The sequence below is a fragment of the Mastigoproctus giganteus genome, chromosome 6 (genome assembly GCF_048544385.1).
Source record: "Mastigoproctus giganteus isolate SK-2022 chromosome 6, ASM4854438v1, whole genome shotgun sequence".
NCBI classification, from domain to species: Eukaryota; Metazoa; Arthropoda; class Arachnida; order Uropygi; family Thelyphonidae; genus Mastigoproctus; species Mastigoproctus giganteus.
The window spans coordinates 10,222,360-10,458,358 of record NC_143580.1 but is presented as its reverse complement, the minus strand read 5'-3'; the positions used below and the strand labels follow the sequence as shown (position 1 = coordinate 10,458,358).

Below are 235,999 nucleotides of genomic sequence, written 5' to 3'. Positions count from 1 at the left end.
TTTTCCCAATGCATTACTTCTATCCTTAGGGACATCGCATGTTCTCGAATGATTATGCCACCATTCATCGAGGTGGGATCGTGTTGATTTGAGGGACGTGGAATAGATTTTTAAGGTCAGGGAAGACGGTGCCCATTCTCTTGGATTTCAATCCTATTGAAATAATGAAAATGCGTTTCAAAATGCCCCAAAGATGGACATTTTAGAACTTACATTGGAGCACTCTCACTCTGATCATCACTTCCCCAACTTGAAGCCATCTTAATCAGACCATTTGCCCACAAGAACCAGACAAGAATCGACCAGAGAACATACGCATAAATTGCGTGTGTTCTTTGGTCGATTTTCCTGTTTTTCTGGATGAAAAACCCGTTCGGTGAGGAGAAAACCTTGCTGTCCGCGCTTAAAACCAATTCAGCCACAGTGAAAAGCGCCATAAAAGTTCCTCGCGTCATTGCCTGGATTCGAAACCGGGCCTTTGGTGCTCATTACAAATCAGTTCAAACAGTGTAACATTATTGGAATTCAAATCCTCATGACTGGTTTTTCGGTGGATTATGAGATAAAATTAATATATCCTCCCTCTGATCCGCCTGTAAAACACAATCGAAGAAATTATTGCTAATTGGAGATGATTGTCAAAGCAATGTGGCAGAATGAAAAAAAAAAAAAAAAAAAAAATTGCGCGTTACTGTTGGTATTGGAAGACTTAGGTAGCAAGTGAGCAAGCAGCAAGTGGAGCTGTTCCTCGAGTTAAGAAAAAAAGTATCTAAGTGATAAGATAGAAGAGAGGTCTTATAAAGAAATGCAAAGTGCATCGACCTTAAAGTATATTAGCCGAGTTATGTCAGATCATCTGTCTTCCCTAAATGCTGACGAGTACTTTGCTGGTGAATGGCCATTAAGCGCGAACAGTTAAAGTAACAGAAGTTAATAGGCTAGAAGGCTGACAATTGGGAGTGAAGCGTACAAGTCCTCCTAGGAGAGGGAGAGCGATCTATGGATAAGCTAACATATGTGTAAGTAATTTTCAGATTAGATGAACATTTTCATTACTACATTACGCCTATGGACTATTACACTGAGAATAACAATTGTTAGGAATGATGTTGGGACATTTTGTTGTGAGCTGTCGCGTTTAACGATGAGTGGGCTCCGAGGCAGCTAAGAGCGTGAGGCCTCAACATACGGTGTTGATAAACTGCACGTATTCTGTGGTTAACATGCCTATTTTACTGACAAATTTTGTCAATGTGTAAATCAAACCCATAAAATATTCACCCGTCCACACAAGATTCGACTCAGGCCATTGTAACGGCTGGGTCAGCAGCGAGGGCAGGGGTGAGGAATTTTGAGAAAGTAAAGATTGTAGTGAAATCTTTGTAGAGGCCTTGTGAGACAAATTAGGATAACTTGGGAAAAATGATCAAATTAATAGGGTTCAACAAATTAATATGTTGACTAATAAGGAAATGAGATATTGGATCTAAAATTTATGTACAGTTAAGATTCTGTACCAAGTTCTTAAGTTTTATTCTTTTAGGTATTTAAGGGATGGTTAGAAAGTCCTCCACCCCTTTTTATAAATTAATAATTCAAAAAAAAAAAAACTATACCGCAAAACTTATTGTAATCAGTAATATGGGAATTTTTAAACAATAGAAATGAGTTCAGGATTTAACCAGGGAGTAAGCGATTTATTCATTCTGTTTAAACATCTTTTGTGTTTCTTATAAAATGGAATAACTGTAAGATCTGAGAATTCGAGACCTGTAACTTATGTAAAAAAATATTAATCTCGTGAAGACAAACACAAACAGTGCATTTGTGTCTTCTGCTGCTGCTGCTGCTGCTGCTTGTTGTTGTTGTTGTTATAAGGTTTTAGGAGCATCAGAGACTAAGGCCATATTGCTCCGTTTATACTTTCTGTAAATTGCATGTGTTCTGTGGTCGATTTTTTGTTTGCTGGACGAAAAACCCAAGTTTCCAGGAGAAAAAACCATCTAGCCTCGCCTGAGACCGACTAATCCTGCCACGTTGTGAATTAGTCATCGACAAGACTCGAACTCAGGTCTTTTCTACCCGGTGTGGGGATGATGCTCCATACTCCGGATATTTTTTGAAAAATTCCAGCGAAGTAAGAAGCCCCATATATAGCTTATTAAAATTGATTATCCCTTTTTACTAGAAATCAAAGTATGGATATAAAAAGAAAACGTTAAAAACAAAATACTTTATTAGCTATGTTTTAAGCAAACTTTTTAAAAATAAATACGCAATCATCAACATCGATGTCCATTACTGACAACCAGAATCCCAACCTTGACGCAGAAATACAAGTCATGCCGATGAAATCGTCAACATTGACTACTGCCATCGAATAGTGAACATTGACCACTGCACAACCATTATCCTTCAACGGTTCAGAAGGCAACTTCAAATACAGTACTCAAAACTGTGGCATCGAAATGGATGGAAATATGTACATTGTATTGCGTGCTTTAAATATGCGGAAATTGTTCGAAGAACAATAAAAAATCCAAAATCATCAGCAATAACATCAGATACAATTTTGAGAAAAGAAACAATTTCCAATCATTTCAAACAAACGCATCATAAAAAAAAAAGTCTTTTCAAAAGAGAGATGCACCCTTGGACAATCTGATTAGCAAAGCCAATGAAAATATCGCTAACAGAATTGGCCATTTAGCATATATTGTTTACAATGATGCAAAAAAGTTAATTAGCAGAGTACAATTTTCCTTCGCGAGTAGTTGCATCGGAAATTGGAATGTCATTCGGAATTTTTATTGGCCTTTTTCACAAAGTGGCGGAGACAGTCGGTCTCAGGCGTAGGTAGCATGGTTTTTTTTCCCGGAAACTCGGGTTTTTCAAAATTTCTTGGAACAGGGCATCAAACTGAAAGAAAAAAGCCATAGGGATATTTAACTGCGTGAAGAAATCATTTAAAAATAATTATGATGAAATATAGGGTCTATGGATATTAGTAGATAAGATTTCAATAATTAAGTCACAACCAGTGACAAAAATTTGGTGCAAGGCACATCGAATGCAACTATCCTGGGAAGATACTATTACTATTATTATTAGCCATAGGATGCGAAGGAGCCTGAGGCTTATGCTGCACCAGCACAAAAAAATTTTCCGGAATTACCCTGAGAGAGAGGAATCACCAAGAAAGAGAAGGATGATAATATCCAGCTCAGGACCTTGGGTTTGCCAAGCCCATACTCACAGATGTGAGCCCCTGGGGTTACTAGCAGTTATATTGAAGAAGTTACAGCCATTTTTAAGACACTGTCCGGAATTGCTGATTACTTTCATAAATCTAGTCTGCGAACAAGTGAGGTTCATAATATCGCCAAAATTGCTGTTTTAAAAGCTGTGAGAATTCCCAAAGTATTTGAAATTCGTTAGAGAGAATTATGAAGAATTAGAGAGAGAATTAAATGGTGTCTTTATATCATGGAACGCGCTAGCGTTCTATTTTCAATTAATGGGGCTACAGAGGAAGATGAAGAAGGATCTTAACTAACATGGACAATATAAGATTAATGATATTTTATGTGTGAACAATAATTAGTCGATTCCAAAAGAAGATACATCAGATGAGAGAACTATCGTAACATTATTCTCAGAAGTCAATCAGTGTCTACATGCTATGGAAACCTTAGGGTGGGAATCAACATTGCAAGAAATGTTAATAATAAAAGAGACAGACAAAACCAAAGAATATTATTTAAAAGATATAAAATTACGGACACAACCTTGAACAAACAACACAACGAAAACGGCCCTTGTGGATAACATAATTGCTAGGATTGTCGGGTGGAAAACACCTGAGTTCGAGTCCCATGGATGATGGGAGGAATATTTATGGTCCTTTTTTCACAACGTGGTTGAGTTAGTCGGCCTCTGGCGAGGGTAGCATGGTTTTCCCTCCAGAAACTGGATATTTTCGTCCAACAAAACAGAAAATCGAAAATTACTTTGTTGGAAAAACGTTTTGAAAAAACGTTTTAAAATCGACGAATATTTACTATCTTCAATAAAAGATTTTCTGAAATTCGATTCTTCCTGCCAACACAAAAGAAATCCACTCCTTATTAGGCAAAGAGATTGATGAGACTGTGTTATATTTAAATATATAACGATATTTTTCACGAAGAACCCAATCTCAATGAACTTGTAAGGAGTGAATCGGGGATCATATCTTTTAAAGGTTAGAGACATTAACATCGCATTCCACAGATGTGGAGGAGTGTATAAGTGCCAATAACCTACTTGTTCTGCAGTTCTAAATTTTTCTTAAAATAATTCCTGAACACCTTTAATTAAACCTTATTAAAAATTGACGATAGTGTCATTACTGCCCTCAGAATACATGAAAGAAAATAAAATGTCTCAAGGGCATTTTCGAAATAACCGTATTGAATATTGACTCTCGTAGGACCAGTGGACTTCTTCCACTTTCCCAAGGTGAACACTGTACTCAAAGGAAAGAGATTTCAGGATGCTGAGGATGTTGTTCACCCTAAGCAAACTAGTCAGCAAGATACATCGCAGTCAGTTGCTCGTTTGGAATGGTCTAGATTCGATTTCCACTGGAGGAATTTCTATCAGATCTCTTCCGTCAAGGCTGTAGTTGGCCAATTTCAGACGGATGGTGTGTAGTTTCCACGCGACTTATTCCTGTTTTTTTCATACTGGGCATTATGGAAACTAGCCCTCATACGCTTATGGTTATGAGCGCATGCTTGAGTCCATTGATACCAATTTACTTATTTGTTTATTGATTTATATTATATAAATACAGTGGTGGAAATAAAGTTCCCGGACTGGTGCTGTTGTGGTGTGTTCGATGAGTTAGAAAATAAACCAGAGTGGTATGTCGTGGTTAAGACTGTCAACAACAGGTGGTGGTACGGAGATTGACCAGTAAGCTGACTGGTTGCAAATAACAACCAGTTTCGTTAGTAGCATTAACTTTTCGTGTCACAATTTTATAATGGAGCAATGAACAAACATCAAATTTTGCTTTAAACTTGGAAAATCTGCAACGGAAATGTACGAAATGTTAAAAACTGTTTATGGTGATGAAAAGTTAAGTAATACCATATAAGTGGTTCAAAGACGGACGTGAGGATGTTCGCAATGGCCTAAGAAATTGGCGTTCATCAACCTCTCGAAATGAGGATAGATTTGCAAAAGTTCATGGAATTCTGACAAGGGATCATCATTTGACCCTTAGAATGGCAGGTGACCTGTTGGACAATGAATAAGGAAACGATTTATCAGGTTCTTCATGAAAATTTAGAGAAAATGAATGTCTGTGCAAAATTTGTGCAGCAGCTTCACGGATGAGCAGAACTAACAAAGAGTGTCATCATGCAAAGACTTCATCCAGACTTGTCAAGACAATTCTAATTCCCTCGACCGTGTTTCAGTAAAGATGAGTGTTGGATGTTTCAGTACGATCCAGAGGCGAAGCGTCAGAGAATGCATTGGACTTCAAAATCATTGCCAAAGCGCAAAAGTTTTGTTTGTCTAGGATCAACACGATGCTGACCATATTTTTCAACAAACAGAGTGTGATTCACAAGGAACTTTTTACCTGAAGGAGAGATTCAATTCAGCCTTCTATGTAGTAGGTACTTCAAAGACTGATAAAGCGCATTTCCTGGGTGAGGCCATAATTTTGAGTGAGAGACAGCTGCCTCTTGTTGCATGACGATGCCCCCGCCCATTCTGCATGTGTTGTAAAGACATTTCTGACGAAACGTGGCATTGTATAGTTTAACTATCCATCCTGCTCTCCCAATGTAGAACAAGTGGACTTCTTACACATTTCCAAGGTAAAAACTGCGCTCAAAGGAAAGAGATTTCAGGACGTTGAGGACATAAAGAAAAATGTAGTCGTTGAACTGAACATTAATCTCTTTGGACGCATTAGCTGACTCTTTTCCGAAACTTTTAGAACGGTGTAATAAGTGTATTAAATCAGGTGGTGATTCTTTGAATAAAACCATTTTTGAGCTCATTCACTTTGTGCTCTTTTTATTGCACGAGTCCGGGAACTTTATTGCCACACCTCGTATATATATGCGTTTCTAGAGCTATTGAACTCCTAAGCCAAGAAGTGGTCGTCCATCAGCATTACAAGAAATGATTTAATTTGCTGTTTGCCGGACAAAAACCCAATTCCCGGGAGAAAAAACCATGTCATCCTTGCCTAAGACCTACTAACTCAGCCACGTTGTGAAAAAATCCATAAAAATTTCCCCCCCCCCCATCGACGGGATTCGAAATCAGGTCATTTCCACCCTGTGTGGGGAAGACAGCGATTCTGACAACTGCTCCATGAGAGTAACTTTTAATTTATTAGGTTGGGTTAACTGTAATTAGAATTAACCTTGTAATAAAAAGAGTCAAAATAAAAATTGAAAATAATAATTAAAATTAAAATTATTCACAATAGCAAGCTCACAGGAAATAAGTGAATCCATTCTTCCTTTCTTTCGCAAAAACTTCAGTTTACACCAAGAACGTTTTTAATTCAAAGGAACGTATTTTGTGTTTTTACATTTCAATGTAATCAGTTGTACAGCCAATTCAAAATTTCTAGGTCTCCAACCTCAGTGATATAGAGGCGTAGAACTAGTTTAATGTGCGATTTATCATCACTCTTCTTCTCTAATTGCTAGATACCTTCGCCTAAGATAGGACTCCACCTCTTTAAATTTGGCTTGGAGGCCTGCATACTTCAAGGCAATCAGTGGACCAATTTGGCTGGAAGTGGTTTTGTCCTATATGTAAATAATGGTTCGGAATTTCAATTTAAAATTTGTGGGGTTTTTTTCCTTTTTTTTTTTGTGGAATAAGAAAGCATACCATTCTTGTATGGACACTTTCTTCCTCAGAACAAAGTTATTAAAGCGTGCATGTTTCAAGAATTAATATTAACAGAAAAAATGTTAATTAGATGTTAGCAAAATTGTATTCCTCTAAATATGGTAGATGACAGAAGAGTTCTCTTAAACAGAGAACAGACGTCCAGAAATTCGAAACTTTGTGAGAACTGGACTGTCAGGATACATACACATAAAAAGATATATAAGAAGTCAGTGACCCATTTCTTAAAGCGATATATATATTTTTTTCGGTAAAAGTCTTCTGAATAAAGTGACTGCTTGTAGCAACCAGACTAAACTTGGTCTTTGAAAAAAGACCAAGTTTAGTCTGGTAAAATATTCTACTAGGTTAGAATGTAAATACGGATTCCTTACATTGGGGTTGACTGGGCTTGATAAACTTAAAAACAATTATAGAGGGGAAGCGCTTCAAAAAGACATCCAGTGTGGATGAATAGATAAATTTGAAGCTGATATTAAATTAACAAAAACAATATCAAATTTAAAATTGTGAACCAAATAAAATGTAAAGAGATATAAATGGAGCATGTTATATTAAAAAAGAAATTCAAATATTAAACATTAAACAGAATTAACTTGAATGGAAATGGATATAAATCGGATTTGGAGTAGTTAAGGAAATAGAAGAGTCTCCTAAGTGAATTAAAATGAATTGTGGGCAACTGATTTGAAACAGGCAGCATTAAATAATGTAAATTATTTAATTTCAGATCAGTTTTTGAAGAAAAGTTGTTCGATTAAATCACATATTTTATTTTAAATAAAATTGTTACAAGAAAAGATCCTAATTGGATGATCAAGAAAAGTTACACCCTTCTTCGGTTAGTTTTGTAGAGTTTTAGGTGCATCAGCGACTTAGGCCATAGATTTTCTGTTTTCCGGACGAAAAACTTAAGTTTTCTGGAGGAAAAAACCATGCTACCATCCACTGAGACCGATTAACTCAGCCACATTGCGAAAAAGACCCATAAAAATTTTCTTGCGTCATTAACGGGATCCGAACTCATGTCTTTTCTACCACGTATGGTGATTATACCAACGGTTCTATCCACGAGGGTGTAACCAATATGATTATAAATCGACATCCGCAACTACAGCGATCTGCAAGCGTCCAAGGTTGCAGATCGTTGTAGATTAACAAAGAACACACCAACTGAACTAACAATAAGTGCTATTATGAACATTTAAAGGATTGGCGTCAGAAAGAACTTCTTTTATTCCGATTTTCGATTGATCTACGAGTTATAGTGGGACATAGTAGCGGTCTCTCCAGAGTCGCGAGGGGCCTGTGACCAACACATTTACTATTAATCAAGAGGTCCGCAACTTTAATTTTAGGGCCTCTAAAAATGTCTGCCCCAAACTACTTAAATCCGATATTGGGAGTACGTTGACGGGGAATTCACAAGGTCTATCGACAAAAGGATCTTAATCAGTTCAAGTAAGAGTCTGTTATTTCTTTAACTACTCCAGATCCATTTTGAATTCATCTACCTCCAGATAGTTTCATCCACGAAAGAAATATTTTAATCCATTTAAGGAACATAATACATGTGATTTCAGGTTTTAACAGTTCGAATAATAAGGTTTTAGAGAGTGTTAATCTGAAAAATAAGCTGTCTTCAAAGAAATGGCTAGCAATGACTGAAAGCAGTGGAATGAAATTTACAAAGAAAGGTAAATTGATTTTACTAAGTTGGATCCTGGAGCAATTTAAGATGATATAAAGGAATTCTCTTTGGATACTCAATCACATTGCATTATGCACTCAGTGATCACTGAATTATAACCATCCACCTAATACCGTAAAGGGCTACCATTCGCACGAATAACAGTTGCTATTCGCCAAGAATTGACTTCATTCGATGTGTGAAGACGTCCTTGGGGATCTGCAGCCACGCTGCCTGCAAGGCTTTCTACAGTGTCGGAACAGATGACGGTTGCATGCCAATACGCCTCACTTCCAGTTCCAAAACTTCACACAGGTGTTCAGTTGGATTAAGGTTAGGCGAGTTTGAAGGCCAATCAAGATGGGTGATATATTTACTGTGTTCCTTGAACCATGTGCACAGTGTGGGCCCGATAACACAGCACGCTATCGTCTTGTAAGATCGTGCAAGGGTGCCCATGATCTAAAAACTGCCGGTAGACCTTAACAGTGAAATGGTCCGTACGCACCAGGGATACTAGTTCTTGCCAGCAAAACATTCTCCATATATTACGCAACTACCGCTACCCGCCTGGATAGTGGGTAATAGGGTCGTACAAAGGTACTTCGGGGTCCGGGTGCAAAAGCAGTTAAGGGGCCTTGTTTATTTATATTGAGACTTTGATGGCTCCCTCGATTGGGTCCACATAGATCGGGGATCTTGGGCCAGCGCACCCCCATTTGCACGACCCTGGTGGGTACCTGCACGATGAGCTGTGGACACGTGTTGCTTGCATCACACACGAAGGCCTCCGTCGGCGTGTTGCACAAGATATTTTGACTCATCTGACCAGCACACTCGTTTCCAGTACTCCAGTGTCCAACCAGCATGTTGTTGACACTTGTATTCGTTATTGACGATGATCAGTGACGAGGAGAGAAGTGTTTCATGGTCGTTTTTATTTTATGAAAATGAAAAATTTTAAATGTGCAACTTGGAAAGAAATTTTGAGCAAACTAAAGTAAAGCCTTGTCTTTTTAAATCCATTCGTAAAGTGGAAATAAATATTATTTTAATGTGTTAAAAAAAGTATATATAAATTAAATATATAATATTCCGAATGATGAAAGGTTATAAAATTTTAAACTTTCAGAGTTTCCCCAATATACAAGGGCAATGACGTCTGGGTTTGACGTCTATATCCCCAATATACAAGGGCAGTGACGTCTCCAGACCATTGCCGTTCGGTTTGGCGAACGGCAATGGTCTGGAGGCTCGTCGTTTGTACCACAAAAGGTTCTCAGAACGAAGATGTCCAGACAGGAAAACGTTTGAAGGTTTGTGAACATGGGACCTTTACACCTCCTGCTGCCGACAGAGCAGAGGACGACCAAGATCTACGACTCCTGAAGTAGAGGAGGAGATTTTGGATGTTGGGCATGCCACTCCTGGAATCAGCACACGCAGAATAGCAATGCAACTGGCTGTTCAACGTTCGACTATTTGGAGAGTGTTGCGAGAACACCAACTGTATCCTTACCATCTGCAACGGATACAGGCCTTGTCACTAGCTGATTACCCTGGCGAGTAATGTCTGCCAGTGGTATTCAGGCAGAAGGTGGACATTTTGAACAATTACTATAAGGTGATGTGAACAGTTAAGTGTCATAGACAGACCTTCAAAACTCGGAAACAAAGCATTTCCGGAACTATGTTGATATAAAATATTTTTATTGTCTACATATGAGGAACTCATTCCTGAAGTTATGCAGTGTATTTTTGAGACACCCTGTATATACATATATCGATTAATAATATAATAATAAATAACAATAATATATTATTATGATGTATTATTAAATATTTAATAAAATTATCAAATATGCTAAACATTTATTATATTTTTTATTAATTTGCAGCAGACATAACTTTATAACTTTATAACTTTAGCTGCTGTAGATAACCGCAATTGCAAAAGATGAAACAAAATCTCTAATTAACAAATTATTGTATTTATTAGGATGGAAAGAATAAAAATTAATATTGAATCTGGAATGAAAAGATTCAAAGTATTGGTCGTTTTACACATGGAAATAAATATTGATGCGGAGATCCAAATAGTTTGAGAAAATTCTTGATATTCAAAATAATTCTTTGCGAGACTGATATTTTATTTCTGCATCACTTCTCTCTTGATTTCCATCAATTAAAACCAATGGCATAAATACTGACATTTCAAACTAATGTGACATTAAACTGCTAATCTTTAGTAAGTGGGAACTTTTGGAATTTTCTTAGTAAACAGGGCCATTGTAGGGAGTAGAAAATTCAAAACAAACAAAAGACTGTTGCATGTTGACCCAATTTTGGAGCAGAATTAAAGTTGATCAGTGGAGAACATTGCACTACAAAGGAATGCCTTTGGTGTTCCGTGGAGATTAAGTTGGAGATATTATCGCAACGCGTTACTTTCCAATGTTACACCGTGTGGAAAACGTCTGGGTCCGAATCCACTAAAAATTTCTCCGGTGGGAGGAATTTTTATGAACTTTTTTTCGCACTATAACTGAGGCATAGACGAGATTTAACATTTTTAAAATTTTTAATTGAAAAGTCGAGAGTTTCATCCAGCAAATAGGTAACTTGACAATATAGTGCCCTCAATTTACAAACAATACACTGACGCCATGCACTTAGTTGTTGTCTTAATGTGATCGTGTCCAGCTTAAAGGTCCACTTTCCAGTTTATAAGGGACAACTTGTAATAGACACTGTTAAGCACATCATATTTTCACTTTCATTGGAAGGTATCAAAATATTATTATTGTACTGAACTTAGCTGTTCAATAACGTTACTCACATCCAAACTGGAAGAGCTACAAATATTTTAAGATTGTTTATTTGCTAAATGTTAGAAAATCCCCCCAAAATCACTGCTCTTCTGTCATAGTAAACGTAATTGCAGACGTTCCGGGTACTTTGTAAACATTTCTGAGAGGCTAACTTTCAAAGGCGTTTTGAACTTCCCCCCTTGGAGCGGAGTTGTGCTGCGAACTGTGTCAGTGACTGCCTCATTACAGCGGCCCAGGAAGTCTCTCTTTTCCTCCATCTGTAGCGGTGACGTCCGCTCTGCCCAACGAGGGGATCAGTACATCAGGCAAAGTGTCACTTTCTCCGGCCCACTTCCGCTCCACCCCCGTCGCCAACTAAAATTGGTCGTGACCAAGCCGCAGGGGTCACAGGGAAGGAACCGCCGGGGAATTCGCCTGCCATCCAATCATTTCCCCACACTTCCCAAGTCTCCTTGCGCGCTTTCTTTCCGTGGAGTTTGTTCGGGAACGTGCAAACGCATAAACCTGTTGACCCTTTCCACCGATAACGCTCTCGGTTTGGACCGGCGGCTGTCGATGCACGAGAACGAGAGTGTAATGGCGGAGGGAAGTCGTGTACGGACTCTGTTGCTGTCGTGCAGCTGCGGTAGGTTTGTCCTGTATGGTCTGCTAATATTGTTTTCCAGTGTCCGAGCTCAGGACTTCACCGGAAGTCAGGACTCCCAAAGCCGATGTTATGACGACCGGGGACGACCCCAAAGGTGCATCCCAGAGTTTGTAAATGCCGCTTTCAACGTGCGCGTCGAGGCCACCAACACATGCGGAATTCGGGGCCCGACTGAGTACTGTCTACAGACCGGTGCAACCGGAGCCAAGAAGTCGTGTGAGTTGTGTGATGCATCCATTCCTCAACTCGCCCATCCCCCAGAGTATCTGACGGATTTTAACAACAACGACAACCAGACCTGGTGGCAGAGCGAAACAATGTATGAGGGCGTCCAATATCCCAGCAAAGTGAACCTCACCCTCCATCTCGGTAAGTTGACCTTTATCTTAACACTTGAGGACCAGCAAGGAGAAAGCGTGGGCGGGCTGACAGTAATAGGAAAGTAAAAAAAATTGCCTCTGAATTGGACAGTATATTTTTGGATAAAACTGAATTTTACAAAAGTAATAGAAATGAATAAATTCTCATTTAAATTCTCTCTAAACTTAAAATAGAATTATTTAAAATTTTAATTCTCAAGCATGAGAAATAAGAGAATTTTTTTATACTTAAAGGTCCTTCACCCTCTATCATGGTAAATAAAAGTTCCACTTCAGTTGTCTTCCACACTGTCCCAGAGATCATGGTGCAACACCATGACAACTCGACATTCAAACGATTTCAGAGGTAGTGTGAGAGTCGGCCTAAAACGTTTCTGCTCCATTCATCTAAACTTTATTTTCTTTATTCCAGGTGCAAAATATAAAACGGGTTTCCTCCACCAATTTTCAAAACCCTTAGCTTCAATATGTTTCTACTTTCAGTCTTTCTCCTACTTTATATTTTGACGTTGTTAATGCATAATCTTAAATTGGTAAATAAATATTAAAATTAAGCATCTTAAACGTGTCGCATTGGTGTGTTACAGTATGTTCGATAATATCATTAATTTTATCTTATAAACTTTGTCAGTCGCAGTTATCGGGTCAGTCCCAATTATCTAAAATTCATCCCAAGTTTAATCATTGCCACCAGTAAATTAGAGACGCAAACAGCAATTCTGTCAATGTTACGTACGATGTTCATATTTTTCAGTAGCCTGAAAACTTTTCATTAAGCCATTTTAATGCCATTACTTATAAGGTCTTCATTATCTTTAGACTTTATCTTTATAAAGAGATAAAGTGCTAGTTGTTTATTCTTTCTATCTTTGTTTGCTTGCACTGTTTGTTGGTGTGAGTGCGTTGAGCGCCAAAGCAGTTAAGGCAGTGAGGCGTCATTACCGTGTATCAATCTGTTTTCCTTTTTACTGGATGAAAAACTCGATTTCCTGGAAGTAGAACCACCACACTCTCCCGAAGATTGATTAAATCAGTCACGGTGTGGATGCCATTTCCATTTTCATCGTTTTCCTAGCTAGAAGGCTGTACAAGGGCGACACACACAACTGATATCAATAAATGGCTATTTAAAACATCAAATTTACTGAGTTGTATTTTTTCCATTGAACTAATTTTCATAATTTTCTTTAAATATCAGCAGTATCACAGGCAAATCGACCAGAGAACACATGCAATTTACAGACATAATAAATAAAGGCTATATGTAAGAAATTACGGGTGGCCATAAATATAACAGTTTGAGTTTGAGTATCCATACCTTGAAAAATGTGTGCTATTTTATATCGTAGGATTAATGTGCTCTTTTTGTGTTACCAGAGAACTAACCGAAGATCACTTAAAGCCATGAATCGCTAATACAAGTACATGGATATTGAGTGATACAGTTTATGATCTATTTACTTATTTTGAATTAAAAATTTAAGTTTCTGGAGAAAAAGCCATGGGACTTCCACCCGAGGGTGATCAGCTCGGCCAAGATGATTTTTTCTTTACCAAACTGTGTAGAACAGCACAGTAGCTAGCTGCGTGGTTACGATAAACAGTAATCCATCCATATACGCTTAAGCGATCTGCTTTGCGGAAAAATCATTCGTGGTATTAAGAGAAAAAACCGGAAGTCGAAGATGGTGCAAATTCGGCGTGGCCCACGTTCAGTTGACAAATGAAAACATTAGCGGTCTCTCTGATACAGAGGGATTGGTGGAAATCATTTTTACTAGCAAACTTTGCTGCATCTGTCTAGCACCAACATGATAATTATGACAGCTGGCTGACACATGTCAGCATAACTGGCAACAAGCCAAATCGATGCATACGATGTCATAGCATTCAGTTTACCCCAGTCATATCAGCATTCTTCTAATCACGATTATTCTTCGAAAAAACTAGGTTTTTTGCATACCTTTTGAAACCACATACTTCTGTAATTCACGAAGTGGCATTCGATAGAAATATTATTATTTCTCAATAGAAAGTTGGTAACGTACGTGGCCACAGGTACGTTATTCGTACGTACATTTTCAATTTGTACGTTATTCCACTTGCCCCTGTACTGGAGCACAAACAGAACTTCTTTTTTTTTAAATAAATAATTTTGAATTATTTATTTATTTATTGGTTAACAGCACTCAGTAGATTATCGTAGATGGCGATTGTAATTTCAGAAAAAGACGTCTGCTGCAGTTAATGTTCGAATGGAGGAAAGAAGCATGCAATTTTGTAAGTTAAATTATTTTGTTTTTACATCGGAATGTTCTTATAAAATTTGAATAATGAAGCGTATTATTTCTTTTTTATTTTGTATCACTGTGTACTGCAGTGAATGGCAATTTTATAAAGTCGTGAGCAATCAGAAACAGTTGAATTATCAAAAATTTCTTCTGATAATGTATGGAAGCTTTTAATAGAATTTCGATAAGTCGTCTGCGTGGATCCAAAAGTCACTCCACTAACCCCCAAGCACCTACAGATTAGCATGTTTTGGTCACATGATAGATGTTGTCTAACGACTTTCTTTTACCCCTTTTTTTTTTTTTTTTTTTTATCAACTTCGCTAGTAAGACAGTTTTGGCACGTGAGCTTGCCTGCACGTGGAACGCTTGAGGTCTGACGGGTAAATGAACCTCAGGGGAAACAACAGCAGAAGGTAAAGTCCTACATTTATTGCCCTCGCTATGAGTGGTGGGGCAAGATAGTGTTCCCCCACTTGTGTGCATTTTGTATAATCGTTCTGTGTAGGAATTTTATATACCAAATTATGTAAAACAATGGCGAGAAGTGTCATTACCGGCATTTTCCGGTTTATGAGAACAGACATTGTATAATATATAAATATTTAAATTATATTTATATATTCAAATGTAAATAAAACGTTCTAAAGACTTGAAGGTCTTAATCGCAAGTCACAGAAGATTTGGAGCGGGACACGTTAGGAGCCATATGATAAGGCAACTGAAGCCATGAGGTATTCAAGAATGAGGTTGTTTGAGATGCTTGTTATTTATTTCTGTTATTTATAGTATTAATTATGTATTCAACTAATAGTAGTGGCTTATTAACCGATACTCCCCCGATCGAACATAATAGAATTATTTGCCTGAAATATCTTGTATATACTATATTAAATAAGGTTATTTATAATTGTTATAGTATATACTATAATCTTATTTAAATATCGGAAATATCTAATGCACGTTCCCGGTTTTATATAGTGGCGTGCCTATGCATGAGCACACAAATGTGTGCAGAGGGGTCCCAATATTTGGGACAACTAATATTGAAATATATATCCAAATAGGAAATTTTTTTAGCAGTGAGGCCTTCAAAATTTCAGGGGCTTAGGGCACCACTAAACTAAACAGTACTAATTTTAAATCGATGAATTTCAGAGTAATAGAATTCGTTATACTCGATAGGGGCCGTGTTTCATAATACACTTTTGTCAGTGTTTTGTATATTATACTTGTGTGTGTGTTCCCAAGCAAATTGGCATGTTGTAAGGGCTCAAAACTAAGAATAACTCATTGGGGAAACCCTACTCCATCCGCCTAAGATCGGCTAACTACAGCCCGTTTTTTAGATTAGTGCAAGTATACTCAGGTCACGAGATCAGTGTCTTAGTATAAGTAGGTAAATGTATGTGTGTGTGTAGTTGCCAAAGCAACTAAGGCCATGAGGTGCCAGTCAGTCTGCTGACGAAAAACCTGAGTTTCCAGGAGAAAACCATGTAACCTTCGTCCAACTGACTCAGTCACGTTGTGGGAAAAAAAAAAAAAAAAAAAAATCCTCGCGTCATAATTAACTGGATTTGAACCCAAAAATTTTTCCACCTGGTGGGGGACGGAGCCGATTATTTCATTCTGTTTCTCCGTTTAGCATACTAATGCGCTTGGACGCAGGCGAGGTTCCCATTGACTGTAGGTGTGCAAATATTTCACCAATTCACAAAGGGGGTTCAAAAGGTGACAAAAGTAATTGTAGACCTGTTAGTTTAACTTGTGTTCCGGGGGAAAGTAATGGAGTCTCTGGTTAAAGAAGCATTGCAGGATCGTCTAGGCAAGACTGCAGTAATAGTTAAGACACAGCATTTAACCCCGGGGGCTCACATCTGGTGAGTATGGGCTTGGCACACCCAGGGTCCTGAGCTGGATATCATCATTCTTCTCTTTCTTGGTGATTCCCTTCTACTTTTGACTCTCTCTCTCTCTCTCTCTCTCTCTCTCTCTCTCAGGGTTACTCGGGAACTTTTTTTTTTTTTTTTTTTTTTTTTTCCTGGTGCAGCATAAGCCTTAGGCTTCCTTGCATCATATGGATATTAATAATAATAATAATAATGGGTTTGTTAAAGAGAGGTCTTGTCTGACCAACTTGATTGGTTACTATGATGTGGTCACAAAGGAATCGAATATCAAAAATAATTTTGATGTCATATGCTTGGATTTCAGGAAAGCTTTTGATACTGTTGCACATGGAAGACTGTAATTATGCAAATAACTTACGTTATTTGCATAATTGTTGCCAGATCAGCTGAAAAAGTTTAAGAATCACTCTGCCGCCTTCTTTTGTTCGAGCCCTGGGTACCCTTCGTTTGGTGTTCGTAAGCACTAAGATACTTTCCTTTAGAGTTTGTAAGCCCTAAGGACTCTTCGTTTGGGTTTGTAGGCACAAAGATACTTTGGTTTGGTGTTCGTAGTGATTAGGTACCCTTCGTTTGGTATTAGTAAGTGCTAAGATAATTTTGTGTGGTGTTCGTAGGTCCTAGGTACTCTTCGTTTGGTGTTCGTAGGCACTAAGATACTCTTCATTCCGAGTTCTCACTACATTATATCAAGCATGTTAAAATGCCCTTGCGTTAAATTTGATATTTTGTTTTTAAAGAAATTCAAAAGCGTTTTTATAGATTTGGTTTTGAAGTTATTTCCACAACGCTTATTCCAGCACTAACTCACTCGCAGTATGAACTTTGATGACGTTTTTAATGATTTTGCTAACAGAAAAAGCCGAAGAAAGAATTTATCTTACAAATCTGTTTTTAACAATCGGTTTGTAGAATTTTATTGTTGGAATAAAATCGTTGAATTCTATTTGAATAATAATTTTTCGGGTCCCTTTTTTTTTCTTATTTTGGTAGACCCTTGTCCTACAAAAAAACTGAAACTTAAAATGTCTAGAGTGCCCAATGGAAAAACTGCTCAGGAACAGCTGAGCTGAACATTAGAAATTTAATTACTAGATTCAAAAAATATTTGAAAAAGAACTATATCGAGAACCAGTATTCTAAAGAGCAAATTTTCGAAATTCGTAATAGCAATATCAGACAATTGATAATGCATATAAGAAACATCTTAGAAAATATTTAATAATTGAAAGGAATGGATGTGTTGGAACTGCTGCTCTCGTGAATTTTGTTGTCAAAATTATTACTGACTCGACAGAAGTTAAATTTGTGATTATAGCTCATTCTTTCAGTCTTTGTAATGTATGATCTGCTGGATGATTTGCGATTTAAGGGATGCGTAATTTGGCTCTATCAATGAATATTATCATTCTACTGTTGTGGGATATCCTGTTTATCTAAAGTCTTCTACGAGCATATAAAGGATGCGCTAGGAAATGGTTTTGGAAAATGTGTACGGTATATACCTACGTGTAGATATGTCTGTGCTAAGGCCTCAATGACATCTTGTTCAGTTCAGCGAAAATTGCACTTTAACATCTCCAAAAAGCCCAGAGATAGATGTTGCGAAAAAAAATAAATAAGTAATAATTATTGTTAATAGATAATTCTTTTATATTTTATTTATTAATAATAAAAACATAAAAGTGCCAGACCCCTGAAAAATGTGTCTCAATGAAATTTATGCCAGGGACTAAAAATTTCTGTCTCGTTGGAGCTTTTCATTTTAATAATGCAAAGTTCAGTGACTCAGTTTTAAAAATTTATTCCAAACAGCTGGATTATACAAGCTGGTTAAACTCCAGTTCTGATAATCGACGTCCTATTGTATCGTTAAAAATTACTATTAGCGAAGGAATCCAAAAGTAACATGAATGTTTTTTTCTTCTAACTCTTGAATCGATATGCACTCCATTTTTTATACTCCATTCAGTGCTTCCTGTGATCTTTCGTCAAAAGAATGTCAGATAAATTTTGAAAAATTTTGATTTCTCCACTTGGTCTCAAAACTGGTACTCCTGAGCTTACCCCTAATTTTGTGTCTCCTTTTTACACCTCATTCCACTGGGGGTTTTCCTTCTGCTTGCTCATCCCAGCCAGTTCGTAAAAAGGGTGCCAAATCCCGCCCATCCAATTATTGTCCCATTGCACTCACTTCAACTCTTTCTAAAGTTATGGAGAAATCCATTAATCGCTAACTCGTAAACTATCTTGAAACCTTCCATTTGATCAATGATCGCCGATATGCATTCCATCAGAGTCGATCTACTGGTGATATACTAACTTTTGTTACCCATCATGGACAAATTCAATGGAAAAGTTAGTTGAAACTTAAGCAGTTGCTACTGATATTTCAAAAGCGTTTGTTAGTTTTTGGTATAAAATTAATGTCTTCTAAATAAACTTCCGTCTTATGAATTGTTTTTGTAATTGGGTATTCAGTTTACTCTCTGACCGCTCAATGCAGATGATGGTAGACGGCTCTCTGGCTTCTAGCTTCTCTGCTAATGCTGGTGTTCCGCAAGGTTCAGTTCTTCCTCCTGCTCTTTTCCTCTTGTATATTAATGTATTTCTTCCATTGACTGGAAATCCTATCCATAGTTTTGCTGACGACGTTGCATTCCGCCTTTCAGTTTGAGAAACCTTGCACAAACATTTTTAACTTCTTGAATGTTCAATATCAAATCCTTAAATGCTGATTTCCAGGTAATTCTCGAATGGGACTAAGTTAACTTATTGATTTCGATACTTCTAAAACTCAGCCTTCTCTTATATCTCGCAAAAAGGATTCTTCTGCTCCTCTGCATTTAAAAAACTAGGTTTTCTTTTTCGCTCTTGGTGTTACTTTTCTTTAAAGAGCTACTCACAGAGTGAGTAGCTCTTTAAAGAAATACTGGGTAAATCTCAAATTTGCGCTACCATGAAATATTGTTTCCACATCTGGGGCGATAAACATAGGAGAAATATATGCTGGAAATTTCTATTGGCTTTGCTGAGGCAGTTGATTCACTCTGGTGGCCTAGTGTCCTCAGGAGATTCCGCCAAGCAAATTTCCCAAACAATCTGTACAAGGTAATAAACAGCTACCTCAAATACAGAAGTGTCTCAGTACGCACGCGGTTCCAGGAATTGACACGCCCCTCTCTTAATAAAGGTTGCTCGTAAAGTTCAATTCTTGGCCCTTTCTTCTGGAACATTGTTCTGGATGAATTTGGATCTGGGCACAGTGGAAATGTGCCTTGGATCTGGACCTGGTGGAAAGCCTAGCCTTTGCGGATGACTTGATTCTCCTTGTAAAAGGAGAATCAAGTCATCCGCAAGTGGATGTAGAGCAAAGATCAAATGCCACCCTCTTGCAGCTGCAGGAGTGGGCAAATGCACATGCTCAAAATATATATATATATATATTTTTTTTTTTTATGAGAACCCCAAACACGAGAGGTATTATAACCTATAGTACTTAGTACCGTGCTTGGGTTGGAGGTTGAGAAGACGAAAGAAGATATTTGTTGATATTGGACTTGAACTTCTGTAGATTGTAATTTTCAGGAAATACGTATGAAGGAAGGTTGTTCCAGAAAACGGCAGTTGAATGAATAAATGAGGAAGATGAAAAGTTGGTTCTGTGGGTTTGAAGTTGGACAGTAAATGGATGTTGGCTGGTGGCGGCACGTGTTCGGACTGTTTTGAAAGAGAGAGCGGGAATTATAGAAGCCAATTCAGAAGAACAGTGCCCATGGAAGTATCTGTAGAAGAGGCATGCAGCAGAAACAGTGCGTCTATGAGAAAGCGAGTGGAGAGACTCTGTTAGAGATGAATCATTAATTAACCTAACTGCCCTCTTCTGAATGGAATCAAGAAGCCTGAGAAAGGTTTTGGGGGCACCACCCCAGATGTAGGAACAATATTCCATGGCAGGGCGGATTTGCGATTTATACAGAGTGAGCAGCTGTTTGGGAGAAAAGTAACGCCGAGAGCGAAAGAGAAAACCAAGTTTTTTAGATGCAGAGGAAGCAATATTTGTAATGTGCTTGTGCCAAGAGAGATTAGAAGTCAGGGTAATCCCCAAAAGAGATATATCATTTTGCCTAGAAATCGGAGTGTCACTAAAGATAAGCATAGGAGCAGAAGAATCCTTTTTGCGAGATATAAGACAAGATTGAGTTTTAGAAGGGTTGAAATCAACTAAGTTGTCTTTGCCCCACTGGAGAATTACCTGAAGATCGGCATTTAAGGAATTGGCAGCAGATTTTCGAGAACTTGAAGCTGATTGAGCTGGACAAGGTTTCTCAAAATGGAAAGTTGAATGCAATGTGCTATCATCGGCAAAACTATGGATAGGATTTCCAGTCAATGGAAGAAGGTCATTGATATACAAGAGGAAAAGAGTGGGGGAAAGAACTGAACCTTGGGGGACACCGGCATTAGTGGAGAAGTTAGAAGACAGAGAGCCATCTACCATCACCCTCAGTGAGCGATCAGAGAGAAAACTGGATAACCAATTACAAAAAACAGTTGGCAAACCATAAGATGGAAGCTTGTTTAGAAAACCTTTATGCCAAACACGATCAAAAGCCTTTGAGATGTCAAGAGCAACTACTTGTGTTTCACCGAACCTTTCCATTGAATTAGTCCATAAATGGGTAACATAAGCCAGAATATCACCAGTGGATCGACACTGACGGAATCCATACTGGCGATCGTTGATCAGACGGAAGGTTTCTAGGTAGTTTAAGAGTTGGCGGTTAATTGATTTCTCCATTACTTTAGAAAGAGTAGAAGTAATTGCAATGGGACGATAATTGGATGGGAGGGATTTGTCACCCTTTTTAGGAACTGGCTGGATATGAGCAAATTTCCAAGCAGAAGGAAAAACACCTTTGGAATAAGAAAGTGAAAAAAGGCGGCAAAGAATAGGAGTAAGTTCAGGAGCACAGGTTTTGAGAACAAGTGGAGAAATACCATCAGGACCTGGAGCTTTCTTAGCATCAAGATTCATCAAAATCCTTCTGATATCCTTTTGACGGAAGACCACAGGAGGCATTGAATGGAGCGTGTTAGGAATGGTGGGAGGTGTTTTACCAAGATCATTAATACATGAGCTCGAAGAAAAATGGGATGCTAGCAGGTCAGCTTTATCCTTGGCTGAAGTGACAACAGAACCACCTGGTTTGGACCGAGGTGGGAGCAGAGATGGGCAAAAGTTGCGTCCAATAGCTTTGGCAAGAGACCAGAATGCTCGGCTACCATTAGGGCAAGAAGCAAGTTTTCTACTCTTAGCATGTTCAAACTCTAGTTTGGACTGATTAATAACTGCTTTACAATTGTTGCGATCTTTGGTGTAGGCAGAAAATGAAACTGAAGAATTAGAAACAAGCCAATTACGATATGCAACGTTCTTCTCTTGGACAGCCTTAGCACATTTATTGGAAAACCAAGGTTTAGATAAAGGACGAGATTTTAAAGTGGAGTGGGGGATAAAGGGTTCCATTCCTGCAAGAATAATTTCACTGACACGATCTGAGCAAACGTTGACATCAGAAGTTTTGAAACAGTAATCAGACCAAGGAAAAGAAGAAAAGAAGTCTCGCAGGTCATCCCATTTTGCATTCTTGTAATGCCAAACAATACGAGGTTGGGAATAGGCATGAGATAAAGGTTCCATTGGAGAAGAGACAATCACCAAGTTGTGATCTGAAGTGCCTAAAGGACCTCTCACTTCAACCTTGTACTTAGAAGGGTTGTTTGTGAGAAAAAGATCAAGCTTGTTGGCTGTATGATTAGGATTGTCCGGTATTCTTGTAGGTAAATGAACAATCTGTGCTAGGTCATTAGTAATTGCAAAAGCCTCAGCATCTCGACCTGCTGGGTCGGTGTGACTAGAAAACGGAAGCCAGCTGGAGTTGTGAACGTTAAAATCACCAAGGAAAATTACCTCACTGTTAGGAAAGTTGTACTGGAGAAAGTCAAGTTGCAAAGAGAGGAAGTCAAAAAGCTCCAAGTGATTAGTGGAGTTGGGAGAACGGTAGAGACAACAGATGAATTTTACACAATGAGGTAGAGAGATTTTAAGCCAGAGAAGATTCCAAATTGCCAAGTCTCTGACAGGGAATATCAGAACGGACATATGCACAAGTACCACCTTTGAGGCGAAAGGAATCATACAGCAAATAATTTGGACATCTGAGATGAGCAGTAGTTGAATCAACTGATAACTGAGATTCAGTCAGAAAAAGTACATGGGGTTTGGAAGACTGCAAGTGGAAATGGACATCGTTGAGATTAGAATTGAGACCACGTATATTTGTGAAATGAATTAGGAAGTCCTTGGGAGGTTTAGATCTTTTCGCAGATAAGCTTGCTCTATTATTTTGACAATTCATGGTGTATTCAATAGTAAGAAAAAGTGGGTGGGACATGCTGTATGAAGTAATGAAATTTTTGGATATGGGGTACATGTGGTAAGAATATACCCAGATCCTTGACATAACGTGGCCTCGACAATGCTCCCCGCATACACATTACTCGGACTCCCTCCAGTCACTATCTGGCAGAGTAGAGGTAGCAAGATTATACACTAGCTGATCCGGAAGCTTCCTAGAGAGTTACCAATAGGTTCAGTCCGGTGTACTAACTAGCGGCCGGCCTGCGAACACCGTTTTAGAGCTGTACCCTCGAAATGTAAGGAATATTGGATCTCGCCACGACATTCATCATAACCTCAAAAATCATCAATCATACTGCATGATGGAAGAGATAGGGAAGGGTTGACCGGAACTTAGCTCTAGAGACTAAACATGGGTTCCACCACTTCAAGCCTCCAATAAGCAAAGTGGTGGTATTTCACCGGTTGATGAGAGTCATCTACCGCCTAGTACTGCCTGGTAACATAGAGGGGCGGCGTTCCTCCATGTGGTGTGGGCGCCACACCTCGACCCCTGCTTACGTTGGTTCACACCTGGGTGGTCACCCACCATGTACTTGTGCATGAAGGTTATACCCAGGATTACTAACAGTCCCACCATCGTGAAGGTGCAAGAAGAGGATTTGGCTGTCATAGACCGTCCGGACTTCGCCGAAATTGGGTCCACTTTGATTTGAGTGACACCCGAATATCAGTTCCATCAGCGTTTTAGACTCCCAGGTAGCAAGAACAGCTTGTCTGGCATATCTGAGAGAATGTCTGTGACAACCTCAAGGACCATATCCTGACAAAACCAAACAAATACTTCCAAAAGACAATCTGGATATAAGAAAACCTCCATAAATTAAAATAAACACAACTACTACCAAAATGGTAAAAGAATTAAAATATCTTGGAGTTGTTTTTGACTCAAAATTAAAATACCTTGGAGTTGACTCTGACTCAAAATTAACTTTTTTCCCTGTCTGGCCTAGTTGGCGAAGAAAAAGGAAATATTTTGCAAGCATGATTGCCAGGTTCAGTCGAGCAGACTGGGGGGCTCAAAAGAAATACCCTGGTAATCATATACCATGCAGTGTTCCTACGTATTATAACATATGAGCCAGTGCGTGGTTCATCCGCCCGGCTATAAAGAACCAAGAATAAAAAATTAAATTTTCTGTTTATACTACGGCACGACAACCAAGTCAGTAGAGTTTACAATAAATCCTCAATACAAATATTTATCATAATTAGTAGTCAGGGGCTTGAACCCCGGTCCACTCAAGGAAAGACGTGCTATGCACTCTCGCTCCTGACCACTGGGCTACGTCAGGACTTCATAATAAGTTACAATCAATACAGAGGAATATACTTCTCACTATCACCAGAGCATGCTGTACTGTAAGTGCACCTGCACTGCATGCGCTGGCTGGTGCTCTCCCACTTTACTTGGAAGTAGTCAAAAAAGGCTTATATTACAGATTTAAAAAGGTCATATCTACAGAATTTCTGGGGATAGTCCTTGATCATCCAACCGTCAAGGCTGAAAGGAAAAGAACAGCCGCAAAACTCCATGAGCTATGGCAAACAAATTGGGAGCAGGAAACCCGAGGTCTGGTTACCAAAAGGTTTCTTCAGCAGGTGGCAATGGTTAACCCAAAGTCACCAAAGTGGTACGCTCCTAGACTTTTCACAACATTTATATTGACAGGACACGGCTCCACTAAAGGCGAAACTAACCTCCTCAGGACTGACGACCCAACCTGCACCTGACCTGTGGCGAGAGCGAATACTGTACACATTCTACATGAATGTATAATTTATGACATCCCCAGAACCCAGTTTGGTCTCCCAGGAGAAGGGGATAGATTGGTCCCCCTTTCCCTGGGAGAAGAACATCTATTCATAATGGAAGAAGAAAATTGTAAAGCATTTCATTCAGTCCCCCAGCAGGTAAACAATAATCAATAGCCAAAAATGCCCATGTCTCCCCAACCACCTCCAGATGATGACTTTAAAAAAACTGAGGATTCAGCTGTATTAAGCGCCCTGATAGCAAGTAACCTGTAAGATTAAACCGGAATGACCAGGACTATCCTGCCATGTGTAGGGGCATGTCTCCAACCACCTCCAGATGATGACTTTAAAAAAACTGAGGATTCAGCTGTATTAAGCGCCCTGATAGCAAGTAACCTGTAAGATTAAACCGGAATGACCAGGACTATCCTGCCATGTGTAGGGGCCTGGGGGGCCCACTCCAAATAAGTAACCATGTAGGGGAGGGAGATGGACAGACACCCAAGGAAGCAGATTAGCTGAAAAAATATTGGTAAGCTAATAGCAAGGGAATGAAATGTAGAATGAAAGAAGAATGAATGAAACGATTGAATGAAAGAGGATAAAAGACAGGGTGAATGGGCTGGGCACTGAGTGAAATAGGAATTATAGTATAAGAGGGAATAAATGGTAGTTTTGGTGACAGTGACCCAGTATAGAGTAAGAGAGAGAGAGTGAATGAGTGTTATGGTAAATGGGAATGAGTGAAAGAACGAATGTAATTGGCCGAATGAATACAAAATTAATAATAATTCACATTAGCTTATATATATATACTAACAAAAAAATTATGTTTTGTCACACAGGCTATCCACATATCGTATAATTTAGCTGAAGCATATGTTTGTTGCCTTGCGCTAGTTGGAGGGATGAATGATCAATGTGACGGATACGCAGAAACGAAATATTCTTGGTTTGCGTATAAAATTCGTTGCTTTTTTCCCTCGTTTTTTTTTTTTTTTGTTATAAATCATTAATTAGTAATCTTTGCTACCGCGCCCTAAATATAAATCGCTGCATACATTAACTAACTTCTTTGTATTAGCAAAGAATAAGTTAAACAAATTTCTTGATAATAAACTTGAAATTAAACGATTAGGTTGAGTGCTACCTGATTTAACTATTGTGGAAAGCAATTTTCCACAATATTTATTTTGGCAGTTAAGTACCAGGTAAAATCACCAGCGACCACTGCTGCTCATACTTTTTTAATGGCATTTCTAAGAAAAACCACAGGTATCCTGTTCGTATTACAATAAGTTTAGGACCGATCGTATCTCTGGATGATAGGGGGGGGGGGGAGTTATTGATAGAGCATTACATACTCGCTGACCCACCTCTGTCTTAATAAAAGGTTCTGCGATTGCTTAAGATAAGCATTTCAGTTAAGCAACTTAATATTATTTTATTTTAAATTTAATATAATTTTTAAAAAAAATTATATAAATATTATTTGAATATTTCATGTTATAGCAAAAAACCTGAATGATTAATAACCGCAACGCCATCTATAGTGAATTATTTGAGAAATATCAATTGCAGAAGTTGGAAAAATCCACTAAATAGCAATGTTCATTTATAAAATTGCATTCAGAACCACTATATTTTGCAATTTCTGTTCGTTATCATTTTCTTTTAATCTTATACTATATCAAAATTTCTTTGATAACTTTTGAAGGTCAAATAATGCTTTGGACTTCTAAAATGTTAGAAGCCAGATTTTATAGTTGGAAGGATAAGAATGTCTATTTATTATAACTAAGGTCAAATAATTTATTTAATATAGAAGCGTATGCTAGCTAGAAATAAGAAATGCCAAGTTCTGAGAATAATAAAGAGTACAGTTTCTTTTTGTTTGAATCTGCCTTGTGCTTTGTTCATTTGAGCTAATCCATCGGGTGAAGTATATTTGTTTTATTGTACTTAGCACTTCACCTTGACCCGTATGTTTTGCAAGGCCATCTATGGAAAAGCTGGAGAATCGAAAACATGCGATACCCCAACTTTGAAACTACGGCAACGCAGAGAGCGGTTACTCTCGTTGGCACGTGTTCATGCCGTCCAGGAGATAAATTGTATTCGCCGCCTTCGGCACCCGATATTCAGGATGGGAAGTTCAGGAACTAGTTTAGAGCAACAGAACAGTGTCGAGGTATCTTTTGGAGTGGTTATGGATATAAATTATAACTAGGCACAAGGTCGGTCCAGCCCTCGATTTTTTTAGAACGGGGGGGGGGGGGGATTCGCAACATGCTTTGAGAATAATCGTAGTGGATAATTAATCCAATTGCACCCTTGTTTTTAACACGTAGTTGCAGGGATAAATCTGACAAGATACTACTAGTAAGAGAAAGATTCTAAAAGTACTGTACTAATAGGAGCTTCACGTGGTCAGCAACTACTCATACCGGCAGCGGATCTGTCACAAATCTAAACACCGGATATCATGTAATCCGATCTAGCGGTTCACACATACCGAAGAAACGCTTCCGTGTGACGTCATGGAAGAGTCTAATTCAGTATGAGGGACTTAAGAACAAATTAAGGGTGTGATATTTGTTCTTACGATTTAAGAGGGCAGTGGCCCTTGCCACGAAGTATTTGTACTAAAATACGACATTAATGATCGTAACGCTGTGAAATAGATATAAATCAATTGTAATTTTATTATGTCACATCAGTTGCCATTTTCCGTTTTAAATATGATCACCACCTCACCATCTTGGTAAAAATTCTCTGGATGATCGACACCTCGAACTTCTGGGAACTGTACTCATGGCGAATTCCAACCTCAGAGAGAGATTTCATCATTATCGGTCTGTTATAACAAGCTTGTGCTGACCGACAGGTTGCTAACTGACTCGAATGGTACCAACTGTTCAGGCCCTGACTATGACTACAAAAAGTGTCTCTTGGAAAAAAAATACTCAGACTTCAAGAACTGGTGAATTCACCATGGGTATGTGTGTGTGTGCGTGCGTATATATTTGGCTGTAGCCAGAGGCGTTATACAGATTTTTGGCCCTTCCATAAGATTTTCTAATGGGTCTCCCTCTTTAAAAATCCATGCCCAATCGGTGGGGTCCCCTGGTTCGCTCCCTCGCAGGAATCCAATTAATTTTTTTTTTTTTGTATTCATAACCCTCAACACCAATTTTATTAGTGTTTCTTAATATGTTGCTTTGCTTCTGTTGTAAGTTAACTTTCAGTTTTTTAAATAATTTTTATCTTATTTTATTACTTTAATTATTTCCACTTAATATTAACTGAAACAATTTAGTGTTTATTTAAAAAATATTTAAATTAAAAAGGTTTTTAAGTTTTATTTTCTACTTATTTAAAATAACTAAATGCACAAGGCATAATACATTAAGAGTTTAATATCTATATAATATCGGTGTGTAGATACACCATAGACAACTCTTAAGAAACTACAAAGTAGTTGTTGTAGCCATCATTTGCTCTTTCTCATATTGTGCTCTGCCTTCACGACGAGTTGCCATGATATTGCACTACCTCGAATAAGTAACGCTTCACTAATAGAGAAGACTATTGTTACTTATTCTCAGTGAGTACCACCACCCAGACATGTTTCAAGGCTATTTGTATATGTGTGGGATAATAGCTCTACTATCCACTTGTCCCTATTAGACTTAGAAATCAAAAAAGGTAGAGGGAAAGTAATAGTAGGAGTGGAAGAGGAAAAAGAAACATGTAGAAGAATGAAAGGGACTAACTCCTTCAACTCACACCACTCAAAAACTCATAAACTCCTCGAATAGGTAACGCTTCCCCAGTAGAGAAGACTGTTGTTACCCATTCTCGGAAACTCCGTGAATATCAGGCTCCCCAGACATGTTTCAAGGCTGTTGGCCTATCATCAGTGGGTGGGCAGGTACCCTAGTATTGCAGACATGACGACCCAGTTGTGAAGATAATCACACAATATGAGAGATGCCAAAAGGTGTATATGACAATATTTATGAACTTATGAACTTTCTACTTATGAACAAAAAAATCTTTCCCCCCTTTTTTCTTTGTTTTGTCTGTGCCCTCAAGAAAAAAAAAAACATGTCTTGAGGGCAACAGAAAAATTTGGTCAGGAGAGATGCGTAATGGGTGCTACTGCCCTACTTGATCGCGGTTGCTGTACTACTTGGTTGCTATCCAAACATTTATCATACAGATTTAGAACAAATGTCACAATATCTCGTACGTCCATTCATTTCTTTAGAAACGCGATCTAGTGAAGTTCTAGCAGTTCTGGATAGTGCTAAGTACTGATATTGTATATGCAGTGTTATATTTGACCGAGGTACGGGTACTGCATTTCAAAAGAGAAATTATAAGAGTCATGCTGTCAGAAAGACCTCCTTCAACTAACCTTGAAATGTGTGAGGGAGGTTGACCTTGATAGACGCAGTGGTGATCGTTGCTGTTAGTGAGAATCGCCACCCACATGTCTAGAAAGGGTGGTAAGGCGACTGCACCACAACTCACTTAATTAGTCGAAATGGTGAGCACTCGCAAGTCCAAAATCATTTTGTTTCTCCCCTTCGTTATTATTATCCATACTAAATCCTGGATGGTAATTTTACGAGCTCATGATTCAACAGAAAGCTGTTATGGAAACAGTTAGAGGGAGGGGATTCAGAGAGTGTGAGAGAGAGCATGACTGGTATCATAAACAAAACATCCCTGGTTTCATTTCAGGCCGCTAATAATGATACGACTTCCCCTAATTGGGTCATTAGGAAGTTAATTATGGTGTAATTTTTATGGTCATAAGCAGTCATAAACTTCTATAACAGAGGGACGAACCCTTTGATGAGATGATATCTTAATTAACAAACTTGGCTGCTTTGGATCAGCCGCTTTGTTTTGAACCGGAAGCAGTATAAATCTTTCGTAGCCTGGAAACAAATACATCAGGTGTAATAGCTTAGTTTCCTTTTACTTGTATATGTGTGTAGCGGGCAAAGTTATGGTAAGAAAAGTCAAAAAACCTGAGACCTAATAGATATAAGGGACAGTAGACCCCTGGGTAGTCTGGGAATAAGTTATCAGAAAGATGGGACTAATCGAAGCTACTTTCAATTACATGGTGTCGCAGCGTTTTCCTGTTTATCTTAACTCCACCTTCATTATTGTCAGAATGCGTGCTCAGTTTGTTCCAAGAATCTCGAGTCTTAAATGTGCAATGGCCCTACCCTACCCAGTTTCCCGTACGTTTCCACCCCTCCCCCACCTGACATCGGGCGAACACTTTGTACATGCAGCACGTGCGATAGCGCACCAACACACCCTACTTTATTGAAGTCATGTCGGACAAAACACCCACGATGCCAAGTGAAGAGACAGGTGGAAATAGGATCGGTTCGTGGTACCGTAATTTGGAGGCTCCTTGTTGGTAGCGTGGCCGATTGAAAGCAGAATTTTTAATTTACCTAAACCAAGGTCACCTGATATTCTTAACAATACATGCGATGGGTAGAATGTGTATAGATCTTTGTTTTTTTAAAAGAAAACTCCAAGCACGAGAGATATTAAAACCTATAGTACTTAATACCGTGCATGGATTGACATTAGACTTGAACTCCTGTAGACTGTAATTTTCAGGAAATACATATCAAGGAAGGATGTTCCAGAAAACGGCAGTTGAATGAATAAATGAGGAAGATGAAAAGTTGGTTCTGTGAGTTTGAAGTTGGACAGTAAATGGATGTTGGCTGGTGGCGGCAAGTGTTCGGACTGTTTTGAAAGAGAGAGCGGGAATTATAGAAGCCAATGCAGAAGAACAGTGCCCATGGAAGTATCTGTAGAAGAGGCATGCAGCAGAAACAGTACGTCTATGAGACAGCGAGTGGAGAGACTTTGTTAGAGATGAATCATTAATTAACCTAACTGCCCTCTTCTGAATGGAATCGAGAAGTCTGAGAGAGGTTTTGGGGGCGCCACCCCAGATGTGGGAACAATGAGGTTGTTCAGAAAACATAACTTTAGGAGAAAAGTTGGTTCTGTGAGTTTGAAGTTGGACAGCAAAGGATGCTGAGAAAAAAGACTGGTTACGGCACATGTTCAGACTGGTTTGGAAGAGAGAGCGGGAATTATAGAAGCCAATTCAGAAGAACAGTGCCCATGGAAGTATCTATAGAAAAATGCATGTAGCAGAAACAGAGCGTCTATGAGACAGCGAGTGGAGAGACTCTGTTAGAGATGAGTCATTAATTAGCCCAACTGCCCTATTTTGAATCGAGTCTAGAAGCCTGGGAGAAGTTTTGGAGGCACCACCCCCCAGATATGGGAACAATATTCGATGGTAGGACGGATTTGCCAAAAGAGATTAGAAGTCAGGATAATCCCCAATAGAGATATGTGATCTTGTCTAGAAATCTGAGAGTCATCGAAGATAAGCATAGGAGCAGAAGAATTCTTTTTCCGAGATATAAGACAGACTGAGTTTTAGAAGGATTGGATCAACTAAGTTGTCTTTGCCCCACTGGAGAAATACCTGACGATCGGCATTTAAGGAATTAGCAGTGAATATTCCAGAAGTTGATGATATCTGTGTAAGTCAAGGTTTAATAAAGACCTATAAAGGTCCAAGTGTATATACAGGGTGTATCATAATATGTGGTACCCACTTCAGGGATGGATTTAGACCTAAAAACAAAACAAAGTTCATGTAGACACAGGTTTGGTCTCGCTTTGTTTCCGAGTTACAGCCATTTTTGTGATCCAGCAATTCTTTCTACAAACTGAGTTAGCATAGCTGGCTCCATTCAACTGTTTAAACATAATGCTCAATATCTCATAGAGGCCTTTGTAGTTATGTAAGCAAGATCCCGTAATTTTTTTTTTTTTATTGAGTAATTTCAGTTAGTTCTCTGACAAGAGCACTGCATATGGAGCTTGTTATTAACATTTTGATACTGTGCATTTGCAGTGATAATTAAGGCGTATTCAAATCGAGAGATGGTGGGTATGCATCTCATGTAGGGACTTGCTAGATGCAATAGAGCCGAAGCAAGACGTCTGTATGCAGAAAAGTTTCCTAATCGTCATGTGCCAAATAAGAGACCTTTCAGAGAATACACGAATGCCTTGCGGAAACTGGTTCATTTAGAAAACGAGCTTTAGATGGTGATAGACACACCAGCACCAGAACTATTGATTTGGAAGAACGGATCCTCAATCACGTTGAAGAAAATGATGGTGACTGCACTCGATGGAAAATAAAACAGAGAACCTGGGACATATGACTGTGTGGTGAATTTTATGGGACCAACAGTTTTATCCATATCATTTTCAGAGAGTACAAGGATTTACTGAATCTGACTTCCTGCCACGAGACGCTTTTTGCACTTGGTTTCTGCAGATGTGTGCTCGTGATCAGCATTTCCTATCCGCTATAAAAAAGGCCGCCGTAGCCTAGTGGTCAGGCGCGCGGGTGTATAAGTACACGTGCCTTGAGTGACCGGGGCTCAAGCCCGTGACTGCTGAATACGGTGCTGTTTCTTGTATTCTGTCTATCTTGTGAACTCCTCTGACCGTTTGGTCGTCCCAGAGTATAAGCAGAAAATTTATTCATTTATTATATTGTTTACTGGTGAAGCTGGCTTTACTAGGGATGGTGTGGTCATCGATGGGCTCGAGAAAATACTCATACCATTGTTCAATCAAGATACCAGCAACAATTCAGCATGAATTTATGAGCAGGAATAATTGACAACAATTTAATCGGGACTATTGTTCTGTCCAAGAGATTAACAGGAGCGTCTTACTGCAATTTTTTAAGAGAACATTTAAATGAGTTGTTAGAAGCAGTTATACTTGATGTCATTTTTCGCGTGTGGTTTTATGTGCATGACGGTGCTTCGCCTCGTTTTAGCCATGTCTCTAGAAACGTTTCGGATGAGCGATTCCCTAATAAATGGATAGATCGTGCAAGACGCATTGCCTGGTCTGCACGCTCCCCGGACCTGAATCCACTCGATTGTTAATCGTGGGGCCATCTGCATTGTTTGTTCCACACCAATTGATAACATTGCAATATTCCACCAACGTGTGGAACAAGGCTACAAGCAAATCTGAGAGACCTGGAACTTTCGAGCGGGTGGGGAGATCTGTGATGAGATTTTGCAGGCTTATATTTACGCCCACGGTGGTCATTTTGATCATTTCCTGTAAACGTAAGCAGATAGTTACTTGAACACAAGAATGGCTGCAACTCAGAAACAAGGCGAAATCAGACCTACATTTACATGGAACTTTTTTTTAATTCTGTTTAGGTTCCTAAATCCATCCCTGAAGTGTGTCCTACACGTTATGATAGATCTGATTGTAGGGATGTATAGATGAGTGCATAGATCTGATCAAGGTGTAGTATATAGATCTAATTGAAAATGTTGTTTGTTCTTTTAGTTATTGGAAAGGCATTCAGTAGGGCCATAGTTAAATGGCAGGCGTAGCCCTCACTATTCGTGTAGTGATTTTGGAAAATAAATTTTAGTATAACGTTTTCTGTAAGGAAGAAACCATAAGAGGGGATTGTGGGAATTTTTATAATTGTTAAGAGGTACATGTGCCAAAGAAATTGGAATAACAAAGGATTTTCTTATCAAAATTTTCTTGTCAATGACATACAGGAATTTTGCTAGCAGGAATAACGAGGTGATTATCCCATTGTATAAAGCAGTGGTTAGGCTGCATCTTAAATACTGCATACAGGTCTGGAGGCCTCATTTTAGGAATGACGCTGATCTGCTGGAATGGGTGCAGAGATGGGCAGTGAGCTTTGTGATGGGGAACAAAAGGGTGCTATTACCGAGAAAGTCAACAGTTCTGTAAGTTGCAGCGTCTGGAGACTAGGCATCTGCGAGGTGATATTTAAGGCTTTTGAATGGGTTGAGTAAGCTCAGTGCTGATGGCATTCTTCCTCTTGCTCAGACTACACATATGAGGGGGCATAAATTCAAATTGAGGAAGGATGGTTGCAGGATAGGTGTGCAGAGGTTTTCCTTCAGCCAGCGGGTGGTTGAGTGTTGGAACAAACTTTCATATGTTGTGGAAGTGGGTAGTTTGAATAAGTCCAAGGAAGAACTAGACAGATTATTGGAGGGAATGAACAGGTGATGTGGGAAGGTTTTTTTTTTTTTTTTTTTTTGCCTCTTAGCATATATGCATAAACCCATGTTGTCTTCTTCATGTGCGTCCGTCTGTTGTCTGTCCGTCCGCATGTAACAACTCGACTCCCATTGGACGGCTTTTTATGAAATTGTATACATGTATTTAGTTTAAGTGGAAAAATTTGTCGTACCAGCCTAAATTTTATTAAAATCGGACAAATAGAAATCAGGAAATTTTTATTTCTTTTTTCCATACAACTTATGTGGAAGAAATCCATGGGTTAAATGTAGTTTTAATGCAATATTGTTAGCTTTAAACAGTCCGTGCACGCACTCTTCTCGTGTTATGTAAAACCCGTGAACGTGGTCTCGCTTGTGAAGATATGTATATATGTATATATATATATATATATATATATATATATATATATATATAAATATATATATATATATATATAGAGAGAGAGAGAGAGAGAGAGAGAAGAGAACTTAAAAAAAGAATATTGGAGAAGAGTAATAAATATTATGCAGTTGTAATTAAACTGAATGCTAATTTTAAAGAACATAAAACTATAGAGGTTTTATTAAGCGTTCTATAAGTTATAATCTTAGTAATTAATTTGTAAGAAGATAACTATACTTTTAATTTCAGTTAATAACCGAAAATGAAAAAAAAAATCAATTAATTTTAAGGAAAAAAAAATTGAATAACGCGCTGCGTACACTAACTGACTTGTTGGCTGATGCTGTATAACCTTGCTTTCTTCCATCATTCTCCACTACTCATACTGACACTAATACTAAAGTTGGTTTACAGCAGTTTGATTGCAATTTAATTTGTTCATTCAACGTAATTTCTGCACTCGATGAGGGAACTTTGCACACAGGTTGACCATGCCAGTAGAAACAAAGTCAGCCATAACCGACCTGTATGTGTTTTAATAAAACTTATTCGCACTAAACATGCGCTTGCTCGATAGTACATACCATTTTGTTCATAGTAACGATACCAACTTTGCTGCTTATCTCCAGTGACATGTTTTGTGCCCTGGATCGACTCTGAGAGATGATTTTAAGCAAGTCTCGGATATATCTCACTTATCCAATTATACAATCTGTTGCTGCGAGTACTTCATTAGCTACTGCCAAAACGAATCAAAAGAAAAGCATCCAGGGACCTACCGGCCTTCATAGAGCCAATTAACTAACCACTCGATGTCTTAATGGAAGAAAAGAGAAATTGGGAAACTGGAAAGCTGTCTCATCGATCATGTCTCTGTGTTGCTTTCCTTACAAAGGTCATCTTTAATTACGAGTAGTCTGCACCACATCGTGGAATACATAAAATTTCGCCTTTTTGTTTTGAATTCTCTGGTTATTCAGATATATCTGAGAGGTAGACTCGGAAAAGAACTGAGGGAACTTTGCATCAGGGATTTTTCTAGCGATCCCTCAACAAATCAAACGCCAACAAACAAATTAATAAAAAAATTATATTTCAGGTTAGAAAGTCAAAACAAAATAATTATTACCAGGGTTACTCGTAAAATTTGATAATTCTGCAATTTATAGATTTTACGGAGGGAGTGCTGTGTTCATCAAAAAGATTTGCCACCTTGCTTCCACTTTTCACCAAGGGAAAATACCTAAAACAATAGAAAAAAAAGTGCACGGGAGCATTGTCCGTGTTAAGAGTTTTCTTGTTTGCATTTCTGTAACAATATCTGGAATTCGTTTGTGTTTTGTTCGTCTAAGCATTGAATCTGGGAAAACCATTGTAGAAATCACTTGCACATGATAAGGTTTCTATTCAATACGTCTACCTTTGTCTTTTTCAGAAGATGCGAAGACAAGATTGTATGGATTTTAAGCGCAATGCAACAATGTCCAGATGACTTATTTTCCCGATTAGTGACTTAAATGAGACCAGCATTCAGAGATTATTCCAATTCCAAACAGCGGAGTCATTCTCGGTCATGGGAACCTTTGGCTTAGACGCATTTGTAACTTCGAAAAGGTACAAATACCTACATCTATCATATATAGTGGTTATAACCTTTTCTGTCTGAAGGTGAAAAAAAAAAAAGAGTAAATGTAATAGGTTGTGTACTTGTAACTGGGTGATGTGAGTAAAGAACTTACAAAATTAGGCCAACTGGCTAAAATCATACCCCCCCCTTTTTTTTTTCAACGAATTTCTAAAGCCAGTGCCATGAGTATGTAGATGATGGAATACTTAGAATATAACTTCCTTTTAAAGGGTGTTAAGATGGGTGGGGCGTCGGTTGAGAAGGGGAGAACAATGGTAAGCAATTATAAAGATATTCAGAAAGAAGTTAGAAAAGGAAAAAGAGTGGAGAGGTGGAATGGAATTGTCGGATGCATCCCCCCAGTAGTTGGGAATAAACCGCCAGAAAGTCAGCTGGCTTTTGTCACTTACTACTTCTTGGCTGTCCGTTTCTGACGGCTGCTGTATTGTGTTAAGAGTAAGTCTCCAATTGGACGTCCAATTCCCCCCCCACCAAAGTTTCCTGCTGATTACGTTTTTTTTTTTTTTTTTTATGCTTAACATATCTAGTGACGACTTCATATGGCATGAAATTTCAGGTTCATGTTTTGATCTTGTTTATAAGAGCTATTAACACTTGTACAAGTTGGGCATAGACTCATTTTGGATGTAGCAATGAGCAAACTAGGGTTGCTACTTAGTGTATCCATCTCATTGCGGAGGCACTTCACTATGAGTTGTCTCGGTATTGCACTATTCTAATTAAGAAGCATCGCCCCCGTGAAGAGGTACATTGCTATTTATTTAAAGTGTTCTGTTACCCATATTACGGTTTCGATCCTCTTTTGGGGACTCAGCGGTGGGTAAGCAGGCATCATAAAGGCTGAACAATCTAGTTTGCTCATTTCTACTTACAAAGATGAAGCTATGCCCTGCTTGTACAATAAGTTACATTTAATGAAATGTAAATTGCCTAATGAAAGAGTTAATTTTTAAATTAACATTTTTTTTCAAATATAAGAACGTGTCTATTTGTCAGTACTCTATTACTCCTATGCAGTACTTATTTTAACTTTGGGTTTATGTTTGAGCCCTCTTCCCTACGATCCGAGGTAAATATACCCCGTTGGAGATTCCCCTGGTAGGACTGTGCAAATGGGGATGCATCGGATGCGCCACCAGGGGCCCCCGATCTAGGGTTCCTAATTGAGGGAGCCATCAAAGTCTCAACATAAATAAACGATACCCCTTAACCCCTTTTGCATCCAGGCCCCCAAGTACTTTTGCACGGCCATGTCCCCTGGTGAGAATCGTTTAATATAACTACTAAATAGTCATTTTATTTATTCATTGTCTAATGGCTTTGGGGTTTCTTATCAGCTTTCTGGGAAAGTAGATTTTCTTATATTCCCTCTATCTGATAAGTTCTTCTGACCCTATATTTAAACATTTAGTTATATACTTATTTATTATTTAAGATAAAGGAAATTAGTTTTTATAATGATGCAGTTTTTCTAGAAGGCGCTGACATTCCTAGTTGAAATTTATTAACTTTTTTTGGAAATTTATATCTGTTTCGAGACAAATATAAAAATGAAGCCGACGCCTAAATCATTTGCATTTGATTTAATACAGAATTAATATCTTAACAAGCTTTCTCGGTATATTCCACATAAACCTCTAGATTAAAATAAATAAATAAAAATGCGCTTAGCTAAAATAGTTCCCGGATTCCTACTTGTTTCAATTGTCTCGAAAATGAGTTGCTAATATTAGCCATGATGTTAAGATGCAGCTGCCCAGGAGGATGTCTGCTTCATAACAAGAGCACTTGACATCTAAACTAGGAACGATTTTGTGTAACTACGAACAGGGCCGCTACAGTATGTTCTGGATCTTGTTGCCTTCCCAGGCGCGTGATCACTTTCGGCACATCGTGATCATTCCCTTCTCCTTTATGACATCTGGTAATTAGCGGCGATGTTTCTCCAAAACCAAGTTATTGTTTCGAGGAGTAGCTCAGTTTTTAATGGGTGGACTACATCATCCCTTCATCTCTACAAAATTCGTCCCTCCCCTCCACCTTCCAACACATGTTTACTACGTCACCACGTCAATCAACCTTGGAGCTAATCAAAATGGAGCCGTGAAAGAGGGACCTCCGTATGCCGTGCAAGGTCCTGCAATACACGTAACGCTCCGGGCCAAAACAGGTATGTTTACACGGCACCTTACTGTGTCAAGGTTCGGTACTGCGGGAGTCGACCCATTGATGCCAAGAATGAGTAATCAAATTGATGTTGCTTGAAGTGCGAGAGAGGAAACAACTCTTTTAATGTGCTTATCAGATTCAGCCAATCAAGATCATTTCGGACGTCATGCGTAAAATCGCAATCGGTTTCATTTCCTTATGTAGGCATAAAAGGAAGCACCCGTGCTCAAAGGTCGCATGGGTGCTTCCGTTTTTTTTTTTTTACTTTCATTTTAATTAGTTAAGAAAAGGAGGAATTACCTCTGTGATGTCTTAGAACACTTCTGTGCTGATACTCTCCGCTGTTGAATTAACTAATGCAAATAATTTACATGAATTCCTCACACTCTTAGACAGAATCAATGATCCAATGCACCACGGAATCGGTGGCCTGCGGACCCCAAAATTACATCGAATCACCAACCCAAATCTTTGAGTGCGAGAAGACAATAAGTCCGTACTTTAAAAACAATTTATATGCTTTTAAACCAATTTAATAAATGAGTCCATCCTTTAAACACTTTAAAACATAAAAACATTAAAAATCCACTGAAATTAAGGAATTTAAAAATAATTTTGTTACTTTCCTTTTTGGGTTGGTGATTCACCCAAAAATTATTCGATGTAATTTTGGGGTCGGTGTCCGCGGGCCACCGATTCCGTGGTGCATTGGATCATTGATTCTGTCTAAGAGTGTGAGGAATTCATGTAAATTATTTGCATAGTTAATTCAACAACGGAGAGCATCAGCCCAGAAGTGTTCTACAACACATCATGGAGGTAAATCCTCCCTTTCTTAACTAATTTATATATAACGTAGAACGTATAGAGAGCCATTGCAGCTCTGTCATCTATTAACATCTTTCATTTTAAATAACTGATTACTCCGATTGTTTGAATATAACATGTGGCATATTAGCTGCGATGTTGGGGTACGTCTAGACACGTCCCTATCCCGAACTTCTTAAGTCCTTTGCTGTCTGATGAAGTAGCAGCTACCGCTAATAGCGGTAATAATTTAACTGCTCCAGGAAGTTGACTGACACTGTCTGCAGACATCCATGGCATCTTCCAATTAGAACAAGTTCTTGGCAGACGGAGTCTTGCTGAATGATGGCTGAAAGAAATTGACAGCGACAATCCTCGTCTGGCTCAGTTGAAAACTTCATTGTTTGGACAAACAGTAGGAATCTAGAGGATTTTTCCGCCCCGGGCAATGACACATTCCAGGCCCCCCTCCACCCCCCCGTTTCAGAAATTTTTGCAAAGCCATTTTAAACATTTATCTTAATTTGCCTTTCACAAATGATACAAATAGAAAACATAGCAATGCAGACAAAAAATGTGTACCAACCACATGTTTACAACCAATCACTGTCAGAAAGAAGTACATTTTTTTAAATGGGAGAAAAATTATTATGGCCTTAAATTATAAATATTATATTTTAGAAAAGCTCACAGTATAAACTTCGACTAAATACCATAAAATGCAATGTTTTTTATTGTACATTTTATTATTCCAGTAAAACCTCGATTTAACTGACTATAAGTGGGGGGGGGGGGGAGAATCCTCTCCGCTGAATCCGATTATCGTTAAATTCGAAAGAAATACGATACAAATAGTCGCCGAACTTATATCCGAAGTCTGTTAAATCGAGACTTTTTCCATACTGTATATACAAGTGCATTGTTTCCTCAATATCTAATACTGCCTTGTAGCCCCTTTAGCCACTACCTGGGACCACCCCTGGATGACTGGTAATTAAAACAGCGAGATGTATTTAGATCAGGATTGCTAGAAGCACAACTTTCCTATAATAATAAGATAATATATATACACATACACACATAGATAGTTTGGATGGAGTCCTTAAGATGTTGGCAGTCGAAATTGCTCTAGTACCGCAGGCCGATCCTGTTGACAATCATTACAGTTGTGAAATTGTAATTAAAACAGTTTATGTAATATCGCATTCACACATGCATTTTTGGGTGAGAAATAACCCATTTAGTATATCCCAATTAATGTTTATAGGAAGCCCTTGTAAATATGCCCTAAATTATGACCTAATACTGTGTTGGGGCCACCGTTCGCACGGATTACAGCCGATATTCGCCTAAGCATTGACTCCACCAGATGTTTGAACACATCTGCAGCCATGTTGCCTCCAAGCCTTTTCACACTGTCTGAATAGATGACGCAAGCAATGAAGTTTTTGTTAGCCAACGTCTTCAAACTAAATCACTAAAGCTTGCGCAGTATGATATTGTGCATTGTCATACTGAAACAGAAAGGAGCCCGCTCCGTATTGCTGTCATGTAGAAAGAGTGGAAGTATCTGGAATATTGCATCGCATTCATTGTTCCAGGAATGATGGTTGAAATCACGAGAAAAGCCATCAGATCGGAAAACCGTGTACATCGATTGTAATACAGCTTTACAACGTTCCAGGGGACCAGTTACAATGGATTGTACACCAGCAAGTCGGCGCTTTGTGCTGTGATGTTGTGTGCAGTATCTCTTCTGTAAAATCTGATTTTATGCAGCTTCATGCGTATCGGCCTTATACTGATATTTCCTGTAGCTTCCTGAACCTTAGGTTGATATCATTGGACGAGAACCCACGAGATCTTTTGATTTGCGAGATCTGAGTTTGCAGTTCTGCTGCAATGGCACGAACATTTGCTAATATGGCATCCTATGATGGCTCGCCATGGAAGTCGTTACACTCGTTTCCTAGCGCCATCTAATTTACTTCTAATGTGAGCCCAATTGCCTCTATAATTATCTCTGACACAGGAATGGCGGGTATTGTTGATTTTTCCAAAATCCTAGAGGTGCTCGGAAACTTTTGACAATAGAGTATACGTTTTTTTTTTGTAGGTAGTAGTTTTTAATATATATATTATGCAAGAAATTGATGGTAAAGCACAATCAATTACATATTTCGAATTTGTACAAAAAAAACCCTAATTTTTCCTATGTTCAGAAAAAGCAGGTTTTTTTTAACCAACGTAATGTGTTGTTAATTCGAAATTGCTTGTAAACTCGCCCACGGACCACGTTTAATATGAATTTAATCAGGTTAATCAATAAGTAATTAATATTAATGGTGAGTCAGCTCGCGTTGTGGTGTGTGTGGACTACTACAGTTAGAGATCTTAACGCTAATTTTGCTTTTGATTCGAAGCAAAAACGTTTGCGAAAAGTAATGTAATGCCAGCTAATATCATAAACAACATATCTAAGTTCGACAACGCGGTCAACTTCGTTTCTCATATCTATAAAAAGATAATTTGATTGGTTCTGACGCACAGAGGATTTGAACTACAAAAACTAAGATCTCGCCATCCGTCTTTATCTAATTTGTTTCCTGGAATACTGAAGGCCAGGGGGAATCCTTAACTATTGTGTGTGTGTAATAGAGTCAGTTTAAATTACTAGCGTGTGCAGGCGAAGGCCTTTGTGGACACATCCGTTTCGCTGAACTGTGCTGTCGGAAGACACTAATTACGCGAACATTTGGAAACTAAAATACTTCTCGCGAGTGCAGTACAGTATATAAAAAAACAAAATCTATAAAGTTGGTAATAGGTTATTCGAATAATAGCACCACTCTAACGGGACATATTTGATGCGAAGTATATTGGTCAAAACAATACATGTAAATATGATGACGCACGTACTTCATGAAGTTGAAGTTCCGATCAGTACCATTCAGCAGATGTCTGAAGACTTCCTTAGGGATATGCAGCCATGCTGCCTGCAAGACTTTCCACAATATCAGAACAGATGAGTTGCGTGTCCAGACGGCTCACTTCCCGGAATTCCCGTTCCAAAACATTCTAGAGGCGTTCAATTGGATTGAGTTCAGGCGAATTTGGAGGCCAATCAAGATGGGTGATATTGTCATTGTGTTCCTTGAACCACTTGTGCACAGTGCGGGCTCCATGACACTGTGCATTATCGTCTTGGAAGATCGCATTTCTGTCTGGGAATAAATGCAGCATGCCAGGGTGAAGAGTTGCCGGTATTTTATTTATTTTATTTTTTTTGTTTATTTACATAAATAAAACACTCTCTATTTACAATCATTCGAACCTGTGCAAGAAACTTCAGCAGAAAATGGCTCTTCTCTTACAAAACTGTAAAACGCAACAAAACTCTCAAAGACTCAAAAGTAAAAGAAATGCATGTATGCACACTCAGTGACATTTATGTATGTATGTGGCCTGTTTGTAGCGACTCCAGGACCTGGGTCCATCTCCGCAAATTGTCTCTGTCTTGACTATAGAATCTGTGTAAACAGGGCCTGAAATGTGAGCAGCCAACACCTGAGCAACTGCTGGCAGATGCCCATCCTAAGGCACGTGGAGCCAGGCATAATCCACTATCTGCGCTAAAATCCCGCATCCATTGGAGGTAGTGCAGTACCAGTGGATGCCAGCACTGGATGCCCAGTCCTGAGTACAGCAGAAAAAAATATATATAAATAAAAAAAACACCAGTGATTGATATCTCTGAACAACCTCAGAGATCAAAAGAATTCAAGTCCAGGATGATTTGTCGGTGATAGGTAACAGCTTAGCAAGAGTTTGTTGAATTATCCAGTGTGGTGAAGCATCTGCATTCTTCTGCTGAAGACGTTGTTGGTGAAGATTTGAAGGGCTTGGAATTTAGTGGCCTGTCTCATTTTCTATTAAGGCTTTAAGATTGTCTTCTGAGATGTTCTGAACCTTATTTTTAAGTGTTGACCGTTGTTCTTCGTAGTTGGAGTAGGGCAATAGGATGTAGTTCTAGGATTCCTCTTCTCCACAGGAGCAATAAGGATTTATCGCCAATCCGAATTGGAACAGTTTCGCTCTAAGAGCACTATGTTCTGTTAGGATGTAGGACGTACTCATGGATGGGTAGAGCCAATTACAATGCGGCTTATTCATGGCAAAGATGACATCCGGGGCGAAAAGTCTGGTGACCTCTCCATTGGGAGTTGGAGTAGGGCAATAGGATGTAGTTCTAGGATTCCTCTTCTCCACAGGAGCAATAAGGATTTATCGCCAATCCGAATTGGAACAGTTTCGCTCTAAGAGCACTATGTTCTGTTAGGATGTAGGACGTGCTCATGGATGGGTAGAGCCAATTACAATGCGGCTTATTCATGGCGAAGATGACATCCGGGGCGAAAAGTCTGGTGACCTCTCCATTGGGACTTTCATACCATCTAATCCGCCAAAGGGAGAGGAATTTATTCCATAGGTTTATTTTTTTCTGTTTGATATTTGTAGCAGGATTGCAATCTATTCCAAGGAATGGGGTTGGTAGACCTTTTTTGAGTTTGTAGGTGCAGCCTCTATAAGCTATATATAGGTCCAGGGGAAGGACCTCTGATACAACCTGCAGTGCATTTAGTTGAGGTTGGTACTCGATGTGTCGCAAGTAGCATGGTTCTTTACATGGAAAGGAGTTTGGCCCGGATGTTACTGTTAATGACCCTATGGAACCAGACACCAGCAGCATAGGAGGCAATGGCAAGAACAAAGCTTTATAATTGAGCGATAAGGTTCTTTTGGCGAGTCCCCAGTCCGAACGGGAGATCCTGATGACGGCTGCGGTGAAGGCTTTGGTTTTGTTTGCTAAACTGTTCATGTGTGGTTGGAAACTGAGCTTGTCATCCAATATGATGCCAGTTTGTGCCACATATGGAATTTCCTTCCCGTGAATCAGCACTTTAGGAGGTCTGCGGTAATTCAACCTGTTTTTGAAGATCATTAGCTTGTTTTTGTGTTTGATATTTTTATTTTATTTGTGACGGGCTAGCTTACCAGGTCATCCAGGACAATCTTTGCTCAGTCCTCAAGGGTCCTCCTGGATCTTCCTGCAATGCAAATAACCAAGCATAAGCGAAATTTGCGCAGTTGCTAAAGCTTCTGGTGAGCCATTGGTCAAGTAAGAGGTTGCCCACAGGGGACAGTGCTAGGACCACTCCAAAGGAGTGGTCCTAGCACTGTCCCCTGTGGGCAACCTCTGTTTATAAATTTTGAATATGACAGGTTTTGGGCAGTGACCTGAATTGATCTGTTACTGATCAATTAACAATATTAATTGCAGTTTGCCAGTCAAAAGGACCTGAGGGCACTCTCCCACCAAAAGGTATCAAAGGCACTCTCAAAATCCACAAAGATGGCCATCTCATAGACTGCTGTGGAACGTGTACAGTGTTTTACAAGACTTCAGTGGCATCTTCCGCGGAGGACCCTTTCTTGAAGCCGTACTGCGAGTTGTATGAAAGGTTTTGTGAGTTTAGGACAGTTCGGATTCTGGGACCAATCATCCTTTCAAGCAGCTTTCCCAGGTTGGCTAACAGAGAGATTAGCCGGTACGCTCTTGGGTCGGTATTAGGTTTTTCTGGCTTTTGAATAATTTTAAACAGTTCCTGCTTCTAGAAATTGGGGATATGCCTTCCAAGAGGCACTTGTAAAGATTTAACAAAATATTAGGGTAGAGCTCATGAAATCTGGTGATGACTGGGATTTTCTACCAGGTCTAGGCCTGGACACTTTTTAAGAATCAACTTGGCCACTGCAGCACCAAGTTCAACAGCAGTGAAAAGATCAACGTCCAGGGTACCTTCGTAAGTGGCATTGTCTGCTCAAATTTGAATTTGATGCATATTGTCAAAATTGAGATCATCATCAGGAAAGATGTGTTCAATGATTTTCTCAACTGTTGAGTGCCAGTCGTATGTTTCACTCAGTGGATACCACCACCCATCTGGGTGGTGGTATCCACTGAGAATAAATAACAGTAGTCTTCTCTACTATAGAACCGGTACTTATTCGAAGTAGTGCAATACCTGGTATCTCGTTGTTGAAGGTAGCCCCTCAATATGAGATACAATTAAAAACGATGCCTTCACACTACATACGTAGTTTAATTTATGGGTAAACTATGGTGTATCTACACCAATATTATATAGTTAATTTAAACCCACATATTATGCCTTGCGCATTTAATCTTCAAATATACTGTGAGTATGCACATAGTCCATTATAAAATGAGTGGTCGTAATTCAGTGATCACTGAGTGTATGTAGCCTCGATAAATGAAAATATATATTGGATGTTTGGACATTACTTCGAGAAGGAAAAGTCTATCGACAAAATAATTTCAGTGTATGTTCTGTTGGTCCGATTCCACAGTTTCCTTCTCCTCCTCAGTTACCCCTACTGCAACATTTTCTGTATTTGGAACAGCAGCTCCGATACTTTTCAAAATATCAGGACTCATTTAGAATATTCTTAGGGATCTTTGTATAAAATTTTATGTTGATAAATTAACCCATTTCTCTTGTGACTCGTTTACCCTTAAGAAGTACTGCTACCACAAATCCCACCCCATGAGTACCAATCACATTGATGATATTTTGGTAAACTTCTTGATTGCGGTATGGAAGTTTTCATCTCTGGGGTAGGTTATTTGATAATGGAACATGCTTGGAATAATGTGATGTTTACGTTACATAAATTGTTTTTAAATTTCGACTTACAAAAAATATAAAACTTCAGCAGATTCTTGATGCCTTGTATATTCCCATCCGGCCTCTAAGTTCGAAACCCGGCTGACATGTAATAAAGTTAACCAATCCTGGCCCTTTTTAAGCCACATAAATGAAAATATGTTTGAATAATGTTTGATGTTTGTCCTTAGTTTATAAAATAGATGAAATAAGATTGCAAAGTGTATTTCGTTGTAGTTGCTTTATACTCGTTGTGGAAGCTCCAAATAGTCTTAAAAAGAACTTCAGAAATCTTGTCTTTGTCGTGGAGTACCTCAATATATAGAATTTGTAAATGTTTGCATAATACCAGAAAAAATATCAGGATGTCAGAAAAACACATCAGATCCGGAATCTATTCATCAACTTCCATTTCTGGATGGTGCAACACTTTATTTTTTTGCTATAAAACTCTGAGTGGTACCCTTTTTTTATTTGTTTAGTTATGGTGATTCCATACACTTTCTGTAGTACCGTGTATGGGTACTACATACACGGTACTAAGTAACAGTACCGTGATGAGAAGACTTGTTGAAATTGGAGTTGAATACCTTTAAATTGTAATTTTCCGGAATACATAAGGGTGATTGTTGCAAATACAGCCACCGTTTTCTAGAAGCAGGAGGGATAAATGAGGAAGATGAAAAGTTAATTCGGTAATTTTGGAGTAGAACTGTGAATGGAAGAAAGAGATTGAACTACAGATAAGTTCCCATGGAAATATCTATAGAAAAGTCTGAGTTTCAAAGAAGTTTTCATGGGCACTGTTCCAGATTTGAACAATATTCCATGGCAGAGCGATTTATGATTTTTGAAGAGTCAGAAGCTATTTACAAGAACGTCGAGAGCGAAAGAGAAAACTTAGGGTATTTTTTTTTTTTTTTTTTTGATGCAGAGGAAGCTGTTGTTGTAAGTAAGGTTTTAGGTGCATGAAAGAGGCCATATTGCTCCGTGTATACTGTGTAAATTGCGTGTGTTCTGTGATCGATTTTCTGTTTTCTGTTTTCTGGACGAAAAACTCGTTTCCGGGATGAAAAACCAAGCTACCTCGCCTGAGACCGACTAACTCAGTCACGTGAAAAACGCCCATAAAAATTCCTCCCGACATCGACGGTATTCGAACTCAGGTCTTTTCCACCCGATGAGGGGAGGACAGCGATCCTGCCAACTGTACTGCGCAGAGGAAGCAATATTTGTGGTGTGCTTATCCCAAGAGAAGTTAGAAGTCAGGATTATCTCCGGTAATGATATGTGATTATGTTTAGAAATCTACTTTTTTTCTCATGGTCCAGATTTTCAATAAAACTTTTGAAACGTTATCAGGAGATACAAGTGAAGTCGCGTGGCAGTTTGGACGCTCGTAATATATATTATAGATCAGTGAGACTTTAAACATCCTTCAGAAGGATAGCACTTTCTGCAGATTGGATCGCCTGTCCCCAGCACCTGGATACGACAATGTTACTAATAGTAAATAACTAGGGACCTCTTGATGCACAGTGTGGGTAAGAAGCTCGCTTATTTAAGTACCAGTTAAGTAAAGAGATTTGACTTTGTTCCCTGCCTCATCATTTTATTCTTTGCTGGTCTACCGCAAAGAATGCACCGTTCAGTTACTGTGTCATCTGAGAAGCCAGTTGTGGGGAGGGGGTGAGGCGGAAGTCTGTCTCTCTCGTGCCATCCTATTAGCTCCTCTTTGTGATTCCATCAAGTGTCTCCCATGACAGGAAGCGGTTGACCTTCGTATGAGAAGCTGACTTGGCGTCTATCGTGGTGTCTCTTACCGCCACACCGATTATTGATTTCTCATTCACTTCTGACCTGAGACCACCTTTTCGTTTACCGCTATAAAAGTTGCGCACGTGAGAAGAATAATAGCATCATGGTATAAGTGTTCATTCTCCACATGAAGCTCACAGAGGAGCTCATTCAGAATTCATCACTTGAACAAGTTATCACTGAAGAGTTTATTTTCAATACCAGACGTCTCATTAAGTGTATTGCTCTGACAATACAACTGTTACTTTGTCATGCTGTGTGACGTGTTTGCGTCATCGAGGCCAGTACAATGAAGTCTTAATTTCAAGAAAAGATGGGCTTATCATCCTCTGCTATATTTATATAAGATGTAAAAAGATAAAAATTCCACGGATTTTATTGAGCGATTAGAAAATCAAAGAACTGTAATGAAATACATTCATTCTGTGGAATTTTTTTATATTTTATTATTGTATAAGAATAATCTAAAAGAGGTATGCCAATACTAAATTAATTAAACTGAATTTGAGCGACTTTTCTACCGAAAAAATTAGTGTAAGCAAGGTTACCGACGTCATAGAAGTTGGCAAGTGTCACCATTCTGTGAATGGTACCTTGTTGACCATGAGACTCCCGGACTGTCCTTAACCTAAACCTTTCTTTCTGCATACTTATACGAAGAGGGAACTTGGAAACTCCAGTCACGATTTTGAAGAGCAAATATACAGTGCGACAAGTCCTGTCGAGCAGTGGCCAAAGTCCAAACCGGATGCACAGTGACTCAGAGATTGCATTTTGAGTTCGGCCCCTAAAATCATAATTTATGACAAACAACAACATTGACATTATAGAATGGGTAAGGCCATGGCTCTAAAAAATATTAATACGGACTGTTTTTTTTTTTTTTTTTTTTGTAAAGTTTTGGAAAATCAAATTTTTGGTGATTTCTAAAGGTTTTGGCGATTTTAAAAAAATAATTTTTAAAAGTTTTGGTCAAATCTTTTTTTTTTTTTTTTTCAATAATTTCTAAAGGCCTTGGCATTGTTAACCTTTTTGGTTATTTCTAAAAGTTTTTTCTCATTCAAATTCTTTTTTTTTGTCCGTTCATTTTTTGGTGGTTTTTAACAGTTTTCCATTTTTGGTCATTTCTAAAAAGTTTTAGCACTTTATTTGTCTTTTTGGTCGTTTCTAAAAAATTCGTTTTTTTTTTTTCTTTTTGGTCATTTCTAAAGGTTTTGCCTTTTCTGGTCATTCAGATTTTTAGGCCATTTTTTGTCATTCTTTTTGATTATTTTTAAAAGTTTTGCCTTTTTTCCCCTTTTTGGCCATTTCTAAAAGTTTTGGCACCTAATTTTTCTTTTTGGTCCTTTTTAAAAATTTGGAATTTTTTTCTTTTTTGATCATTTCTGAAGGTTTGCCTTTTTTGGTCATTCACATTTTTTAGGCCATTTCTTTTTGTCATTCTTTTTGTTCATTTTTTAAAAATTCGGAATTCGTTTTTGCTTTTGGTCATTTAATTTTGACAGGCAGGAAAATCGATGAAATAGCTAATGCTGATTTTAGTAACATTGATGAGAATTTTTTTATATTTAAACAATTAACGGAATCTTCAACCATGAATAGAAAACATCTATATAGATTTTCATCTTCAAACAATTTTTCGATTAAAAAAATGCATTTCTCTTCATTTTTTAAGTACTGTATTTTTGAATCCAATGTATGATTTATGAAATTTCTAGAATATTCGAAAATAGTCCAAAAAGGTGAATATCCTGAAATAATACTGAAACATTCTAGTATTGTGTCAATATTATAGAAGATTGTAGATGATTCCAGAGTGTTTTGAAATAATATAAATTGAGGAATAAAGGCTGTAACTTATAAAATGGAACATTAGTAATTCAGAAAGAGCGTTTAGTGCACAAAGTTTTTTTGTGTTTCGTGAAAAACATGGCAAGAAATAAGGAACTGATTGTTGAAAAAAGAAGTGCAATTATAACTCTGTATAAAGAAAGTTACTCCATGAGAAGTATTGACAAAAAACGAGGTGTTTTTCGTTTTAAGGAGTACTATCATTCGACGAGACGAGTAGGCAGTTTAAAGGACAAATCAAGATCAGAACGACAGCGCGTAACAACGGAAGCTCGAGGTAACACCATAAGACTGATTTCTAAACGCATTCGACGACTTACTGCACCTGACATCCGAGCTGAGTTCAATCGGAACAGAGAAACTCCTGTGTCTACTACATCCACTGTAAAACTCTCAAGCAGGATGTCATAGTCGTGTAGCAGTCGGAAAACCCTCATTAAAATTCGAAAAAAAAAAAAAAAAAAAAAAAAAAACTGTTGGCTTGGGCTAAGAGCCATCAACATTAAACAATTGAAGAGTAGAAAAACATCACGTGAACGGATGAATCCAAATTTGAAAATTTTGGCTCCGAAAGTAGAGTTTATATGAGATGATACTGAAGAAAAAATGACGCCACATTGTTTAGTGCCACATCGCTGATGCGTCCCATGCCTACAGCCATGGTTCCAGCATAATGTGGGGTCGCTTCTGTTTTTCTGGAGTGGATGGCATCGTCAGAATTGAAGGAATTTTAAGGAAAGAAGACTATAAAAACATTCTTGAATAGAATGCAATATCCTCTGGGCTAATATAAAATTTCTTCCACAAAGTCGAAGCCCAGAGGATATTGCATTCTGTTCAAGAATGCAATATCCTCTGGGCCATTTATAGTCTTCTTTCCTTAAAATTCCTTCAATTCTGCTGATGTCATCCACTCTTTTTTCTGAGTACTGCGTACAGGCAGTACCTTTAGCCAGCGGGTGGAGGCCTCATTTTAGGAAGGATGTCGATTTGCTTGAGCGTGTACAGAGAAGGGCAACAAGATTGGTGAGGGGAATGAAGGGATCCTCTTACCAAGAGAGGCTTAAGTTCTGCAAATTGCAGTGGCTGGAGACTAGGCACCTGCGCGGTGATCTGATTGAGGTGTATAAGGCCTTGAATGGGTTGAGCACACTGAATTCTGATGGGATCGTTCCACTTGTTCAGATTACGAACCTAAGGGGGCATAAATTCAAATTAAGAAAGGACAGATGTAGAATAGATGTGCCGAAATTTGCCTTTAGCCAGCGGGTGGTTAATTGCTGGAACAAACTTCCATCTGTCGTTGTGGAAGTTGATAGGTTGAATAAATTTAAGGAGGAACTGGACAGGCATTTGGAGGGAATGGTGTGATTTTTTTTTTTTTTTTTTTTGGCTGATGCTGCATAAGCTCATACACTTGCTTTCTTGCATCACATGCCACTACTACTACTGCTACTACTCCAGAAAAACAGAAGCAACCCCAGATTATGCTGGAACCACCACAATGCTTGACTGTAGGCACTAAACAATGTGGCGCCATTTTACCTTCAATTAATCGTCTCACATAAATTCTACTTTCAGAGCCAAAAATTTCAAATTTGAATTCATCCGTCTGCATGATGTTTTTCAACTCTTTAATTGTTCAATGTTGGTGGCTCTTAACCCAAGCCAACACTTTCTTTTGAATTTCAGTTTTAATAAGGGTTTTCTACCGCTACACGACTATGAGGTCCTGCTTGAGAGTTTTACAGTGGATGTAGACACTGGAGTTTTTCTGTTCCTATTGAACTCAGCTCGGATTTCTATACCGTCAAGTCCGTGAAATCCACTCATTGTCACAAAATTTATGATAAATCTTGCAGGTCGCTTGGAGTAATGTTAATCAAGAGACTATTATAAAATTAATCGCCAGAATGCCACATTTGTGAAAAGCAGTGATAAAATCTTGTGGAGGATATTTTGATGAAAAATTAGTATAGTTGTCAATATTAAGCATTTAAATATTTTTCATGTAAATTTGTCAGTTTAATAAAAAAAAATCTTAAAATACCTTATAACGTGTTGTTTTTTTTTTAATTAAACCTTACATTGTCATGGCTGATTTCAAAAAAATTAACGAAAACTGTTGTCATGCGCTGTAATTCCAAACTTTTAGGCGGGAGTGTATATTTCGTTACGATGTGCTTGCATTGCGGGGGATACGAAACTCTTCGTCATGCAGATGTGATGCCAACGTCACTTTGGTCCCTTGAAACGCACTTGGAAGCTGTCTACTCGTCTTACTAGACACTTTCCGCAGCAGACTTCGAAACTGCAAGCAATCTTATCAGCTTCGCTTTTGACCAGGATTGCTGACATCCGGGGCCTCTGTACGGACATCCGGTTGGAAAGTGGGAGTGTGACGAAGTACTGTATAGTTATTGGCGTTCCTTCATACTGATAACCGAATTACAATTAGTCCAGAGGAATCCGTTTGTATTTACGTTTTTGAACACTTAAAAAACTAGTTTAATGGACTGTTGAACAGAAACCATGTGGAAATTTGTTTGGATGATTTTGAGTGATTCAGATCTGTTTTTTCTTTAAAGAATACATCTTATGTTTTGTCATTATGCCTTTTGTATTCATTGTTTTTTATTGTAGTGTGTGTGCCTCTTTGCCTAGATGTGTCTGTTGGGGCAAAACCAATTGGTTTAATAAACGGAATAATAATAATAATCGGTGATCTGTAAGCATTTGATAGACTACACATCACAATTCTGCCAACCGTCAGAACAATATTACATGATAGAGATCATATCTATTACCATATTAATCAGCACATTTATAACTAACGTAGTGATGCCCATAAAAGCTTCTCCAGTCTGGGGAAGTATTTGTCAACTTCGGCCAGAAATGGAAATCGAATCTAGACCTTTTACATACGGTGTAGAGAGCAGCGACGCTCTCCACTTGCCCACCGCGAGGGCACATTACAAGGTTCCAGTTAAAGTTGTGAAAATCCAATAGAAGTACTGTTGGATTTTTGTTAGATAAAAGTTGCGAAAATCCAACAGAAGTACTGGTTAAAAGTTAGTGGATTTTGCAAGGAAATTTAACACTACTAAAAAATATCGTAATTCTGGGCAGTCGATGTTTCCATGATATTGCTGAGGAATTTGATATGTTTCGTTCGGTAATTGATGATTTGAAGTTGCTTAGTCGAGTGGTCAGGCACGAGGGTACATAAGTGCTTTGAGTGACCGGAGAATTTAGCAGCCGGTGACTGCTAAATACGGTGCTGTTTCCTGTATTCTTTCGATCTTGTGACCCGGAATATAAGCAAAAAATTTATTATTTTTTTTTAAATTTGGATTAATTCAACCAGAATTACGGTGGTGGATTTTACTCTTTCAAAACATGCTTTGAAAAAAAGTAATAAATAAAATAAATAAATCCAGTGGAGAAACCAGTGTTCTGTTGCTACCAATTTGAAGAATGGAATCTCACCGTTCCTTGCTATTCCATTGGTTGACATAAAGTTAAATGCCTTTTGACTGACTTGGTTTTTTTAAAAAAATCCGAAAGACCGATTGACTGCTGATTTTCTTGAAGTCATCTCAGTATAGTTGCAATCATTATATCGAATCTAGTGTTCACGTCAGCCCTTTGGGATAACAAGAATTTGGATTTGGATAATGTTAGACTTAAAAATCATTGCTGATTTTGAAGTTAAATGTTTGTTAAATATAGTCATTAATATAAACAGTGTCACAAAAATGCATTATAACACAAATATGATATCCTCGCGGGTAGCACAGTTGGTATTAACGTCCTTGTCACATCGGGTGGAAAAGACCTGATTCGAATTACGTCAATGACGCCAGGAATTTTTATGGGCCTTTGTCACAACGTGGCTGAGTTCGGCGGTCTCAGGTGGAGTACAGTATGGTTTTTGTTTTTTTTTCTCCTCGAAACTCGGGTTAGTCGCTGATGCGCCTAAAACATTATAACAACAAATAAGGACACGCATATCATGGCATATGCTGTATTCTCCAATGAAACAACAAGGAACTATTATTTAAATTGTTTGTTATTTAAATAATGAATCAGTTTAATGATGTAAACTATAAACACAGACTGATAATACTGGAGAGAGACGGAATGGAAGTTAAATTTTGAATAGAAAAATTAATTTTATTAACCTGATGTATGGTGCCGTTTTCTTAAGCCCCAGGGAACAGTTTTGGGTCAACGTACCTGCTAAAAATATTTAAGAGGGTAGAGAGCCTAAAGGTTTTGAAGGTCTCAGTAACAAAGAGGGGATGTCATCGGAAGATATGTACTTTGCTGGAAAGAGAATTTATGGTCTTGGAAGTACCTGCAGATCGTGCCTCGATATACTTCTTCAGAATAGCTTTATATTGTAATAACTTCTTTACCGGATCAGTGCAACGTTTCAAGATATTTGACATTCCCGTATTCATATGTAGCTGATAGAAAACTACGTTACGTAACAGTTGGCATTAATATTAGTCTTCTGAACCGGTCAGTGACGTCAGCAATTCAAGAGCCGAATACTAACGCCAGTTATGACGTAATGCTGTGTTCTGTGAGTTGTGCATTGGAGCAAGTTACCGGTGTGGTCCTCAAACGTGCTGATTTGTAATTATTACACAATAAAACCTATTCTTAAGCAGCGTATCACATTGGCTGTATATATATTTCTAAGACAAATGGAAAAACATACACAGATACTCGTATATACACAACTTCGCGCTCATGAATTTCAATAGTTTTTGAAAAATTGGATTAAAGAATCTGTGGTCTTGAAAAGTGAGTTCAGGGAGATGGTTTTTTGAATGGGAATTAAATATGGATTCACAAAACAAAGCTGAAATGAAAGGCTGATTTTAAATCTGTTTCCTTGGTTAGGAAAGCTAGACCTGGCTGATGAGTGGTTTTTGGTCATCTCATAAAATAACTGTGTTTTTGGAAAGACAGTCAGCCCTTCAACGTAGATTACCATCACGTTCTTGAGTAAGAGAAAATATTTTGAGGCAATTTTTATTTACTATGACCTGCCTCATATAATTACGAAACGAATTATATAAGGTTTGGCATTCTTAATCTAATATACGGGGTTCCTTTAATCTATGAGGAACTAGTGCAACCAAATCTTTCGTTGCACTAGCTCTTTGGACTAAGTTCAATAGCAAAGCTTAATTATACGGTACTCACCTTAGATGATTACTGCAGTGGTTACTAGAGGAGGGTTGGAAGAATAATTTTTGGGTTTAAATAATTTAGAGTTTACATGGTTTAATTAGTAAGGATACAGGATTAAATTAATTAAAAATTAAAACGGAATTAAAATATTCGCAAGGAAGTAGAAGTGCACGACTCCGTCCTTGGTTGTCATTGAAGAATTAATTGAATTAAGAACTCTAAAATATGTGAAAATGACTTTTGGCCCACCGGTTTTCACATTTTAGAGTTCTTAATTCAATTAATTCTTCAATGACAACCAAGGACGGAGTCGTGCACTTCTACTTCCTTGCGCATATTTTAATTCCGTTTTGATTTTTAATTAATTTAATCCCGTATCCTTACTAATTAACCCATGTAAACTCTAAATTATTTAAATCCCAAAATTATTCTTCCAACCCTCCTCAAGTAACCACTGCAGATCATCTAAGGTGAGTACCGTATAATTAAGCTTTGCTATTGAATTTAGTCCAATCACAGCGGTATTTATCTCATCTAATTATAACTTATCTAATTGTTTAACTAGCTCTTTGGTTACACTCAGTGAAATCTTTAATCATAGGAGCTAGTGGATAATGTTCGATGTTTGTCCTTAATTTTTAAAATAAGTGAAATAAGATTGCAAAGTGTATTTCGTTGTAGTTGCTTTATACTCGTTGTGGAAGTTCCAAATAGTCTTAAAAAGAACTTCAGAAATCTTGTCTTTGTCGTGGAGTACCTCAATATATAGAATTTGTAGATGTTTGCATAATATCAGAACAAATATCATTGATGTCAGAAAAACACATCAGATCCCGAATCAATTCATCAACATCCATTTCTGGATGGTGCAACACTTAACTTTTTTGCTATAAAAACTCTGAGTGGTACCCTTTTTTTATTTGTTTATTTATGGTGATTCCATACACTTTCTGTAGTACCGTGTATGGGTACTACCTATACGGTACTAAGTAACAGTACCGTGATGAGAAGACTTGTTGAAATTGGAGTTGAATATCTTTAAATTGTAATTTTCCGGAATACATAAGGGTGGTTGTTGCAAATACAGCCACCGTTCTTCTAGAAGCAGGAGGGATAAATGAGGAAGATGAAAAGTTAATTCGGTAATTTTGGAGTAGAACTGTGAATGGAAGAAAGAGATTGAACTACAGATAAGTTCCCATGGAAATATCTATAGAAAAGTCTGAGTTTCAAAGAAGTTTTCATGGTCACTGTTCCAGATTTGAACAATATTTTCCATGGCAGAGCGATTTATGATTTTTGAAGAGTCAGAAGCTATTTACAAGAACGTCGAGAGCGAAAGAGAAAACTTAGGGTGTTTTTTTTTTTTTTTTTTTTGATGCAGAGGAAACCGTTGTTGTAGTAGGGTTTTAGGTGCATGAAAGAGGCCATATTGCTCCGTGTATACTGTGTAAATTGCGTGTGTTCTGTGATCGATTTTCTGTTTTCTGGACGAAAATCTCGAGTTTCCGGGATGGAAAACCAAGCTACCTCGCCTGAGACCGACTAACTCAGTCACGTGAAAAACGCCCATAAAAATTCCTCCCGACATCGACGGTATTCGAACTCAGGTCTTTTCCACCCGATGTGGGGAGGACGGCGATCCTGCCAACTGTACTGCGCAGAGGAAGCAATATTTGTGGTGTGCTTATCCCAAGAGAAGTTAGAAGTCAGGATTATCTCCGGTAATGATATGTTTTTTATTTTTATTTTATTTTATTGACAACAAGATACACAACAGGTAACCATTAACAGTGTATCTGAGAGCAGAACAGTGACCTGGCTGATGAGTGGTTTTTGGTTATCTCATGAAATAACTGTTTTTGGAAAGACAGCCCTTCAACGTAGATTATCATCACGTTCTTGAGTAAGAGAAAATATTTTGAGGCAATTTTTATTTACTATGACCTGTACCATATAATTACGAAACGAATTATATAAGGTTTAGCATTCTTAATCTAATATACGGGGTTCCTTTAATTTGTGAGGAACTAGTGCAACCAAATCTTTCGTTGCACTAGCCCTTTGGTTACACTCAGTGAAATCTTTAATCATAGGAGCTAGTGCAACCAAACTTTACATCATAAATTATTATCTTCTGGAGTACCGATTCATTACAACTAAGTGGTAATTTGTTATTCTTTTGACCAAAGTTTCAGCCAAAATATGTTTAAAAACAAAAAAAAAAAAACGTTTTACCAATAAGTTTTTTAATTTCAACATAATTTAGAAATTTATTCCAATTTCGGAATAAAAAAATAATAGATGGATCGACAACACCTTTTGTTTTTTTTCATCCTCTTAAATTACTTTAATCTCGATCTGTTTGACGAAAGAACTCTTTATGAAGACCATCTCTCTGTCTTTGCCCCTCTGTAAACTAGGATCAGCTGCCATACTTTATAAGAAGCACTTTCATACACCCCGTTCTTTATTTAGACTCGCCTTACAGCAAGTGTTCCGCGTACCAAGATATAAGCGCTTTTGTAACCACTACTATCTGTGCCCACATTTATTATGTAGATAAAACAAAACTTTCCCTTTAAGGCAGCCAGGTCGAGAGGAAATAAAAAGAAGTGTGGATTAGTGTCAGAGATTTGGGGCACTGCAAAGTTAAAGCAGACAGCAGTCGTTCATTGTCTGAGAAAAGCCGTGTCTAATTTATAAAGGGTGTCTGGGTGTTTCTTTAAACTTTGGACACGACCTGGCCGGATCGTGTTTACACTCGGTGAAAAAAGAAAAAAAGTTGTTACGAGGGAAAAAAAAAAAGGAATCCAGCTATTTCTAATTAGCATTTTCAAGTTTTTAAGTTATTTTCCTCTTGGCTAATTTCAGAGTGTGTGTCCAAGCTCCTTACTTTTTCTTTTTTTATTGACCCTCATGAAATTTGACGGCTTTTTCCTTTTATACAACTTGGGATTGCAAATGCCATAAGTGCAAGGAAGCCACAAGCTTTTGCAACACTGGAAAAGACAAAAAACAAACAAACAAAAAAAAAAAAAAAAACCGAGTAGATAAGAAAATACAAATTATTTGCTTCCCTCCTCACTTAGGTAACTATCCAGTTGACTTTTGAATTTATTCAAACTGTCAGTGAAGGAAACCTGTTCCTGCAATAAACGCCTCGCTCGCTAAAAGAAACTTCCTGCAATCTAATCTAAACCTGTACTTCTGTAATTTTAATTTATGCCCCGGAATTCTAGAATTCAATATGACAGTGAAAATTCCGCCTTCGTTCATTTTACTAACCCCTCTCAGAGCCTCAGTCAGGTCACCCCTTACATACCCGGTTGCCAAGCACTACAGCCCACATATACGGAGTCTTTCCTCATATGCGAGTTGTTCGTCTTTGAACCCTTTCAAGAAGCTCAATGTCTTTTTTCAAATGGGGTCTCCATACTTGAACACAGCATTCCAAATGTGGTCTTACAGTTGTCTTTAAGCAGTGGGATATCACCTCCATATTTCTACAGGATAATGTTCGATAAATCTCGATAGAACTCCATGGGCTTTCCTGGCTGCGAGTTTACGCTGCTCAGAAAACTTCATATCCGCCTGTATTATACCTTTCAGATCCTTTTCTTTCTGCACCGTTTTTAATTCAACCTCACCAAGTGTATTATTTATTTTCTGGTTGCTGTTCCTCAAGTGTAAGACTTTGCATTTCCCTGCATTAAAACGCCTTCCTGACCATTAGTGCAACCTATTCAAGTCATCCAGAAGGAGAAAAACGACAAACAGTAATAATAATGGCAACTGGACTAGACACAACCAACCACCCCATGCACTTGTACCAAGTGTCCAGTCCAGTTACTATTATTAATAGTGTTGGTCGAGGAACTCTCTGACTATCCTACAGGTGTTCACGATCGCGGCTTTCTGGAGTTCCATGTAAGTGTTCTCTGGGAGACCTATTGTTATTAGGTTTCTTATGGAGACTCTTTGGCACCATGCTAGTGGTTGACATACTGATCATTACCTGTTCCATATATCACATTTCTTTGACTTCCTGTCTTAGGTCTGCGTATCTCCTGATATTTTCTTGGAGGTTGCTTGATGTAGGGTACCGCAATGTCGATCAGATATGTAGCCATTTCTTTCTTGTCGACGAGGGTTATGTTTGGTCTGTTGTGCTGGGTCGTCTCGTCCGTTATTATAGCACAGTCTCAGTATAGTTTTTAAGTGCAAGGTCTCTAGTACAGCCTGGGGGTTCATACTTGTAATATGGTACACTTTCTTTGATCAACTGGTATTTTTGTGTTAGCTTTTTTTTTTTTTTTTTTTTTATGAGAACCCCAAACACGAGAGGTATTATAACCTATAGTACTTAGTACCGTGCTTGGGTTGGAGGTTGAGAAGACGAAAGAAGATATTTGTTGATATTGGACTTGAACTTCTGTAGATTGTAATTTTCAGGAAATACGTATGAAGGAAGGTTGTTCCAGAAAACGGCAGTTGAATGAATAAATGAGGAAGATGAAAAGTTGGTTCTGTGGGTTTGGAGTTGGACAGTAAATGGATGTTGGCTGGTGGCGGCACGTGTTCAGACTGTTTTGAAAGAGAGAGCGGGAATTATAGAAGCCAATTCAGAAGAACAGTGCCCATGGAAGTATCTGTAGAAGAGGCATGCAGCAGAAACAGTGCGTCTATGAGAAAGCGAGTGGAGAGACTCTGTTAGAGATGAATCATTAATTAATGATGTATTATCCTGATGTATGATGTATTATCCTGATCACCTGGCTGTGTCTGTGAGTGTACTCCCTCTGAGTGATCACCCTGCATCCCGAGATGATGTGCCGGATTGTGTCTGGGGCCAGGTGACTTCGTCAACATGTGTTATCTATTACTCCCATTTCCTTGGCGATATATTTCCTGTAGTTCCTGGTGTCTGCGTGGGTAGCACAGTAGTATGGTCACCGCCCTCCCCACACCGGGTGGAAAAGGCCCCGGTCCGAATCCTGTCGATGACGCGAGGAACTTTTAATGGGCTTTTTTTTTTCACTCCGTAGCTGATAAGGCGCAAATAGGCGTAAATAGCAAAGTTCTTATAATAGCAAAGTATTTAGACGTAAATAGCAAGGTTCCCCCTCCCCCTTCCGGAAAAACTGGGGTTTTTCGTCCAGCAAAGCAAGCAAATCGACCAGAGAACACACACATAGTTTACAGACATACACATAGGTAGTTGAAAGTTACTTTCCAGGTGACCCTGATATTATAATAATAATAATAATAGTTTGTTTTTATGTAGTCTTATCTGCGCGGTAGCACAGTGGCGTCGTCACCGTCCTTCCCACACCCGGTGGAAAAGGCCTGGCTCGAATCTGATCAATGTCGTGAGGAATTTTTATGGGCTTTTTTCACGCCGTGGCTGAGTTAGTTGTTCTCAGACGTAGATAGCAAGGATTCCCCCTTACCTCCCCGGAAACTTGGGTTTTGGTTCGAGCAAATCAGGCGAATCGACCAGCGAACACACGCAATTCACGGACATTATATACTTGGGTAGTTAATATTCTGAGTGACCCTAGTGTGACATTTTTATCTATGAACTCATGATGGAGGTTATTATAGTGTCTGTCATGTAGCGCCTTCTTCGTCCATATTTCTGTCTTTGTTTCTTCTGCCTGTGTGAGTGAGGTCTTCCTTGTTAAGGTTGAGTGTTGTGTAATTTTGTCTTTCTTATAGTTTCATACATTGGTGCTATGCTTTCCTGGAATTTCTTTTAAACCGCTTTCTTATGCTGTTTAGTGAGGTGTGTCGTGTCATAATCTTCTTCAGCTTGGTGTTGGTCCTATCTATGATCCCAAAGGAGTATGTTAATACTGGGAATGCGTACGCCATTCAGCTTTGATTTTAGCAGGCTTCTTAGTCCCTGAGAGTATTTCTCATTGAGGTGGGCCTTGATCTCCTTGTGTTCAAGGAGATCAAGGTGGTGAGCCTCCATCATCCCCAGATATTTGTAGGTCTCTCCCTCTGCCATGGTTTCAATCTCTTCACCGGTCTTCAACTGGTACTTTCGTTCAATGGATGCTCTTGATGCAATTATTATTATCATATCTTTTTTTGACGCCTTCTAATCGTTCCTTCGAACAACGTTTTCATATTGGTTTTATACGTTGGCTAAGATTCTTTTATACTGGTTGAGATGCCAGGAATTAATGTTTAATGGCAGTATCTAAACCTTACTCCTTTTAAGAATATACGTACTTACTGTCATGTAATATTTTTCTCACCAATGGTTGTTTTCTTTTATTGTATGCTTCAGTCGTTCAGACAGGAAAAGATAATGGACACAGTTGATGGAAACAGTGTGCCCCAAGTGATGTGGTTGTCACGGTTACAGTCAGTTTCCCAGCTATAATTGTGATAAAGGATGGGATAAAGAAAAAGTAGAGCGAGAGTTCGAATAGAACCAAAAGAACTTTTGTTCGTCAGATAAAGCAAGAGGAAGAGATGATTTACGGACAAATGTTTGACCCTAACTACATTTTCCAGCTAAATAAATAAAAATATAATAATACATTTTCTTTTGATATTCCTGGTCGACCACCTAGGTCAGAGGAGTTTTACAGGATAGGAACTACATGAAGAACAAACTAGTAGTTTGAACTTTCATATTTTTAGATATTTATACAGGGCGTCGATTTTTTTTTTTTTTTTTATCTCAACGGGAAAGTTGTTCCCCGTCCTCGTTTTATACAAATGCTACCATGAATAATGCACGTAAACATTTGTAACTCTTAGCTGATGAAAACGGCATACCTGTGTACGAGGCTGGTTCAGGTATGAATGAGATTTATTTTATTTTAATTACCGACTTATTAAGAAACATAGGCAGAATAGTGATATAAATGGGTGGATAACTGTTAGCTGTAGTAAGGCTTGTTTAATTACTACTCGTGTTATGTTTGAAAGTTCCCTGTTCTGGAAAGGTAATGATAGTTTTTGAGGTTGCAAAAGGTGCCGTCTTCGTTGATTTTTCGCATTATAGTCTTCCGCTCCGTGGAAGAGCACGTGGGACGTTTGAAAAGTTCGTGACCTGAGTATGACGGGTTTATTTGAGGAGTTTAGTTAACGTGTTACTTTTCAACATAGTCCCCTTTGGGGTCGATACACTTTTGCCACCGATGCTGCAGTGCTTTGATTTCAGATGCGAAGAAAGTTTTCTCTTTGCCTTTCAGGAATGCGTTCACTGCAGCATTGACATCACTGTTGGAGGGAAAATGGATACCAATCAGGTATTTTTTCAAATTTGGAAATAGGCGAAAGTCCGATGGCGCTAAATCTGATGAATATGGAGGATGGTCCAAGATTTCAAAGCTGCACTTTTTCAGTGCAGCCATGGCAATGACAGACTTGTGAGCAGGCGCATTGTCCTGGTGGAACAAGACTCCTCTGCTCAGTTTTCTTTGGCGTTTGTCTTTGATATTTTGAAAGAAACGTCTCACAGGGTCTGCATAATATGTCTCTGTGACTGGTCTATCCTTTTTGAAAGTAATCCACTAGCAACGCTCCATCTACATCCTTCCCAAAAAAACGATGCCGTCACCTTGCCAGCAGAAGGAATGGACTTCCCTTTCTTTGGAAGGGGAGAAGAGCTGTGTTTCTACTGTGTGGCATGCTCCTTTGTCTCTGGGTGAAAATAGTGGATCCACGTCATCCATGGTCACAAACCTTACAAGGAAATTTGCTGGAAATTGCTTGAAATCAATGCAAATGTTCACTTGACAACTCGTATGCGTTTTTGATCGGCTGTCAACTTGGGACACATCGTGCTGACACCTTTTTCTAGCGAAAATTGTTAAATGAGTACACACGTTCAGATGAGACGCCCAAGACGCAACCATGTACCGAACTGTCACTTGTCGATCATGCACACTGTGAACAACTTCTGGATGTACGTTGCAAGTCTTCCACAGCGTTGGTAATCCAGGCTCTCTCTCCCTCATTTATATACTGCTGCCCATTTCTTAACCATGGAATAGGAAGGAATATCCTCCTCCAATGTTGTAATCCTATCCTCATGAATTGCTTTTGGCGTTAGTCCCTTTTTGCCCAAATAGTGGATGACTGCATTAATGGCTGATTTTGTCTATCTTTCCTCATTGACACAACTTCAAGACCTGTAATTAAATAAAAACGTTATTGAAACTATAGATTCCACTGTCTTCGTGGAATCTCTCTCTCTCTCTCTCTCTCTCTCTCTCTCTCTCTCTCTCTCTCTCTCTCTCTCTCTCTCTCTCTCTCAGAACCGCGGTTACAATTAATACACTGTAAGATCCGAAATGGAAAATGCTTCTTTTCTTTGCTCCCCATAAGCCAAACTTAACACATTCTGATTGTCATTTGTTAGGATCATTAAGGATTTCAAACGAACGAAGACATCGAAGCTGGTTCGAACAATTTTGGTTCGAAAAAGGTTATCAGAAGTTACTAAAAATATGGAAGAAGTGTTTAGGTAAAAATTGATAGTATCAATTTTTTAATAGGTATCCATAAAAATATCATGATAAATAATAATAAATTAAAGACTGGTTAAATATCTAGTATTATTTCTAATGTTCCTTGCTTCTAAAACAATCCTATATGCAGAAAAAGGATAATGGAAGAACTATGAAATTTCAAAGTACTCCGTGGAAATGAATAGCACGAAACAAATAGTCAGCAAAAAACAGAAAGAAAAAAGTGACACCAGCGTGAAAATAATGCTATACTTAGCCAGCTTGCAAATCAAGTGTATGTGGGTATGTACGGGTGCTATAAAAACAGACGAGAACAAAACCGCTAAAGTCAACATGGAGCGCAATCTGAGTAGTCATGCGCTGTTCGTAAAGTTATTTTATTGGAACTGCAGCAATTCTACAGCTGTGTTTCGTGAATTTCGGAATCCGAAAAGAATGAAACGGGCCCCTTTTGCCATATGTGTTGCACAAAATGACGAGAAACGAAGTGTGAGGAAACGAGCGTATTGTATTCCACGACCACCAGCTGCAGAAACCATTTTTGAAGATTAGCGCTGTGACATTGGTCTCCGTCTACTATTGGTATATGCAACAGAAGTCATTCCGTGGTCAGCTAGCCTCAGAATGATTCTAATAGTAATTTTGTAGTTTTGTATACATGTTTGCAGTATGGCAGGTGGATATTCACGAATGCTACTTCATTCTTTCTGCCTTTTTTTTAATCGGGCCATTCTTTTTCGAGAGGTTTCGACGACCTCTTGATGACTCCTGTGTGTGTGTGTGTGTGTGTGTGTGTGTGTGTGTGTGTGTGTGTGTGTGTGTGTGTGTGTGTGCGCTCGCACCCCGACTTGCATGTTGTGCAAGCCCCCACTACACCCTTCTGGGTAGTACAGTGGATAAAATCACCATCCCACAATGGGTGCTAAAGGCCTGCGTTCGAATCCCGTAAATGACGCGAGAATTGTTTATGGGCTTTTTCCATAAAGTGGTTGAGTTAATAGATCTCAGGCGATGATCGGATGTTTTTTTCTCGGGAAACGTGTTTTTCGTCCAGAAAACCGACCGCAGAACGCACGCAATTATTAGTATATTACTGAGCCTCAAAGCCTGTGTTAGTCAGTCTCAGGCGAGGGTAGCATGGTTTTTCTCCTGGACACTTGGGTTTTTCTTCCAGCAAACAGAAAATCGACCACAGAACACACGCAATTTACACACAGTATACACGGAGCAATATGGCCCAAGTTGTTGCTGCTCCTAAAATCCTATAACAACAACAACTATTAGTGATTTAACTCGAGACTTACCGAATCAACTTTGCCTTAATCATAGCATTTAAAGCTTTTATTTTCATGAGTTACTTGTCACGAAGTAATTGTGTTAAGATTTTTATCTATTTATGTACTTGAGAATAACTTCCTCTATATGTAATTCCTTAAAAATTAGAGTAAACAGGAATTCAAATCCAAGATTAATAAATTTCTTCTGCGCCAGGCGAGGTCCTAGAACAATCATTACATCCTAGAACACTTTTAAATGTCCAAACCTTTGGTTAAACGAACTTGCGTTTTTAATCGTAGATGTGATCAAAAAGTTGGGACTAATTAATCTTGAAATTGTAGCGAAGTTGCAAGTTACGACTCATTTAGATATATTAATGCATGAATCATTCTTTTATTTGTGGCCAGTCAATCTGAATTAGCGCGCATTAAGCCAACTCATGCCATATTGCGCAGTATATAATGTCTATAAATTGCATGTGGTCCGTGGTTGATTTGCTGTTTTCTGGACGAAACACCTGAGTTTTTTGAGAGAAAAAACCGTGCTACCTTCACCTGAGACTGATTAACTCAGCCATGTTGCGAAAAGTATCCATAAAAATTCCTGGCGTCAACGATGGGATTCGAACTCAGGTCTTTTATTTTCCACCCGGTGTGTGGAAGACGATAATTATACCAACTGTATAATGGATGATAGTTATACCAACAATCAAACAAAGCAATTTTCAATTTATTTGAATATTTTTGTATATATCTTTAAAACTTTCCTTTCATGCCTTTCTACATGCAAATAGGGTATACTGCTTCCTCAATCAGTTTCAAAATTTTTGTCAGCTCATATAAGTTAAAAGTGTACTATAAAGTACAGTAAAAATCATTGATTAAAACTATTACTGCTGTCCGTTTTCATAGACTGAAAAATCCTTAGATTGATGAGCCGCATCAACTGGGATGAAATAAATTTCATACAGTTTATCATTAAACAAATATGACCCCATTTTCTCTCTACGAGAACGTCCCCTCCCCCAGCTGTCCTGTTCTTTGCCGCTATAAGCACCGACCTTGTGACCCATGTGTGTGTGTGCAACTGTTACAAATGTCTAAGAACTTAATAGGGTAATGATGAGGTACCCTATTAAGCACGGACAGTCATCTCATCAGGCTGCGTTTTTAATGAATCCAGCTTCAACATAGCTGTCTTATGGGTTTCCCTCCTACGCTTTGACTATAAACAGCTGTTCGAGTGGTGACAGACTAGTGTTTATTCATTCTTCACCAGTAAATATTTAAAGGATGGTGTGGTCCAGTTCTGTATCCTTAAGAATTACCCAACGGGGACTGCTTAGCGATTTAGTTTCGTCCCACATTCAGTTTGAAGATTAGTCTTTTGTAAACGTTCATTAACATGATTAAAATAGTTGGTACCTTGGAAAAATTGGGTTTTTATATTGGAGATTCACTTTCCTTTGATCATATCTCAAACATAGTGAATCTAACAGAAACTAAAGTTTTATTAAAAGAGTTGTTATCGTAGTGGGTTTGAGGAACATCAGCGACTAAGGCCATATTGCTCCGTGTATACTGTCTGTAAATTGCGTGTGTTCTGTGGTCGATTTTCCGTTTTCTGGACAAAAACCTCGAGTTTCCGGGAGGAAAAACCATGCTAACCTCGCCTGAGACCGACTAGCTTATCCGCGTTGTGAAAAAGGCCTATTAAAATTCCTCACTTCATCGACGGGACTCGAGCTCAGGTCTTTTCATTAAAAGAGTTAGCCGTGGTTAGGCCAGCCCTAGAATATGCTTCAGAGAGTTTGTCTCCTCATGCAGCTTATCAAAAATTAGAAATAAAATAGTGTATATCGAAAAAAGGAGCAATATGCAATACTATGTTTGTTTTAAGAGTGGATTACAATATAATGAGAAATGATATCTGGAGTAGTGTGAATTCGTTGGGATTAAATCTCTGGAAGAAAGAAGAGATAAGAGTCGATCTACAATTATTTAATATTCTGTTGAACGGGACTTTTAATATCTCCAACTTATCCTCAAAAATAAACTTCAGTGCACCGACCATAGCATTCAGAAATGAACCGTTATTAAAATCGTATGCAAGAACAAATTACGAGTATTATAGCCACTGTAATAAGACGGCGAGATTAGTCAATAAGGCAAACTTGAAGATACACTGCCCTACCATCAATATCCAGACACCTGCCTTTAGACAAAAAAAAAAAAAAAAAACCTTTTGCTTTTATGACGGCTTTCAATCTTCGCGGCATACTCTCAACCAGCTTTATATATATATATATATATATATATATATATATATATATATATATATATACTGTATTGTAAGATGTAAATACACATGTTAATATTTTAGAAATGAGTGAGATTTATTTAAAATAAAGCTTAGGAAATAGCAAAATAGGACAGTAAACATTTCCAGTCACAAATATTATTCTAGGTCACTCACAAGGATTAAAAATTAGACAAAGGTTGAATTAGAGAAGGGAGCGGTAAGCTATTAGCAATTAGGGGTACATTTCAGTTCCCACCATGGCATAGAACAAACAATAACAACGGGGATGGTGGCAGCGACTACTGACGTGCAGGTGCGAATAACTATGGCTCTGAAAGAACAAAGGGCTGTAGACTGAACATTGTCGGACATCCCTTTGTCCAGTGACACCTAAATATCGGCCAGGTAGTAAATACGGATCAAATTACTCCGGCTAGCAATCTATTTGCGTCTGACTGTCGGCGATGGCATGGTTGTTAGAGCATGTAAAATAAATCTGCTAAGTTTAACGAGGGGTGGCAAAGATGACGGCGAACTCCAAAGCAGCGGATTGCCTGGGAAAAATTTGGAAATTTATTAAAATGAGCTCTGAATATACAGCTTGAGAAATTTTAAAGGACGAATAGGAAATTATGAAAGTTGACAAAAATGAGAAGATTGGGTAAACTCAGAAAAAAGGTGAGCAGGAATTATGAGGGGCGTTGCTGAATTCAGAGTAACAAAAAGTCAGTGAGCAGGGGGAAACAAGAAGAGATCAGTCAGTTGAGCTTTATGTGGGTGGTTATAGAAATGAGTTAGACACAGATCCAGCAGTTGAGCTTTATGTGGTGGTTATGAAGATGGGTTAGAAAATCAGACCCAGCAGTTGAGCTTTATGTGGGCGGTTATGAAGATGAGTTAGAAACAGTGAGAACCCCGAGTTGAGTATGTGGGGGTGTGTGGAAATGAGTTAGGAAAGACAGAGTTGAGTTTTTGACAATGTTAGTGGGAAAATGAGTAATAAGTTGTGTATTGTTAGATAAGTCCTGTCCTATCCTGTCAGCCAGCTGGGAAAGATCTGACAAATTAAGATGGAGTAGTGAAGGGTTAGATAAGTTTAGTGCAGTCAGTAAGTTAAGAAAAGTTAGTGGAGTTTCATAATAGAAGAGAACAGTCGAGTAGTCCGTTATCTGAAGGCAAGGGTAGTGGCCCGTATGCAAATAAGTCAGTCCGTCGTCGGAAGGCAAGGGTAGTGGCCCGTATGCAGATGAATGAAGTGTAAGGAGAATAAGCCTGTCCGACGTCTAAAGGCAAGGGTAGTGGCCCGTATGCAAATAAGTCTGTCCGTTGTCGGAAGGCAAGGGTAGTGGCCCGTATGCAGATGAATGAAGTGTAAGGAGAATAAGCCTGTCCGTCGTCTAAAGGCAAGGGTAGTAGCCCGTATGCAAACGACTGAAGTGTATGGAGAAATAAACCTGTCCGTTATAGGAAGGTAGTGAAAGTGGCCAGCGTGAAAATAAGTAGTGTAAGGAGAAAAATAACCCTAGTCGACCATCTGAAGGCAGTGATAAAGGCAAGGCACAGATAAGTGAGCTGAGAAGATAAAGTTGTAATTCCTAGTCCGCCAGAATAGCTGAACCGAAGGTTAAGTAGCAGTATCGAAGACGAGTCCATAAAATTCCTAAAAGACACAATGATGCCCTATCCAGACGTAGACTACAGCCCATGGAGAAACTCGAAGTTCTGAGATGAATGCAGTTGGTAAACGATGATGCCATTCCCAGACAAGGAGCTGAAGGCCCCAAAACGGAGAAATCCGATTCGTAAAATTAAGTAAGTGACTAGTTATATAGTATTCTCCCTCACAAATAAAGGACTGTTGGAACTCTAATATCAGATTAGTATAATGTTTAGAAAGATGTTAAGGGAAGGATGTACAAAAATATAATTATATATACATAAATATAGAGATAAATCAGATAGGGGTTTTGATTAATGTATAATTAGACATATGTAGAAAGGCAAAGGAGAGAAATTTGATATTTGTTATTAGTTATTGTTTAACATATAGGTATGATATATTTTGGAAGGAAAGGGTAGAGAATACAGAGAAAGAAATAGCCTTATGAATGTAGCTAACACTTGGGACCAGCATTAGTCCAGAAATTGATGTCAAAAGTACTATCTGTCTTGATTAGAGAAAGTTGTGAAATTATATTCCCCAAGACAAAATGGGGCACTAATTAAAACGGAAGTTAAGAGTGAAATTCCTAAATCAATTCATAAGGTAAGAAATTGATTTAAAGTGGAGAAAGGGTGTACCTAATCCTCTTAAGTAATTATTGTTCATGTGTGGAGAAAGAAGAAACTAAGATAAGTTTATGTAATGATATTGATTGAGTTGTATTGATGTGGATAACCTTGTTTAGAGTAAAACCACTGTATTTAATTGCCATATATAACTGATAATACATAGGCAAATTTGAGTAATAATAATATGTGCTTGAGAGTTGATAATCTTTATATTGTGTATATAAGTGTAAATAAAATGTTATGTTATATATTAATGTGTGTGTTGTTTGTCATTCTTGAACACTCAGCCTGTCCGAAGGGAATTATAAATAATTGAGAAGTTCCCTTGAATCTGGAATTCTCCTATAAAGTAAAGTCAGATACGTAAGTGGGGGAATTAAGAATAAAGTGGACAAACACCTATAAGGGAACAACAAAATAAAAATAATAATATAACTAAATCTATAAAATATCATCATTCTTTTTTATTCCACCCCCCACAGTATGTAAGGTGATATGTTCCTGCACTCGGCCTTTAACGCAGCCACCAATTTGGCCTTGTTCTTTGGGCGATCTTGATGGACACGTACCTGACGATCCAATACATCCCAAAGATGGGGTTCAGATCAGAATTCTCTTTGCTGGCCAATCCAACTTTTCCACACCCATGTCCCTTAAACCACTCTGTTACGACCCGAGCAGTATGGCATTGCGCGTTGTCTTGCTGATACAGGTATGGGCCTTCCCCGAAGTATTGTCATAACGTTGGAAGTGCATAATTATCCAGGTTGACCTGGTATTGCACAGCATTCATGGTTTTGTCGATAACGCTTAATGGGCCCACCATGAAAAGCAGCTCCAAACCATGACACTGCCTCCACCAAACTTCATTGTGGGGAGGATACAATCAGGAAGGAACTGTTCCCCTGGTGTTCGCTTCACCCAGGAACGGCCATCAGATTGGTAGAGTGCGAACCTCGACTCGTCTGTCCATAGGACTTTTCCACTGTTCTACAGTCCAGGATTCGTTCTCCTTACACCATGTTAATCGGCGTCTAGCATTTGTTGAGGTGATCAATGGCTTATGAACAGCTGCACGACCATTGTAACCCATAACGCGGAGTGTTCTTCGTAGCTGACATTAGTCCCAATACTCTCAAAAAGGGGTTTGTGTGACTTGAGACAATGGCAAATTACGATTTGCGCGCAGAACTCTCTTGTCCCGTTCTGTTAGTTTTCGGGATTTACCAGGCCGTTTTTTTGGCAGGTTCAGTCCCCATTCCTCTGCCATTTGCATATGACGTCACTAACCGTTGACCTAGGGATCCCCACTGACTGCGATGTCTCGTATAGAACGCTTGCTTATGTGGCATCCTACTGTCATCCCACGGTTGACAGTAGGTTGGAACACGGTTGGAAGCCTGTTAATTCTGTTGAACGTGTCATCTTGCATGCACACTTTTGCAATTGTCTAATCGAAGCCAGCCCAGTGTGCATATTTATAACAGGTTCTGTGACGTGTTGCATGCATAGAACCTGTTTCCCCATCCATGGAGGGGTGTCCGGATATTAATGTGAGGCAGTGTATTTGATGCCCCTGAACACTTCAAGAAGCAACCTTAATATCTAAATACATATGTTATATAAGCATTGAAATTTTATTAACCTCTTAAATTTACATTAATAATATGTTTTCTAACTTAAGAGAAGAAAAGCCCTTGTGGGTAGCACAACTGGTGGAAATACTGAGTTCGAATCCTGTCAAAGGTGCCACAACGTGGCCGAATTAATCGTTCTCAAGCGAAGGTGAAATGGTTTTTTCTCTCGGAAACTGGAGTTTTTATCCAGCAAATTAGACTACAGAACACACGCATTTTACAGACATATTTTATATGGTACTGAGCTCTGTATATTTTATTGGTAGTTGAGTGATTAGGAGCGGGAGTGCATAGCACACTCTTTTTGAGTTGAACCGGGATTCAAACCCCTGACTGCTAAATACATTCGATCTGCCAACCCCGCACTGGACCAGCGTGGTAGATTATGGTCCATTTCCCTCAACATGAATTGTTGGGGAGGCTTCCATCCTACAGTGGGTTGATAATGGCTGCAGTTACTTTCTTTTTTTTTTTTTTTTTCATTAAAAATATTTTCGTATTATTTGTCATTATTTATTAACTTTTATTTAAAGAACAAATAACTGATAAAGAGCGCTCCTGTATCGTTTGGTTAATACTCATGATCGTAAAGTTTTAGGGTTAGTAAAAATGCTTAACTGCCTTATGATAATGTATAGTGTCCTACTTCGGTTAAGTTTCTCACACTCCGCCTATCCCTCTTTCATGCTAAAACGCGCATTACCCTCCCTCTAATCATCACGTAACAGAAACTTTCACAGAGGGGAGTCATACATAGCTGTGATGCTGCATGCGATACATCAGCGAGTTGAATGTTGCTCTTTTGTTTGGCAACGAGCCAACTTTGAAATCCATCCCACCGTACCGGAATTGAACAAGTGAAAAGCGTTTGCTGCTTCCTGTAATTGGCTTATGAGGAATTCATTTAAGGAATATAACAGGTGCACGTTTTCTTTACAAAGTCGGAAGGGAATTAATAGATTAAGTGAAAAATGCTGAGGAGTTAACAGTATTTACTTTCCAGATATTGAAGGAACTAGCGGTTGGTCACACACAAGACCTTTGTGGATTTATTAGATGACAGTTTCCTGCAGCAGTATGCGCAAGAAGAGGAAGCAGTATTCTTCGTGCATTAAGAATCTTCAGGTAAAAGACCCACTGGGTGGTAGTGATCACAGTGTATAGATGTGAGATTTACTTAAGGGAACGGCTTTTGTTTTTGAAAGAGTGACTACAATGTTTCAGATGGTGTTTAAATTCCATGAGTGGGACTAACTGATCATGTTACCAACAGCAAATTCTAAATGGGAAACATTCAGGGAAGTAATCTTGGAAGCTACTAGGCTTTTTCATATCAACTAAGAAATACTGTTCAAGGCTTAGACCTAACTGGATGTCAGATGAACTATTGAGACACGTGGCAGAGAAGGAAAATGCATGGGATGCAGATAAATTATCAGGTGATAGAGAAGCCTAAGGTAGATATAAACCAATCTGATCGAATCACAAAGGAGGTTAGCCAAACTAAGTTAGAATTATGAGAATTCTCTAGCAAAGAATGCAAACAAAAGCGCAATGACTTCTTTATTTATATTAACAGTAGAAGGAAGGGGATGAAACACATTGGTCCACTTGATGTCGAGAATGGTTTAACCATTGGTGATCTTGCTCAGGTTGCTGACAAACAGAATAGGTATTTTGCATCTAAATTCACACACGAGGAACTCTTTACGGAAGGGGATAATAGAAGTTTATCAAACTCCAACAGAGAGCTGAATGATTTTCTGATAACAGAGAGGAAAGTGGAAGAGAAATTGTTGAAACTAAACATAAAAAAAAGGGCGCCCGATAGATGGTATCCATCCAGTTTTATATTAAGGCAGGCAGCAAACCCTTGGCCATAGTAATGAGAGCATCATTGAATTCAGGGAGGTCCCTGTGGACCGGGGATTTGGAAATGTACCTCCAGTTCACAAGCAGGAAACAAAAGGTGACATGAGTTTTAGTGACAGTGTTAGTATTAGCGTTAGCCATATAGCGCAAGGAGTCACAGAATTTTGCAGCACAGGCTAAAAAAAAAAGTATGTAAAAAAATACAAAACAAATTATGCAATTATACTCTTCCCTTCTCACGGAGGTAACTATCCCTTTAACCCTTTTGATCAGTTGAGACTGACACTTTGATTTTCTTCAAATTGTCAGCCTCAACTACCTGCGATGGCAACTTGTTCCACTAATTGCAGACCTGTTACCTTAACTTCTGTTCCAGGAAAAATAATGGATTCACTGGATAAAGAAGTAATTCAGGACTAACTAGACGGGAATGCAATTATTCTGAAGCCAGAGCATGAATATTTTAAGGGGCGATCTTGTCTGACCAAACTGAATACTGTGGTGCTGTAACAAAGCAACTGAATGCAAAAAATCATTTTGATAAAGGCCGCCGTAGCCTAGTGGTCAAGCGCGCGGGTGCATAAGTACATGTGTCTTGAGTGACCGAGGTTCAAGCCCGTGACTGCTGAATGCGGTGCTGTTTCTTGTATTCTGTCTATCTTGTGAACTTCTCTGACCATTTGGTCGTCCCGGAGTATAAACAGAAAATTTATTAATTTTATTTATAGTACTTTGATTTCGGGAAAGCTTTTGATATTGTTGCACATAAAAGACTGCTGTACAAAATGGAGCAGTGTAGTATTACGGGCAAGTTAATGCTGTGGATGATTGAGTGGGAGAAGACAGATTAGTTATTAATGGACGCTGCTCTTCGTGGACTAATGTTATTAATGGAGTCTCCAAGGGTTTAGTGCTGGGCCCATTGTTGTTTTCTATATTTATCAATGATATTGATGAAGGCATATGAGGCTTAATGTCCAAGTTTGCAGATGATACAAAGGTTAGCAGAGTGGTTAATGACAGTAATCAAAGTAAGCTAATGCAATGAGATCTAGAAAAATTAGGCAGATGGTTTGAGAAATTGGAGTAATCAGTTGGCAGTAATCTCAGATTGACGTGTCCGCTGTATATTATTACACTCAGGTCAGTGGAAAATGAAAAAAACACCTGGGTGTTTTTTTTTCAATTTCATTGTTATGTAGTTAGATATGAATTTTTTTTAGCAATGCAGACAAGCTGCCAAGTCAGCTCATGGGGTTTTGTCAATGATACACAGAACTTTTTCTAGCAGAAGGTGATTATCCCATTGTACAAGGCATCGGTTAGGCCCCATCTTGAGTACTGCATACAGATCTGGAGGCCTCATTTTGGGATGGATGTAGATATGCTGGAACAGGTGCAGAGAAGGACAACGAGATTGGTGAGGGGGAAAAAAGTGCTCCTACCGTGAAAGATAGCAGTTCTGTAAATTTCAGTGTCTGGAGACTAGGGACCTCCGAGGTCATCTGATTGAGGTGTTTAAGGCATTGGATGAATGATAATGGATTGAGAAAACTCAATGCTGATGGCATTCTTCCTCTTGCTGAGACTACACACACACATCTCTTCTTACAGTCACATAGTTCCCTGAGGAGCTGTTGTGACCACCAACAAATTCCTTCAACTGCATCGATCATGTGCTATACGAGCGGCATCGAAAAATGCCACGCCCAAAAGTTCACTGATTCCATCTTTCCACTTAGTTGCAGAACTTCCTTTAACAGGAGTTTTTGGAGTTGGTTTTGTTATGGTCTCTGTGGCATCAGATAATGTGGTGGTATGCCATTGCCTACCAAATGGCCAATTTTGAAAGGGGCCGGCTTTAATCATTATGCATCCAACGAGATCCTCTTGAAGAGGAAAGGTGACTACAGCAGAGCCCCGCTTAGTTCAGAAGGCTGATTATACACACATGAAGGGCCTAAATTCAAATTGAGGAAGGAATGTTTCAGGATAGATGTGTGGTAGTTTTCCTTCAGCCAGCAGGTGGTTGATTGTTGGAATAAACTTCCATCTATTGTGGAAATGGGCAATTTGAATAAATTTAAGGAAGAACTAGACAAATTATTGGGGTTGGATGTACAGGCGATGTAAGAATTTTTTTTTTTTTTTTCTTTTTTTGGCTGATGCTTTATAAGCATGCTTTCTTGCATAATTTGTGGCTACTATTACTAATATTTGGTTTTTAATTTATTCTGATATTAGGACATTAATGAAACACGGAAGGATTCATTGGAAAATATTTAAATATGTGATTATTATCCATCGAATAGCATTTGCTTCCCAAGTACATACGGAATTTTTTCGCTAGTAATAAATAAAGCAATAATAAATTCTCCACTTTCTAGTTTTGTCTAATAAATTTATTAGTAGATTTTTGTGTAGTAAGATATATTTTCCTTATTATTATTATTTTTTAACTTTGTGTTAAAGTGAATTGTTATTAAGGTTTCTCTATGATAATGATTAATGCACTAGGATAGTTTAAATAAAAAGAGAAAAAGTGGGGAATTATTTTCAACCAACGGCTTAATGGGCTCCTTTTGAGAGATAGATTTTTGATCTCTTCCACCACTTGTTTTTTATCGACCATACTAAATACTACGACCATACCACATAAGTAAATAGAAATAATAAAAGTAAGGTCGTATACCCGTTCAGAGGTTGAACTAATATTTGGAATATGATGTCTACCGGCTATTTCGATCAATCTCCTTCAAAGAAGGCTGCCTGATGTTGTATATACAAATTCTAACTGCTTCTGCAACTTTTGGAAGCACTACTCATACCAGTTTTACTAGCAGCTTTTCGTGAGAAGGTTTCTGATGCACTTTTCCGTAATTTAAAACAAAATTTAATGCAGATCTACTGCTCAGTAAAATCATTCATTTTAAAATGCTTCGAAGCACAAACCTAGACAAGTCACTGAACATGTTGCGACAAGTCGAAATTCGCTACGGCGCTGCAATTTCAAGATATAAAGTTAACCCCCGAACTTTCTGATCATACCTCGTTTATTTTTTATTTGTGAGCATTTTAATTTTTTATATTCTGCAGACGTAATGTCTAATTGTTTTTCAGCTGTGTGAGCTGGACCAGTGATTTAATCTGTTAAGCCCTCGTTGTACAGTTGGTAGGATCCTAGGAACCTAGTACAGTTGGTAGGATCGCCGTCCTCCCCACACCGAGTGGAAAAAAATCTGAGTTCGAGTCCCTTCGACGATGTGAGAATTTTTATGGGTCTTTTTTTACAACATGGCTGAGTTAGTCGGTGTCAGGCAAGGGTAGAAAGGCTTTTTCTCCCGGAAAGTCGGGTTTTTCATCCAGAAAACAGGAAATCGACTTCGGAACTCATTCAATTTACAGAGAGCAATATGGCCTTAGTCGCTGATGCTCCTAAAATCCTATTACAACAGTTAATCTGTTAACTTAAAACATGAAGTTTTAAGTTAACAGATCATGGAATACAACATGACCTACAGACATGATATACTGTAAACATTTAAACCAATTTTCTATACCACAGCAGTAGAAAGTTGTCATGTGTTCACTGTATGTTAAGTGTCACCCTTAGATCAAAAGGACACACTGGCACCGCTGCCTCACACCAAGACTTGTTCACAGCACTGAGGACACGATTCGTCAGAAGTGGCCAGGCCTGCTTTCATTCGGTGTCAAACTGCTCCACAACTGCTGAATGATCTGCAATACAGAATCCCATGGATATAGATAGAATTCTAAAATAAACACATCACGATTTTGTAAAGGGAAAATCTTTTAACAACCCTGTTTAGCTATTTTGATGAAGTTACGCTTCAGTTGTTTGTAGAAAACAATTTCAGCATTATTTATTTGGATTTTGGCAAAGCATTTGACTCAGTTCTTCCATGAGAGGCCCTCGTGGGTCTCTCATGGAAGAATAGCACAGTTGGTATAATCACCGTCCTCCCCACACCGGGTGGAAAAGACCTGATTCAAATCTCTACAACAATCAACCGGTCAACCTGCATGAGAGGTTATTTTCCAAGCTGGAACATGATGAAATCACAGGCGAGATCTTCAGGTGGCTTCAGAGGGCTGTGATTAATAGGTAGTATTAATACACATATTAGTATTAGCCGGATGGTTGAAGGAAGTTCTGGGTTTCTGCTGCACCGACCAAAAAAAACCAAAAAAAAAAAAAAAAAACAATTAATAAACCACCTGTTTTACTCCGCCTAAGCTGTTAACCTCAACTACTAGTTTTGTTGGATGGCGGGAGGTGCATCAACTATGTGTGTAAATTGCGTGTTGTGTGGTCGATTTGCTGTTTTTTGGACGAAAAACCCGCGTTTCCGGGGGAAAAAAACCATGCTACCCTCGCCTAAGACAGAGTATTCCAATTGCGGGCTTACAATTGCCTTATACAATGGGATAATCTCCCTATCTCTTGCAGAGATAGGGAGGTTATGTATGGAGACCACACCTAAAAAAAAAAAAAAAAAAAAAAAAGACATCGAGCTTCTTGAAAGTATTCAAAGACGGGTAACACGCCTACTGAGATCGGCAAAAGGCTGCCCATGAGTAAAGGCTTCGGATATGTTGGCTACAAAACTTGGAAACTACGACACCTTTGAGGAGATTTAATTAAGTTGTATAAGGTTCTGAGAGGTGAAAATAAAGCGAACAAGGGTGAAATTTTCACTGTTAGAAATGGATCCGGAACTAGGCGCGATGAATTCAAATTATGGGAAGAGAGGTCTGGACTGTATTATAGGAAGTTTTCTTTTAGTTAGCAGATTGTTAATTGTTAGAATAAGTTGCCTCGATGGGTAGTTGCCCTCGTAGGTAGCACAGTTGGTATAATCACCATCCTCCCTATACTGGGTGGAAAAAACCTACGTTCGAATCCAATCAATGACGGGAGGAATTTTTAAGGCTCTTTTTTGCAACGTGGGTAAGTTATTGGGATCTTAAATTGCCTTATACAATGAGAATATGTATGGAGTATTAAGTATGGAGACTGCAACTAAAAAAAAAATATGTGGGCTAGAGAGTTTGATAAATAGGTATCTTAGACAGGACCTGATAAGATCAACATGACTCTAAGAGGAGATAATGAAATGAACGAAGGTGACATTGTCACAGTTAAAAATGATATCAGTCGGTTATAAATTATTGGCCATAAATGCATATTTCTCGTGGAAGTGGTTGGACTGGACTGTATGAAGGGTCTTTTAACCAGCGAGTTGTTATTACAGGAAGAAGTTGCCTCCATGGGTGGTTGCTGCTAACAGTTTGGGAGAATTCAAAGGTTAGCTGGACAGATACCTACGTAACCTTGGAAACTAGTTCTCTGCAGTCCGTCTCAGATTTTCTTAAAGAATGTTGAATGCAATTTTTAGTCATTTAGTTCCAGGCATTCCTCGTCATAGGAAGAATGGATCGATATTTTTTGGCAATTTCTGATGAATTTCCAAGACCTGCTAACACCGGACGATTCTTCTCCTCGTGAGATCTATAAACTGTGGCTCAAATTATTGCTTCCTGTTGAATATTGAATGGACTGTATGGGCTTTGGATATCGCTGCCTACTTTTGAATCGATGTTCCGCATTGTCCTTAAGATATTATGGATATACGGCTGAGTTACCAATGGTTAGTTGGACCGCCTAGTACAATGAATAAAATTACTCAGGGTTTGGGGATTGAAAAATAAATCCTAGATTTTGTGGATTTGTGTGGATATACTGCAACTGTCCAAGAGCGATGAAGTTTTTCTTCTCATTCCTAGTTGACTGTCCCATTTGTCTTTAATGATTGGGTATTCAGTATACTTACACATGAAAGATTTTGTCCAAAAGTAGAATTCGTCAAAGAACACTCTCATTCACTTTAAGTTTTTGATCACAATTAATTAAAAAAGTTTAAATTAGAATAGGTGAAGTTTTTAATGCGTTACTCGGATTTGTTTTCACCTTTAAGAAGATGATCGGATTTCATTCTCCATCATTACAGTCAAAGATTGAAGTCAATAAATAGAATTTTTCTCATTTGTGATTTTGACTAAAAATGTTCATAAAAATGTCCGGTCAAAACATTAAGACCGCCTACCTAATAGTGGGTATGTCCTCTTTCTGTCAGTACCACCATCACGCGGCGAGGCATGGACTATAAAATCTCTGAATGTTGCTAGCGGTATGTTGTGCCATTTAGCCAGGATTTACGATAGTCCGTGGTGGAGGATTGGAATTTGCCGAATATGGGATTCATATCCGGAAAATTTAGCAACCAAGAGCTAACACCTGGAAGCCAATTTCCTGTTCCACGAACCTCTCTCTCGAACAATGCCGGCAACGATTATCCTGTTGGAACATACCTGTGCCATCACAAGTGTCTTCCTGCAGTCAGTTAAATCAGGTACATCATAAAGGATGTACCTGATTCAAATCTCCAAGAGATTCCTGGAAAGCCCTATACCAAAATATTGCTGCCGTCTGCCTGTTTCTGTTGAACCTGAACATCGGAATGATATATCTTTGTCGTGGTACCCTCCATCTACAGTCCACACGTTATAGCGGGAAACTTGATTCATCGGAAAAGGCAACTTTTTTTTCAATCATCAATGGCCCAATGAAACCGTTCAGATTCAAACTTAGGCGTCGTTGGCGATTGGCCATAAGCACGAGTAACTTGACTGAGAGCTTGTTCCAGCGACCCATACGGAGGAGGGTTCATTGGATCGTGCTCTTAGAAACACCACTGGTTGAGTTGTCCCTTGGTTAAAGCCCATGTTTAAAAAAAAAAAAAAAAAACTTTCATAAGCCAACCCATTCACCATTTGTAATATGTACATAAATTCGTGTGTTTTGGTCGATTTGCCTGTTTTGCAGAATTAAAAATCCGGAGTTTCCGGCGGGAAACTTTGCTATTTAAGCCTGAACCGACTAACTTCGCCACGGAGAGAACAATAGGTGTAACTCGGCCCTTTTTCACAAGGTGTGGGGAGAACAGTGATTATAACTACTATGCGCAAGCAAAGTCCATGGTCATGTATGTATGTATTCCGTGATAGGGCGGCTCCTGAAACAGTTCAATTCTGCCAAATCATTCTGTATAAATACAGGTCACTCTAAAGGCCTGATGTAGTGATGGTGTGGGTCTGCGTTAGTGTAATACAGGATTGTGTTTTTCACGTTGTCATCAAGGATCACTAGTCGCAACCCTGGCACCCTACCCTGCCATGAGAACGAGGGCCGGTAACGTGGAGGTAAGCCTCTTCAAAAGAAAACTGTATTTACATCCAAAGACGAATAACCTATAACCCACAGGTGTAATAACAGGTATAAAGACCTATAACCCACAGGTATAACAATCCCTTATTCAAAGAGACCAGCAAATCCTCAACCCCCTCCCCCGAAAATTAAAATAAATACATAAAGGCGAAAATTTTTTTTAATATAATAAATAAATTAGGGGCCAACAAAAAAACTTGTGGAGAGTGGAAAACAAAAGCTCAACTCCACAGTTCGACGTCAAATAAAATACTTCATCACACTGCTGTACCAGATCCACTTGAACAGACGTTCATCTGGTAGAGCAGTGTGATGAAGACCTAAGGTAAACAATTTAAGGTTTAACGAGCCGTGGGTCATAATTAAATAGGATGTTTGAACGGACATAGGACACCAATTTCGGTTACGTTTATCCATTAGGAATGACACTTCCAGGGAAGCGTTTCCTGATCCATTGTCAAAGTTCACGGACAGCCATTCCACTGTTCTCAAAAGGAAAGATAGCCTACGTTCACCACCATCTATTAGAAGTGGGCGCCGCCATTGGCCCGGCGACTATTGCTGTGTCCATTATCCGTCCACTCTCTTGGAACAGCACTCCTGCGAACAACTGCGCATCCCTCAGGATTCGCATTTGTCGTAATACTTCCCCCTTTCAATCGGCATCCAACAACCATCCTTTTTCTAAGTCCATCAGATGACGTTCCTTGCCAATATTGATCAAGTATGTAGACCGCATGCCATTAACCTGCAGTATTTACCTGTTCTTACCGCGACAAGTGTGCTACCAGGGAAGGAGGATTGTCTGTTTGACCTCGTGGGTAGCACAGTTGGTATAGTCACCGTCCTCCCAAGACGTGCGGGGAATTTTTAATGGCCTTTTCACAATTTGGCTGAGTTAGCTGGTCGTAGGAGAGGGTAGCATGATTTTTCTCCCGGAAATTGGGGTTTTTCTTCCAGCAAACAGAAAATTGACCTCAGAACACACGCAAGTTACAGACAATATACACGGAGCAATATGGCCTTAGTCACTCCTAAATATGGTCTTAGATGGTCCTAATGGTCGCCATTAGCGAAGAAGTTAGAACTGTTCTAATGGCTGAACCAAAATTGCTTGCCATTGGACAACAATGTTACGCTTTATTACGTACGCATTCCTGACATACCTTTCGCAATGCCATTGAGATTAGAATACCCTTTAAGTTTCATTCTCCTGATTTAAATATAAATTATTTCCACACCGATCGTGACAGCTTTAGTGCCTTAACAACGCTGACGTCTGGAGGTTTGCCACACATCTGATTCCACTTAGTATTCGTCTATAAATGAATGACCTTCGCAGATGCTTTCAGACAGCTCCAAGAGATGGCAGCACTACGTAGTATTTCCTCTGAGTCGGTGGTTCTCATTTTGTGACCTAAGGACTGCCCTTTTAGCTTTAAAATTTTTCCTATGACCCATATTGATTTTGGACGCATTAGCATAAAGTAAAATGTGAAGTATTTAGGATCTAACGCACCGGGGGTTCCCTCCATCTCCACGTTGTATGCATTGTTTGTGAAACTCAGTACTCTGTGGAGGCCAGAGATTTAAAAAGTATATGGGTATTGTTCTGTAGGTAATGTCGTGATGCGTTGTTTCTTCTGACCCTTTAGCCGTTGGGCCCCTAATGGGACCCACACTTTGTCACGAGGAGGTAGGTCAGGTACCCAGCAGATTATATTTCATACTGTGGCAGGCCCTGCCACCTAGTTTCCGAAGATTTCAGTGGCAAGTTTAGCATAATAATTCTTAATAAAAAAAATTAAAAAAAAAATTGCAAAACAACGACTCTTATACCGAAAAAATAATTCGTTTCTACGCATCCGCTACAATTCTTAGTCATCCTTCAACCCAACCCAGCGCACGGCTACAAATATAATATCCACTGCTTCAGGTACAATATACGGTATATAGACATAGATTACTTTAAGTAATCTGTGGCATTTACTGTCTGATATAGTATGAAAAAAATTAATAATTGCCCCATTTCTATTGCTCTTATTTTAATGAAATTTGAGAAGACTCGATATATCGTTCGAAAAGAGCAAAATATAAAATTTCATGAAATTCATGCACTAGGAGCCGAGTTATTACATGCGGACGGACGTATGAGATGGTGAAGAAAATAGGGGCATTATGGACGCATGCTAACGCGCCTAAAAAAAGGCTACCATTTCATAAAACTTTTAAGGTTGTCAGAGGAAAAGTAAATATTCGTTTCATGTCTGTAGTTGTGTTTTATGGTTTGTTTGATTATTAATCTGCGTTGCCTTTGCAGATTAGGACACCGTGTACATATTGAAATATGCAACAAGGTGACACGAATCATTGTTCTACTGATAGAGATATCGGCATTTCCCAACGTGCTACTAGCGTAAGTCACTCACTGTTCAGATTGCCTAAATAGTTCCCAGCATTTATAGTTTTGTCCAAACCAAGAAAAACAGCCCCAGACCATCACCCTGGCTCCTCCAAACTTCATTGTCAGGACGAAGATACAGTCCAGTAAGCAGTTTTCTTTGAGCATCCGCTACATCCGAACAAAACCATCAGACTGAAAGAAAATTTGTCACTCCAAAGCACAGCTTTCTATTGGTTTTCGGTCCAAAAATGATGAGTCTTACACCAAGTTAGAAGGCCACTGGCATAAGAGGGATTAGTGGGGCTTGTGGATGGCTGCATGACCGCAGTAACCCATATCATACAGCGTCCTGTCCACTGTATTAGTGCTGATGTGTGACCTGTCCACTGTATTAGTGCTGATGTGTATCACAGGCACACATGGTGCTTGGGTAGCACATGATCAGTTACCATCAATGAGGTGTCCCGATATTAAACTGCAGTGCATTTTTAAAATAAATCTATTACTGAATAACGGATTATTTTACTTTTTTTTTATGGACAGTTGTTATGAGATTTTATTTGTTTTACGCTTTTCATAAGGGATTGATTTCACCTTCCTTAGCTGTTTTGCTGCTTGAAAATTTTTTTATCAACTTCTGTCCATCATAAAGCTACTAAAATAACACTGGACAAGAGATTTAAAGCTTTTGATTTTTTTTCTCTCGAAATGGGTAATGTCATCGATTTTGATGAGCTGAATTCATGTTTGAAGTCAGATATTCCGATATAGAGAACACACACACACACACACACACACACACACACACACACACACACACACACACACACACACACACACACACACACACACACACACACACACACACACAGCAGATTTCGACCAATGCAGGTTACACATATTATGAATTTTAATAATATTTTCAAATATTACAATAAACGGCATAAAAAATAGTAACTTTTTCATTTGTTTTTTCTTTTATAATGATAAGTAGCTTCTCTGATCAATGTCCCAGCTTACTGGGCTTCTACCTTCCTTGTTGAGTTTTGGGCTCATCAGCAACTTATGCCATATTGCGCAGTATATAATATGTAAATTGCGTGTGTTCTGTGATTTACTGTTTCCTGGATGATATTTACTGTTTCCTGGATGCGTGTGTTCTGTCGATTTACTGTTTCCTGGATGATAAACCTATGTTTTCTGGACAAAAAACCATGCTGCCTTCGTCTGAGACCGCCTGGCTCAGCAGGGCACGCGATTTCAGGCGAAAAACGCCAATAAAAATTCTTCCCATCATTTACGAAATTTGAATTCAGGTCTCTTCCCATCATTTACGAAATTTGAATTCAGGTCTCTTCCACCAGGACACCTATTTGACTCCTCAGGTAGGTATCTCGGCAGCTGTGCTTTGAATTTCTCCAAGCTTTCAGCCCCAAACATCCATGGAGGCAACTTATTCCAAGAATTATCAACTCGCTCACTAAACTTCTTGAAGTCCAATCCGAACCTCTGCTACCGTAATTTGAATTTATGGCTGCTAGTTCTGGAATCATTTATAACAGTGAAAATTTCATGTGGATGCTCGTTTAGTGATCGAATATGTCCAAAGACGTCTTTGGACCTATTCAAGAAGCTGGATGGCTATTTTTTTTCTTTTTTTTCTTTTAGGTGCTGTCTCCAGACATTGACACAATATTCCAAGTCTAGTCCCACAGTTGCCTTATACAGTGGTATGATGATCTCCCAATCTCTACTAGCAAATTTTCGATAAATCATCGATAGAACCCATCTATTGGTCCTCCTTGCTGTCTATTTACTCTGCCAGGAAAACTTCACCTATTGTAACTACCAAATCGCTTTCTTCCTCAACTGTTTTTAGTTCAACCCCACCAAGTGTGTAAGTTATTTTGGGGTTGCTGTTTCCCACTTAATTTTGGTAAGCCTGTAATAAATAAATTCTCAATTAAGGATTTCCAAGCTTTCAATTCCAAAGAATTTAACACTCTTTCAAAACATTCATAGCCATAGATTTTACGAAATCCTTCATATTAATAAACCACTTCTTTGATTTTATGCGGAGCTGTGGTAAAAATCTGTTTGTTAGATCAATTAGACTTGAAGATAACATTTTTCTTTCCTAGTCAGTCGCCCAAAAAGTTACAATGGGACAGTTGCCCGAAAAGTTACAATATTTTACAAAATCTGGACATTCTGGATATGCAATATCAGGATCTGGATTTGCATAATCTGGATTCGCAAAATATTGTAACCTTTTGTGCGACTGTTCCATTCATGAAGAAACTAAGATTTGTTACCCCTCGCGTGAATCAGGTATCTGGAAAGAAAAATGTCCAGTTGCTGACCTAAAAGGTCTGTAAATCTGGTCAAAAGGTCTTCTGACTACTGCAGCAAGATCTAGAAAATCTGTGACTCCAAAACTTCTCAATCAGAAGCCCAACTAATAAGAACAGACAGACTAAAATATGAAATATCTTGCAAACTGAGGATACGAGGTTAAAAAAAAAAAAAACTGCACATTCTAAATTAGAGTTAAACAAGTTAATGTAGCAATGCGTTACATTTTCAGCGCCTTAGCAAAGAGCAATAATTCATGATTTATAACGAAATATATTTTTAAAAAAAAGTTAAAAACAACAACTTTTATGCGCGAATAGAAAAATTTGTTTCTGCGCATTCGCCACAATATGCGGTATATGGATAGCCTGTGAGATATGTATTAAAAATATATATAATAATTTCCGGATTTCTATTGGTCAGATTTTAATTAAATTTGGGAATGCTCGACAAATCTTTCTAAAAGTTCCAAATCTGAAATTTCATGAAAATCTATATACTAAGAGTCGAGTTCTTACATGCGGATAGAGAAGTAATAATTGTGGGATTTCTATTGGTCCGATTTTAATGAAATTTGAAAATTTCAACATTCTTTCTGAAAGGTCCAAATATAAAATTTCATGAAAATCCATTCACTGGGAGTCCCGTTCTTACATGCGGACGGACAGGCACGGAAGCAATAATCGTGAATTTTAATTGGTACGATTTTAATGAAATTTATAATGACTAAAAAATCCGCAAATCTTTCCAAAAGGTCTAAATATAAAATTTCATGAAAATTCATCCACTGAGAGTTATTACACAATGGTGTAATAAAAGTAAAGTAAAATGGTGTAACTCGACTCAAATAATAATAATTTCAGATTTCTTCAATTGGTTCAATTTTAATGAAATTTGGAATACTTTGAAAATCTGTTTTATATTTGGTCCTTTTTAAAGGCCAAATATAAAAATTAGTGAAAAATCTGTCTAGTAGAAGTCAAGTTGTTACATGCGGACGGACATGGTCAATACAATAAGCGCATTATGCACCAATCAGGGTGAGCTACTGCAACAAGATATAGGAAAATTGGTTCGATGGGCTAAGAAATGGCAGTTGAATTTTAACATTAACAAATGCAAGGTACTGCATATTGCGTTGCAGTAATCCCCGTGTGACTTAATAACTGTGTGGTACTACACTCGGGACAGTGGAAAATGAAAACGCCTTGGATAAGGGGGGGGGAAGAGGTTGTTATGCAGTCGGATATGAAATTCTCTGAGCAGTGCAGGCATGCTACCAGAATAGCTCATGGGTTTTGTCAATGATATACAGAAAGTTTGCTAGCAGGGATAAGGAGGTGATCATCCCTTAGTACAAGGCATGGTTAGTCCGCATTTTGAGGTCTGGAAGCCTCACTTTAGGAAGAATGTAGAACTGCTGGAACGGGTGCAGAGAGGCAACCAGATTGGTGAAGGGAATAAAAGCATGCTCTTACCTAGAAACGCTTCAGTTCTGCAAATCGCAGCTTCTGCAGACTAAGCACCTGCGGGGGTCATCTGACTGAGGTGTTTAATGCTTGAATGGATTGAATATGCTGATGTGAATGGCATTCTTCCTCTTGCTGAGACTACACACATGAGGGAGCATAAATTTAAGTTTCGGAAGGATGGTTGCAAGATAGATGTGCTGAAGTTTGCCTTCAGCCAGCGAGTGGTTGATTGTTGGAACAGGCTTCCATCTATTGTTGTGGAAGTGGATGATTTGAATAAATTCAAGGAAGAACTAGACAGATTCTTGGAGGGTATGAATGGAAGAAGTGTGTAATGTTTTTTTTATTTTTATTTTGCTGATGCTCTACAAGCTTGCTTTTCTTTCATCATTTGCCACGACTACTACTATTTGCTGATTCGTCTAAAAAGTACACTAAGCCTGCCATATTTCTATCAAAATTTTTTTTTCTTGTCCAGTACCAACGTGATACCCCCCCCCCTTTTTATACGGATATAGATTGAGAAATAAGATTAGAAGACACTTTGTACTGAGAGAGAGAGAGAGAGAGAGAGAGTTGTCAAATGGGAATAGATGTAGGTTGTCCAATGGTATGACCATACGTTCCTCAGTAGCAAATAAATATTGCCGCTTTCCTGGGGCTTCTAAGTCGATATGGTTAGGAAAACAGATGATCTTTGCGATTTTGGGAAGGTGTTATTTTGTTGGAGCACATTTAGCAGGAACCACAACTGAGAAAACAAAGGAAATCACTCCGAAAATCAGCTATCTCAGAAGTATACAATAAGTGGAAGACGAAAGGATAATGCAGCTCCAAAAGGAAGAAATGGTGGCAGAAAGTTGATACTCTAAGAACGAGACCGCAGGAATTTAAAGCGAATTGTGCATCAGAATAGAAGGTCCACTGTGTAGCAAAGGATGAAAAAATTCCATTTAGGCAAAGAAAGACTTATTTTCAACTTAACTGTGTGGCTCTAGTTGAAGAAGCTAGAACCTTGGTAGTCTTGTGCTTATACTAAAGCCAATCCTTTCTTTGAAAAATTGAAAGATTCGACTGGAGTGGTGCCGCCACTGCTAAGATTGGGCTATGGAACAGTAGAGAAAGATAATGCGGTCTGACGAGTCTCGATTTACGCCTTTCTTTCACGAATGATATGGCGAGAGTTTGGCGTGATCTTCATAAAGCTGCATCCAGACTGTCTTGTGACTGCCACTCAAACGACTGGAGATGGTATCACTGTATGTGGCATGTACTGTTGGTACGGTCTGAGTATATTCATATTGCTAAAAGATACCTAAAGATGAATATCTTTCTGTAGTATTGAACCAACTTCACCCTGCAGTGCTCTATTTTTAACCGGACTGCGATAAATTCTTTTAAGACGACAACGCAACTATCCACCATGCAAAAATTATATCTGAATAGTTCAAGAAACATTCCCAAGATTTCCAACATATAGCCTGTTCGCTTTAATTCTCCAGATTTAATTCCAATTGAGAATGTCAGGGGCTCACATCTGGTAAGTATGGGCTTGGCACACCCAGGGTTCTGAGCTGGTTATCATCATTCTTCTGTCTTGGTGATTTCCTTCTACTTCTCTCTCTCTCTCTCTCTCTCTCTCTCTCTCTCTCTCTCTCTCAGGAGATAACTCAAATGTTTTTTGGCTGGTGCAGCATAAGCCTCAGGCTTCCTTGCACTATACGGCTAATAATAATAATAATGTCTGGAATATGCTGGAAAGGGCAGTTCGGTTTCCCAGCTCTCTACTGACCCGAATACAGCAGCTGATAAATAATAAATATCCATATGGAAGACAAATCTGGAGCTACATTCTGATAGACATTTAGGGGAAATGTCTGATAGACATTTCCCCTAAATGTCTCCATGCCACTATGCGTAGAGCCTGTAATTGTGCATCAGAATAGAAGATATTGATTAAATAAAGGTTTCTAAGTCCAGTGAGTGTAAATCGTTTGCAGTTCGGTTTATCTGTTTTTTCTGTGCTTAAAGCTTAAATACAAAAAAACAAAAAAAACAAAAAGAGTCTCGATCCAGAATCACTCTACAATGTTTTCAGATTTGGAAGTGTTATAATAAAAAGGAAGAGAAGAGGTCTTCGCCGCCAACACTGATTTTTTTTTTTTTTTACCATAAGCAAACGAGAGAGGAGAGTGCATCTGACTTTACTTCGCTTTCTCCTACAGTCACTTAGGACTCGTGTCATTCAGACGGAAGGTCAAGCAGGTGTTTTCTGCTCAGCTTTATTTGTGCATACTTTTTCCTTCCCGTGCTTTTCCTTAGCTTGATGGCCTCCAAGGCCTAAAGGAAGAGTACTTTTTTTATTGGCCGATTTCAAGTGAATAACCTCCATCAAGGGACTACATAGGTACTCCTGTCTCTAAATACAAAGTCCGTTTAATCTGGTGCACTCCAAGTAGCACTTGATACCTCTTTCAGATTTCAAGGATATTGCACTCATGTCTTGCCAATGGCCTTAAATTACGACACTTGATGCGCATGCCACACAGGCTAATACTAAACCCTTATGAAAACGAAAACGTCCCCACACCTGTGTTTAATTATGCTGCTCACGTGATCCCTGAGCCAACTAATTGTTATTCAACTCATATCTCTCTAGTTCCGATGAAATAAGCTGCTATCATTCTTCATTGTCCAGTTAAAGTTCAACTCTGATTTTCCTGTTCTCAGATTTTTTTTTTTTTAACATTTCCCCGCCAAAAAATTAAAATAAAAAAGAAAATAAATTTATTGAAAAAAAAATTGCGGCTTCATTTATATCACACAGTTTAAAATTTTTCCAGTTGCAGTGGGTGAAAACCAAATACAGGAATCTCAAACATTGCATTTCCGTAATACGGGAATTCAATTTTGAAGATTTGGGGACAAAGTTTCACAAAATTATTGCATTTTTTTTGATAACTAGAATTATGGTTTAAAAAATTGCTTGGTACCCCTTCCGTACCGAAAAAAAACCAAAAAAAAAAAAAAAACCTTTCCTATTAGGACTACTCAAGAACTAATTTATATGTCTGTGTATTATGTCCATAAATTGTGTGTATTCTTTGGTCTAGTTCCCTGTTTTGCTGGATAAAAAACCCGAGTTTCTGGGAATAAAAATCTTGCTGTCCACGCCTAAGACAGACTAATTCAGTGGGGGAGTGGGGGGGGGAAAGACCATAAAAGTTCTTCAGATCACTGGCGTAATTCAAACCCGGGCATTTTTCTCCCAGTGTGGAAAGTTGGTTGGTTCGTTGTTGCATGGTCTTATTCGCATCAGCAACTTAGACTATATTGCGCCCCATTATAATATGTCATAAATTGCGTGTATTTGTGATAGATTTGCTGTTTGCTGGACGAAAATCCTCCCCCCCCCCAGTTTCTAGGAAAAAAAACCACGCTACCCTCGCCCGAGACCGGCTAAATCAATACGTTGTGAAAAAGGCCCATAAAAATTCTTCGCATCATTGACGAAATTCGAGCTCAGGTCTTTTCTACCTGGTGTGTGGCGGACGGTGGTTATACCAACTGTGCTACTACCCACGAGGGCAGAACTCTTGCTCAAAAGGTTGCCTTCCGAATAGACTGTACAATCAGGTGTGGCTTTGAAAATCTGTAGCAACCAGCTTATTCTCTCGAACTTTCATTTTCAACTTGATGAGATAATGAATAAAATGGAAGCCTGGCTTTCTGCTCAAAGTGAGGAGTTCCATTCGAGAGGCCTGAAAGAACTTATCCACAGACGGGAAAAATGTTTAGATCTGGAATGTAGCCACATAGAGAAGGACAAAATTGATAGCCAAATTTCAAATCTCTAATATTTCTAAGTGAGAATAATACTTATTGACTGCCCCTCGCTCTGGATGCAGCGTTTCCCAACATTAGTAAATAAACAAATCGTTCTTTCAAACGTGATGTTAAAGTGTTTAATTAATTTAATGTAACTTTTATAGTATTTGCTTTTTTCTGTCCTTTTAAAAGAAGCCATTAGCTCATTCTAAATTCTTTTCTCTTTTATAGGGAAAGCCTTCGATATCACCTACGTACGGTTGAAATTCCACACCAGCAGGCCGGAAAGTTTTGCCATCTACAAGCGAACCAGGGAGGACGGTCATTGGATTCCTTATCAGTATTACAGCGGGACTTGCCCGACCACCTATAACATTGGCGAAGGTTCCTATGTCAGCAAGGGTGACGAAACTGCTGCGCTTTGTACCAAGGAATTTAGCGACATCTCACCTCTGACCGGTGGCAACGTGGCCTTCAGTACCTTGGAGGGAAGGCCGAGCGCATACAACTTTGAAAACAGTCCAGTACTTCAGGTATGTGTGCAAGACTACATAAGTGTTTCTCTATACGACTGTATTTTATTTTAACCTCTTAACAAGCATAGGGCCAGATCACAAATCTGAAATAACTTCTGACGCTTGCGAAGTTATTATCCACCGTTCTCCCTCTGTGAGTCTTTGTAGAAATGTACGATGCCCTGACACGCATTTCAATGTTTTCAGGAATGGGTTACGGCCACCGATATCCGCATCACTTTGACCAGGATAAACACCTTTGGAGACGAGATATTTGGCGATTCCAAAGTGCTGAAGTCCTATTATTATGGCGTTTCTGATTTTGCCGTTGGTGGCAGGTAAGTAAACCTTTTAATCTACCAATCTACTGATCTCATAAATTTTAATCGTTTTATTGTTTCGAAAAAAAATGCGACTTATTGATAGATGGACAGTTGGGATTAAAGAGAGTCATACTTGCAGGTGCAAGTGTAATGGACACGCCAGTAAATGTGCAGTTAGTAGTGGTTATGTGCAGTCTCGGGAACATCGGATGATATGTGAGTGCGAACACAACACGGCAGGACCCGACTGTGACGAATGTCTTCCTTTCTACAATGACCAGCCGTGGGGAAGAGCCACAGCTACGAATGTACACGAGTGTAAACGTAAGTGTTCTTTGCGAACCTCTTTTTATTATTTTAGGATTAAGGTGTCCTTAAAGATATGATTTCAATAGAATCAATATTGGTGCTGTGTAAGCTTTGCTTCCTTGAATTATGTTGCCAGTTTTTTCTGTCGGTTTGCCTGTATGTTGGAGGAAAAATTTCACTTTTTCGGGAGGAAAAACTTTGCTATCATCGAAATGTACTGACTAACTCGGCCACATTGTATGAAAAACTCATTAAATCTCGTCAATGAGGCGGTTCCCGCCTCATTAACGAGATTCGAATCTAGGACTTTTCTGCACAGTATAGGAGGGAAGACAATGATTTTATCCATTCTGCTACCCACAAGGACTGATCAATCTAGATAAACATTTTCCATTTTAAACTACACTAGAAAGAGCCCTCCTGGGTAGCCAATGGATATAATCGACGTTCTTCCCACACCGGCTAGAAAAAGCACAGGTTCGAATCCCATTAATGACGCAATAAATCTATATGGGTCTTTTTCACTCCTTGATTGAGGTCATTGGCCTCAGGCTTGCATAGCAAGGGCCCCGGGAAATTCGGGTTTTTAGTTCAGCAAAACGGTTGTTGTTATTTGGTTTTTCGGAGCATTAGCAACTAAGGCCATATTGCTCCGGGGATATGCGATGGTCATTCCCTGCCCTTTCCTCATCCTCTGTATTTGGTGGTCACAGGCTCGAACCCCGGTCTAATCAAGAAGCGTGTGCTACGCACTGCTGCTCCTGCCCACCTGGTTACGGAAGCATCTCAGCAAAACGGTGAAATCGACCAGAGAACATTCAATTAAATGACCCCAGGGGCTCACATCCGGTGAGTACGGTTTGGCACACCTAGGGTCCTGAGCTGGATATCATCATTCTTCTTTTTCTTGGTGATTCCCTTTCTCTCTCTCTCTCTCTCTCTCTCTCTCTCTCTCTCTCTCTCTCTCTCTCTCTCTCTCTCTCTCTCTCTCCCTCTCTCTCTCTCTCTCTCTCTCGGTAATTCAGATTTTTTTTTTTTTAGCTGGTGCAGTATAAGCCTCATGCTTCCTTGCACCGTATGGATAATAATAATAATAATAACGAACAATACATATGGAGAGGAAAATAGTTTTTTTGGCCTTCGCCCAAACCAACTAACTCGACCATCGTTTGAAAAGAAAGAAGAAATCCCATAAAAATTCCTGGAAGCGTTAACGGGTTATGAACTCAATAAGTAGAATTTCAGTAACATCAATACTGGTGCTGTGTAAGCCTTTCTTCCTTGCGTTATGTTGCCAATACTAATATTAATTTTACCACTAACGAACTTATTTAGATTTTAAATTAGGAAAATACGCCTCTGTTGTGTAATAAAATTTTTAAAGGAACAAATCAAAGAGTAAAAAAAAAGTAATCCAAATGTATCTTGAAACGAAGGAACCTAATGAACTTTTCGATCATGCATTTTCGTCATAAAAGCTTGAATCTTCAAGGGAATTTAGCATTCATGTGTGGGGGGAGGGATAAATGCATAACAAAACGAGGGAATTGTCTCGAGGGAGGTCGGAAGAAGAAGACAGCGTATGCAAATTGTTTTGCTTAAAGCTAATTGCAAACTCATAACATGTAAGAACTTGCTTTTCCAAAATAACTTCTCCGATCCAGCCTTGTGAACCTCTTTAGCATCTTTGAATCAACAGTCTTTCATTAAGCGTTTTATTCTTGGGAATTGAAAATATCGCATTTTGCGCAATCTGGTTTGTAAGGTGGGTGTTCTAATGCTATTATATCGCATTTAGTGAAATTGAATTTAAAATGGAACTCATCTGGAGATAGTTGCATGCAGCAAAATCCATGTCAGAACGTACAGCCCTTAAGTCACAGTTCAGTCTTTTGTTATAAAACTGGGACAGTATGACCAAAGTAGGTGAAACTCCAAAAAATCTCCATAGCGTCATATGGAGAGTTTTAAACAGTGCACAAATTATGACTTTGATACACTGATAAGCACCATTTTATCTTGTCACACTCCAACACAAGAACACGAGGCATAAATCTGTAAACTTAAACGGGGACTGCTGCTGCGAGCCACTAACCAAATTCTAAACATGTCGGAACTTGCATACTACTTACAAAAAATATGCGTATCGGATGTGCAATATGTTTCGTACTGTCTCATTGCCGGGAGATTTGTTATGATATATTTTTGCGAGCTTTTTTGAAGTTAACTTTAAAAATTATAGAGTGCACATGTAAGAAGAATGATTATTGTTAAATAGACCAAGCAGGATTCGATAGCCAGTTTCCAAATGATGGAAACTGGCTACCGATTTGATGGAAACCGCATTGAAACCTATGGTACATTAGTATTGCAATGGGCTGAAGGTTGAGATGAAAACAGAAGATACGTACTTATCGATGTTGAATTTTATTTTAGGAAAGATGCTGAGCTACTAGAACGAGTACAAAGAAGGGCAACGAGATTAGTGAGTGGAACAAAGGAATGCTGTTACGAAGATAGGCTTAAGTGCAAAATGCAGCGTCCGGAGACTAGGCACCTGAGAGGTGATCTGGTTGAGGTGTATAAGGCCTTGAATGGTTTGAGCATGCTGATGGGATTCTTCCTCTTGCTCAGATTCCGCACCTGAGGGGGCATAAATTCAAATTGAGGAAAGACGGTTGTAGAATAGATTTCGGGAACAAACTTCCATCTGTCGTTGTGGAAGTTGACAGCTTAAATAAATTCAAGGTTGAACTAGAAAAACTTTTGGGGTGAATGGATGGGTGAAATGGGAAGGGTTTTTTTTTTTTTTTTTGGCTGATGCTAAATAAGCTTGCTTTCTTGCATCATATGTTTCTACTAATGCTGATTCTGTAGATGTTAGCTTTGGGAAATATTATTACATGCAGAGGAAGATTATTCCGAATAACACAATGAAGGGATAAACGAAGAAGAGGAAAAGTTGTTTTTCTGAGAGTGGAGTTGAATAGTAAATGGATAGCAACTAGTTAATGCACATATTCGGACTGTTTTAGAAGAGAAACGGTAGAATTACAGATGGTAATTTAGAAAAACATCGCTCAGAAATATCAGTAGAAAAGGCATGCAGCAGAAACTTAACGCCTTTGTGATAAGGAGTGGATGAGTTTATAAAAGATCGCTCATTAGTTGACTTAGCTGTCCTCTTTTGGATAGAGTCGCTGAATTTAAGACAGCTTTTGTAATATTTCGGTAGGGCGGATTTGTGATTTGTGCGCCGTCAGTAGTTGATCATAAGAAATGCAAGGCTCAGAGTGAAAGAGAGAGCATAGTTTTTTCTCTATGCAAAGGACATTTGTAATATGGTTATGTCAAGAACGTTTAGAAGTCAGTTTTGTTCCCAGTACAGATGTCTGATCTTGTCTCGAAATCTGAGTGTTGTTGAAGATGTGTGGAAACAGTAGGTTTATTTTGCGCAAAAAAAAAAAAAGACAAAAAAAGAAGGCGACCTAGGTTTAGGATTGGCGTTAGCCAAGCGTTTCTTCTCCTATTGGAAAATTACTCGTACTTGAAGATCAACATTTAAGGAAATTATGGTAAATATTCAAGGAGTTGGTAAATATTCAATGATTTTCCTGCTTGAGGAATTTTAGCATTCGTTGACAAGTTAAAAGACAGAGCGCCATCTGTACGTTGAATGTGAGAAAAACATACTTGGTATAAAATTTGGGCTTAAGTATGAAATTTAAATGCGCTTTTTTTTTTTTTTTTTTTAATTTATTTGAAATGAAGCCGGTGCGGGGTACCGGTAAAAATATTTCAGATTATGTTTCCGATAATGTGTTCAGCTTGACAGACAGCTTTTTAAAGAATAATTTTAAAATGAAAAGTTGTCTGACAGATAATGTCTTAAAATTTTAGAACTTGAAACTGATTTTAAATTTATTTCTTATGTGATCCTAAATATTTTCTTTTATTTATATTGCCATTGAAAAATTAATAATTTCTCTGCAGTTACTACGATATGATTGTGAGGCTATATCGATAAAAATTGGTAGCATACCGGTAAGAATAAAATTCTAGCTTCAGCACTGTGAAAATCTCACAAACTGAAATCTTACTTAGCTATATAATGATATCGAGCGCCATCTTATTCAATCGGAGAGAAAACTAACTATTCAATTGCCAAAAAAAAAAAAAAAAAAAAAGAAAGAAAGAAAGAGGCAGACAATAAAATGGAAAGTTGCTTAGACTTCGTTTATTATTAAACCAAAGATGATCCTTAGAAAAATTCATAGAAGTTTCTTTGCCTTTCCACAGAATTTACAAGTCAAGATTTGTTCTGGCCTGTCCTTTTGCTTAAATACATATTTTGTATTTAAGCAAATGTAATCTTAGTAATTAATTAATAAAGAATAACTTTATTAAATTAAATGATTTTTTTTTTCATTTTCTTTGATTTATAGAAGTGAAAAGATATGTAATAGTGCAATACCAAATGATCTCGCAAGGATAGTTTAGATAAACGAGAGATGAATCCCCTGGCAAAAAGATTATTTATTTTCTTCTGCAAGTATACTTCAGAAGTCAGTTTAAAGTTTTCAACTTAAGGTTTAGAAGTCTAAATAAAAAAGTTTTAGATCTAAGGTTTAAAACTCTAAAGTGATTTTAAAGCTTTTCTGCCTTAAGTTTTAAACTGTAGTTTTGATATCCAGCTGTAAACAAATTGCTATAGTATTGAAACATTTTCAGTAGCAACAGAGTCCCCACGTGGAGTAGGTTTAGTGGGAGTTCCCTTGCACACAAAAAATAATGATTCGTGTGGGTTGTGAGCGGTGGTATTAGTCATAGTTTCTTTTCACTACACCCTCTGCTGGTACCAAGAAGCATTAAAAAAAAAAAAAAAAGACTGGCTCCTGTGTGTCAAAGAAGTTAATGGTCGTGAGAATCAAGTGGGTTGTAAGGTGGGGAGAGGTGAGGGATGGGACTTGGAGAAATTAAGGAGAAAAAGATAAAAGGAAAAATTATATCACCCACGCACTGATTATATCTGTTATAAGGAATGGGCAAATTTGAAGTCAGTCTGTTGCTCTGTATCGCCAGTGGAGAATAATCCGATAAACCTATCTGTCTTCTATCTGATCAGAGTTCGTAGGTACCAATGTAAACTGATCTTGCATAGCCTTTTACTTTTAAGGGAAGGGACGTAGCAAACTTATGTTTCAAACCAAAATTTTACTCTCTGGGAAGTTCGATAAAAATATGATAAAAAAAAGAAAAAAACTTGCTGAATCCAGTAATAAATTTGATCAAGTGACCTCTTTTTATACAGAGGAAGGTTCAAGTTAAAATTTGAACCCTCAGGACTTTTTCCCAATGGGCACTGTACTTCAAGGTAGTGACAAGCAAACAATTGTTTTAAATAATGACTGATTCTTCGACCATAAACTCAACTTGGAAATATCGCCTTAATTGCTTCCTTACATCACTTTTACTTGTTGTTTTTGTTTTTTTCAAGTTGATTGCTAGTTGGGGGGGGGGGGTGACTTTTTTTTTTTTTTTTTAATTTACCTTCTCCTTTCTTTCTTTTTCCTGGCCTCTGTTCGTTGGGCAGGCAAGCATCTAATTAGTGTTATATTGAGAATAGTGGCATTGGTCCCTGGGTGGGACTGTTTTTTGTTTCACCATACAAGTATCTTGGTGGGCGAGGGGACAGGAGGTGGAATGAGCGGGCGAGCGAGAGAGAGAGAGAGAGAGAGAGAGAGAGAGAGAGAGAGAGAGAAAATTAGGTAATTGAGAAAATGAAAGTCAATATTTGTGTCACTTTAATGGGCACGTTGGCAATAACCACTTGTTTGGAGTGACAGCATTTGGAGTCCCATTATGAAGCAAGTTGAAAAGAGAGTCATACGGGCGTTGTAAAAACCAATCTTAGGGAAATGAGTCTGCAGCGACCACCGACGTTTTGTGATCTATTGTTCTCGTCTTTCCAGAATATTTCTGTTTCCTAAAAGTACCCACCCTTTAATTATACCTGTCTGGACAAAAAGAAGAGACGCCAATAGTGGCTCTTCGCTTGTCCAAGTGGCAGTCTTTACATCCTCATGTGTCAGCAGAAGCATTTGATTTTACCGGCTGCTGAACAAATACCTTCGTTGACACATAGGTCAAAGTTGAGATCTCGGTAAAAAAAAAAAAAAGAGAAAAGAACGCTGCCTCTTCACGACCTCCGAGGAGTTTCGGTAAGAACGCAGGTGTTTAGGTAAACGGAGAGGTAAAACGTTCATTTGAACCATGTGCTTCTTGCTAACCTGATGTAGCTGCGGCTCTAGGGTTTCTGAGGGAGGACGCAGTCACTCCTTTGGTGGTGATCGCTCTGATCTGTGCTCTTGAAGAAGCTCTGCACAGTCAGAAGATGGCATTGAGCAGATTCGTTCGAGTGATGATCGTAACTATTTCGATGCTTTGGGGAATTCGAGCCCAGATTACTCACGTATGGAATGGCTTTTCTTGGGAACGTAAGTTGTTTTTTTAAACAGAATTTTGAAATTATGGCGTTGTTAGTTACAACCAGTACCTGTTCTCTGACGTACTATGCGGCTGTTAAAATTTTTAAACGTTTAAATATCTTAATCATAAGATTCAGATAACCTGACCTTTCATGTCTACGTTTCTGAAAAATGATTTTAAATTAAGTAACGGGTCTGAGAAATTCACTTTTGATCAAAACACGACTGTGGTAGTTTGATTTATCTGAGAGAAGTAGCAATTAGTATTCGCATGTTTTTTTTTTTAACGTGTAGAACGATGCAAAGAAGTAAAACTTTTATTGCTTAGATAATATGCTTGTGACTTGCAAAGAAATTAGTTGGTGAATTTGTTAATTTTATTAAATTTTTGTGTATTAGTTTATATTTATCACTAGTTTCATTTTATACTTAACCAATTTCAATTAGTACTAGAGGGCCGTTAAGGAAAACTTCGCCACCGAGATTACGTCAACTTAGAAAACTTCGAGTTTTATATCGTTAATAATACTTATAATAATGCATTAAAGATTATTATTATTATAAGAAGGAAGACAATTTTTTTTCTCGAATTATGAGCCGTAGTTTATTGCGCAGGCGTGTGATTTTCCTTTTGGCTTGGCTAGCAGTGCCGTACCTAGACTTCTCTCGAACCCGAGCATAATATTCATTTGGGCCTCCTCGCAAAAATTATAGATGGAATTTGTAAAATTTCAAAAAAAAAAAAAAAAAGGAAACACCCAAAAATTATTCAAATCATAATTATTTATTTAAACTTAAACAACTAGTATATTATTTATATATACTTAGAAGTTTTCACATCATTACCTTACGATATTTACTTGATATGAATTTGTCTATAACGTCTGATGTTTTTATATCTTTTAGTACATCTTGTTCTGACATAATGGCCAATTATTGCTCATGAATGCGTTTTAATCATTTTGAGGCTTGAAAAACTCCTCTCTCTTCAGATGCAACCGTAATTGGCAATTTTAATAATATCTGTAGAGATGTGGGGATATAATTCAACTAATAAATTAATAAATAAATAAGTTAACTAACAAATAAATGTCAACCAATTTTTTTTTTTTTTCTTTTAAAACATGTTGCAAAGATTGGATTTTTTGATGTAACTCTTTGGCATTGATGTCGCTGCTCCTGTCTTCATCAGTAAGAATTTCTTCAAGGTGTTGACATTTTGTTTCTATTGGACTTATAAATAAATTCAAGAAGTTTTCTGATTTTAGAATAACATGAAAATCCGAGGATATTTCATTAATCTAATCAAATCTTTCTTGTAAGCTAATGATAATTACATCAATCATTATACTAAAAAATTCAATTTCGAACCTTTTGGTTGGAAACTCAGAAACTCGCATCTAGGTAAACATAGAAACTCGCACTTCTGGTAATACCAATGGTACTTCCAACTCAATTGCAATGTCCATAGTTTTATCCATGCACAATTTAAATCCTGATGTTCTAAATTCATTTAGTTGACTAAGAGCACATTCTATCAATATAATTGCAGTGTTCATATCATTTGCACTACTTTGCATGGCTTTACTTTATTTATAATACTCAGTGTTTCATACCAAACAACTACATTTACATTAAATTTAAGAATTAATTTCTATTAACAAACCTTGTATTTCAGACTGCAATTTTGCATCTTTTCCTTTGGCCTGTTTCTTGGTTTCATTTAATACAGTTTCATAACTAACTGATATCGTTGGCACTACACTTAGGGTGGTAGAAAATTAAAAAAACCTGGGACTAATTGTGCAGTCAGATATGAAATTTTTAGAGCAGTGCAGACAGGCTGCCAGAACAGGTCATGGGGTATTGTCAATGATATACAGGAATTTTGCTAGTAGGGAAAAGGAGGTGATTATCCCTTTGTATAAAGCAATGGTCAGGCCACTCCTTGAGTACTGCATACAGGTCTGGAGGCCTCATTTTAGGAAGGATGTAGAGTTGCTTGAGCGAGTACAGAGAAGGGCAACAAGATTGGTAAGAGGAATGAAGGGGTCCTCTTATGAAGAAAGGCTTAAGTTCTGAAAATTGCAGCATCTGGAGACTAGGCACCTGCGATGATCTGATTGAGGTGTATAAGGCCTTGAATGGGTGGAGCAGACTCAATTGTGATGGGGTTCTTCTTCCTCAGATTACAAACCTGAGGGGACATAAATTCAAATTAAGGAAAGACAATTACTGATGTGCAGAAATTTACCTTTAGCGAGTGGTTGATTGCTGGAACAAACTTCCACCTGTTGTGGAAGTTTTTATTTAAGCTATCAACTTCCACCTGTTGTGGAAGTTGATAGCTTAAATAAATTCAAGGAGGAACTGGAGAAACTTTTAGAGGGAATGAATGTGTGAAATTTTATTTTTGGCTGAAATTTCTGTTGTGAGCTTTTGTCCACATTCAGAAATGGTCCTTCTATTACTTGTCTTTACCATTAGCATTAGTAGAGCCATATGATGCAAGAAAGAAAGCTTATGCAGCATCAGCCAAAAAGAAAAAAAAAAAAAACTGCTCCCATTTCACCGCTCTGTTTGTTCCAAATACCTGTCCAGCTCAGCCTTAAATTTATTTAGGCTATCAACTTCCACAACAAAAAATGGAAATCTGTTCCACCAACCAACTACCCGCTGGCTAAAGGCAAATTTCTGCACATCTATTCTACATATGTCTTTCCTCGATTTGAATTCTGAGCAAGAGGAACAATCCCATCATCATTGAGCATGCCCAAACCATTCAAAGCTTTATACACCTCAATCAGATTACCTCGCAGGTGCCTAGTCTCTGGACACTGTAATTTGCAAAACTTAAGCCTTTCTTTGTAAGAACAACCCATTGTTCCATTCACTAATCTTGTTGCCCTTCTCTATACTCGTTCCAGCAGCTCTACATCCTTCTTAAAATGAGGCCTCCAGACCTGTATACAGAAATCAAGGTGTGGTCTGGCCATTGCCTTATACAAGGGGATAATCACCTTCTTATCTGGCGCCTCCGTAGCCAGGTGGGAAGGAGCAGCAGTGCGTAGCACACGCTTCTTGATTATACCGGGGTTCGAGCCCGTCACCACCAAATACGGAGAATGCGGAAAGGTCAGGGAATGACCACCGCATATCCCGGAACAATATGGCCTTAGTTGCTAATGCTCCTAAAAACCAAAATAACTAACTAACTAACTAACCTTCTTATCTAGAGAAATTCTTGTATATCATTGACAAGACACCATAAGCTATTCTTGCAGACCATCTGCACTGCTCAGAAAACTTCATATTCGCCTGCACAATTACCCGCAGGTCCTTTTCGTTCTTTACCACTGTCAGTGTAGTACCACAGAGTTTATACGTTACTCTGGGGCTACTGCTTCCCATAAGCAGTACTTTACATTTGTCAATGTTAAACTTCATTTGCCACCTCTCAGCCCATCTGCTCAACTTTTCCAGATCCTGTTGCAGAAGCATATTGTCATTAGTGTCCTTAACAACCCTGCCAACCTTCATATTGTCTGCAAACTTGGACATTAAGCTTGATATACCATCATCAATATCATTTATAAATACAGAAAACAACAATGGACGAAACACTGAACCATGAGGGACTCCACTAATAACATTAGTCCACGATGAGCAGTGCCCATTGATTACCACTCTCTGTTTTCTCCCACTCAACCATCCCTTTATCCATAGCAGCAATTTGCCTCCAATGCCACACTTCTCCAATTTCTTCAGCAGTCGTCCATGTGCAACAGTATCAAAAGCCTTTCAAAGATCCAAATATATCATATCAAAGTTATTCCCCACATCCAGTTCCTTTGTGACCACATCATAGTATCCAATAAAATTGGTCAGGCAAGACTTTCCCCTAACAAAACCATGGTGTGTCCGAGCTATAACTGAAGTCTTGTCTAGATGATCCTGCAGTGCTTCTTTAACCAGTGCTTCCATTAATTTTCCTGGAACAGAAGTTAAACTCACAGGTCTATAATTACTTATGTCAGCCTTTGATCCTCCTTTGTGCATTGGAGTTACATTTGCACATCTCCAGTCTTTGGGTACCTCCCCTGAGTCCAAAGAAGCTCTCATAATTATGGCTAAGGGTTTGCTTACTTCCTTTGCTGCCTCCTTTAATATAACTGGATAGATCCCATCCATCCCAGGTGCCTTTTTTATGTTTATCTTCAACAATTTCTCCTCCACTTTACTCTCAGTTATTACAAAATCATCTAGCTCACTGCCACAGTTTAACTCACTTCTGGCATTCCCCTCCCTGAATAACTCCTTATGTGTGAATGTAGATGCAAAATACTCATTTAGTTTGTTAGCCACCTGAGCAGGATCATCAACAGTTGAACCATCAATATACAGTGGACCAATCTGAGTCATCCCTTTCCTTCTAGAGTTTACATAGGTAAAGAACTCTTTGTTGTTGTTTTTTTTTTGCATCCTTTGCCAAAGATTTCTCATAATCTGCCTCTGCCTGCCTAACCTCCTTTGTGACTTGGTTACAAACCAGCTTATATCTATCGTAGGCTTCCATGTTACCCATTAATTTATATGTATCCCATGCATTTTTCTTCTCTGCCACATGTCTGATTAGTTCATCTGACATCCATTTAGGCCTAAACCTTGAACAATATTTGTTAGTTGGTATGTAAAGCCTACTAGCTTCCAAGATTAATTCTTTGAATGCTTCCCATTTTGAATTTGCTGTTGGTAACATCATCAGTTGGTTCCACTGTATAGAATTTAAATACTGTCTCAGACCACCATAGTCGCCTTTATGAAAACAAAAACTCTTCCCTTTACCCCTGATGGTAGTTACCTCTTTGAGTAAATCCCACTTCAGCACACTGTGATCACTGCAACCTAGTGGTTCCTTTATCTGCAGATTCTTAATGCATGAAGAATCACTACTGATAATCAGATCAAGAGTATTACTCCCTCTAGTTGCCTCCCGAACATGCTGATGTAGAAAACAATCATCCAATAAGTCCACAATAGCCTTGCTAGTGTTGGATTGACCAACCCACAAATTCCAGTCAATATTCGGGAAATTTAAATCTCCCATTATAAGACTCTCTGATTTACTGGCCCACTCTATTTCCCTGTACAGTTTCTTATTATATTCATCAGAGTCATTAGGCCTATAACACACTCCTACTCTCAATTTTGATCTCCCAATACTTATGTCACACCAAACTGACTTGACACTGCACTGTCCAGCGCTGTCGACTGGCTTCAGTTCCTTGGATTTTATGTGTTTCTTAACTAATAGCATAACCCCTCCTCCCTTCCTATTCTGTCTATCCTTTCTGTACACTTGTACTCCCCAAATTCCAGTTCTGCATTCCTTATATCTGTGTGACACCACGTCTCTGATATCCCAACAATATCTGCCTTTGATGTTTTGAGCAATACCTCAAATTCATCAAATTTATTTCCCGCACTCCTAGCATTGGTGTATACGCAAGTATACATGCACGTGTTCCTGTTCTTAGCCACGCTAACACAACCCATGTGTTTACTTGTACCGCAATGACTCCCAGCAGTCTCTGAAATACCTTGCATCTTGTTTTCCAGGCTGCTGCTCATTCCAATAGAAGCAATGCAAGAATCACTTTCACCTCTGCCAGTGGCTACTGTTAATCTATTAGTCCTTGTATCCCCCCCAAGCTAGAAATTTTCCGGCCCACCTAACACTGCCTCGATAGCATCAGCAAATATTCTTGCACCCTTTCTATTTAAGTATATCCCATCCCTGTAGAAGCAGTCTCTCCTGTTAACAACTTTTCTAATAGCATTAAAAATTTATGATTATGCCTTGGTCTTATGGCTGAATCTTTGAAGTAGATCATGCCCATGGCTGCATACATATGTTAGCACATCATTGAGAGGGCTGAGGAGATAACTCCCAATAACATTTTATTTATATTATATAATTGTACTATCATGTGTTGGTACCTGCAAAAGCTACCAATATGGAATGTACAACAGCCCACCTCTTGTACTTTATACATTGGTCAAATTTCTGGGTGCAACATTTTGGGTGTAAAACTGTTTTTTTTTTTTTTTTTTTTTTTTTGAATTCTCATTTTGTTCTGATTGAAAATGAAGAAGTAACCGTTGTTGATGCAAGTATACACAGCTGTGGGATGAAGTCATCCATCACAACATCATTGTTGGTGCTACTTTGAGGGGCATTTGTACTGCAGGTGATGACTTACTTCTAATCCCATATTAACAGAAGCTCAAATTGCTGCTGAAGTTCTAAAATGAAACAGATGTCTTGCAGGTGATAGTGAAGGCTAATTATGACATCCTAGAAAATGGTGCTTTAGCTACAGTAATTGTCACATGTTTAAACACAGTTAAGCTTTTCGTTGTTCTGAGGCATGTATTCCGAGGTGGCATACCAGATGAAATAGCTTTTCTTTATAACTTGATTGCAGGATATGGTAAAAAGAAAAAAAAAAATGTAATTCAGATTAATTAGTATTAGTAATGGCCGCATGGTGCAAGAAAGCCTATGGCCTATGCTGCACCAGCCAAAAAAAAAAAAAAAAAAAATCCAAATAAAACAATGATAAAAAAAAAAAAAAATAATAATTAATAAAAGAAAAGGAAATTAAACCTGTCATCCTATGCGCTTCCCTCACCCGAAGGTACTATCCAGATGACCTTTGAATTTCCCCAAACTGTCAGTCTCAGCCTCTACCACCCATGTAGGCAACTTATTCCAGTAATTTATAACTCGCTGGCTAAAATAAAACTTCTTGCAGTCCAATCTAAACATTTTCCCCCGTAACTTGAATTTATTCCCCCTAGTTCTAGCATCATTTATAATCTTGAAAATTTCATCCTCATTCATTTTACTGATGCCTCTTAGAGCCTTAAACACCTCAATCAAATCTCCTCTAAGGTGTCTAGTTTCCAAACTCTGCAACCCACATATTTGAAGTCTTTCTTCATAAAGACGCCCTTTTGCCAATCTCACCAGTCGAGTTACCCGTCTTTGCACCCTTTCAAGAAGCTTGATGTCTTTCTTTAGGTGCAGCCTCCATACTTGAACTCAGTATTCCAAGTGTGGTCTAACAAAAGCCTTATATAATGGGATTATCACGTTCCTATCTCTACTTGCAAATGTTCGATAGATCATCGATAGGACACCATGTGTTCTCCTTGCAACTGTTTACAATGCTCAGAGAATTTCATGTCTGACCGTATCGTAACACCCAAGTCCCTTTCCTCCAGTACTGGGTTTAGTTGATGATAGGTGGAACAGGACCAGGGTATGTCTGCCAGGGCAAAGGTTGATGACGTTGTAGAGCGGATATCATCTTTTAAGGGCACAAAAGGTGATATAGTTGTACACGTTGGCACTAATGATATTAACAGTAGGAGACCAGCGGAAAACAAGTACAGGTCACTGTTGAAAAAAAGCCGTGAATTAGGGTTGAATTTGAAAGTGTCTGCAATTCTGCCCAGACACGATAGCAGGGAGTATATGATGAGAGCCCTGTCGATCAATTCGGCCCTGGAAAGATTGTGCAAGGCTCAAGGGGTAGAATTTTTTTCAGCCTGCTCTGTACTTGTTAACAGGAGTGACTGCTTCTACAGGGATGGGATACACTTAAATAGAAAGGGTGCAAGAATGTTTGCTGATGCTATCGAGGCAGTGTTAGGTGGGTCGGAAAACTGCTAGTTTGGGGGGATACAAGGATTAATAGATTAACAGTAGCCACTGGCAGAGGTGAAAGTGATTCTTGCACTGCTTCTATTGGAATGAGCCCCGGCCTGGAAAATAAGCTGCAGGATAGTTCAGAGACTGCTGGGAATCATTAGGGTACAAATAAACACATAGGTTGTGTTAGGGTAGCTAAGAAAAAGAACAGGTGCGTGTATACTTGCGTGTACACCAATGCTAGGAGTTTAGTAAATAAATTTGATGAATTTGAGGTATTGCTAAAAACATCAAAGGCAGATATTGTGGGGATTTCAGAGACGTGGTGTCACACAGATATAAGGAATGCAGAATTGGAATTTGGGGAGTACAATGTCTACGGAAAGGATAGACAGGGTAGGAAGGGAGGAGGGGGTTATGCTATTAGTTAAGAAATATTTAAATCAAAGGAAGTGAAGCCAGTCGACATTGCTGGACAGTGCAGTGTCGAGTAAGTTTGGTGTGACATAAGCATTGGGAGATCAAAATTGAGAGTAGGAGTGTGCTATAGGCCTAATGACTCTGATGAATATAATAAGAAACTGTACGGGGAAATAGAGTGGGCCAGTAAATCAGAGAGTCTTATAATGGGGGACTTTAATTTCCCAGATATTGACTGGAATTTGGGGGCTGGTCACTCACACACTAGCAAGGCTTTTGTGGATTTATTGGATGATTGTTTTCTACATCAGCATGTTCGGGAGGCAACTAGAGGGAGTAATACTCTTGATTTGATTATCAGTAGTGATTCTTCATGCAGGTAAATGAACCACTAGGTGGCAGTGATCACAGTGTGCTGAAGTGGGATTTACTCAAAGAGGTAACTACCATTAGGGGTAAAGGGAAGGGTTATTGCTTTCGTAAAGGCGACTACGATGGACTGAGAGAGTATTTAAATTCTATACAGTGGGACCAACTGATGATGTTACCAACAACAAATTCAAAATGGGAAGCATTCAAAGATCTTATCTTGGAAGCTACTAGGCTTTACATACCAACTAAGAAATATTGTTCAAGGTTTAGGCCTAAGTGGATGTCAGATTAACTAATGAGACATATGGCAGAGAAAAAAATGCATGGGATACATACAAATTAACACGTGACACAGAAGCCTATGATAGATACAAGTTGATCTGTAACCAAGTTACAAAGGAGGTTAGGCAGGCGAAGGCAGATTACGAGAAATCTTTGGCAAGGGATGCAAAGAAAAACAGCAAAGAGTTCTTTACTTATGTAAACTCTAGAAGGAAGGGGATGAATCAGATTGGTCCACTTGATATCGATGGGACCAATCTGATTGGTTGGTCCACTTGATATCGATGGGACCAATCTGATTGGTTCGTCCACTTGATATCGATGGGTCAACTGTTGATGATCCTGCTCAGGTAGCTAACAAACTGAATGAATATTTTGCATCGCCATTCACACATGAGGAGTTATTCAGTGAGGGGAATGCCAGAGGTGTATTCAACTCTGGCAGTAAGCTAGAGAATCTTGTAATAACTGAGAGTAAAGTGGAGGAGAAATTGTTGAAGATAAATACAAGAAAGGCACCTGGGGTGAATGGGATCTATCCAGTTATATTAAAGGAAGCAGCAAAGGAAGTAAGCCAACCCTTAGCCATAATTATGAGAGCTTCCTTGGACTCAGGGGAAGTACCCATGGACTGGAGATGTGCAAATGTAACCACAATTCACAAAGGAGGATCAAGGGGCGACACAAATAATTATAGACCTGTTAGTTTAACTTCTGTTCCTGGAAAATTGGAGGCACTGGTTAAAGAAGCACTGCAGGATCACCTAGACAAGACTTCAGTCATAGATCAGACACAGCATGGTTTTGTTAAGGGGAAGTCTTCCTGACCAATTTGATTGGATACTATGATACAGTCACAAAAGAACTGGATGCAGGGAATAACTTTGATATTATATACTTGGATCTTAGAAAGGCTTTTGATACTGTTGCACATGGAAGACTGCTGCACAAATTGGAGCAGTGTGGCATTGGAGGCAAATTGCTGCTATGGATAAAGGGGTGGTTGAGCGGGAGAAGACAGAGAGTGGTAATCAATGGACACTGCTCATCGTGGACTAATGTTATTAGTGAAGTCCCTCAGGGTTCAGTATTGGGTCCATTATTGTTTTCTGTATTTATAAATGATATTGATGATGGTATATCAAGCTTAATGTCCAAGTTTGCAGACGATACGAAGGTTGGCAGGGTTGTCAAGGACACTACTGACACTATGCTACTGCAACAGGATCTAGAAAGGTTGAGCAGATGGGCTTCGAGGTGGCAAATGAAGTTTAACATTGACAAATGTAAAGTACTACATATGGGAAACAGCAACCTCAGAGCAACGTATCAACTCTGTGGTACTACACTGACAGTGGTAGTGAATGAAAGGGACCTGGGGGTGGTTGTGAAGGCAGATAAGAAGTTTTCTGAGTAGTGCAGACGGGCTGCAAGAGTAGCTCATGGTGTATTGTCGATGATATATAGATATTTTTCTAGCAGGGATAAGGAGGTGATTATTCCCTTGTATAAGGCAATGGTCAGACCATACCTAGAGTACTGTATACAGGTCTGGAGGCCTCATTTCAAGAAGGATGTAGAGATGCTGGAACGAGTACAGAGAAGGGCAACAAGATTAGTGAATGGAACAAAGGGGTGGTCTTACGAAGAAAGACTTAAGTTTTGCAAATTACAGTGTCTGGAGACTAGGCACCGGCGAGGTGATCTGATAGAGTTGTATAAAGCCTTGAATAGTTTGAGCATGCTCAATGCTGATGGAATTCTTCCTCTTGCTCAGAATAATCACCTGAGAGGGTATAAATTCAAATTGAGAAAAGACAGATGTAGGATAGACGTGAGGAAATTTTCCTTTAGCCAGCAGGTGGTTGGTTGGTGAAATAGACTTCCATCCCTTGTCGTGGCAGTTGATAGCCTAGATAAGTTTAAGGCTCAGCTGGGGACAGGTATTTCGAACGAACAGAGGGGTGAAGTGGAAGTGGTTATTTTTTATTTATTTATTTATTTATTTATTTTTTTTTTTTTGGCTGATGCTGCATAAGCTTGCTTTCTTGCATCAAATGCCTCTACTAATGCTAAATGCTAAAATGCTAGTTGAACTCCACCAAGTGAATAAGTTATTTTGGGATTACTGTTTCCCAGGTGTAATACCTTACACTTTGTTGGATTAAAGCATAGCTGCCATTTTTCTGACCATTCCTGAAGTATATCTAGGTCTCTCTAAAGAAGCTTAGCTTGACAGTGATCATTAACTACTCTACCAATTTTAACATCATCTTCAAATTTAGACATCACGCCCTCTATCCCTTCATTGATGTCGTTTATGAAAATTAAAAACAACAGTGGTCCTAATATTGATCCTTGGGGAACCCCACTTCTTACATCAACCCAATCTGAGGAATATCCATTTATCACAACCCTCTGCCTCCTGCCATGAAGCCATCCTGCTATCCATCTAAGGATTTTCCCAATGATTCCAACCTGTTCCAGCTTATAAAGCAACCGCTCATGTGGGACTGAGTCAAAAGCTTTGCTGAAATCTAAATAAACAGTGTTGAAATTATTCCCTAAATCCAGCTCGTGAGTGACCCTTTCAAAATAGTGAACCAGATTTGTTAAACATGATTTTCCCTTTACAAAACCATGCTGAGTATCCTTGAGAATTTCAATTCGATCCAAATGATCGTGAATTCCACCCTTGATCACTGCCTCCATGATTTTCCCTACCACTGAAGTCAGACTGACAGGTCGATAATTTCCCACTTCACTCTTAGAGCCACCCTTATGTATGGGAGATACATTGGCACTTTTCCAATCCAAGGGAATCTCCCCAGAGTCTAGTGATGCTCGCATAATTAGCCTCAATGGTTCAATTCACTCACTTGCCGCCTCCCTTAAGATTATAGGGTATATTCCATCTACTCCAGGAGCCTTACTGGCCTGTAGGCTCGAAAGTTTTTTCATTAAATAACCTTGCGAAATTTCAATATGATTAATTACATATTTTTCAACTTCGCTTCCACAACTTCCCATTGCCACAAAATGTTTTTCATTTGTAAATATCGATGCAAAATAACTGTTGAGTTCATCTGCAACGGCAGCTGGTGTATTTAATACTATCCTCTTTTCCTTACGTAAAGGTCTGATCTGGTTTGTCCTGCTCTTCTTGGCATTTATATATGTGAAGAATTCCTTAACCCCCTCCCCCCCCTCTTTGCTCTGTTTCCTAGTGATTTCTCATAATCTGCCTTTGCCTGTCAAACCTTTTCTGTGGCTCTATTACAGATCATCTTGTAGCTGTTATAGGTTTCAGTACTTTTTATGCTCTGTAACCTTTCCATGCCACCTTTTTCTGCTCAGGTAATGTGGCAACTTCACTATTCATCCAACTTGGAACCCTCCTCGTGGAGTATTTTTTTTAATGGTAAATACGCATTCAAGGCATCTGTGATTAATGTTTTAAAAGCATACCACAGTTCAAATGTATTCATTCTCTATACGATATCTACCCAGTTAATAGAGGCCATGTAGTACCTTAAGGCACCGTAATTTCCTTTTCTGAAATTAAAACCCATTCCTTTGCCTTTTGCTGCTGCTACCTCTCTCATCATCATCCACCATAGAACTCCGTGATCACTTCCTGCTACTGGTTCCTCTACTGTCAGCCCCATTATGTCATCTGATTCATGGGTGATGATAGAGTGGGCCAGTAAATCAGAGTCTTGTAATGGGGGATTTTAATTTCCCGAATATTGACTGGAATTTGTGGGTTGGTCACTCACACACTAACAAGGCTTTTGTGGATTTATTGGATGATTGTTTTCAGTAGTGATTCTTATCAGTAGTGATTCTTCATGCATTAAGAATCTGCAGATAAAGGAACCACTAGGTGGCAGTGATCACAGTGTGCTGAAGCGGGATTTACTCAAAGAGGTAACTACCATCAGGGGTAAAGGGAAGAGTTTTTGCTTTCGTAAAGGCAACTATGGTGGTCTGAGACAGTATTTAAATTCTATACAGTGGGACCAACTGATGATGTTACCAACAGCAAATTCAAAATGGGAAGCATTCAAAGAACTTATCTTGGAAGCTACTAGGCTTTACATACCAACTAACAAATATTGTTCAAGGTTTAGGCCTAAATGGATGTCAGATGAACTAATGAGACATATGGCAGAGAAGAAAAATGCATGGGATACATATAAATTAATGGGTGACATGGAAGCCTATGATAGATATAAGCTGGTCTGTAACCAAGTCACAAAGGAGATTAGGCAGGCAAAGGCAGATTATGAGAAATCCTTGGCAAAGGATGCAAAGAAAAACAGAAAAGAGTTGTTTACCTATGTAAACTCTAAAAGGAAAGGGATGAATCAGATTGGTCCACTGGATATTGATGGTTCAACAGTTGAGGATCCTGCTCAGGTGGCTAACAAACTAAATGAGTATTTTGCATCTACATTCACACATGAGGAGTTATTCAGGAAGGGGAATGCCAGAGGTGAAGTAAACTCTGGCAGTGAGCTAGATGATTTTATAATAACTGAGAGGAAAGTGGAGGAGAAATTGTTGAGGATAAACATAAAAAAGGCACCCGGTGTGGATGGGATCTATCCAGTTATATTAAAGGAGGCAGCAAAGGAAGTAAGCGAACCCTTAGCCATAATTATGAGAGCTTCTTTGGACTCAGGGGAGGTACCCAAAGACTGGAGATGTGCAAATGTAACTCCAATTCACAAAGGAGGATCAAAGGCTGACATAAGTAATTATAGACCTGTGAGTTTAACTTCTGTTCCAGGAAAATTAATGGAAGCACTGGTTAAAGAAGCACTGCAGGATCATCTAGACAAGACTTCAGTTATAGCTCGGACACACCATGGTTTTGTTAGGGGAAAGTCTTGCCTGACCAATTTTATTGGATACTATGATGTGGTCACAAAGGAACTGGATGTGGGGAATAACTTTGATATGATATATTTGGATCTTTGAAAGGCTTTTGATACTGTTGCACATGGAAGACTGCTGCATAAAATGGAGCAGTATGGCATTGGAGGCAAATTGCTGCTATAGATGAAGGGGTGGTTGAGGGGGAGAAGACAGAGTGGTAATCAATGGACACTGCTCATCGTGGACTAATGTTATTAGTGGAGTCCCTCAGGGTTCGGTGTTGGGTCCATTGTTGTTTTCTGTATTTATAAATGATATTGATGATGGTACATTAAGCTTAATGTCCAAGTTTTCAGACGATACAAAGGTTGGCAGGGTTGTTAAGGATACTACTGATGCCATGCTGCTGTATCAGGATCTGGAAAGGCTGAGCAGATGAGCTCAGAGGTGGCAAATGAAGTTTAAAATTGACAAATGTAAAGTATTACATATGGGAAACAGTAACCCCAGAGCAACGTATCAACTCTTTGGTACTACACTGACAGTGGCAGAGAATGAAAAGGACCTGGGGGTAATTGTGCAGGCAGATATGAAGTTCTCTGAGCAGTGCAGACGGGCTGCAAGAGTAGCTCATGGTGTCTTCTCAATGATATACAGGAATTTTTCTAGTAGGGATAAGGAGGTGATTATTCCCTTGTATAAAGCAATGGACAGGCCACACCTTGAGTACTGTATACAGGTCTGGAGGCCTCATTTCAAGAAGGATGTAGAGATGCTGGAACGAGTACAGAGAAGGGCAACAAGATTAGTGAATGGAACAAGGGTTGCTCTTACGAAGAAAGGCTTAAGTTTTACAAATTACAGTGTCTGGTGACTACTCACCAGCGAGGTGATCTGATAGAGGTGTATAAAGCCTTGAATAGTTTGAGCATGCTGAATGCCGATGGAATTCTTCCTCTTGCTCAGAATAATCACCTGAGAGGGCATAAATTCAAATTTAGGAAAGACAGATGTAGGAAAGATGTGTGGAAATTTGCCTCTAGCCAGCGTGTAGTTGGTTGGTGGAAGACTTCCATTCCTTGATGTGGAAGTTGATAGCCCAAATAAATTTAAGGCTCAGCTGGACAAGTATTTCAAATGAACGGAGGGGTGAAATTGGAGTGGTGTTTTTTTTTTTTTTTTTTCTGCTGATGCTGCATAAGCTTGCTTTCTTGCATCATATGCCTCTACTAATGCTAACCAGTTGAAACAGTCCCATACCATCAGACTACCTCCCCAAACTTCAGTTGGGGAGGCAGTCTGATGGTATGGGACTGTTTCAACAGGCAGCAAACTCGCAAGATTTTTATTGGAATGTCTGAGCCAATACACATGTCGGTGACTGTGTATGGGATGATGGTATGGGACTGTTTCACAGGCAGCAGACCCATACGATTTACATTGGAATGTCTGAGCCGATACACATGTGTGAGCGACTCTTGGCAGTACACAATATTCGTAGTAGGAGTGTCCAAATATTTTTGGTCATAGAGTGTATAAGTGTAGAACAAAAGTTGTATCTATTGTGTACAGGGTGTGGGACTGTTTTCTAACACTATGTAGACAAGGCCTGGTTTTGGTTGTCCATAGGCTGGGAGGAACTTCTGCACAGCAATTACAACACCTGAGATAAGAGAAAAATTGTAGACCATGGATATTTGCAGAAATCAGACTTGATTTAGAGATTGGGAGTACTAGGGTCTCCCTATTTCTCCATCTGGGAGGACTAGGGTCTCCCAATATACACTGTGCTGCCACTTTATTAGGTACACCTACCTTGTAGTGTGTTTAGCCTTCAAAACAGCCCGAATTCATCTAGGCATGAATTGAACAAGCTGCTAAAAACGTTGTGCAGGAATGGAGTACTATGCAGACATTTGTGTGTCACGCAGTTCTTTGAGATTCGACGGAGGTGTAGGCCTGCAGCGAACAGCCCTTTCCAGCTTATCCCACAGATGTTCAATAGGATTGAGATCCTCGGACTGAGCGGGCCACTGCAGCAAAGAAAAGTTATTGTCATGTTCCTGGAACCATTCCATAGTGATTCGGGCTTTGTGCACCGGCGCATTATCCTGCTGAAAGTAACCATCTGACTGAGGATAAATTGTCAACACTAATAGATGCACTTGGTCAGCAACGATGTTTAGGTATGATATGGCATTAAGACCTGAATCTATGAGTATCAATGGACCTGAATCTACGTGTACAGGTCTTAATGATTCAGGTCTGAATCATTAAGACCTGAATCTACGTGTACCAAGAAACATTCCCCACACCATAACACTGCCTCCACCACCTTGCACAGTAGTCATCAGACATGACGGGTCCACGGATTCATGTTGTTTTCACCAAACTCTTAGCCTTCCATCAACATGATGCACCAGGAACTTCGAGTCGTCAGACCAAGCAATTGTTTTCCAATCCTTGATAGTCCAGTGTTGGTGTTGCTGTGCCCACATGCTTTCTTGTTCTTCATTGATAACAAAGTTACACGATGTGGCAGTCAGCTGTTGTATTAGCATTAGTAGAGGCATATGATGCAAGAAAGCAAGCTTATTCAGCATCAGCCAAAAAAAAAAAAAAAAAAAACCCACTCCCATTTCACCCCTCCGTTCGTTCAAAATACCTGTCCAGTTGAGCCTTAAATTTGTTTAGGCTATCAACTTCAACAACAAGTGATGGAAGTCGGTTCCACCAACCAACCACCCGCTGGCCAAAGGCAAATTTCCGCACATCTATCCGACATCCGTCCTTCCTCAATTTGAATTTATGCCCTCTCAGGTGATTATTCTGAGCAAGATGAAGAATCCCATTGGCATTGAGCATGCTCAAACCATTCAAAGCCTTATACACCTCTATCAGATCACCTCGCCGGTGCCTAGTCTCCAGACTCTGTAATTTGCAAAACTTAAGCCTTTCTTCGTAAGAGCAACCCTTTGTTCCATTCACTAATCTTGTTGCCCTTCTCTGTACCCGTTCCAGCAGCTCTACATCCTTCTTGAAATGAGGCCTCCAGACCTGTATACAGTACTCAAGATGTGGCCTAACCATTGCCTTATACAAGGGAATAATCACCTCCTTATCCCTGCTAGAAAAATTCCCGTATATCATTGACAAGACACCATGAGCTACTCTTGCAGCTCGTCTGCACTGCTCAGAGAACTTCATATCTGCCTGCACAATTACCCCCAGGTCCTTTTCATTCTCCACCACTGTCAGTGTAGTACCGCAGAGTTGATACGTTGCTCTGGGGTTACTGTTTCCCATATGTAGTATTTTACATTTGTCAATGTTAAACTTCATTTGCCACCTCTCAGCCCATCTGTTCAACCTTTCCAGATCCTGTTGCAGCAGCATAGCGTCAGTAGTGTCCTTAACAACCCTGCCAACCTTTGTATCATCTGCAAACTTGGACATTAAACTTGATATCCCATCATCAATATCATTCATAAACACCGAAAACAACAACGGACCCAACACTGAACCCTGAGGAACTCCACTAATAACATTAGTCCACGTTGAGCAGTGTCCATTGATTACCACTCTCTGTCTTCTGCCACTCAACCATCCCCTTATCCATAGCAGCAATTTGCCTCCAGTGCCACACTGCTCCAATTTGTGCAGCAGTCTTCCATGTGCAACAGTATCAAAAGCCTTTCTAAGATCCAAATATATAATATCAAAGTTATTCCCTGCATCCAGTTCTTTTGTGACTACATCATAGTATCCAATCAAATTGGTCAGGCAAGACCTGCCCTTAACAAAACCATGCTGCGTCTGAGCTATAACTGAATTCTTGTCTAGATGATCCTGCAGTGCTTCTTTAACCAGTGCTTCCATTAACTTACCTGGAACAGAAGTTAAACTAACAGGTCTATAATTACTTGTGTCAGCCTTTGATCCTCCTTTGTGAATTGCGGTTACATTTTCACATCTCCAGTCAGGTTTTGTTAAGGGCAAGACCTGCCCTTAACAAAACCATGCTGCGTCTGAGCTATAACTGAATTCTTGTCTAGATGATCCTGCAGTGCTTCTTTAACCAGTGCTTCCATTAACTTACCTGGAACAGAAGTTAAACTAACAGGTCTATAATTACTTGTGTCAGCCTTTGATCCTCCTTTGTGAATTGGGGTTACATTTTCACATCTCCAGTCTATGGGTACCTCCCCTGAGTCCAAAGAAGCTCTCATAATTATGGCTAGGGGTTTGCTTACTTCCTTTGCTGCCTCCTTTAATATAACTGTATAACTGGATAGATCCCATCCACCCCAGGTGCCTTTTTTATGTTTATCCTCAACAATCTCTCCTCCACTTTCCTCTCAGTTATTACAAAATCATCCAGCTCACTACCAATGTTTACTTTACCTACATCATTCTTCTTCCTGAATAACTCCTCATGCGTGAATGTAGATGCAAAATACTCGTTTAGATTGTTAGCCACCTGAGCAGGATCCTCAACTGTTGAACCATCAATATCCAGTGGACCAATCTGATTCATCCCTTTCCTTCTCGAGTTTAAATATGTAAAGAACTCTTTTCTGTTTTTCTTTGCATCCTTTGCCAAGGATTTTTCGTAGTCTGCCTTTGCCTGCCTAATCTCCTTGTGACTTGGTTACAGACCAACTTATATCTATCATAGGCTTCCATGTCACCCATTAATTTGTATGTATCCCATGCATTTTTCTTCTCTGCCACATGCCTCATTAGTTCATCTGACAACCATTTAGGCCTAAACCTTGAACAATATTTCTTAGTTGGTATGTAAAGCCTGGTAGCCTCCAAGATTAGTTCCTTGAATGCTTCCCATTTTGAGTTCGCTGTTGGTAACATCATCAGTTGGTCCCACTGTATAGAATTTAAATACTGTCTCAGACCATAGTCGCCTTTACGAAAACAAAAACCCTTCCCTTTACCTCTGATGGTAGTTACCTCCTTGAGTAAATCCCACTTCAACACACTGTGATCACTGCCACCTAGTGGTTCATTTATCTGCAGATTCTTAATGCATGAAGAATCACTACTGATAATCAGATCAAGAGTATTGCTCCCTCTTGTTGCCTCACGAACATGCTGATGTAGAAAACAATCATCCAATAAATCCACAAAAGCCTTGCTAGTGTGCGAGTGACCAATCCACAAATTCCAGGCAATATCTGGGAAATTAAAATCCCCCATTACAAGACTCTCTGATTTACTGGCCCACTCTATTTCCCTGTACAATATCTTATTATACTCATCAGAGTCATTAGGCCTATAGCACACTCCTACTCTCAATTTTGATTTCCCTATGCTTATGTCACACCAAACTGACTCGACACTGCCCTGTCCATCGATGTCGACTGGCTTCACTTCCTTGGACCTTATGTGTTTCTTAATTAATAGCATAACCCCTCCTCCCCTCCTGTCCTGTCTATCCTTTCTATACACATTGTATTCCCCAAATTCCAGTTCCGCATTACTTATATCTGTGTGACACCACGTCTCTGATATCCCAACAATATTTGCCTTTGATGTTTTGAGCAATACCTCAAATTCATCAAATTTATTTACCAAACTCCTAGCATTGGTGTACACGCAGGTATACATGCACCTGTTTCTATTCTTAGCTACCCTAACACAACCCATGTGTTTACTTGTACCGCAATGACTCCCAGCAGTCTCTGAAATATCCTGCATCTTGTTTTTCAGGCTTCTGCTCATTTCAATAGAAGCAGTGCAAGAATCACTTCCACCTCTGCCAGTGGCTACTGTTAATCTATTAGTCCTTGTATCCCCCCCAACTAGCAGTTTTCCGACCCACCTAACACTGCCTCGACAGCATCAGCAAAAATTCTTGCACCCTTTCTATTTAAGTGTATCCCATCCCTGTAGAAGCAATCTCTCCTGTTAACAAGTACAGTCCAGGCTGAAAAAAATTCTACCCCTTGAGCCTTGCACAATCCCTCCAGGGCCGAATTGATCGACAAGGCTCTCATCATATACTCCCTCCTATTGTGTCTGGGCAGAATTGCAGACACTTTCAAATTCAACCCTAATTCACGGCTTTTTTTCAACATTGACCTGTACTTGCTAATTAATTCCACCGGTCTCCTACTCTTAATATCATTAGTGCCAACGTGTACAACTATATCACCTTTTGTGCCCTTAAAAGATGATATCCGCTCTACAACGTCATCAACCTTTGCCCCTGGCAGACATACCCTGGTCCTATTCCACCTATCCTTTTTACAAAGCATGTTCCCTGTTTCCCTGACAATAGAGTCACCAACAACTACTAGTTCCTGTGGGACCAGCGCATTCTGCCTAGGGGGCTGCCTCTGTGTTGCCTGATGACCAAGTGCAATGTTTGGCGTTGATGTGGGCAGCTGAGAGCTTGATGGGCCCCTCAATTTATTTCCTTCGAGGGCATGCACCCTGTCCTTCAAGCTCTCATAAAGGCCCATAACAACGCTGAGTTGTCGCCTGATTTCCTTGCACTCCTTACATCGTGCACACACAAAGACATCCCCCTTGGCAGTATCATGTCCCGTACCCGACTGCTCCGCAAACATCAAGCAAACAGTGCATTTTAAAAGACTGTGATTCAGAGGGCAACTGCCCCCCTCAGTTCTCCCCTGAACCACAGCACTCCCATTAGCTTGAGCCTTTTGCTTTGCTGCTCTGGTCAGAGTCATGATTCCGATTTAATTCAATAAAATTTCAAAACAAAAATTAAATCCTTAAGTTATATCCCAAAACAGTTATGTTATATATATATATTTTTTTTTTCGGTATCTAGTGTTTTCTACGAGTTCCCTTTATACAACTTCCGTATCACGTGTACCGCTATAGTTATGTATTAATTATTTGTTACGATTAAGTCGTTATATATATATAGAGTTAAAAATACAATTTAATTGACAATAAAGTTTATCAAGATTAATAGATTTACTGATTAATTGACAATATTATATTATGCACTATACTACACTAAGCTTATGCTATCGCGTAAAAATGGCGGGAAATCTCGAACGGTACTTCTACAGACTCGTAAGTATTGATTAGCTTCCAAATCTCGCTATCTCAATTTAGAATAAACTAAGGATCCTGACTAGGTCTATAATCTACTTATAGAAGATAATTTGATATAACAATTGGTTAATAAATCGACTAAATTTGGTTTAAAAAAAAAAGACCTCTCGTTCAATTTGTGACACATGGATTTGATACCGTTACCGATACTAAGTAATATCTACAAAATCTCTGTCTAAGTTAAACTTTAAACTAAGTATCGTAACTAGGAATATAAAGCTACTCTAGAAAATAAGTTAATATGACAATTTAAACTAATAAATCAGAAAATAAATCAGGAAAAACTTCTCTGTTTCAAGAGCTTCAAGGAGCTACCATTCATGACAAAATGCGACTAGTGGTCCATTGCAATATTTTGTTGTGCACACAAAGATTGTATTCTGACATGATGTGCGACATTGTGACCCATCTGTTTGCATGCACAATATTAGCCATCATCCTCTGACCTCTCTCATCAACAAGCAACATTCTTCCACAGGAGTGCCGTTGAGAGGATGTTTTCTGTTCATTGCACCATTCTCGATACACCCTTGAAACTGTGGTGTGTGAAAAGTTCAGGAGAACTGCTGTTTCGGAGATGCTTTGTCCAGCACATGTTGCACCTACTACCATGCCACATTTGAAGTCTGTTAGATCACTTCTTTTCCCCATTCTTGCTATGGTTTGTATGCTTAACTGATACTAGAAAGGTTGTTTTGCTGCACTTATATCCACAACTGTGGTCATGTGACTTTTTGCAACGTTGTGGGACAAACCATTTGTGTGCACAGAAAGTGTGTACCTAATAAAGTGGCAGCACAGTGTATATACTGGAATAAAATATATGCAGTCATAATGGAATAATGGTTATGCAGGAATAAAGGTATGTCAGTGTCATTAGTGGCAGTTGATATAGCATAGCTTTAACTCTGTAAAAAGGTGAAAATTCTCTTTAATAACTTTATACAAAATATAAACAAATAAAAAATATTTATTCTTAATTTTTTTGGGGAAGATTTATTCCTTTTTCCCCCTCCCCATGCCTCTGTTGTATACATAGTATTGTTAATTAGTTTTTTTTAGAAAATTTGTTTTCAGAAATATTATTTAAATTTCAGCTCCAATTAAAGTTTATAATAGATGGTAATGTTTGATTTTATTACACTTTGTGGAATTTTTGATATATGCAGGAAGTCTCCTATTTACATCTTTCTGAAGTACATAATTTCAATATAACATTTTACAGAATTTTAAATTCTAAATTTACATAGATTTCAGTTAAGTGGGCATAAGTAATATGGTGGAGATGCTGAACTGACCAGTGAGATTCTAATCGAGTTGGAGTAATAAAGGATAAGAGCACAGGAGTAGGAAATGCAGCTGACATCCAAATGAAACAGCTCGCTACAAAAAGGAAGTTAGATGGCTTCATTTTGTTTAAGGCCGACCGGGCTAGCCGGGTAGGTAAAGTGCCTGCCTGGCAACTCAAAGGTCGCGGGTTTGATTCCCGCCTTGGGCTGGATATCACGATGGTGCCAAACCAACCGGTTGGTTGGATATCCCGGCCATGATACACGAAGGAAGCAAGAAAAAACTGGTTCCTTCGTGTATTGATTACATCATACGAAATAAATAAATAAATAAATTTTGTTTAAAATTCTCATTGAAGATGATAAAATGTATAATGGAGTGGCAAGTCATTTGAGTATTGAGTAATCTTTTGTGCTGATATAATGAACTGTATTGAGAGAAGTAGAAGAAGAAGCAAAATTCTGTGCAGACCTCCTTGGCTTCTTAAAACAAATAATTTGGTAGGACTAATACAGTATATAAAAATAATTGTTCATATATACAGTACAATACATGTGTGTATTTTTATAACTTTTATTTTGATTTACTATTGATTTGTTTAATTTTTATTTTTAATAAATAATTAATTACTTAACTATCATCAAGTAAACATCAAGTAAATCAAGCTTTACTTAAAGCTTGATTTACTTGATGAATCCAAAAATTTGACCATGGGAATGCATTTCCTCTTTATAATGTGTAACATGTGTAAAAACATGTCCAATTTATGTTGTTTCATTATATTTATTCCCCATATCCCCATGAATGGGAACATATGACAGCAAATACCTCTTTACTTATATAAACTCTAAAAGGAAGGGGATGAATCAGATTGTCCACTTGATATCAGTGGCTTGACTGTAGATGATCATTCCCAGATAGCTGCTGAACTAAATGAGTATTTTGCATCTACATTCACACATGAGGAGTTATTCAAGGAGGAGAGGGCCAGATGTTTATCAAATTCTAACAGGAAGTTAAATGATTTTGTAATAACTGAGCAAAGTGGAGGAGAAACTGTTGAAGTTAAACATAAGAAAGGCACCTGGGGTAGATGGGATCTATCCAGTTATATTAAAGGAGTTGGCAAAGGAAGTAAGCAAACCCTTAGCCATAATTATGAGAGCATCTTTGGACTCAGGAGAAGTTCCCACGGATGTGCAAATATATCTCCGATTCACAAAGGGGGAATCAGAGGGTGACAAGAGTAATTACAGACCTGTTAGTTGACTTCAGTTCCAGGGATAATAATGGAGTCAATGGTTAAAGAAGCATTGCAGGATCATCTAGACAGGACAGCAGTAATAATTCAGACACAGCATGGGTTTGTCAAGGGGAAGTTCTGTCTGACCAATTTGATTTGGATACTGTGATGTGGTCACAAAGGAACTGGATGCAGAAAATAATTTTGATATCATATACTTGGATTTCAGGAAAGCATTTGATACTCTTGCACATGGAAGACTACTGTACAAATTGGAGCAGTATAGCATTAAGGGCAAGTTGCTACAATGGATAAAAGGATGGTTGAGTGGGAAAAGACAGAGTGGTAATCAATGGATACTGCTCTACGTGGACTAATATTATTAATGGTGTCCCTCAGGGTTTGGTGTTGGGCCCATTGTTGTTTTGTATATTTATCAATAATATTGATGAAGGTATGTCAAACTTAAGTTTAACATTGACAACTGAAGTTTAACATTGACAAATGCAAAGTACTGTATAATGGTAGCAGTAACCCCAGAGAAATGTACCAACTGGGTGGTGTTACACTCAGGGTAGTGGAGAATGAAAGAGACCTGGGGGTAATTGTGCAGTCAGATATGAAGTTTTCTGAGCAGTGCAGACAGGCTGCCAGAGTAGGTAATGGGGTCTTGTCAATGATATACAGGAATTTTACGAGCAGGGATAAGGAGGTGATTATCCCCTTGTATAAGGCAATGGTCAGGCCACACCTTGATTACTGCATACAGGTCTGGAGCCTCATTTTAGGAAGGATGTAAAGTTGCTAGAACGAGTACAGAGAAGGGCAACAAGACTGGTGAACTGAACAAAGGTGAACGGTGCTCTTATGAAGAAAGGCTTAAGTTCTGCAAATTTCAGCTTCTGGAGACTAGGCACCTGCAAGGCGATCTGATTGAGGTGTATAAAGCCTTGAATGGATTGAGCAGGCTTAATGCTAAGGGGATTCTTCCTCTTGCTCAGATTACAAATCTGAGGGGGCATAGATTCAAACTGAGGAAAGACAGTTGTAGAATAGATGTATGGAAGTTTGCCTTTAGCCAGTGGGTAGTTGATTGTTGGAACAAACTTCCACCTGTTGTTGTAGAAGTTGATAGCTTAAATAAATTCAAGGCAGAACTAGACAAATATTTGAAATGAATGGATCAGTGAAGTGGGAAGGTTTTTTTTTTTTTTTTTTGTGGCTAATGCTGTATAAACTTGCTTTCTTGTATCATGTGCCTCTACTAATGCAAGTGCTAATATCCTCATGTAAATCAGAAATTACCCATACAGACAGTCCCTGACCTACATAAACCTTGACTTACATAAGGTGTAAAATGAAAAAAATATATATATGAATAAATAAATAAATATACATGTGAATATTTATAGATTTTTTATTATATGTATGAAATGAAGATGTAGGTGTAGTAATGGAGGTAAATTTCATAATAAATAAATTAAAAGTTCTTATGTAAAAGAGCATATAGCACTAAAACCTAATATTAGTGAGATATAAAAATGAAAAGTAGGGCAAGTGTACATTTTTAGTTTGGGATCCTCATATGTAAAAACTCAACTTACATAAATGTTTCAGGAACTGAACCATTATGTAAGCTATGGGCTGCTTGTATTATACTAAACTGGACATTTGAAAAATAGACTAAAGGAATGTTAATTAAAAACAGTACTAGTAATTTTCTCTAACATTTGAAAAGTTTTCTGTGATTCAATTATTGGTTTGACTTTAGTTGTCTCATCAAAGTTTCTGTGTATGCTGTTTACATGATATTAATGCCAGATAATTTTGTTGGGTCAAACTTTTCTTTCATTTTAAATTGCTATTCTTTATAATTAGAAATATAACAGAGCAAGAATAGTATAATGTACTGATGTACTTATTCTTCTTTAGCATGTAACTGTAATGGACGCTCCAATAAATGTTTCTTTGATAAGGAACTGTGGGAACAAACTGGCCATGGAGGCCACTGTACTGACTGCATTGACAACACTGATGGACCAAATTGTGAAAGATGTCGAGAAAATTTCTATCAACGAGAAGATGCGAGATGTGTTCCTTGTAACTGTGACTCTGTAGGTAAGATGGAATCACTTAGTTCAATTTATTTATTTGCATAGTGTAGATTAAGCTATTACCTATATGTTAAAATAATGGTGACAGTATAATTATGTGATGTTCTACTTAACCTCTAAACACGTGGAGATAAAAAGCACTTAAATGATTCTGAAAGATAAACTTTTATCTCTTCTTTATATAGTATATAGAAAATTCAATAGTTTTTAAATTTACTGTATATAAATACACGTGAGGTATGAATGGCCTTGTAGCTCCATTCTCTTTGTTTAGCAATTTAAACAATTAATCTATCTAACAATACAATGTCACTAAATTTACTTGAGTTTTTACTCAGCTCCATCATCTTGCATCTCACTTTGTGGATATATCAGGTCCCTGGATTGTTCAGGGCTTCACAATGTCTGCTTAACCATCAATAAGACTCAAATAAGAGTCAAGACGGTGATCAAATAAGAGTCAAGATGGTAATAGCATATACTTTAAATAAAAAGCAGTATATATCTCTATTGGAGCAATAGTTTTTATTTGGGTAGTGCAATATTGAGACAACTCATGATGAAGGGCCTCCATAATATGAGATTGATGCACAAAGTAACAAACCTACTTTGTGAATCGGTTATCATTATGCATCATTGCTATGTACATAAATAGGCTGTGCCCTATTTGTAAAATAATATTTCGTGATAAATTCTTGCTTAACATCAATCAAACAGATTGAAACAAAAATTATGGTAAGAACGATGTTTAAACAGATTTATACAGTAAATAAAAATTTTTAAAATATTAAACCATATGGGTTTCCAATTTTCTCACAACTGTGGGCAAGGAGTAGAATGCAGTGGCATATCAAAGTAGAATGCTGTGGTAGCATGTGATTAGTTATGTTATGTTATGTTTAGCCTACTACAGTACATTGTGTAGGGTTCATGTGTAAAATAAGGACTTGGTTTTCACTTCTGAAGAAGGCATATTATTTGAAAACTCATTATTACTTTTATCTGTGTATGTTTTATCACTTTTAATTCAGGCTTGCACATACTGTTTCACATGTTTCTTCCAAGCACAGAAAGATTTCTGTAAGTCATTCTTTGATCTGAATGCCTTCAGATCAAAGAATGATTCTTCTCATTCTTTGATCTTCATTCAAACTTTTTTGCATTATCTTGGTACACACTTTTCTCATGCCTAAATTTTCAGTTAAAATTTATCTAACTGTGTCTTTGTCTGTTTTGAGTTCTGATACAACCATTCTTAATGCTTAAACAGTGATCATCCAGCCATCTTTCAACAATTCGGGTCTCTTCCTTCAAATTTTTTCACAGCCTTGTCACAATTTCAATGTAGAATGTTTGATTGATAATCTGATTTGGTGGGATGTATTCAGCCATAATTCCTTTACTATCAAAGAAAGCAAGAAACATGATTTTTGATTTTGACATTCTTGCGTTTTTTTGTTTGGGAGATTGTTTTATCATCTATTGCATTGACTGTCTTTTAGTGTTGGGTCATACTGGAACAGCCAGCTTTCATTGCAAGTAATTACAGTACTCAGAAAGTCTGGATCTTCTTCAGTTTTTTTTTTTTTTAAACACCTTTGCAAACTTGGAGTCTTCACATTCTTTGATCTTCATTCAAACTTTTTTGCACCATCTTGGTATTTATCTAACTGTGTCTTTGTTTGTTTAGAGTTCTGATACAACCATTCTAATGCTTAACAGTGATCACTTCTAATCATTGTCCTCACTTGGTCCACATTTTCATCAGTTTTTATAGATATCAGACAGCCGGGCGCCTCCGTAGCCAGGTGGGAAGGAGCAGTAGTGTGTATCACATGCTTCTTAATTAGACCAGGGTTCGAGCCCGTCACCACCAAATACGGAAGATGCGGAAAGGTCAGGGAATGACCACTGCATATCCCGGAGCAATATGGCCTTAGTTGCTAATGCTCTTAAAAACCAAAACAACAATAACAACAACAACAATCAGACAGCCTGGTCATTCATTGTCTTCTACTTTCTCTCTTCCTTTTAAAAATCTTTTATTCCATTCAAACACTTGAGCTGTTGGCAGAGTATCTTTGCCATAAATTTAATGTAACAACTCATCACTTTCAATTGGTGTTTTCTTCAGTTTCACTAAAAATCTGAGGTTGATTCATTGTTCAGTTCTTTTTGTCTGCCATTGCTGGAAAACTGCAAAAACACAAAGTAATGAAAACCTGTGTCACTGCAAAGTGAATGGGCATGTTGAAATGTGACTTGGCAGACAACTAGGGAAAGGTTCAAAGTCAACTGCTGTGCATTTGTTTCACAGGTGGCACTTGGTATGTGGTGGCTGCATGCACAGTCTTGTATATAGCGATATTAATCTTTAGTGGGTTAGATAAACTACCTTCAAAGTTTGCTCCTTTTATTTTATATAACCATTCCAGTGTCTTTGTAATGCATGAAAATATTACTGAAAACAATTTTCTGGAGGACCTTTTAATAATATTAACATGTTGCTCAGTAGAAAAACTACAAATTCTGGTCTATTCTTCCCCAAGCAAGATTCAAAAGCCTGTTCATTAAAAGCCTTATGATACTATAGTCATCACCCACCTTATGGTGTTGGATCCAGCAATATGGTAGTTTTTCCAATGACGTTGCCATGAAAACCAAACATTTGCAGCAACTTCAAGAGCAACAACACATCAATGAATGTGCTCAGGGAAATTATTTCAGCAATGTTTCTAGGCTCAACAGAAATGGAGTACATATATAAGACAGAAGGATCTGAAGGTGATCACATCCACTAAAGGTTATTGATATATATATATATATATATATATATATATATATTTTTTTTTTTTTTTTTTTTTTTTCTTTTCTAGAATTAGTCTGTTTATTTTATTATCAGACTTTATAAATGAAGTCTAAATTCTTTACATTTGTTGCTTATGTGTAGTCCATTTTACTAACTTATTTTTGTATAACCAGCATGTATTGAATTAATGGAGAAGTGTAAATTTAATGTTTCTTGTTTTCAGGTTCCCGAAGTCTTCAGTGTAACAATCAGGGTCAGTGTCTTTGTAAACCTGGAGTAGAAGGACAAAGGTGTGATCGTTGTGCTTCAAATTACTATGATTTTACTGCAGTAGGATGCAGGTAAAAAATATAAATTTTTCTTTCTTTATAAAAGAAAAATAAGATGAATAGCAAAATAATAAAGGTTGCATTATTGAATTTTAATACAGGCATTGAAATAATTTGAATATTGTACAGAGATATGTATATTTCCATACAATATCCACTGGTGAGACAAAAGTATTCCCCAAAACAGAAACTGAATGCTGAGATGCGTACAGTTTTTAAACAATTTTAATTCTTGCACTGAAGTATGCAACCTAATATTGGGATTAAAGGTACACAAGTTTTTTATGTGTTTAATTGGAAGTTTTTGTTCATACATCACTTGGCTGCTATTGACACCCATCATTCATCCTACTTTCCAGCCCTTTAGCTGAACACTCTAGGTATAATGAATGAAAGTATGTTGTTAACAACCCTGTGTTTAACATACCAAATCCAAATATAAATTTGACAACTTAGATAAATTATACTTTATTACCTCCCAAAGTTGAAATAAAAATGACTGCTAAAATAAATCCTGGATAGCACATGAATGGACAGTGTATCTGCAGTGAACAGCAATATTTATATGGTTAATGACAGCCAACTGAACTGCACCCCATCCCTTATGCACGTAGGCATTTTGTTTGTGTAAGGAATATTTATAATTAAAATTCCTGTATGGGGCAGAGACTCTAGCTTGGGAATTGAGAGGAGGATCAGCTAGTAGGAACCCCCCCAGCACCAAGATTGTATTTTATTTATTTATTTTTTCTTATTTTATTTTATTTTGAAAATGCTATACCTATACTACAAAAACACTGCCTGCCACCACAATTTGCAGGCTGTGTAGAATATCTGCAACTGCCAGTATGGGATCTCTTTTAAAACCACTTTGGTGTAAAAATGGATTTCATTTGAGGAAGAAGAAGATGGTTCCCTTTTTCAGAGTGAGAAAGGTTATCACAGATCATGTGATTAGAGATGTTATACATTGTAGGCATAGCATCTCTAATCAGTAAAATGCATTATATCTCTGAAGTGCATAATGAGAAAATTCAGGGCACTCACTCCATTTGGCATCAGGAGATATAATTTTGAAGGAATTTTTTGTGTGGAGAAATGATTAAAGGTAGAATTACAGGTGACTTTAGGAAATTAATCACTATAAAGCCAGTACCTATTAGAGATGCCTGATCATTTGGTATAGGCAAAAAAGCCAGTTCGGGATAGTGATTGAAGTTAAAGAGGGAAAAAAAATGATTTAGCTATTTTCTTTGGTATGGTCTTGTAAAGTGATAATTGTTAATATCATGGAGATACTAATACCTAATATTTTGGAGGTGGCAAGTTATAAGTTGGTTCTGAATCATAAGAGGATGGAAGTAGAATGGTGATGCACCCAAGGATTGGCTGCTGTGCTTCAGCAACTGGATCAAAATAAAGAAGAAAAAAAGAAGAAAAAGTGAGTCATTCTCTACATCAAAGCAGTGGCTTTGATTCTTAGCCTCCCCAAGGAAAAATCCTGGGTGTGCCCTTGAGATGGAATGTCTGTACTGCAGAAGGAAATCACATAGCAGCTTGTAGTGAGACTGATGAAATGTTTTACCTATTTGGAAAATGGTCATATGTTTGCTCGGGGTAAAGCAGCTTATGGTAAATGTATGACAGTGAAACATATATTCAGAGATGTCCCCCAGATATCTTTTATTGAGGCTATTACTTGGAGAGTGGAATTTAATATAGTAAATGAAGGGAGTTGGTTTGGTAGAGTTACCAGCATTGCAAGTTCAGGAGGAGATATAGTTTCAGTTTGGAAATAGGTTGGTCAGGCAGTAGGCAGGAAACAGAAGAAGCTTGTTAGAGGAGTTGAAAAGGCATATCGATCTGGAGAATTAGAACAGGAAAGATCAGATTTGTATTAGCCATGTGATGCAAGGAAGCCAAAGACTTTTGCTGCACTAACCAAAAAAAAAAAAAAAAAAAAAAAAAAATACCTATGTGTTACCCCTTTTCCATAGATAATGATAGAGCAGGCCTTTTAATTTCTCCATGCTGTTGGCTTCAGCTACTCATGGAAGCAACATATTCCAATGATTAAGAAGTTGCTGTCTAAAGGAAAAATTTCTACAGTGCAGTCAGTCCATAATTCTTCCCCCTTTAGTTTTAATTTATATCTTTTAGTTCTAGAATCATTTAATACAGTGAAAATTTCACCATCAGTCATTTTACTGTCCTCTTAGAGGATTATGAACCCCAATCTGATATCCCCCCAGCATTGATTTGCTGCTGTTATGGGTAAAATTATCTGAAGATTTTATTCCTTCAGATGATATTGATTACTTAATATAAGCTGCAATCTTAATCCATATTTCCCTGTTTTAGTGATGGAAGAGATGATTTCTTGTAATCAGGAGCTTGGAAAAAAATCCCATAATGTGAATCTTAATTTTTGTAACCATTTTTTTTTTTTTTTTTTTTTTTTGAAAAATACACCAGTTGTCAGGTGGTTTTGTGATTATTTGGTGGTTCTTGTCATACTGACTACTTGATTAGACTGGGGTTCGAGCCCGCCACCACCAAATATGGAGGATGCGGAAAGGTCAGGGAATGACCACCGCATATCCCGGAGCAATATGGCCTTAGTTGCTAATGCTCCTAAAAACCAAATAACAAACATAACAGTTATGTTCAGGTTAAAAACACTGTGTTCAAGTTAATGGTAGGAAACTTTCTTGGGAAAATGACATCTCAAGCATGTCATTTTCCCAAGAAAATAACATAAACTTTCAGAATGTATTTTACTTTTATTATTTTAATCTTATAGCTATATATATATTTTATTTTTTTATACTATTTTAGTTTTTTTTAAAATTTAATATATTTTTAAAATTTAATTTTAGTGTAAAATCAATTCGTATCATTATATAGAAAATTCAAATTAGTCCCAAATATTCATTTTCATTCTTCTTTTTTAATCTAATTAATATGATTGTAAACAAATATATAAAGCCTTTCTGTTTTCCTTTTAATATACAAGTACAAGTAACATCTAGCCTAGTAACTTAGGTAATAATTTTTCATCGAAAAAATATTATTTCAACCTGATAAATTTAATGAATATTTTACTTTCTAGACCTTGTGGTTGCAACGTAGCCGGAAGTGTTAATAATAATCCCACTTGTGATACAGTAACTGGAATATGCCATTGTAAAGAAAATGTGGAAGGACAACGATGTGAGAAGTATGACATTAGCTTTGTTGTTATATATTTATATTATTTTATGAGCCTTGTTTTGCCATTTTTATTGTGAAAACTATTGGTTTATTTTTAAGCATATATTTTTTTTCTTTATTTTTGTTTTTATGTATCAACTGGAGCACAGGCCCTGCTAATTCATAAAACCAAAATATACTACACATCAAAAAAGTTCATAATAATTAAAGCACTTTACAACCATATAAAATCATGAAATATTCAAAACAGTATTTATAGCATAATGATGTAAAATATAAAAAATAAAGTGCAATATTATGTAAAATTACTTATCAATAAAATTTCTAGATAGGAAATGGTATTGGCCATATGATGCTAGGAAGACAGAGGCTTTTGCTAAACCAGCAAAATAAATAAAGAAATATCTTTATTAAATTGCTGACTGGCAGCAGATGTTTACATTATTGATTAACTTTGCAGGTTGGCCAAAAAGTTAAGATAAGTATAATTAGTTTTGCAAAATGTGGGTACATCTGGTGAGGGCTTCTCAGCCACCTAGGTGAACAGTAGAAGAATATTCTTGTTGATAAATCAGAGACATCAGTTCTACCCAGAATAAATATCTAAAGAACTTCAAATGCACTGTTTCTCTTTTTTCTCTTCTATTATGAAGAGACCCAGTTCAAAATCGAGAACAGTATTCTAAAGAGTACTGTTCTCTTTGTGACCAGAAACAACTTTTATAAAACTTATTTTTTTTCCTTCGTGCTTCCTCCAGAGTGTTAATTTGACTTTTAACATTTAGGAAGCCTAAAAATAGGAGAAAGATTATCTATGTCATGCAGGCTCCTTTTTATAGTGTTATCTCAAGTGACTTGAGACATCCCAGCCAGTATAAATCTTGATTACTTTGTCCTACCATAGTGATAAGTTTTTAGCTTATAAGTTATCCATTGTAGTCGTATTACTTCCATATTGTTGGCTCACCTTGTTTGTTAAGAAGCCATATAGTTGGCTCCCCACTAATAGGTTACAACATTAGAAAGTGAGGAATGGATATTCCTCAACATTAGAAAGTGAGGAGTTAGCCCCCCGTCAGTTCCCATGAACCCTGCATAGATGTGGGATCTCCTCCTAGTATAGAGAGTTTCTGACTATTCAAGGATACATCAATAAATATTAAAAATAGTAAGGGGGACCCAACTAACTGACCTCATTGGTACCCTACTCATCACATTAGTCCACAGAGAGTAGTAGCCATTTATAATCACTCCTTGTCTCCTGTCATGGAGACAATGGATGATTATAAACTAACCTAACCTTAAACATCCCTTTATCCACAATATTAACTTGCCCCTAATGCCACATTGCTCCAAATATGAAACCAGATTATTTATTCCTAATTTATATATTTTATTAGTTTTTATTACTATATAGTTTTTATCTGTAATTATGATTTTATTGTCTGTTGTTAACACATATTTGATATCATTGCACCAAATACGGAGGATGCGGAAAGGTCAGGGAATGACCACCACATATTCCCGGAGCAACATGGCCTTAGTTGCTAATGCTCCTAAAAAACCAAAACAACAAAACAACATATCATTGCAGTTTTAGCTGGACCTTTTTTTATTAATTTTACTTAGATCAGAAGTTTCTATCATTAGACAGAAAACATAGTAATGCTACATTTTGATTGGATGATTAAAATTTTAAATTCCTCTTATAGGTGCAAACCAGGCTATTTTGATTTGCAGAAACATAATGAATTCGGATGTCTACCCTGTTTCTGTTATGGTCATTCCTCTGTGTGTCGAAGTGCTCCAGGATACACTACTGTCAGTATCGATAGTACATTTACAAGAGGTATATTTAATTTTTTTCCATTTTTTTCTCCCTTTGAAACTTTTAGAACAATTGAATGAAGGATTTTCATTATTATCTAAATAGTTAATTCTATTATCTTTATTTATAAAGGTAATAGAATGATGTAAATATAACTTAACATCCACAATTGTTTTGATTAGTGATGTATATAATTGATAAATCATAATTGAAATAATTGATTATTTTTGATACGCACACAAGATGGGCAATAAAATTCTTAGCCTGGTGCTATTGCAGTCATATTCAATGAATTTGAAAATAAATGGAAGTGTTATGTTGTAGTTCAAACTTCCTCCAATAGGTGATGGTACAGACATTGTCTAGTAGGCTGGCCAGTTGCAAGTAACAACCAGTTTCAGTAGTAGCATTAACATTCTGTGTCACAATTTTACAATAGAGCAACAAATTAATATCCAGTTTGGCTTTAAACTTGAAAAATCTGCAACAGAAACATATAAAATGTTAAAAACTGTTTATTGTAATGAAACATTAAGTCGTACCAGTGTGTTTGAATTGTATAAGTGTTTCAAAGATGAGCATGAGGGCATTCACGATGACCCAAGAAGTGGACTTCTGTCAAATCTTACGAAATGAGGACTAAGTTACAAATGTTTAGGAAATTGTGGCAAAAGATTGGCCATCATTCTGAAGGTCAAATGACAATGCATTGGATATGAATAAGGAGAAGATTTGTCAAATTCTGCACGAGAGTGTGAATCATGAATTTAAAGACAGTTATGTGTAAATAAGAATAAGTGTGTGTGATATTTATATACATATAAATTTATACATATACAAAATTTAGAATGAATAATATATTTTGATTTTTTTATATAAATAAGAATAATAGTATATACAAATCTATTAAAATACAAAAAAAATTATATGTATGCTATTATTCTTATTTACACATAATTGTCTTTAAATTCATGATTCATAACTGTCTCAAAACTTTGTTCAAGGTCCTACTAAAGGAATGGGATTTGCAACCCCTCCCACAAACTGCCTGAGCCATCTGATTTATTTTACATTTCCTCTACTTTTTGCTTTTCTTTGTCATTATTTTTATTTTTGGTGGGCCATTAATTTTACAAATGCATAGTAAGAAACTATTTTCTTCCTATTTTCCCATTTTTTCTCCTCAAAAGTTTTAGCATCCTTTTCTTGCTATTAAGTGTGTTATGTACTTCCTTTCCTATTCTGAGCTGTATTTATCACAAATTTAACAACGCACTTTTAATTTATTTTATTTTATTTTATTTTTTGTATTTGCCTCTTGAGGTCTCTCTATTATTCTGTTATTTTTATATAACCTCAAAATTGATTTTGATCATAGTGCATACGATCATACAGAAACAGAAAATCCCTTATCATTGTTTTTCCTTTCAATTTGGGTGGTTGATCCCAGAAGTCACCCAGATTGTAGGTATACAGTGATAAGTTTTTGTATATTATCCTTTGTGTCTGTGTAACAGACTTTACCTTAGTGCTCTTCATAGATTTATCTAAATATGTCTTTTACAATATTCTTCGCCATAAACTAATATATATATATTCAACTAAATAATACTCTCTCTCTCTCTCTCTCTCTCAATGGCGCACTATGCCCATAGTTGTTGCCGATGCACCTAATAAATCCCAAACAAACAAGCAACAACTCTCTCTCTCTCTATATATACAGTGAAACTTCTCCTAACGGACACCTCTCGTTAACTCTCGTTAACCTCTCGTTAACGGACACCTCTCGTAAACGGACATCTCTCTACAACAGACATTTTAAAATTCCCCAACTCACCTCCATTGGTTTTAATGTGTTTGCAGCTTCTGTCTAGCGGACATTCTCTGTAACGGACGCGGACAGGCAATCTGCACTGTTTCGTTTAGATTAGCACTTAATTTGATCTCCCCATAACGGACAGCGGGTGAGCTCACGGCCTTTTTTCTAGGAACGTTTCTTCCACGTATTGCCTCAATCGTGTGTTTATTTTCTATTTCCAATTCTCTGAATTTTATCAAGGTTTACATCGCGGTTCTAAACCCTTTATCAAGAATTTTAAGGCACATGTAAAACTTCTGATGAATTCGGTGCGTGCAGGGGGGGCAAATATGGACGGCCTTTCATCTTTTCAATTTCAGTTTTCTTCAGTGTCGTATGAAGTGCACAATGTCTTCTCGTAAACATTTAACTTTAAAAGATAAAGTTGAACTCATTAATGCGTATGATCGGCAAAAAAATAGTGTTCGCAATCTCGCTGCAAAATTCAAAATCGGGAAGACGCAGGTAAGCGACATCCTAAAGAAAAAAAAATGAACTGCTCAAACAATTTTGGCAACACGGAAATGATCAGGTTCAAAAATCATTCCCGAAAATTGTTGGACTTCAAATTTGTCGCGCACATGCTAAAAAAATTCCCATTAATGGGCCTATTATTAGGGAAAAGGCTTTGGAGGTTGCGAAATCTATGGGAGTAAATGAGTTCAAAGCTTCTGTGGGATGGCTAGACAAGTTCAAAACTCGGCATAAAAATTTCTTGGAAAACCGTAAGTGGTGAAGGTGGATCTGTTGATACTGGGGTTGTAACAGAGTGGACCGTCAAATTGGAAGATTTATGTCGTAATTTTGAAGCTAAGGATATTTACAACTGTGACGAAACAGGGTTGTTTTTTTAAAGCTCTTTCTGAAAAAAACGAGTCTTAAAAACGAAAAGTGCCAGAGCGGAAAAATTTCTAAGGAACGCTTGACTGTACTATTGTGTACAAATATGCTGGGAGACTTTGAACAACCTCTTGTTATAGGAAACCCACAAAATCCTCGTTGTTTCAAGGGCATAAAGTTGAATCTTTTGGATGTTGACTGGAAGTCTAATAAAAAAGCGTGGATGACATGAGATATCATGAGCGAATGGATAAGTCACTTTAACCAAAACATGATTCGTCAAAATAGAAAAATTAGTCTTTTCATGGATAATGCTGCATCTCACCCTCACATTGAATTGTCCAACATTCAAATCGTTTTTCTGCCGCCAAACACATCTGCAGAGTGTCAGCCCTTGGATCAAGGGATAATAAAAAATTTTAAACGTCACTACAGAAAACGTGTTTTAAGACATCTCATTGCAAACATGAGCAATGTAACATGTGCGAGTGACCTTTCAAAGAAAATCAGCATCCTAGATGCAATTCAATGGATTTCCTCTTCAGTAAACGCAATTAGAAAACAAACTGTCGTGAACTGTTTTGTAAAGTCTGGCTTCTCAAACGCAAAAATTGAAGTTGTGAACAGCAATGTGGAGCACCAAGAAGAACAAGAACTTCAACATCTATTGATAATGTACGATACTTCCGCTACAAGTGACCCTGGCTACAAAGATAGACTCAAACCTCACTACAGAAGATGGTGCTCTAGATATCAACGACATTATCATCGATATTTTTCAAGAAGTTCCTCATGAGGATGAAGAAATGGAAGGAGGTCATTCTGTCGAAGAACATATTAACGACGAACCACCGATGAAAATAGAAGAAGCGCTCATATAAATCAATCGTTTAAAAATGTTTTTCGCCGCTGAAGAAGATACTGAAGGACTTTCGATGGTTTCTTCACTCCAAACAAATGTTGAAAACAAAATTATCAGCCGGAAGAAGGTGCAGAAGAAAATAAGTGATTACTGTATGTATTTTTCTTAAGATAAAGTCATAATATGCATAGCACAATTGTATGTATATTATTTACAAAAATATTGTGCAAAATCTGTATATAATTTAATTTAATTTTACATTAAACGTTTAACGATTTTTCTTTATCTCTTGTGTATGTAATTGTATATTATTTACAAAAATATTGTTCAAAATCTGTATATATTTTAATTTAATTTTACATTAAACGTTTAACGATTTTTCTTTCTTTCTTTTTTTTTTTTTTTTCTCCCTCAGACTTCTTGTTAGCGGACACTTCTCTCTAACGGACACATTTTCGTTCCCCATGGCTGTCCGTTAAAGGGAAGTTTCACTGTATATATATAAACTTAACTGAGAATAGTGATTTAAAAAAAAAAAAAAAAATGCCAGCAGCATGGCAAAACAGTAGAGCGAAAATTGTGAAATTATACATAACGATCAAACCAGCAGGGAGGGAAGAGAATAAAATTATTGTAGCAGAAACTCTCGAAGATAATTTAGAAGTCTAAATACAAAGATAATAAAATATAATCAATTAAATTTTGAATAGCCAATTAAATGAAATTTAACGGCGCCCCCTGTGACGGGCACCAGGTCCAAATTTATGTGAAATATCACGAGCAGAGATGTGAACAACTACAATAAAATAAAATATAACAAAAACAAAAATAGACTGACCATTATGCCCCATCTCAACAGAGGACCACAAGGCCAATAATGGTCAGGGAATCGCTGCAAAGGCGAATTGATTGAAAGATCAGTCCGCCATCCAATCCCCAGATCGAACCGCCAATGCAGAGGACTTGAATAGCGGTGGTCCTGATGCAGCAAAAATTAAAAATAGGACAGATACAAGCACTCAAATGCAAAGCCACACCACTGACAAAAGTAATCTTAACCAGATTATATAGGCAAAACATGAACTATGGATTAAACAGATTATATAGGCAAAGCATGAACTGCGCACAGGCGCAGCATTAGCAAATCAGCCCACTACTGTCATGTGATATTCTTATATTGAATAATGCTTGAAATAATTGAAAACTGAATCTTACATAAAAAAAGGGGTAAAGAGGCAGCAAAAAAGCATTTTTCTCTACATGACGCTTGAGATATAAATTTAACTGAGAATAGTGATTTAAAAAAAAAAATGTGGTCCTCGTTTGAGATGGGACATAATGGTCAGTCTATTTTTGTTTTAGTTATATTTTATTTTATTGTAGTTGTTCACATCTCTGCTCATGATATTTCACATAAATTTGGACCTGGTGCCCGTCAGAGGGGGTGCCGTTAAATTTCATTTAATTGGCTATTCAAAATTTAATTGATTATATTTTATTATCTTTGTATTTAGACTTCTAAATTATCTTCGAGAGTTTCTGCTACAATAATTTTATTCTCTTCCCTCCCTGTTGGTTTGATCGTTATGTATAATTTCACAATTTTCGCTCTTCTGTCTTGCCATGCTGCTGGCATTTTTTTTTTTTTTTTTAAATCACTGTTCTCAGTTAAGTTTATATCTCAAGCATCATGTAGAGGAAAATGCTTTTTGCTGCCTGTAATGTATGCTTTACCCCCCTTTTTTATGTAAGATTCGGTTTTCAATTATTTCAAACATTATTCAAATATATATATATATATATATATATATATATATATATAGAGAGAGAGAGAGAGAGAGATTCAGTTTCTTTTTCACTTTTCAGCTATGTCAATTTCTTTTGCATATAATTGGACAGTAATAGTAAAATGCAATTTTTTTTTTTGAAGAAAATATCTGAATAAACTTAAATTTACTTAAATTCATTTATAAATTGCTGAACATTGCGATCTAGCGATAAACACAACACACATATGAAATAAATTTCATAATGGCATGTTGCCACTATCAAAGGAAAAGTCAGAAAAACCCATATGAGATAATGGAAGTAAATGCAATTTGTACTATCGGAGATATTTTTAGCCTTCAAAACAGGTAAACTGACCTTGAATAGTGTTTTCATGGCAACATTTTGAAGTATGTCAATCAGTGTATTTGTTATTATATTTTAATTACTGTGTAGGTATTAAACAGTTCTTTCAAAATTTCAGATAAAGAAAGGTGGAGGGCTGTGACTTACTCAGGGAAGGACATTCCCTTTCAATATAATGTTGTAACACATAACATTGGAGTTCATGCTCCTACGACAGAGACAGTCTACTTTTTGGCTCCAGGTGAGTTCCTAGATTATATCTTATTTACCTCATCTATCTTATCTTATTTACATATAATAAAAAATAAAAAAAAATAAAAAATAAAAAAAGGTTAAAAAAATTATTGTTAGCTTTTTTTTTTTTTTTTTTGGAAAAAAGGCTGTAAATAATTTGAAATTGTGCACCTTGCAATGCCATCCATTATTTAAACTATATAAGGGAAAATTATGAAAAATTTATATTTTGGTTTTAAATGTAATAGTGAAATAGATCTAATAACAGACCTTTCTTTGTTCAACAATGCATAATGTCTATTGGTGCATCAGAATATGCTGTGCACAGTTCACTATATCTCTTTGAAAAAAAAAAAAAGAATAAAACAGTTTAAACAAAGGAGATTGTTTGTCTTTTGTTATTTTATTTTTTAAATTAAAAAAATTTAATAAAATTGTTCATTGCTATCATAAGGTGGGGTGTTTGGGAAAAAATCCTTGAGAAATTTTTTTCCCTGGAAACCCCTCTGTGATAGCACTTACCCTAGACATAATCCTAAACTTCCCAGTCATATCATTAATTTAAGTTCTAGAACTCCCACTACAATGGAAGTAAATATATTAAATAAAGGTTTAAATTTCAAACACACCCAACCCAAGTCCTCACACTTTTAACTTCCTTGCCCAACTCCACAACAGTCTGTGGAATGTCAAGGATAATCAAGCCAGGGATTCCATTATATTCCATTTTATTATTTTCTATTAAAATAATAAAAATAAGGATTTTGGAATACTCCTTTGTAATAATCTGTTTTACATAAAAATTTCACTAGTTAAATGTTTAAATTATGTTATTTCATAATTGAGTATTTAATATAATTGTTTTTTCTTTAGCACGATACTCAGGAGATCAACGAGCATCTTACAACCAGTTGCTCCATTTTACTTTTAGGGTGGGAGAAGAGGGACCACGAGTTACCATAGAAGATATAGTATTAGAAGGTTCGGGTTTATTAATATCTCAGCCTATCTTTGGTCAAGGAAATCCACTTCCTACCACATTTAACCAAGAATACCAGTTCAGATTTCATGAGCATTCCGTGTATGGATGGAATCCAAGACTGAGTGCTCAGGATTTTATAAATGTCCTGTCTAATGTGACGGCACTCAAGGTCAGAGCTACATATAGCCCAGAAGGTATGAGTCTAATAACCAAAATATAGGCTTATTTAAATGGTTAATTTTAAATATAAAATTAGAAATTGTTGACAAATGTTAATTGCATAAATGCAGTTAACATTTCGTGACTTTTTGGGGGATATTTGAGTTGCAGATTATCTTATTTTTGGGAAAATGACATTCAATTTTGTATCAAAGGAATTGTAACCATCTTTAATTGTAGTGGAGAGAGAGAGAGAGAGAGAGAGAGAGAGAGAGAGAGAGAGAGAGAGAGAGAGAGAGAGAGAGAGGTAAAAAATCAAAGGCCTTGCCCAACCAAAGGTTGTCAGTAGCAGTTTATCTAGCTATATGTAAAAAAATTAATTCCCAGTTATTAAGACTTTAAACATTTTATTTATTATAACAAGGACTAGACAAATTATTGGATGGGATGACAGGTGATGCGGGAGGCTTTTTTTTTTTTGGCTGATGCTTTATAAGTTTACTTTCTTGCATCGTATGTCATTACTAATAACAATTTTGTAAAATATCAAACTTATCATCACATTGATAAGCTGATGTAATTTGCAATTATCCTTTGCTCAATTTTATAGGCACAGGCTTCCTGGATAATGTACGTCTTGAAACAGCTCAAAGGACACCAGCTGGCCAAGATGCAACTTGGATTGAAATGTGCACTTGTCCTGAAGGATATGTTGGACAGTTTTGTGAATCCTGTGCTCCTGGTTTCAGACATGATCCACCTAGCGGAGGTCGTTTTGCCCTGTGTATACCTTGCAACTGTCATGGACATGCTGAATATTGTGACCCAGAAACAGGTAATAACTTACCTGTTTATTTTGGTTTCAAAACATGAAATTAATAAATCACAAGCTGCTGAGTTATATTTAAATGAAATATTATTTAAAATATTACCTAAGCTATACTAATTTATTATTATTAACTAAATTACTTTATTTTATTTTATTTTATTTTTTATGTGAACCCGAAACACGGGGTTCACTTTACTTTTATATATTATATTATTATATATTACTTTTATATATTATAGTATTATATATTACTTTATTATTATTACCAAAATATCACCTAACCTATACTACTGCACACTCTCAGGCAACCCTCATATTGTGGAGTTATACTTCATAACTGGGTTGTCACTATTGCAACACCAGGGTACCTGCCCACTCACCAATGGAAAGCCAGTAAGCTTCGAAAGGTTGCTGTCTGGGTGGTGGTATCCACCTAGAATAAGTAACAAGTGGAGAAGACTATCTCCACTGTTGAAATGTTACTTATTCAAGTAGTATAATACCATGGCAACTCATTGTGGAGGTATTCACAATATGAGATATAATTAAAACAATGCCAATTTAACTACTTTGGTAGATGGCTTACGAATTAAATTGATGCTATTGCACTAAACTATATGTTAATATTATTTAACTTAAATATAATTATATTTGAAGACCAATTTGTAATTAAATAGCATTACTGAAAGAACAAATTTTGTACCAAATTGAAATATCAGTTTTGTGGAAAAAAGAAGTAAAGGAATCTCAAAAATGTCTGGTTTTTGAGAAGTTGGATTTGTGATGTTGTACCCATGCTAGATATGCCAAAATTCATCTTTTGAGCATATATCATAAATTCAGTAGGTTCATACTTGTCAGTAAAAAATAAAAAATAATATATATTATATATTTGTATATCTGGAAAATAATACAACTTGACTAAAAACTGTAAGAAAACTTTATTAGAAAACTGGAAGAACCTGATTGTTAGAAGATTACCATCTAATTTGGAAGAGTTGGCAGATATGCACTTATGCGTTTTGAGAATTTTCTGCTTGTATAGGCTAGTTAAAGCATGCATTTTCTTTTTAAACAGATATTGAAGTAACCTCTTTCCTTCTTTCTTATATTACCCTAGGGAAACATGTAACACTGATTGAGAAACACATAGTTAGATTATGCACTTTATTTATTTACCTAGAAAAAAGTTAGATAAAGCCAATTCTCTTTCATATTTTTCAAACCACCTAAACATCTACTCATGAATTTTTTTTTTTTTTTTTAGGGAGATGTATCTGTCAGCACAATACTGCTGGAGATAACTGTGAACATTGTGCTTTGGGGTTCTTTGGTAATGCATTATCTGGTGAAACCAATGATTGTCAGCCCTGCCCATGTCCTGAACAAGGTGCATGTGTTATATTGCCTGATGAGACTGTGGCTTGTCTTGAGTGTCCTGCAGGTTATGCTGGTAAGTTCCTGTTAATTTATTTATTGAAGAAATAACCAAACCTTTCAAGAGTTAGGAAAAAAAGACTTCAGTTTATTTTATATTTAATTAATTTAATTTAATTAAGTTAAATTTATGATATTTAAACATTTAATTATTTTTAAGTGTCTTCAAATGATGTTAACTTCATCAATGAAAGGATACAATCTTAACCCTTAAATAAATTACATACATATAATGGTTCAGCTGTTATGTATCCTGTCTGTTTCCACTGATGAAGTCTACTTTAACAGAAATTTTCTGAAGGAAATATTTAATTAACATTTAATCATCTACCATCAGTTAACATTTAATCAATCTAACAATTATATTAATTACCATTCCAATAACCTAAATTCCAACAAGAATTCCATTACCAACTTACAACATATGTTGAAACTATGTAAATGCTACATACGTATGGCAGCATGTGTAGTTCTAATGTGCTTCTTGTATTTATGGTTCTATCATTTTGTGAACTAAATATTTTATTTATTAATAATGCATTGCTTATGTGAAACATTAAGGATACAATCAGAGGCAGGTCGTCCCGAGAGTGCAAGGGGTGCACTGTAGCTGGGTGCCAACATTCAAGGGGTGTCTGAAAACCTGAAACTTACATACACATATTAAGAAAATTTTAAAGGGGGTGCCAAATTTCAATTAGCACCCAGGCACAAAATTGCAATTGGCACCATATACCCTATTAATAACCCTGGATACAATATACAAAGGATTGTCTTTATTGTTTTTCTGGGATTCCCTCAGAGAATCGTTAAAAAAATAAAAATTAACTTACTATTGTGCACGCACCACGTTGTCGCCACAACTTAATTCTTGAGTTGAGAAAGAACATTGATTAAAATGCATAGTTATCTGTGTTTAAATATTTCATAGCTCTGTGTATTTTGTTATGTTATTTATGCTTTGAATTAACTTTCTCTAGGACACAGGTGTGATCTCTGTGTAGATGGCTACTTTGGGGATCCTTTGGGTTTACGTGGATCACCTTATCCTTGTAGATTATGTGAATGTAATAACAACATTGATCCTAATGCTATTGGAAACTGCAATACGTAAGTACATTTTCTTTAAAAACAAAAGAAATAGTTTGTAAAATGCAACAATTCGGAAAATATGAAAACAAGATCTGCTATCAAATTAACATTGATATTAGAATGCTTTAAATTAAATAATTATTTAATTTGTTCATTAATTAAATCAAAGCTTTACATCATGATGGAGTGGTTGCACTTTGAGAATGACAGACTGTTCAGTTAAAATACTAATTTATACTTTCTAATATGCTTTTTATGTGTTAATTGCCTATCAAACTATGTACAGTAAATAAAAATTCTTACCATGCTCAAACTTTGAAGTGAACTCAGTATTGTATTTGTATTCTGTAGTTAATTTAGGGCATATGATAGTTTCTTTGAAAGTCTTGTCTGTTGCTATCTGTGAGCAAAGTTATTGGCTCTAATGAAAATAAATCAAAATAGTTTCTCAGTTCTGTAGTTCTTATATAATGCATTAGGTTGACATAACATTTTAGTTGTGTTTATAACAAATTTCATTCATTTGTATTTGATCTGGAGAAATAAAATGCATAAATTTTTGAAGATTGCTGGGACTGAAGTCAAATGGTCAGCCATGAATGGGTTGTGGTAAAAGCATTGCCCACAGTTTGTCACCAGTTTTGAAGGATGTGAAGGGACCCTCCCAAGCATTTCATCACAGAGGTATCTTAATTTAGACATATACAAGGTACATGTTAATGAATTGGTATGCAGAGGAGTTGACCGATGAAGAGCTCATCAAATTACAACAGTTCGTTGAAGTCAGGATGCTGATGATTATGCTATAGTTTTTCCAGTTCAACCTAAGAACTTGTCTTTAAAAATACCTTTCTGATATCTTTAAGTGGAAATAAATTCAAACTTGACTGAAATAAGGACCCTAATCTTGAGAGTAGTTTCATTGGTGTGAAGAGGTTTTTATAAGGACATAGCTGCTACAGGATCATTTAGTAAGAAATGAAGGAAGATGCAATTAAATTTAAACTGGATAAATTCTTTAAGAAGATTGACTAACTACAGCCACCAGAAGAACCTTCAACACCTTCCTTCTGCAAAAACCCAAATCTCTAGCTCTCTCTATGACACAAACTTTTTTTGGCCATGAGCCTCTTTTGATTCCTAGCAGATTCTCCATTTGGGCAGATCCCTCAAATGAAAAAGTCTTTAAAAAACTTACATCTCAGAATTAGTATGATGGGTCAGTTTGCATCTTCTGGCAGGGGTCCATAGACCACAGGTTGCATGCCACTGTTGTAGCTCATCAAATTCCATAGTCAACAGTCCCTTTTCTTTCAAGCAAAGTCTTCCAGATTCTCAGTTAATAAACTAAGTTGTATAAGTCCAGTTGAAAAACATTTAAGATATGAAAATATTTTTAACTACATTGTTTGTCTTAAGTTATTTTATGCTTTAATATTATCACCTAAGTAAAGTTATCTTTCTATAACATGAGAGGGGTAATTTTTTTTCAATATGCTGGTACACATCTTCCAGTTATAACATATAAGTCTATGAGCAGGGGTGGCTCATTGGTAGGCACTGTGGAACTGCAGAGCTTCCCAGCTTTTTAAATCTAAATATACATTCAATGGAGTTATATGAAATTTTGTGAAGAACAATGAATATTTTTATTAACAGGTCCCGCATATAGTATACTCATCCTCTATTTCTAATAATCATTTCAATAATAAATGAATTAAAACATGAAATCGTTTTCAACTTTGAAGTTTAACCATAGGCGGAACTGTGCGCTACACAGTTCCACATTTTGGTTCCAGTAGTTCAGGCAATGCTTAGTTGGCAAGTTGCCAATACGCATTTTTTAGAGGTGACAAAACAAGGCAAAGGAATTGTGGAGCAAACAGTGCTGATTTGAATAGTGCACCAAACTTGAATGAAAAAGTTATTAATCTATTTTCAACAAATAAAAACCGAAGAATAAATTTTATTTTTAAATAAAATTTCAAGATTGTCTAAGTCTGTTAATGGTAAATGTCCAGTTAAATGTTTTGTAGTGTTTTTAACTTGCTTATTATTATTACTATGTCAACATGTCTTATTACCAAGGCAATTTAATGTAACTTTAAGAAGCAGCACCCCATACGTCATAGTCACGATCCACCACTGCCTATGAGAAAAGCCATTCAACATTTGACTGTTTAAAGCTCAACAGTATTTTCAGGTGCTTGTCTATTGAATCATAGGGATCACTTGTTTATTCAACCTGCTATGCCTTATTCTAACCATAGCATGTTCCAAGGAGCAATACCTCTTTGATTTGGAATATGTTATACAATACAGCAGTCAGTAGCATAAAAGCAAACAAGTGTGCCAGATAGAAAAGTGGATCCCTTCAGATAAAGGGCCACCCCAGTAGCAACACCCTATCATACCTTCAGAGTGTTGCTACTGGGGTGACCCTTTATCTAAGGGATCCACTTTTAAGAAGTTAAATTTGCTATAACATGAAATATTTTTTTGAAATTGATTAATGAAAGGTTTAAAATTTGATTATCTGTCATTAAAAGTATTATAAAATGAGATTATTTAAATAGGACTACTGGTGAGTGTCTTAAATGCATCTTCAATACTGGAGGAGTGTATTGTGAAAACTGTTTACCTGGATATTATGGAAATGCTTTAGCGTTGCCAAAAAGTGATTGTAAAGGTAAGTTTAAACCGTTCATAAATATCAATTAAATTATAATTTAGTCACCTCCTAAGGGGCACAGACATCGTTTGCATAATTGCATAAAAAGAGTTTACTTCCAGCTAGAAAATTTATTTTTATATGTTTATGAAAGGAAATGGCAGTCAAGGATGTCTCCCCATTTAGTGGTGTATACTAAATAGCTATATTACTGTCAATTTCCAAAGAAAATCCTTGAATTATTGGTTATCATGTAAACCTTTGAATTATGGGTTGGCATGTAAATGTTAATTGTTCACTTCCTAAGGTGTGCAGATATCATTTGCATGTTTTTCATAAAAATAGTTTAGTTCCAGCTTGCAAATTTATTTTTATAAAATTACCCTTAGTCATGCTCTTTGTTACTTTGGATTCTTCATAGTTCATGAAATTACAATCAAGGATGCCACTGTTTAGTGATATACTATGAAAAATAACTATATTACTATTGATCACCAAAAAAATCCGTGAAAAATAAGTTCAACTTAAATGGGGAAAGAGTGAAAATTATTAACAAAGAGATAAAAAAAAAAAAAAAGGAAGATGCACACATTTTTGTGGGAGACTGTTTTTTGTAATTGCATATCCAGTTTTCTCTCTGACTGCTCACTGTGGGTGAAGTTAGACAGCTCTCTGTAAAGATGTCTTCTAACTTCACTAATTCTGTTGTTCCCTAAGATTCAGTTATTTCTGTCACTTTTTCCTCTTGTATATTAATGGCCTTCTGCTACTGACTGGAAATGCTACCCATTAGCTTCCTGATGATACACATTGCATTCTGTTTTCCAGTGTGAGAATGAGAAACCTTGCCCTGCATAAACAGCTTCAATTTCTTGAATATCCACCATCACCAATTCCTTAAATTCTGATCTCCAGCTAATTCTCCAACTGGGCAAAGATAACTTAGTTAATTTCAATCCTAAAACTTAGTCCAGGTTAATCCCTAATAGAGATATATGCATATCTCTATTAGGGATTACCCTGTCTTCTAATATCTCTTGACATAAGCATATCACAAATATTGCTTCCTCTGCATCTAAAAAAATTAGTTTTCTCTTTTGCTCTTGGTGTTACTTTACTTCTGAGCAGCTATTTGCTCTATACAAACCTCAATGTGGAAACAATATTCTTCCTTACAATGGAATATTTTCTCAAATCTGGAGTGGTGCTCCCATAACCTCTCTTATGCTTTTGGAGTCCAATCAAATCAAAAGAGGGAAGTTGGGTTAATTAATGGCCCATCTCTTACAAAGTCTCTCCACTGTCTATGTCATAGAGAGTAGAGTCATTCTGTTTGTGCTGCACTATAGAACTGCCTTAATTTCCATGGGTACTGTTCTTCTGAAGTGGCTTCTATAATTCCCCCTCTCTCTTACAAACCAATCTGAACCCATACTCCAATCAGCCAACATTCGTTTACCATTTACTGTCCTACTTCAAACTCACAGAACCACTTTTCTTCTTCCTCATTTATCCTTTCAGCTTCTATCTCAACATACATAATAATCATTTAAAAAATTCTACTTATTTGATGTAAGAATTAGTTTGTAAGCAGTGATTGGACAAAAATAATCAAGGGAAAAACCTTTTGAAAATATATTTCACACCCTCGATTTTCTTCCCTTTTTTTTAACATTTTGAACTCTTGGTTCAGTTGTTGATGTTACAGTTTCCAGCTCCCTCCTTTGGTACATGGATGGACCCTCTTATTTCTGACCAGTCATTCTGTGCAAGTGCGAAGAGTCACCTGATGCTTAGCTAGGAACTGGCATCCTGTATTTAATCTATGAAAAAAAAATTTTTAAAAATTGTATCTGTGTACATTTTTGCAATCTCTAAATTCATTGTTTAAAACTTCTTTTCAAGGGTATATTTATAACATTAACATTTTGTTGCATTTAGCTGGATGACAGGTTTCATAAGCTATTGATTGGCTATCACACAGCAGTAATATTATTCTAATATAGTCTGAAGGAAATGTCAGATTTTATTTATAGGAGTGTTTTTTATATAGTTATTTCACCTGATAAATATAAACTCAGCATCAGATAGGCCTACCTTGTATGTGTGAAATATAGGTACAGCTTGTTATTTTGTTAAGAATGATGCAGATTTTAAATTTTAGGGTTTTTTTGGCTAGAAACACATGTATATACAGCATATGAATTCATTAGAAAATTCCATAATTTTTGATGTCATATAATGAAATTATATTTTCTCTTGCAGCATGCAACTGTTACCCTCCTGGAACTTCACATGTAGGTTCACCAGAAATATTGGTCTGCGACTCCCATTCTGGTCAGTGTCCATGTAAAGAGTATGTAGCTGGGAAGCAGTGTGACCATTGTGAAGATGGTTTCTGGAATATTGAATCTGGCATTGGATGTGAATTATGCAATTGTGATCCTGTTGGTTCTGTAAACCATACATGTGATATAAGGACAGGACAATGTTTCTGTCGCAATGGTGTCACTGGACAACATTGCGATCAGTGTTTACCTTACCAGTATGGGTTTTCTACTGAAGGTTGCAAATGTAAGTAATTGTTAGTCGAAAATGTTTATAACTCTAGTTTAACCTGCTGGCAGTTTGACTCAAATTTTTTTAGCTCTTTTAATTAATAGAACAACTAATAATGATCCGATATACCTTGAATTGGAAATTGCTTTAAGGATATTTGAAAGTCTTACCTTTCTTTTTTACATCAAGTCACATCTAATATTCTTAAACTAAACACTCAGTTCAAAAAACTTACAAAATCACAAATTTTGGTGCTATCACAATCAAATATGACAAGATATTCCCTCTTTTTTAGATTAAAAAAGGTCAGGAACCATTTTGTCCTAAATACCAAAGATAAAGGGTATGCAATACCAGAATTTGTTTTTTGTTGGGTTGCTAAAAGTTAAGTCCAATGAAATAAGCTCTTTTACCTCCTAAAACTATTATGTCTACCCAGCATAACTCACATTACCTTTTAAAACTAGTAGTAGTATTAGTAGCAGTAAAGGCTTGTGATGCAAGAAAGAAAGCTTATGTAGCATCAGCCAAAAAAAAAAACCCATTTCACACATCCAATTCCTCTAAACATTTGTCCATTTCCTCCTTGAATTTATTTAAGCTATCAACTTCCACAACAGATGGAAGTTTGTTCCAGCAATCAACTACCAGCTGGCTAAAGGCAAATTTCCGCATATCTATCCTATAAAGAGGAAGAATTCCATCAGAATTGAGCCTGTTCAGCTCATTCAAGGCCTCAATGAGATCACAGGTGCCTAGTCTCCAGATGCTGCAATTTGCAGAAATTTAGCCTTTCTTGGTAAGACCACCCTTTCAGCCCTCATCAATCTTGTTGCCCTTCTCTGTACTCACTCAAGCAACTCTACATCCTTTTTAAAATGAAGCCTCCAGACCTGTGTGCAATACTCAAGGTGTGGCCTGACTATTGCCTTATACAAAGGGATAATCACCTCCTTTTCCCTACTAGCAAAATTCCTATATATCATTGACAATACCCCGTGACTTGCTCTGGCAGCCTGTCTGCACTGCTCAGAAAACTTCACATCTGACTGCACAATTACTTCCAGGTCTTTTTCATTTTCTATGACCCTAAGTGTAGTATCACACAGTTGGTAAGTTTCTCTGGGGTTACTTCTACCCATATGCAGTACTTTTCATTTGTCAGTATTAAACTTCAGTTGCCACTTCTCAGCCCATCTGCCCAACTTTTCTAGAACCTGTTTGCAGTAGCACACTGCCATTACTGTCATTAACAACCCTGCCAACCTTTGTATCATATGCAGATTTCGAAATTAAGCCTGATATACCTTCATCAATATCATTGATAAATATACAAAACAACAGTGGGCCCAACACCGAACCCTGTGGGACTTCACTAATAACATTAGTCAATGAAGAGCAGCGTTGATTGATTACCACTCTCTGTTGTGGGGGGAGGGGGGGAGATTATTAAAAAAATTTTATTTGATTTAAATTTGATTTTGGACCCTATTGAGGTCTCAAACCCCAAATTACGCAAAATCTGATTGCAATTCACAGAAAACTCTAGATTCTGGGGTGTGTAAAGTGGGTGTTAGCAGAACATTAAAGACACGCATTTATTAACAAAAAATTTACAAACTTTAATGAACATTATATACAGCATTTACATAAAAGAAACAAATAATTACATACAAGTATACCAATTATAGTGGAGTCCCCCAGGGTTCAGTGTTGGGTCCATTGTTGTTTTCTGTATTCATTAATGATATTGATGATGGTATATCAGGCTTACACAATGTCTAAGTTTGCAGATGATACGAAGGTCAGCAGGGTTGTTAATGACACTAATGACAGTACACTGCTGCAACAGGATCTAGAAAAGTTGAGTAGATGGGCTGAGAGGTGGCAACTGAAGTTTAACATTGACAAATGTAAAGTACTGCATATGGGAAGCAGTAACCCCAGAGTAATGTATCAACTGTGTGGTACTACACTGACAGAGGTAGAGGGTGAAAATGACCTGGTGGTAATTGTGCAGGCAGATATGAAGTTTTCTGAGCAGTGCAGACTGTCTGCGAGAGTAGCCCATAGTGTCTTGTCAATGATATGCAGGGATAAGGAGGTGATTATCCCCTTGTATAAGGCAATGGTGAGGCCACACCTTGAGTACTGTATACAGGTCTGGAGGCTTCATTTTAAGAAGCATGTAGAGCTGTTGGAACGAGTACAGAGAAGGGCAACAAGATTAGTGAATGGAACAAAGGGTTGCTCTTATGAAGAAAGGCTTAAGTTTTGCAAATTACAGTGTCTGGAGACTAGACACCTGCAAGGTGATCTAATTGAGGTGTATAAAGCCTTGAATGGTTTGAGCATGCTCAATGCTGATGGGATTCTTCCTCTTGCTCAGAATAATCACCTGAGAGGGCATAAATTCAAATTTGAGGAAAAACAGTTGTAGGCTAGATGTGCGGGAGTTTGCCTTTAGCCAGCGGGTAGTTGATTGCTGGAACAAACTTCCATCTGTCGTAGAAGTTGATAGCTTAAACAGATTCAAGGCAGAACTAGACAAACGTTTGGAGCAGGTGGATGAATGAAATCAGAATGGGGTATTTTTTTTTTTTGGCTGATACTATATAAGCTTGCTTTCTTGCATCATGTGTCCTTGCTAATGCTAATTTCCATATATTTGAACCACACTACACTATCTTTCTCTAATCAGCTCTTCTCAATTTACAAATTATTAACATCAGCTTGTATCAGTTGTATCTTACTAATTTGAATCCTCGATGATTACTCAATCATTCTCTTACATTACCAATTTTTATCTCCTACATCAGTAAACTCATTTCAACTATTATTACTCTTTCTATATATTTTGTTATATCTCTTAGCTTTTAACCCATGAAATTTATTACAACTGGTATCCTCTTACATCAGTAATATTTACTACAAATCACTCATTCCATCTTAGTTACTCTCTAGTTACCACCTTAGTCATCCCTCTTCACTACCCTAACGTTATTTCAAAATCATTTACATTCATAACAAATTATCTCAACCTTAGTAACTAACTTGCCTAATACAACAGGAATGTTTCCTTTTTAAAAGGACTATCACTCAATTCCTTACAAAGCTAGGTTATGAGTCCTTGAGTTCAGGATTCAAGAAAAAAACAGGAACAGTCTTACATTCCGGAATGGCCGCTACTTCCAATTTCCTTTTGCTTCCTTCAGGCTTCCTTTGAGGCAGACAGGCTTTCTTCCATTTCTTGGGCACACTGCCTTCTAATGCCAGACCAGGCTTTCTTCCATTTCTTGGGTACACTGCCTTCCAATGCTGGACCAGGCTTTCTTTCTCTCATATTTCTTTTTCTTCTTCATCCTGCTACCATGAGATGTGAACTCTGACTACCAAAAAATCTACTTCTACTTCAACCCACAACTTTCTCTTCTTTAGACCACAGAGAAGTCAGATACAGAATGGACACGTGCTCAAATTACTCCCCCCAAACTTTACTCTTTCCCTCAAGTTTGGAACACCTCCCCAAGGACTCCAGCCAATCCCCATACTGTTTAATTTTTTCATTCCTTCCTATTTCCTAAAACAACTCACCTCAGCTGTCTCCCTAGCGCACAAACCAACCCTTCTCTAGAAATTTCTTTTTTTTTTTTTTTCACACGGCAGTATGGCCCTTTTATGTTTGCCAGTAACCTCCAAAACACTCATTTTCGTTTTCACATTTTTGCTAAATATATCAAGCTTACCCAAATTTCGGTTGCCCTGATGCTGTTTTCTTTTGATGCGAACACTGGACGTCCACTAATTTCCTGTTTACTCTCCCTCATTTATTCATTCAACTGCCGTTTTCTGGAACAACCTTCCTTCATACATATTTCCTGAAAATTACAATCTACAGAAGTTCAAGTCCAATGTTAACAAATATCTTCTTTCGTCTTCCCAACCTCCAACCCAAGCACGGTACTAAGTACTATAGGTTCTAATATCTCTCGTGTTTGGGGTTCACATAAAAAAAACAAATAAATAACGGTGGCTTAGATCAAAAGAGATGCTTCGTAATCCCATTTTACAGTCCTATTGTTCTTGTCCTCAGCAACCCTTTCTCACCTGTTCTCAAATGGCACCCCTTTCTTAGTCCTCCCTGTCTTTGTTTGTTTTCTTGTATCATTTAAATTACTTGTTTACCTTTAGTCGCTATTTTAATTCACATGTCTAAAACTGTCAATTCCTAAATCCAATGTTTTTTCCAACTTTAACCTTATCTAAATTAAAACTAAATATCCAGTCTTAATACTTACTATCTTTAACTTAATACCCATGCAGTAATGCTAATTCTCACTTTCCATCGCCCTTCCTGGATTTATTTTAGCAAAACAAATATTTCTATTTTAATTTGTAAGATCTACATCTTACACTGTCTTCTCCCACTCAATTTCCCTTTTATCCGTTGTAGCAACTTACCCTTAATACTATACTGCTTCAATTTGTACAGTAGTCTTCCATGCACACGTGTCAAAAGCTTTCCTGAAATCCAAGTATATGATATCAAAATTATTTTTTGCATCCAGTTCCTTTGTAACCACATCATATTGTCCAATCAGATTTATCAGACAAGACTGTCCCTTAACAGTGTTTTAGTAGCATTATAGATGAATCAGTGTTTCTGACTCCAGAGGCCTCTTCAGTGAATTTTAGTGGATCTGCCAGAGGGTTAAATAGCTATAGGTTTAGTCTAGCTGAAAATCTTAAAAAAATTTATATAACTTTGGTTTAATTTCAAATGTGTCTTGAAATACTAACTTCATTCATAATATTTTGATTTTTCAGTATGTGAATGTGATCCAATTGGATCTTTGTCAGCCCAGTGTGAACCTTCTGGACAATGTTCTTGTAGACCGAATGTGGAAGGTAGAAGGTGTGAGTACTGTAAAGAAAACAAGTGGAATAAAGAAGCTGGATGTGTAGGTAGGCATTCTCAGATGTTTAGAGCTAAGCATTTGTAGATGTTATACAGATCTGGAGAGAGATCTTTGAATTTTAGTGAGGTAAATGAATAAGTATTTATTTATCTCACTGAGGTAATGTTTATCTTACTTTTACAGCATATTTTTGTGTATTCATAACTAATGAAACTATATATTTTGTCTTAGCTGAAACTGATCCAGCATCTTATTTTATTTATAGTACTGGATCCACTAAATCTAGTACCATAAACAGTCTAGGGAACACAGCAGTTCATAGTGCAGTGTTTGATTCAATTTGGGGTTGGGGAAAATATTTTTCATGCAAAAAAACTGTTAGAATGGGGAAGAGGGACAGAGCACAAAGTTTATGGTTTGCCCATCATCAAAATCAAATCCTTATATCACAGCTTGCACACACATACATGCACTCTCACAAAATAAACAATAATAAATACTCCCCCACAGATAATATAATATAAGTAAGTGATCATATAAAAGGGTCTGAATATTCCTTCATTAAGAGAATATTCCTTACTGTCCCTCGTGAATGAATCATGTTAACTTTTTTTTCTATTAAATTTAAAAATAAATAATTGGAAATACAATGAAAAGAAAAAAATTAAAATATGACAGCTGTAAACCTATAATGTAAAAATAATTGTATTACTTGCAGTGTGGGAAAGCAGTTTAATTGCTTGTTGCTTCTTTGAGTTCTTCTAAGAGCTGATTTTGCTTAAATAGGCCCCCTCCACACTCATCCATTTATACACACACACACACACACAGTATGTGCAGTCTTGATTTTTTTTACTGCAGTGTTTGAAATTTTTTTGTGATATAAGTAACAGTGTAGCCTAAATCAAAACTAAGTAAATTTCAAAATTGCTTGGGTTCAATTTCTGTTTTTATATTAAAAGGATAGATATTATCAGCATCGTATCCAAGTATCATCGTAAGGGGACATCTTGACCAGATTTTTGAGTATTTTTTTTTTTTTTTAATTAGACCTAAGAATGCTTGATTGATGTTTGATGAATGAAATAATGTTTGATTGATTAAATTATCTTTATTTGAATATTAGGAAAGTATGTGAATAATAATATGTATTAATCACAAAAAATGACAATATATTGCAGTAGACCCTCACTAATCCAGATTAAGCAATAATCTGGATTAGTGAAGCAAAAGATTGCCCTAAAAGACAAAAAAACTTAGAACACAAATAAATAAATAATTTAATGATATAGGTAGTGCTGATAAAAATAAATTAAATTTAAAAAATATCACTGTAGAGCCTTTATTTAAAAACTAGAAAAAGACTACATTTATCCATCGACGGAGGACTCAGAAGTTGTACAGCAGACTCAATTAACTGGGACACTTCAAGACTCCAAAGTTTAAAAAAAAAAAATCCACTGGAAATCATAAAATTTAAATAATAAATATAAAGGTATAAACAGATGTTTTGCAAGTCATAAATAAGTGATAAGCGACATCTGATAGCATTAAAGGCATGGCTATCAGAAAAACGATGAAACCATCTGCATACGAGGGCCTCAACAAGGCAATGGTATTGTGGTTTAGCCAACAATTACATAAGCCCATAATATATAAAGTATGTTAACTAATATACATATATATACATATAAAGAAGTATGCAAATGAAGCAATATAAGCAATTACACCCATCGGATTCAGAGTCAACAACAATACTGAACAGCACGCAAGACAGTGTGATGTTCGATCTCTCTCTCTGCACAGTCAGAGTTACTCCTCTGCCTGCCTAAATCCAGTGTGTCTTTCAAAGTACAGTACTGAACTGTGAAAGAATTTTTTGTATTTCGATGCGGATTATCTGACATCTGGATTAGCGAGGGTTTACTGTATTTCCAAACATTTGGCAATACAACACATGAAGCTTTTTCTGTTAATTTTGAATTTTTGGTTGGGGAAGCATATGCCCCTCTGCTCCTCCTGAATAAGCCCGTGGATACTATTACAATATAAAAATTCTAGAAGCAAAACTGAATTTTTTTTCCAGAAAAACTGAAATCCTCCCTGAATTTCAGGGAGATGAAAAGGTGGTCTTACAAAGAAAGGCTTCATTTCTGCAAATTGTAGCATCCAGAGACTAAGCACCTGTGACATGATCTGATTGAGGTGATTCAGGCTTTGAATATATTGGGCACCTACATTTCTGATGGCATTCTTCCTCTTTGCTCAAACTACATATGAAGGAGCATAAATCCAAATTGAGGAAGGATGGTTGCAGGATAGATGCATGGAGGTTTGCCTTCAGCCAGCAGGTGGTTGATTGTTGGAACAAACTTCCATCTATTGTGGAAGTGGGTAGTTTAAACAAGTTCAAGGAAGAACTAGACAAATTATTGGAGGAAATGAACAGGCGATGTGGGAAGTTTTTTTTGACGTGTTAGCATATATGCATGTTGTCTTCTTTGTGTGCATCCGTCTGTTGTCTGTCTGTCTGCATGTAACAACTTGACTCCCATTGGATGGATTTTTATGGAATTGTATATTTAGTTCACGTGGAAAAACTTTAATCTGTTGTTGTAGAAGTGTGTAGTTTGAATAAATTCAAGGAAAAACTTAGACAAATTATTGGAGGGAATGAACAGGCGATGTGGGAAGTTTTTTTTTGACGTGTTAGCATATATGCATAAATGCATGTTGTCTTCTTTGTGTGCATCCGTCTGTTGTCTGTCTGTCTGCATGTAACAACTTGACTCCCATTGGATGGATTTTTATGGAATTGTATATTTAGTTCACGTGGAAAAACTTTCATCTGTTGTTGTAGAAGTGTGTAGTTTGAATAAATTCAAGGAAAAACTAGACATATTATTCGAGGGGATGGACAGGTGATGTGGAAGGGTTTTTTTGGCTGATGCTTTTTAAGCTTGCTTTCTTGCCTCCGTAGCTGAGTGGTCAGGAGCGGGAGTGCAGTAGCACACGCTCTTTGAGTAGACCGGGGTTCAAGCCTCTGACTGCTGAATACGGTCGATCTGCCAACCCACACTGGACCAGCGTGGCAGATTATGGTCCATTTCCCTCTGCATAAATTGTTGAGGAGGCTTCCATCCTGCAGTGGGTTGATAATGGCTGCACTTTACCTTTTTTTTTTTTTTTCTTGCATCATATGCCACTGCTACTAATAATAAATGTATAGTTACACAAGGCCAATCAAAATAATTTAATATTACTAATTACTTTTTATTTCTGCTCTGAAGTACCTTATGTACAATGAATGAATATAAATATAAAATTAATTCCATTTATATTAAGAACATAAGCCCATCATCAAAATCTAAATCATCTAAATGAATGATCTAAATCATATTTTTACTGATTTTAAATTGTTAGAATTATTAAAACTTTTCTTATTTTTAAGTGAGTGTATAATGCTTTATGAAATTCTTCAGACTGCCCTCCGTGCTACAACTTGGTGCAAGATGCAGTAAATGAGCATCGTGGCAAATTACAAGAATTGGCTGATCTTTTGGAAGCTATAGAGAAAAATCCTCAAATTGTTAATGATGAAGACTTTGAGAACAAATTGGCTGAAGTACAACACAGAGTAGAGGAACTTCTCCAAGATGCCAAGAATGCTGCAGGTAAGTAACCTTCTTTTTAACTTTTTTTTTTTTTTAAATTGATCAAGTTTTTCTCTGATGTCAGAAGTGAAATATTTTTGGCAAAGTCAAGCTTTGATAGATTTGGAAACTCAAAATGACTTAGAATTTTAGCATGAAAATAAAATAAACAGTATTTATTTTGGTGGAAATGAATATGTAGAAGTATAGATAGAGGGAGGGGGGGGGAAGAGAAAGTAAGAAAGAAAGAGAGAGAGATGGTATAAAATATTACTGACCTGAGGAGAATAAAATTTAACAGCAAATACAAAAGTTAGGAAAGAAATAAAGCAAACTGAAAAATAGCCACTGTAATTATATTCCATTATTGTGAGAATATGTAAAATGTAAAATGATTTCTTCAAATACTAGAAAAGTGTTTAAGTGTTTGGTATCTCTTGGATCAAGCATTATTTCCCTGGTGTGTCTATTTTTTTTATTTATTTTTGGTCTATTACATGGTTCTGGAACTGCCCAGTGAGTAACTGAAGGAGTGCTTTGTTGGCCGAAGTAGCTAACTGGAAAATTATTATGCTGTTCAGATTTACTGTTTTAAGCAGAAGAGAATACTTGAAATAAAAGCTGCCATTCTCAAGAAGCTCAAAAATGGTTTTATTTTTATTCAAAGTAATAGTCGCCTGGTTGAATGTGTTTAATACATCATTCTAAAAGTTTCAGAAAAGAGTCAGGAACATAATGACCAAACTGAACATCCAAATGATGTTCAGTTTGGTCATCATGTTTTTCTTTATGTCCTCTACATCACGAAATCTCTTTCCTTTGAGGACAGTTTTCACCTTGGGAAACAGAAAGAGGTCTGCAGGTACTAGTTGGGGAGAGTAGGGCTGATGGTTGATCTGTATAATGCCATGTTTCATCAGAAAAGTCTTCACAATATGCAAGAATGGACAGGGGACATTTTTGTGCAACAAGAACCAGCTGCCTTTCTCTCAAAATTTTGTGGCCTTACCCTAGAAATGTACTTCAATAGTCTTTGAAGCACCTGTACATAGAATGCAGCATTGACTCTCTCCCCTTCAGGTACATATACCTCCAATTATTCCCCCATGCTTGGATTTAGGATCAAAGCTTGCTTTTATTCCTTCATCCTCTTACTAGGTTTATTTATTTCAATATTATTCTAATTACATCTCTCCTGGATGCAGCCATTCAAAAATATAATATTTCTAAATTTTAATATTCCAAAAATACTTCTTAATAGCCTATACTATCCTATTTAGTTAAAATTCACAAGATTGATTTTAAATTCAAAATGAGAACACAGATCCTCTACTAGAGAAAATCACAATAAGTTAGCACTTGTCCGATTTTTTACGAAAATTAGCGGATCTCGGCTACATAAGTTGTCTGTCCAACATGTACAAATTCCTTGTGAATTACACCCTGTTTGTCCAAAAAGATTACAGAAGTTCAGGATCAAGATGATGCTGATCATCTTGATCCTGAACTTCTGTAACTGAAACTTTTTTGGGCCTTGGTGACGATTTTGAAGTCCACTGTGTGCTCTGTCGCTTTGTCTCTGGGTCATACTGAAACACCCAATGCCAATCTCCAGTGACAATACAGTTGAAGAAATTAGAATTATCCTGATAAGTCTGGATGAGGTCTTCACATGATGGCACTCTTCATTCCTTATCCATGAGACTGCGTGGCAAAAAATTTTTGCACAGACCTTCCTTTTCCCTAAATCTTTGTTCAGAACTTGACAAATCACCTTGTTCGTATCCAACTCATCAGCCATCATTCTAAAGGTCAAACTACAATCTCTTTCCACAATTTCCCAACTTCTTGTGAATCTGTTCTTATTTCAAGAGGTTAATGGATGCCCACTTCTTGAGTCATCCCAAACATCCTCATATCATTCTGACACGCTGGTATGACTTAATGTTTCATCACAATAAACAGTTCTTAATGTTTCATATGTTTTTGTTGTAGATTTAGTTGGAAGGTGCAAGAGCCAGACTATGAGAAGGGTGAGGAGGAACAGTGCATCCCAATTTTGCAATGGCCTCCATCACGGGCAGACTGGCATGGGGTTCTGCATTGTCATGGAGAAGAACAACCTCATTAAGGTTTTTGTCTGGTCAAACTCTATGGATGCAGGTTTTAAACTTTTTCAACATTTCCACATATCGATCTGAGTTGATTGTGGTGCCATGCTCCAAGAAGTCCATAAGCAAGACCTCCATCTTTGTCCCAAAACACTGTCACCATGACTTTACTGACAAAAGGCTGTCTTTTGAACTTCTTGCATGGTGGCCGACCGGGCTAGCCGAGTGGGTAAAGTACCTGCCCGGCAGCCCAAAGGTCGCGGGTTCGATTCCCGCCTCGGGCTTGGATCAAAGTACTGCAAAAACCTTGGGAGGTGCAATATGGCCACAGAAGCCGATGCGCCAACAACTACCAAATCAAAATCAATCAATCTTGCATGGTGAATTTTGATGGTGCCACTCCATCAACTTTCTCTTCGTTTCATAATAATAGTGGACCCAGGTTTTGTCACCTGTGACTATGTGTGAAAGAAAAACCTCTCTTTCACTCTCATAACACCAGAGAAGTTCTGTGTAGATGACTTTCTGGGCTTCTTTGTGGTCATGTATCAGCATTTTCAGAACCCACCAGATTCAAACCTTGTTGTAGCCTAGTTTCTCTATATCTACTGCATTGCACAATTTGCATATTGTGATGCAGCGGTCTTCTTTGATCATCGCATTGATCCGGCTCTTGTCTGTTGCCACTGACGTTACTGGCCAGCTTTAGGGCTTGCAACAATGTCACTTTCCCCACTCTTAAAGCGTCTTACCCAATATCTAACTGTACTCACATCTACAGTATTGTCACCATAAACATTTTTTAGATGCATATGAATTTTGATAGGTGTCACTTCTTCCTTGGTATGAAATTCAATTGCCACTCTTTGCTTAATACATATATCTGTAACATCCACCATTTTGAACTGTGCTGCACTCACGAGACTGATCATGGCCCTCATGATGATGACACTAGAGACATCTAGTGACCACCCAGTAACACGTGAAATGATCTACAGCACCACATTTGAAGGTAAAAAATTATGAGACATTATTTTCGTACCAGTCCTCTTATAATTAAGCATATTTAATGGTCTGGTGGAATCATACAGTCAATTCGAATGAGTAGTCTACTGTACTGACCACTGTAATGACCTGTTTTGACCACTCAGCTATGTGAACTTATAAAATATAGGATAATAGGATTTTGTTATAGTACTGGATCATGACATGTGTGCGTGCACCATGTTTTATCACATGGTGCATGCACACATGTTATTTGAATGAATGGCCATACTTTTCCAGTTCTAACGCAGTTAGTGACTCAAATCAGAGGTCCAAAACATACTGAAGAAATGCTGAATTTTATTACTCTAATAGATCTTTATCTCCAGTCCTATAGGGCACCTTTGTAGCCAGGTGAGCAGGAGCAGGAGCAGCAGTGCATAGCACATGCTTCTTGATTAGACCAGCGTTCGAGCCCGTGGCCGCCAAATACGGAGGATGCGGAAAGGTCAGGGAATGACCACCGCATATCCCTGGAGCAATATGGCCTTAGTTGCTAATGCTCCTAAAAACCAAATAACAACAGCAACAACCAGTCCTATATTTTTATTTTGGTGCACCTTGTTTATCACTGCATCCACTTGAGAATTAATAAGTCCTGGTTTTCTGTAAAAGTTATATGCTCAACTTATGTATTTCTAAAGTTATAACTGAACTTATAGATTACTAAAAGAAACAGCTTTTTTGACAGAAATTAATTTATTTTTGATTTTTCATAATTTATCAAAATATACCAAATACTTTGTTAAATGTAGTTTGGATTTCTAATTATTATGAATGGATTGCTGATTATTACATTGAATATTTTTATATATATTTAAATATTGAATTAATTACCTGTTTCATTGTATCTTGCTTTATAATGAAATATGGTCCATCTGTTTTCATTCCAGGTGCTGATGGAAATTTAGTTGGAAAATTGAACGAGTTTAGAAAAAGATTAAAAGATGTGTGGAAGACAACAGGACAGATAGCTGTTAAAACTGATGAGGTTAGAGGTATTGGTGTGGAAGGTGAACAAAATATTACAATTGCTGAAGAAATTATCCAGCAAGCCAAAGAAGCACTGGCTAATGCTAAACGTTTCTTAGAGACTGATGGATATGATGCACTTCAAAAGGCAGTGGAGAGATCAGACAGATTTGGACAGCAGTCAGAGCGGATGTCGCAGATTGCAAGAGATGCAAGACAGTTGGCAGATGAGTAAGTTTATCATTGGTTGTTTATAGTCTGATTAAATTAAAAGTTTTAATATTATGCCAATTCATACATTTAAACAGGCAATTGATCATAAATATAACAAATAAAACAAAAGTTACTCAATAATTTTCTAATATAAGATAAGTTAATAGTTTTTTCTATTGGCCTTTAGATATAGCTGAAAAAAAAAAATCTGTTTTTAGAGGATATATTAATGGATTGTAAATTGGCTAAGATAATTTTGAGAGTATGTATTAATTCAGATTCATTGCTTTTTAGTCTTTCTCTTCCATTTTATGAATAAGATATAGCATATTAAATGTTTTATTATAGTAAAGTAATCAGTAGCACTGCATTCCTATGTGCCACTAGTAAGCAAAATAAAATTTACACCTTAAATGTTGAATACTGATAAGCATTAACTAATCAGAAAACAATATCAAATAAATTTCGGTGCCCTCTTGAACTGCCACCCATAAGCGACACTTACCTAGCCTACCACCCCCTTGAGGTGGCCCCGACTATATAATACCTTACTATATGAACTGGATAATAAATTAATAACTTCCTCAAGGCATATAACTTCCTGCATGATTTTTTGAAGAGGTTATTAATTTATTGTAATATTTATCCTTAAAATCTAACCTTTAATGATCACTGATTCTGTTATTAAGATTTTGATTTTAATTTTTATTAGTCTAATTTTATACCTTAGGTAACATTTTGTTATCTTGTGAAGTTTGTAAGCATCTGTATTTTAATAATGGGTAAAAATATCTATGTATTTGTGTGTTGTAATAATTGTGGCATGCTGAGCAATAATTTCTTCCTTTCTATAAAGATTGGTATTTATTTTATGATAGAATTATCATTTTGTTTTATTTTATAGACAAACACATGAAGCTGGAGAAATTGAGGATCTTGCAAAGGAAGCTTCAAATACTTCAATGGAGGCCTACAGACTTGCAAGAGAAGCCTTAAAAACTCAAGATCAAACAACAAATGATATCTTTGTACTAAAACAAGAGTAAGTTTCTGCTAATTTTATTATTTCTTTTATCTAAGGTTATTGGTAAAATTAATCAGCATATCTTAAAAACAATTAGAGATGCTGTCAAGTTTATCATTAATGAAGAATCAATGTCATAAGATTTTTTAAATAGTTTTAACCTATAACTAGAAAACAAAGCCTGTTATGAAGGCAGCTTGCTTCTGCAAATTTCCTTACCCTATACTAAAACTGACAAAAAAAACAGTATTTGGATAGAGACAGAGATAAAATAAAAATTTAAAATAAAATATAAATAAAAACTACCTTTTTTTACCAAACTTATCTTGTGAATTGATAATAAATTCAGCAGATTTCCACTAAACTAACAAAATAGTTATTTGGATAAATTCAGAACAATAAACTAGTTTTTCCATCTATTGTTTAGTATAGAATAAAAAAAAAAAGTAACTTCTTCACATTATTGAAATATATTTAATTTTTCACAGATTGGAAGAAACTGCAGGATTATTAGAGAAAACAAAAGCTATAGCTGAAGAAGCTAAACAGGAAGCAGATAGAACCTATAATGATGCTCTGGATCTTTATACAACAGCTGACTCAGTTTTAATTCCAGAATTAGATACTCCTGGTATAAGACAGGTAGCCAAAGAAATAATTGAAGAGGTATGGTCTGCTTTTTAATATAATTTAAAATAAAAAAAAAATGCATGTATATATACACTTATTTTCTCTTTCTAATTTCCTCTGTAATAGAGTGATAAAGTAAAATAGAATATCCATTTCTGCAATTACAGAGCTAATTTTGAGCTCTATAAAATTCTAAAATGCTGTAAGTTATGTATAGTTTCAGAGCAACTATGAATGCTTTTTTAATAACTGTTTAATGCCAAAGAATGAAAGCAAAGTCTTTCTGAAATGTCTGTGATTCACTCTCTGTGTGAGTTCCGCCTGTTGAAATTAGAGTTAAGGATTTCACTGCGGTCTTTTATTACAGTGCTCAAAGTACTATGTATGGTGTTATAAGTCAACTTCTGTTTCTTGTCTTGAAAATTTGTGCTTAATCATATATTCACCATACAAGTCAATCATCATCCTCTTTTACAGTAATCTTTTGCATCTCATCTAGTGATGTATTATAGTAGAATCTTTATTAAGAACCAGTCTATTTTTCTAATTCAATTATTTCTGCTCTTTCTTTTAAAAAGTTTATATTGTGACATTTTATCACACTTACCACTTATTTTGCAGTCAGTAAACTGTAAAATAAGTGGTAAGTATATACTTCTGCATAAGCTAATCCCTTATGTAGACGGTTACGAAACCGAAATCTACAGATATAGGTGATAAATGTAATATCTTTAATGATGCTATATGTGTTTATGGGAGGCTTTGATTATATAGCTCAGCCATTGCTTGTTGCCTGCTTATTACTGTACTGTAAACTGGTTTCTCTTTAAATCCTGCCTCAATGTGAAATTGCATTTGCAGTAAGCAGTTGACAATATCAAAAGTTTTCCTTTGGTAAACAGTATTGCTGTTTAAAACCAATGAGCATTGTTTTGAAGAAAACGGATGCTGAAAATGTTTCCAGCAGGAATTATTGTTGATGTTCACAAGAAAGGCTAGACAGAATGAAGACAAAGTTAAACCATGGAATATTGGGGAGAGGGGTGTTGAAAAGAATGTGGTATTTTGGTATGGAATTGTATTCATATTTCACTGAACAGACTATGTAAAGATATGGTTGAAAATCAACAGTGCTGACACCGCATTTGTTACCAGGAGGTTTGATATCATTAATTTAACTGTTTAATGTCTGCATTAATGAACTATTTAAAGATCACATTCATATTGAATGGAATAAGTGGATGATTGAAGGAGAGAAAACATACAACTTGAAAGGGGGAAATATGTATCTGTTTCACTAGAAGTTCAATATTGAGTGAATTACTAAAGCATGGGAAGCAATCAATAAAGAAATAATGATAAACTGTTTCAAAACTCTGGCATATCAAATTTCTTATATGGGATAGAATTGATTTTCTTTTGAAGAGACAGTGATACTGCCAAACATTATGTCAGAAATAGAATATGAAATTTTCTAAAAAGTGAGTAATACTGTATACTTTTTTAAAAATATACGGTAATTTTTGGACCTCCAAAATTTGATTTATACACCAGAATATAGTTTGGGCTTCTGGTATAAATTCAGAGTAGACAATGTTGGAAGATCTCTTTGGACATAAAGAACTTCTATCATTTTATGACTTTCATGACTCCCATGGAAACAGTTATGCCATCCATGCACTTCACTGTTTTATTGAATCCTTACTATATGTTTGCTGTAACAATGTAAACATAAAAAGAAAGAATAAAACTATAGTTTTAGTGGACTTCATAATTGAGACACCATTTTGCAGAAAGTGTGTAATTAATAGAACAGTCTAGATTCAGTTAGACTATCAAATATTTTAGATTATTTGTAAGACTTCTTTCAAATGATCTAAAAATCACACAAGAAAGTACTGTACATATCAGCTAATTGTTTGAATGTTTTTTTCAGAAATTCTCAGAATTTAAGAAAAAAATCATTACTTCATTACTAGAAACAGAGAAGGTTTTCTCACCAAAGAGTTAATGAATAAGAATTTTTGATATTAGTAAGCTATTGACTCTTCTAAGTGAAACATAGACAAACACAAATTTGTTTGCTCACAAAGAGTACCTCATTCAATGCATTTATCTGAATCAAAACTGGGAAGTTTACATCTACATGATTGGGCAGTCTGTCTCTTCTTCATTCAGTTGTAAGTGGAAATGTGTATGCCATTCAAAACACATTTTGCAATAAGTAATCAGTATTTTATGGGTGGTAGTAATGGAAAGACCTTAATGTCTTATTTCTAGTGGTATACTATCTTCTGTATTCAGTCTTGTCAGAGTTTGTTTTATTTTGCATTCACATACACAACAAAGTGGCCAAATATTCTCACCAAATATACAAATGCAGCTTAAGTTTGCTAAGTTGTACAATTCATGTTTTTATTTATATAATATAATTTGCAATTTCCAAAATATTCTTGTTTCTTTTGGGTAATTTAGGCAAGAATCCTGAGAGGAAATGCAAATGATATAATGAATGAGCACGATGATATGCTTGGCCAGATTGAAGAGAAAAAAAAAAATGCTGAAGATTTACTTACTGAGAGCATGCACCAACAACAGGTAATATTGTAGTGTTAAAATGTGATGTAATTTATTTGTGGCTTTAGAAACATCTAATTCAAACAGCCAAATTTCATTGACAAAAGTATATACTTGATTGGCATCTCATTGATTGTGAGTAGGTACTTCATGGCGCATATTTTCCATCTGTTGCCCTAATATGTACAATAGTTATAAAGTTGTCATATCTTGATGCTTATGTTGTAGCTGGAGGCTCTGGCCTAAGTATTTATTTTTCATATTTTAAATTAATTTATCAACATAAATTTTCTTTTTAAAAGAAAAAAAATATTTTTATTGAAAACTAATTAGTATTTTTTTTTTCACTTTTTTTCCTGTTTCAAATCTTATTAATGACTATAGTTTCATGAGAGTATTGATTCATTTTTTTTTTAATGATCAATTTAACTTTAGATAACAGACGAGCTTTTGGCAGATACTGATGCAGCATTAGCCAAGGCAAAGGATGCTGTTGCTGCTGGAGAAAAAATACTCGATGATGCAAAGCAAACATTAGAAACTCTAAAAGGTGATGTTTTTTTAAGAAAAATTCATATATTTTTTTAAAACCAAATAGTTCAATGGATAAACTAAATTAAATTTTGGGTTAGTTTAATTCTGTAGCATAAAGATGAAAGTTACTTTATAATACCTTTTTAAATTTTCACATACAAGCATATCTCTGTATATAATGAATGTAATGTGCCTCATATTTTTTATTGTATCAATCAAAAATATGGAATATGTTATTAGTCTTAGAAATATCAATCATAGCTTTAAACGTTTCGTATTTACAGAATTTGATAAAGGAGTAAAAGAATCTGAAGATAAAGCTGAAGCTGCTCTCCTAAATGTGCCATTAATTGAAGAGCTTATTAAGGAAGCAGAAAGTAAGACCAAGACAGCTGAGGATGCCCTCAGTGGAGCAGAACAGGATGCACTTGAAGCTAGAGATATTGCTCAGGAAGCAGAGAGAACTGCAGAAGATGCTTCTAGAGTAAGTCAGACAGCACAGAATCTACTGCAATTTTATTCCATATTGGAATGAAATGGTTATTAATAGAAATCACTTTAATTTTAATATGCACATTTGGTTCTCAATTTTTGTTATAATAAAGATTATATGCAATGGTATTCTATTTAGTATAATTATTATGGGAAAACTTGATGCTTTGTTTTTATTTTGTATATCTGTTTCAGATTGAAATAATTTCCCTCTAAGTATATAATCAATAAAAGATTAAATTTAGACTTTTTTACCTTAGCTAATTATTGTTTTTCATTTGACAGAGTGCAGATGGAATTCGAGATGAAGCTGAAAAAACTAAAGATAAAGCTGGCAGTCTCAGTGATCTAGCCGATGCACTGGCTAATCGAGTAGCAGAGACTGCAGGAAGGATGAAGGAATATGAAGATGAAGCAGAGGAGGATGAAACACTAACTAAAAAAGTAAATATTTGAGAAAAATGTGAATTATATTGATTTGATATGAAAAATAGAAAATTCATACTTTAATACACATATGAGGAGCAGTATGAAAGTAATGCCTCCTATTTTTTTCCTCAGCAAATTTAATTCCTACAACTATGCCTTTTACATCAATTAATCCTCAATCATTAATAAACACACTGTTATTTTTCCACAAAGTCACCATCATTTTCTATGCACTTCCACCATCTCTGAGTAAGATGCTGTATCTCAATCCTGTAAAAGTCCTTACTCTTGCCCCAGAGGGCTTTATGAACACTGTGCGTTAGCTGGTCGTCGTCTGCAAAATGAGTTCCATGGAGCATATCCTTCAGCGGGCTGAAGAAGCAATGGTCGGAAGGTGCAAGATCCAGGCTATGAGAGGTGAGGAAGAATAGTGCACTCCAGTTTTGCAATGGCCTCCATTGTGTGCAGACTGGTATGGGGTCATGCATTGTCACGGAGAAGAACCTCATTAAGGTTTTTCTCCGTTCAAACTCTACGAATGTGGGCTTTCAACTTTTTCAGCATTTCCACATATCGATCTGAGTTAATTATGGTGCACTTGAAGAAGTCCACAAGGAATACCTCATCCAAAAACAGTATCATCATGACTTTACCAACAGAAGGCTGTCCTTTGAACTTCTAGCACAGAATCTTGATGGTGACATTCCATCGACTGTCTCTTCATTTCAGTGTGGCGCCTCCGTAGCCAGGTGGGAAGGAGCAGCAGTGCATAGCACATGCTTCTTGATTAGACCGGGGTTCGAGCCCATCGCCACCAAATATGGAGGATGCGGAAAGGTCAGGGAATGACCACCGCATATCCCGGAGCAATATGGCCTTAGTTGCTAATGCTCCTAAAAACCAAAACAACAAACAAACAACAACAACATTTCAGTGTAATAATGGTGGACCCAGGTTTTGTCACCTATGACTTTGCATGAAAGAAAAACCTCTCCTTCAGTCTCATAGTGCGGGAAAAGTTCTATACAGATGACTTTCTGGGTTTCTTTGTGCTCATGTGTCAGCATTTTCGGGACCCACTGGGCACAACAGGTCTCCCTATACCTACTACACTGCACAATTTGCATGTTGTGATGTGGCAGTTCTCTTTGATCAACATGTTGATCCAGCTCTTGTTGTCTGTTATCACTGAGTGGCCACTTTGGGGCTTTTCAACAATGTCACTTTCCCCACTCTTAAAGTGCCTTACCTAACTGTACTAACATCTACAGTATTATCACCATTAACATTTTTGAGATGCGTATGGATTTGAATAGACATCACTTCTACCTTGGTAAGAAATTCAATCACCACTCTTTGTTTGATACTTATACCTGCAACATCCACCATTTTGAACTGTCCATGTGCTGCACTCACAAGACCGATCACAACACCAACCACTCAGTATGGTGAAACTAGAGACCTCTAGTGACCACTCAGTGACACACAAAACGATCTATGGCACCACATTTGAAAACAAAAAATGAGCAGGCATTACTTTCGTACCAGTGTAATATAACTGATACAAGGAGTGTGAAGAAAGGGAGAGGCTTCGTTTACAAAAGTTCATTTTCTTGTTTGCCCAAACAGATGAAAAGTAAAAAAAAAAAAAAAGTAACGTTTAAATTCTCTTGTTTTTTATAATGATGTTTGATGTATAAAATTAGCAAAAAGAGTAGTAGTACAAAGTCCTGTGTCACCTTTCAAGTAGTATTGATCCCAATAGTAAAAATTGGCAAGGTAATGCTATACAAAATACTATTTAAATTCTTTAAGTGATTCCATGGAATTAAAACCATTAAAAGTATTTTTTAGCTGCTATATTCTTCCTTTATCGATATATCTATGGATAGTAATAAATAATATCCTCTTAAGTTAAAATTCTGGCTAAGACAGCAGTGTTCTAATGTTGAGAGATAGATACCTAATATGCAAATGAAATTATGACTACTTTTCCAGGAACTGTTGTTTTTCATTGTAATAGTCATATAATTTTTGTAAAAATTTCTTCTTTTAACTGAGAAGTGAAGCAAGAAATTAAAAGTAATCACCTTATTCTTTCTGCTATAGGAACTGTAAAGACTTGATTGAATATATGACTTTAGTGTTTAGTTTGAAGCAATTTTTATGTACTGTTAACCTCAAACAGTTATATACTGTTTGATATGTTGTTCCCTACAAATCCCCATCAAGTACTCTGTGATGCTGCATAACTTTGCAAAACCATTGGTTATGCGAGTAGTGTGTTTTTCGTGTTTGATTAGTCACTCAGTTACTAGGAGGCATGATCACCAGGAAGGGTCCTCCCAGCATCCATCCATGGCACAGGGAACTGGACCACACATGGTAGTTAGAAACACTTACTGGGTCACCAGTGTTAGAGCACTGGTGGCCCAGTAAGTAGCCAGAACAAAGGTGGTCTGGGAATGGAATAGATAATATAAAACAGTTAAGAAAGGAAGGGGTGGAATGGAGGTGGAGGACAAAGGTATCTCCCAGTGTGTTTGAAAAATATTTAACAATTTTTTTTTTCTAAATGTGCATGCCATCATAAGCTGCACAACAACGAATATGCTAGAGTGTGAAAATCTTCAATAATCACTGCTGTAACTGTTTGGTGCTTATTGGTTAGAAATGAAAAAAAGAAGAAAATGCAGAAGAGTTTAAAAACGAGTGTGAGGCCTTTTAAAATGGAATTTTTTGAAACAAATATTTGTATCATAATTGTTAGCTTGCAGTTTTTGGAAAAGAAAATGTTAATGTTTCCTGGATGTTTGGCAAATTAAAATAGTAAAAAAAATATAATACTGCCATTTATATACATTTTTTAATTACAAACTACCAAATTCCTTGAAAAAATTCACTCCTACATGCTTACTGTGTTGAAACCTGCTCATAAAAGGATTAAACTGTTCTTAATTAGAATTTAATAATAATTGTTATTAACAACAAATAATTACTAATTTAATCTTCGTCGCTCAGTTTTAAAAAACATTTCTTTGAACAGGCACTGGAACTTGCAAATCGAGCTAATAACAGTGCTCGTGCTGCCTCGACCAAAGTTAGAAGTGTTCTGGATACAGTTAATGGCATATTGGGAAATCTAGGTGAGTGTGTTTTAAATATTGTTCTGATTCTTAATCATACAATAAAGTAATAACTTGTACCCATCATTGAATCTGATTCACCTGACACTAGAGTCACATCAAATAGATATTAGTGCTTGTTAGATATAATGAATTATTGGATTGTTTGAAGCTGGATGGCCAACGTGAGGGCCATTCTGCAAGTTCACTCTGCATACTTTTGCAACACATCAGAAAGCGTTAGTAACAATGGTTGCAAGAAGCATTTTGTATTAGATAAAACTGGAGTCAACTGCACTTGTTTTTAGCTCTGAATTAGCAACAGAGTTTTTGGTGAATTTTAATGGTTTTTTTTCCTCATTTATTTGTGTTCTAAATTTTATGCCATCATATAGTTTTTAACCCCTCTCCTTCCCTTTCACACATCATCAGTAATTCAGTCTTGTGACTGGTCAGTTCCTCTGATGAGCTGTCTCCACCTTTGTCTCTCCTGTGCCATTTGTTTTAGTTGCTCAAAATTTCGAAGTCCTGCTCATCCAGCAACATCCAGATGAAGGTATTTTTTGGTCTTCCCCTAAGGCATTTTCCCTCCACAGCATCCAGAAGCAAACCACCATGTTGAATCATGTGGCCTACCCATTTGAGTCTAGTTGAGCTTATTCTACCTAGAACTTTCCTTTGTTCTAGGAACAAAGGAAAGTTCTTGGACACGTTTCCTTGGACACATCTTAATACTTCCACATTTGACACTTTTTCAGTCCATTTAATTTTTTCCATCCTGCACCAGCACCACATCTCGAAGGCCTCAAGTCTCTTTGTAAGAATCCATGTCCCTGCTGCATATAGTGCCACTGACCGGATACATGTCATTATTATCTTCTTCCTAATTTCCTGTGACATCTTTTTCTGTGTAATCAACGACAGTTTATTCTTGAAAGATTGTTTTTCCCATTGAAATTCTGGTTTGAATCTCAGTTTGGCATGAATCATGATTGCTCTCTCACACAGGACAACAATATTATATGTTACCTAAGGTGAATGCAGAAGCAGGAGATTTTATTTTATTATTTTTTTTGTGAGAAATAGATAGCTCTGAATTTTAGGATCAAAGTTGCTAAGTTCTCTTTGTCCCACTGAAGAATTACCCGAAAATCAGAATATAGGGAATTGGCAGTAGATATTTGAGAAGCTGAAGCAGTTTGTGTAGAACAAGGTTTCTCAAAACTGGAAGGTAGAAAGTAGTATGTTAACACAGGCAAAACTGTGGGTAGGATTTCCAGTCGGTGGTAAACAGTCATTAATGAAAGGAAAGGAGTGAGAAAAAAATGTGTGTACCCTGTATGCATGAAAGATATATTTTATTTTATGTGAAAACATCCTTAGCTTGGACGAGGTTAAAGGAGTTTAGCATGAAATGAATCCAAACACGTTTAACATTTTAAATCTTTTCTTTTTTTCGACCATTCCATGAATTTGAGGTTGCAATACATGTTCAATAGGTAATTTACTTACAATGTGTTTGTGATAGCTAAAATATGATACATACACTTGAGATTGTAAAGAGTGTAAATGTCTTTGAAACACAGCATCAATTATAGTTCCATGCTTAGTAGTCGATACAGATCTAGAAGTATTTAACATTAGTCCAAATTTATTTTCTAAGAAATCAGTCAAAGGTTTGGATTAAGTTTCTGCAAAAATTAATGTTTAAATCTCCACTAAGTGTCATTGGTATTTGGTCGCATTTCTTGTGAGAAAATTGTTGTAGCAATGCAGCTCCTTCAATTGTGTAAGGAAGTAAAATGAAATGGATAAATTTAATGATACGTTCAATATTTTTGTTAGGTGAAATGTAAATGGCTACTAACAATATTGTTTGACCATCAGGAAGAAGGCATTCAGCTGCACAAATGTCTCCAACATGTCTAACATTCACGGATTTGCCAACAGTTTGTCGATAAATCACTTCCATATGAGAAGTAACAACACAAACACGATTTTCTCTCTTATGATAAACTGCTAAACCACCAGCTTGTTGATCTTCTTGTTTGAATTGAACAACACAACCAGAGTTAGGTATGCTTACTTCTTTGTTATTTAGCCATGTTTCAGAAAGTAGAAGTAAATTGGATTGTTGTGTTACTGCATCAGTGAGATTGTCACTGTGAGCACGTAAACTTTGACAATTTAACATTAGAATGGAAAGATCTTGTCGTTTACTGATGAACTCGTATAAAGTATCTTGCATGGTAAATAGAGGATTACTCGACAACCTGGTCATTTCAGCTTAAAGTGCAAGAGTGGATGTAGCATTTCTCAGTCCACGATAAAATTTCTTTTCTCCATTTGCAGCAATAATATAAAGATCATTGATATCAGTAACTCGAAACAATACAACATAAACTAGTTGTTGTTCGTGACATTTCTCATATTCATAAACTATGGAATCGAAAGTACCTCCCTGAGATTTATGGATGGTTATTACCATCCATAAATCTCAGAGAGAAAATGAATTCATTTAGCTGAGATCGTTTTGTTGTTATTCAACAAAACACTTGCGATCAGTATGACTTTTAAATCGATTTCTCTAGCCATAGCAAACCGACGAGCCTTCATTCTAGCAGGTCCCTCAAAGTTGAAGCTGGTTGTTGCAGTATATTCTGTTTAGCCGATTCAGGAATCAGTTGAAAATCCTCAGGTAATTCATTTGAACTTAAATCTTCAGGAAGTTCTTGAATATAATTTTGTGATGTTGATGGTTCAGCTTCTTGATGAGAAGTCGATGTAGAAGGTTGATCAAATCTTGAGAAGCAGATTTTATTAAACTCTGCATTTTTTTTTTGTTCTCTTATGTTTTTGAACTCATTCTTTTGTCAACATGGGAAGCTTCTTCAGTGGCTTTGAAGCTTTTATTCTTACATACTTCTCTTGATTTCCCTCAGGTGGAGGTTTAGCCATCTTCGAAATACATTTATAGGTATTTTTACAATTCAATAGTTAGCAAAACCCATTTGTAGACTAGTATGACATCATAACCAGAAACTATTGCAAGAAGTTTTTGTTTGTTGAAGTGATTGTTTTATTGTTGTATTCTTGAATCAAAACCATTTAAATTTTAAACAATGAAATGGTCTTGTGTGATAGAATATTCTTTAAAATATTTAAGGACAAAGGTCTCATGCTGCGAGGTAGAATGACTAACATATAGTCGAGTGCAAAAGCATCATTTTAACATAGTCATCTACCAAAGTAGTTAAATGAATTAATTAAATTGGCATAGTTTTGGTTATATCTCATATTGTGAATGCCTTCATGAGTTTGTTCATGGTATTGTACTACCTCGAATAAGTAACATTTCGCCAATGGAGAAGACTACTGTTACTTATTCTCAGCAGATGCCACCACCCAGATGGCACCTTTTCAAAGCTTGTTGGCTTCTCCTTGGTGGGTGGGCAGGTACCTTGGTGTTGCAATAGTGACAACCCAGTTATGAAGTATAACTTCACAACATGAGAGATGCCTGATAGTGTGCAGTGATTGACTATAAAATATTTAAGGGCAAAGGCCTCATGCTACAAGGTAGATGTAACCTATATGTTAGTATATATGAGATAACTTATATGTTAGGCCTTTGGTAGATGGCTACATTAAAATGAATATTCTTTAATAAAATCTGCAGATTTTATTAAAGTCTGCATTTTTTTCATTCTTCATGTTTTTGAACTTGTTCCTTTTCGACATGAGAGGTAGCCTCGAAGCTTTTATTCTTGCATAATATTACTACTCACTGCTTATTCTACCGAATCAACGTTAGTGACTGAGTTAGCGTTGTTAGTGCTATTTAGGAAGTGACATAATTTGCATCATTTAAAATCCAACAGCCACCTAATAGGAAGTGATGTAATTTGTGTCATTTAAAATCTAAATGGTCAGCTTTCTTCATTACCAATCAATTGCATCATTTCTGTTACAAGAAAAATTTGTTACCAATCAATTGCATCATTTTCGTTACAAGAAAATTTTGTTACCAATCAATTTTACTCTAGTGCTGCCATAGATGTTTTCACATCAAAAAGAAGGAGAAAGAACTGAACCCTGGGAAGCATCAGGATAACTTTAAAGTCAGCCTAATGCTTGTTATCTGAATTCTGAAATTAATAAACTGACTATTTATCAATGATTCACTAATCTTGTTCAAACAGTTAAACAATTCTGTGACCTAACAGACTTCTTGATGTCATTAGAGTGTGGTTAAAACTTGTTTCTCTGAGATGACATGTTTACCATGTAGTCAATTCTGATGCTGCTTTGAATAATGGCCAATCTGCCAACTAAATTTTCCGATTCTTGTGTAGTTCAACTCTCTTCTTAAACATAGCTGGAAGATGGGTGGTTCCAGATAACAGGTTGCCAAAATTTGAGATTTGATTGTATATAAAAGAAAGCTAACAGAATTTAGCTTTCAAAATAAGAGACAATCAAATCTCAAATTTTGGCAACCTGTTATCTGGAACCACCCATCTTCCAGCTATGAATTAAGGATAAATTACTTATTAGAACCAGAAAAACTTTCACAAAGGTTAAGTTTTTTGGTTCAGATATTCAAATTTGCCAGCCTATGTTATATTTTGGTTGGGAAAAATATACTTACAAACCTGTTTCATCATCAGATCTACAATAATTTTAGCACACTATATAATATAAACTATAATGAAGAAGAGTAAAAATAAAGCAATAAAGAAATAGATGACTGCGAATGTAAGTGGCTTCGTACACAATATCCAACATGTCTCATGAATGTATACATTATTAAATAACATAAATGCATTATTATATAATTTGTATCTTTAATTTTACAGAGGGTTTGCAAGATATTGATACAGATCTGTTAGAAGAATTAGAAAGGAGGTTGGAACAAGCAGAAGAAGATCTAACACATGCAAATTTGGATAGTAGGATGGGTGAGCTACAGAATGCTCGTGAACTTCAAAATCAGTGGATGAGGGACTATTCAGCAGAAGTGGAACAGCTCAAAAAAGACGTTGCCAATGTTGCGGACATCCGTAACTCACTGCCAGAAAAATGCTACCGGCGGGTTGTTCTGGAACCATAAAGAATGGTGAGTTGATGGCAGATTCAACCAAATGTACATGTTGCTATAAGGCATCTACCATATTCAAAAGCTATACTTTTGAATATGATGGATGCTGTAGCCTTTTAAGAAATATTCAGTTCTTTGTTGCTGCCAATAGTTGTGAATAATTATTTAAAACTACATATTTTTTCTTTAATACATAATAGAATTCTAAAGAGAATATTTTAAGTTGAAAAATGTGGTTTATAGGCAAGCTCAAATTAATTTCTGAGCTCCATATAGTCTTTTTTTGTTAAAAAAATTAACATGCTCATAATTAATATTCATATAACCACTACAAAAAGGCAAATTTCAGTTATTTGATGAACAAACTTACATATCAAAAGATTTTTTACAAAGTGCAAAAAAAAATATGTATATATATATATATATATATATACACACACACACACGTTTTTTTTTGCATATATATAATTATATACAGGGTCCAGGAGAATGATCTGACGGTTTTGTAAATGTTGTAATGTAGGTACTATTGCGTGTGGAGGTAGTGATGATGGTTAGTGCTACATATACCATTTCAGTTACCAACATGGTGTGGTCGGGTGAACACTGAGCTTTCACTATTGAAACTTATTTCAAAAGTAATGATTCTGTTGTTGTAACCCAGCATTTATTTTGAAGACATTTTAATTTATATCGAAACATGGGTGTTCCCAGTAGGAATATGATATTGCTGTGGGTAAATAATTTCAAAAATACAGGTTTGGCTTTGAAAAAGAAATCTCCTGGACAAAAATGTAGTGTAAGAATGACTGCCTAAAAACATTGAAGCTGTCAGGTTAGCTATAAGGTGTTCTCCATGTCATTTAGCCACAAAGCATGCTCAAGTGCTAGAGATTTCAGATCGAAGTGTAAGGCAAATTTTACATGCAGAGCTGAAGTTTCATCCGTACAAATTGATGGTTGTACAGGAGTTAAGTGCAAATGACTGTGTTTCCCGCAGAGCAGTTTGTGAGGCCATTCTCAAAAACGTCGAAGCCGACACCATTGTTCTTTCCAGTGATGAAGCTCATTTTAACCTCTCAGGATGTGTAAATAATCAAAATTTTCGTTATTGGTCCGACACTAACCTGCAGGAACTACACAGTGAACGTGCAAATGTTTGGTGTGCAATTTCAAACTACGGAATCATAGGCCTGTACTTTTTTGAGGAAGACAATCATGTTGTGACAGTGTGCGATATGTGCAAATGTTGCTTGACTTTTTAAGACCGAAGCTCAACGAATTTGGAGATCAGCCTATTTGGTTCCAACAAGATGGCGCCACTGCCCATTTGGCAAGAGCTTCTATGGATGTTATCAGAGAATTCGTATCCGGGCGTCTCATTTCACATCATGGCGACCTTCCATGGCCAGTGCAATCGCCCCACCTTGCAGTGTGCAATTTATTTCTTTGGGCTACCTCAAAAATAAAGTGTTTAAAAGCAGACCAACTTCTATTGATGAATTCAAGAATGCTGTCCAACAAGAAATTGCATCAATACCACAGGAAATGACCTGGTGAGTGATGACAAACTTCAGAGTGGCTACATGAGTGTGTGAGAAAAGAGGGAAAACATTTGGATGATGTAGTTTTTAAGATGAAGTAAAATTGTAATAATTACTCTATACAATGACATAAAAGTTCGAATATGACTTATTTCTTTTTCACAGTCAAAATAAAACCATCAGATCATTCTGCTAGACCCTGTATATTATTTGAGAGGTTCCTGTATAATTGCTTTTGTAATTTGCATGAAATTACTCCCCTATCTTGCACCTGGCTGCATAGATAGAACTAGTTTGTATATATATATTTTGTGTATTATAGTTATAAGTCATTGTCTGGGTGTTTAGCTAAAGAAAGCAAAATTAGAAATGTAATTAGGATAGAAATAGACACTCCTGCCCTCGTATTACTAACATGGACGAGAAATCGCCTCCCAGAGGGAGGCGATTTCTCGTCCATGTTAGTAACAGCTCTGAACATACACGGACAGGAAATTGCGCTCCCGGATAACCTGAGCACCAACTTTATATTCTTCAATTCTATACTGTTTACTTTCCTACAACTATAATTTTCCACGCTCTGGGCTATTATTTATACTCTGGAATGACTACCAGGTCAAAGGAGTTTAGTAGTCACATAGGCATGAACCACAGTCTACTCAAAATGTGTGTGTGCTACTGCACGCTCATTCCTGACCACTTGGCCAAGAAATGAGTGTCTGGAGGAAATCACTTAGTATTACTTGAATAAAATATAATTCAGTAAAATTTTATTTTGCCTCTATCTGTGCTATAAGGTAGTTGGAATCTATATTTTTTATTTTATTTATTTTTTGCATAACAAGGCTGCTGTTGCTAAGGATATTGTTTGTTATTACATCTAATATAGTATCAGAATTAAGAATAAAATTTTAAGGTCCCATTTTTATGATTTTTCACAAATATGAAATATAACTATTGCACAACCCTTGTTGCACCATTTACCTGAAATATCAGTATTCAAATTATTGGCTTAACAAAAAATAAATTTTATTGCAGTGTATTCAGAACAGTTTCATAGAAGCAGTTAAATTCTAAAGCATTTCCAAAAAATTATCAGTAAAAAAATATAAATTTTATCAAGCATACTCTACTAAATTGGAGGGGCCTACTAAGCAAAATTCCTGTATATCATTGACAAGAGGGGCCTCCGTAGCCGAGTGGTCAGGAGCAGGAGTGCATAGCACACACTCTTTGAGTAGACCGGGGTTCAAGCCCCTGACTGCTGAATACGGTCGATCTGCCAACCCGCACTGGACCAGCATGGCAGATTATGGTCCATTTTCCCTCAGCATGTTGAGGAGGCTTCCATCCTGCAGTGGGTTGATAATGGCTGCACTTTACCTTTACCTGTTTATGTCAGAAAATATAACCAAGGTCTGTGAAATCTATAAATGGCTTATATTTTTGATGTGGCACTTTAATTTAGTCCTTATGTACAATGTGATGAATGATAACACAAAATTATCTCGTTATCGAGAAATTTTATAGCTTCAGGTAGCTTTTTTTTTCTTTTAAACTATGAGACTTTTTTCTATATTTTGAAATGAAATTGCTGCTGATTTCATTTCAGATTTTTAATTTACAGGATGGCCATGCTTGATTTTTGCCTCACTTAATGTTTTCACTGAACAATTGCATCCAGGTATCGGTTAACATTGTTCACAATTTGCCAGCCCTGTCAGTACCAAGACTGGCAAAAAAATATGAACTCCCATCTGGGGACTCCAGAAATAAATATCAAATACAAGAGTTATGCACAAAAGCAGTTAATTTAAAATGAATTTATTTTATAACATAATTTACATAAAAAATCTTTGATGTCTTTGGTATTTAAAAATTACCCAACAGCAATAAATTTTTAAATGCTGTTTAAGTGATGTATTAGGTCACAGTTGCACTTACCATTTGTAAACACAGAAATCTTTGTCCATGCAACAGTTTCTTGAGCTTAGGGAATGGCTCGTAATCACAAGGACTCATATCAGGACTATAAGGGAGGGGGAGTGAAGTAGTGTTTCTCACTTGTAATCAGTTGAAACAAACTGTAGTGGCTGTGTGATAAAAAGCCTTACATTGTCAGAGTAGAAGCAAAAGGTTCCAACAGCTGTGGCTGCTTCTGATGAATTTTTTGGGCATAATTTCTGACAAAGTAATGTTGCATAGTAGTCTCCAGTTACTAATCTTCCAAGTGGCACATGATTAGTGGTGATAATGCACTCGTAATTGTAGGCCATGATGACCATTTGCTTCACCTTTGATTCTTGACAGCGACATTTAGAGGGTATGGCGAAGATGGATGCGATGCTTCCCCTGAGCTGACTGTGACTTCAATTCAGATTCAAAATCACATGTCTGTGTCTCATCAATAGCAACAATTCATTTTAAAACCTCTCCACCTTCTTGTTGGTAACTTGCAAGTGACTCAGTTGCAATTTCTTTATGCTTTGATTGTTGTTCATCTGACAGCAAATGTGGGACTCATCAGGCAGCAACCTTTTGTTTTTGCAACCTTAGTTAAAATTCAGTGAACATGATTTTAGTATTCCAGACTTGTTGGCTATTTCTTTGTGGGTCATCCATCTGTCTTCCTGCAAAATGATGTTAATAATGACTGCTGACATGTTATCCCTAGATGTTCTTGATCTAGTTGAGTGTTGCTAGTCTTCAACACTCGTGTAACTTTGACAAACTTTTAAGGCTGATGTAAAATCTTATTAAAATCTACTACTGACTCACCACACTTCCTGCAACAATTCATAAATTTGTGTTATTGTTTGAAAGTTATTGTTTTTTTTTTGAATAATATAAAAACATGTCCAGCTATCCCATATCTATTGACCTTTGTTGTTTCATTCTGATCAATGCACTAGACAGCAAACTAAACTAAATTGCTGCTTAATGCACCAATCTCATTGTGGAGATATCTTCACGAGTTGCCTTGGCTCTAAAACATACTTCAAATCGCCTTTACTCTAATTAAATTGTACTGGACAGTGCATTTTATTTAGAGTGTTGTAGTACAAAGGCAATGAGTTTTCTTGCCCTCTAAAACAGCCACAAATTGGGAAAGTATCCTAAATTGCACTACTTTGCAATACCAAGGCAACTTGTGCCTCCATAATATGACATCATGGCACTAAGCAGCAAACTTAGTTCAATGCTACGTAAGAAAAATGGCTTTGGCCACCATTACAATGATCCTCCTTTCATTTATACAGCAGTATTTTAATTTAATTAATTTACATCAGTTTCTGTTTATCTAATGCTAGAATTACATTTCTCCTAGATTAAAGACAGTAGGTGTCCACTACAGTCACGACATTCTGCAGTGGATTTTGTGATCTGCTGTTAAAGAATGTTTTCCAGCTACTTGAAAGCTCTATGACAGTTGTACAATAGTCACCTCCTTGCTTAAAAGTGAAGAATATTGACCGTTAACATTGTCTGATAGCTTAATTTTAAATTACAAATGAAAATCTAATTGAGAAATTGAAGGATTTTATGCTTATATTTTAATTAATTAGCACAAAATTAACCAAAAAAAAAAAATATATATATATATATATAATATATATATTATATGACTATATTATATATATATATATATATAATATAGTCAATGTTCCTTTTGAGAAAAGGGAATCAAAATAATTTTTGAACTGCTCAGTAGAAAGATTTGCTAAAATAATCCTAATTCAAAAGAAACGCAGTAATCAAAATTAGTTAAAAATGAAATTTGTAAAAAGTTGTCATATTTGTTTTCTGATTGTTGTTATTCTTGACCTAATCTTGTAAGAAAAGTGTTGCTGGATTTCACTGGTTTATGGGTGTAAAAGAACAGAAAACAGTGTTATCTACTTAATGGAAGGGGGTCTGGAGTGCTGAAATTTTATCCACAGATTTTATTAATTTACAATCTGCCACATAACCTGGATCCTATAATGTTGTTAAGTGTTGTTATTTTTCCTTGAATGTTCACAGTTTGATCTGTATATATCAAAGATCTGTATCGAAGATATACGTTTGGAAGAGTACCAAGTTTGTAATGCTATAGAATTGAAGCTTTTGTTGTCATGTGCGAATACATATGTTCTATTTCAGTTGACTGACTCAATGTAAATGTTCGTATATGTTCTGGTGTTACAATTGTGGAAGCATATTTGTCTGTTAATGTTGTTAAAAGCTTTATATTGTTCTCAAGTGCCATTACAGTATCTTGGAATCTCAATACTATATTCTCAAGTAAAATTATTTTTTTTACCATCTGTATACAGATATGAAAAAAAAAAAAAAAAAAATCAGGGTGCCCAACAGCATCTGATTCACATATCATTGTAAAAGTTAAGCCTGCAAAATTATAACCTTGGAACATATACTAACAGATATATGTCAAAACATTTTCTATAAATCGCTATTTTATTTAATTTTGTACGAACCCTTTCTAGCAAAAAGGACTTCACTTTATCTTTTAGTGTTTCACAAGATACTGTTTGTTTGGTGTTAAGCTGAAATGATGACGGGTGGAAAGTGAACTTAGTTTCACAGTTTTATGCCGTATTTGTATATTAGTAACTAACCGCACAAAAAAATATAATGTTATAATTTTGAATGTCATTTGTATGCATGTACAAAAAGTTTAAGAATAATTCACTTTGGTATAATGGTTAGTATAAAAAAATAAGCTATTTTTTAAAAGGTATCATGAGTTTCTCTAAATTTATTATTCAATAAGTGCAATTAATTCAAAAAATATCACTCTAAAACTTATCAAATCCCTGTAAATCCGTGCAGAAGTTATCTTATAAGTAATTCAATTTATCGATATTTTCCTCTCATCCCTAATTCACCAACGCTTTATTTCATTTTCCATAAGTGTTGAATCCCTCGTAACTCACTAAACTCAATTTAAAATACAGTAGGTTGATATTTTAACCCTTTTAGGACTGCATTTAACTCTGCAGTCATGACAACCCTAATTGTTACAAACCCAGTGGCACTACACCTGACAGGTATAAACTTTACTGGAAAAAAAATGCATGGGTTTTTTACACTTCACTTGGAATATGTAAATATTTCATCTTTTTGCAATGGGTTGCAATACTGTATGCTTTTTTTTTCCTTTTTTTAAATATAAAAACATTAAATATTTATAATTTTTTACATTTTTTTAAAATAAATTCAAAAGACAGAAAAATGTATTGATTCTGTTGAAAATTAAAAAATTTTCAAGATTATACTAAAAGGTTATAGGTATAAAATATAAAGATGGAGTTATTAGCTCATCCGTTTTTTTTTTTTTTTTAGTTTAGAAAACTGTTAAACTCGCACATGTACATATATTTCTGTTTATATATGTATAAATATTTTAAAAACTTTTTAAAAAAAATATATATATATATATTAGATGCTATTATTCACTTTCATTTTCAAATTTTATAAAAATTTATTTCAAATTTGGCAGTGCCATGAAGCTTGCAAAATTTGAATATTACACGTTAACTCTCTATCTCAAGTGATTATCTTTCCATATTTATAATTTAAAAGTAATAACGTATATTTCAAGTGAATCTTTCAAAAATAATCATTATATCATGTGGGAGAGTTTTATAAATAACTTGAACTCTTACAAATGCATAATTCTAAGCTTTGTAGTGTTAGCAGCAGTCAGTTTTCCACGCTAGTGTTACAGAGTTAAAAGTACCTACTGAGTGCAATCATGCTATACTTCTAGGAAATCGATAAATAAAAATTTCAAAAGAACGCCAAGCGAAAATTTATCTAATGTACAAAATAAAAACCAATTCAGGAAGGTAAAGGAAAATCTGATTTTTATCTTCAGCAAACAATTGATGCAGGCTCATTATTTTTGAGCTACACCTCACAGGTGTAGTGCCACAGTTACAGAGTTAAAATGGGCTTATAGTTAACTGTGCATAGGAGCAGATTCTTCAAAATTGCTAAAACATAACAGAAATTAATTATTTGGTTGTTTTAGAATTTTTAAACCACTCGTAAATGCTCTCAGAATAATGAAAAGTATACTGAATGTGTATTACTATCATGTGTATACTGTAAATTCCTTTCTATTTTTGTTTTGGTATTTTTTTTTATTAAAAGGTAGGAGAAAAATCTAAGCTCCTTTTTTTAAAAATGTATCTTATGTTTATTAACCACTTTAAGACCAATACTTTGTATAAGTGCAAATAACTTTATGAGCAAATTTTGGGATACACAGCATGGGCGTTTGTGTGGGATGACAGAGTTCAAATCCTATTAATTGCTCAATACCGAGTTAACAGTTTAGGGTCAAGGTCTCTCTCTTTCTGTTCTTCAAAACTGGAGAAAACTGGCTATAGAAACATGTTACAGATGGGGGAAGGTACAAAAGACACTTGGGAGGGTTTATGATTACATTGGTTGACAAATTTTTTTTTTTTTTTTTTTTGCTCCCTATTAAAATTCAGGGTGATTCTTGTAGATTCTTGCTGTAACAACCACCAATTTTAGGGGAGAAGGGATTAAAAACCAGTAAAAATGATTTCATATATTTTAAGAAAATGTTACGTACAGTACTAAATATTGAACAATGGGTCTGTTAACCTTAAATGTTTATCTGATAACAAAACACTTATTTTGTCATTTTTTTGCCTTTTATAATCGTCCACTGATGTCTCCTGTACGAGATTGCAACAGTAGTCTGCCAACATATTTGGATTCCATTTTCCTCGGTCTCTTTTTTTCCATTTGAATATCTTGGTGAAACCTTTCATCGTGTTCATCGGAGACTGCTCCCAAGTTTTCAGGGAAAAAGTAAATGGAAATGTAGCTTTAACGACAGATCTTGATTTTTGGTCATTAACCTATGATGTTTGAAAACTGAGGGTGATGAGAACTTTTTAAGCACATTCCGAGTTTTTGAACATATTTCCTACAAGAATCTGTCGAAATTATTTCAGGGAGGAAATTGATGCCGACCAGTGTTATCAGTCTTGCACCACCTACTTAAATCCCCACGAATAGCTCAGGGATCTAGTCCAAATACCGGACTATAGGGGACAAGAACCATTATCATAATATATAATCTTATTTTTGGGTCTATAAGTTTTCTAGCATATCAATTATAAAAATTTATAGAAAAAAATTTACATTTTTGACTTGCTAGTTTTTCTTATATTAAACATTTAACCATTTTTGTTTGGCAATATAATCCAGTGAAGGTAAAAAATTTAATATAAACTATTAAACAGTGCCTTTCTTACTACCTCTTTCATCTTAATCCATCAAAGAATTAAATATTCTTGCTACCTCCAAATATTAGAACAGTTTTTTTCAGGCCAAAGGAATATGTAGTATTATTGCTTGTCCTTACAGATTATTAAAGGCCAATGCCTAGTTATAATAGTAATTTGTATTTTTGATATCTGTGCAATATAGACTAACTGCCACATGTACAGTATAATTGTGTGTGTTTTGTCTATTGTGATAAATGTTTTATTTTCAGAGCCTAGGTATGCTTTATTCCTATCAATTAAAAGTTATATTTATATAAATTTTACTTTAATATTACTAGCTCCTTGTAATATTTATTAATGATATTGATTATCAACGCAACAGTTGTGTAATATTTAAAATATAGTCAACTTGTTGGAGAAAAAAATAAATAAATAAAAGAAGAATACAGCTTAAAAGAAAACTTCGGTTATTTCAAAAAAAAATTATTCTTAATTGCAAATATCAAACCTCTAATTTGGACATTCCTCTTTTAATAGTATTTCTGTTCATAATTTATAAACAAGCTATATATCTGGGTTTCTGTGTTCAAAGCTTTATTTTTGTTTGCCAAATACTGCCAGCTAATATGAGTGAGTTACTATGTGTATGTCATGTATCACTGCCATCTATATTGAATTTGTCAGTTTTTAAATTATCTAAAGTTTGTCTTTTAATGAGTGTGTCTGTATGTTTCAGGTGTACTTTAATAAACTGTTATAAAACATTTACTGTTAGTGTAATGTTACAAATAATAGTTATTGTTGTTGTAGAGTTTCAGGAACATCGGCGACTAAGGCCACATTGCTCCGTGTATATTGTCTGTAAACTGTGTATTGTGGTTGATTTTCTGTTTGCTGGATGAAAAATCTGAGTTTCTGGGAGAAAAAAAAAGCATGCTACCCTTGCCCAAGACTGACTTTCGAAAAAGGGCCATAAAATTCCTCATCATCGATGAAACTCAAACTATCGATGATGAGGAATGATGTAAGGGGAGGATGGCAATTCTACTAACTGTGCTACCTACGAGGACCAAATAATAATGACAATAAATATATCAATATAATAGACAACACATTGAATATTACATTTGAAATTTGCATGTGAATATAAGTCTAAGATTTCAAGAAACTAACTTTATTTTTGCAGTTCCATTACTCTCTCACTATTTTTCATAGATTGTATTTTAAGTTCCAATTACACCTAATTCTGTTTTTACACGATAGATACGTTCCTGAAAAATACGTGTAAAAAAAGACATTGTATTTATGGAAGAAAAGAAGATTGGTTCCGAATCTAAAAAAATCAGTAAAAATAATTAAAAAAAAAAACATAAAATATTCGTTTTAAGCTTATTAATTTATTTTAACAAAATACACATGTAATAATATGTAATTAAAATGTACTAAAATAAATTTGCATGCATATGAATTGAAAAAAAATTCTTCATGAACAAAAAAAATCTGTTTTACACATAACAAGATTTTATTCATTTTCACTTTCTGATAATAAACGGCGCATACGTTTGCGTACGACTGGAATATCACTGCCATCACTAGAAATGTTGTGGACATCGTCTTCTTCTTCTATTAATGAAATTCTTTCTGTGATCTCTTCAGCAAAATCAGCACGAGTCTCCTCTGGTGCTGATGTTTCACCGGTTTTACGAACGAATTCAGTTATTAATCGTTGTGTTCGTGTTTTGGTTAGGCCGTTATATAATTCTCTGTAAGAGGCTGTCAACAACTTCAGTTCACGTTGAAACTTCTCAGCGCGTTCCTCATTAGGGTCATGTTTGACAAAATGATTACCTAATTTTCTGGCCAGTTCCAGACCTTCTTTTATTAAATCTGCATTTAGAACAGGATCATTTTCTTCATTATCACTACGTTCTGTGGGATAAGGAGTCCCAAGGACAACCTCTAATATTTCATCTTCGCTTAGGGCTTTGTCGGTTAACAATTCATCAATATCTTCAAACGATAGATCATCGAATCCTTCTCCACCGATTTTGTGTGCCATTGTAATGACGTTGGGAAATTTGGTCATATTAGGGATGATGGGATCTTTGCTTTTTACACATTGTGGCCAAACCGCTTTCCAACACGCATTTAAAGTTGCTGGTTTTAATTCAGTTAACGCTAATCCAACTTGATTGATACAATCCATAATTGAGAATTTCTTCCACACATCAATGACTGTTAGTGTTTCATCATTCAAGTTGTCCAAAACGTGTTGGAATGTTCGTTTTACATAGTATGTTTTAATTGTTGCAATTATACCTTGGTCTAGCGGTTGTATCAAAGATGTAGTATTAGGTGGCAGAAATAAAATTTGTACGTTTGGGTGTTCCAAGACAGGATGGCCGGGTGCATTGTCAAGAATCAGAAGAACTTTAAATTCGAGACCTTTCAAATTCATATAACGTCTGACTTCTGGGACGAAACATTTGTTGAACCATTCTGTAAAAATAGTAGTGGTTACCCAGGCCTTCTTGTTTGCCATCCAGTGAACAGGCAGTTTATTGATATCTACACCTTTCATTGAACGTGGGTTTAGGGCTCGATTTACCAGCAGTGGTTTCAACATACGATCTCCTGAAGCGTTGGAGGAAAATAGTAAGGTCACACGATCCTTAGCTACCTTAAAACCACCAGCAGTTTTCTGCAATTTGGCTACATACGTTCTGTTCGGCATTCGTTTCCAGAAGAAACCAGTTTCATCTGCATTCCACACTTGATCAGGAGTGTATCCTCCATCTTCAATAATTTTTGCAAGTTCCTGCGGGAATACTTTAGCAGCCGATTCATCTGCAGATGCAGTTTCACCTTTAATTTTTATATTATGAAGAGCATTCCTTTTAAGAAACCCTGTCATCCAACCTGTACTCGCAGAAAATTCATACTTTCTGTTTAACTGAGATGAAGTGCTTGGCTCCTTTTCTTTAATCTGTCTGTAAATTCTTAGTGCTGTTTGCTTGATGGCATTTCCATCTACTGGTACTCTTTTTTGTGACTGATCTTCTATCCATATTACCAGGGGCCTTTTCCATTTTTTCCTTGACAATATCTCTTGTATATGATGATGAATTAACACTTACTTTTGTTCCAGAACATACCGACTTCCTAATTGCAGCTTCATTTTTCTTAATAGTTCTTACGGTAGCTTCATGTACACCAAAATGCTTTCCTACAGACGTAGCCCCTTGTCCAGTTGCAAGACGATCTAAAATTTGAATTTTAAGTTCCAAAGAAATCGCTTTCCTTTTCATTTTGGTAATAGGCGAATTATTCAACATTATATAAGGGCTTCCGAAAAATATCTCAGTTATAATTAATAAAAAAAGGTCTGAAAATTTTGTAAACTTACAATTTATTGACTATCGGCAAAATTAATAAATTTATATGTGCACAAATTTCACTAAAGATTCTTTCACTTTGAAATAGAGCTTACTACTACATGTCTGCCGAAGATACAATGCACGAATACCGTAGATGTGCACCAAATTCAATAAAAACATTGATGATTCATGTTGTTGTTTGGTTTTTAGGAGCATTAGCAACTAAGGCCATATTGCTCCGGGATATGCGGTGGTCATTCCCTGACCTTTCCGCATCCTCCATATTTGGTGGTGACGGGCTCGAACCCCGGTCTAATCAAGAAGCGTGTGCTATGCACTGCTGCTCCTTCCCACCTGGCTACAGAGGCGCCGTGATGATTCATAGATACCTAGACGTACACATTGGTAAGCAAAAGCACACGTTTCAAAACGCATACACTAGCTGTTATCCAATCTATTGGTGCGTGTAATATAGAAATGATACTAATATGCCACAAATAAAAAAATTTTTCTTAGAATTTAGGCAAAAAAAAATTCATAGAAATCGTGTTAAATCAAAATGACTCGCGTAAAAAGAGAATGAAATATTTATTTTGAATTCGTGTTAAACCAAATTCGTGTAAAAAAAGTTTGTGCAAAAACAGAATTAGGTGTATTTACAACAGTTATTTGTGCGTAGATGCAGTCTCTTAACTGCATATGCAACTAATCCTGCTATAAGGCACCAATCTTACAATGCACACTTCAAGTTACATGCATGAAATTTGCTACCTTGTCTGTCATTATGTGCATAAAAACCCAAAGTTACATGTGCAAAGTCCATGCATTTCCGTGGATTTCACATTACGTTTTCTTACTGGTGTCGTTTTGCCTGTCTGCAAGCACAATGAGGCATATTTTGTGTAAAGTTTATATTCAATTCCTACATATGCACATTCTTGTTATCCATACTCTGAACAATGAATGCCAAAAAAGACAGTACAGTCAGTCCTCGTATAGCACGATAGTTGTGTTCCTAGAAACCCTCGTGCAATACAAAATCGTGCAATATAAACAACAGGCCCTATGGGAAAAATAGGGTTAGGTGCCGACCACCCAAGTTTGAACACACATTTGTGACCAAAACATTACCAAACACAATAAATAATCGTAATAAAATACTTAAGTAATTTATTAAGTTGTAATAAAATACGTAAGTATTTTATTACAACTATTTATTACAAATATTTTATTACGTAATATAATACTTACGTATTTTATTACGACTATTATGTAATAAAATATTGCTAATGCTTTTGCTTCTATCGTAAGCAAACTTGTTTTTTTTTTGATTTTCTATCCAAACAGTTGACAGCCGTTGCATCTCTTCCAATTCTTTGTCTTAATCTAATAGTTTTTAATTACACTTAGAGTTGTTCCTGCTATGAAAGTTGTTTTTATTTTCTCTGCATTCTTTGTAATTCTCGGCGTTGCCTCATTTAGGTCTGTAGCATGTGCAATATCACATGGTCTTTCATTTCGCTCAAAGCGTTTCCCAATTTCATATTTTTTCTCTATCAACAGGCGGACTGGCCATAAGCCTTATCGGGGAAACCCCGGTGGGCCTGAGGCCGGTGTGATTTTGGCCATAACCGTAGTATGAGGCCACTATAAATTTTCCCGGGTAAGAATTTTTGACCCAGTCTGCCACCGTTTATCGATATTGCTTCTTTTTTTTTTTTCTCTCTGAATCTGCAGTGTCTTCACCAGGACGCTTTCTTTTCACACCTTTTAAATATTTTACTCATTTTTAGGGAATAAAGCACAATTACAAAACGAGGAGGCACACTTGATACACATAAACAAAGCTGTGCGCATGTAGCAACTGAATAAACAACACTGTAAAGGCAGAGATACACTATTAACACCTCACATTTTACTAAAGCACATTTCTAGGGGTTACCACCATAAAACAATAAAAACAATTTCCAGTTGCGTTTCTGCTAGTGGAATCTGTTATAAACTGGTAGTAAAGTCGATCTAATTGCATTTGCGAATATACCGATAGCCGGAATTGTGTTGGTTTTTACATTATTATGGTGAAATGTGTTTCCCCTTCACTGATATAAAGTTATAATCCGTTGGGGTGATATAAAGTTATAATCCGTTCCACTACCATTTCTTGTAAAAACAAAGGCGACTCGTGCATAAGTGAATTCGGTTCGTGTTATATAAGATATCATTCCCCTATTTATAAATCGTGTATGATCGAATTCGTGTAATGTAAACACGTGTTATACGAGGGCTGACTGTATTTCAAAAAAATAAATAAATAAAAACACAAAGCAATAAATATCGAAATAAGAATTAAAGTTTTTGTGAAAGTGGTTTCTGATGTGAATCTGGACATCAAAAGAAATTACATGTCCAAAAGAAAATTGGATGAATGGTAACACATTTCAGAAAGGTTGGGGAGCCAATACAAGACCCTACTCCTCCTCTGACAGAAAAATTAACCATCAGAAATGAAACAATATTGCTAACATGTTTTATTTCAATAATTTTTTAATAACCACCTCTGAATGGAAAATATGCATGCTATAGAGCATTCCCACTACATGCTGTGTTTTTGACATGTATATTGCACTTTACAGCAGGATGAGCTGTTCCTATGTTCAAGATCTGCTCTCGGAACGTAAGATGATCAAATTTTGTTTTGCTTCACACAGTTTTACATTTTCAAAATCTCTCCACGGTATGGTGTTTGCACATAATGGTCCTCCTCCAATCACGGATTGACTGTTTTCTCTATGCTCTTTAAATTTATAATTTCAATATCCTTTCACTTATCTATAAGAGTGCCTCTTGGTTTGGATTTCTTAGCCTCCAGCTCCATCAATGCAGCCTAAAAAAAAAAAAAAAATACAGACATTGACACATAAGTAACGTGACATTAATACTTAAGTATCTGGTTTTAACTGCTGGTTATTGGGAAGATTATACCATATATAAAACTGAAAAATTAAAAAAAAAATTAATAATAATAATAAAAAAAAACTGTACTTAAGCTTTCTTGAGAATTGTATACCAGGATAACATCACTTAATTACAGATTCCTTAAAATAAAGAATAAAATGCAGATACCTGTTCGAGTAACTTTCTCTTGTTAATTCCTTTCCTCTCAAGTTGTTTTTCAATTATACGAGCATTATTGGCATATGAATCGGCAACTTCTCTCTGAAATGAAAAGGATAAATGTTCAAAAATATCTGTATTTTATACTTATTCAGAATATTCTATTTGATGTCTTGTCATCATCAAAACACATACCCATTAAGTAAAATAAAATGGAGACAATATACACTCAAAAAGTTTCCAGACTCGCATATTAAATGTAGCTAAATAGCCAATCTCAAAATATTCTTTTTGGGCAGTAATGCACTTTTGCCAATGTTATTACAATTGCTAGCATCAGTTCTAGCTGGATAAAATAACAAACCCCTTAATTGCAGCAATAATCTTGTGAACATTATTTAATTTTTGGAGGGAAAAATGATAAGTAAGGAAGGATGTGGTAATACAACAGTAGGGCTCTTTGTTACAAAGAAATGATCTTGCATTTTAGATGCTTTTATTGAAGTGTCTCCTGCAGCTCGCACACATACATGTGTATTTTTTCTATTCAAGCTGATGCCTTGAGGGATGAATTTGTAGTGCACAATACCATGATGGTCAATAAACACTTATCATCCCTTTCGACTCGTATTTGTCACGATTTTAAAAAAAATTTGATCAAAGCATATGAAGATTTCCAAATCATGCTTTGTGGGTCATAAAGAAAACACCAACACCATCTCAGTGATTATGAGCTCTGGGAACAGTGGACTGTTATCAGTTATGGGATCCCATGATAATGCAACATTATCCATTATAGAAGCATTGCAAATTGCCATCTGCTCGTCAGTAAGCATCATAGTAAGCAACCCGATGTTTAAAATTCCATGACAACTGTGTGAAAAATCTTATCTTCTGCAAGCCTTTCAACAGTTCTCATGCACAAGATGTCTATTTGTTTCAATTTCTGCAGGCATACAAACAGCTAAAGGTCTTCAAGCACAGTCATTAGCTGCTAAACTTTCTTTTAATCCATGATGCTCTTCAAAGATGTAATTTTGGACTTCTCTATACAGTATAAGAATCCTATCGTAAACCTGACACATCATTTCCAACATTTCAGAAGATTTCTCTAAGCATCAGCAAAATATCTTTGGATGACATTCCAAAATTAACAATGTTCACACTCAAAAATTGTGAAAAAATAAATGGACATAAAATTCACAGAGCAATGAAATATATACTGAATGATTCCGGGGTTCGAGCCCGTGACCACCAAATATGGAGGATGCGGAAAGGTCAGGGAATGACCACTGCATATCGCCGGAGCAATATGGCCTTAGTTGCTAATGCTCCTAAAAACCAAATAACAAACAACTGAATGATTAACAAATTTCAGCATACATGCATGTGCAGGTTGAAACATACTACGTATGAATGAGATATATGCAATGGATATGCAAGAAATCTTTTTTTTTTTTTTTTTTTTCTGTTGTTGATTAAAGCTTGCTTGTTGCTGATACCCCTGATTTTGTTAAAACTGTTGGGCAATGATTGGCTCAATCTGTCATTGAATATCTTTTTCTTTTTCTTTGGTTTTGGAAAGAAGGTTTGATAGGTTTACTCTGTGTTTATTATTAAAGTTAAGAAAATACACTTCATTGCACTAAAACATGAGCAAAGTTACGTTAGTGTCCATGTAATTTATTTCATTAAATTTACGGATTAATTTCAATGTTAAGTTTCATTAATAATCAAGTAACGAATAAGTTTTGGACATAAAAGCCTCAGGGTATGACAAATTTTAAACACATATAAGTGAATATGCAATAAAACAAACAAAGTTTATCTGTTTTCCTTTCCAAGCAGAGAAGTCTATTGTTACTCATTCTGAATTGAGTGCCACTACCTAGATGGCACCATTTAGGAGATGACTGTCTCCTCAAGAGTGAGTGGACAGGTATTCAAAGTGTAAGAGGTGAAAACCCAGTTGTGAATCTCCACCTCTTACACCATGGGTACCCATCTACCGATTAGACATCTGTCTCCAAAACAATGCTCAATTAGCACTCAATTGAAAATAAGTAACAACAGACTTCACTCTATCCAGGAAGTGTTACCTTATTCAAAGTGCAAGAGGTTATAATTCATCCTGGAGTATTTCACAATATGAAATGTTATCATAAGAACCTTTTAAAACTTCATTTTGCTCTATTGCATCTTGACTACCTATAGAAAATACATTTTCACTAACTTACTTAATTTTTGACTAATTAAGTTAACTGCACCTAGGCAAGGAACTAAACTAAATCACTGAAGCCTAAATACAGATAGTCAATGATTAAAAACCACTTTTAGAGCTCTGGTACAACAGGACCACTAAGCATACAGATCAGTATGCATTAGTGTCCTATTGTTACCAGTTAGCCCTACTACTGGGAAACATACCTGACATTTTTATGAAATATACTTGTCACTTCAAAGCAGTTAGATAAATGTTTATTGTTAAATAAATATAATTCATCTATTGAATTTTTGGATATGATTATGTTTTCGACAGCACAGTACTTACCGCTTCAATTTCCTCCTCCTCTTCATCTATAGTTGAAACTGTCACTGAGCTAAATTTGCCCATGTTCTTTGTGTGCTTGGTCACCATAATCTATAGAGAAAAAAATTCCATGTAAGAATTATATATATCAAAACATAATTCATATTTAAATGTAACATTACACAGAAATATTTAAAGGCAGAGAATAATTAACTATCAACATGTCTGGAATTTTGCTGAGATTAATGCCAAAGCAACTTGGGCTATAAGGCACCAGTGTACCTTTATCTGTAAATTATGCATGTAAGGCCAGTTTGTTTGTAGAATGGACTGAATCACTTGTTTTTACATTAAAAAGATTTGAACCCGGATCTTTCCAAAATTCCTGCTGGCTAACTTGATGAATGTTAATTCCGTAGTTCTCAGAATATTTATGAACCAAGATTAGTAACTCCCACTGAATCTTCTTAAGCCAGAACCTGAGAAACTGCATACTGCAAAATAAGGGAAGATACTGACCGGCTGCAGCACAACAGGTCCTCTTTAAAGGACTGCACACCAGCTACCTCAAGCTGTCTGGATATACACCTGCTTGAAGATAGTACTACCATTTGGGCAATAGTTCCCAGCCAATTTACAATAGTTAGAACAATAATGAGGTAGAGTGAAAAAAATAAAATACTAATAATAATAAACTAAAAATATGAAAGTGGTAAATTGGAGGGGGGGGTTACAAAATTAATACCACCAGGGTATTAATACCAAATTTAATACCACCAGGACAAAAAAAAAAACCTCATAGCTCATGGAGTATAGTGGCAAAACAATAATACTGGAAATAAAATGATTTTGTCAGTTTCTTGTGCTTCAATTTTTACATATGAGTATTTTTGTCTGTAATGACTAAATCTGAGAGTCAGTCGTTAAAAAAAACCCCCAAAAAAACCAGACAAAATAAGAATTTAAATTAGGGTCTAAAAATAGAGAAAAGGCATTTATGCCTTTGTTTCATGAAAGCATGGCTTTCATTTGATTATTAAGCTGTTTTAAGCCAAACATGAATATATTATTATATGCACGACACCATCACATCATTAAAAAATATAAAGGCAAAACAGATGACTGCAATGAGAGATAACCAAAAAATGATTGAGATAAATATAAAATATTGTTTTATAATGGCTATTCCTTCTTCAACATAATCCCTATTTAGTTATAGTAATAGCCATATGGTGCAGGGAAGCCACAGGCTTTTGCTGCACTGGCAGGGAGGAAAAAGGGTTAGATTCCCTCCTCACATAGGCAACTATCCAGTTGACCTTTGAATTTATTCAAACTGTTAGCCTCAACTACCTCTGAAGTCCACCTGTTCAAATCAAAGACTCACTGGCTAAAATAAAACTTCCTACAATCTAGCCTAAACCTCTTTCCCTGTAATTTGAATTTATGTCCCCAAGTTCTGGAATTTTCTATAACAGTGAAAATTTAGCCTTCGTTCAATTTACTAACCCCTCTCTAAGCCTTATAAACCTCAATCAGGTCACCTCTAAAATACCTGGTTGCCAAGTTCTGCAGCCCACATATACGGAGTCTTTGTTGCCCTTTTGTTGATCTCACCATGCGAGTTACCTATCTTCAGACCCATTCAAGAAGCTCAATGTCTTTTTCAAATGAGGTCTCCATACTTGAACACAGTACCCCATATCATTCAATACACCCATGTCATCACTCAGCCAATTTTCTAAACATTTATTTGAGAGATAAATTAAGATAACCCTTAATGATTTATTAACTCAGTGTCTGATGGAAAAATGGCAATCTTCTAGTTTTTGAAAACAAAAAAGTCACAAGAGGCAAGGTCCACGCTATAGGGGAGACTCCCCCATGTGTGCCCCCTCCCCAACACGCCTTATCTGCCAAGTGAGGCAACTCTTGCCACTTTCTTCTTATAAGGAATTGCATCAGTTGAGAACAGCAAGATGTTATCATTCTTAATTTCATCTAGTCAGAACACATAAAAAGCATTTATAGAAAGTTGAGTGAAAGTTGGGCTATCTGCCTTTTCAAGTTCTTCCTATGTAAATAAATATACAAGGCGAGGCTAAAATGAAACAAGAATCATTGCTTACTAATGCCTTACTACTGTGCATGTCAACAATATTAATATCATGCTCTAGCTCTTGTTTTTATTTGTATAGATCAATTTTTGTTTCATTGCAAATGGTTAAGTCTTGACTGAATTGTGCCTCTTTAAAGTGAATCAGCGTTTTAACCCTTCAGCAGAAAAACGAGTGATCATAATTTAGAGTAAAGAATTGTTATTAAATTTTTATTGAAACTCAGTAAAAAATTGTGCAGAAACGTTGAATGTTATGGTATGGTGTTGAAACCACGAGTCAGACACGTGTGTACAAATGGCACAAATGATTCATGGGAAAGATCTCCACGATGGCAAGAAGACTGTCAACTTCAACAACAGATGAGAAAGTTGAGAAATCATGCACCAAGACCATCAAATGAGCATTCAACTAATCGCAGTTACACATTGACAAAGAAACAATAAGAATGGTTTTGACATATGGTTTTTCATTGAACAAAGTGCCATGTCATTCCTCTGTCACAGTGAGAAAATTTTTAACGAAAAACAAGATCACAACATTGGAGCACCTGCCTTATTCACCAGATCTGATGCCGTGTGACTTGTTTCCGTTCCCAAAAATTAAAATCCACCTCAAATGAAAATGATTTGAGGAGTTAACAGATATTCAGAAGAAAACACTATGCCACAAAATGAAAGGTGGTATCGTCCAAGGACTTTTGCTGCTGTTTTAGATCCTGGGAATCGTGAATGGAGTGCTGCACAGATGCAGCTGGAGAGTACTTTGAAGGGGATAAACATTGAAATTGTTGTATTTAAAATAATAAATGATTTAAAAAATATTTCTCATTTCTTTTTAGCCACACCTTGTAGTTCTGAGGGGTCAACTGGATCTGCAGTTCCAAAGTATGCCAATGCAGTACCTGAGTAATCAGTGTAAACAAATATTTTTGCCGTCAACTTCATTCCTAGTTATTTACGAAAAATGAGTGTAACGTGTCATTTTTTTTTTTTTTAAATGTGCGCTCATTCAGAACATGTTCCAGTTTTCCAAAAACCCTTTAAGGGCATATTTTGTTTCCCACTTTCCACAAAGGAACTCCAGCATCAATGAAAGTTGGCAAAAAACTGAGATTTATTGCTGGAACTTAAGAATACATAGCAATTAGGATGTCTTCTTGTGACCAGTCTTTGCATTGCTATTTGCTATGAAAACAGAAAATGAATGAATGCTGAAGTAAAAGGTGCTGGACTAAACAAATAACCAATCAGACTTAGGGTATAAATTACCAATAAGATTTTAAAAATTTACACTACAGCTGGAGGTGGGGAGGATAAAAACTCCTATTACACAGATTTTCTCTTTATACAGTGTATTCAAAGTATATATATCAGCTAGATTTTCTATCTTGTTTATTGCTTTTATAAGAAAATGAAGTTCTTGGGCTGGTTCTGGTCCTACAATAATGTATGTTGGTAATGCAAGGTAGACCCCAAATGTTGCCACAAAAAAATGCATGGCCCACAAAAAAATGCGTATTGTACTGATGTATTGCTGAAATAAAAATGTATAAATGTAAATTAAATATTTATTATATTTACCTTCTTTGGTTCACTAACTGCTTGTGTGAAAACACTTGTTTTTAGTGGTCCTACACCAGCTTTGCAGACAGCATCCTTTATGACAAATGTTACATTACTTTTTGTGTCATGCTGGTAATAAAGTAGAAGGCCACATCTGAAATGTAAAAAATTTCAAATATTGTTAAAGCTGTTGGTTGAAAAATTATTAAAAATTTTCACACTACAGAAATATCAAAATTTAGGCAACAGGTAATCGAGTTATTAGCAGAGAATGCACTAAAATTTTTCTATTAAGTTTTTTTTTCCCCCCTCGCCTTTTCCCATTATATATGGGTTCAGCGTTTTTATTGTTTTTGCATGCGATTTTTACGGCCGGATGCCCTTCTTGATGCCAACCCTCACCTTTTATCCGGGCTGGGGATATGTGGTGGTCATTCCCTGACCTTCTGCATCCTCCGTATTTGGTGGTTATGGGCTCGAACCCCGGTCTAATCAAGAAGCGTGTGCTACGCACTACTGCTCCTGCCCACCTGGCTACGGAGGAGCCTAAAATTTTTCTATTAAGTAATGAGATGAATTTATTATCAGTTTAAACAAAATTTTCATATTATGCTTGGTAGTCACTGAAATATAACCGCACCATTAGGCCACTGTATCCACGTCATAGAGCAGTTCAATGATATTCAAATACAGGGCATTGGTTGGCCGAGGTTTGGAGGAAATTCTTTCAAATATTCTGCAAATTGTATCTGCACATGTCTCACAGTAAAATAGTGCAATATCCTTAAAAAAAAAAAAAAAAAAAAAATATGCACTCTGGGAACACATATATATTGATATGTTAACAGCTGTCGCACATTGTTATGCAAACAACTTTTTTTGGCAATGGAATTCTTTTATAGATTAAGTCTTCTGCAGATATCTTTAAAAGCAGTAATAATTAATAATAAATTTTAAAAAAGTGATACATATGTACAAATTAAATGAAAAATCAATGATAAAAAATTAACAGAATATTTGCAGAACCACACAATTCCATAAAACAAACCTTAAAAACCACTGCTCTAGACAGTTTTGAATCTTAGATATTTCTTAATCCATATTAAGATACTGTAAATTTATCTCAAAAAAAGACTGAGCAAGAGAAAGAGAGAACATAAAAATGATTGTAAAATCACCTCTCATTAAAAATATCTACAGAATCCAATTTGAAAACCTATTGTCTGAAACCATATTGAGAGTCTACTATCAGCATGGTATAAAAGGAAATATAATTTATGAGATTAGTACACTTTTCCCTAGTAAATAACTATCCAATCATGACATTCCTGATGCCATGCATCACAGTTGGCAGTGCCAGATTAAGGTATGGGCTAGCAGGGCCTGTGCCAAAAACAGAACAATGGAGAAAAAAAAAAAAAAAAAAAATATATATATACAGTAGACTCACAATATAGATGATAAAAAACAAAACAAAACCGGGATAGATGATAAAAAAAAAACAAAAAAAACTCAGATAATCAATTTCCCGGTTAATCCAAAAATATCAAAAAATGTTCAGCAACCTACGTAAAAAATATGGCGATAGATATGAGAGGTAATTTTACAATGTAAAATCACCTCTCGTGTGGTGAGAATAATGAGGTGATGAAAAATGTTCAGCAACCTACATACAAAATATGGCGATAGATAAAAAATGAAAAAACTTACCACACACTACTCGCATGTCCAATACAATGCTTCCCTTTATTTTTTATGATGTTGCATATGGTTTGGTCACCAACATTATAAAGGTTCATTAAAGATTTAAAGGATGCATCGTTTTCAAACTTTTGAATAATTTCAAGTTTTTGTTTAATTGAAAGCACAAATCTTTTGCATTTACCCATCATTTTTGCGATTTCTAAACAAAAAAAATATTTACTATAAAAAAAATTTCAACATCCCAACATAAATAATGAAACAAAATTTGTCTTTTTGCAGTGTGATGGAACACAATAATCGACGGATGCACTAAAACAAACTAAACATTTGTTCTCTCTCTTTTTTTTTTAAGCAATGGGTGTGAAGCCAGCAGGGGTTGCAAAATAATAGGTATAATAATCTCCCAGTGATGATTTATAATGCTGTTTATTTAAAACTTGCAAAACATCTGTTTATACCTATTCTAGTTATTACTTGAATTGTATTTAGAGAGAATTTGATAAATACATAAATTCTGACTCTAAAAGGACATGTTGCACCTTGTTGCAATAGTTAATTACTTTTTAATTAAAGCAAATTTTTTCATATCCCGTCTACAGTTATCTTTCCTTAATTTGAATCTGCCCCCTTGTTTGCATCATCCTAGTAAGAAATTTTCACCCTCACCTCCTAAAGTTGGCTTAATCCTTAAGACCTTAAACACCTTGATTATCTCCTCACACAAACGCCATTCCCAAATTTTGCAGCAGCTTAAGAAAGGTTACTGGAGTCCCTTCCTGTAAGAATATGTCTACATCCATAACTAGTCTTGTTACCCTCTGTACCATTTCAAGCAAAACAATATCCTTCCTTAAATGAGGCTCCCAGACTTATATACTTGTACAGTATTCACAGTGTGGTCTGAGCAATGATTGTACAATGTACAGAGCAGGTTAATTATATTTATCTTTAAAACAACAATAAAATGTAGTTAACTGACAACTTACTTCTTACATTTCTTTCTGTACTGTCTTTCAACACCTTCAGGTCTGGAAGAAAAAAGAAATGGATAACAGAATTTCATCAATATGTGTGTAATAGAAGAAATGTGTTATATTATTATGCTAATACAGTCTGTCCTCATATAGCACGATAGTTGTGTTCCTAGAAACCCTCGTGCAATGCAAAATCGTGCAATATAAACAACAGGCCCTATGGGAAAAGTGGGGTTAGGTGCCGACCACCCAAGATTGAACACACATTTGGAACCAAAACATTACCAAACACAATAAATAATTGGGTAATTTTAATCGTTATAAAATACTTACGTATTTTATAACGATTAAAATACGTAATAAAAAATATAATATATTTTTTATTATAATATAATAAATATTTTTTATTATTTATTATATTATAATAAAGTATTTTTAGTATTTTTAATACTAAAAAAGTATTTTTTACGAATAAAATACGTATTTTATTCGTAAAAAATTATATTAAATAAAATAGTCATAATAAAATACTTACGTATTTTATATACGTAAATATTTATAAAATAGTCGTAATAAAATACTTACGTATTTTATTACGTAATAAAATATTGCTAATGCTTTTGCTTCTATCGTAAGCAAACTTGTTTTTTGTTTGATTTTCTATCCAAACAAATGACAGCCATTCCATCTCTTCCAATTCTTGTGTCTTAATCTAATGGATTTTAATTACACTTTGAATTGTTCCCGCTATGAAAGTTGTTTTTATTTTCTCCGCATTCTTTGTAATTCTCGGCGTTGCCTCATTTAGGTCTGTAGCACTTGCAATATCACATGGCCTTTCATTTCGCTCAAAGCGTTTCACAATTTCATATTTTTTTCTCTATCAACAGAGGCGGACTGGGCATAAGCCTTACCCGGGAAATCCCGGTGTGCCGGAGGCCGGTGTGATTTTGGCCATAAACCGTAGTATGAGGCCACTATAAATTTTTAAGGGCAAGAATTTTTGACTCAGTCCGCCTCTGTTTATCGATATTGCTTTTTTTTCTCTCTCTCTCTCTCTCTCTGAATCTGCAGTGTCTTCGCCAGGACGCTTCCTTTTCACACCTTTTAAGTAATATTTTACTAATTTTTAGGGAATAAAGCGCAATTACAAAACGAGGAGGCACGCTTAATACACATAAACAAAGCTGCGCTCGTATAGCAACTGAATAAACAATACCGTAAAGGCCGAGATACACTATTAACACCCCACATTTTACTAAAGCACATTTCTGGGGGTTACTACCATAAAACAATAAAAACAATTTCCAGTTTCGTTTCTGCTAGTGGAATCTGTTATAAACTGGTAGTAAACTCGATCTAATTGCATTTGCGATTATATCGATAGCTGGAATTGTGTTGGTTTTTACGTTATTATGGTGAAATGTGTTTCCCCTTCACTGATATAAAACACATAAATACATTTTCAGAATCTTCCCTTCATTCCTATCGTGTTGCGTTCGGTTGGGGTGATTCCGCGTTCGACTGCCATTTCTTGTAAACACAAAGGCGAATCGTGCATAAGCAAATTCGGTTTGTGTTATATAAGATACTGCTCCCCTATTTATAAATCGTGTATGATCGAATTCGTGTAATGTAAACACGTGTTATACGAGGACCGACTGTACTCCTAGTATTCAAAGCTAGAAATGAGAATAGTAAACTGTAGAATTTATCTATCAATTTGAAAAATTGGCAATGAATATCTGGTGATTATCACATAGGAGCATACTAACTGGTAAAGAAATAAAACAATGCAGTACTATACTATATTCTGAATGTGCTTTTACACTACATGACATTTATCAAGAATAAATTCCTGAGAATAAAATCCACAAATTTAATAACCAAAATATTGGGTTCAGGAACAAATTCATAAAATTGAATAGATCGATGAAATACTAGTTTGTTTGATTTAGTTTGTTTGATTAATCAGTGGTTAATCAGCAAAAAACTTATCGAGCAGGTTAATATTAAAAAAAGGGAAATAACTTATCTAGAGGGAAGTACACAATAATGGCAGAAAACTGTATTTTATATTTGTACTGTTATTACTTCTATCACATATATAAATTATTATCATCTAACTTGTTTTAGCTTTCATAGATCTGGAAATATTTAATGCATAAAATGTTTAAAGCTTTAAATTTTTCTTTTCCTTTAATTATTATTTTTATATTGTATGATTTAAAGTTGGTTTTCATATATAATAAATTTTCCTACTACTTCATTTTTTATCCAATTTACATATGCTGTAATTGAAATAAATACCTGTATTTATACAGTATTATATAAAGAAAAATATATTTATCGATGGCAACTGATTGTAAGCTTCTGAAATTTCACATATAGGTTACTGGAACCAAACACACTTGAGAATGAATTTAGTAATTTGCATCAGTGGCACATATACTCCACTTAACATGTTCCATAAGCATGTTAAGTGGAGTACAATATCTAACTGCTTGCTTTTGTACAGAATAATGATACATCACTAACAGGCAACCAAAGAACTCAGTTTGTAAAACTGTATTATAGTCATAGAAGCAATTCTATAATTGAATGGTTCTGTGGTTAGCTCATACATGCTACCACAGAACCATACCCAGCCCAATAAATACTATAAACGAAGACATGTTCTATGACAATTACATTATCCGGCATAATTGGAGGACAATCCTAACCTGTAGACAGACCTGGCCCACTTTGTCTTCTGGAGCACAATTATGTAATTTGGTGGAGAAAAAACCAATAAGCAAATGGGAAACCATGGTGCAAAGCAACTACAGTCATTGCATGGTGTGGCTTTACAGAAGATTTTACCACTGAACCATTCTCCTCTGAAGGGAGAAAGATGGTGGCATAGCAGTTGCTCACTGTAACACTTGAAGGTCCTGGAGGCTGTCACAGACATTCTCTCAGATATACCAGATAAGCTGTACTTGCTACCTGGGAGTCTAAAACGCTGATGGAACTGATATTCGGGTGACACTCAAGTCAAGCAGACCCAATTTCAGCAAAGTCCGAACAGTCTGTGACTGCCAAATCCTCTGCTTGCACCTTCACGATGGTGGGACTGTTAGTAATCCTGGGTATAACCCCCATTCACAAGCACACTGTGGGTGACCACCCAGGTGTGAACCAAAGTAAGCAGGGGTCGAGGTGTGGCACCCACACCACATGGAGGAATGCCACCCCTCTGTGTTAACAGGCAATACTAGGTGGTAGATAACTCTCATCAACCGGTGCAATACCACCACTTTGCTTATTGGAGGCTTGAAGTGGTGGAACCCATGTTTAGTCTCCAGAGCTAAGTTCCAGTCAACCCTTCCCTATCTCTTCCATCATGCAGTATGACTAATGACTTTTGAGGTTATGATGGACATCATGGCAAGATCCAATCTTCCTTACAATTCGAGGGTGCAGCTCTAAAACGCCGGCCGGCTGTTAGTCATTACACTGGACAGAACCTATTGGTAACTCTTTAGGGGGCTTACGGATCAGCTAGTGTATAATCTTGCTACCTCTACTCTGCCAGTTAGTGACTGGAGGGAGTCCGAGTAGTGTATATGCGGGGGGCATTGTCGAGGGCTACGTTATGTCAAGGATCTGGGTATATTCTTACCATGTGTAAGCCATATCCAAAAATTTCATTATTTTATACAGCATGTCCCCCCCCCCATTTGTTCTTACTATTGAATACACCATGAATTGTCAAACTAATAGAGTAAGCTTATCTGCAAAAAGATCTAAACCTCCCAAACACTTCCTAGTTCATTTCACAAATATATATGGTCTCAATTCTAATCTCAACAATGTCCGTTTCCACTTGCAGTCTGCCAAAGCCCGTGTACTTTTTCTGACAGAATCTGTTATCAGTTGATTCAACTACTGCTCATCTCAGTTGCCCAAATTATTCGCTGTATGATTCCTTTCACCTCAAAGGTGGTACCTGTGCATATGTCCATTCCAATATTCCCTGTCAGAGACTTGGTAATTTGGAATCTCCTCTTTTCGATCTTCTCTGGAAAAAACTCTCTACCTCATTCTGTCAAATTCAGCTGTTGTCTCTACCATTCTCTCAACTCCACTAATCCTTAGAGCTCTTCGACTTCCTCTCTTTGCAACTTGACTTTCTCCAGTTGAAATTTCCTAACAGTGAGGTAATTTTCCTTGGTGATTTTAATGTTCACAACTCCAGCTGGCTTCCGTTTTCTAGTCACACTGACCCAGCTGGTCGAGATGCTGAGACTTTTACAATTACTAATGACCTTGCACAGATTGTTCATTTACCTACAAGAATACTGGACAATCCTAACCATACAGCCAACACACTTGATCTTTTTCTTACAAACAACCCTTCTAAGTACACAGTCGAAGTGAGTGGTCCTTTAGGCACCTCAGATCATAACTTGGTGATTGTCTCTTCTCCAATGGAGCCTTTATCTCATGGCTATTCCCAACCTCGTGTTGTTTGGCATTACAAGAATGCAAAATGGGATGACCTGAGAGATTTATTTTTTCTTTTCCTTGGTCGGACTACTGTTTCAAAACTTCTGATGTCAATGTTTGCTCAGATCATGGAAATGAAATTATTCTTGTAGGAATGGAATCCTTTATCCCATATTCCCCTTTAAAATCTCGTCCTTTATCTAAAACTTGGTTTTCCAATAAATGTGCTAAGGCCATTCAGGAGAAGAATGTTACATATTGTAATTGGCTTGTTTCCAATTCTCCAGTTTCATTTTCTGTCTACACCAAAGCTCGCAACAATTGTAAAGCAGTTATTAATCAGCCCAAACTAGATTTTTAACAGGCTAAGAGTAGAAAACTTGCTTCTTGCCCTAATGGTAGCCGAGCATTTTGGTCTCTTGCCAAAGCTATTTGCCGCAACTTTTGCCCATCTCTGCTCCCACCTCTTTCAAAACCAGATGGTTCTGTTGTCACTTCAGCCAAGGATAAAGCTGACCTCCTAGCCTCCCATTTTTCTTCCAACTCATGTATTAATGATCTTGGTAAAACACCTCCCACCATTCCCAACACACTTCATTCAGTGCCTCCTGTAGTCTTCTGTCAAAAGGATGTCAGAAGGATTTTGACAAATCTGATGCTAAGAAAGCTCCAGGTCCCGATGGTATTTCTCCGCTTGTTCTCAAAACCTGTGCTCCTGAACTTACTACTGTTCTTTGCCGCTTTTTTCACTTTCTTATTCCAAAGGTATTTTTCCTTCTGCTTGGAAATTTGCTCATATCTGGCCAGTTCCTAAAAAGGTTGACAAATCCTTCCCATCCAATTATCATCCCTTGCAATTACTTCTACTCTTTCTAAAGTAATAGAGAAATCAATTAACCGCCAACTCTTAAACTACCTAGAAACTGTCTGTCTGATCAACAATCATTAGTATGGATTCCATCAGTGTCGATCCACTGGTGATATTATGGCTTATGTTACCCATTTATGGACAAATTCAATGGAAAAGTTTGGTGAAACACAAGCAGTTGCTCTAGACATCTCAAAGGCTTTCAATCACGTTTGGCATAAAGGTCTTCTAAACAAGCTTCCATCTTATGATCTGCCAACTGTTTTTTTGTAATTGGTTATCCAGTTTTCTCTCTGATCACTCAGTGAGTGTGATGGTAGATGGCGCTCTGTCTTCTAACTTCTTCACTAATGCTGGTGTCCCCCCCCCAAGGTTCAGTTTTTTCCCCTACTCTTTTCCTCTTGTATATTAATGACCTCCTTCCATTGACTGGAAATCCTATCCATAGTTTTGCCGATGATAGCACATTGCATTCCACTTTCCATTTTGAGAAACCTTGCCCTGCTCAATCAGCTACAACTTCTCAAATATCTGCTACCAATTCCTTAAATGCTGATCTCCAGGTAATTCTCCAGTGGGACAAAGACAACTTAGTTGATTTCAACCCTTCTAAAACTCAGTTTTGTCTTATATCTCACAAAAAGGATTCTTCTGCTCCTATGCTTATCTTTGGTGACACTCCGATTTCTAGGCAAGTTGATATATCTCTTTTGAGGATTACCCTGACTTCTAATCTCTCTTGGCACAAGCACATTACAAATATTGCTTCCTCTGCATCTAAAAAACTTGGTTTTCTCTTTCACTCTCGGCATTTCTTTTCTTCCAAACAGCTGTTCAGTCTGTACAAATCGCAAATCCGCGGGCAGTTAGGTTAATTAATGACTCATCTCTAACAGAGTCTCCCCACTCGCTGTCTCATAGATGTACTGTTTCTGCCGCATGCCTTTTCTACAGATACGTCCATGGGCACTGTTCTTCTGAATTGGCTTCTATAATTCCCACTCTCTCTTTCAAAACAGTCCAAACACGTGCCCCCACCAGCCAACATCCATTTACTGTCCAACTCCAAACTCACAGAAAATTACAGTCTACAGAAGTTCAAGTCTAATGTCAACATATATCTTCTTTCATCTTCTCAACCTCCAACCCAAGCATGATACTAAGTACTATAGGTTATAATACCTCTTGTGTTTGGGGTTTTCATATAAAAAAAAAACACACAACTGAATATTACTATACATTAATAGTGTTAGTTTTGAAATACATTATTAACACTACCACTGCAACTTTTCATAGCATATTTTTTTCACTGTAGCACTTTTGAAATTGAAACTTGTAGAGTTTGTAAATGTAATGTATTTTATCTCATTCTTAAATATATTCAGAATTTATTTTTCTAAAAGAAGCTGTCATGTTTTTTTTTCCTTTTTTTGGGACAAAGAACTTTTAATGATGAAAACAATGAGTTTTTAGACCTGTGACACTAGGTAACACAGAATTAATATAAGTTTGGATCTGAAATGGCTACAAAATTGTTATAGAAATTTTATTTAAATTTAATACATAAATTTAAGACTCTAATGCATTAAGGGCTTAAGCCTCAAGCTGCGAAAGAGATTAGACTATGTGTATTTTAGTGCAATTGCATCATTGCCACTATTGCAAATTTGCTAATCTATAATTAGCTGTGTATAAATGATGCAATTGCACTAAAATACACATACATAAATTTAAGTAAATGGTGTAGCTAACTGCACTGAACTCTGTTTGCTAAACCATTCATATGCGAACATATTGCTTCACTTGTGTTATTTCTTATATTTTTTTATTTCAGGAGATTAGGTGAGGTGATATGTTAATATTCTGTCACTGGAGGCCTTATTTTAGTATGTGAAAATCAATTGGTTTCACAAACAAGATCTTCTTCTTCCAGTCACATAGTTCCCTGAAGAGCAGTTGTGGCCACCAACAAATTCCTCCAACTGCATCGATCATGTGCTATACGAGTGGCATCACAAAATGTCATGCCCAAAAGTTCACTGATCCCATCCTTCCACCTAGTTGCAGGTCTTCCTTTAACAGCAGTTTCTGGAGTAAGTTTTATGGTGGCATACCACATTATCTGTGGCATCAGATAATGTGGTATGCCATTGCCTACCACAACAAACAACACAAATGACATAAATAAAGGAGAAAATCCATGACACCCATCTTACACACATCTGGTTACATTTACCAGTTTAGAAAAGATTAGGCAACATGTACAAAATAAAACAAAATTACAAGCCATAACTTTGACTAACCCCATGTGGTTCAGCAAAGTTGTTTTGATAGCTTAACTGGCCCTATGCAGGACCTCAATGTATATATTAAGTAAATGTACAATTTCCAATGTTTAGGAAATTTTATTTCCTTATAAATAACTATCCAAAAATTAAGAAAGAAAAAAATTCAATTAACAGTACTAATTATACACCAATTAACAACAGCAATCAAATTAACATACCCTTTCAAATATACAGTTTCATCTGTATCACAAGTGAGTTTATGGGCATGCTTACTACCATCAATCACCCTTGCTCCATCTCGTGGCCTAAGAGGCAATTTCTCCAGTGCACAATCTAAAGTATTAAAAAAATAAAAATTAGAAATATTATCCATACTACTAAGTTTTCTTTCTCCATCAGTATTAATAACACTACAATCCAAAAGACACTAATACATGAGGCATTCATAAATTTCACCAAACAAATTATAGAGATAGTTCTACGTACAAACACAAATAAAAAAGTTCATATACATATGTGTTCAATTCTTAATGGTTATGGAGTTATGGTTGTTTGAATTTTTAAAAAAACTTATGGAGCTTTGAATGGTGAAATATAAACTTAGAAAAAAATAAGCATACATATATCTAATATGAATAAACAGTTTACTAGAAATTTTGTTGTTAATTTAGACACACCCTGTATATATGCAATTAGTTATACATAAATAATTATTTCATATATCGATTAAGTATCTTTCAAGGTTCGAAGGCCTCTTTAAAGAGGTTTAACGTTAAAATTAATGGTAGGCAAACTAAAACTCTATAGTAAGACTGAATTGTTATAATTAGCCTTTTTTAATATTTGGTTTTGGTAAAGCACATTTTACTTATCAGCAGTCACTTTTATAATGAGAAGGATCAAGTGGGATCCTGATGGATCCAAACTGATCCCAAAATTTTTCATATAGCTATTAAAAAAATTTCATCAGTGCAATGTCTGTTAAAAAGGTTTTTAAAAACTCACATCAAACAAAACCAATATCATTATAAACATGGCAATATTGTGTCATTATTCACAATGTAAATGAACATATAGCTTTCTACATTTTTTAAAGTATTTTGCTATATTACTATAAAATAAAATTTACCAGACAAGTAACTGAACATGAATAATAATGCTGATGTCAAGGACAAAACATTTCTTAATTCTGTTAAGCAAAATCCCTTAACAGTTAAAGGATTAAGTAATTAACTGTTAAGCAAAATCCCTTCCCTTTACCCTTCAGTAGTTATATCTTTAACCCAATCCAAGATCAATATACTATATATCACTGTTACCTAGTTGTTACTTTATCTGGAGATTCATAATGCATGCAGCATCACTGCTGACAATCAGGTCAAGAGTACTTCCCTTTCTTGTTGCCTAACATGTTACTAAGCAAGTGACCACCCCACAAGTTCTAATGAATGAAGTAAAGAATAAATTTCATCCATTACTTCTGTATAATACCAACGATACTGATATAATACATAAAAATGCTACTTAAAAGCTTGATCATTTGAACTCATCTGCTCCGCAATTGCAGAAATGTTCCATTGTACATAATTAATACTCACATTGTCAGATTAGCATTAGCATTAGTAGAATGCAAGAAAGCAAGCTTATTCAGCATCAGCCGAAAAAAAAGGAAAAAAAAAAAAAAAAACACCACTCCCATGGAGCAGTGGCATTGCTAAATCCAACACTTGATCTTCTGTTTGTCTTTAAGCAATCTCAAGTCTTTTTCGTTAACTCATCGCTACATTTGTCATTATTTTCTTAGGTCTTGTTGCTTTCATTCTTGCTCGATACTTGCAAGAACACTCTGCACTTGACTTTGGCATCGTTGAACACCTTTTCCAAAATCATTGGTATGAAAACTTCTATAGTAGCACCTAACAATGGAATGTAACGAAAATGGAAAGACGAAAAAAGAAATTGTCGACAAATATTTATATTATTGCAACATACTATTCAACAAATGGCTACAAGCAAATGGGTAATTAGGCTGTCAGCTTGGATTCTGCTAACCTCCTCCAAGCCAAGGATGTTTTCACATAAAATAAAACATCTTTCATGCATATACACATGCATTTTTTTTTGTTTTTTTAATGAATAAAATCAACAAAATCAAACAAATGCTGTTTGAATTTTGTAAATCAGTTCACTAGAACTCAAGGTATCGTACCAGTCACGAAAAATGCATCGCATGCTCTAATCACACTACAAGTGAGTGCTCGGCACAGACTAGTGGTGAGAGCATGGGAAGCGCCTCTGGCAGAAGCCGCAGATGATGTCACTTCCATGACTCATTTTTTGTGACTGATCAGATTTACTCAGTTGTAGGTGCCCCCAAGGATGTTTCACATCAAAAATGCCCCTATAAAAAAAAAAAATAAAAAAATACAAGTGGCTGCAAATTCATCATTGCATAAATTATCGTAAATAAAAATTTATATAACAGTCAATTTATTCATTTCATTTTTTCAGAATTTTTGAATATCAGCAGTATGGTTGGGATTATATGGAGGTGGCATGGATAATCTACCCAACCTGCTTGGCTTTTTTAAAAACAGCAAACATAACCTATAGCCTCATCTTGACATCAACTGTATTAACAAACCGGTAATAATGCCTGTTACTGTTCACTGGCAATACAAAGTGATTCAGTGTTTTGTAACGCTGGTCAGAGTGACTTCCTTAACATCTGGGACTTTCTTCAGTGGCAATTCCAGACTACTAGAGCTACTGTCTCTTCAGTCAAAATCTTCCAGAATAAACAGATTTGAGTCATCATTCATCAACAACTCCATCAAGCTAGCCACTTGCTTCAGCCTTGACCTTGATGTCTGGATTCATGACAAGGTGTACAGTAAAAGTATTTTAGATTCTCATATATCAAACTTAACTTTTGCAGACTTGTTATCTCCAATTTCATTGAGCTTGTTGCATTATTTCATTTTATTCCTTTGAAAAAGCCACACTTACATATTTCATATGCTTTTATTATTGCTTAAGTTATATAAATCCCTCTAGCTTGTCTGTACTGGGGTATTACCCTTACTTTATTGGATGATAACAAATGATTTTATATAAAACTTTTTAGTTTTTTCTCAAGACTATGCAAATAAAAATCTGCAGTCTCTCCCAAATGAACCTTCCACAAATGAGAGCCTCCTTTGTAAATAACTATAGGGCCCAACACAGGAAATATCAATAAGATTATGAATAAAGAACACATCAAACCATGTAAACAAACCTTAACAGCAGCAAATTCCTGCTAGAGTTCAGGTTCCAATTGGCAAAGTGCAATTCTGCTCCTACATACCAAGCTGTGTAATATTCAAAATAAAAGACAAACCAACACTCACTTAGCAATGCAAATGCATGACCTCCACCATCCAAGGAGATGCACACCCACAAAAGTTTTATCTAAAAGAATAAGCACCACTTTTATAAATAGAAAATAGGAATTTGCAAGCAATACCTCTTCAAAAGTGGATCAGCAACTGTGAATTCCAACGAGGATCATATTTCAGTGATTGACTGCTATCTAGCAAAGTGTCTCTGGCTGACCTTATATAATCGAAACCAGACAGAAAACAATCTAACCTTTGTTAGAATTCACAAGTGGTTATGTCCCTTTAACCAAAAAAATTTGACTATTCGAAATACCCCCCCCCCACACACACACACCATAACCCAATCGTTTCGGATAACTGGGATTCTATTGTATTTCAGAGTTGTGATCAAGTTTTATCTAAAAGTTTTGCTACACCAAAATGTTAGAAACAAGCTGAATTTAGCCTCACGATTCTTCATAATAAAAAATCTCAAGAAACACTTACCAAGTATCATAGCCATATTCCCACAGAGACAATAATATACATTCAGAGGTTTATCTTCATTATACTCTTCTTGATCCTTTGTATCGGAACAGACTATACTTCTAGATACTACTTTCGGCATTTTTAATAAAAAAGTTCCTTCAAAATACCTACAAAGTAATTAACTGACAGAGTGCTTCATTATTAATCCTATCATAGAAATTTCGATAATACAAACACAGTTTAAAATCTTAGCAAACGCAGTTGCTAGCTAGGAATCTGTACTGGTTACAAGTGCCACCTGGTGGTCACAAATCATGAGGTTAGTTTAAAAAAATAATAACAACAAATAAATAAATAAAAAACAGAAATATGAGTAATAAAGTAGGAATCCAGGAAACGCAGTACTAAAAGTTCGACTTAAACGCACTATTAGTTATCTTGGTAAAAGGTATATAAAGGAATTATAAAACAGAAAATAAATAATAAACCAATTTTACTTTTCACGAAATTTGACAAATTTTAATATTTTAAGACTTGATCATAACATATCCATAGACGTTATTACTCACGTTATTTCCGGCACTTATAATTTTATTTATATTTGAAAAGATTAAAACTTTGCAGTTTATGATCCTTTGTTTTAATATCACTCCGAAATATAAAATATTTAAATTAATCTACATGGTGTTACTTTCGTTTCAGATTTTTGGACACGTCTTTCCCTAGAAAAGAAACTGAAACCGATAGGTTTCGCACTTTTGAGAGCTCCACTTTTGTCGTGCACGTGGAATGCGAAAATTAGCTGTGCTGCCTTATGTTTAGTCCACGTTTTTAAAAAAACAGAAATGCTTGCTGTTGCTCCTCCAACAACGACAACGACAAATAACAAGGAAGATAAGTTTAATATTAATGAATTGAGGTTCCCTTTTTGCGAAGATGTCACCAAATATGACACTCTCACGAAAATAGGCCAGGGTACCTTTGGGTATGTGCTCAGTAGTAAAGCATATGCTACTATAAATTGTTTAATTTTTAATTTGATGGCATATGGTATTGGAAGAATTCCAATTAGTACTTTTGAAATTTTTGCGTTTAAAATCTATAGCTTGTTGACTTGTATTAGGTCATTGAACTGTGTGTATTAATTTTCTTATGTTTTGGCTCCGTTTTATTGAACAGGAAATGCCTAGCGCAGTGTGTTTGACTATAAAGGCAGCATTAGGAGTTCACAGATATAAAAAAAAAAATTATATTATATAACATGAAACTTGGGAGTTATTAATTCAGCGTCATTATTAAATTCATAAAGGTCTGAAAATTAGAAGCTGCTTAACTGCTGACTGTTCGACTTAAACTCTGGGGGGGTGCATTCACCCCCCCCCAAAGGTTATACATTTTTTTAGAGATTTATTTTTTTAATATGTAAAAAACATTTAAATTTTAATATGTACAGGATAGCTGTAGAGTTCTATAACATATTATTATTAGTGGTAGTAGTAGATACATGTAGATATATATAGGAAAGCAGTGAACATCTAAAAATTCCTTTAAAATAATGGGCAGTGGATCACTTCATCTGGACAGGTCTCCACATCACACTGTTGACCAAAGCACCTTCCCCAGGCACAAGAGGCAGGATAATTAACCCTCTATAACTCGCACCCTACTTGGTGACATTTGTGAAACTTTTTTTTAAAATATCAATATTTAATTTATTTATTTTTTTTTTACTGAATTCAAAATGATGTTCTGTTAATAATAATATGCTAAACTCATTTATAAAATATCAAACACCGATAAATGAGGGAAACCAATAATAGTAAAAAATATTTTTATCATATATTTTTTAGAATTTCAGGGTGACTCTTTCCTTAATTGAAACAAGCTGAAGTAGTCTCTGGCAAACATTTTTATATGAATTTTGTTTTATTGCCAGCTGTTCATGTTTAGTTTCTGCAAAGGTTAGACAGTCCTTGCTGGCATCTTCAAGGTGCTATATCAATGTGGTAAATGAGTAAAGAAAGATAGATGCTATCACTGGCATCTGCTAAACACTAAAAAAAAAAATAATAATAATTTCTCGCAATTCATATATTGAAATGAAAAGAGAAAATACTGTATAACTTAGAGAATAGTAGTGGAGAAAAGTGCATGGGAGGATTTGATTTTATTTCCAAATTTTAAAAAAAAGAAAAAAAAGAGAGAAATATTTAGGAAGTAGTATCTGTCGTATTAGTAGCAAATGGTTAAGTGATCTGGTAGCGTAAGTTTGCATAATATAGCTAGCTGGGGAGTCTGTAACTGAATAGTTGAATGCACTTCTGAATAGCTACTTCATACACCTGAAATTTATCAGGGCTGGCCTCCGAGTCAAGGCTTTGTCTTGTACTAAAATTAACTTATAAATGAATTGCAAATATGAAAGGAAAAAATGTCATACACTATTCCAGAACATTTTATCAGTTGGTATTTAAACATTGAAAAAAAGAAAGAAAAAAAGTTGTTTAGCAGATTGTGGGCTTAAGTGTTAAGTATTAAATTTCAAATATAAAAAATGAATTAATAAAACTAGACAAATTGGAATGGCTTTTTAATTCAATAATTTCCATGAATATTTTATTCAAATTTTTATTCATGATGCCCTGTTATTGATTTTATTCATAATGCTTACAGTAAGGTTTTGTTTTATTCATAAATCATACAGGAGGGGATGCCCAGTTTGCACGCAGCCCATTCCTTGACATTCTGTGGCCTACACAGCCATGGGGTGCATGATGTGATAATGTGCTAAAACTAGCATGTCACAAAAGTTCACATTGACTTTTGAAAATATCTGCTTTTAATAATATTCAGTTTTCTCTATTGCTTTCGTATGATATTTTAAGTTTCTTCCTCAGTGTTTAACATGTTATTATAATCATATAATAAGATTATTAGTGTCACCTAATAATTATTGGATACATTCACAATATATATGTTCACCTAATAATTAATGAATTTTCATATTTAATTATTAAATGTACAAAAATAAACTATAAATATAAAACTTGATAACAGAAATTAAATTCAGTTTTAAAAAATGTGTAATTAGTACTGAAAAGCTTTCTGTGAGAATCTGTGCAGTCTTCTGTGAAGTAGCCTTCAGTATTTTATCTGTTTTGGCCCTTAGCCAAAAAAGGTTGGATTCCCCTGTCATACAGTATCGCACCATACTTTCACTAAGTGGAATTCTAATGATCAATTATCTATTGATATTTTGGGTACTGTAATTTTAACTAAAGTATGGCTTACTGTACTTCCCATCAACGCAGAACATAATTTTCTTCCTTTTTTTTAAATAAATAAATAAACATGCTGTTTATATTCTAGGACAGCCAAATAAGGTGAGAGGAATGTATATCACTCTAGCTATATACAGTAGACTTTCAGAATATTGTATTTGCATATACTCTACATGTAAATAGTTTGATGTCATTTTAATTTTAAAACTATAAATCCAAATTCTCCAACTCTGTAATTTGCATCTTAATTGGAACAAATACACTTATGTGGTACTTGTGAGACACCTCTTTTTTGTTTTAATTATAAAAAATTAATTTTTAGCTTTTTTTTTTACTGAATTGAAAACAGTGTTCTATTAATTATGGTTTGCTTAATTCAATTACAGAATTTCTAGAAACGAAGAGAGAGAGAGAGATTAAAAAAAATAAACAAGCAAAGCCAATAATAATAATAATAAAGATTGTTTTTAATCAATTTCTTAGAATTTACAGTCACACGGAATTGAAATACAGACATTCACTTTGTCTGGTCTGGCAGATACCATGTTTTGTCAGCTATTTGCATTTAGTTTCTGAAAAGCCAGAAAAACCAAACCCAAAAGCTCTACAGCAAAACTAGACGGCTCTCACTGGTGACTCACAGAAGACATGTGAGTATTGGAGTTGAGTACAAGAAATATAGGTGCTATCACCTGTTTGTCATTTGTTAAATGCCAAACAGAAAAAATTTGTAATTCATAGTATATTGGAATAAAGACAGAAATTACTGGATGGAAAAAGGTATAGAGAATTTTTTTTTTTATTTCCAAATTTAAAAAAAAAAGAAAAAAAGTTAAAAATGTGTCTGTCAGATGCCATGTATGTGTTAAATGTACACTATTTTATGCAGCAAATTGTGTCCGTCAATTGATTAACCTGATGTTATTAGCAAATAATTTTAGATAATAAATCTAACCTAAACTAACCTCGGATTCAAACTAATAATTCAAACTAAATGCTCATGCCAAGGCTGTCACATTTCTAACTTATACAAAATGATTTGCTCCCCCTCAACCTAAAATTTACTAGCTATGCTCTGACCACCATCCTGACTTGTTTTAATGCATGTATTCAGAGTAACCTGGAACATCTGCTAAATGATATAATATTTCTGTTGAAATGTTTACTTTCATATTGCATCTTAAGAAATTTTTGCTTTCTTAAGTAATTTTACTTTGTATAACTGAAATAATGAAGAGAGAGATCAATATTTTTTGTGAATGAATATTCAATCAATAGCATAATGCATATTAAGTTATTGATTGCTATTGAATACTCAAGAAAGCAGTAATAACTTTCCTTCTGTGAAATAATTTTCATTTGAATTGTTTAATATCTGTTAACTATAGTGTAAAATTTTATTCATACTTGACAACTTGACCATATTTCCTTAAAATTTTATTAGGGAGGTTTTCAAAGCACAACATCGAAAAACTAAGATGTTAGTAGCCCTCAAGAAAGTGTTGATGGAAAATGAAAATGAAGGGGTAAGGAATCAGGTTATCATCTTTTTTTTTTTTTTTAAGGAATATTACCTTAAAGAAATAAAATTTCACTCTATCATCCTTAGGATTTGGCATTTCCTCATCCTAAGGGTTATTCACATCCTAAGTTGATAATATAAGACACCAGCTTATATCCAATTTTCTAAAAGCTTTGGAAGGTGATTGAATACCCCTTCACTTGCAACTTAAGTAATTTGATAAGAAATTTTGAATGAAATTTTTTGTTGGAATAACTCGTGGAGTTATTCCAGCACAAACGTTTGTGCACCACTGATGTGGAGAATTAAAATATTATTATAAACTATAGATTGGATATTGAAATTTTTTAACAGAGACAGCGAAGATATTTGAAGACTTCTTTTCCAAAAATAATTTGGAATAAATTAAATTGATGGGTTAAACAAATATTAATTTAACATACTTTTTTCTTTTTTTTTTTTTTTCTAGTTTCCTATAACAGCTCTAAGAGAGATAAAAATTCTCAAATTGTTAAATCATGAAAACATTGTGAAGCTAGTTGAAGTCTGCAGAAGCAAAGGTAAATGAAAATAATTAATGAAATATGAACTGTCTGATATATACAACGGCATAACAAAATTTCAGTTATTAAAATAGGGCACATCTTACCCAGGGTTGGGTGCAGTGTGGGGTCTTTGAGACCCACACAGTTTCAATCTCATGCACCTCACCTATTTGGTCCACACAGCTGAAGCTCCCAGTACCTATCAATTAAAGTGTTCTCTTTGATTTCTCCATTGAAAATTCTATAAATCACCCCAAGCTATTGAGTAAACAGGAAAAAGGCAGGATCAAGTTAAGCCTATTCTCAATAATTATATCCATGTGCTGAAAAACAAGAATTTTGAATTAACCACATCTCCCATATCAGATTAATATCAGATTATTCAAGCATGCTGGTTTTATAACTGGTGCAATTTATATTTCTGTTATTTATATTTCACTTTCCGACAGTAAATAACGATTTTTGATTTGTGTTTTCCTTTCCCAAATAAGGTAGGTGATGAAAAACATGTATAAAGTACTGGCGAGGGGATTTTATTTAAAAATAATAATTAAAAATATATGTTTTTAATATAAAAAATGTATTTTGTTATAGTTATATTCATAATAATTGAAAATAAAGATATCATCAAAAAAGAACAACTTTTAATTATTTATTGCTGATTTTTATGATTATAAATGGAGTAGGCTTTTCTGAATTATCACTTAACCCTTAACATCGGCTAAGGGTTAAGTAATAATTCAGAACAGCTTTCCCTGTAAATAATATACCATTTCTCATAACATGTGTGAAGATATAATAGGCATCATGATGAGACCCAATATTTCTCATTTGAGAATACATTTTTCAAATGTATTCTAACCAGCGGTCCTCTGTCATTTGCCATTTGATGCACATTTGGGGAGGTCTGAGTTCAGATTCCATTGCGTTGGAGACTTTTTCTTAAAGGCCTCTTCAATCAGTGTCATGACCAATCTCAGACAGAAAGAGTAGGGATTTTCATCCCACACACCTTATAGCCTTAGTCGCTGATGTGCCAATAAAACCCAAAATAACGACATCAAAACCAAATCCCAAACAACATACAAATTAGCCATTGAGTACACACTTGTATTGGCATAGCATTTACTAAATAAATAATAAAACAACAGTAATAAATCAAATCAGCGACATTAGATTATGTATTTTTGTGAGTAATGTATTCCCAGAAATTTCATGTCCTGACGAAGCTTAGTCTTCTCAACCGGACTGACTTTTTGTAACCGAAATTAATAGTTACTCTAACTGATAGAGTTCGACTATTGGTTTCCTTAACTACTGCTTTTCATATTTGCCACACCCATCCTCTATGCTTCCATTATAAAGCTGTTATTTGTGCTTATGTCCGTTAATGTTGCACTTCAGGGAATATCTAATACAGAACTCTATTTATTTTTAACTTCCTCTGGCCCAAAATCTCTTTATGCCATTCTGTAAAATTCATTTTTTTCTTTAGTGCTCTCCAAGTCATTCTAAACCTTTTCACTTTCTTTTCTTAACTCTAGGATACACATATGGCATCTCACAGACTCTACTTTTTAAAAATTTTATGTTATTATTATTATTTTTTTAATTTTTGAGATAAAATCAAATCCTCCATCTACCTTTCCCTATCAGCATTCTCTAAATGATTTAAAAAAAATTAGGCAGATGGACTAAGAAATGGCACTTGAAGTTTAACATGGACAGATGGAAGGTACTGCATTTGGGTAGCAGTAATCCCAGATTAATGTATCAACTGTGATATTATACTCAGGGTAATGGAAATGAAAAAGACCTTGGATAATTGTGCAGGCAAATATGAAGTTCTCTGAGCAGTGCAGACAGGCTGCCAGGACAGCTCATGGGGCTTTGCCAATGATATACAGGAACTTTGCTAGCATGGGTAAGGAGGTAATTATCCCATTGTACAAGCAATTGTACAAGCATCTTGAGTACTGCATATCAGGTCTGGAGGCCTCATTTTAGGAGGATGTAGATCTGCCGGAATGACTGCTGAGAAGAGCAACAAGATAAGATTGGTGAAGGGAACAAAACATAGTTTTACCAAGTAAGTCTTCAGTTCTGCGAATTACAATGTATGGAGACTAAGCATCTGTAAGGAGATCCGACTGAGGTGTTTGAGGGTTTGGATGGATCGAGTAAGCTCAGTGTTGATGAAATCTTTCTCGTGCTTAGGCCATAAATCCAAATTGAGGAAGACAGGTAAAGATCAGATGTGTGGAAATTTGCCTTCAGCTGGGGAGGGGGTTGATGGAACAAATGGGGCCTCCATAGCCAGGTGGGCAGAAGCAGCAGTGCATAGCACACACTTCTTGATTAGACCAGGGTTCAAGCCCGTGACCACCAAATACGGAGGATGCGGAAAGGTCAGGGAATGACCACCGCATATCCCCAGAGCAATATGGCCTTAGTTGCTAATGTTCCTAAAAACCAAATAACAAACAAACAGATGGAACAAACTCCCATCTGGTGTTCTAGAGGTGGGTAGTTGAATAAATTCAAGGAAGAGCTAGATAACTGTTAGAGAGGATAAACAGGCAAAATGGGAAGTGTTGACTTTTTTCTTTTTCTGGTGCTACATAAGCTTGCCTTCTTTCATCATCTACCACTACTAATACATTATCATTCTGAGATCTGAAGTTTTCTAATTTATTGCTGTTCGGGTAATATCAGTGAAGGAGTGGTGGCTAGAACAATAGTAACAATTTAAACACTTAAATATATTTTTTTAAGCTTTGTGTTTTTAATAGTATACTGTTTTATTTTTAAATGATTAAAATGCTCAATTAATTTCTTAGGTACATCGACCAATAAGAATTTGGCAACTTTTTATCTTGTCTTTGAATTCTGCGAACATGATCTGGCTGGACTTCTTAGTAATCACTCTGTTCGATTTACTCTGGGTGAAATCAAGAAAATAATGCAGCAACTCCTCAATGGATTATACTACATCCATAGCAACAAAGTTTTGCATAGGTACCTATATATATATTACATACATCACAAGAAACTTTTGCCTTTTGTCTTTCCCAGTTGTAACAAAAATGATATCCTGACAAGTGACAACTTTCTTTTCAATTTCTGGAATTTTTTTTTTTTTTTTTTTTTAATTCTGCTACCCATATTTCATAATTTCTTAATGGATGTATTTTTTGTTTTATGAAAATAAAAAATAAATATTCATTAATTTTGAATAGTCAATTAAGTTAATAGTATTTTCCATTTTAAAAACCATTAAATGTGCTTGTATGCATATATTTCTACCTATTATGTGTATAAACAGTTTTAAATTTTTTTTAAAAATATATATTACATACTGTTTTTCATTTTCGTTTTTTTTTTTTTTTTTTTTTCAGAATTTATTTGAAAAAAATTCAAATTTGGCACTGTGACAAATTGTAAATATGCGTGTTGCTAACTCTGTATCCTGAGTGAATATTGTCTTTCATGTTTATTATGCAAAAAAATACCAAATCTTTCAGAAACAAATCATATAAGACTATAGATGGTTCTGTAAATGTCTGTAGTCAGTCTAAAAGTGAGCAACCTTGAATTAGAAACAAAATCACCCCCAGGGGCTCACATCTGGCGAGTATGGGCTTGGCATTAATTGTTGAGCTGGATATCATTATTCTTTTCTTTCTTGGTGATTCCTCCCCCCTCTTTCTCTCTCTCTCTCTCTCTCTCTTTCTTTCTTTCTTTTTCAGGGTAACTCGGAAATTTTTTTGGCTAGTGCAGCATAAGCCTCAGGCTTCCTTGCACTATGTGGCTAGTAATAATAAATACAATTCCAAGTTTCATAGCCTTAACCCTAGTTAGGTCCCATGCTACTCTTTAGAAAAGTTGCAAACATGGTGGCACAGCACCTGGCAGGTTCTCACATACAGTTACCCTGCAAAACCCATAAAAATCGTTCAAAAACTATAAAAAGCGAAAATTTATCTATATTTAGGAAAGTAGAAAATTTTCAGAATTTAATCTTCAGTTAATGTTAGAATGTTAGCCAACAGTTAATGTTAGAACGTTATTTTCAAGAGGAACCTCACAAGTCCAATTCTACAGGATTAAACTATTAATTAGGTGATAAATTAATTATAATTTTAACAATTTAAAATAAAAAAAAAGAAAGAAAACAGCATGACAACAAGAGAAATAATTAGAATGGAAAGTAAGTTTAAATAAGTTTAATAAACTATTATTTTTTGCTAAATTCAAATCCTAAGGGGAGAATAAATTTTGTTACTTAAAGGGAAAGTTAGTTTGAAAAACTTTAAAAAAAACTCTCTCACCTACTTGTTCCCCCCCCCCTCTCTCTCTCTCTCTCTCTCTCTCTCTCTCACACACACACACACACAAAACAAAAGAAATATGTGTATAAAACAAAATAAAAATTATTCAGTTCATAAAAATATGCACTGTTGAAACTTCTAAAATTTAATAATTTAAAAATTATAAGATTGTTGATATTTAACAATTTTGGGGGAAACTCTTTTATCTTATAATTATGAATATTTCTGTTTTCTCCTTTCCATATAGAGATTTGAAAGCTGCCAACATTCTGATTACAAAAAATGGCGTGCTAAAACTTGCAGATTTTGGGCTAGCAAGAGCATTCAGCTTTTGCAAGCCAGACAAGCCAAATCATTTCACAAATAGAGTAGTTACTTTATGGTATAGACCTCCAGAACTGTTATTAGGAGAAAGGAATTATAGTACTCCTATAGACATCTGGGGAGCTGGATGTATCATGGCAGAATTGTGGACACGATGCCCCATTATGCAGGCAAGTATTGCTTTTGAAAATACTGTTAAGATTTGAATTTTTATGCACTCACTCAGGACCAGGTAATCTCATTTACTATTCCTGTTATACAAATATTATATAGGATATTCATGTTTCCAAAATTCTATTGCCAACATATTCTTCATTTAATTTGTCAGTTATAGCCAGATATCAGTTATTATGTTTTGTTAAAAGTAACTGTGTATATACTGAATGGACCAGCATATACAATTTGTTCAGATAGAATTATTGCTAAAAAAATATCTTTAGCATTTGTATTTTAATGAAACTATGGATGAAATGATGATGAGGAGGGTGCTTTTAATTACATATACTATTATTATTATTATTATTATTATTATTATTAGCCATATGGTGCAAGGAAGCCTGAGGCTTATGTTGCACCAGCCAAAAAAAAAAATTCCAGAGAGAGAGAGAGAGAGAGAGAGAGAGAGAGAGAGAGAGAGAGAGAGAGAGAGAGAGAGAGAGAGAGAGAGAGAAAGTAGAAAGAGAAGAGAAGAATGATGATACCCAGCTCTGCACCCTGAGTGTGCCAAGCCCATACTCACCAGATGTGAGCCCCTGGGGTGTACTGTAATAACTTAGAAAAAAGCGCCTTGCGTGTTGGGGATCATATCGATAATAAAATAACAAACGTAAGCAAGAAGCTGTCAAGACAGAGTGCCTTTTTTTGTCAGCTAAGTCATATATGGTACAACAGTATGACAGCAGCTTTGCCACCTGGTATACCTACTTACGATATGACGAGCACTGGCACACTCAGAATATTGCTCCCAATGAGCACATCATTTATTGCCACCAGATCCTGATTACTTCCTCCTCTGTCAACTAAATCAGTGTGACAGAGGCACCCTGCCTTGAAAGCGTCTCATTTATGTTGTAATTTTATCTTTGCTTATGTTCTCTGAATTTAGCTTATTTTACTCTGTGTATTTTGATCACTTTCAGTTATATTATTTTCTTTTACTTATTTTTGTATATTTATTTTAATAAAGTTCAGTCAGTTGTCTCAAGTAATTTTATTATTAATAAATAACTGCTTGGTGATGGAAGGGAAATAATGTACGTAAATTACGCAGCATTTTATAAATCTTGGAAAATGCAAGTTCAGTTATCAAGGAATGTTTTGCTAGCCACAAAAAAAAACATAGAAGTATTCCTTGCTAGTCAGGACAGGAGTACCCCCGATTTGTGAGGATACCTATATATTCTTTTATTATAGGTGTAGGAACCAGTGGATCCTTGTGATTGGCAAAACTGTAAACAGCAAATAATTAAAGTAACAGAAGAGTGGAGTTATGATCCCAGTAAGCTTAAAAATACCAAAATGTAATTTTTAAACAATAGAAATAGGAAATATTAGTAATATAAGTTATATAAATATTATAGTGTTTAGCTTATGCGTAATCCAAAGAAGATATTACATATGAGGCTTGGCATACTGGTAGATGATAGAAGTTGTTATTTGTTGGAAGAGAAAATGAATGCGATGGAACTTGATGCATTAGAGGGAAAATTGGCATCCTGATTGACATGGTTTAAAGCTGCCTGTTTTTTCCCTTTCAGTTTCTTCCTTTTTTGTATAGACTTCATTCCATAAGAGGGTTAACCTCGCCAGTTCTGTTTCCTTGATCATTTCTAAAATCTCTACAGTTTTCTTTATCTGGTAATTTGTGTTTCAGATTTCATACGTCTTCATTTTTCTATTGACAGAGTCATTGTGTGAATGCAAGAACAATATCTCAAATGACGATGCAGCACATATTTAGACATATGAGGGTCCACAGCAGACAACCCAAGAAATACCTTCTCCTCACTGCTGATCATTGTCGATGGCAAATGCATGTGTTGTCAACAACATGCTGGTTGGATACTGGAGGACTTGAAATGAGTATGCTGTTAGATGAATCCAAATACCTGGTGCAACATACTGATGGATGCCTTTGCATGTGGTATAAACAATGTGAGTCCTTGGACCCATCTTGCAAGAACTAGTACCCCTGGTGCGTCTGGAGCAATGTTTCACTGGTGAGGTCTACTGACATTTCTTAGGAGACCATGTGTACCCTACCATGTTGCATTTTTTCTCAGACCGAAACCAGATCTTCCAAGATGATAATTTGCCATGCCATCAAGCCTGCACTGTGCAAAAGTGGCTTGTGGAACACAGTGAAGATATCATCCATCTTAATTGGCCTCCAAATTCGCCTGTCCTCAATCCAATTGAACACTTGTGGGATTTTTGGAATGGGAAGTGAGGTGTATGGACACACAGCCATCATCTGTTTCGACACTGTGGAAAGCTTTGCAGGCAGCATCTACAGATCCTTGCAGACATTTAATGGAATTAATGCTTAGGCAAATAGCAACTGTTACTCATGCAAACAGTGGCCCAACATGGCATTAGGTAGGTAGTCATAATTCAGTGATCAATAAGTATATGCCGACCGGTCTAGCCAGGTAGGTAAAGTGCCTGCCTGGCAACCCAAAGGTCGCGGGTTCAATTCCCGCCTCGGGCTTGGATCACAGTAAAATGCAAAAACTTTGGGAGGTGCATTATGGCCATAGAAGCTGATGCGCCAACAACTAACAAGGAAAAAATAAAAATAAAAAATAAGTGTATATATATATATATATATATATATATATATATATATTAAAAAAAGTGTCTGATAGACCCATGAAAGTTTTATTTCTTCTATTTAGTGTGTGAGTGATGGAGAAATATTTCCCATGAACTAATAGGATTTGTTTTACATTAAATTTCATATTACTGATGTTATAATGACACATTCATCTTGGTATTAGTAGTACATCTTAAACATTAAACTTTACTTTTGAACTGCATTTAAAGCATCGTGGCAAAATTAGTTGAACATATAGCTGTTTTTTTTATATATATATTAATATATAGGGCACTGCTGAGCTTCACCAATTAATATTAATTGTTCAACTTTGTGGATCCATTACCTCTGAAGTATGGCCCAATGTAGAAAAACTTGAATTGTATAATAAAATGGAGCTTCCAAAAGGACACAAGAGGAAAGTTAAAGAAAAATTAAAGGTATGGGTCTTTGCATATTTAGATGTTCCTGCCTCAGTAGTAGAACTGTTATGGTCTTTTTTTATATCATGGCCAAGTTAAGCAGTCCTGGTTAAGGATTTTCTCCTTTTTTGCATGTTTTTTTTTTTTTTTTGAATTTCCCTCCAGAAAACCTTGGTCTTTCATCAAGCAAAACTAACCCTGACATTAGAACACATGCAATTTACAGACACAATACTGATACCCCATTCTTCTTATGTGGTGGGCACCTGTTTACCCCCGCTAGGGTTATTCTACCCACAAAAGTGGGTTTATCATTTTTCTGTGCAGAGGCACAACTTATTGCCACCCACTATTTTATTAATCATAACAATTTCAAAATACATACAGTAACCTCTCGTTATAACACTCCTGCTTATAGCTTTCTCCCATTTTTAATGATCTTTTCTTCTAACCCTGTGACTAATCCTACAAAGTACCATGCATTTTTTAACATCTGTAGTGCTCCCATTTAAAATGCTCTTCTGCATATATCACTTTTTTTTAGGGTCCCAAGAAAAAATAAACCTGAATATAACACTCTTTCTTGTTGATTTTGGCACCTCCGTAGCCAGGTGGGAAGGAGCAGCAGTGCGTAGCACACGCTTTTTGATTAAACAAGGGTTCGAGCCCATCACCACTAAATATGGAAGATGTGGAAAGGTCAGGGAATGACCACCGCATATCCCGGAGCAACATGGCCTTAGTTGTTAATGCTCCTAAAAACCAAATACTTTACATTTTACTTGTTGATTTTAGTTTTGGGTGAGAGATGATAGAGATTAAATCTTATGAATTGTTTATGGTGTAGTTCACTTACTTTGTAAGAATCATTTCTGTTGGTGGTGATGCTTGTTTATTTTATACAGTAGTTAACTAGTAAAGGATAGCGAATGCTTAAAAAGCGGTACTCACCTTGAATTAATCTGCGATGGCTTATTTAGGCAGCGTAGTTAATATTTAGGTTGAATTGTTAAGTTGAAGGAAATTAAAAGGGGGGGACATATAATAAGTGTTGACTGAGTTAAAATAGGCGCAAGGAAACAGAAGTGTACACATCCAATCCTTGGTTGTCGTTGAAGTAAAAGAATCAAACGAATAATTGAAAACTAAATACAGTGAAGCCAATAGTTGTTACGGGGACATTCGTTGGTTAAAACATCTTCAGTTGGCAATGTGTGGAGAGTGAACGCGTGTGGTATTTAAGAAATAAATTATACTCTCGTGATTCCTTTTTTGACATGTGGGAACTTTAATCGCGAGAGGTTCCAATTTGGGGAAAGATTGAAGGGGAGTTTGGAATTTAGAATTTTGAGATTTGAGTAGTGCTGGTACCATGCAATAGCTAGGGCTTCATATTGAAGTATTCTGTAGCTGGATTTTAGTTTAATGATAGAAATGGCAGAGTCAATGAGGGGGGGTGTGGTTGTGGGTCTGGGCATGAATTGTAAGTTCTGTGACAGATTACAAGCATGACATGCTTGTAATAGGCAACAGATCCATCATTGATAACCTCTTTGTAAAACTCAACTCTATACACGACAGACTTAAATTCACCCTTGAAATCGGACAAAACAATCAGATAAATTTCCTCAATCTCACTGTCTATATAACAGGCACAAAATTAAATACGAAAATTTTCAGGAAAAATACAAACACCGGTAAATACCTACATTTTGCCTCTCACCCCTAAACACTAAAAAAGCAGTTTTATATAACCAAATCCACAATGCACTAAAGTACAGCTCCTCACCAACTGACCTTTACAACAAAATCCAATATCTCACCGACAAATTTATATCCAGAGGTTACCCCCACCAGCTTATTTTAAACACAATCTCCATCGCTAAAAATAAAATTAAACTTAACAATCCAACCAAAGACAACAATAAAACAAACATCCGCATAGTCCTCCCTTATCACAATGAACTCGTAGGACAGTTCCGCTGTCTATTTAACGACACTGATATCTCCCTTGTTTTTTCCACTACAACAAATTAGGATCCTTCTTCAGCTCCTATAAAGACACACACAAATATCCTACCAACGACCTCAATAATATAATATACCTCATTAATTGTCAACCAAACTATAATACATGTTACATTGGAAGTACCACTACCAAATTTGGCTCATCAAAAACATCCAACACCCGTGCATACTATCATTTCCATAGCCTCATGTCTAACCAATCTGTCACAGAACTTACAATTCATGCCCAGACCCACAACCACACCCCCCCTCATTGACTCTGCCATTTCTATCATTAAACTAAAATCCAGCTACAGAATACTTCAATATGAAGCCCTAACTATTGCATGGTACCGGCACTACTCAAATCTCAAAATTCTAAATTCCAAACTCCCCTTCAATCTTTTCCCAAATTGGAACCTCTCGCGATTAAAGTTCCCACATGTCAAAAAAGGAATCACGAGAGTATAATTTATTTCTTAAATACCACACGCGTTCACTCTCCACACATTGCCAACTGAAGATGTTTTAACCAACGAATGTCCCCGTAACAACTATTGGCTTCACTGTATTCACCTATTTAGTTTTCAATTATTCGTTTGATTCTTTTACTTCAATGACAACCAAGGATTGGATGTGTACACTTCTGTTTCCTTGCGCCTATTTTAACTCAGTCAACACTTATTATATGTCCCCCCCCCCCCTTTTAATTTCCTTCAAATTAACAATTCAACCTAAATATTAACTACGCTGCCTAAGTAAGCCATCGCAGATTAATTCAAGGTGAGTACCGCTTTTTAAGCATTCGCTATCCTTTACTAGTCTATTAATTCTCAACTTTTGGTTTTATGATGGTGTTTGTGTACAAAGAGAAAGGGGAGGGAAGGGAAATGTTAATTAGCTGTTAGAACTATTTGGTGGTCAGCTTTTTAACAAATTCTTCACCTGATAATATGCCAGCAAAGCTTTGTATAACTTGAAAGATATACTGTTTTTATAGTTAAAGATTCCTATGATTATGATGGAGAATGAAAGGAAGAAGTAAGCCTGGGAGATGATGTATGTCATGGCTTGATAACATTAAGAATTGGAGGACTGAAAACACTGAGCAGCTGTTCAGAGATACCAGAGACAGAAAGACATTTGCCATGGCGGTCACTGATCTCCATTAGGAGATGGCACATATAGAAGACGATGATTATGATAATAATAATTAATAATAACTCAATAATGCATAATTAATAATGGTTTATAATAAATAATACAAGCTGAAATTTATTATGGCACATCCTACTTAATAGAGACTATGCAAATTTTTAATAAATTTTATACACTGTGAATTACTCCTTGGCAAACTAGAATGGTTTTTGAATGGAAGTCAATGAAAATTATTTAAAAAAAAAAAAAAAAAGCAGATAAAAATAACTCTACATGACACCATCAGATTTATGCCAAACCAGTATAACCTTCAATATTTGGCTTTAACACATATTTTACAGTCCTTCTGTATTTTATTGACCATTCTAACTTCTGTTATAGTATACTTTTTCTTAAAATATGAAAGGCTGGTAACACAAAATTTCGATACATTTAAATGTGTCTTACAAATTTCTTTGTCCATTAGTTGTTACAAACATTGTAAATTTTCATTCTCAAATTCTTAGAAAACATTTTTATTTTACCACATGTTTAGTGTGTCTTCCATGTTGATGAACATGTCCCTGAAACTATACACTGTTTGTAAAAAAGCATTGACACGCCATCAATTTTGTGAAAAAATTGAATAGTGATGGCACTCAAGTCCACAGTTGTTCCACAGGTTTTCTGTGGAACAACTTCTCTTTCTTTGGAAACTTCTCTTTCAAGAAAATCACATGGATTCAACTAGGCTCAATTGCAGCCAAATATACCTGCAATTGTGATGGCCAGGTTAACATACAAGAGAAAAAACAGTGTGCAAAAAATCCAACCTTGACATTAGCTATATATATGGTGTGGCATTGTCTTGCATAAATCACTGGGTATATGTGAGAAGTTGAGTTGCAGTGGGTTATGGTATAAGTCATTTTGGAGAATATACAGGTACCACTATGTGTTAACAGTCTCACTGAAGGACAGGGGCCCAATTAAACAATGACTTGATTCCAAAGACCATATATTTCTTCTTGTTGACAGGCCCCTCAAAATCATAATAAGCTTCATCTTGAAAAGCAGGTGTTTTATAATACTATTTCTTCCCTCTGCCTTGTGAGGTGAATTAATCTTTTCTGCTTATCGTTTTTGGAAAGTTTATGCAGCACTTTGTATGGGAACTTTTTTAAATCCAACTTGAGCATTTGTTGAACAGAACACTAAGATATTGCAAATTCACAACCTGCTTCTATTCTTGACTTTCCTGGATTATGCTGCATTGTAACTTGGAGGGCTTCAACATTTTCTGGAGAATGAACAATGGCCATGTATGGTCATTTTCATTCCTTTACTCTGCCCTACTCTTTAAACTGTTGGGATAAGGTATTGTGTTTCTTGCAGATGCCCAATGAGTTAAAAAAAAAAAAAAATTAATATCTTTATGCATCAGTTACTCTTTATTTCACTGAAAAAAATACGACAGCTTTCTGCTTGATCGTGTGGTGTGACTTCTTTGCCATTTTGCTTACTAATACGAGCATGTGGTAATGCAAACATATAAAGTGCTAACTTATTGCTACTCTCCAGAAAATTTTTTAAGACTACTGCCAGCTTTAAATGAAACCGAAACTCAACTAAGAAATGATGTTTCCACATCATTTCTGTTTTCCCCTGATAACATTTTTTATCAAACTGAGCCCACCCTTCCTTCCCCTACTAATTTTGGACTTTACTACCAGAAATGTATGATTACTCTCCATTGCCACCTAACACCTAAACTTTGTGTTTTGGAATTTTTTCATCCATTACCTTTTTACTAGAAAGTAGTTGACTATATATTCAATTTCAACTATATTTATTAATTTTATGGCAAATTGTCTATTTTTGGGGTGGTTCTGTATATAAATTTAAAAGTCTTTACCTTTCTGCATTTTTTTTTTTCCCGTTTCTGAAAGGGTCTAGAATTTCTTTAACTACTGCTTACCTGTTCCTACTCACTGGCAAGGCGCCGCCATAGCCAGGTGGGCAGGAGCAGCAGTGCGTAGCACACGCGTCTTGATTAGACCAGGGTTCGAACCCGTGTCCACCAAATACGGAGGATGTGGAAAGGTCAGAGAATGACCACCGCATACCCCGGAGCAATATGGCCTTAGTTGCTAATGCTCCTAAAAACCAGATAACAAACTCACTGGCGATCAACAATCGCCAGTATGGATTCCATCAGTGTCGATCCACTGGTGATATTCTGGCTTATGTTACCCATTTATGGACTAATTCAATGGAAAGGTTCGGTGAAACACAAGCAGTTGCTCTTGACATCTCAAAGGCTTTTGATCGTGTTTGGCATAAAGGTCTTCTAAACAAGCTTCCATCTTATGGTTTGCCAACTGTTTTTAGTAATTGGTTATCCAGTTTTTCTCTCTGATCGCTCACTGAGGGTGATGGTAGATGGCTCTCTGTCTTCTAACTTCTCCACTAACGCCGGTGTCCCCCAAGGTTCAGTTCTTTCCCCCACTCTTTTCCTCTGGTACATTAATGACCTTCTTCCATTAACTGGAAATCCTATCCATAGTTTTGCCGATGATAGCACATTGCATTCCACTTTCCATTTTGAGAAACCTTGTCCTGCTCAATCAGCTTCAACTTCTAGAAAATCTGCTACCAATTCCTTAAATGCCGATCTTCAGGTAATTCTCCAGTGGGGCAAAGACAACTTAGTTGATTTCAACCCTTCTAAAACTCAATCTTGTCTTATATCTCGCAAAAAGGATTCTTCTGCTCCTATTAGCATTAGTAGAGGCATTTGATGCAAGAAAGCAAGCTTATGCAGCATCAGCCAAAAAAAAAAAAAAAAAAACCACTCCCACTTCACCCCTCTGTTCGTTCAAAATACCTGTCCAGCTGAGCCTTAAACTTATTTAGGCTATCAACTTCCACGACAAGGGATGGAAGTCTGTTCCACCAACCAACCACTCGCTGGCTAAAGGCAAATTTCCGCACGTCTATGCTTATCTTTAGTGACACTTTGATTTTTAGGCAAAATGATATATCTCTTTTGGGGATTACCCTGACTTCTAATCTCTCTTGGCACAAGCACATTACAAATATTGCTTCCTCTGCATCTAAAAAACTTGATTTTCTCTTTCGCTCTCGGCGTTACTTTTCTTCCAAACAGCTGCTCACTGTATAAATCGCAAATCCACCCCGCCATGGAATATTGTTCCCACATCTGGGGTGGTGCCCCCAAAACCTCTCTCAGGCTTCTTGATTCCATTCAGAAGAGGGCAGTTAGGTTAACAGAGTCTCTCCACTGCTTTCTCATAGACGTACTGTTTCTGCTGCATGCCTCTTCTACAGATACTTCCATGGGCACTGTTCTTCTGAATTGGCTTCTATAATTCCTGCTCTCTCTTTCAAAACAGACCGAACACGTGCCGCCACCAGCCAACATCCATATACTGTCCAACTTCAAACCCACAGAACCAACTTTTCATCTTCCTCATTTATTCATTCAACTGCCGTTTTCTGGAACAACCTTCCTTCATATGTATTTCCTGAAAATTACAATCTACAGAAGTTCAAGTCCAATGTCAACAAATATCTTCTTTCGTCTTCTCAACCTCCAACCCAAGCACGGTACTAAGTACTATAGGTTCTAATACCTCTCGTGTTTGGGGTTCACAAAAAAAAAAAAAAAAAAACTTTGAGCATTAAAATCACCCATTTTAACAAGGCTTTTGTTTATAATAGTGCTAATATCTTCTAGAAGCAATGAATGTATCCAGTTTCTTTTCATTTTTGTGGTGAATATACCTGCATTAAATTCACTGCTCTCCAATTCAAGTGTCATTTCAGCAATCCCTTTTGATTATGGCTCTAATTTGATTTCTCTATGAAGCCAACTTCATTTTTTACCCATTCTTTCATATTTTTTTAACAGCATAAACCGTCTCCGAATTCCATTTTTTTTTTTTTTTTTTTCTCTCTCTCTCTCTCTCTCTCTCTCTCTCTCTCTCTCCTACTTTGTTTCGCTAAATCCTGTTGAATCCAATTTTATCGTTCAGTTTCTCATAATTCCCTGTCAAACTTAAGATGCAGCTTTGTTCTGACCAGGCCATTTATCCAAAATTTCTAACCGGTATTGGTTCGTAGGATTTTCTTTAATGAGTTAATAATTTGCCACAGACTTGCTCAACTTGTCATTGCTTTGCCACTGTTCCACTGAAATCACCGAAAACCAAAAACAAACAATTTTTAAAGTGGATATTGCTTCCTTTTTTTGTTGTTATTATATCAACATTGTTTTCAGTCTGATTTCCTGCATAAATTGATGTAATTTATTGATTAAAATGCAGTTATTGAGTAACACATTAAAAATTTGACATTTTAAAAACATTAAACACATTAAAAATTTGACATTTCTTTATGTGCTTCATACTCGGTGACCAGTTAGCTCTGGACATGTTCTTTCCTCTTTAAACTCTAATAACTGATGTAGTTGATTTCAGAACGTCTTGGTTAAGCTCATACTAAATACTGTACATGTTCTTTATGTGTAATAGGATGTGCCCTATAATTTTGAAACTACTAACTTGAATTTTAATAATGATAGTTTTGTACAGTGCTGAAACTAAGTATATTTGCACTCAGAGCAAGTCTCAGTAACTGTTCCAAACCACCCTCTACCCTATTTACACAGCCAAAAATCAGGATATGCAGTCCTTCTTAGGTTGTACTCGAGATAGTTGTCTCACCTACACTGCCCTAGTTCCACTATTAGTCTTATATATGATGTAAAATTTATCAATAGTTTAACACTTTGGACTCTTACAGAATTTCATGAGGGATGCTCATGCTCTAGACTTAGTTGATAAGATGTTGACTTTGGATCCAAAGATGAGAATCGATAGTGATCATGCCCTCAACCATGACTTTTTCTGGACAGATCCTATGCCTTGTGAGTTGACCAGAACCCTATCTCAACATACAAAATCTATGTTTGAATACACATCGCAACAAAGAAAAAAAGGTCTAGCAGCAGCAGCGGCGGCGGCACAGTTTCATAAGCAAGTGGCTCCACCCAGGGTGGTTTCAAATATAGCAAATGACGGACAGTATCACGACCGTGTGTTTTGAATTAAAAAAAATTCTAGGGTTCTAGTATTTAATACTACTGTTTTCACTTTCCAAACTGAGATGTATAAGTTTATTAATAATGGAAACACTTTATTAATGAAGTGTTTTACAGTCAAGTGGATTATCATGGGCTTGGTAACTGTGTCCATTAAAATAAGAAGAGTTCTACCCAGTAAATAACAGAGGTGTATAAAGTTATGAACTGTTGGATATTTGCATATATTATCTTTCTCGTTATAAAGGAAAGCCTAAATTTGACTTCATTTAATGAATGTTTACTATATAAATATTTGGTAAATATAAGAAATTACAATATTTACCATTTATATTAGTGACAGAAAATCTTCCCTTCTAAACTCCTAAGGCTTTTTCATAGATTTCTTTCTCCTTTTGTTGTAATGATAATATTTATTATCATAACTATTCTTGTTTGATCTCTAAAATATGACAAAAAGTTGAAATTTAATTACTCATTATTAATTACTGTTGTTTCTATTAATTACTTACTATCAGTTTAATTTGAGGAAATAAAAATTTCATGTTAGTTAGTCATAATTAGGTGGAATAAAAGTTTATTTAATAATAAAATTATTATAGTACGTGTCAAATTCAGGCAATGAAATGTTAATCTGAAAAATAAAATTTTCATATTGAAATTTTTATTTTTATGAAAGAAGTGAGTGCTCTAATAATAGCTACTATCCTTAAAAAAAACAAAAAAAACACAAGAATATGTCATTAAGTGGGTGATACTGTAAAAGTTTCTCATTTTCTAGCATTAAGCATTTTCACGAAAATGTTCTTGGATAATATAAAGAATGTTTCAGTTAAAAGGCACCATCTTTGCTTATTTTTTGGTTTAGTGTGCCCTTCTGTGCCCTCTTTTTGTCATATTTGGGGCGAAAATTTTGAATTTAATGTTAAAATTGGATTAAGTATTACCATTTAAATTGTATTGTTCTTAAATTTTGCCTAATTTGCTGCCGTTTTTCATATTGGGAGAGTTGTTTTTCTCCCCACCTTGGGTTAAAACATTTGAAAATGTCATTGGTGTGCTTCTGAAATGAACAAAAGCCAATTTTAATTGAAGAATAAACAAAACACAACATTTGTATGTGATGTTTGCTCTGTTTGATATGCATGTTTAGCTGTAGAGCAGTGAACAGCATGAAGGCAATTTGTGTTGCATATCCTCATGTTGCAACAACTGTTATTATTTTTTTCCTTCAAATAAAATTGATTTACATTTATTTCAGAAGTATACCATTGAAATTTAGACTAAACCAAGAACAGAGAATAACTTTCACTTTGAGAAAAAGCAGTTCATTAGACAAAATTTAAATTAAGAAATTGTAAAATATAAATGCTAATACTCCCCCCCCTCCAATTTTAATATCAGATATCTAATAAGACAGAAAATGTCCACCTAATGAATAACCTAAACCTAAAAATAAGTGAGTTAGACCCAGTGCCTTTTAATAGAAACACCTTGTAGTTGTATACTGGTAACCACTAGCAGAATGTAAATATATAATTTTTGCAACATTATTTCAAGATGTTATAAACTGTTAAGTTGTTTTATAAATATCTTTATTTCAATTTGTAAAGAGAATTAGCGATATTTTTTGAATACGTATGTTACAGTTTAACAGGGGTAAAAATTATAAATAACTTTTTCTCTGTGTATAGAAATTCTTGTAAAATAATAGTAATTTATTTTCATGTATAACTGAAAAAATTATCTGTATAGTTGTGTTTGTGTTCTTCTTGTAGGTAAATATATGCTTTAACAATTATGTGCAATTGTGATTAATAGCAAATATTAATCATTACTTATACTACTTGATGCAGCTATATATCTGTATATATATATATATTTTTTTTTTTTTTTGAGAAAATGCCTTTTTTGGATAATATGTAGAATAGAAGAAAGTTTTTTAATTATTTTTTAAAGTGTCCAGATTATAAAAGATTATGTACAGTTTTCTGATTATTACGCATATAAAATTGGAAAGTGAAGCATCTCAGAAAAAGTTTTTTAGAAAAATTTATTCATGTATTTTTTTATATATTAAGCATCTGATGATGACTTTTGTTTTTATGTGGGAGAGAATTATATCTTCCAGCTAAGTATATGCCAGCTATTCCAAAACTGGAATCTTCTTTTTTTCCATGTATTGCTGTGATATATTTGAAAACAGGTATTGTTTTTGGAACAATAAAAGTATTTTTTAATGGTTATTGTTTGTTCTAGTCATTCTTTTAATAATTGAGAACATGAGCAAAAATGAAATAATGACATTTCCTCCATTTTTTTTTATTTATTAAAAAACAAACTGTGTTTTTTATTTGGAACATCCATACAAGGTAAGAGGAAGTTATATTTACAATCATTCTTAACATCAGCTGCACATGGCACTCAGTTAACAAATGGAGGTTAACTGAATGCATGCGCAGCATCGATCACATTGCTCTGATCATACAGTGGTCATGGAGTAAAGAAACAAAAATATATAAATATTTTAGTACAAACATCTTAATGCACAAAACAAAACATAATAAAGTTAGTGAAAATTCCTACTCAGTTTGAGGCTTAAGGCAAAAAATTGCCTAGCCAAATGTAATACAGTTTATTATGGGACATCAGAAGTAAAAGGAAACTATGCAAATAAGGATTATGTCATCAGTTATACAAAATAAATTGTATGTGTATTACTAAAAACATTTTATCTAAGGCAGTGGTCCCTGGATTTTAAAAAGTGTCCCTTATTTTAAAAATAAAAAATGTGAATGATTAATTAACATGAAACATTTTTGTAATTTCTTGACTATCACCAGTTAAATTAATTTTCAGATCAATCTTTCAGGGGCACTTTGTGTTCATTATCCCCTCTGCACTTGCTGAGTATTTGGGTAAACACTGTTTTTCAGTTTTAAGTGATTATGTAAAGATTTTAGTGGAAAAAGAAAAGAAAATTGGATATTTTTTCAAATTCATGAAACTTATGGGAAATGCAGTTCTTTTTCATCTTGTCAGAATTATGCAGAACATTTCAGAAATGTTCTGCATTACTGATTCATTCACTTCTCTGATTTTTAAACAAGGTCGATAGTGGAGGACATATTTGCCCTGCCCCAGAAGTTCGTGGAGTAAAAAATTGAAAAGAGAAAGATGATAATTTTAAAAATGTTTCATGATATATAATATAAATTCTTATATTAACCGGATATTTTTAGCATTAGCATTAGCATTAGTAGAGGCATTTGATGCAAGAAAGCAAGCTTATGCAGCATCAGCCAAAAAAAAAAAAAAAAAGTAACATAAATAAATAAAAATAACCACTTCCACTTCACCCCTCTGTTCGTTCGAAATACCTGTCCAGCTGAGCCTTAAACTTATTTAGGCTATCAACTTCCACGACAAGGGATGGAAGTCTGTTCCACCCACCAACCACCCGCTGGCTAAAGGCAAATTTCCGCACATCTATCCTACATCTGTCTTTCCTCAATTTGAATTTATGCCCTCTCAGGTGATTTTTCTGAGCTAGAGGAAGAATCCCATCAGCATTGAGCATGCTCAAACCATTCAAGGCTTTGTACACCTCTATCAGATCACCCCGCTGGTGCCTAGTTTCCAGACACTGTAATTTGCAAAACTTAAGCCTTTCTTCGTAAGAGAACCCCTTTGTCCCATTCACCAATCTAGTTGCCCTTCTCTGTACTCGTTCCAGCAGCTCTACATCCTTCCTGAAATGAGGCCTCCAGGCCTGTATACAGTACTCTAGGTGTGGCCTGACCATTGCCTTATACAAGGGAATAATCACCTCCTTATCCCTGCTAGAAAAATTCCTATATATCATTGACAATACACCATGAGCTACTCTTGCAGCTCGTCTGCACTGCTCAGAGAACTTCATATCTGCCTGCACCACCACCCCCAGGTCCCTTTCATTCTCTACCACTGTCAGTGTAGTACCACAGAGTTGATACGTTGCTCTGGGGTTGCTGTTTCCCATATGTAGTACTTTACATTTGTCAATGTTAAACTTCATTTGCCACCTCGAAGCCCATCTGCTCAACCTTTCCAAATCCTGTTGCAGCAGCATAGTGTCAGTAGTGTCCTTGACAACCCTGCCAACCTTTGTATCGTCTGCAAACTTGGACATTAAGCCTGATATACCATCATCAATATCATTTATAAATACAGAAAACAATAAAGGCCCCAATACTGAACCCTGAGGGACTCCACTAATAACATTAGTCCACGATGAGCAGTGTCCATTGATTACCACTCTCTGTCTTCTCCCCCTCAACCACCCCTTTATCCATAGCAGCAACTTGCCTCCAATGCCACACTGCTCCAATTTGTGCAGCAGTCTTCCATGTGCAACAGTATCAAAAGCCTTTCTAAGATCCAAGTATATAATATCAAAGTTATTTCCTGCATCCAGTTCTTTTGTGACTGCATCATAGTATCCAATCAAATTGGTCAGGCAAGACTTCCCCTTAACAAAACCATGCTGTGTCCTAGCTATAACTGAAGTCTTGTCTAGATGATCCTGCAGTGCTTCTTTCACCAGTGCCTCCATTAATTTTCCGGGAACAGAAGTTAAACTCACAGGTCTATAATTACTTGTGTCAGCCTTTGATCCCCCTTTGTGAATTGGGGTCACATTTGCACATCTCCAGTCAATGGGTACCTCCCCTGAGTCCAAGGAAGCTCTCATAATTATGGCTAAGGGTTTGCTTACCTCCTTTGCTGCCTCCTTTAATATAACTGGATAGATCCCATCCACCCCAGGTGCCTTTCTTGTGTTTATCTTCAACAATATTTTGTTCCTATTACCAGCCAAAGAATGTGCAGTTTGTCAGCCGTTAGTTTTATATATTTATTATTATTACCTTTTATGTGAAAACATCTTTGGCAGCATCTACTAAATTTTTCGGACTTAAGTAAATCTGATTGGTAACAAAAATGCGAGATGGAAATGATGCAAATGACATCACTTCCTAAATGATGCTAACTTAGTCACTATCGTTGATTCAGCAGAGTAAGTAGCGGACATGAGC

At 36.4% G+C, this 235,999-nt stretch overlaps 3 protein-coding genes across 3 annotated transcripts; 2 read left to right on the top strand and 1 right to left on the bottom strand.

The window, feature by feature from the left end:
• Positions 1–11,786: 11,786 nt before the first annotated feature.
• Positions 11,787–178,731, top strand: LanB2 (laminin subunit gamma-1). The gene is made up of 27 exons (XM_090375827.1): positions 11,787–12,469; positions 90,221–90,522; positions 90,712–90,842; positions 90,967–91,151; positions 122,878–123,063; positions 126,092–126,209; positions 129,310–129,417; positions 131,123–131,259; positions 137,050–137,172; positions 138,039–138,341; positions 138,917–139,141; positions 140,403–140,588; positions 141,553–141,682; positions 144,241–144,353; positions 146,601–146,909; positions 151,722–151,859; positions 155,296–155,487; positions 159,515–159,824; positions 160,711–160,848; positions 161,319–161,496; positions 163,936–164,058; positions 164,473–164,587; positions 164,856–165,055; positions 165,349–165,507; positions 168,539–168,638; positions 173,477–173,736; positions 178,591–178,731. The coding sequence occupies exons 1-26, from the start codon at positions 12,010–12,012 to the stop codon at positions 173,728–173,730; spliced, it is 4,923 nt and encodes a 1,640-aa protein (XP_090231953.1). The 5' UTR covers positions 11,787–12,009; the 3' UTR covers positions 173,731–173,736; positions 178,591–178,731.
• Positions 178,732–188,459: 9,728 nt separating this feature from the next.
• LOC150083900 (STING ER exit protein) lies at positions 188,460–209,605 on the bottom strand. The gene is made up of 7 exons (XM_090374937.1): positions 209,434–209,605; positions 205,783–205,897; positions 197,930–197,971; positions 195,258–195,393; positions 191,579–191,668; positions 189,037–189,129; positions 188,460–188,797 (listed from the first exon to the last, which is right to left on the bottom strand). Exons 1-7 carry the CDS (start codon positions 209,552–209,554, stop codon positions 188,735–188,737), a joined length of 660 nt encoding a protein of 219 aa, XP_090231063.1. The 5' UTR covers positions 209,555–209,605; the 3' UTR covers positions 188,460–188,734.
• A 602-nt stretch (positions 209,606–210,207) lies between these two features.
• Positions 210,208–230,929, top strand: LOC150083899 (cyclin-dependent kinase 9-like). Its single transcript, XM_090375579.1, has 7 exons — positions 210,208–210,400; positions 214,141–214,222; positions 214,688–214,778; positions 217,604–217,781; positions 219,342–219,588; positions 222,524–222,673; positions 230,627–230,929. The coding sequence occupies exons 1-7, from the start codon at positions 210,261–210,263 to the stop codon at positions 230,927–230,929; spliced, it is 1,191 nt and encodes a 396-aa protein (XP_090231705.1). The 5' UTR covers positions 210,208–210,260.
• The last annotated feature ends 5,070 nt before the right edge of the window (positions 230,930–235,999 follow it).

Coding starts and splice junctions, on each gene's coding strand:
- LanB2 (XM_090375827.1), top strand. CDS start 12,010: ATGCACGAGAACGAGAGTGTAATGGCGGAGGGAAGTCGTGTACGGACT. Junction 91,152..122,877: donor GAATGTACACGAGTGTAAAC/GTAAGTGTTCTT, acceptor ATTCTTCTTTAG/CATGTAACTGTAATGGACGC. Junction 144,354..146,600: donor GCCAAAAAGTGATTGTAAAG/GTAAGTTTAAAC, acceptor TTTCTCTTGCAG/CATGCAACTGTTACCCTCCT.
- LOC150083899 (XM_090375579.1), top strand. CDS start 210,261: ATGCTTGCTGTTGCTCCTCCAACAACGACAACGACAAATAACAAGGAA. Junction 210,401..214,140: donor ATAGGCCAGGGTACCTTTGG/GTATGTGCTCAG, acceptor AAATTTTATTAG/GGAGGTTTTCAAAGCACAAC. Junction 217,782..219,341: donor AGCAACAAAGTTTTGCATAG/GTACCTATATAT, acceptor CTTTCCATATAG/AGATTTGAAAGCTGCCAACA.
- LOC150083900 (XM_090374937.1), bottom strand. CDS start 209,554: ATGCCGAAAGTAGTATCTAGAAGTATAGTCTGTTCCGATACAAAGGAT. Junction 195,394..197,929: donor TACAGAAAGAAATGTAAGAA/GTAAGTTGTCAG, acceptor TTTACATTTCAG/ATGTGGCCTTCTACTTTATT. Junction 188,798..189,036: donor AGAGAAAGTTACTCGAACAG/GTATCTGCATTT, acceptor TTTTTTTTTTAG/GCTGCATTGATGGAGCTGGA.